Source organism: Salvia hispanica, chromosome 3 (assembly GCF_023119035.1).
Source record: "Salvia hispanica cultivar TCC Black 2014 chromosome 3, UniMelb_Shisp_WGS_1.0, whole genome shotgun sequence".
Classification (NCBI taxonomy): Eukaryota; Viridiplantae; Streptophyta; class Magnoliopsida; order Lamiales; family Lamiaceae; genus Salvia; species Salvia hispanica.
Window position 1 is genome coordinate 34,978,933 of NC_062967.1, and position 241,366 is coordinate 35,220,298.

Consider the following 241,366-nt stretch of genomic DNA (forward strand, 5'->3'; position numbering starts at 1 on the left):
TACTACATAGAGAATGTGTACTTTTTTCTACCATAGCAATGGAGACAAAAGGCCTTTGGATGCACCTTATTTTACACCTACAATACATCACAGCAGCCCCAAACTCCACAATGTACACTCACAGTCACACTCGATCCCCGTCTCCCTTCTCCGTCTCCTGCAGCATATCAAAGTTTCCGTCCTGCTTGAATTTTACCTTTCAGTAGCACTGATTAAAGCAGAAGAAAAACCCTCTTGGCTTGTTTTGCACTAGTGTTTTTGGGGTGTCGCAGTTGTCGTCTCTCTTGGCCATCAACGAGCTTGTGCCCGGAGACTCTGGGTGGAAGACGGCGTTCTCAGAGGCGAAGATCCGCAGTGGGATGGTGCGCTCGGGAGGTGAGATCGTGGACAGATAATGCAGGAGCATGTGTGTTATCTGAGTGAAGTTGGGCCGGTCGTTCGGGTCCTCCTTCCAACATGAAGTCACGGTTAAGGCCAAGTCATGTGGGAGATCTTCCGCGCTCGGCCTTGTGTTCTGATAAGGAGAAGCATGTGTTCAGTCGTGTGGTATGCAACGCGTTAACATATGAATCAATCATAGTTATTTTCGTTATCAAGAACAATCATATCGTTCATGAAAAAAACTCATCCTAAAAAGACTAGTCTGTTAGGAGAGAGAACTCGTTCGATCACAAGTTGCCATTCACAACCAAAGTGGGACATTAGAGTTACCTTGAAAGCAGCTGCATAGGCGGCTTGCAAGTTCGACATGCCTTCGAATGGTAGTTTGTTAAGTATAAGCTCCCACAGCACGATGGCAAAACTATATGCGTCAACCTTGTTGTTATAGTGTTTCTTTTCCCCCTGTCTAAGCGTCACTGTACTATAAAGCTAAAACACAAACAACACAGAAAGTAACGAGAGATACTCTCAGCAAATGCGTTTAAGATATGGAAAATCGGAAGAAGGAAAGACATCGGGTAGACTACCTCTGGCGCCATCCAGCGATATGTTCCAGTCTCAGCAGTCATCATCTCCGTCAATGACTCTTCTCGCGCCAACCCAAAATCTGCAAGTTTGATGGTTTTGTGGTCCTCTGTCAAGAGCAAGTTCTCTGCGGGAACGAATCAATACGTTGGCCCACTAAATAAAACGAGTTCTTTGAATGTGCAAGGTTTTGATTAAAAACAGCTAAATGGCCTCTCGTCATTAGCAAGAATCTACACATTCGATAGAACAGTCCAGACTTTAGACGAATTAGCAACACGAGACTTGAGTGAAATCGATTGGACATCAGAAACAAACAAAAGGGTAACCCAAAGTAACCAAACATGTGTTCCAAGATTAAAGTTATGCGATTTGAAAAGCACGACAGCAACAGAGCAGACATCAGTTTTTTTGTTGGAATATACAAGGCAAAGGATCTGAGTTCGGATTTCAGCATCATAAGTCTTGTACTTCATGGAAAGGTACTGAATTATTGTCATTACCGGGCTTCAAGTCGCGGTGTATGATTCCGTGAGAATGCAAGCATTCCATTGCACGAGCTATGTCGAGGGCGAATCCAATGGCAACCCGCGTATCCAGACACCGAGGCCGTAGGTTCAGCAAATACTTCCTCAATGTCCCGCCAAGCATAAGCTCGGTTACTACAACCATAACCGGCTCCTTACAAGCTCCAATGAACTGCAAGAAAAAGCGACACCAATGAGCCATGGATAATGAAAAACTCCACCTTTATCACTACATAGACACACACACACACATATGAAAGACCAACAATTTAGAATGTGTAGAACGTAAGAACATTATTTTCATAGCTTTCTCCACCACTTAACTCACAAAACAACAATACATAAAATCTCATGCCGAAAAGCAAATGCTTTACATTTAGTGGGACGGAGGGAGTATGAAAGATCAACAATTTAGAATGTGTAGAACGTAAAAGCATTCTTTTTGATGGACACAATATTACGTATATACAACCAAATACTTCCTAGTTTTCTCTGATTGAACTATGTACCGGGAATTGTTCCAGCATCAGATTGGCAATGCACGCGGACATCTAAAGCAGTGTATTAAACTACAGAATTCAACCATTCACGGAAAACAAATAGCGAAACAAGTTATCCAACCGTAGTGCTCCATTCACAACGAACTAGATCTATATAATTAGACAACGTCACGGATTCCTAACAACATACACAAGCCAAAGACAAGACAACAAAAGAGGTGCAAAAACACGACCTTAACCAAGTTCTTGTGCATCACTTTGGACAGCATTGCAACTTCTCTATCGAATCTCCCCTCCCTCTTCGCAATCTCCTCCGGCGTCTCTCCTCTATGCACGATTTTGATAGCAACAATCTTGTTCTTGTATCTAAAAGAGAGTGAGCAATCACAATTCACAACTACGAATCTTGATTTTCAAGAGAGAGATAATGAAATCAAACAAAAACAAAGAGGGCACGAAATCTAAGAGTCAACTCACTTTCCCTCGTAGACTTTGGCGTGGGCGCCTTCTCCAATCTTCGGGCCAACCAATAGAAGCTTCGGATCCACCAACCATTTTGGGTCCAAACTAAACTCTGTCGTTCCTTCAAAATACCCATTCCCAGATCCCATCTCTCTCTCTCTTCAGATGAGCAAACTCATTGAGTCATTTATTCAAACATCTCCAAGATCGAAACTTTATCACTCCCTCAAGCAGCATACGCGAATCCCACATCAGGAATGGGAACAGAAGCTCAATAGGCGAGAGAAAACAGAGGAAAAGATGTTGGAAAACAATTGCAAGTACAAATAATTGAAGGTGAAGTGGGGAGACTTGATCTAAGGTTCAGTTTATTTTGTTGTGATCTTATCCCTTTTCATTGCACAACTCAACTGAAACAGGTAAAATATCTGTTTTCACTTCTTAAGATTAGTGTTGATGGTGATTAACAAAATTAATTATTATGATTAGTGTTAATTAACATAATTGGATATATGTAATTATCCAAATTATGTCCACGGAATCTACGAGTAATATTATATTCACAAACATGTCCACTAGTAAGACAGATCAAACTAGTTGATTAAATAACGTGTCACATAATTTAACAACTTAAGACCCACAACACATGACCACTTCATTCACACTGATTATTCCCTTTTCTTATTTTTTATTATTTCCTACAATTTTTCCAATTAATTTTTCCTATTTTAATTTTTCTTCATTTAATTTTTTCCTTATATAAGTACTATAATTTGTAATAATGTACTCCCTCCGTTCCTTGTTAATAGAGGCGTTTCTTTTCGGCACGGATTTTAATAATAGTGTTTTAAGTGGATGGTGAATAAAGTAAGAGAGATAAAGATAGATTAAAGTAAGAGAAATGATTACTTTTTTTACTAAAAATAGAAATAACTCAATTAACTTAAAATTTTTTGAAATAGTAAAATGACTCTATTAACATGGAACGGAGGAAGTACTATTTATACTTATATAATCAGAAGTCCACAACCCACTAATATTATGGATCACTACTAGTATTATTTATTTCATATTTATTAGGAGTGTTTCACTTCTATCATTCTTAATATAATTGCCCAATTTATTTAATTTTTATTAATATATTTTGTCAATAATAAAAAATATAAACTTCAAAAGAAATTTAAAGACTATAAATTGAAATTAAAAAATTACATAATTGTATACTTGTCCAATGAGTACTTTGCCATATATTTTGAGTTTGTTGCTTGTAAATTCTCTTTCAACTCATAGTTGTTAAATCACTCATCTCTAGTGAATGAGATTTCATATTACACTTTATTTTTATTTTCTTGAAGTATTTGTCTAGTGCTTTTCTTGATGACTTTTTATAGTTCATTTTTTTTGTTTTATACTGATACTGGCTTGTTTTTTACTTGACCACATTTTGTAACATACCAAAAACTTATACTTATATCCTATGCATAAGAAGCAAAAAAATATACATATATGAATCATTGGATCACAAAATAGATGGTCTAGATTCTATTTCATGAATATCTGCACAAACCACATAAAGTTAATAGAAAACATGCCTTTCTAATTGAATTACAACACTTGAGAAATGTCACGAGATAGTAGTATGCTACAAGATACAACTCAATCTTCTATACGAATGAGATTTCAATAATTAGAACCGCATCAACGCGTGACAAAAATTTTCACCTGGCCGGGCTTCATAAAGCTACTCAACGGCGCTTGTACAAACAAGGCTTTAGCTCGGGCCAGTTGATATCCCTAGGTTTTTGTTTTTCCTGCAGAGGTAAAAAAACAAAAGAATGTGATTCCACTATCTGTAATCAAACTATTTAGGGACAGAGACAAAAACAAACCTTTTTTTGAAAGTGAAACAGTATAAACATTTTGTTCGAGAGGTCCTGCGCATAAGAAGATAACTTTGAGCAATGGCTGTGAGAGTCTTATTATAATGCGAAAGTGGAAAGTGCGACAACCTTGGATTTGGAGGCAAATCCTAGTTCGCATATGGCTTTGATGAAATCATTCGGGTCTGCTCCTCCAGTGGTTGGATCGAGTCTGCTTTTCACCTCAGCTATTAAAAGCCACCCTCTGCACATGGAGGATAAAAGTTGTATAATGAAATGGACGTATAAGGCGCGGAAAAAGGAAGATGAAATCGAATGCGTACTGAGGCTTTAGAACCCGATTTGCTTCCTGAATGTAACTAGGGAAGTTTGTCCCCATGAGTGAGAGGCAAAACACAGCAATATCAACAGAGGATGAGGCGAGAGGTGTCTGAAAATCAAAGTAGAGGTTTTTCAGCAATAGCAAAGTAGATATCATCCAAATAAACCACATTTCAAAATATGGTGATTCTACAGAATATTTAAGCTTCTGACATTTTGGCTGATGCACAAAATTGGATGATGATTATTTTTAGTTCTTTTCCTTCTGCTTACATACACGTGGCAGAAAGAAAACAAGGAAATGTTTGGAACATACGTTGGACATATCACATGCTGTTACGGAAGGATCATTTGAGACGAGATCAAAGGAGTGAACTTTATTCTTCACACTTTTAGCAAGCCTTGCATCCCCTGAATGAGATCAAAACATAGGTTTTTAAAATCAGTGATAAAAATATAATATTCTGTATAGAATTTGAAGATTCTTACCGCAACCAAAATCAGCAACAACTAGAGAAGGGCTACGATCCTTTATCCATTTTATAATGACATCATTTGGTTGTTCGGGCCAAAGTGACATTTGTGCTTGGTATCCAGAATGGTACTGGTAAAACAAGTAAATAGACATGATGAGCTTCCATAAAATTAGTTGAATCTACTCAATGGAAGGTGTAGAATATAGGGTACACATAAAAGATCGCACAGAAAATAAAACCAAATGAGTCAAATCTGAGACATCACATTGAAATCCTCACATAGATGAAAGTGGTTGGTAAGGGAGTGCTGGACGGCCATACAATCTCTCGCTCTCTCTCCACACACACACACACATAAAAGAAGATTACTCATACAGCTGTGGGGGTAATTTCTATGCTCTCAAATCCCAAGCCAGTTAAGAGTTGTACGTGTGCACTAGAAAATGTTCAACAACATAACTTACAGATCCTGAGCTGCAAAATTAAACTGCATCTCCTATTATGACCAATCGTATTCACTTAAACCGAGCTAGCAAGTAGCAAAGTGGATAGCTTTCTATAAATCATATGAATCCAGACCTTATTTCACAATATACAGTCACCATTAGACAACACTATAAAAACCACCTCAAGTTAATAGTCAGTAGAGCTCATTAACACAGCTTAATCTTACTTCACTCCAAGCAATCTAGGTTTTCTAGTTGCAGCTTGTCACGTGTAAATTAAATTAGCAAAAAGCTAGAAAAACTTAATCACAACTCACCACATTGAACAATGAAGGATCCTCTTTAAAATACTCCAGTGCCTCGTCTCCACTGTGAACCCCCAAAAAAACAAATCAGGAACAAATTCAACTTTTTTTTTTGTTAAAAAAACAGGAATCAGATCAAACCTGCAAGTGTAAAGCTTCTCATTGATCATGCGGAAATATCCTCCTGATAATCTCGTCTTCATCTGTTCAATTACAACATAATTAATAACAATCGAACAACAGCCATGTATTTCGAGAAAATTACTATTCTCGCACCTTATCGAGGAAGGACGACTTCGATTTCGAGCTGCTCTTAGTCGGATTAGCGACACCGGAAGGTGTGGCGGTGGATGAAGATGCATTATTTTTTGCAGCGCGCTTCCTCTTTTTGCTCCGCCGCTGCTCCTCCGTCATTTTTTTCCCACGAATTGTTGTGGTGTGGTTTTGGCGGCGTGAAGCAGTTCAGTAGAAGAAGAGAAGGAATCTTTGGGCCCAATTTGTACTGGGCTTACAATTTTTATTATTGGCAATAATTGGGTCCATTGTTAAAATTATTAATTCAAAGATGATTAATATTCTCACCATTTCAACTTAATTAATACTTTTCTTTTTGTTACAACATTTTATAAAGTGATGTTTAGTAAATTAAGTGATGAGAATGAAATACATTCTCTATGTCCAAAATAAATTAATTCGTATTTCTTTTCAAGGCGTTCCAGTATAAATAATTCATTTATTTTTTCATTACAAAATTATTTTATCCTCAATTCTACTTTTGTTATCTCTCTAGTTAACTCACCACTGACATTTTTCATTCCTATGCCAAATTAAAGACATTTCATCTGAGTTGGGACGCATAGAGTTAATTAAGATGAAGGAAAAAAATAGAATAAATAATAATTTATTAGAGATTAAATCATTAAAATAAATAATTTTTTATAAAAGAAAAAATTATGAATTGATTAACTCGGGATGAATAGAGTAATTTTATTTTCAAATATTCCCTCCACTCAAACTTAGTTGAGTTGTATTTTTGGAAAGTTTATCTCCTGCAAAATAAAATATCTGTTCATTCTTATTTTATTTTTATTTATATTTACTATAACTTTTTAATCTTTATCTAAAAAAAAAACCACTCAACTAAATTTGAAATGAGAGAGTATTATATTTTTTCATAATGCAAAACAATAACAGTTATAATATTTTTATGAAAAATAGTTTTATTTATGAGTGACACGGATTATAGAGTAGGTGATGCTGCAGAAATGGAAGATGTTTAATCCAAACAAAACTCCTCTTACCGCTAAACTGATCAGTCTCCGTTCAAGATTCTTCTCTAATCAAATTGCCCACAACCTGTTCGACGAAATTCCTCACAGGACTCTGCATGCCAATAACCGCATCCTCAAAAGCTACTGCAGAGACAAAAGGTACAAAGAAGCGCTTTCTCTGTTTTCCCGCCTCTCCTCATCGGAAAAACCCGATCTTTACTCGATTCCCACAGCTCTCAAGGCGTGCGCCGCGCTGAAAGCGCTCGACTTTGGGAAGGCGATTCACAGCTTCTCCAAGAAGGATGGTCAAATCGGCAGCAACTTGTTTGTGGGGTCGGCTGTGATAGACATGTACGCGAAATGTGGAGCGATGGATGAGTCGTTGCGTGTGTTCGAGGAGTATCCGGAGCCGGATATGGTCTTGTGGACCACGGTCGTCACAGGATTTGAGCAGAACGGGCGGAGTTTGGAGGCTTTGGAGTTTTTTTCTCGAATGGCGATGGTGGAAGGTGTTGTGATTGATCCGGTTGCTCTTGTTAGTGTTGTGTCTGCTTGTGTCCAGTTGTTGGAGTTGAAGGTGGGGAGGAGTGTCCATGGTTATGTGATTAGGATGGGATTGGGAAACGACTTACCTTTGTCGAACGCGTTGCTGAATTTGTATGGGAAGACGGGGTTGGTAAATTATGCAGTGAGGTTGTTTGAGGGAATGGAGGAGAAGGATGTGATTTCGTGGGGTTCAATGATTGCTTGCTATGCTCATCACGGTGGTGCGAAAGAAGCGCTTGCTCTTTTCAAAGATATGATTTTTAAAGGAATCGAGGCGAATGCAGTTGCTTTGATCAGTGTTTTGCAATCGTGTGAAGCTGCGCGTAGTTTAGACGAGGGGAAAAGGATACACGAACTTGCTGCAAGAAACGGATTGGATGCGGATGTTTTAGTCTCCACAGCTCTGATTTCTATGTACATGAGCTGCTCTGCCCCGGATGAAGCAACTGAGGTGTTCAAAGGAATGCCTGAGAAAGACGTGGTCTGTTTCTCTGCAATGCTGCGCGGATGTGTTGAAAATGAGAGGGCGTGGGAGTCTATTGGAGTTTTACGCGCTATGTTGGCAAGTGATTTTCGGCCGGATGTTTATGATTTGGTTAAAATCCTGACTGCTTGCTCAGAGCTAGGCGTTCTTCAGCAGACGAGGTGCTTCCATGGTTTTGTGATGAAGTGTGGCTTGGGCGATGATTCATTTGTCTCTGCTTCGCTCGTGGAATGCTATGCGAAATGCGGTAGTTTGGATTGTGCAACCTCGATTTTCGGGTGTGTAAAGGATAGAGATGTTGTTTTGTGGAGCTCTATGTTGACAGCATTTGGGATACATGGGAAAGGAAGGGAGGCGTTGGCTTTGTTCGATGAGATGGTGAAGGATTCAGGCGTTAGACCGAATGAGGTGTCGTTCGTCTCCATTCTGTCGGCTTGTAGTCATGCTGGTTTGGTTCGAGAAGGCATTGAGATGTTCGACTTGATGGTGAATGGCTACAAGCTAGCACCAAACTCGAAGCATTATGGGATAGTGGTCGACCTCCTTGGCCGCGTGGGGGAGGTGGAGAAAGCCATGGGGTTCGTCAATGGGATGGCGGATGGTGGTGATCCGAGCGTGTGGGGTGCGTTGCTTGGCTCATGTAGAGTTCATCGGGACAACGAGATAGCAGAGATTGCGGGGAGGAAACTGGTTGAGTTGGATGGTTGTGATGCTGGTTATTATGTTTTGTTGTCGAATGTGTATGCGGTTGATGAGAAGTGGGGAGAAGTTACTTGGGTTCGAGGATTGGTCGAGGAGAAGAAGATGAAGAAGGTGTCAGGTAGAAGCGTGGTTCTAGTAGGAGATGAAGTTTGTAGTTTTGTAGCTAATGACATATATTGTCAAGAATCCAACCATATCTGTGATTTGGTGAGGGTATTACATGGCATGATGAAAGAGGAGTTTGATTGTTTCAGAGTGTAGTCCGTAATAATCGACCCCCCTTAAGGACCATCGTCCTCATTGATCGCCGGTGGCTCTCAAATGTCCTCGTTGGTCATGACTGACTCATTTCCCATGAGGCCACCACTCAAAGTCATCGGACCTCTCAATGGAAGCATCAATGTTACTGGCTAAATATGAGAACTCATCCCAAGCAAGCGACCAGCATGACAAAAGAGACTCGGCACGGGTAGAGAGTTGATTTTTTAGGGAAGGGGCGACGTCGAGGTTGTTGCAATCGAGTGTTGATGGTACGTTGCTTGCTAGAAAGAAGGTTAGAGTTGCTCTTGTTGCTTAGAGACCACAAAAACAACAGGAACAGATCCACTGTAGTTGAATCGTATTCTTTTTTGAATTAAAAGTGTGTAGTTTTGTAGTAAAAGATGGATACTGTCAAGAATTCAACCATATCTTTGATTTGGTGAGCCGGTGGTGATACATCACCGGGTGCGTCCGGCGATACGGGCAGCGCCTCAGCCGTGAAAGCCTCTACGCCGCCGCCGGGTTCTACGCCTGGTGATACACATATGGGCATTCATGGACCAGTAATGGGAGGTGAACGTGATGCACATTTATAGGGAACCTAATATTGCGGCTGATTTTCTTGCTAACTGGTCGACAGAGATGCCTCCTGAATTGCACATTTTTGTTTCTTCTCCTAGAGGTCTCCTTAACATTCTTCTACTAGACAAGCTGGAAAACTCCGAGGCCCGGCTATGCCCCTGTTAGGATATTAGAGACTTCATCTCTCTTTCCTATGTAACCAAAATAAAAAGAGCCATTTTACTATTTTAGTTTGTCCACGATTTATACAACCATTTACTTTATTCCACGCATACTCTACATTCCACCAACATTTTACACTAACAATCCAATATAAAACTAATACTTTAAATAGGTTTCATATTCCACTCACTTTCTCTTTTACTTTTCTTCACAAAGTCAAACAATCTCTTAAATAAGAAATACAAACGTGGAAAAACAAACGTTTATAGAAACGTGCAAGAAGAAGAAATACAAACGTGGAGAAACGTTTATATCTTTTGTGTAAGATCCAACGGACTTTATATAATCTTGCCTATTTAAATCATGTAATTCAATGTAAATACGTTATGCATCGAATTATTTACTACAATGCAAATATACACATGACATAAGATATGAGTAACATAACATATTCATATTAAATCAAGACATAGTTAATAACTCAACCATAACAACAACAAAAAATGCAGCCTACTATAAATTAATCAAGAAAAATGTAACATGGACATATCACTCTTCTTCAAAACATGGCCATGAAAATTCTAGTTGTTTTTGTTATTCTATCAATTGTTTTTGTTCAAAGTGGTGCCATATTTAAGCGCTCAAGATACGAGGTTTTTATATTCGATCAATTGCCAAAAAATTCTCCAATCCTAACAACTCATTGTTATTCTGGAGACGATGATTTGGGATATCATAATCTTCGTCTAAATCAGTACCATCATTGGAGTTTCCTTGTAAATATATTCAAAACGACGCGTTTCACTTGCAGTTTTAAAGTGGGGCGCAAAGTTTAAAAGCTTCGATGTGTTCAATGTCAAAACGGCATATAAGTGCGAAACTGGATTGGCTAACGTGTGCGGTTGGGTTGTTAAAGACGATGGATTTTATTTTAGTCCTAATGAAGATTTTAAGTTAGGCATTACCAAAGAGTTTGGTTGGTGACTCGTGATGGGTTCTTGTTATGTAACCGTTATTTGTCATGAAATGCTTGCATTTATATCATTAATAAATAATATTACAACATGTATGTGACAAAAAATGACTATCAATGTCGTTTTATATCCCAATTTTTTAGTGAAAAATATCAGAATGCCACCCAACAACACACAAATAACAAGCCAATAAATCAACAATTTATACGCAAAAACAGAGTAAATATACCAGTAGATAAATTGTGCATTTGCTAAATTCTTTTAACTATACCAGTAGTTTTAACTCCTTTTTTAGTAGTAGTAGTATTTTACTTGTGATTTTAGTCTAGTTTTAGTATTACTTTGTCTTATCTACTTTGTTATAATGGGAACTTGTATATTGTCTTGCTGGATCAATCCATTTCAATAGTTTGAATTTTTGTCAGAATTAATTCATTCATTTTTTGGTAATTACATTACAATTTACATTTATAGAAACAAAGGTGTGTGATCAAATACTAACTAATTTACAGTAATAACTAATAACTTTCAATATTGTGTGTTAAAATTATCAACACAAAGATATAATTATAACAATACAACATGTAAATTTAAAATGTCAATATAAAGACATAAGTTTATCAACACAAGAAGATTGATAAATTTATGTCTTTGTGTTGATGTTTTTAACATACAAAATTGATATTAGTTATTAGTTATTATCATTAACTTAGTTAGTATTTGATCACACATAGGGAAACAAATATTTATATGTTTTCCGTAAGATCCAACGGACCTATATATTAATCTTGATATTATTGACATTTCACGTCACGTGTGATATGAATAACGTAACATATTCAGATTAAATCAAGATATAGTAAATAATTCAATACATAACACTATTTAGATTAAATCAAGATACAGCCCAAATTAAATCATTAACTAGTACTCCATCTGTCCATAAAAAATAGATAAATTTTGTCATTTTAGTTCGTGTATGAAAAATAGACTAAGTTTAAAAAGAAAAATTTTCAAAATGACGACGAGGACGGATCCTCGTTGTCTTTGACGGGAAACATTCCAAGAATGTGGCATTGAAAGAGGTGACGAGGCATATTGATATAACCACAGAGTAAGTAATTTAGATTTCACTTTTTTTTCAGTTTTCTTAGTTGCCATTGAGCATGAATTTATTTTTGTTTTTTGAATTACTCCGAGAATCACTTTAGGTTGTGATTTATAGTTACTTTACATTATTTAAAACATATTATCTATAATTTATCTATAAATATATAAAAGGGGAGTTTTGGAAATAATTACATAAATGCCATTGATAGTATTAAATTTAAATATTGTTTTATGTAACTTAAATGAAATATTATTACTATAACTCTTATTTTTTCCATGATTAACTACCCACTAATGACATTCATTGACACTTACCCACTAACTTTCATAATAATAATGCTTTAATAATTCTATTTCTCCTTAATTCATTTGCATATACAATAAAGAATTCCTCCAGATTTTGTCGACAAATTTGGTGAGGATATTCCGACAAGATGGAGGATAATGCGAGGGAAAAGAGAGATAAGTTGGGAAGTTGATGCGAAGAAAGTGAATGATTGTTGGTTTTTGGAAATGGGTTGGCCCAATTCTGTACAAGAAAATTCCCTACAAGATGGTCCTCCAATCACCATGCGTCATCTCCTCGTTTCTTTCACCTCCATCATAAGTTCCTTACCATCCTTGCTAGCTTTAGGCACCTCTGTATATTTTTCGACAGCTGCCCCTTCAAGCTCCTACTTGAATCGCATTTCTCAAATTGTAGCTAGGCCCTCCAATCTCCCCCAACTCAACACCAAAGCAACACAAGCTAGAACATTGATAGCTTTTTGCTTTCTTCTAGTAATACAAATGACACACGTCACATTACGTTCTTACATTTAAACCCCTTAATTATTTGCATTACCGTAAGCATTAAAACTATTAATCGTGTACTACATTTAAATTTCTAGTAAAATATGTACAATAGAGAATTCCTCCAGATTTTGTCGACAAATTTGGTGAGAATATTCCGACAAGATGCAGGATAATGCAAGGGGAAAGAGAAATGAGTTGGGAAGTTGATGTGAAGAAATTGAATGATTGTTGGTTTTTGGAAATGGGTTGGCCTAATTTTGTACAAGAAAATTCCCTACAAGATGGTCATTTTTGTGATGTTCTTCCCCCTTTTTATCTCTTCAATTATTCCATTTCAATCGTTTTTCTATGTGCTCTCATTATATTCCTTCTGTTTTATTAATTTTTTAGCGTTTGTACTTATACACACATTTGTGTTCTAACTTTGCAATGGCGGGATGATTTCGAAGATGGAATTTTTAATTCTTATTTTTACAACTTTAATAATTGCGTGTGTGAACTGTGAGTTGCATGTGCTTTTATGCTCTGTTTACCTTATTTTTTCTTTTAATACTGCTATTCTTAATGGTTGATCATGGTTGATCATCAATCGTGTTGTTTATGTTGTTCTCCTTGCAGGTCTTTATGGTGGAAGTGATGTATATTTTGAAGTGTCGAGCTTAATTATGTGATTGTTTTTTTCCTTTTCTTCATGTACTATTATAAAGTGTCAAATGTATAAATTTTTCATGTAGTACTCTATATGAATATTAGGTTGGTGGCAACTCTTATTCATTTGTTTTTCTTGGACATGGTATGGGTGGTAAATGCGGGGTATGTTATTAGGGTATGCAACCAGTTTTTTATGTTTTTCGGCTAAATGCATGCATATTGATATCGGTTGTATATTCTATGCTATTTTGCTGTATTTTTGTTATTGATTTTGATCGATTTGGCTATCTTCTAATATATATTTATAGGGATGTATTCAGGTCAGAATGCTAAGTATAAGTAAAACTCAAAACACTTGCAGTCCATTGGATCTTATGATCTAACGGTTAGATTAATGCCACGTGTCATCTAATGATGTAGAATTTTAGACTAATAATGTAGCTCGGATAATAATGTAGCATTTTAGTTTAATAATGTACAGTTTTAGTCTTACAATGTACATTTCTAGTCTAATAATGTACCTCGGCTAATAATGTAGATTTTTAGTATGATAATGTAACTAATCACAACCATCCAATCTAATGATCCAAGGGTTGTGATTAGTGTTGTGTTTTACACTAAGATGCTGTAAGGACCCTAACACACCCCTATATTTATATATTGTTTTTATTGACATGTGTTTGTGATTGATCTTTTGTAATATGGATCTAAAAGTGATTTAAATGATACGTGATTTGTGTGCAATTTTTGGTTTATAAACTTATTTGGTTATATAAGTTTTATTAATACAATAAATTGCTATTGTATAAATTGGTGATTTTAGAACTAGAAACAATAATATTGTTACTCATTCGGTATATGTATTTTTTTTCTTTGTTTGATTTTATATTTTTCAATAATTATTTTTTATTTTATATATTTATGATTTCAGATTTCATGAAATTTTTATAAATTTATAAAATCATTTTACTACATAAAATAAGTTTAAATAAAAGAAAATGGTCGTAAGTTCAAATGATAAAAATCTAAACACCCTTCACTGATTAATTGTTAACTTTATTGGAGTATTAAGTTTACAATTTGATAAAATTTAAAAAAAATGATGTGAGATTGAAGATTTTATAGAAATAAAAAGGGAAAAAATACCACCTCCATCCACTAATAGTTTGGATTTAGAGAAATATAAAGAAAAAGTGGTTGATTTCATCCTAGCCTCAAAATTGATCAATAAATAAACTACCAAGTGAAGGACAGAGACAAAAACAGCCAGAACAACAAACCTAACAGCTACAGTTTCAAATTAAAAAAACAAGAGTAATCCAAGATGAAAGATTATCATATAAAAACGTAGTAAAACTGATAGGAATGAGTTGCTTCTTGCCCATAAAAATAATCAGATCTTGAAAAACCAGCTAATACAAGATGAGAGACATTCCCATTCCACCAAAGAGCATACAAACATTCTAGGAGATAGTTTAGCCCTACAACTTGTATACCTACCTCCCATAGGGATGGTACCTTCCACTCACACCACCACCACCACCACCACCACTAGCGCCGCCATATCCTCCTCTGTGTCCATAAACAGCACCTCCACGCCCGCTTCCATAGCTATCGCCATAGCCAGCATCATAGCCACCGCCATACCCAGCGCCACCATATCCTGCATACCGATCCGCTGGCCCCCCACCATACTCACTGCCTACATCATACCCTCGGCCAAAACCACCCCCAAAATGGCTCGAGTATCCTAGGGGAGGTTCCATTCTTAAACCTGCTCCATAACCAGGAACGCCATATCTACCGTAGGCATGGAATTCAGGTCCCCCACCATATCCGCCATACTCACTGGCTCTACTTCCATAGACTCCTCCACTGGATCTATAAGAACTACCACCGAAACCACCACCCCCATAACCACCATCATATCCACTATAGGTTTCCCGGTGGCCTCCACCGAATGGGGTCCTAGAATTACTCGGGCGCCTGGATGGCGGAGGTGCCAGGTTTGTCTTCTTGGGTTCCGCCTTCTTGATTTCCACCTACATATAATGGAAAGAGTTATAAGAACAATGTTGATTAAAGATAATAAAAGACCAAGCTCAAAAACATCCCACTCTTCTATAGAGAAAGACAGCTAGTATATTCTATACATGAATTATTATGAAGATGATACTCGTGGTGTTACTATTTAATTATTCGTTATTTGTTTCAGCTAGGAGACAGTTAATTGTAGATTTATTATTTATAGTTCCTCAACAAGTGTAAAGTGCGACTTCTTGCCTTGGGATTTCCTTTCAATATGATTAATTTTTCTAGGTTTCTTTCTGTTCTCATTAGGGAAAGAAACTGGCACCATAGACAGCCTATTCGTGACTAAAAGGGAGGATATGTCCATCTATTATGAGCTGAAGATGATGTCTAGATATAATAGATAAAAAATTTACTTTCTTTCTGGACGAAAATAGATCCAGAAACAACCAAAATGCACTAACTAAACCTCTGTGTTTTAAATCTAAGCTAAAGTCAGTACCAATCGTTCACATATAAAGTAGCAATAAAAAATATTATTGCCATTTTCCAGTAAGCATAATACGACACTAAGAATATTCATATATCTCGATGATATAGCTCAGGCACTTACTTGAGTCCCAGAAAAATCAAGTCTGTTCCCCTTTGCTAAGAGATCATCCACACTCTGATCAGATTCAAATGTGATAAATCCAAATCCACGAGATCGACCAGTAGAATGATCTCTCATAATCTGTTGCTCTTTCACCTCTCCATAATTTGAAAAAAAATCCCTGAATTCATCTGCCACATGAAAAAGTCACAGCTTACTAACAATTTCCCCCACAAGCTCTAATTACACCAAGAAGAACAAACTCTATAAATGACATTTCAAATTACCATCATCTACAGTAGTCGGTATGCCACCTACAAAAATCTTCTTAGTCTTGAAATCTTTAGAATTTGCTCCTCTTGGTATAGTTCTCTTTATCTCCACCTATACAAAGTTAACATGTAATGAGCTCCAAGTAATCATAAAACTATTCACACTACCATTTCTCATCAAATCAGTATACCTACTTGCTTTCCATTTATAATGTGAGTTTCCTCAATGACCCTATCGACTACAGAAGAATCAGCGTAGGTCACAAACCCAAACCCCCGGGGTTGCCCTGTGCTCCTATCCTTCATTATGACCGAATCCGTAATCTCCCCATATTTACCAAAGTACTTGATAAATTGATCTGGAACATAAATCCATATAACAAGAGCAAGAATATTAACATGAAGGCGAAATCAATAAACACAACAAATTCCCCTTCCAAATAAATGAATTCAATGATTATAACTAACCAGCTTCCTTCTATGATTCAAGAAGGCAAAGTAAGAGCAAGAACATAAAAATAACTCTCTCTTCCCACTTTTAAGGAATAAAAACGAAAAGGAAATCAACAAACAAAGTAAAAAATTCCTCTTCCAAAACACGAAAAATCTCTCACTTCACACAGTGATTTCAATTTCAAACTAACTCAATTCCATGATTCAAACAAAGAAAGCATTGAGAAGCAGTGTAAACGCAATTACCAGAAGTAGTTTCTCGAGCAAGACCTCCGATGAAAATTTTACTGCATCACAAAAACACAAAATTAGAACCTCATTCAACAAATTGAGCAAAGCAACAACAGTAGAACAGCTAATGTAAACTTAATCTACCCAGGGCTAGCTCCGTCGCCGGTGTGTGGATGAGAATTCTCGGAATTGACGTTTTCAGGCGTCCTCGGAACGTCGTCGTCCTGATTATCCGGCCTAGGGTCGGATTCTGTAAAATTTCGATTGTCTTCCATATGAATTGGGTGCGTATGGATTGTGTGGCGGTGGACGGCGGCGCTATCGGTTGGAATGCGGCTGTGGTTGCCGATTGGTCTACGAAGCTCTCGTGATTTTGTCGGCGGTTGTGAATTTATCAGTATCTGTAAACCCTATCACGGTCAATCCTGACCGTCGGATTTTGGCTTGTTGATTTGGTCGGTTCTGATTGGTTGGTATTTGATTTTGAATTCTAATTTGGAAATTATAGGAGTATGAGTTACTTGGTATTTTGTGGGGTAGAATTTGATGGTATTATAAACATATTTAGGAATTACATAAATGTAAATTTTCAAAATAATTAATATTCGTTACATAAAAGTTATTGTTATAAACTATTGTTTGTATGATTTCTAATAATTTGTTTGCACTTCACACTCAATACTTAAAAACGAAGCTTGAATATTAATGTTGTGGCGTTGATGGAATTTTGTTCGATAATTAATCTTGAAATGGGTGAATGTGGTTGTATCAAAACAGTGTTTTTTTGGATTAATCTTGATTTGTAAGTTTATTAATTCTCTCTTTTATAAAATAAATTTGAAGACAACCTCAGAGTAATGCTTGGAATCCCTTGACAAGTGTTATGTTCAAAATTGCAGCTTCTTTTTGGGACTCCTATTTTCGTTTTCACCATTTTTATTTTGAGACAAAACCACTTATAAAATTGGTATGTTAGCCATTGTGAAGTGTTTCAAGTTTCAAAAGTCGAACCACGTTTATGACTTGTGGCCTAACCAAGGGCATTATATGTGATGGAAGCATTATGAATGTCGTTACGTTGAATGAATATGGGTGTAATCGGAGAAAAGTTAATTTATTGTTAACTTCCGCTCGATGTTGCAGTTCCAATTCCAAATAAATTTGAACTATAAACACCCCGCAATTAAATTTACGATTTCAGTGTTGAATCATTAATCGACAAATCCATCTCATATTCAAAATTCCCGAATTTTTAATTATTTTTTAACATTTTATCAACAAATCCGTTAGACGGGGAGTGAACTATTGTGTCGGTTCTGATTCAACCCTCAACTTTAACTCAAGGGTTGAATCCATGCTCGTGTACGAAATCAACCCTTGAGAAGTTGTTTCAGTTTCAATATCAGTTTCAATATCGAAACCACCTAACCTAATCAATTCCCGGTCCGACCGGGAGTTCCGATTCAGCTGAATCTATACCTAAAAAGGAAACTTGTTAATTTGAAATCAAATCGCTGCACATTGTCAAAGCCCAAAGGGCAGCGAAAGAGGAAAGCTTGACTCGAGCTGCGATGGCGGAAGTTTCAGCTGTCGTCAAACCGAAGCCGCGACCAATAATCCGCATCGGCCTCTTTCTCATCTCTCACAGTATTTTCGTCAGGTATCTTCTCCGCAGATTTCGATAATCATCTTAGGATTAATTCGAAACTTAAAACTGATCTGCAATCGAAATTTTCAGTATCGTATGCTGCATAGCTGGAGTTCTAGCGCTTCTGCTTTTACCTGTTCTCGCGAAGAACACTTACATCTCGGAGAATGCGTTGATGCCTGGTAGGTTTTACTTCGATTGTAGTTTTATAATGTGGTCATTTGTGGAATAAATTGATGAGCTGTTACTTGTGAAAATTTTGGCTTATTTGCGTGGATTTGTTTGTGATCTGTACTAAAATCACTTGTTTGTACGATTGTGTATATGTTTTCTACTGGATTTGTGTTACCTCTATGGCTCTGTTGTGTTTGAGTGTTGATCCTTAGCTATCTGAGAGAATACATTCAATTTGTTGAAATCAAGGTTTTTGAGTTGGTTTTTGTTGGTAGGTGTGGTTTATGTTTGCTTGAGTTTTATGTTTGAACTTGTGCAAATTTTGGCTAGTTTGCAATTGGAAACTATCGATAGTTTACATCAAATAAGACACGGTCTATTGCATTCATTTTTATAACTGATGATATTGTTCCTCCCTTCTTTTGCATTGTCGATCCGTAGGTTCTGCAAGCGCTATGCTCTCTACTGATGATGCTTCAGATGGGCATGTGTTTTTAAACAAGATAATGATAAGTTCAATGTCTATCAACAGCGGCATGTAGGTATTTTCTTTCAAGGCTGTCTCTGTGCAGATGCTTCAGTGTTATATACTTATTTGTCTAATATGCTTTTACTGTATAATTTCTCGGTTTGAATATATTACACAAGTGCATGCTTATTATGCATTCAGTTTCCATGCTAGTTGAATTCCCAAGTCCCAACACCACCTCACATGCCTTCCCCCCTCTTATGACATCGAATATACTCACCATGTCATCACTTCCTCAAGTATTGCTCCTCTATGGCACCTATACCTTCACCCTCTCCAAATAGCATTACTTGTTTTTTAGATAGTTAGGAATAGAGCGATTGGTTCATTATGGTGGTTAGGAACTTAGGTGGTCTATATATGATGGCAAAAACTTTAATAGGGAAAAAATTGGGTTGTACACAATTGAATTCTGAATGTAGTTCGTGTCTGCAATAACTCATCAAGGCTTCAGAAATCATAACTAGATTCTCCTTTGATTGGCATTTGAAGACTGATGTATTCCTCAACATGTAAAACTATATTCAGATACACTAATGGAGAGGCCGATTTTTGTGTAGTTTGCATCACAAGGTTCTGTATCTCTAACACAGAAAATATTGCATAATCTAAATGAACGATATATGGTCTTTTCTGGAGCACATATGCTACTTAAAAAAGTATATTGTTGTTGCCTTCAACAATTTGTTGGGCTAACTCCTCCAGCATTTGTAAGATTGGGCTCTTGAAATTTGTCCACTTCTTTATTTATGCCTTGTAAATTTGCATGCAGTGAAATTCCAGAGATGATAGCAAAGCACATAATTGAATCAGGTGGCGAAGTTAATTATCACAAGTTCCAGCCACTATCTGATAGTTTTCACCCCCTGCAGTTCTTTGTGGGCCCTGATACTGGTATAGTCCAAGATAACTACAGTTCTACATCTTATGGGGTTAATACGGTTGGAATAGTAAGAGCTCCACGTGGCGATGGGAAGGAAGCTATTATTATTGTAACACCTTATAATTCTGTCAAGCCCACTACGAGCGAAGCATTATCTCTTGGTGTTGCATACTCAGTTTTCACTCTTCTTTCTCGAGTTAGTTGGCTTGCTAAAGATATTATATGGCTTGCTGCTGATTCAAGACACGGGGAACATGCTGCAGTTACTGCATGGCTGAGAGATTATTATACTCTATCAAGTGGCGACTTGGAGCATGAAGTGACTTCTGTAAAGAGAGATGGGGTTTCTAATGGATTTCGACGTGCTGGCACAATGGCAGCTGCACTTGTCATCAAGGTTGCTGATAGCAGCACGGGATTTGAGAAGGATGGCCTCAAGATATATGCTGAAGCTTCTAACGGGCAGATGCCAAATCTGGACCTCATCAATATTGTCAATTATTTGGCTGTGCATGGACAAGGATTGCAAGTGAGGGTTGAGAAAATTTGGTCTCTGCTTGATTCGTGGTGGCTGTTCAGCCTTGGTGAACTACAGGAGTTGATCGGCAAGGTTGCCAAAAGCTTAAATCCTGGATGGAAATTTGGCATCCCTGCTTCCGATTATGTTGAAGGCTGCGCAACTCTTGCCAGTTCCCTTTACAATCAGGTAGTTGCTTTAGTTTTATGGATACTGGATACCATTACAATTTACATCAAGTACGATTTGTTAACCACTCTTTCTATATTCTCATTGGAAACCGTTCTTACAAATGGACTTTGAGGATCAATTTCTATGTTTTTTAACTCTCACAACTTCCTTTTATATCAGGCTTTAGGTGTTCCAACCGGACCACATGGAGCCTTCCGTGATTATCAAGTTGACGCTATTACTTTGGAATTCTCACCAAGGTTCTCGTCAAGTCAGAGGGTTCTGTTCCTTTTGCATGTTGGCAGGTCAGCGCGTGCTTCCTCCTTCATCCCCAAATATTGTAAAACCAAGCAACGCTAGTGATTCATCAGCCTGGCGCTAATGCTCTTTTCCAGTTTCTTGTGCTATTTGCTCTATTTATTTCTCATAAACATTTATTCATTTATTTGTAAATTTTGTTCCTCCACTGAGATGAGTTCACCTTCTTTACAGGTTGGTTGAGGGAGTCATAAGGTCTGTGAATAATCTTCTCGAGAAGTTTCATCAGTCCTTTTTTCTGTATCTCATGACATCTCCAAGTAGGTTCGTTTCAGTCGGGATATACATGATTGCCTTTGCATTGCTCATCGCGCCCCTTCCATTGGTTGCTGCTGCTCTCTTTTCCGATGCCAGTAAGTCAAAGTCTCCTGGTGAATCAATCCCAACATCTCCAGCATGGAACTGGCTTTACGCCGCGAAAACTGTCCTCATTGTCCATTTATGGGGTGCAATCGTAACAATAATTCCTTATTTTCTCCGCCAATTTCCCGATTCCTCGCCATTAATCAGCCTTTTAACATGGATCGTGTCTTCAGCAGTTTTGCTCTTCTTCACACGTGCAGCATCCGATTCTTTACCCTTTTCTCGTGCAAGCCAACTGCAAACCAGGGAATGGACCCTCCTCAAGGCTGTGACCGTTGCTGCTGCTTTTATAGGACTCTGTCTCATGTCTATCATAAATTACGCAACAGCAGAAATCGGAGCCCTGTTGCTGGTTCCCATGTGTTTGATGGCTGTGCCCTTGAGGATTGATCTGACAGCCAAAACCGCAAAGACAGTTACCCGTGGAGCCTGTAACGTGTTATTAGTATTCGTTGGATTCCCTCCAACTGCATTTCTTTTGTCGAAAGGTGCATTATCCAGTTTTGACGGAGTTAGACTAGACGACTTCTGGATCTGGATCGAGTCCCTCAGGGAATGGAACAGTGCTACTTACATCTACATTTGCATGGTTCATCTCCCCTGCTGGGTTCTCTGTATTCACATTTTACTACATCGTCGTTGAGCTGTGTACGATCCTCCCTCGTTGTAGATATCAACACGGTAGACGTTAATTTTGCTTCTTGTCTTACTTGGATACTTTGTTTAGTAGCTTTGGTAGTTGTAGCATCAAAGGGAGTTGCTCATTTTTCTAACATTCAGACAAGGGAACAGAGCACAAGCAAGTCTACGTTGCTTGTTTTTTCAACTTGTCTTTAGATATCAAATGAGCCTTTAAATGGGAAATACAACAAAAAAAAAACGTAGATAAATTGATCATAAAATATTTCTTGTTTAAATCCATGAAATTATGCAGAAGATAATATTTGTAAGTTGGATTCGTATACCAACTCAAATATACTACCACCGTCCAAAAAAATAGACTACTTTCATTTTGGGTCGTTCATTAAAATTAGACCGCTTTCTAAATATGGAAAGTTTTCAACATTTAAATCAATTAATAGTATTGGACTCCATCATCCACTAACATTACTCATTTCTTACTCTTCGTTCCATAGTAGTGGAGTCATTTTGTCATTTTAGTACGTTCCATAGTAGTGCAGTCATTTTCATTTTTAGTAAAAGTCGACACATTTCCTCATCATTTACTCTATATTTTCAAATTCTTACTTTATTCTTCATTTACTTAATTCACATAACACAATTTTTCTTAAATCGTGTACCGAAAAGAAATGTCTTCACTTTCACAGAACGAAGGGAGTAATTTTTATCATCTCTCTTATTTTTTAACAATTTCATATCAAAGCTCATGCCATACACTATGTCTAAATTCAGTGCATGAAGTTAGTTTTTTCTATTCATTACTAATATTATTTTACTTAAAATTTACATATCACAAATTTACATAACACAACAAAACGATATGGAATTGTGCTTTGATAGTATCGATCTTCCTACACCCCTTAGAGATTGTGATTGGATGGAGTGCAGGTGCACAGCAACGTAACCATCGGTTTAATCACACGGCCAGTGATGAAACAGAGATAGAGAATAATCACCGCCTTTTGCGGGCTATAATCCCCTCCTTTTTGGCGCCAACTCCAAAATCTCACATCCCTTCCCGCCAATATTCTACGGGCAGCCCGGGCAGGTTTTCAGTTTCTTCAACTCGGGTATGTGCCTGACCCGAGTGGGCTCATCAAATTCTGCAATTAGGGGATATTTGGCTTCAAATTTTGAGCTCATTCTCTCATGTTTCGATGCTTGATTTATCTAGTTTCAATGTGAATTTGGTGAGCTAACTAAACTCACATTGGACTTTGGGAGGCCAAATTTATAAAATGGATAGCTTAGCCTTGATTAGATTAAAATTTAATCGTAAACAATACTCCATCTGTCCATGAAGAAACGAGTTTATATTAATTTTTGGTGGGCTAACAAATTAAAATGAATATGTAGGCACATTTGGTAGACTAATACACTTCTTCACTTATTTGCAGTGTTTTCATTTAAATGACTATTGCTTGATACAATTTCCTTTTGTATTAATCATGTCTATCATATTCAGTATATTGATCAATTTGAATTTTGTAATTCTATTGGCCCAATTAAATTGATTCGCATTACTCTTTGGAACGTCTCTGAGTAGATGAGTCATTTCCACTTTTCACATGAGTCTATTATTTTTTAATCTTTCTTACTTCATTTTATCCTACTTTTTTCTTTTTTCATTTATCTATTTATTTAATTTTCTACTTTATTGTTTTTTCAGTCAACGCATTAAACACCACTTTCTTAATTCCCGTACCAAATAAATGCCCCGCTTAACACAGGATAGAGGGGGTACAATTTAGTAGCACTACCATTGTAAGATAAGAATAGTGTAAACTACAAAAAAAATATTAATGAATGAAACAAAAGCCTCTTCCTTATCTTACTCATATCTCCATGAACTTGGTAGATCATAGTAGCAACATTTCAAAATCAATGCCTGTGCCATGAAAGCTAAGATATACTTGATACATTTATCAATAACACCGTCATCGTTCTTCCCAAAATATCACCAAACAGCACCTAAGGGAATTCAAAATTGGGGAATTTAAAAAATTAAATGATGTTGAGTAATAAAAATATTATGATGGCTGCTAATTATGGAATCTCTATTACATTGGATCTATCTAACCTTAAATATCTCAAGATTCATATTCATTAATACTAACCCAATTATGGCATTTGATATATACTGTGTGAAATTGATTATTAAATTGTCATGTAAAATTTATCATAATTCGTAATCGATAATTTTTTTATTTTACTGTAGTTAAAAGAGATTTTTTTAAAAAAAATTATGAATTCAAAAGGGACAGTTTCTGCAACTGAGAATAAATAATATCGTTGGTTTCTTTTCCAATAATAAAAGCTCAGCTATGTTCTAGGTTTCTTTTCCACGTATTAACTCTCAATAGGTGCAGTTCATGTTATAATAATTAACACAAACATATATAGTTGTGTTGTGAGCTATATATTGATGAGTTTTGTGAAACTTTAGCTTGTTTTATTCGTTCCATACTCAGGTTCGTCAGTTTATTGTCCACTAAATAGTCAAAGTATATGAAAAAAATAATCACTGCTAACAATTAAATTGAATAATTTACACAAAACCAATTTAATCGAACTCTACGAGTATGGTACGTCTCGTTGAATTTTGTACTACTATTTTCGCCATTATCTCATAACAATTTTTTTTGGTGAAATAATAACTGATATAGCAACCGCGAAAATCATAGTACTATATAAATGTCTTTGCATTGATTTATAAAGAAAATCACTCATATTTGTTTAAAAAACACCAAAAATACAAACGTTCGTCCATCAATATATCCCATTTGATTTTTAATTACTTTTAGTAATGAACTTCACATTTCACTACTTTATCACACTCACATTTTATTTATTGCTATTAAAATATTAATATGCAATAATAGAACATATTTTCCATTATTTTTTTCCATTCAATTTTTATCACATTTTTAAAAACTCGTATCAATTCAAAAATTGAGTTTATTATTCATGAATGGAGTTAGTATTACACCTACAGGATTAGATATTTATAAGACAATTAAAATTAACCACATTTTATTGTTTTGTCAACAATTTATTCTCAAAATGTGATAGAGGACAAAATGTGGGAGAGGTGGTTCTCATCCTATCCGCCGTATATATTGATCTGTGTCAGCACCTAAATAATAAATCTTGTAATGTACAATACTTACCAAAAGTTCTAATCATGAGAATAATGTGGGCCTATTAAAATTGACTGTAGATAACAGTGCATTGATGTCACCAATTTAATTAAATAAGTACTACCCCACATAGGATTCTCAATTTTAAGAGATTCTCAATTATGCAGCTGCCCTTGTACTATTTTAATTTTATTTTTTTATTTTCTACATTTAATCATTTTACAACTTACGAGGATGAGATGAGCTACCCTACATTTATTTCGAAATTTTCAAGATTTAAATTTTAAATACTGTTGCAAAAACTCTTAGCCTCCAAGAAATATTAGGAGGGAATTTCCCATTGGTTTAAATAATTCAAACAAAATTTTAGGGGGCATTAATTTTCATTGCTATAATAATTAATTTAATTGCGGTCTCCTTTAATTTCTGTGCAGTTGATGTGTTCTCTGATTATTGCATGGTGAGTGTGAGTATTTTTCTATAAAATCACAATGTATCTTGATTTTATTAAAATTTAATAATAAATAGCAGTGTTAAAATTCCTAATTATTCTATGATACAATTTTTTTAAGCGAATGAATAGGCCACATAGTACTCTCACGGTCCAATAAGCACAATATGTGATTGCTCTCTTTTGTAGTGAGATCCAAAAGTATTCTAATTAAAATGTGTGTTCTAGTAATTTTTAACTTATTTAATTTATATTTTTATTTGTCTGATAAATTGTTATTATATATAAGAAAATATTTTTTGAATTTGTTAATCTGTTTCTCAATTCAGTTAATTAATTGGCAATGTAAAATTAGCGCTAGTAAAATATAATAGAAATATAATAGGTCGTGCATTGCATAGGGTTATCACTAAATATTGTTATATCATTAGTTGTCTAAAAACATACTCCACTAGTACTATATTATGTTCTCCATCCGTCCGCCATTAAATGTTTCATACAGTGGCGGACAAAGTAAGAGGGAATGAGGGGCTTAAGCCCTCCCCAACTAGATTTTTTCCGTATTTTTTCTACTTTCAGATTTGTTGAATGTTATTTAAAACAATTCTTAGCCCTTCCTAAATAAACATGATTGAACACTAAATCGCTGGAAGCTGAATGATATGAGGGGGCTGATCTAATTTGTGAATCAGAAAGTTGCAGAGAAGAAAAATGAATGCAAAAATGGCTGCCGTAGAGCTTTTGGGAAGATCTCTTTACAAATATTAAGTATAATAATATTATATTATTGTAGTCACTTTAAAATTTACTAGTAAAGTTATAGGCTTATAGCTGTCATATCTCCACTTGACTTTAAGTTAAATCGCATAAATTGAGCAAAAATTTAAATTTACACCTAGTATGGTTAAATTGCATAAATAAAATTCCATAATCCATCCAAATTTAACTACTTGATCAGTCTTAGCGGCTTTATTCAAGCAAAAATTAAATATACTATTTATTAAAAATGTGTGTATTGATTTTTTGTTTGTTCAAAAGCCACCAATACATAAAATTTAATTGTCATTGTTTTAGCAAAATAAATAGTACTACTCCCAATATAATATAACATGGGCATTTTGTTCTTTTGGGAGGATGAACTAGTTTTTATGTAGTACTCCTAGTATATTTTTCATATTATGTGTTAAACTTGCTGTAGGAAACTTTTTTGTGATATACTCCCCCCTTCCCCATTAGAAATTCTATTTTTTATCGGTATTAAGAAACTGTTTGACTTTATAATTGAAAGTGTTATAAAAAGTTAGTGAAATATAGGTCATACTTTTATATATTAATTTTGTAATAAAATGTAAGTAGAGTGAGTTAGTGGAATATGTAGTCCACTTAATAAAAATAGTAAAAGTGAAATGAGATTTCTAATAGAGACCAGACGAAAATATATATACAATGAAGCCCCTACCACTAATATTTTCAGCGTCCGCCACTGGTCTCATATTTGACCGGCACGAGTTTTAAGAAATTGTTTGACTTTATGAAGTAAAGTGAGTTGAAAAGTTGGTGCAATGTGGGACTTACATTTATATATTGGTTTTATAGTAAAATGTGATGTATGATCCACTTACCAAATATGGTAAAAGTGAAATAGGACATTTATTGGTGGATGTACGGAAAATAAAAAATGGGACATTTAATGGCGGACGTAAGGAGTGCATTTTTATCATTTAAAACATAAGTTATGATATTGTTTCTTATGTGGAGTAGTAATCACTACTCGGAAAGTAAATTGGTTCGTGCATCGGTCGTGCATCGCACGTGGTAGATACTATAGTTTTAAATTTGATAGTTAAACCCGGATTTATGCAATTGTAATTATAGTCTTAATATACATTTGTGGTTCATTTTATTAACCGAATTGAAATTTTGACAAGATGTGGTTACGTGTATTGTCGAATTTAAATCTCAACAAGATGTGCTGGCATGCATTGCCGAATTTAAATCTCGGGAAGTTGCAGTAACTCGTATTGCCGAATTTAAATCTCAGCAAGTTGCAGTAACCAGAATCACCGAGTTTAAATCTTGGCAAGTTACAGTAACTCGTCGTATTGCCGAATTTAAATCACAGCAAGTTGCAGTAACTCATCGTATTGCCGAAATTGAATCTCGGCAAGCTGCAGTAACTCGTTGTATTGCTGAATTTGAATATCGGCAAGTTGCAGTAACTCGTCGTGTTGCTGAATTTGAATCTTGACAAGTTGCAGTAACTCGTCGTATTGCCGAATTTAAATCTCGGCAAGTTGCAGTTCCTCGTATTGTCAAATTTAAATCTTGGCAAGTTGCAGTGACTTGTATAGCCGAATTTAACTCTCAGCCAGTTGTATCATATTGATGAAGAATAAAAAGCCAATTTAAATGGAAATTATCAACATACAAATATATCCAAACAAGGAAAAGTTTGGCAAATGCATGATTACTGATGCACGCATTGTTAGTTGTGCAATTTGTGACTTTAATATAATAAAGTATATCTAATGCTAACTCGTGCGATGCACTGCCTATTTTACATTTGTGGTTCATTTTATTGACCGAATTGAAATTTTGACAAGATATGGTTACGTGTATTGTTGAATTTAAATCTCAACAAGATGTGCTGTCGTGCATTGCCGAATTTAAATCTCGGCAAGTTGCAGTAATTCGTATTGCCGAATTTAAATCTCAGCAAGTTGCAGTAACCTGAATCACCGATTTTAAATCTTGGCAAGTTACAGTAACTCGTCGTATTGCCGAATTCAAATCATGGCAAGTTGTAGTAACTCGTCGTATTGCCGAATTTGAATCTCGGCAAGCTGCAGTAACTCGTCGTATTGCTGAATTTGAATCTCAGCAAGCTGCAGTAACTCGTCGTATTGCTGAATTTCAATCTCGGCAAGTTGCAGTAACTCGTCGTATTGCCGAATTTAAATCTCGGCAAGTTGCAGTAACTCGTAGTATTGCCGAATTTAAATCTCGGCAAGTTGTAGTACCTCGTACTGTCGAATTTAAATCTTGGCAAGTTGCAGTGACTCGTATTGCCGAATTTAAATCTCAGCCAGTCGTATCATATTGATGAATAATAAAAAGCCAATTTAAATGGAAATAAGTTTGGCAAGGAAAAGTTTGGCAAATGCATGATTACTGATGCACGCATTGTTAGTTGTACAATTTGTGACTTTAATATAATAAAGTATATCTAATGCTAACTCGTGCGATGCACTGCCTATTTTACATTTGTGGTTCATTTTATTGACCGAATTGAAATTTTGACAAGATGTGGTTACGTGTATTGTTGAATTTAAATCTCAACAAGATGTGCTGTCGTGCATTGCCGAATTTAAATCTCGGCAAGTTGCAGTAATTCGTATTGTCGAATTTAAATCTCAGCAAGTTGCAGTAACCTGAATCACCGAGTTTAAATCTTGGCAAGTTACAGTAACTCGTCGTATTGCCGAATTCAAATCATGGCAAGTTGTAGTAACTCGTCGTATTGCCGAATTTGAATCTCGGCAAGCTGCAGTAACTCGTCGTATTGCTGAATTTGAATAATTTGAATCTCGGCAAGCTGCAGAAACTCGTCGTATTGCTGAATTTGAATCTCGGCAAGTTGGTCGTATTGCCGAATTTAAAGAAACAATTGATACTATCTACTATTCATCAAGTAATAATCAAATGTACATTTTCATTATTGTTTCTGTAGCATTGTGTACTTCATCTTTATGTGTGAGTAAATGCTATCTGTGTGTAATTCCTGTGACTGATATACAATGCAATGGTTTATATAATTAAATATGTATGCGTGTTTACTGTCTGAATGTTTGAAAATGATTGTGAAATTGCATTTTAAAATCTATTTAGATTGAATGCTTTAAATTTAAGTGCTTAAGATTTAGTGCTACAATATGAAAGTTTTACTACTACAGTTTATTAAAACAACGTAGTTTTGGATACTCCTAGGAAAAAGTCATTTTGTATATAAATATGACAAATTACATATAATTTTTTTTACTATATTTCATATTTTAATTTCAAAAACAAATTTTAATTTTCTCTTTAAAATTTAACAAAGTAAAACCCTCAGTCACATCAAATTTTTGCACACGCTTGTGGTTGCTAAAAAACTCAATATTTCTCAAAATCAACACCAAACCAAAAGCTGCATAACAAATTCTGCAGTTAAACAAACATTCATTTCAAGAAACAATAAAATAAAAAAATAAAAACATAAAGAATTTCATCACAAAAACTTTCATTTCAATTCAAGATTGAAGCAAAAAGATAAAAAGATTCATACTATACTTAATTATTTATACATCCCCCTAAACTAACTAAAAACTACAGCTAAAATCTAAACTAATAATTAAAAAAAAAGATACAAATTAAGCCAACAAATCAACCTTTTAAAAAAACGCCATCAGTTTGCGGCGCTTCCGGCGCGGCGGCGCATGAAAACCGACTCCAAATCCGGCGGAGTGAAAAACTCCCTCGCCACCTGGCACGCCGAGGCCGGGCGCCGCTTCCTCGGCGGCGCCGGGCAGGCGGACTTCTCCGGTATCCTCGACTCACGCGCCGTCGGCGTGGTGGACTCCTCCTCCGCCTCGGCGGCGCCTCCGTCTCTGGGGTTCGTGGAAACCGGCTTCAGAGGCGCGCGGATCGCGATTCCGGCGATGACCCATTTCTTGGCATCGGATTCCTTGGTGAGTTCCAGCTTTTTGGAGAAACCCATGTCGTGGAATTGGAGAAATCGGAGATCGAGTTTTGGGGGAGAAAAGGTGGGATTGTTGGGGGAAAGGGTTTTTCTGAGTTGAGAGAAATTGGAAAGGGAAAACTTTGAATGAAGAGGAGGGTAGAGAAGTGATGGCGGCAAAATGTGAGGGGAATGTTGGGTTTTTATATGAGGGAAAAAGGAGGGAAAATTATTTATTTTTGACCTAAATAACTGACGTTTTTCTTTGGGAATGCCAATTTATGATCCATATCTTATAGAAGTATATTTATATTGAAAAGAAATAAATTTTGGTCGGTCTCATAATGTTAAAAATCAATCGAAAAATATTACTCCTCTCCTCCGTGAAATGTTGTCCAGTTTTATCATTTCGATCCGTCCGTGAAATGTTGTCGGCTTTACCTTTTTTTTTTTCATTTTTGATAAATGGACCCACTTTTCATTAACTCATTACACTCACATTCTATTATTAAATCAATATATAAATGTGAGGCCTGCATTCCACTAACCTTTTTCACTTACTTTTTATTTCACATTTCTTAAAATTTGCACTGAGTCAAACATGGACAACATTTTGCGGACGGAGGGAGTAACATTATTCGAAATTGTTGTACTGAGTTGTGATTTTGATTAGAGTTGTGATTTTAATTAGAGTTGTGAGTATATTAAACTTCATCCATCTATAAAAAATAGACTATTTTTTCATTTTGAGCCGTCGCCCAAAATTTTGAACTACTAATAACATTGACTCTGCAATCTACTAGCACTCTTTCCATTATTTTTTCAACTCTCCCTCCTACTTTTCTCACCCTTCTCTTATTTTATTTATTGCATATTACAATCCATGCCATATAAAACTTTATCAATTTTTGAGGGAGGGAAGGGGTATATGACAGCCGAAGTATAGGTTGCGTGGAAGAGGATTCACTAGAAAATGGAACAATAATTTTATGAGCTTACAACGAACGTTGACCTATGCTAATTAAGTTGACGATGATGCGCATCTTATTTAGCAAAACGTTTTATCCTTTAATTAATAGAAATTCACGAGTTTATGAGTCATTACAATTGCAAAGTAAATGGGAAAGAAAAGGAAGAAAAAGACCCATGCTTAGTGATGCACACGGTTAAATCAGGATCATCGGTTCGACTTATAATCGGACTGACCATTTTAATTTGGAACCATAAGGCCCTCACCAGAATCAGCTAATCATTTTTATCACTAGTCCAACTACGCTCTGAATCGGTCATTAACCTTCAATTTTAGTCTCCAATTTTTTTAAAAAAATAATTGTAAAGCTGAAATAAATTATTGAAAAATAGGTAAAAACATTAAGTTCTGAATCGAAACCCCCACTTTCGGATCGAAACGCGAACCACGAAATTTCTTCTCGGATCCGACTCCCATTTGAATTTTCTCACAACCGAACCACCGGCTTCGAACCCGGATTGACATTACTTCCCATGCTACTTGGGATTCTTAGTGGGAATTGGAAGGGGATTTTCAAACTGCCCGTAAAGAATATTCGGGCAGCTGAATATTTCGATTTGGAATTTGGGATTTTAGCGCCAATTATTGGTGAGCTGGATATCAACGGCCCTGATTCCCCCTCGTGACTTTTGATTCCAACTTTAACGGGCCGGGCCGTTAGAATCTTTAGTCAATTTGGGCTTCACGCTATTGTTGCAACTGGGCTAAGTTTTTTAGGCCCATTTAGTCACAAGCTTACAAGGAAAGCCTGTTTTCTGGGATGTAGAGATGATAAAAGGATTTAGCAAAAAAAGGGAAATTGCAATTCATAATTAATTCAGAATAATTGAATAAACTTTGATATTTCTTGTTTTCCCATCTTGGTCTACCAATGAATTGTGTATTCTTGAGAGCAAAGATATGCAAGTTTGAGTTTCACAAATATAGATGTGATGATACCATTAACCATAACAATGTTGTCAATTTACATTCTCATTTAGAAAACATTCAAATTTAGAAGAAAAAAAACATGCTCTATGTCCCGTATTATAGGGTCCAACAGCCGAATAATTGGTCACCTCGCTTAAGCATTAGCCGATATCATGTTTCAGGAAAAGAAAACCCCCTAAAACCCAAGAACTCTAGAAAGTTTGGAAATGTTATTCATCATTTCATTGCCAGATTTTATACGACGGTACATAAATCGATTAAAATAAGTTGGGCATTTTTAAAGTGAAAGAGGGCATCTTATAATGAAATCTCATTCTTTCACTAGATAGGCTTTTGTATAGCATATTCAAATTTTCAATAAACTTTTCTTTCATGTTACTCTTTATTACAAATTGATGTGCTCCATTTTATGCTATTGGCATACATGGATAGATAAACTAAAGTATAAGGAGTACTTTAATTCAAAAGGCAAATATTTGTATTTCTTACTTTTCAAGTAAAAGTATAATGCGTGTATTGGTTTTCGAGGAAGCTTGAGTAATGTGACCACCATTATTACACAATTATGAAGTTCCACCTTTTTATCCTAATATAGATATGTTCAAAAATCTAGAATCTAGAAAATCCCAATTCTTTTTAATTATGAAATTGTTTCACCCATAATACCCTAATGTGATAATCATACTATTGCCGATTATTTTTAATAATACATCACATCACTTTGGTGTTGTATTGAAAATTAATATTGGAGCATCATAATCTAATCTCTAGATACTCCATGCCCAAATAAATTAGTTTTTTTTTGGATACATCCATAATCCATTCAATGTTACTTAAAAATCATCATACAAACATATAATAATAAGCTTCATAATCATTATCCCAACTTGATTGGGCCTGATCATTATTCACTTGCATTGGGCCATATTCTTGTACATATCTAATCCTAATATATAAATCAAATAATTAAATGTATTAAATTTTAAATGATTGATTAGGTGTCAGTTAGGACTTAGGATATAGGATCTCTAATTATCTACTACCTATCTATAACCTAAATAGTAGTAGCTTTTAAAAATACTCGTTATAATCATAAGAATATAGAGTAATATATTTAACACAATATTTATGTACAAAAACATTAACTTTAATTAAGACATTAGTACACTTCAACATGTGAAGGGAATAAAATATTAGGCCTAGTTATATGTACGTAAAAGTTAAAATTATAGGGGGCGGCCACCGTTTTCTTCTCTAATTTCCATGTATATTCTAGGTAAGTTTGTTGATCGACAAATTCCACTATGAATAAAAAAAACTCTATTAAATTTGATATTAGAAATCGTACATCTCGGCCTTCAATCCTTTGGGGTAGTGTTTACTTCCATTCTCTGGGCGTTGTTCACTGTCAGCCACAACCAGCACACTACCTATAGCGAGCGATGCTAACGACGACCTTTTCTTGCACATTATTGTAAAAAGTAGGGCTGAATAAATTATACTTTATCCATTTTCTAAAAATATAAAAAAAATTTGGTCTAATTCTTAAAAATAGAAATTCTCTATTTTAAGAAATAGACTCCACAATCCACTAATATTAATGTCACTATCTTTTTTACTCCTCTTTCTTACTTTATTTATTCACCATGTCTTTTATTTTACAATTTTATATTAAAATCTATTGTATTTCTAAAGTTTCTATTTTTAGGAAACGGGAGGGAGTAGTATATAGTTACGAAACTCACTACAAAGGAATGATTAATGATTCACTTATGTAGCATACACATAACTTTATAAATGCAAGTAAGAATCATTGCATATAATCTGATAAGATTTGGAAAGGCGTTTCAAAGTCTCAAGTACATGCATCTAAATCTCCCTACTCATATTTCAACAAGTAACAAACAACTTCTCAAGCTAAAAGTGGTATTTAATCATGCGTATGCTTTTCTTACTAGCACAATATATTTTATCATAGCCGATTAAATAATAATAATAATAATAATAATAATAATAATAATAATAATAATAATAATAATAATAATAATAATAATAATAATAATAATAATAATTTATTCATTTAAATCACTTTAATTTAGGAACACATATTTAGCAAAAGTATAAAGTTCAGAAAATTGTAGCCATATCCACATATCAATAAAACAAGTGGTCATAATAAAATTCTACACGATAATTTAATTAATTAATTAATTAATGCTACGTATGTAAATACTAGTACTAGATTTTTATGAATATCACATAATCATATTGATTAGATGATCCCTCATCAAAAGCAGACTTTTATCATACAGTTCTGAAATAAGTATGAATACTATTTACATACAGTTGAATTTGTTCATAAAAATCTAAAATTTACTGACAAATACTCATTAGATGCAAGTTGTCGACATGTCGGCGAAGAACAAGAGAAAAAGAGCAGTAAAGTGAAAAGGATCAACACATTATATACTTTTACTCTGTGTGTTGATTTGTGTCCATATATAGACAGAATGAGTTAAGTATAGTAAATTATTATGACTCCATTTCTAGTCAATAATTGAAAGTCATTCTTATTAATTACTACTACGAATAAAAATACTTAATTCGTTGTAATTCATTAAGCTCCAAGGAACAAAAAAATTGACATCTTAATATTCGACACTAGGTAAATTTAACTTTTTTTTGAGTTTGGTATATTATACAGTGGATTTGATTTAATATGTCGGATGTCATTTTTAATATTGCAGGGTATGCATAAAAATTATTAAATTCATTGTGAACTTGAGTAACACAAAAATCGTTAGTCTTATTCTACAAACTCATTTTATAATAGTATATGAATTATTCTAAAATAATGAATTGGCTATGAGAATATTATGAATTAAAATAAATTAGACTTTTCTCCTCAAAACCATGAATTATTCAGGAAATGATAGAATCTATTGTAAATTTTCACGATCTAATAGCTAAAAATAGTTTTTAATTTATTTTATAATAATTGTATTTATTGCAGTTTCTGCATGCTTGTAGTACTAATAAATATAGATATATAGAATAAGGAACCAGTGAAATTAATAGAAATTCACGATAAATGAGAATCATGAATAAGTACATAAATTTCATGAATTCGATACGAACGAATGAGCAACCGTGTTCGTATAGCATGTATAGCATCACACGGGCGAATTATACATTCATCTCTTATTCATAAAACTAATGTAATTATATATGATTCTCATTTCTCATTCACTAAAAATTAAATTCTCACTACCCCTATATACATGACTGGAAAAAAAACATTATTCTGAGTTGCAATCAATAATAGAGTTTGCAACAGTAAAAAAGCAAAATTTGAAAGGATCTTTGATCAGTTGGACAGTTCACTTCAATTATGAACACTGACTGAAACCAATACTGACTTACAGAGGAATATAAGCATATGTCCATTCACAACATACCATAAATTTTAATGTATGGGCTTTCATATTTCTTACATATACTTGTTGTCCTTTACTTGCCCCAGTTTTCCAAATAAAATAATTATTTTTTTCTCATGTATCAACTTTTAGTGAAGACTATTGGATCTTACATATATGGTAAGAAAGACTTTATTTTGGATCATTATTATAAAGTTGAGTAAGAAAGACTTAAAGAAGTCAATTTACACAAGCTTAGTACATATACATATATAATCATTATTTTTTATTAAATGGAATCAATATGACTTAATTAACTAAAATGAGAAGTTATAATTACTAGTACAATTTAAATTACCCAACATGTATGTATGATTGAGTGACAGGAATTCATCCAAAACGTAAATGGATCGATTATTGGTTTTGGGTATAGAGCAATCTTAATTCTCGGGCCAATTATATAACCTTTTGAGATTCCTAAAAATTAGCAAGACGCTTTGCTTGTACACATGTGGAAAATCTAGCCAAAAAAAATTACAAATTGAGAAATTAAAGGCCACTTTGTCAATCAAATGTGGTTGAAACAATGACACTCATTTTCAAGTGTGGTTAACTAGATATAATATTACTACCTAAAAATAGGGAAGATTGTGAAATTTTCAAGTGTGGTTAATTATTGAATAATAGTATATATATTTCAATTAATTTATTGCATGAGAAAGAAAAGTTGTACTATTAAACTTTGACTAGAATTATTATTTTTTTATGAAAAAAATAGAGAGAGAGAAATGACAAGAAAAAAAAAGTGGTGCTGTGGCTACAAGAATGCAAATTATTAATTCCAACTACTTTCAATTTTTTAAAATAAATCCGAAATGATTATTATCCTTTTCTTGGTCAAATTATCTCATTTTACACAATTTTTTAGGAGTATTTCCTATCATATTATTATCTATAAATTATATCTAAACCGTATTCTTAGCCAAATGCTAATTATGGCAGAAGCTTTTGCTTTACATTAGCACCACCATTCACTCCAAAATGCTTCTCTCTCATCATCTGCTTCTAGGGTTTTCCCATTTCCCAACTGATTTTTGTGCCTAATTTCATGGCTGATTTGCTCAATCAATCTTGAAAAATCATGGGTCAGTGCCAAAATCAGCTACAAAAAGGAAGAAAGTGAACAAGAAGAAGATCAGATTCAGCAGCTGCAGTGTTGTTTTCTTCTGATATAAGAGAGTTAGAAACCCTTGTTTTTTCATTCCACAAATCTTAATTTCCACGAAAAGATCTTCCACTGTTTGATGTTGTAAGAAAGGTAAGCTTTTTCAAGATTCAATTTTTATTTTGTTGCTCCAAAATATGTTTTGTAGGAAGAAAAAAATCAAGTCTTTTTTCTTTGTTGGATTTATCTAATTATTTAATTATGTGAAGTTTTGATCTTGTTTTGTGATTTGCTGAGATTTAGGGGTTGTTATGGAAAAACTTGCTTCTGCCATGATTTCAATTTTTCAATCCAAAATCTTAAGTTAGTTGAAAATTGTTGTTATGCTTTCCTTTTTGAATTAGTCAATTCCCAAGATTCATGCTTGTCAAAGACCAAACTGAATAAAACTGTAATCACCCTATCTCTTTCTCCTTCTCTCTCTCACACACTCATTTTAGTATATTTCTTATGGTTTTTCAATCTCAATTTGGGAATTATTAATTATGTTGATCGATCATTAATTATGGTGTTTCATTCATCTTCAAAAAATCTTGTCTACCAATCTAATAAGTCATATCAATCGTAAATTCAAACTATAATGCTACGTATAATATAGTCTGAATCACAATCAATACGACTCTGAGTATCAATTGTAATTCAGATTATAATACCACATACATTATAGTTTGAATCAAAATCGACGCGACTCTTATTAGAAGATTGTATTGTTGTACAACCCCTACTTGCCAATCTTATAAATCCATCTTCAAAAATCTTCTATTCGGATTGTGTCAATTGTAAATTCCAGACTATAATACTGTACATAATATTATAGTCTGAATCACAATTGACACGACTACACATAATACCACATGTACTAGTCTGAATCACAATCGACACGACTCTGATCAGGGAAACCTCGAAACTCGAGAAAAACCTAATTTACATTTCCATTGACCACAGGAATACTTAATCAACCAAAAAAGGGAATGGCCTCTTCAAGCAGCAGCAGCAGCTACTCAAACCCTCCCTGCGCCGCCTGCAAATTCCTCCGCCGGAAATGCCTCTCCGGCTGCATCTTTGCCCCGTACTTCCCGCCCGAGGAGCCGACCAAATTCGCCAACGTGCACAAGATCTTCGGCGCCAGCAACGTGAGCAAGCTGCTCAACGAGATCCTCCCCCAGCAGCGGGAGGACGCGGTGAACTCCCTCGCGTACGAGGCCGAGGCCCGGCTCAAGGACCCCGTCTACGGCTGCGTTGGCGCCATCTCCGTTCTGCAGCGGCAGGTGCTGCAGCTGCAGAAGGAGCTCGACGCCACCAACGCGGATTTGATGCGTTACACGAATAACGAGATGGGAGCGTATAACCCGAGGCGGGTGGGTTATGGATCCGGAGTCGGGTCGTATAACCCGAATCCGGGTTATTATTCTTATGGTGAAAACCCTGGACATGGCAACAATTGATTGGATCTTGATTTTGATACATGTGTGTGTTTGTGTGTGTGAATATATATATGTATAATTGCATTGGTGCTTGAGTTATATATGTTTTTGGATTGGTGATCTAGGTCTTGTATTTGAGGTCACTATGTATGATTTTGTTGCCTTATATATTGATTTGTGGGAATAAGATTATATTTGGAATAAAAGATTGGTCACTATTTGAGGTGAGCATTAGGTAAACCTAGCTAGCTTGGGAATGTTCCTGTGCAATAGCTTGCAAATTAACGATACACACGTAAACGTTGAACAAACGAGATGTGATAGCTAGATTCGACCCCTGAGGCTTAGTGAGATCTAGATAAGGAATATTGATCTATAAATACGTTGATAGCATCTCATTCCGAACGATTCTATTTAACGTTATCACTTGGAAGACAATCAATTGTTGTGAATTTGGATTCATCGAACATAGTATGCTTCTACTTTCGCATCTTTCGTATTTAACATGCACTATTAATTATTTGTGAATTGTCAATTTAAGCCGATTAAGTTTATGGATATTTGTGTGCTAGCATGATATCAAAAGTTATGTCCATAATCAAAATTGAACATAAATTGTGGATTAAAAGATCAATATATTCATATTTGATTTGGAGTCAGGTACAGGGTCGATGTAAATAGAAGTTAAATTTGGTACATGATCATCTTTCCAATTTATTTTCAAGAAATATACTTTACTGTGGTGATGAGTGGTCAAGGTAATGTGTGAGCATACTATAAATATGATTGTCATTTTCTATGACAGTAAAAGAATCCGAAAAAGATTTTTCTTTCATGTGAACCAACAGAGCTTGCATAAATTGCTAATTATACTAATATATTTATACTATGCATATACATTTAAATCAGTGATCATAGTACCTTCTTCATAAGTAGTAGTACTACGAAAATTGATCCATTGATATTGTTTAAATACAAAGCTGCATAATTTTAAACCAAATAATGCAAAATGTTTAATACTACGAAAATCCATATTCAATATTTTGAGGTCTTGAATTCACAGAAGCTCAATTATATCATAATGCACATTTACTTTTTGTAATTACATTTTTATACGTACAATGCAATAACAAAGAGACTGGAGAAGACTCATAATATACTTAACTAAGGGAAATTGAGATTTGTGTTGCCACGTGTCATGATATCCTCAGTCGAAAATGGATATATAATGGTCAAGATTTAGTCTGAATTATGCGATAAAACAACCTTATATATTTGAATATGTAAAGAAAAACAAGAAATAAAATGAATTTGAATATAGTAAAGCAAAAAAAGCCTTTGATTATTGTTTGATAAAAAATGAGTGATTTACATTTAAAGATAAACCCACCATATATGTAGACGATATGAAAAGGGCCTACATAAAAAGTGCAATATATATTCTTGAAAATATGTTGATGATAAAAACAATTTTGGGGTGGGGTGGGTGGGGTAAGTAAGGGACTAAGAGGTGGTAGGCTCGTGGAGGGGGAACTATGGTTTAATTTGAGGTAGGGTTGTTGAAGATGATTGAAGAGTGATTCTCTATAGGAGAAGATGATGTGCACAAACTTCTACATCAAAATATGCTATGTGTCTCTTTTACTTTCTCTCTTTTTTCAATGAAAATAATCCACGCATGGTATAAAATATAAACAAATATATTCCAGATTCATGAAATAATAGATCACATTGTAGGAAAAAATATAACGTTTGGAAAAATTTTGGTTTGTCTCACAACTTTGAAATCAGCCAGAAAAATTACGGTATTTTGATTTGATCTTAGTTATCCTTTTATCAAATTTTTGGTGAATTTGTATATGATATGGAAGCTGGAAAATCATAAGTGGATGTCTCTGCCGATGAGTTAATCAATGTTGTCTATTCATAAAGAAAATGATATCGTTTGCATGAGATATATAATCAATATATTAAACGTAGACGACCCAAGATTTTCAGTTGGCATAATTAAGAATAAATCAAAACTTCATGATTTTTCTAGGTTATTTTCAAAGTTGTGGAACATGCATATCATAATTTGACAAAGTTCATGATTTTTTTGTAACTTGCTCTAAAAAATAATTGAGAATGGGTTTTATTTTTGGAAGAAAAACTGGTCGCTAATATAACGAAGTTCAGTCAAATTTTGATTTTTCCACAAATCTAATTGGTCTTAGAAATCATGAACTTTACCGTTGTTATCGATTTCTGCAATGACTCTCCATAAATGGTGTCAAATGAACAATGCTTTACTAATGTTTCTACCAATTTGGTTAATGGATTATTTTTAATTTAGTTTGATTTGTATTTTGTTGACTATTTTTTCAGCCGCAAATAGAAGTAACCCTCGCTATTGTTTTTACTTTATCAATCACGTAATTAAGGCAAAGTGGCAAGCATGCCGACAACACAATATTGAGGAAAGCCCTAATTTCTTAATGAAAACAACGCAAAAGATCTCATATTTTCATTTGACCTTTATCATGAATGCAATTAAACAAGAAAAAGTAAATTGAGCATTTACGTGGTATGGATTGCTCAACAATAATTTGTCAAGAAATTGACATATTAAATTGAAGTTAATTTTGTCAGAAAGAGAAGACCAAGGCTTAGAAGTCAATACTAAATCATGGATTATGTAACATTGTCATAAAATGAAACACCACCACCAGACCCTTTCTAACCAACTAAACAAGATTCACAAGTCGAATTCAATGAGTATCACACAAAAATTCAATTAATCAACCGTCGACTGTCGACCTTGTGACAGTTCCGCCTCCGCCTCCCTTTCTCTATCTGATGTGCGATTTCCACTGACTCGACATTATTTCATGATTAAGACAAGTCCAAATTCAAAAGAAGCTAGAAAAACGCTTCCTTGTTCATTAACGACGACCTTCTTCAGTCATCGTGTTTATGGATCTGCGTATCTACAGTAGTTCGATTATTCCTAAGAAAGAGTCCAACAATAAAAATAGAATAAGTCCCATCACTCAAGTCTGAAGATGGGCCATAGTGACCGTCCAGATAGTAGAAGGTGGCCCAATAGAAAGCTCTACTTCAGCCCAAGTCCAATGTTTCAATAGTGATTGATTGATTTGATATGCCCTTTTTCTTAACACTGTCACAACCGCCAATTTTCACTGTGCTTCTTCATGGCCTTGTCTCCAAGGTTTTACTTCCTGCGGTAACTATTTTACGACACGTTTCTATTGAACCAGATTTAAGAAAAGATGTCTAAAGATTTGAGGAAAAAAAATGAAAATAAAGCAAAATAAAGAATAAAGTAAGAGAGTATTTGTGTTATTTAGCAAAAATACTCAAATGTTTCAATTTTGATTTTAACATTTGGTAATTATTTGCAATTATTCTAAGATTGAGATTTTCTTGGATGAAATATGAATTTTATCCTCTTGACTCATTTTTTTTCTTTGTTGGAAGAATTGGGTGTCGAGGATTGCATTCGAGAAAATATTCATGATGAATCGAGATGAAGTGAGTTGATTTTCAATTCATTATTTGTGACTTCTATTTTTACATATGAAACTGTAATATAGTATTTGCTAGTATTTTTTAGTACATGTAAGCTTGATATAGACATATTTAATCAAAGAAAATTGAGTTGTGTTTGAATTTTGGGATCCCCAAAAATATTAACATTGTGTACCATTTAGCAAATCAAAATTTTATTTTAGTGAATTCTACCTTACATCACTTAAATGAGATCATTTTTCAAGTTTCTTCAAGATAAAAATAAAAACACAGAAAATTAAAACAAGCGGCAGCAAATTTCCATTTAATAAACAACCGACATCAAGCAGTAAATAAAAAGCTAGGATTCTAATTAAAATTAGCTTCCATTCTTCTATTTGATCAGCCATGTTTCCATGGTTTTCCATATAGATGAATAAAATTGTTAATCAATCAGGGTAAAGGAGCTGGGGCAGGGGCGCCCGGCTCAGCATCATCGTCAGGAATCCAAAAGGTTAGAACGGAAGCAGCAGCAGCCGCAAACATGACTCTGCGAGGAGCCCATCTCAGGCACCCTGCAACACCAATGTGGCTATCCAAAGACGCGATCTGTGCACAAACCAAAAGCAATTTGTTAAGCTAGCAGCTCGGTAGGCTCTACACAACGTCATGAAACATGTTATTGTGGGGACTAGCGCCCAGCACTAGAACGTGTGACTATTCTTAAATCAAGTATTTGGACGGAACAAATGGTGTGTGTGTGTGTGTGTGTGTGTGTCCCGATGTTTCCATCTTCGCTATTGCAGTCAGTTTAGTACCTTATTTGGCTCGTCACTGATGTTCCACGCATGTATATTTCCATCCCCAGAACCTGGAACAAATCAAAATTAATTCAGTGAAAATGAAACACACAAATCAATGAAAACTGGACTCGGGTGTCAATTACTATAAATTTTAGATATTAGAGGTGCAGCAAATTATCAACTATAAACTTTATGTGAATGCTCTCGTTAATATGTTAAGCTTGTAGCCCGACAAGGCAAAACTAAAATCTCCGAAGAAAGGCACATGTACACAGCAAATTGGGAAACAAAAGCAAATAACATAATCAGAAACCACCAGACACATGATAAAGAAGGCGGAATTGGTTATAAAGGAAGTTTGCAGTTCAAAGATAGCTATACCAGAAAGCACATATTGGCCATCAGGCGTGAAGGTTGCTTCTATGGTGGCATTTGCAGAAGCGTCCATGTTAAATCCACACTTCTGCATCACGTGAAAGTTAAGCTTCTAAGACTTTCGCTCAAACTTTAAAGTTAAAAGAACAGCACAGCCGCAATACAATTTCATGAAAAACTGACCTTCTCTCCATGATATGCATCGAGGAGGTATACATTGTTGTTTGTAGTTGTCAGAAGCATTGATTTACCGTCATTGCTGAACTTAATATCGCACACCTCAGCTGTGTCCCCGCCAACTAGGAAGGTATCAAAAGGACCCTGAGCAGAAGAAAAGATAATGGTGTTGAAAAATACAAAATTATATTTGGAAGGAAAAAAAATTACTGGAGTAAAGAATTGCTCAAGATTGCAAACCTTGTCATACGATCTAGAATCAAATAGTTTTATTGCACCTCCTTCCATTGCGACAGCAAAGACCAAACCTTGTTGATCATAAGCAACCGTAGGCCTACCTCGCAGATGTAATATACCCTGAAAGCTACATCAGTGAGCACACATCAGATTTGAAAAGTTCTTTCGGAGCAAAACAACTTCCTAAACTGGACAGCTGCAACAACCATAACATGTTTCTTTTACAAGGTTTACTGAGAGATATCCTTTGGTTTTAAAGAATTTACAATTTCAACTGAGCCATACTATCATAAAATGATCTCCTTTAAGTTCACTTTTACATATTGGTTGTTGTTCGAAGTCATTAGTTAATAAATAAAGCAAAATCAAATCACAGAATTGGAAAATGACATTCCAGTTAAATGAAGCATAACTGCTGCAATCTGCATACATTAAATATGGGCACAAATTAGAGTTAGATTAGAAAGCAATTAACCTACCTGACAGGCATTAACACGTAGATCCCACATGCGTACACTGTGATCTAGTGAACCAGACATGAAACAGTCGTTGACTGGAGACATGCACAGAGATACAACCCTATATCAAAGAAGAAAAACACTTTAAACAATCAGAAAAGAAAATTATTAGTATTTTCATAAGCTCGTCATGAAACTTGACAAATGAAGCAACCCCAACGAATATCTAATCCGATTCAAGTACTAATAATGAAGCAGATATGCACATCTTATCAACATTAACTTCATTTACGGCAAAAAATAAAACATTATTTCTCAATCTTAGTTGATCCCAATGTGTAAAAAACAAGCTTTTGAGTCGATAGGCCACTTCGCTTCAACCTACTCATTCTATCTATCTGCCCACACGAAAGGATGAAGTAAAATATGAGTAGGTGGTTTCTAAACTCAGTTATGCTCACTTATGATAACAAACAGAATCAACAGCTCTTAATTTCTATTCACATTATGTTTTCAACTTCTTCATGGTACCACCCTGCTGTTTCATCAGTCTAATCATTCAAGTAAAGCAGGAATATGGAAAATACAAATATGGCACAAAGTCTTTAGGATTAAGCAGTTTGGCGTGTGGTTTACATATACCCTTACAACCAAGCAAAAAGTGATTTTTGGGGATGGATTATGGAATGCCACTAAATTTACCCAGTATGGTCGAAAATTATCCTTATGAAGTTAAATAATAGATGGAGACAAATTTGACGGCTTTAGTTTAGTTTCTATGTACATTTACCTGTCTGTGTGCCCTTTAAAGTACCGAAGGCACCTATTATCATATAGCGATAGATACCTCAACGACTCTGGAACGAAAGCACAAAAAGTATATCATTTGCTTTTTAATAAAAAAAGTTAGACAAATGCATCAAATGCAACTCACCTCCATTAGAATCCAAATTGTATTTCGAAGAGCATATAACGGAATTTGGGTGGTGAGTGAAACACACCCTGTCAGCTCCATGATTCTTATGATATGTTGTCTTCACCAATCTGAACTCATCATAACCCATCAAAATTTATTAAAAATTAACAAAATACGATGACTGTCTATCAGCTAAATACGACAATGTCTTACTGAGCATTCGTAATGTCATAAAATCGAACCGAATCATCATCACTTGCTGTAACCAACACATCAGCCGTCCGATGGAAATCAAGCGAATTGATTTTACCACCCTATGGAAAAAAAACAGAGAACAATTTCATAATCCAGTTAACAGCTCATCTCAACTAATCGCATCACAGCAGGAACACATAAAGTGTAAAAAGAGGTCCCATTATCTACTACAAAACAGTATCAATATACCTATCAAATCGCATAGAATGATAATCAATGTTCAGTTGTAAAACATAGATATCGCAGCATAATTGCTAATTTGATTCTAGTAGCCGTAATTCACACAAATTTATCAACAGAGAAGTATGAATTCAGCGATAAATTAAACAGATTGAGGAGAGAAGAACTGACAAAATCTGAGAAGACGGCGCCAACTGACATGCTGCGGATGATGTCGTCATTGAGCTCGGAAAGTGTCGTCATCACAATCTGGCGATCGGTAGCAAGTAAGAAATCAGAATTCAGAAAATTGCAGCCGGAAATTTGTAGCTGATTTCAGTTTTGAGGTTCAGTGATTGGATTAGGGTTTATGAGAGAGGATTTAGGGGTGGAATATTTATGGAATCGGGAAATCATATGTAATGGATCCAAAAGAATGGTAATTTTGTTATTTTAGTAAAAATGAAGCCTTTTAGTATTTATTTTAGTAATTAGTTTAAGTTAAAATTATATTTTAACTCACATGTTTTACACAATTTTTTTTTATATTTATAACTTTTCGTTTAAATTATAAGTATATTTATTTATTAGGTACTACACTTTAATCAATATAAATATTTCTTTTCCACTAAATCTAAAACTTTTAAAATTTCAATTTATTTTATAATAATTGTACTACTATTATTCTAGCGAATGCTAAACTGAAATTATACATGATTAATTGAAAATTGATTTTAACACAAGGGCAAAAGTTGGTCTATCTCCAACTCCTCTTTCCATTATATATATATGCACACACATCTTTTCTTAATTTTCTCTTGATTTGTAGATAGATATGTATACCATTAAGTTCAATTTCTTGTTGATAGCGTATATGAGGTTGAGATATAGGTGGATGAAAAAAAAGTGACATATATTTTTTGTATTCATTAATTTGATGAACAATCAAGAGAAAGTGGCATTCTTCATCATATTTTTGATCATCTAAATAGAATTTCACCAAAAATTGCATCGCTACGTACATCATATAATATCACAAAGGAGTCTCTAAAGTGTCATAGATGTAGATCCGTACCTCGACAACGTCTCCTCTAAAAACGAGAGTACACTCACACCGAGAATGAGATGATTTCTCTTAACAAGTTTCCGGCGTCGCAATTGCGATCGGCGGAGGGATAAAAGATAGTCACAGGAGCTTTGCCCGATCGGCGGAGGGATAAAAGATAGTCACAGAAAGATAGTCACAGGAGCTTTGCCCATCGATCAAACCAAGAACAAAGATGAACAGAAAAGTGGAAAATAAGATAATTGTATTTCTTCAATGATTCAAAAGAGAACAATGACTCCTATTTATAATACTAATTCCCTAATACCCTAACTTAGTGATCAAGAAAATAATCATATGTATATATGGAAAGAAAATAGAGATATGGAGATATAATCATATATCTCGTTCATTTTTCTAGTTATATCTAGTTTTCTTCAAAGAAGTAAGCAACGTGCCACCAACGTTATCGTAACAAAATTAAATAGCAGGCAATAGTAGTAGTGAAAAGTATTGAACACTGTAAATCAAGCAATTTGTAGAAAACTCAATCAAAGTTGCATTAAGGTTCCTTGATCACTCTGATTTTCCGGACATTGTAAACACAATCAGTTAACTTGATGAATAAAAAAGGCCGAAAAGAATGAAGACGAACAAGATAATATGATTGGTAAACTTTGTGTCTGAAGAGCCAAGCATTATGCCAAAGTGAAAATAAAAGGCCATCAAATAGAAAGCGTTAATAAGCGATGGGATAAGTATAAAGGCATACATACCATAATACAAGCGGCAGAGAGTCCAAAAGCCCAATGCTCCTCCAACTGAACAAATTCCAGCAGTGTGCCTCATCAGGCGCGAACATGGCTTTGCATCCGATCGCATCAATTCTCCATCAGAGAATCCAAGCATACGCTTTAGAGCCATTGTCTATTCCCCTTCAGTTTGATACAAAATATTCAAAAGGCAATAATGTCCAATGGTTGTATGTTCATATTTCTATGAAACTGTCATGCGTTTGAATGGACTCAAGCAGATCAAATATTCACTCATATTATATACTCCCCCCGCTCCATAGTAGCAGAGTCATATCAAGTTTTTGGCTTGTTATTATTGGTGGGAGTATATGAATCCATAGCTAACTTATAAAGAAAACAAAATTGTAACAACTAAATACAATTTTGGTAGCATTCGCTTTATATCTTGTTTAATTTGACTCCTTATCATAGAGTGTTTTCTCAAGAAGCTCAATCTCCATGTTCTCCAGTCCATTCATAAGTTTAAGGTTCTGTGATACCAAAGTTGAGCACTAGAACTCATTTAGAGAAAGCATGATTTTTATCAATTTTAAACACAAATTTGCAATTCAACTCAAAATCAATTACAGAAGAAATACCTAAAAAAATCCCTGATTAGAAAATCCATGACATATTTCCTTAATTAGGTAAAAAATCAAACCTGGAACTCCGGAATTCTAAAGATGTTTGTTTGCAAAAAATTCTGATCTGGGAAGGAAATTGGAATTGGGAGGGCAGATTGAGGGAATGAAAAAACTAATATTTGGAATCGAGGGACATGAATTTTTGGGGGAGACCTGATTCCTTTCTACTGGTATAAACTGTAGAAATGAATTTGTGAGGGGAAGCTGAAATACAAGTTGTGGCTTGTGAGTGAGCTAGCGCATCTTTGTTTACTGCAATTACTTTTTATATTTAATCCAATTATACTCATCAAATTAATTTGAATAAGTGTCAGCAAATTGTGACATTTATATAAACGCGGTATTAGTGTTACTAAAGTAAGATGTAGTGATAGGGTATTTTTTAGTAGTGATATTTACTTTGTTTTTTTTTAACTAAAAACAAGAGTGTAAGGCCAATGGGACAACTTAGTAATGACGAAATTAAGAGCATTACTGACAAAATTATAAGGTATTTGGATAAAAAAAAATTACTAATATATTAGTGACAAAACCACTAGTTACTAAAAAGAAGCTTATCAACAAAATTAACTACACACTTTATTCTATATTCCATGATTTACAAAAGCTCATAGAACAACTGTAACAATATAAAAACTATCAAACAAAATGATCCTATTGTAACAAACAACAACATTGAATGCCAAATTCAATAGTAATTTGGTGCCACCAAATAAATCATGTAGTAGATGGGAGCAAGTTTTGGTATTGATCTAGATGATCGTTTTGTTCATCATAAGATTGTATTTGTGTGGAGGGCCCACAGAGCATTCCTCCAGAGTTAGGGAAGTAAAGTAGAGTTATTGGAAGAGCACAAATAATCATCATCAAGCCCATAATTGATATCCCACTTTGTGTAGACATGTTATTTGTGCCTGAAAATAGCAAATATTGTGTAAATACTGCACCAATTGTTCCACCACTGCCTGTCATGCCTGAAATTACTCCAAGATATCTGAAAAAAATAATAATGTCAAATGCTTCAATTTATTGTCAAATTAAGAGTTTTAAATGCTGATTTCATAACATTGCTTGCTTTTGGTTAAAATGTTAAATGCTTCAATTTATTGTCAAATTAATAGTTTTAAATGTTGATTTCGTAACATTGCTTGCTTGCTTTTTTAAATGTAGGTTAGTAAGAAATATCTTTATTTGTATTAAAGTAAAAAAAAAGAGTGTTATCATAATCTAACTACTTATTATTCGTTGTGGGTACGGGTTAATGAGTTTATCATCGATACAACAATCTTTGAGATTTGCTTTATTAAAGTATTTTAATTGGAGTATGAAAATTTTGTGATTTAAATGACTATTATCGAACCTGGTGGAAACAAAGGGCACGACTCCAAAGGTAAGCCCTGAAGCCGCTTGCACAAAAAACGAGAAGCAACACATCACCATAATCGAACCCCACAAGGTGTCGACGTGTCCTAGCCAGAAGCAAAGCAGCCCCGCCACCGTCATCACGACCCACAAGCTCCACAACCGCCCCCTCATCCCGAACCTCCGCCCCATCGCATCCGACGCGATCCCTCCCGCAGGCCGCGACACCACATTGGCCAGCCCAAAACTCGCCGCTATCGCCCCTGCCGCCGCCATATCCACTCCAAACCTCTTGTAGAAATATTCCGCAATAATATTATCCGTAGTTAATTCTACCCCGAAGCAGAATGCATACGTCAGCCCTAAAATCCACCCTCGGTAATTCCCGAGCCCACCCAGTAAAACTGTCGCTAAGGAATTTACCGACGGATCATGTTTTCGGATCCGTCGGTATTTTCCGCTGGGAAGGTCCTGGCCGAAGGCCAGTACCAGGATCGCCGTCCCGGCCTGGAAAACGGTCGGGACAGCGAACGCCGCGCGCCAGGCGGCGGACGAGGGGAGACGCACGGTGAGGGCCGAGTAGATCAGGGGCATGAGGAGCTGGGTGAGGCCGGAGCCGACGTTGGCCCAGCCGGCGGCGACGGCGTTGGCGACGCCGACGACGTCGCCGGCGAACATGGAGGCCATCCAGAACTGGCAGGCGACGAAGTTGGCGAGGGAGAGGCCGATGAGGAAGCGGGCGGCGACGAAGGCGGCCGGGGAGGAGACGAAGGCGAGGGAGAGGACGGCCGGGGCGGTGGCGAGGGAGACGGCGGCGGAGGCGGCGCGGGGGCCGAAGAGGTCGCAGGCGGGGCCCATGGCGAGGCGGGAGAGGATGGCTCCGGCGAAGGCGCCGGCGCCGGCGGCGCCGACATCGGCGTCGGAGAGGCGGAGGTCGCGGCGGATGGCGGGGAGGAGGGGAGGGACGGAGAAGGTGGAGAAGAAGCAGGAGAAGAGGGAGAGCCAGGCGAGGTGGAAGGAAAGCATGTGGGGAGAGGGAGAGAGGGAGAATGGCCGGAATTCGGTGGCGCGGTGGAGGGAGTCCACGGCGGCGGCGTCGGTGGTTTTGGAGGGAGATTCTTCCATGGCTATAAATAAATGATTATTTGTATTTTTTCCTTTTGTTGTTTTTGTGAAGATAGTAATATGATTTTGAATATATTAATCCATTGGAAACATTCTCTTTTATAAACAAAACTATGATAGAGACTATTTTTTGGAGTAGTATTATATGTTCAAGATTTTAGAAGATAGTAAAATTTTCTAATTTTAATTGATGATATAGTTTTGCACAATTTTATTTCTTAAAAGATTATATTTCTTAAAAAATTACTAACAATTATTTATCAAAATAAGAAATAAGGATTATTTAGCTTGTTGGGAAATTAAACCTCTTATAATTCGATTAATTTATGTGGTAAATAAATTGTAGGATTAAGATCTAAAAAATATTACCAATCATTTTCGATAGAACCACAAATGAAATTGGATTTGCCTATTTGAATTTTTGGAAGTTGATATCGTATATTGGACTAGTACACATTTTGAGAATTTAGTGTACATTTTTTTGTAAGTTTTAAGGGAATTTGATTATTTATATTGTTTATATGGTAATAATTTATTTTTTAAAACAAAAAAATGTCCATGCCAAGAAAATGATACGTTTTGGGTTCTCAATGTCCATCACTAACAATTTCGATTTCGTGAAAACTCTAAATAAATCATAATCAGTATAAATATGATCCACAATTAAATAAACCCAAAACTCAAAAGTAACATAGTTGTCTAACTTATATAAGCATTCAAAACTCAAAATAATAGTGCACATGTAATCGACATCAAAGTTTATCTATAGCTCTATTTTATTTTATTTTTAAAGAAAACACTATTTTTTTGTACAAAATCATCTTAAATATTGTCAAACTTCATAATTTGTCCGGTTGATTTATGAAATAGTGGGACAGACCAAAATTTTGATCTAATATTAGTAATTTTTTCCCCAGCAATACAATCGTTACTTTCTATGAGCATTGAGTAAACTATGTTCCAATACAATAACTTGCAAACCACATGAGATAAATTGAATTTAATTATGAAACCAGTATAAGGGTATTGAAAACAATTTAAATCAAAAGATGCAAATTTTATTGCGATAGTAGGAATAAACGTCATCTTCGGACTATCCCAAACTATTTGTACTATTTTTATTTTAAATGTAAATTATAATATTTAATTAAGATATTAGATTTAATTAAGTATTTTCTTATTACACTTAAAATTCTAATTTAATTATATTAATTACTCATGTTTAAATTTACGTTGTCAAAATGAAAAGTGCGAGTAGCATGAGATGAATGGAATACATACTCACTTCACTTCATCCCACTTTATTCGAAGCATTTTTGTTTATGGGACGTAGCTTGCGTTTTTAAAATATAAAACATTACTTCCTTTATTTTATACTAACACTTTGTAAAACCTTATAAGAGATATACTATCAAATGAGTGAGAAGAACAAAAGGAGTGTAAGAGTGGCATAAATCGATAGGTGTAATAGTATTAATCGATTGATTCGATTTTGTTTTTATTTGGGGTAGTTAGCTACTCTATAATCTCAAGGCTTTACCCAAACTATTCATGTTCAAATTGAATTGTTTGATTCAATCTAATTAAGTCAATATATATGATGTCTATATACCGTTGCTTCCCACTTTCAATCAAAATCAAATTAAATTCCAAAACAATTGACACCGACTCCTAGTACACCAGAATATTCCCAGAGTTTTTATTCTGTTAAAACTAGTACTAAATATTTCAAGAAACTGCATTAGTTATCTTGACGAGTTTTAATTGCTTTTCGTTTTTAAACCTTGAATCATCCAGTATAATTATAAATTTATAATATATATAGCGAAAATAAATTATTCTAATCTTATCCATTCATTTATTTTATTTATTTAAGGCTTAAAATAGTACTCCATATTGTAAGGTGTATAACATGTTCCTATATATGGATAGAGTACATTTTCTTCTTAGCTATTCATTTTTATGGTGTATTGCCTCGAAATATTTCTTACTTTTTCACATTTTAAACTTTAACCCATACCTATATGTGTGAAGAGAAAAGAGGTCATATAACATCTAAGTCTTGAATATAGAGAAGTAGTTTATAAAATAAAAATAGCAACAAAATGAGTAATAAAGCAAAATGATAATAATATATCAATACGTTATCCGCCAATCCTAATTCATCAAAAGAGTATTGGTTTCACCACAGCTTGATTATGACCACTTTTCTATTATAAATATCTGTATTATTCTCTAAATTGTATTCGAAAATATTCCCTACGTCGCATTAAATATGCAACATTTGCTTTTCGACATATGATTTTATATAATGTTGTTTTATGAGTTAATGATAAAGAGTAAAGTAAGAAAGAAGAAAAAGTATAGAAAGTATTGTTTTCATTTTTAGAAATGTTTCATTTTTAATGGAATAGACTAAAAAGGAAAACATTTCATTTATAATAGGACAATAAATAAGACAGATGGAGTATATGGCTAAATCATAACGAGTTGGGTAGCCCGATTGGATAACCCGGCCCAACAAACTGTAGCCCAAAACGAGTTAGGATTGAATTTGCATAATTGCAACGAGAAAATCAAATAAACTAACAAGAGAGAGTTTTTGAATGCAAAAAATGTTCAAAACTCTGTTTTCGACTAATGCAAGAAAAAACTTGAAAGCATTCACTCGAAGAACCGTTTCTCTGCTAGAAATCTGCACAAACGAGAGGCTAATCAACCACGGCCACGCCCTCCACTGCCAATTAATTAAAATGGGACTCTCCTCCCACAAATACATCGCCGTTAAATTGCTGATCATGTATTTAGACTCGAGGAAATCGAATGAGATTAATCAGATGCTGAAGGAGTTTGACGGCTTCAATTTAGTTGTCCACAACTGTTTAATCACCGCAAATCTTCAATGGGGCGATGCGGCTAATGCGTGCCAATTGTTCGACGAAATGCCTGAGAGAAATGAGGTTTCTTGGACCTCACTTATTTCTGGTTTACTGAAGCAGGGGAAAGTGGAGGAGGCGATGGATTATTTTGAGAGGAACCCGTATTCGGATGTGTTTTCGTGGACTGCGGTGATTACTGGGCTTGTTTATAATAGGCTGAGTTTTCGAGGAATGGTGATGTTTAAGGTAATGCTTGGAGTTAGTGTTTTGCCTAATGATGTTACTTTTACTTCTGTGGTGAAGGGTTGTGTCGAATTGGGGGATTTTGGATTGGGGATGAGTGTTTTGGGGTTGATTGTGAAGCTTGGTTTTGAGGGAAATGTGTGTGTGTTGAATTCTCTGGTTACCTTTTTTCTGAGGTTGGGTCACATTGAATTTGCGAGGAAGACATTTGATATGATGGAAGTGAAGGATGTTGTGTCGTGGACGACGATGCTAGACGTGTACGTTGAGATGGGGGATATGGGAGAGGCTCGACGTGTGTTTGATGAGATGCCAGAGAGGAATGAGGTTACGTGGAGTGCTATGATAGCGAGATTGAGCCAGAGTGGGGACTGGGAGGAGGCGGCAAGGTTGTTCGAGGAGATGGTTCGTTGTGGCTTCAAACCAAATATCTCTTGCTATTCTAGTGTGATCAGTGCATTGGCAAGCTTAAAGGCTTTGCAAGGTGGAAGGAGCATTCATGGACTTGTGTTGAAGAGTGGTGTGGATATGAATGTTTTTGTCGGTTGCTCGCTTATCGACTTGTACTGTAAATGTGGGAGTAGTGACGATGGGCGTTTGGTGTTTGATTCACTTCCACACAAGAACGTTGTGTGTTGGAACTCGATGGTGTCTGGCTATAGTTCGAATGGCATTATTTCGGAAGCTGTGGAGGTGTTTAACCGCATGCCTCAGAGGAATAATGTGTCTTGGAACTCGTTGATTGTTGGCCATTTAGGTGTGGAGGATTTTGATAAGGCGTTTGAAGTGTTCCATCAAATGATCTTGTGTGGAGAGCAGCCGAGTAAATCCTCTTTCTCAAGTATATTGAGAGCTTGCGCGAGCTTGGCCTCGTTGGAGAGAGGAAAGTATGCACACACGAAAGTTCTTAAACTTGGCTTTCAATGTGATATCTTTATTGACACCGCGCTCCTAGACATGTACGCGAAGTCTGGAGAAATCACGAGCTCTCTGAGGATCTTTGATCGGATGAAAAACAAGAACGACGTCGCCTGGACAGCTATGATCCAAGGGCTTGCTGAGAACGGATTTGCAGGGGAATCGCTTCAACGCTTCGAAGAAATGGGAAACACCTCATCCATTGCACCAAATGAGCTCATATTTCTGTCAGTGTTGTTTGCTTGCTCTCATTGTGGTTTTGTTGAAAAAGGGCTTGCTTACTTCTACTCGATGGAGAAGGTCTACGGCATCAGGCCGAATCAGAGGCACTACACGTGCGTGGTGGACATGCTGTCACGAGCAGGGCGTCTCCGTGAGGCGGAGGAGTTCATAGCGAGCATGCCATGTGAACCTGAGGCGAACACGTGGTCTGCTCTGCTCAGCGGCTGCAGAACCTACGGGGACGAGGAGTTGGGGTCAAGGGTGTCTGTGAAGCTCGCAGAGCTTGCGGAGGCGAAACCTGGCGCATACGTCCTCCTGTCAAATAGCTATGCTTCGGGAGGGCGATGGGTCGATGCGATGAAGACGAGAGACGTGATGAGCCAGAAGGGGATCAAGAAGAGTGGGGGCTGCAGTTGGATGGAGCTGAGAAACAGAGTGCATCTGTTTTATTCACAGGATGAAAGTCATGATCAATGGAGAGAAATGCAATGGATTTTACAGTTGTTGAATACTGAAAGAGAATCATATTTTTGAATATCCCTTTTGTGATATACATATATTAAGAGGAGAAATTGCACTCAGTTTTGAGTGAGATTATTGTGAATTTTAACATCTTTTTGTAGTAAAGAAAATGGAATTTTGGAGTTGAGAGGTATATATTCTAGTACATTTTTAAGAGTTGTTATTCTTCGATAAGGCATACCAATTTTTTGAAATGTCATTTTTAGGGTACGCAAAACGGTGCACTTTATATGGCCGGACCCGAGGCATGGCCGAGGGAATGGCGGTGGTTGGGCCACCTGCGTGGACGACCGGTCCAAGCGACACGATGAAGCCCAATCCGGTAATTTTGACTTGACTAATGTGGATATTTGAGGTCTAATTTGAAAAACTGATACTTCATCCGTTCCACCGTAAGTAATTGATTTCTTTTGGAGACGAAATTTGTGAAAAATAATATTTATTGAGTTAAAAATGAGGATTATAAATTGAGAGATGATAGGAACGTTAAAAGAGAAAATAAGTAATAAAGATAGTACTCCCTCCGTCCCACTTTAGGAGTACCGGTTTACCATTTCTGGGTGTCCCACTTTAGGAGTTTTGAAACATTCCATAAATGGTATTATGCCCCACATTCCACTAACCTTTTTCCACTCACATTTTATTATAAAACTAATATAAAAAAGTAGGACTCACATTCCACTATTTTTTTTCACCAACTTTCCTTTACATTTCTTAAAACACATGCCGAACTCAACCGGGACTCCTAAAGTGGGACGGAGGGAGTATAAAGCAAGAACGGGAAAATATGTTTTTTTTTGCAAAAAAGAAAATCAATCACTTGCGGCGGTGGGACGGAGGGAGTATGACACATGAATATAAATATTATAAATATATTGATATTTTAAAATGTTAGGTTTATCACAATAGTCAACATTGACTTTGAAGTTCTCTGTATAAACTCTTTAACTTAGTTTTCTCAGATCCATTTTTTGGCATTATCATTATCATTATCATTATATCATTATCATTATCATTGTCATTATCATTATCATTCTGTGTGTGCATTCGTAGAGAGAGTTGTTAATCATGGCTGCTTATGGAGCTCTGGTTTCTCTTATGCATATCATAGATACCCTCGAGAAACATCCTTCTCCTCCCATTTCTATCAACGAAAAACAAGTTCAATCCCTCACTCAAAACATTACCTTTTTGCAGGAGTTTCTTGATAGCTATATTTCCCCTTTTGCTGATAGCCATGAAGCTGATCCATTGGAGCGTCGCATTGCTGATGCAGTTTACGCGGCTGAGGATGTTATCGAATCCCATATTGTGGATCAAATTCACAGTGGATCCACAATCATTGCAGATCATGACTTCTATCACAATCTACAGAAAGTGATAGAAGAAATGGATCTGATCAACAAAGAGGTGAAGAGCATTGCAGTTGAAGCTCAGACCAAGCAGAAGCCCGTTGCTGCCTTGTCGGCGTCTTCTCCCACTGTGAAAGAGAACGTGATCGTGGGCTCTAACGAAGTGTTTCTTGACGTTTTGGATAAGCTCACCAGTGATCAACTAAACCGCCAAATCATCCCCATCACGGGGATGGGAGGCATTGGTAAGACCACTCTTGCCATGAATCTATTTGAGAATGCACTTGTTAAGGAGCGTTTTGATATTCGTGCTTGGACTACAATCTCTCAAACTTATAATGTTAGAGAAACACTTAGAGAAGTTCTTTTTCGAACAAGTGGACGAGATTCAAGTAGTGATCTGAGCAATAATGAGTTGGGACAAAAATTATATCAGTTTTTGTTCAGTAGGAGATATCTCGTAATAATGGATGATATGTGGAGCATAGAGGCATGGGAGAAGATAAAAAATTTCTTTCCTGATAACCAAAATGGGAGTCGAATAATCGTAACAACTAGGCTGTCTGACTTGAGTTCTCAGTTGAACGAGTCTTGTATAGTTGCCATGAAATTTCTAGATGAGGCTTGTAGTTGGGATTTATTTCGTAAGACCGTGTTTGGGAAAGAAAGTTGTCCTACTGAGTTGGAGAAGATTGGAAAGAATATTGTAGCAAATTGTAAAGGACTTCCTTTATCAATTGCTACAATAGGAGGTCTTTTGGCAAAATCTGAGCGCACAAAAGAAAGTTGGGAGCGTATAGAGCAAAATTTAAATTCAATTGTTATAAAGAGTAACGATGGATTTTGCTTGAAAATACTGAGGATGAGCTATATCTATCTGCCGAACTATTTAAAGCCGTGCTTTTTGTATATGGGTGTTTTTAAGGAAGATTACCGTATCCGTGTGTCAATGCTTGAGAAGTTATGGGTTTCTGAAGGATTTTTGAAACCGAGGAGTGGAAAATGTTTGGAAACACTTGCGCAAGAGTATTTTAAGGAATTGGTTGATAGAAATCTCGTTTTAGTTGATGGATTGGGGTCTATTGGAAACGTTAAGCATTGTAAAATTCATGATTTGTTGAGAGATCTGTGTTTAAAAGAAGCTGAAAAGGAAAGATTTTACCATGTCATAGGAGATGATCCTCCGGCCAGTATTAGCGAACGTCGAGTCGTTCTTAAAACTGCAGGGTTGTTAGGATCTTTGTCATATACTCATTCCATAATATGTGAGTATGCCGAAACAGCAAGTGAGGATGAGAAAGTTCTGTGGTCTCGCGATCTTAGATTGTTGAGGACATTCATGGCATGTTATTCTGAGAGTTATTTCCTAGAAAATGTGTTTGAATTGGTGAACTCACGGTACCTTAATATCACAGTTCATGATGAGTCCAGATTCTCTAGTTCAATTGATCTCCTTTGGAATCTACAGACATTGATTATTTATCCATCTTTTCGGAACGATCTACATGTACCAAATGAAATTTGGAAACTGCATCAACTTCGGCATCTTGAATTTGCGGTGGACGAATTGATTCTCCCAAATCCTCCTTGTGACGATAGTGACATTGTCATTATGGAGAATCTGCAAACACTCAAAGGAGTTGCGAATTTGTTATTGAATGAGGAGGTGGCTAAAAGAATTCCCAATGTGAAGAAATTGCATTTAAAATACACTTCGGATCAAATGGAGGGAGAAAACTGTCTAAGCTATCTTCAATGCTTCAGTAAATTGGAAAACTTATCCTGCTGCACCTTTCGTCAAAGTGTTGACTTTTTGTTGAGGATTAATTTTCCCAACTCTATCAAGAAGTTGGTTGTTCAAGTCCATTATGGCCCAAAGTTGGAAGACATATTGCCTAAAATCGGTTCGTTACCTCTTCTTGAGAAGCTCGTATTAAGACATGGTGTCTTCAGAACCAGCAAGTGGGAAACAATTGAAGGCCAGTTCCAGAACCTCAAGTTTCTATGGTTGTCGTTTTGTGAAGGTCTAGTAAATTGGATTGTGTCATACAGCTCCCACTTTCCACTTCTCGAGAAGCTTATTCTCAGTTATATATCCGAACTCGAGGAAATCCCATCTGAAGTTGGAGAAATAGCAACGCTGAAATCGATTTCATTGTATGATTGCAGTGAAGCAGTTGTGGAGTCAGCGAAAAAGATAGTAGAAGAACGTGAGGATCTATATGGAGAGCAATTAGACCTTCGTGTCTATATGGAGAGCAATTATACCTTCGACTTCGTGTAACATTGGAGTGCAAAAGAGGTAATAAACATGCATTGTGTTTTTATGTAATTTGTTTGCAATCTTTTTGCATTTGATATAAACATTGGACTGCAAAAGAGGATTTACATATGAGCTCATATTTCTGTCAGTGTTGTTTGCTTGCTGTGGAGGTTGCAGTTGGATGGAGCTGAAAAACAGAGTGCATCTGTTTTATTCACGGGATGAAAGTCATGAGAAATGGAGAGAAATGCAATGGATTTTTGCAGCTGTTGAATACTGAAAGAGAATCATATCTTTGAACATGTAATATACAAGAATTTATTTGTGAATCAAGAAGTTGCACACAATTTTGAGTGAGATTAGTGTGAATTTGAACATCTTTTTGTTGTGAAAAATGGGATTTTGGATCAAGATTGGCTGCTCATAGTTTTGTATCTGCAATTCCTAATACTTGAGAGGTATATAAGATTTTATAAGAGTTGTTATTCTTGGATAAGTCATACCAATGGGTTTTGAAATGTCGTTTTTAGGGTACGCAAAATGGTGCACTTTCTTGGCCTGGACCCGAGGCGCGGCTGAGGGAATGGCGGTGTTGAGTGAGGCGGGCCATAGAGGGTGCATGCCAATGGCCATGGGCCACATGGCAGGCAGACTATTGTTGATTTTGATTTTTCTACTTTTTCCCCTTTTGTCTATATGAATAGTACAAGTCTGGCCTAATTTGTGGTTCGATTGTTGTGAGTGTTTGTCGTCAAGCCTGTAAAGCCGATCAAGTTTTACTTTATATTCGATCGGGTATACTAGAGTGGGATTAAGTAGCTTGGAATTAGGTCTTGGAGTGTAGATTCTTGTAATCTTGTTTGTACATTGAATAAAAGTTCTTCCCTTCTACCATGGACATAGGTTTAATGCCAAACCAAGTAAGCCTCTTGCTCTTGAGTCATCTTGATTCTTAAATCCCGTGCCCAAAAGAATTCCATCACTTGAGGCAGGATGGAGGGAGTAATTTTAATTTTGACATGCATTTATAGATATCAGATATGATGAATCAGAGCATAAATAAACTGCAAGAACAGGTTTAACACAGTGCATTCCAACCGGGCTTCGATATTCTTTTAAGGATAACACAATCCAAAGTGCACATGGATACGAAACATACTATCAGTGACAAAATAGCATCATTAGATCATGTGGAGCAACAAAAGAGACTTTCTAAGACAATGTTAAGTTGTGCACCAAAACATGTACAGCAACAATTTTCCCACCCTAGAAAAGTTTACGGGTGCATATCAGGGGTTCGACCATGACACGCGTTCCATATTACAAAACACAAGAGTACCTAGATGAAGTTCCTTAACTCGGATAATTTGCGTCGAACGTCGCGGAAGCTATTGCCCGACGATCACTCCGGCATCAAATTGTGGAATAAAAGGTAGTCGCCGAAGCTTTGCCACTCGATCAAACCAGGAACGGCATCAAATTGTGGAATAAAAGGTAGTCGCCGAAGCTTTGCCACTCGATCAAACCAGGAATGATACGATAAAAGTATAAAGATAAAATAAAAGGATAATTGATATTTCTTGAATGCTCAAACGGAATAACAATGTCCACTATTTATAATAGTGGATACCCTAACTTAAAGAACAAGACACTAATTATATAGGAAAGATATGCTACTTAATAATAGAATAAATACTAAGATATGATGTAGATATGCTCGTATAACTCCCCGAGGTTAAAATCTACCTTGTCCTCAAGCTGGGAACCATGATACAACGAAGAGCGACGCAAACAGAAGCTTTGGCGAGCTCTGTCTTCCTGGATCAAACGCACACCGAATGTTTAAGCGTCTGCCTTCATTATCTCCATCAAAATTCACCAAGGCGGCTCGTGATAATTAAACACCAACACATGGATCTTGTCAACGCGACCACAAATGCTCGAATAACGCGTGTCCATCCGGGGAGGGATCAACCGTGCATCTGTGTCGAGCAATGCTGAACGATAATTCATACTTGCAACATTACTAATATGCAAATCCACATAGAAACCATGTCTGTCCTCTTTTAACAAAGAAGGGTTCATTTCATCATCTTCCTCAACTTCAGAATATCCAACCTTTCATTCACATATCCTTGAAGCAAAACCTTGAAATCCCTTTCGATAACAGGCAAGAAAGCATGAGAGCCGCACAATGGATATATTTCCTTAAAAGATGTGGCTTGTCGGTTGTCGAGGCTTGCATCTCTATCCTCCTCAACTCCATGATTATCACAAAGCAGAGCAATGGAAGAAGAACGAGATACACCAAACGCATCATGATCAAGTGCATCCATTTCCGTCTCTAAGTTAGAGTCCAGTGAAAGCACACTTTCCAGATTGTCACAATACCACGATTTGAGACGCAATCTAAATCTTTGGGATCATGACATGAATATTCAACCTGAGCATCTAAAATCAAAGAATCTGAAATTGTACCTTCTTCACTTTCAAATTTAGTAACAACCACGGAATGCACCGGAGCAAATATGGATGGAGTAGATTCTGGTCTCCACCAAGGGGTGTAAGCCGCAGGTATCTCCGTTTGAGTTTGATGGTAACAATCCTGCCACTTTTGTTGATCACATGCGTGGTGTTCTTGCTACACGCGATAGTCCCAGGTAGGGAATCCGTGACTCGGCGCCACGTAGGCTGGAGTTGGGCCCAGGTGCGGCTGCGGAACGTGGTAGGACTTATTGTGGGTTGGACAGCCATAAAGGGCTCACTGCGCAGGTGGATCCCAACAACAAGGCGGGCTCGGCGGCAGCTGATTTGTCTCCCGGTGGTGATATGGCAACGGATATTGGTCGTACGGCATGAGCCCTGATTGTTGGCGGTAGCTGGGAGGGTCCCAGCTTGTTTGACGTCGCGTGTGGGGCTGATGCTGTTGCCACCGCCAATCCTGCATCTCCGGTTGCTGCCATTGCAAAGCATCGAGTTGAGGAGCAGGCAGTTGGTATGGTTGTTGCGGCTGCAAATATTGTTGGGGCTGCTGTACCTCGCGCTGGGGTGCGTGGTAGGCGGCGTGAAAATTGTGTGGCTGGGCATATGAGCCTGGGCTGGTCAAGGTCGGCTGACCAAAGGGTGTCGTAACGTTTCCAGCCACCGAATTCAGTTGTGGTAATCCCGGTGGTCCAGACGTCATAGTATTGTCAGGCGGGTCTGGGTCTGGTTGCGGTGGCCCGCGTAACTCTCCCACGCGAAGATTGGTCAGTGCCAGCCGGGCCTCCAGGTTAGTAAGTGCAGCACGGATGCGGTCAAGCTGAGCGGCGGTCAGATCTATTGTGTTAGCCTCCTCCAGAGGCGGCAACGGAGGGTCTTGCGGCAAGTCCCCCATGGGAGGCATACCCCAAGGCTGTTGTTGCTGCTCTTCGGTGGTGTAACGAGCGGCCATAAGTTCGAAGATGAAAGCACCAATTGTTAAGGATGAAGTTCCTTAACCCGGATAATTTGCGTCGAACGTCTCGACGCGGGAGCTATTGCCCGACGATTACTTCGGCGTCTAATTTAGGGATAAAAGGTAGTCACTGTAGCTTTGCCGATCGATCAAACCAGGAATGATACGATAAAAGCGTAAAGATAAAATAAAAGGATAATTAATATTTGTTGAATGCTCAAAAGGAATAACAATGTCTACTATTTTTGATCTTCCCTCAATGGTTCAGTTGATGCATTTTTGCCATCCTCGTGGTCAGTGTTATGTTCGTGGTCAAGTCCATTTCCCGATTGCATCAGATTTAATTGATTGAGCCGCTGCCATCATAGTTTCGTGAAAACTGTGCTGGTTAGTGGTGGCTCCATTAAATTTCTCTGCACTAGCCCAGTCTGAATTCCGGTTGGGGCTTCTGCTGCGGCTTCTATCTCTATTCTTGGAAGCATCCATCATGCTCTCGTTAAAGCTCTTCTAATGAAAGCTTCCATTAGCGTTTGAGTCGTAACCGAATGATCCAGAACCATACCTGCGAGAATACGAAGACGATACTGAATTGAGTGCCACATATATGCTTCACATAATCTATAATCCATCAAAAACAAAGTAAAGAGAATATACTTGTCCCGTCTATCAGGAGATGATGGTGCTCCCCAACCTCCCCTTCCTCCGCTGCCGCCTCTTCCACTGTAGAGAGAGTCATTACGTCCACCATAGGAGGAATCATTACGTCCACTGGCGCCTTCCTCTTCCCATCCCACCACCACGTGATGCCATTTCACCAAGTTTAGCAGGAACATTTTGATTCGCTCCTTCCAGAATTTTGACAAGATCGGAAGAATGTCTTGCCCGACCAGTTCTTCCAATTCTGTGCACATAATCCTCAACTCCCGTCGGAAAGTCATAGTTTACTACCACTGATACGCGCTCACATGGCGGACCCATGACGAGGCGGCTTCAGGATGGGATCGCTACATTCATTCAAAAGTCCATGCGGGAGGAGCCTAGGATGACGGAGGAGCTGAAGCTGAAAAACAAGGGCCGACCAAGGAGTCCAGAGAGAACGCCCGGGTCGGGCGTTTTGCTTGTGAAAATCGCCCGACCGAGCGAATTGGTGATTCCCTCCCGTTGAAGAAGCGTTTCGTTTGTAAAATCGCCCGGGGACAAAGCAAACGCCTGGACCGGGCATTTTGGTCTGTGAAAATCGCCCGGCCGGGCGTTTTTAAGAAAACAAAACTACAATAAGAAATTAAACTTTACCTGGGTTATTGACTTGTTGGCAACAAGCTCATCAGAATTTCCAATGTTAACCTGAACAGGGTTCGCCAGTAGATCAGCAGCAATTTTTCGCACCTCCTTTGGCCATGTTGCTGTGTACATCAAGGTTTGCCTACGTGGAGGCACCTCCTTCACAATTTTCCTTATTTGGGGTTCGAAGCCCATATCTAGCATTCTGTCTGCCTCATCCAACACCAAATATGAAATTTGATGGAGATACACTCGTTTCATCTCCAAAAGATCATTCAACCGACCAGGCGTAGCCACCACAATATCAACACCTCTGTCTAAGTCTTTAATCTGAGGCCCTTTTGGTGCACCCCCATATACACACTGTTATTAAATAAAAGAAATGGCAGCTGATTCAGCATGAAGCAGATAAATGAAGAAAAAATCACAACACTCACACATACAATCAATGAAGAAAACCCAAAAGGAAAACAGAATATAATGCCAACAGAAAGTCCTCTGTCAATGTGAAAAGGATATGACTTCGAAAGAGATATGCAGAAATAGAATACAAGAAATAATGTACTACTACTTTAACATAGCCAGGATAAGTGATTTCCCAAACTTGACTGCTTCATCTTGTATCTGCGTTGCCAACTCTCTTGTTGGCAATAGCACCAAGATAGTCGGACCCGTTTTAGTAAACTATGTTCCAATACAATAACACGCAAACCACATGAGATATATTGAATTTAATTATCAAACCAACGTGATGATATTGATGCAAATTTTATTAAATTAAATTAAATTAAAAGATGCAAATTTTATTGCGATAGTAGGATTGAATGAAAAATAATACTCATTCTGTCCCACTTTATTCGAAGCATTTTTGTTTATGAGATATAACTTGAAGTATTTTCTAGAATAAAAACATTATTTTTCCAAAACAATTGAAACCGACTACTAGTACATATTCATATTAAATTTTGATTGTAGGGAGGCTCACACAATTGAAGTCTTTTGTACAAAATAAATCCCAGCTACTAGCCTCGTCTAGAAATTTCATGCCAATTATACAAGACTCGTTCAACTCAAGTCACACAGCCTAGTTGTTACAATTATTCGACTCCCATTTTGGTTATCAGGAAAGAAATTTTTTATCTTCTCCCATGCCTCTATGCTCCACATATCATCCATTATTACGAGATATCTCCTACCAAACAAAAACTAGTATAATTTTTGTCCCAACTCATTCTCACTCAGATCACTACTAGAATCTCCACTTGCTCGAAAAAGAACTTCTCTAAGTGTTTCTCTAACATTATAAGTTTGAGAGATTGCATGATACGTAGTGGAGATTGTACAAGCACAAAAATAGTGAAGTAGTTTTGGCTCAAATGATTGATGACTTGGTCGGCTATGCAAGCTAACCAATGGAGAGATATGGGGGAGACAAATTAGTAGATTATTAGGTTGTTATTTCTGCTTCTTTATTCCTACTTTGTTGCATTAGTTTTCTTATAAATAAGGAGGACCCCAGACATTGAAAAGCATCTTGGAAGTAAGATCAGTTTAGGACGGCTGTAGCCGTAGGCCTCTGCCTTTGTGAGGATTATTTTCTTTGTATTTCATCAGTAGTTTCTGTTCTCTAAATCTTAGAATTTTATGTTCTTGTTCGTTAGCCTTTATTCCTATCAATTTGGTGCAGTGAACGATGGTCTATTATCATCAGACAGAAGCCACACTTCTTGTGGTTGGATTGGAGAAGGCTATAGCAAAGATGGAGACTTTCATGTTGGAGTTTCGACCGCCTTGTGCTGCACCATTGATGACTTTTCCAACGTTTGACGAATCTGGGGCTCTCACTTGACTCTCATGGGCATACCAATATTTCTTCCTCAACAAAACACCTTTGGATAGACGTGTCGATGTCTCCATGATCGCCATAAACGGACCGGCCAAAACTTGGAAGCAATTGCTCGTTCGTCGCTGCCCCTCTTTATCGTGGGACAGATTTGTTAGAGAGCTCTTGAATCGTTTTGGTGATACCACGGTTCCAGGGAGCACACCACCGATGACGCTACCGACGTTTGATGGATCCGACGTGATTGCGTGGCTTGCGCGGGCTGAACAACTTCTTGGTGTCAAAAATCCCACCGGGAAACGATTGAGCGTTGCCATGGTGGCTTTGACAGCCCAGCCATGCCATGGATCCAACTCCTAATGCGACGGATTCCCACTCTATCTTGGGATCGTTTTATGCAGGAAATGATGAATCGTTTTGGTGATATCGTTCCACAAGAAAGCTGCGTCCCTTGCCAAAACCCTGCCAAAAATCCCACCCACACCCACCAATAGTACCGCAGCAACAGCCGCCACTGTTATTAGCTCGTTTCCTTCAACAGCCATGGCGTCAAAGAACCCAACAACCGGAACCGGCCGGTACCAAATCGAAACCAGATGTGTACCATTGAAAAATGTCAACAGGTCAAAAAAAAACATCAACAGGAAAATGTCAACAGAATTTCAACAGTAGTCAATGATTGATGTTGTGTTGATATTGTGTTGATACTGTGTTGACATTAAAATCTTGAAATTTTACACTGTGTTGATATTGTATTGAAACTGTGTTGAGGAGTTTTGAGTTTGTACGATATATAAGTTTGCATTTTATCACTACCCTAAGTGTCCTAAATATTTCAAGAAATTGCATTAGTTTTCTAGACAAGTTATAATTGTTTTTCTTTTTAAATCTTGAATTATCTAGTAGAATTATAAATTTATAATATATAGAAAGAAAATAATCCTTCCGTCCCACTTAAGATGACATGTTTTCCGTTTTAGTTTATCCCAATTAACTCAACCACTTTTTCTCACTACTATTTAAATATTTATATTTTTTCTCTCTCTATTTTAATACATACACCCATCTTTTCTCTCTCTAATTTAATACATTAACCAATATCTTCTAAAACTCTGTGCCGACTAAGAAATGTGTCATCTTAGCCAAGACAGTGGGAGTATATTTTAATCTTATCAATTCATCTTTTGTAGTACTATTTATTTAAGGCTTAAAATAGGGAGTAGTAACATATTCCTACATATGGATAGAGTACATTTTATTCTTAGCTATTCATTTTTCTGGTGTATTTGTTCTTCAAAATATTTCTTACTCTTTCAAGGTTTAACCTATACCTGTATATGTAAAGAGAAAAGAGGTCATATTAGTATTAAATATTAAATAATAGTGATAGAGAAGTAGTTTAGAAAATAAAAATAGAAGAAAAATGATAACATCTACTCCCTCCGTCCCATTTTAGGAATCCCGATTTATCATTTTTGGGTGTCTCACTTTAGGAATTCCAGTTGGAATATTCCATAAATGGTAATAGGCCTCACATTCCACTAACATTTTTTCACTCACATTTTATTATAAAACTAATATATAAAAGTAGGACCCACATTCCACTATCTTTTTTCACCAACTTTCCTTTATATTTCTTAAAACCCGTGACGAACTCAACAGGGACTCCTAAAGTGGGACGGAGGGAGTATTACTCATACCCGATTACCGACATCAAACCCGACTACCCTATTGGATGGCCCGACCCGGACCGGTCCAACAAACCGTAGCCCAAAATGAATTTGGATTGAATTTGCATCAGAAAAACAAAAAAATGTTTATAACTCTGTTTTCGACAAATGCAAGAATAAACTTGAAAGCGTTCACTCGAAGAAGCGTTTCTGTTGGAAATATCAAGAAGATATGCAGGGAGTAGGGAATTGATTTATAATTGATTGTAATTATTCTTTTCCTAATTTTTAGCTAGGGTAAATCTTACCATATGTAATTAACCCTAAGCCTATTTAGGCGTGTAGTCCCCTTCACAATTGAAATAAGATGAATGAATATATGATACCAATATTCAACATGGCGTCACAGCAGGATAATCAGAGGCTCAGAAAATAATTCATCATAGCCAAATATACCTTGTCCCGACCACAAGGCGGCGGACAACCCCGAACCTGCAGAATGTCAGGAGAAGATGTTAAACCCAGCGACACCAGAATCAAAGTAAGTAAGAATGTTATGGTAGCATTCAAACTAAATGGAAGGAACTATCCACTATGGGCTCAGCTTATGCGAGTCGCCATCGGGAGCAGAAGCGCGTTGAGGCACATCATGGGAGTGTCGGCGCCCCCAGAACTAACAGATAAGGGATATCTAGAATGGGAGGAGACCGATCTACTGATATTCTCTTGGATCATAGACAATATGGAGATCGAAATTGTCGGAGACTTCGCACATCACCAAAGTGTGAAGGCAATATGGGAAAGCTTGGTCATGACGTACCAAAGTACGTCGGACCCGTATCTGATCTATGACTTGGAGGACAAAGTCAGTAGGATTGTCCAAGGGGACTCAGATCTGGAAACCTACTGGAGGACCTTGCACAGTGTGTTGGTCGAGATCGACCGCTGCCAAGGCAGACCCATTACCTGATGCGACAAAGGAGTATGCCAGTATTGAGACATCACCAATCAACGGAGATTATACAAGTTTTTGGCTGGATTAAACCCTCAATATGAGGGAATCGGAAGAGACATTCTCAAGGAAAGCCCGACGCCTCCGGTCGACGTCGCGTACGGCTGGGTGAAACGAGAGGCCACACGGCTGAAAATCATGTCGTCGGTGAACTCCGACCAAACCGGCGCAACGAACGGAGATCCATCATCGGGCGGAGTGGGCTTTGGATTTGGAGCCCGAAACACACCTCAGTCAGCACCGCCACATCCCGGACAGTAGACACCACACTTCGCGGCCGCCAACAACCGCCGCGGTGGAAATAAGCCCAACAAGACCAAGCTCCGGTGTTCTCACTGCGGGATGAACAAGCACACCCGAGAAACCTGCTTCAAATTGGTGGGTTTTCCGGATTGATGGGAGGAGAGTCAGAAAGGGAAGGCGAAATTAGCCATCGGAATTGAGGAGAGTGGAACAGCCGCCAGTGCCCGAGGGAGGAGCGCTGACGGAGAAACCCCTCACGGCGGTGGCGGTGGCAGACGGGGAAGGCTACATTTACCAGCAGAAACGGTGGAGGGAGCGGCGGCGCCGCTTCGGGTGAAGGAGGTAATGGGCTAGGGTTTACACAACCCAACACAATTTATACTTTATTACCTAGTCCCTCTAAATTTTGAAAATTGCAGTATATACCCCATATCTTACAATTTGGACCTTATACTCTTCCTAATTTGAAAAATGACCCCATATCATGTGATAATATGTTTGTTAGTCCCAATAGTTTTGAAATTATGCACAAATTACCTATTGCTTGTATTGTACAACACAGACCTAGTGATTAGGAGAAAGGGTGGATTATTGATTGTGGGCAACAGATACGATGACACATGATAAAAGTGATTTTGTAAATTTTAGTGATACTATGAAAAGTCAGATACATACTGCAGATGGGGAATTAACATCAGTAGAGGGAAGTGGGACAGTTGAGGTCTCGCCTACATTAAAATTGTCGAATTGTCTCTATGTTCCCAAACAGTCACATAAGTTGATGGCAATTAACCACGTGACGAAGGAATTAAATTGTACACTATTAATGCATCCTAATTTCTGTGTATTACATGATATCAGGACGAGGAGGATAATTGGGCGTGGCACTGAGCGTCAAGGCCTCTACTATGTTGATGAGATGGCTCACCAAGGCAGTGCCGCAATGCTAGCTCACGGATCTGCGACTCGAGAAGCTTGGTTGTTGCATAGACGTTATGGTCACCCATCTCATGGTTATTTTAAGTTACTTTTTCCTCATTTTTATCATCTAAAGGATATTGATTGCAAATCTTGTGATTTGGCGAAAAGCCACATACAATCTTTTAGGTCTACTGAAACTCGTGTTAAGAATATTTTTTCTTTGGTACATGCTGATGTTTGGGGGCCTGCACCCGTTATTGGTGATCATGGTTTTAAATATTTCTTACTTTTTGTGGATGATTGTTCAAGGATGACATGGGTATATTTTTTGAAAAATAAGTCCGAAGTTTATGAAAAATTTGTCTTGTTTTACAAATTAATCCAAACTCAGTTTCAGACACAAATCAAGGTGCTTAGGATTGACAATGGGAGGGAGTTGTCAATCGAGAAATGTCAAATTTTTTCAAAGATAAATTGTTAGTTCATCAAACCTCGTGTCCTTATTCCCCCGAACAAAATGGAGTTGCTGAAAGAAAAAATAGGATCATTTTAGAAATCACTCGTGCCCTATTTTTTACTCAAAAATCCCAAAATTTTTATGGCCCGGGGCTATTGCTACATCGGTTTATTTGGTAAATCGTCTCCCTACAAAAATATTGAGTATGAAAACTCCGCTCCAACTTTTATCTTTTCTAGCCAAAGTACCCGAACCTCTTACACTACCACTTAAAGTCTTTGGGTGTTCTGTGTATGTTCATGTTCCTAAACCCGAAAGAACAAAATTTTCGCTTGCGCAATAAAATGTATTTTTTTGGGGTATGGAATCAACCAAAAGGGTTATCGGTGCTTTGATCCTTCATCTAGGAAGATAATAACTACTATGAATTGTAATTTTTTGGAGTGCGAATATTATTATACCAGCCTTAGTGGTCAGGGGGATAGTAGAACTGTCGATAGGTCGAGTGGACCCCTAAGTTGGTTTATGCCACTACCAAGCAACTCTGCCGTGGAACCAACAGAGACTAGTACTGCCGAGCCTGTGTTGTCGGCAGCAGAGCCTCCTCAATCGTCTTCGCCTGATAGTCCTCCTCTAGTGATATCTGAGGTAATTCCTGAAACCATCATCAATAGTACAATTGTTCGTAATGACTCTGCCACAGAACCGGAGGAGAATGTTGTGATAGACGGGGATACTGGGCAATTTATACTCCCAAATTAGAGCACAAGGGGTATTCCACCAAAGAGATACAGTTAAGAGCGTGTCCCGAAGAGGAGTAGATATTCAGTGGCAAATTGGCTAAAGCTAATTTGACAGAGATGGCGAGGGCATTCTCGGCTTCCCTATATGATGAAGAAGAGCTCCCTAGAACTGCCGAGGAAACAATGGGAATTCCACATTGGAGGGAGGCAATGATGGTAGAGATGAAGGCACTAATGAAAAACAAGACGTGGGAAGTATGTCTTAGACCCAAGGGATCGAGATTAGTGGGATGTCGTTGGGTGTTCACAATCAAGAGAAGACCAGATGGATCGATTGAACGCTATAAAGCAAGGTTGGTAGCAAAAGGTTACACGCAAACTTATGGAGTTGATTATGCAGAGACCTTCCACCAGTGGCGAAGATGAGCACTATCCGCGTGCTATTCTCTATCGCTGCAATGAAGAATTGGCCACTACATCAGTTTGATGTGACTAACGCCTTCCTACATGGCGAGCTTACCAAACCAATCTATATGTAGGCCCCACCCGGGTTTGATGGAGAGGTTTGTAAACTCAAAAAGATGCTCTATGGTTTGAAGCAATCACCAAGGGCATATGGTTTGGATGATTTACTGAGGTAATGAAGAAATACGGATACAAGCAGAGTAATTCAGATCACACCCTATTTCTCAAGAAGAGATGAGGAAAGATCACATGTCTGATCATGTATGTCGATGATATGATCCTTAATGGGGATGATGAAGAGGAAATAAGTCAGCTGAGGAAGAACCTTTTTACCGAGTTTGAGATGAAAGACTTAGGTCTCCTAAAGTATTTTCTGGGAATTGAAGTAATGCGGTCCAAGAAGGGGATATTTATAAGTCAGAGGAAGAATGTTTTGGATCTCTTGGCGGAAATTGGAATGCTGACTAAGACCCCAATGGTGCAGAATCACGACCTTCGACTGACAGAAGGAGCTGAACTGACACTCCAGACTAGATACCAACGGCTCGTGGGTAAGCTTATCTACCTTTCTCATACTAGGCCAGGCATTGCCTGGGAGTAGTTAGTCAATTCATGCATAAGCCTCAAGTCGATCACTGCGAAGCGGCATTGAGAATTGTGCGGTATCTAAAGGGGACTCCGGGCATGGAGTTTTGTTCGAGAATCATGGGAACTTGGAGGTGCTTGGGTTCACTGATGCAGATTGGGATGGAAACCCAAATGATCGGAAGTCGACTGCAGAATATTTCACCTTTGTGGGGGGAAATCTTGTAACTTGGCGGAGTAAGAAACAAAAGGTGGTAGCTTTGTCGAGTGCCGAAGCGGAGTTTCGTGGAATTAAGAGTAGGTTGACCGAAATCCTCTGGCTGAAGAAGTTGATGACAGAACTTGGATTGATGTCTAAGGAGCCTTGCAGACTCTTTTGTGACAACAAGGCGACGATCAGTATATCTGAAAATCCAGTGCAACACGACTGAACAAAATATGTTGAAGTAGACCGCCACTTCATCAAGGAGAACATAGAAGCAAAAGTGATAGACCTTCCCTTTGTTCGGTTAGAAGATCATATTCTCACTAAAGCAGTGGATTCCAGAAGTTTCCATGGAATATTGAGAAAGTTAAAAATGGGTGATCCCATTGTTTAATTTGAAGGGGAGTGTTGGAAATAAATCAAGAAGATATGCAGAAATTAGGGAATTGATTTGTAATTGATTGTAATTATTCTTTTTCCTAATTTGTAGCTAGGGTATATGTAATTAACCCTAAGCCTATTTAGGCGTGTAGTCCTGTTAAATTCTCCCAATTCTGTCCCACATCGACTTGGTGATGATCCAATCTAATCTATATAAGTGTGGATAACCCTCCCCCTTAAAAGGCCTTTTAAGGGGTGAGTGACTCATTTCTAATATGGTATCAGAGCGGGCCCAAGTCGATGATGGATTTCTCTTTATTTCTTATCTACCTCACGAGTGGAAGACCGATGTCCTTTCCGGCCCACATCGATGATGGTTCTCTCTTATCTCTTGCATTGCCTACCCACGTGATGGAAGACCGATGTCCTTTCCGGCCCACACGTGAGGGGGCGTGTTAAATTCTCTCAATTCTGTCCTCACATCGACTTGGTGATGATCCAATCCAATCTATATAAGTGTGGATAACCCTCCCCTTAAGAGGCCTTTTAAGGGGTGAGTGGCTCATTTCTAATAAGTCCCCTTCACAATTGAAATAAGATGAATGAATATATGATACCAATATTGAACAGTTTCTCTGCTAGAAATCTGCACAGACGAGAGGCTAATCAACCATGGAAACGCCCTCCGCTGCCAATTAATCAAAATTAGGCTCTCCTCCCACTGCAAATTGGACTAATCATGTATTTAGACTCGAGGAAATCGAACGAGATCAATCAGATGCTGAAGGAGTTTCACAGCTTCAATTTAGTCGTCCACAACTTTTTAATCGCCGCCAATCTCCAATGCGTGCCAGCTGTTCGACGAAAATCCTGAGAGAAATGAGGTTTCTTGGACTTAACAGATTTGTGGATTTTGAAGCAGGGGAAGGTGGAGGAAACGATGGATTACTTTAAAAGGAATCGTTTTAGGATGTGTTTCCGTGGACTTCAGTGATTAGCGAGCTTGTTTGTAATCGGCTGAGTTTTCGCGGAATGGTGATGTTTAAGGAAATGATTATAGTTAATGTTTTGCCTAATGATGTTTCTTTTACTTCTGTGGTGAAGGGTTGTGTCAAATTGGGGGATTTTGGATTGGGGATGAGTGTTTTGGGGTTAATTGTGACGCTTGGTTTTGAGGGAAATGTGTGTGTTGAATTCTCTGGTTACCTTTTTTCTGAGGTTGGGACACATTGAATTTGCGAGGAAGACGTTTGATATGGTGGCAGGGAAGGATGTTGTTTCGTGGACGACGATGCTGGGCATGTACGTTGAGATGAGCGAAATGGGAGAGGCACGACGTGTGTTTCATGAGATGCCGGAGAGGAATGAGGTTACATGGAGTGCAACGATAGCAAGATTGAGCCAGAGTGGGGACTGGGAGGAGGCGGCAAGGCTGTTCGAGGAGATGGTTCGTTGTGGCTTCAAACCGAATATCTCTTGCTATTCAGTGTGATCAGTGCATTGGCAAGCTTAAAGGCTTTGCAAGGTGGAAGGAGCATTCACGGACTTACGTTGAAGAGTGGTGTGGATATGAATGTTTTTATTGGTTGCTCGCTTATCGACTTGTATTGTAAATGTGGGAGTAGTGAAGATGGGCTTTGGTGTTTGATGCACTTCCACACAAGAATGTTGAGTGTTGGAACTCGATGGTGTCTGGTTACAGTTCGAATGGCATGATTTCAGAAGCTATGGAGGTGTTTAACTGCATGCCTCAGAGGAATAACGTGTCTTGGAACTCGTTGATAGCTGGCCATTTAGGTGTGGAGGATTTTGATGAGGCGTTTGAAGTGTTCCAGCGGATGATCTTGTGAGGAGAGCAACCGAGTAAGTCCTCTTTCTCGAGCATATTAAGAGCTTACTCGAGCTTGGCCTCGTTGGAGAGAGGCAAGTATGCCACATGAAGGCTCTCAAACTTGGCTTTCAGTGTGACACCGCGCTCTTAGATATGTACCGCGAAATCTGGAAGCATGGCCGAGGGACTGGCGGTGGATGGGCCACCTGCGTGGACTGCCGGTCCAAGTGACATGACGAAGCCCAATCTGGTAATTTGAAAAACTGATACTTCATTCGTCCCACCCTAAGTAATTGATTTCTTTTGGAGACGAAATTTAAGAAAAATGATATTTATTGAGTTAAGTGGGGATAATAAAGTGAGAGATGAAAAAGTAGGAAAGTTAAAACAGAAAATTAATGACAAAGATGGTATAAAGTAAGAGAGAGAAAAATATGTTGTTATTTGCGGAAAAAAAAAATCATTCACTTGCGGCGGTGGGAAGGAGGGAGTATGACACATTAATATATTGACATGTAAAAGTGTTAGGTGAATCAGACTCATTTAGGGCTCCACATTAGGTGAATCACAATATTACAATATTATAAATATATTGATATTTTAAAATGTTAGGTGAATCACAATAGCCAACATTGACTTTGAAGTTCTGTGTATAAACTCTTTAACTTACATTTCTGGCATTATCATTGTCATTCTGTGTGTGCATTCAAAGAGAGTTTTAATCATGGCGGCTTACGCAGCTCTAGTTTCTCTTATGCAGATCCTAGATACCCTCGAGAAACATCCTTCTCCTCCAATTTCTACCGACGAAAAACAAGTTCAATCTCTCACTCAAAACATTACCTTCTTGCAGGAGTTTCTTGATGGCTATATTTCCCCTTTTGCTGATAGCCACGAAGCTGATCCATTGGAGCGTCGCATTGCTGATGCAGTTTACGCGGCTGAGGATGTTATCGAATTCCATATTGTTAATCAAATTCACAGTGGATCCACAATCGTTGCAGATCATGACTTCTATCACAATCTACATAAAGTGATAGAAGAAATGGATCTGATCAACAAAGAGGTGAAGGGCATTGCAGTTGAACCTCAGACCAAGCAGAAGCCCGTTGCTGCCTTAACGCCATCTTCTTCCACTGTGAAAGAAAACATGAACGTGGGCTCTGACGAAGTGTTTCTTGAAGTTCTGGATAAGCTCACCGGAGATCAACTAAATCGCCAGATCATCCCCATCACGGGGATGGGTGGCATTGGTAAGACCACTCTTGCCATGAATCTATTTGAGAATGCACTTGTTAAGGAGCATTTTGATATTCGTGCTTGGACTACAATCTCTCAAACTTATAATGTTAGAGAAACACTTAGAGAAGTTCTTTTTCGAGCAAGTGAAGGTTCAAGTAGTGATATGAGTGAGAATGAGCTGGGACAAAAATTATACCAGTTTTTGTTCGGTAGGAGGTATCTCGTAATAATAGATGATATGTGGAGCATAGAGGTGTGGGTGAAGATAAAAAATTTCTTTCCTGATAACCAAAATGGGAGTCGAATAATCGTAACAACTAGGCTGTCTGACTTGAGTTCTCGGTTGAACGAGTCTTATATAATTGGCATGAAATTTCTAGATGAGGCTAGTAGTTGGGATTTATTTTGTAAGACAGTGTTCGGGAAAGAAAGTTGTCCAATTGAGTTGGAGAATATTGGAAAGAATATTGTAGCAAATTGTAAAGGACTTCCTTTATCAATTGCTACAATAGGAGGTCTTTTGGCAAAATCTGAGCACACAAAAGAATGTTGGAAGCGTATAGAGAAAAATTTAAGTTCAATTGTTATTAACAATAACGATGGATTTTGCTTGAAAATATTGAGGATGAGCTATATCTATTTGCCGAACTATTTAAAGCCATGCTTTTTGTATATGGGTGTTTTTAAGGAAGATTACCGTATCCGTGTATCAATGCTTGAGAAGTTATGGGTTTCTGAAGGATTTTTAAAACCAAGGAGAGGAAAATGTTTGGAAACACTTGCACGAGAGTATTTTAAGGAATTGGTTGATCGAAATCTCGTTTTAGTTGATGAATTGGGGTCTATTGGAAATATTAAGTTTTGTAAAATTCATGATTTGTTGAGAGATTTGTGCTTAAAAGAAGCTAAAAAGGAAAGATTTTACCATGCCATAAGCGAAGATCCTCCAGCCAGTATTAGCGAACGTCGAGTCGTTCTTAAAACTGCAGGGTTGTTAGGATCTTTGTCACATAGTCGTTCCAATAATATGTGAGTATGACGAAACAACAAGTGAGGATGAGAAAGTTCTTCTGTCTCACGATCTTAGATTGTTGAGGACATTCATGGCACGTGATTCTGATTGTTATTTCCTAGAAAAAGTGTTTGAATTGGTGAACTCACGGTACCTTGCTATCCGTGTTCATGAGGAGTCCAAATTCTCTAGTTCAATTGATCTACTTTGGAATCTACTGACATTGATTATTGATTCATCTTTTGGGAACGATCTACATGTACCAAATGAAATTTGGAAACTGCATCAACTTCGGCATCTTGAATTTGCGGTGAACGATTGTATTCTGCGAATCCTCCTAGTGATGATTGTGACATTGTCATTATGGAGAATCTGCAAACACTCAAAGGAGGTAGGGATTTGTTTTTGAATGAGAAGGTGGTTAAAAGAATTCCGAATGTGAAGAAATTGCATTTAGCATACACTTCGGAACAAATGGTGGGACAAAACTGTCTAAGCTATCTTCAATGCTTCAGTAAATTGGAAAGCTTAAACTTCTACACATTTCGTCAAAGTGGTGGCTTTTTGCTGAGAATTAATTTCCCCAACTCTATCAAGAAGTTGGATGTTAATAACCTGAAGTTGGAAGACATATTGCCTAAAATCGGTTCGTTACCTCTTCTTGAGAAGCTCGTATTAAGATATGGTGTTTTCAGAACCAGCAAGTGGGAAACAATTGAAGGCCAGTTCCAGAAGCTCAAGTTTCTACAGTTGCTTAATTGTAAAGGTCTAGAAAATTGGATTGTGTCAGACAGCTCCCACTTTCCACTTCTCGAGAAGCTTAGTCTCAATTATTTATCCGAACTCGAGGAAATTCCATCTGAAGTTGGGGAAATAGCAACGCTGAAATTGATTTCGTTGAGATGTTGCAGTGAAGCAGCTGTGGTGTCAGCGAAAAAGATAGTAGAAGAACGTGAGGATCTATATGGAGAGCAATTAGACCTTCTCGTTTTTTATTAGAGTTGTAATTTTTAAGAGAAAGCATTGTGTTTCTATGTAATTTGTTTTTAATCTTTTTTGCATTTGATGAACATTGGACTGCAAAAGAGGAGGGACGGAGAAGAAGCAGGAGAAGAGGGAGAATGGCGCGGTGGAGTGAATCAACGGCTGCGCCGGTGGTGGCAATTTATAGGTTTAAGATCTAAAAAATATTGCCAAACATTTTCCATGGAACCACAAATAAAACTGAATTTGCCTATTTGAATATAGGAAGTTGATTACGTAAATTGGGCTAGTACACATTTTTAGAATTTAATGTACATATTTTGTAAGTTTTAACAAAAAATGTATTAGTAATAATAAGTACCTTTTTTATAACAAAAATGTCCATTTGATAAACATTGGCCTGCAAACGAGGTAGTAGAGGAAAAAGAGAATTTATATATGAGCTCATATTTCTGTCACTGTTGTTTGCTTGCTCTCATTGTGGTCTAGTCGAAAAAGGGCTTGCTTACTTCGACTCAATGGAGAAGGTCTATGGAATCAGGCCGAAATCCGAGGCACTACACGTGCGTGGTGGACATGCTGTCCCGAGCAGGGCGTCTGCGTGAGGCGGAGGAGTTCATAGCGAGCATGTCGTGCCAACCTGAGGCAAACGCGTGGTCTGAGAGGCTCTCGGAGGTTGCGGAGGCGAAGCCTGGGGAGTATGTCCTGCTGTCGAATAGCTATGCCTCGGGAGGACGATGGGTCGATGCGATGAAGACGAGAGACGTGATGAGCCGGAAGGGGATCAAGAAGAGTGGGGGCTGCAGTTGGATGGAGCTGATAAAGAGTGCATCTGTTTTATTCACAGGATGAAACTCATGATCAATGGAGAGAAATGCAATGGATTTTGTAGCTGCTGAATACTGAAAGAGAATCATATCTTTGAACATGTAATATACAAGTTTTATTTGTGAATCAAGAAGTTGCACAATTTTGAGTGAGATTAGTGTGAATTTGAACATCTTTTTGTTGTAAAAAATGAGATTTTAGATCAAGGTTGGCTGCTAATAGTTTTGTATCTGAAATTCCTAATACTTGAGAGGTATATAAGATTTTATAAGAGTTGTTATTCTTGGATAAATCATACCAATGGGTTTTGAAATGTCGTTAGGGCACGCAAAATGGTGTACTTTCTTGGCACGGCTGAGGGAATGGCGGTGGTGAGTGAGGGTGCATGCCGACAGCCATGGGCCACATGGCAGGCAGACTTTTGTTGATTTTGCCTTTTGTCTATATGAATAGTACAAGTCTGGCCTAATTTGTGGTTCGATTGTTGTGAGTGTTTGTCGTCAAGCCTGTAAAGCCGATCAAGTTTTACTTTATATTCGATCGGGTATACTAGAGTGGGATTAAGTAGCTTGGAATTAGGTCTTGGAGTGTAGATTCTTGTAATCTTGTTTGTACATTGAATAAAAGTTCTTCCCTTCTACCATGGACATAGGTTTAATGCCAAACCAAGTAAGCCTCTTGCTCTTGAGTCATCTTGATTCTTAAATCCCGTGCCCAAAAGAATTCCATCACTTGAGGCAGGATGGAGGGAGTAATTTTAATTTTGACATGCATTTATAGATATCAGATATGATGAATCAGAGCATAAATAAACTGCAAGAACAGGTTTAACACAGTGCATTCCAACCGGGCTTCGATATTCTTTTAAGGATAACACAATCCAAAGTGCACATGGATACGAAACATACTATCAGTGACAAAATAGCATCATTAGATCATGTGGAGCAACAAAAGAGACTTTCTAAGACAATGTTAAGTTGTGCACCAAAACATGTACAGCAAAAATTTGCCCACCCTAGAAAAGTTTACGGGGCATATCAGGGGTTCGACCATGAAACGCGTTCCATATTAACAAAACGCAAGAGTACCTAGGCATGTCGGGTCAGGCCCAAACAGGTTGATCTTCCCTCGATGGTTCGGTTGGTGCATCGTTGCCATCCTCTTTGTGGTCAGTGTTATGTCCGTGGTCAAGTCCATTTCCTGATTGCATGGCTGCAGCATCAGATTTAATTGATTGAGCCGCTGCCATCATAGTTTCATGAAAACTGCGCTGGCTGGTGGCGCCCCCACCAAATTTCTCTGCGCTGGAGTTCTGATTAGCCCAGTCCGAATTCCGGTTGGGGCTTCTGCTTCGGCTTCTATCTTTGTTATAGGAAGCAGCCATCATGCTCTCGTGAAAGCTCTTCTGATGAAAGCTTCCAGTAGCGTTTGAGTCATGACCAAATGATCCAGAACCATACCTGCGAGAATACGAAGACGATGTTGAATTGAGTGCCACATATATGCTTCAGATAATCAATAATCCATCAAAAAAAAAAGTAAAGAACATATACTTGTCCTGTCTATCAGGAGATGATGGTGCTCCCCAACTTCCCCTTCCTCCGCTGCTGCCCCTTCCACCGTAGGGAGAATCATTACGTCCACCATAGGAAGAATCATTACGTCCACTGAATCCGACATCGCGTCCGGAAGAGCCAGAGCCCCACTGGCGCCTTCCTCTTCCCATCCCACCACCACGTGATGCCATTTCACGAAGTTCAGCAGGGACATTTTGATTCGCTCCTTCCAGAATTTTGACAAGATCGGAAGCATGTCTTGCATCCTGATCACCGAAAAAAGTGTAAGCCTCTCCAGTGGCACCTGCCCGACCGGTTCTTCCAATTCTGTGTACATAATCCTCAACTCCCGTTGGGAAGTCGTAGTTTACTACAACCCTGTAATAAAAGTGAGAATTACATTACATCAGATGAATCACAAATAAAATACACACAAAATGGTGCCTGATCATCAGACTAATACGAGTGCAACGGACGGTTTTTCTTCCAGAACTAACAAAATCGAATGCAGATAAGTAAACAAAACACTATGATGTACAGAAGGTAAACATTTCCAGTGGGGCTCTTATATCAGGATTGATGCATGTGTTGAAGTATATCCTAACGACTGATTTAGGCCTAATTATCAATTTAACAGCTACCAACCTAATATCCTTAACGTCCAATCCACGAGCAGCAACGTCAGTGGCTACAAGCACTGGGGCCTTTCCAGTGCGAAATTCATTCAGCACATGATCCCTTTCACCCTGACATTTGTCACCGTGAATAGCAGCAGCTCCAAATTGCCTATATAGGTTTTCAGCAAGAATATCGCACATTTTCTTAGTAGAGCAAAAGATAATTATCTTTGATCCTGGTTGTTGAGACCTTAATATCTGTTCCAAACGACGACGCTTATCCATTTGTGATATAACTTCAATATGCTGTTACATTAAGACAAAAATCAAGTTAATTCAGAATTGATTAAACCTCATATGCAGCCAAACAGGAGTGAACTATACTGTGTATTTAAGAAAACAAAACTACAATAAGAAATTAAACTTTACCTGGGTTATTGACTTGTTGGCAACAAGCTCATCAGAATTTCCAATGTTAACCTGAACAGGGTTCGCCAGTAGATCAGCAGCAATTTTTCGCACCTCCTTTGGCCATGTTGCTGTGTACATCAAGGTTTGCCTACGTGGAGGCACCTCCTTCACAATTTTCCTTATTTGGGGTTCAAAGCCCATATCTAGCATTCTGTCTGCCTCATCCAACACCAAATATGAAATTTGATGGAGATAAACTCGTTTCATCTCCAAAAGATCATTCAGTCGACCAGGCGTAGCCACCACAATATCAACACCTCTGTCTAAGTCTTTAATCTGAGGCCCTTTTGGTGCACCCCCATATAGACACTGATATTAAATAAAGAAATGGCAGCTGATTCAGCATGAAGCAGATAAATGAGGAAAAATCACAACATCCACATATACAATCAATGAAGAAAAACCAAAAGGAAAACAGAATATAATGCCAACAGAAAGTCCTCTGTCAATGTCAAAAGGATATGACTTCTAAAGAGATATGCAAAAGTAGAATACAAGAAATAATGTACTACTTTAACATAGCCAGGATAAGTCATACCGTGCAAGATATTCTAGATGATTTCCCAAACTTCACTGCTTCATCTTGTATCTGCGTTGCCAACTCTCTTGTTGGCGATAGCACCAAAATAGTTGGACCCATTTTAGGATTATTGCGCTTTTCTTTCAGATGAATAAATCCAGGAATTAAGTAACCCAAAGTCTTCCCAGATCCTGTCTTGGCAATGGCTACTATATCACGACCTTGAATAGCAATTGGCCATGATTGCGCCTGAATTGGAGTTGGAGCAGAAAAACCTGCTTGTTGTGCCTGGGATTTGTGGTGGGAGAGAGAGAGAGCGAGAGGCAGAGATAAGGGGGCAGAGTAGAAACAAAAACAAAATGAGAAAAAATCTCCAGGATCTCTACGAGCAGAGGTAATGCACTATTGTTCCAGATATTGCACTACTGTTCCAAAGAGAAGTGGCTAGTCAAGACTTATCCAACTTTCCAAGGAAAGAAGAAGAAGCACCCTCTAGTGAAATCAGGCAATATTTGCTGAATCAAGAGTGAGTGTGATTCTTCTCTTCTGACCAAAGGCCAGGTTATAACTTGTAAATCACCAAGAATGTAATTCCTCAGAGCGACTTACGAAGCCCTTCACGTGAATTGAAGGACCTATAAGAGCACTCGAATAAAAGTCCCAAGAGGAGTGTGACAGTGTACGACATTTGGCTCCTCCTGGAGCAAATATCGCACCTGCAACAGAAAGTTTAAATGGAAAAAAGTGTAATCATTAGTTCTCTAACTCCTCAATGGATCTCTAGTTGCACATGATCATATCAAAAAACTATTTGATACACAGTTCTGATTCATTAGAAACTCTTGAGATAAGAGTGGTGCCCATACCTCTCTTAAAATCTCTGAGGGAAAACCAGTGGATTGAAATGAGATGAATGGTCGGGGCACATTTCCTCCCTGTACAATTGAATACAATAAATAAATTCAGGTATATTGAAAAATAAGTTAACATATAACAAATCAGAACTAGATAAACAAAAGATAATTGCATAGGGAAATAACCACAAAGAGAAATGAGGAATACCAGATCAATCCTTAAAATAGACTGAGTACAAAGTAACTAGAAACCAAAGATGAACAAAGCCACTTCTTTAAAAATTGAGTATTCAAATATTACATAAACAAAATAAAAGAATGCTTACAGTTACAGTAATTTCATGACGACGACAATATTCCTCTACAGACAACCCAGTTTCTGCACCTTTAGATTCAATAGGTTTATGCACCTCACTTTTTGCCACATTCTGATCGCTCGGCGTATGATCTGGTTTGTTTCTGGCAGACTAACACATAGTAGCAAATAAATGGAACTATACACTGTGAGGCCATTACATAATACACATGAATCAAGCATTATCGGTTAAATCATATGCTTAAAAATGTGAAGAAACGGTACTAAATTACTAGTACTAAACACTGCAGGTGATAGAATATGCATCTCTATATATATATATATATATATCAGAGAAAAACTTGAAGCACCTCATCAGCTCCTGGATCAGAAGCAGGCTTCACTGAGCCAGCATTGTCGTTTCTGCCTTCATCACGGCACTGTGAGTCCTTTTGAGCAGATGAACCCAAAGCATCACTATCAACTGCCGAGCTCACAACAGGGGAGGCAACAGGTTTCTCATACTGGGTAACATTGGTCACGGGGTTCCAGAAGTATAGATTTCCAGTATTACCATCAACCAGTCCTTTCCATGGCTTTGGAAGTGAAGGGTCTTCTGGTGCATACCGTACACCAGCCATATCAAAGCTTCACTCGACGTACCCTGCAACTAATCCAATAACACGTAAACCCTACGATGACAGCAGTATTGACTTTAAACCAGTAGTTTCAAGCCACATGACAATAAAACCCACAAAGGAACGCAAGTAGCTAACCGAGTAAAGGGCGAAATATATACACATAATCATACAAAATACAGCATTACTAGTTACAAACTCTTCACTTTGTAGAGACAAACTCATAAACAACTAAACAACACACATACACTTGGGAGATTTTGCAAAATAGTATCCCCATAAAGAAAATTCACTACAAATCGACAATAATTAACCCTTCTCTTACCCAAACCTGCATGCATTAACATCAACGCCTTACAAATTCAAAATTTCCAACTCCTGAAGCTGCCACACTTACATAAAGCAGATAAGAAATGAATTCCATTCCAATGACCTCATAAACAGAGAGGAATAGCGTGAAAAAAAACCCGCATTCAATGTTCAAAGCTTAAACCCTAAAAAATCAGAAATGTGAACAAATGCAATCGCCAAATAAAACACGCAAAGCACAAATCAAGCATTACACTCAGATTAAGGTGAGCAAAAAAACGAGAAGTCTATACGAGAGATTCAGGGCAAAGGGCGGCAATGGCAGCTTACTCCGTCGTTTCAGAAAATGAGAACAGGACAAAGCGCAAAATGAAAATGCTCTCGCTGCAGGTGGATTTCCAAGGATTGCAGCAGCTTCTCTCTCTCTCTAAAACGCGACCAACATTTCTGAGCTTCTGCAGCTATGGTTAGAGAGAGAGAGTGAGAATGCTTCAGAGAAAGTGGAGACTGAAGAGTGAAGAAAGAGAAATGATGGGCAAATGTTTTACTGTCACTTATTTTCTGAGTCAAATATTTTAGAAACGGGTTACTTTGGAATATTCCATTATGGCATTATGTACCTTAAAATATAGTAGTATTATTTTAATATATTCATCGACATTCATTTTTCAAAATTTTATATATGTATAGTAGATTAGTGTATTTATCATTTTTTAAAAAAATTCATTGCTAATTCTACATTTATTAAAACGTGTGTGGCATATGAACTAGTTGTTAATTTGTGAACTCGCAACTATATTTTCATGAAAATTATTATAATAGTCATTTAACTTATTTAGCTACTTATTATATAGGATTAGATATTTGCGTTTACTATTATTGAATTGCTGATTTATTAAATTTTGGAAGTTGTAGGGATTGTTGACTTACTATTATGCATTTATGGCCTGTAAAAAATGTTATTGGGCCATTTAATAATCGTATTTCATTATATTGAGATATTATTATTGGATGGGAGTGTTATATTGCTAACTCAACACTTAATTGCTAACTACAATTAAATAATAGTCATTAGATATTTAAATTAATGACCTAGATCATCAACCCCGAAATGTTAATACGATCAACAAAAAACGTCAATAAGGCCATAGGATTATTTCCAAAAAATATCAATAGGGGTATTAATGTCAATTAACCACAAAATTAGTTATAATTAACTTTTAAAAGAAATCTCAAAACTTTAAATTCATATAACACATATCAAACTAAAGATAATTTTATAAGGAGTCCAACGATATCCTACGTGCATATGTTCCGACGTCAAAATTTGAAAAAAAAAATCAAAAAATTTTAATTTTTCCATATAGCAGAAAATGTCAAAATACCATATAAAATGTGTCAATATAAACATGTAGAATGTCAATACAAGCAATGAGTTAACATTCTTAAAAGCATTGTGTTGACATTTTCGAATTACTATATTGACATTTTTATCCAAAACCCTAATTTGGAGGGTTTTTTTTTAATCTTTTTCGATTTAATTAATAAAAACGAAAATTACACGTGGCAAATTGTAGACCACACGTTTTCCAAAATTCTATGGCCTTAAATTAGCTGTAATTAGCAATTAAATGATGAGTTAGCAATTGATCACTCCCATTATTGGAGAGAAGTAGAACATTACATTTTTTATCATCCAATCACATCTTGATCAAATATTGTGCTTTAACAAGTATTTTTAGGTATTTTATCCCAAGCTCAAATGATATTTTCCTATGATATTTTCCTATGATAGTTGTTTCCTTCCAAATTGTAGAATCCTTCCAAGTCAGGTACATATAAATCAATCAAATGGGGTATCCTTATATGCAAAAATCATCACAAACTAAAGCAATTTGCTGTCACTATCACTCAGTTCAGCAATACAAGGTGTAACACAATTATATGTATATTTACAACTATTAGAGATTTCCATATAAATTCTCCAGCTGTAGTCAGATATTAGGGAAGAGAAAAGGGCTAAATAAATTGAAATATGAATTAATTTGTTCACCACATTAATCAGAAAGGGCCAAATAAATTGTAGTCCTAGCAAGGTGCAAATTCTTCAGGTTCCAATAAATTTTACATCAAAGTCAGACCTCTTCCTGCCTATACAGTTTGACTAAATCTAATATACGGAAATAATCATAAAAAAGAGAAGACTCCTTCCCCTCAAGGCCATCTCTGCTAACTCTGTTGCTTCCTGCCAGATTGTTGCAGGGGCTGCCTCCGACCACCAGATCAAAATTTCCGATGGTACCGATGATCTGCTCGACCCTAGCAGCGTCAAACGATGTCACGTCGTCAAAATCGATCAGGCTACCCGTCTGGTTGGTTTGCTCCCACCAACTCCTCACTATGTCCCTGTTCGCCTTGGATTTCTCGATGGAGACGACGTTCTTCAGTTTGATCCCAAGCCGATGGAGCGCAACCTCTGCTCCACCTATCCCGGAGAAGAGGGACAACACATTGACGCCATGAGGGAACATGTCTTTGAGCACCGACAAATGATAGGCCACAGTGTCGACCTATGTTCGAACCCAAAAGAATTTATCAAAACATGAAGAATAAGAAATCAAAGAGCAAACCAAATAAATTAGAAAGCATCGATTTCGAGATTGCTGACCTGGAAAGAGTTTCCCAGGGACTTGTATCGGTCAGTTCGGCTGATCCCACCGCCTCTCGTGTGGTTCTTTGGGAACCCCAAGAGCATCTCCACCTCATCTGGCTCCAGAGGGGCAACTTTGTTCCGCCCCACCCACACCAAGTTCCACTTCCGACACTGCTCCATGACATAGCGTTGGATGGCTTCCGGTGGGTCACCCTCTCCACTCCTCTCCAGCGCAGTGCGGATCCTCTCAGTCAGCTTCGCACTCGCTATAGCAGTCTGGATGCAGTTCATCTTGTCTCTTGGATCCCACGAAGGCCACCACCTTCTTGATAAAGGAAAAGCCTGCTGGATGGTAAGTGGTGGAAGAGGTACGAGGGGAAACCGGTTCTCGATGGGCAGATTGTGGATGTAGCCCCTCTTTCTTGCGCAGGCCGAGAAAAACTTCGAGTCGACGAACTCTGGCTCAATGTCATAGAGGAAGCGCGAGATGGTATCCCAGACACCCTTCGGTGTAAGGGCGACATTCTCATAGTAGAAGTATGGGGGGCCTCTTGCTTCTAGTGGCAAGGAACGATGAACCCGCTCCGGCGGCTGCATGGAGGGAACGCCAAATCCAATCATTGGATTTGGCAGGCGAATCGACTCCTCAATCACATTCTTCTTCATCTCAAAATGTTTCCTCTTCTTGCTTTTGCTGCCTCCACTAAGAATGTGCTTTGGCTGTGGAAATAGCAAAAAAATATTCAGCACAAGTCTCAAAGATCTGATTGATAGGTTTAAACATTAACCAAATGAAGAAGTTTACCTTGAGATCGTCTTCAGGCAAGTAGCAATCCTCCTCTCTAGCCATTTGAGCAGCACCTATGATCTCAATCAAATCATCAACCGGGGCTTCTGGCCCTAAACAGTAGCAGCAAATAAATAGGGGTTAAAACCATATAAAATTTACCATCCTATATAAACCACATAAGCAATTTCTGACTTCATAAGACTCTCAAAACTGACCCTTGTAAGACATGGTACGTGCATAAATCAGCAATAATTACCACCCAAACTTAAGGAACAATATTCAGGAAAATAAAGTAAATTTCAGAAAAGGTTTAGTAGAAAAAGGAAATGAACACAGAATCATATTAATATCACAGAATGCACCCCAAAAATAAAGAAACAGGTAGCACATTTGTGTACATACATCTTTCCAAAGCAAGTTCTGCATCTTCCAGAGCATATCCCATGTCTGCTAAGTCCAGCAATTTTCTCTCTCTCTCTGACAATGATCCAGATGCTGCCAACGACAACAACATCTTGTGCTTCTCTGATTTATAACCATCATTTCCCTTCAAACGGTCCTACATGGCGAGGAGAAACAAGGCACAAAATCATGAGAAATGTTGATAAGTAAATATTAATGATTATAGCTGAATGCAAGTATACAAAATAGACCACACTTTATGGCCTTTTGATTTCAGACATAAAATTATGATAATATGCAAAAGAAAGAAACCAAAAATGACAAGTTCTAGCCAAAGAAGTTATGCAACAGACCTAAATAACAAATGCACTTAAGAGTTGCTTGAAATATTATCTCATGCAAAAGGATATAGTGTGGAGTTTAAAAGGACTAATAAAGCTTCACGTACTTCAAGTTCATCTTCGGACCAGCTTTCCATATCTGAAAGATCATTGAGAAAGTTCTCATTGTTACCAGAAGAGCATGGGTCAGAATTTGTGCTCAGCTGCTGTGGTGGGGACTCTTCAAGAGTCTGCAAAACCAATTATACATAAACCAATGAATGGCAGTTGATTATAAATCCACGACACATGTTAGTAATATATGCACATCACTCACCGAGAATGTTAAGATCAAATTGAGTATTGAGTCAGGATCTCCTTCTCCTGCGTGACAGGCAATTAAAATTTCAGATAGTGACAATTATCTCAAAAACCTTAGTCACTTTATAAAATAGTCTATTGTCAATACCATTTTCATCAATGGCTTTTAAGACCAATTTCTCTGCAAACCCCATTCCAACAAAATGACCAATCATCTTGGAACGGGCGGCATTTGATGAGCTTGCCTTCATACAAAACAAGAAGTGAATACAACAGAGGTCAAGCTGTAAATAATAGTTTCAGTAAGAGTTGGCGTTTAATACAGGAATGCAGCTTTACCTCCTCGTTGCCAACAATAGTTTCAGTACAAGTTGGGTTGGCCGATGCAACTGCTTCCACATTAGTTTCTGACTCGTCATCAGATGTCCAATCAATATCAGAAAAATTACCTTCAGATACATTTGCATCCTGAACATAAAAATTAGGGACCTAAATCTCAGAGTTATGCGTAAAAAATGTAAGAAAAGGGAGAAAAAGGTACCATTCTCCCCAAATTTTTTCAACAAAGACTCTCAACCTGTTCAATATATCAATTAACCGAAATAAGAACATCAAAATTTGAAAAAAAGCATTGATTCTTATATATTTAAATAGGTATTCAAAAGACAAAAGCTTCCCACAATATAAAGTGTAAATAGCCAAATGACAATTCCTACAAAGCCAATATTTGATTATATATACAAAAATTTCAAAAAAATAAAAATGAATAAAAAGCAAGCAGGATGAATGTGTGCACAAACATGAACATTAGAAACCAAACCTCCCTTGAACCCCTGAAAATCCTTCAACTCAACAAAGCCTTAGGTTATAACCCCCTTAAGGAATAATACCACTGATCAGAAATCACCCAATTCAACAATCTCACCTTTTGCATGATCGTAAATCCATTACATGGTCATTCACAATGCGCCAAAAAAAAATTGCAAAAGAAAACAAGGAGAAAGGCTGAAAACTTACAAGGAATTCAGTTGTGAGCTCACTGAACCACTTCACTCCTGAACTCCCAACGCCAACTCTGGACTCCTCTACTTCAAACAAAAATCCAAACGACAGCAATCCCTCTGTGCAGGAAATTCCAAAACACAGTCAACAAACAAGATTGACACAAACACACAATCAGGTCAGCTCAAAACAAATACAATAGTCGAAAATCATGATATCATTCAATTGAAGTGAGCCCATCAATTTCAACAAAGCATTGAATCTTATGCATTCAAATAAGCACCCAGAAGACAAAAACTGCCCGCAGTATCGATTATAAACAGACAATTTACAATTCCTACCTAGTATTTGATTATACACAAAAGTTTTGAAAAATAAAAATGAATAAAAGCAATCAGGAGAGAACATATACACAAAGATGAACATTATACCAAAGCTTACTCGATCACCTAAAAATCCTTCATACTCAAACAGATCCCTAAATTGTAACCCCTTAATGAATAACACCACTGACGCCACAGACCGAAAATCACCCAATTCAACGATCTCACATTTTGCATAGTCAATTTCATCACAAAAATCAATCAGAATGCGCCAGAAACAAACACCACAAAAGAAAAACGGTGTGAGGCCAAAAACTTACAAGGAATTCAGTCGTGAGCTCACTGAACCACTTCACTCCTGAACTCCCAGCGCCGACTCTGAACTCCTCTCCTTCAAACAAATATCCAAACGACAGAAATCCTTCTGTGCAGGTAATTCAAAAACACAGTCAACAAACAAGATTGACACAAACACACAATCAGGTCAGCTCAAAACAAATACAATAGTCGAAAATCACGATATCATTCAATTGAAGTAAGCCCATCAATTTCAACAAATCATTGAATCTTATGCATCCAAATAAGCACTCAGACGACAAAAGCTCCACACAGTATCAATTATAAACAGACAATTGACAATTCCTACCTAGTATATTTGATTATACACAAAAGTTTTCAAAAATAACAATGAATAAGAGCAATCAGGAGAGAATATATACACAAAGATTAACATTATGCCAAAGCTTACTCGAACCCCTAAAATTCCTTCATACTCAATAGATCCCTAAATTGCAACCCCTAAATGAATAACACCACTGACGCCAGTGAACGAAAATCACCCAATTCAACGATCTCACATTTTGCATGTTCAATTCCATCACAAAAATCAATCGGAATTCGCCAGAAACAAACACCACAGAAGAAAAACGGTGTGAGGCCGAAAACTTACGAGGAATTCAGCCGTGAGCTCACCGTACAGCTTCAATCCCGCACGCCCTACGCCAGCTCTTAACTCCTCTTCTTCAAACAGAAATCCAAATGACAGAAATCACTCTGTGCGAGTAATTCAAAACGGAATCAGGTCAGCTCAAAACGAATACAACAGCCGAAAATTACAATGCGATTAAACAATTAAAAGGAAAACGAAATGAATCGCAAATCGCCCTAATCGAACAGAAGCACCACCTGTAAAACCAAGAGTGAGAGAATTGAGCGCAGAGATTTGGGGAAGAATAAAATCACAAATAAACATGAAAATATGATAAAGAGAGAGAATAAGTGTGATTTTAGTATTCAAATAATTTGAAACTCACGCGCCAAATCAAAGCAAATAAATAATCAATAAATATTAGTAACATGAACAATTTAGGAATGAGATCTTATTTTTAAATTCTATATAGTACAAGTAATTTGTTTTGATTACTTAGCTGGATAGTGATTAATTTTATTATCCTTTTTAGTTAAAATAACAATTAGTAGTACATTTTTTTGGCATCTCATTCAGAATGATACTAATTTTCTAAAAAATCAATATTTCATTCCATAAATTTTACTTTATTTTCTAATTTATTTTTAATAATTCAACTCACATAACAATACTACATAATATCACGTCTTAAAATAGTATTAGTGTAACTTTAAATGCACTCTCTTTATTGTTTGACCACTTCAAAATGAAGGAAATGAAAGTGGAAAGAGAGTGCAAGTATAATGAATTCTATACTTTCAGAAGTGGGCAAGTGTTTTTCTTGAGATTGACGTAGTATAAAAGTGATTGATATTTTGTCGAAGTTGGAAAGAAATTTCCAACTATATAAATTTTTATATTCTTTTTTTTTTTAATTACAACTAATACGTCATATTTTTTCTTGAAATTGGTGAAAAGTAGAGGTAATGAATGACATTTTGTCATTTGCAATTAACTTCAACAAGATGTTTTTAATTGGTTGGAGGAGAAGCATGTTACTATTCAATTATACTCCCTTCGTCCCATAAAAGTTCAGACAAAACTTTTAGGTACGGAGGTTAAAAATTTATATTAAATAAATAAGAAAGATGAAAAAAAGTAGGAAAGATAAGAGAGTATAGTAAATGATAAAAAAAAAAAAGAATGATTAGATATTTTGTCTTTTCTTAAAAAAGAAAATGACTCAACTTTGTTGAGACGGACTAAAAAGGAATACGACTCAACTTTTATGGGACGAAGAGAGTAGTATTTTACATACGCTAGCTTTCAAAAATACAAATTTTGATTAAAATAATTATCGCACAACCAATGCTTAGCAATATGTTAAACATAGCATATTGGTGGTACGCAACACGCGAAAGAGTTGAGCAATAGTTACTTAAGTATACAAAAAAAATGTGCATTTGAAATTGTAAAATTATGTGTTCTTCATATATTGAAGTTTTACTCCCTAACTACATATGATTATAAAACTCACAGGAGTATTTTTAAATGTTGCATGTTCTTACAACCTTCTCTTTTAACAATTCAAATATAGTTAGAACAACAAACTCCATCAATGGCCTTGTCTCCCTCTCATCACTTCATTGATATTCTTCTCACTTCAATTAGGGCAAGGTTAGATGTCACTCATAAATGAACACACAATTTCTCAGTCAATAGGATAAATTGAAAATAAAAAAGAACTGCATGAGATGGTAAGAAATAAAAGAAATGGAACTAGAACAAAATATGGCCTAGAGTAGAGGATAATGAGACAAGGTGAGATGTTACATAACTAGCAAGGAGTGTCAGCTTACACAACAGAAATTGGGTCTTTTTCAACATATCAATAAACCTTAAGAAGCTACGGCGGGGAACTGCTTCCTAGCATGCTCGGGTACCAGTTTCGACAGCAACTCTAACGATGCTCCCTTTAGCTCTGAAAATGCAAGAATCGGCGTCAGGAAAACAGAATTCAGCATGGATTAAGCGAGATCGCAATAGATGAGAGAGAAAGACCTGCAGGCTTAAAGTTAAAAAGTGGAGGCAGTGGACGGCCATTAGGAAGCCGGGTATTAGGATCGCGGAGTTCATCAAAGAACGGGTGGATGCAAGCTTCCAACTTGAAAAAAATAAAAGTGCAAAGATATATCAGTTTATGTCACACAAGTTCTTGTCATGTGGCTAAGACAAGTGCGGTCCTCTTAAAAGCACATAGTAACAACAAAAACAAAAAAGCCGGACATGATGCATCAAAAGAATGGAACTCACAGCAGAGTATCGTAAGTTTGGGGAGTACTGAAGCAGCCTAGATACAAGATCCACAGCTTCAGGGGGAGTCCTTTTGTGAAAAATCTACAAAGAAAAGTATAATCAGCGATTCAGCATATAAAGAGCTAAAGCATTGGAGGCATGGTGATCAACAGATACGGTGTCCAACCTTGTGCCATGGATGAGCCTTAATTTGAGGAAACTTGAACTCCGTATAATTTGGGTTCATGCATTTTATTTCCTCGCGAGTTGGTGTTCCAAGAACCTAGATGTAACCATACAAGAACCAAGTCAGTCCGAATTTAGTTATTAGGAAATCAGATGAAAGCAAAACAGAGTGCCCCAGGTGTTCGTCTAAAGTAATTAGGCATGCTTACCTTGATAATTTCTACAAGCTGGTCAACTCCACTCTCACCAGGAAAGAGCGGCTACCAAACAATAAAAAGTGTGCAGAGAGAAGATTATAAGATAAATATATGTTATATGGGACTATGCTTTAGAATAGAAATGGTTTAGCTTATTAAGAACCTGGCCAAGAAGAAGTTCAGCAAGGACACACCCAACAGACCAGATGTCAATGGCGCTGGTGTATTCAGTTGCCCCGAATATCAGTTCAGGTGCACGATAGTACCGGGAACAAATATATGATATATTTGGCTCGCCTTTCACCTGATACATGTGATGGAATACTTTAAGCTTTTTTCAGTGGATAAGAATACTCCCATGTTAAGGAAACATGAAAGACATCAATATTCATCAAAAATAGGAAATTTTTTGGTTCAATGCTGACAACATTTTAATAAGAAAAGCGCAAACAAAACTGGTAGTTCAATGTGGTAAATAATTGAAACATCAGTCACAATATCAGAGTTACAAGTGAAGCAAAATACCAAAACTTTTGCACTTCCAAAATCACAGAGTTTGAGCTGATGTGTATGGGGATTGACCTGTAACAGTAGATTGAAGTAGTCAAATGACAGTATCTCAATTTGTTTAATTACTTACGGAAATAAGTGCGTACCAAAAGGTTTTGAGGTTTAATGTCTCTGTGGCAAACTCCTATGCCATGAATATATGCCAAAGCTCTAAAAATCTGAGACGATAGAACTCATAAGACAGTTTGAGACTGCAGCTAATGTTTATATCAAGGCATGAGCAGTAAAAAGTTGGCTAACCTGATACGTATAAAGCTTGACGTATATCATAGGCATCCGCTGGTTAGCTTTGCTATAGTGTCTACCCACACGATAGACTGTCTCCGGCACATATTCGAGAACTAAATTCAGGTAGAGTTCATCTTTGTCAGTGGTTGAGAAGAAACAGTGCTTAAGAGATACAACATTTGGGTGATCCAGAAGGCGCATTGTTTGCAATTCACGGTTTTTGTATCTCTTATCCTGCAAAACTTTCTTGATTGCAACTGTTTCACCTGCTTCAAGACATTTGGCCTGCAATTTAACAAGCACAGCTCTTAACATCTTCTCTTTATAATCAAACCAGCACCAATGATGTATAATTGGAACACGTTATTCTAGTAGAATCTACAACCCTTTTAGTTCAACAAAGGATCAAACTAAATCCACTCAACATCACTAACTGAACTTTCCTAAACCATCATAAACTATGTAACAAAAAACCCATAAAAGAAAAAATTCTTACCTGGAACACAATTCCAAAAGAACCCTGCCCTACAATGCGCTCAGCCATATAACTTATAGTCTGACAAGAGATGTAACAGAGAGATCAGACAACATTAATCACTTTAATAAAACAAACTTTACAAGAAAATAAGGAAAACACCAAACAAAAGGCCAATATTCAGCCACAGTCTTCATTCATAGCACAATTACAGAAGATCATTAGTCCTTAAAGTGATTTAGCTGATATTTACATTACATTTGACAAGAGAAAAAGCCGACATAGTAAGAGCAAGAGTGTTTCACAACCCATTTAGTTATGTATAAACAGAAACACAAGCATCATGGACATAATGCGTACATCAGGATTCCATAAGATAAACCATCTGACCGTAGTATAGCATATAAGGCTCATAATTTGAATAAGCTCCATATCACATGACAATATACAGACAAATGAATCATACACTTGCATGGTTTCATTGGTTTGTCAAAAACACATAAAGGTGCAATCTGAGACAATGTAGGAAGGTAACATAAGATCCTCCACGTGCAAAAAACTTCTTCTACTTCTCTGTCCCTTTTCATTTTATATCACTCCAAATCAGAATACTCGAGACAAGATTCCTAGGCCCACCTAAATCTTAAGCTCATCATAGTTCTTTGAAAAAAAACTTCCAAGCAGATAGCTACAGTTGCAATAAAACCACAAACAACCAATCCTAGAAAGATTAAGTTACCTCACTTATCTCAAATCACCGGCATATACTATTACAAAGTAACCCAGACTTCCTAAACTGAAACACCAACTTCAAACCAAAAAACTCCAACATAATACCTGCTTAGGCTGACCATTTTTACCCCCAATCGTCGTCACAATTATGTGCCCCGTCTCAGTTCCATTTCCATCTACTACAGCAGCTTCCATTTCCTGCAACCAAAACCAAAATCACAACCAATATAAACATCAACACCAATGCATCCAACATGAGAAAACAAACCTTTTCAACCTTCTCATCTTCGATCTTCATCTCGTTGATTTCCTCCGGGAGCTTATCCACAAGCATCGCATCACATTGCGGCTTATCAGCCGCTACACCACCCGAAGCCATACCTCTAAACGCAAAGCATCGATAACCTCACAAATCCAGCTCCAGCTTCAAACCCTAACAATAACCACATCACATCCCCCAAAAATCACACACGGCAACACCATAATTAGCACCTTTCCTAGAAAAATTGACTCCCAAAGCAGGCGAATAGCAGCATTTCACGAAGCAAGTAAAAGGAAAACATACCTACAGCTGCCGATCATCCAAATCACCAAGCTGTGGATCAACACAGAGCTCGCAATCAATCAATCAACCAATCAAACTAGTGCGCACAAGAGATTTAAACAATACAACCGGAAAAGGATGAGCTTACATAGAGGTTAGAGCTGTCGCTTTCCGCAAAAGCTTTGACTGGCTGAGAAACACACACACAGTCTCTCTCTCTCTCTCTCTCTCTCTCTCTAGAATCTCTCGGGTTGACTGATGTGTAAAAATCATGTGAAGTAACATTTGCTGTGACGGAACCCAAAGGATTTCATAAATCAAAATTCATAAAGAGTTTAGGAGTCCGGAAAGCTTAGATAGATGCCACGTGTCTGGTTATGGTTGGGCCCTGCTTGGTTGAACTAAATTGATTTCGATCATTTAATTCATTTCCATATCATTGTAGTCTTCCTTTTGTCCCACTAAATAAAAGGATAATCATAACAATGAGTAAATTTATGATTTAATATGAGGATCATATTATTATCTTAATTGTGTTATATGAAATATTAAAATTACTTTTATTAGATAATTTTATAGTAAGCATCCTGAAATAGTAAAATAAAAATAGTCTGGTCTCTTCATATCGAAGTCGACTATAATTTATTAAAACTAAGTTCATGTCTCATATCACGAGTTTTGGAACAAGACGAAGAGCACTCTTCTTGTGCAATACAAATCCCGGTCGAGCAACGAAATCAACATCTTCTTCCTTGCTTTCGGGAGGCAATTCCCAATCAAATTTGTACACAACATTCGCGAGTGCAAGTTCGATTTTGATCATTCCCATTCCAATCCCTGGGCACACTCTTCGACCGAATCCAAACGGGATCACCTCCGGATTCTGACCCCTCACGTCGATGGTCTTCATCCCCAAGAATCTTTCGGGCAAGAACTCTTCCGCGTCTTCCCACTTGGTCGGGTCTCTTGCAATAGCCCATGCATTGATATACATCATGGTCCCACCTTCAATCTCATAACCATTTATGCTGCACTTATTGGTCGTCTCTCTTGGCAGTAAAAGTGGACCGGGTGGATAAAGTCGCAGAGTCTCTTTCACAACTGCCCTCAGATATGGAAGTTTCTCTATGTCTTGCTTGTCAATGAGATCTTTGTTTTCAGCCACTTTCCGTATATCCGCCCTGCAGTTTCTTCATCAATGAAGGCTTACTCATCAACGTTGTCATCACCCACACTAAAGCAGTTGAAGTCCCGTTGTTGCCTCCAATTATAAAACTCTGTGATTTCGATCAACAATGATATTTTCTGATTTTCACTCCAACGAAATTGAATTTATTACTTAAAATCGTCTTTTTTTTGCCACATTTTCAGCTAACACGCCAGCTTCGATTTAGAAAAAAGTTACTTTTAGACAAGAAAAAATCAGAAGAGCCAAAAGTATCAAAAAGTTTTTACCACAATTATCGCTTTGATGTGTTCAATTGTGAGATCAAACGACGTCGTTCCATCTCTCATCATCCTCAGCAAAACAACAATCAAATCTCCATCCATTGATCTCGCCCTCTTCGGATTCATGTGCTCTTCAATCAGTTCTTCGCAGAAACAATCCATGTCTCGAAAAACCTTCTCCAGCTTCGCCGCCGCGCCGGAAAAATCGTCGATCCACCGCAGCCAAGGGAAGTAATCCCCCACGTAGAATCCCGCAAGCACAGCCTCCGCATCATGAGCAAGTTCGAATAAGGGTTTTTCCTCCTTGTCACATCTCTTCCCAAACGCAGCCCTACACACAACGTTGCTAACAAACGACATCATCGGCTTGCTCAAATCGACGGCGGCGGCGGAGATCTCCGACGCTTCCTCGATGAGGATCGGGTGCAGCGACTGAAGAGATGGACGGTTGAGATCTTCCTCAGCTCCTTCGAGGGTTCGTCGTGAGGCGTGAAGGCGAAGCCGAGGCCGTTGCAGGAGAGCTTCGTGAAGGCGGCGAGGGAGGGGCGGTTGGAGCAGGCGAGGTCGTGGGACCTCGCGATCTCCTTGACTGCGCTGGCCGAGGGGGCGGAGCCCGAGGTTGAGGGACATGACGGGGCCGTAGCGGAGGGAGAGGTGGGTGTAGAGGGAATGGCGGTCGAGGCGGTGGAGGTTGCCGATGAGCGGGAGGCGCAGTGGGCCAGGGGGACGCAGTTTAGGGTTTTGGGTTTCGGAGTATAGAGTAATGAGGAGTATGGGAAGAGGTTGTGCTAAACAAAAATAATGGGTTTAAGCTTTTATATTGAGTGTATAAAAATAGTAGATTAGTTGAAAGTTGATTAATTACATGGAAGGTTATGGTTTGTGATATTAATGGCAACCATATATATCTACTATAACTAGTTTATTGCTTGTGTAGTTAATATTAGTATGTAATGGGTTATAATTAGTGTTTACTACAGATATATACATATATACCCAAATTTTAGATTGATATATAAGGTCTATCTCCGATCATTTATACAAAACTCAAATCCATTTTTAAATATATGTCATATTAAAAGTAGTTTTACTCCAACTATTTACACCAAATTCAAATTTTATACCATTTTTGAGTTTTTGTCTCACAAAATTTTTGCAATAACACCATATTTGGTGTTTGTATCAAAAAACAGTCCAAAAATGAATTTGAGTTTAGTGTATGATTGGAGAAAATTTATACATCAAAACACATTTTTTGTGTATGGTTGGAGATGGTCTAAGCCTAATAAATTATTTTTACATGATAAAGGTTAAAATACAAATTTAAAAATTGGATATTGTGACCAATTCCATAAGTATTTGGCTATGAATATTTTGGATTTTCATATTCTAATTTTTCAGATATTTCGGATCAACTCAAATTAATGTATTCTCTGAAATTTTGGATTTTCGGAATCACAGGTAAGAATTCCGCATGCTCACCTCTAGATAGCCTTATCATGTATAACTAGGAACCACTCACAATCTACTCTATATTTCATTATTTTTGTTTTCAATTTATAATGATTTTGATAAAAGAAAATATAGTTTATTATTTTAATATTAGGTCGTTATTTCGTCATTAATACTAGATCCCTCATGGTTTGCAATACTAGATCTGTCACATGCATATGTAGGCTACTATGCATAGCCAGTAACTTAATTCTGTAGGCTGTAGCATTGCATTAATATTATGGCATTCATTATTAATACAAATAGATATCTTGGTCCAACTCATGATAGGATAGGATAGTCTATTGAGTTAGGTTTTTGGATATTAGTAGTATGATACTGTTATAAAGTAGTAGTCTATTGAGTTAGGTTGTTGGATATTAGTAGTATGATATTGTTATAATGCAGATGAATATACTATTACTTAATACTTTATCCGTCCTATTACAGTTGAGACGTTTTTTTTAACACAGAGATTAAGGACGGACGGTTAAGTAAAAAGAGATTAAAATACAAGAGAGAATGAAATAAATAGATAATAAGAGAATAAAATAGATAATTTAAATAAGTTGATTTTTGAAAAAAAACAAAATAACTCAACTATAACTAGATAATCAAAAAAGAAATACTATGATCCAACTATGAGGATATGAATGTAGTATTACTTATAATTTATAAACTATATTAAGACAATAAAATAACAGTGGCATATAATCATAAGAGTAACCAAATAATATAGTGACCTAAAATTATTCATCACCCCATCAAGACCAAGATTTCCTCGATGAAATGAACAAAGAGTAAGATCATGATTTCCCAAACCCAACACCTTTCTTCCTAATTTCTCTTGCTTCAATCTTCTCAGGGCTCGCCAATCCGGTCTTTTCCTCGTATTCCTTTTCCAGTTCCTGTCGTGCCATGCCACAGACATTATTGAAAATGTCTCAATATCGGTTTAATTGCAAAAAAAAAATTCAACAACTTTGACCCAAATTTGAGTTTAGACAAAGCATTCAAGCAATGACACTGCTTTTTCACGTTATACAAAGTTTTTGGATTTGACTATGTTGCTATAAATCAAGAAGTGGAGTTTTATGATATAGTTATCACTTATCAGATTATATGATACTTATTTGCAAAGCATAACTTGCCTGTAACTGTGCACGAACAGTGTCAAGAACTTCATCGCTCATCCTCTCGAAGAAAAGGACTCCCTGCAATTGAATGACATCAGTTCCAATGCTGGTCTAGGCTTGATTTCTACATGAAAACAGTAAGAGTATGACAAGTCCGATTGTATGAACCTGCAAATGGTCATATTCGTGCTGAAACACCCGGGCAAGAAGTCCGGTTAAGTTGATCTGAAACCTCGCACCCTTAATATCCTGTGCATCAACCTTCAACGAGTCTGGTCTCTGTAAAGCAGCGAGTGTGGGATTATTAAGTAACTTCAAGAAAACCATGAAACATCATTGGAGGTATTGGATGACAGAAAAAACACTTTGATGAACATAAACAATAAAAGGGTACTTGAAAGGTTACCATGACATCGGCATAGATTTTAGGGAATGATAGACAACCCTCTTCAAAAGGTACTATCTTTTTCGAAAATCTTTTGATCTGTGGATTTACGAGAACAATCTCTTCTCCTTCACCGCGCTCACCAGCTGGATTAAACACCATGAGCTGGACATTAATCCCGACTTGAGGCGCTGAGAGCCCAATACCATCAGTTCTGTGGAAAAGCAAGCCAACAACTATTGTTCACATTCCTGTAATTACCAACAATCTCCAATAAGACAAAACTAGCAAATGAATCTTTAATTGGATAAACAATTATACCAAATTTTACCTTTTTCTATCATGATTTCATCACATTAATGTCAGTCAGGATTTGCAAACATCACTGTAACACCTCAACTTATGGATTTTCAAATAGAGAAACTAAAATTACATGATTTTCAAACCTTATATTAATAAGACTTCATCAAGTCGAACATTAGATTCAAAATCAAAATACTTAAAAGAAAACAACAAAGCTCAACACAATCAGCAAGGATCAGAAACCACAAATCCTATCAAAAATCAATGTGTTCAAGCTCATGTCGCACTTCCCCCCAAATTTCAGAATCTAACAGCTAAATTTTTCTCATGTTATAGTTTCTCCAGCTCAAGTAATTATTCCACAATTTCTAAATTTCGATTATCATTTCATAATTGTTCTGTTCTAAGCAATCAGGCAATTCGATTGAAGCCAAAACAAAAAACTCACATGTACATTACGTCGAACATCTCGTCGGCAAGCCTCTTCAAGCTCTCGTCAAACGAGTCAATTCGCTTGTTCTTCGCCCTCAAAATCGGGTCTGGATACTTAATCACCTCAAGAGGTCCCTTAAACTGCAAATCAGCGGCTGTTCCAAAATAAGGAAAATGGTATCAATTCAATCAAGCAATTCCACGCATAATTACTAAATCAGAAGCAATGAAATGCATAATACACATTGACAGAAATTTCCTAGGGATTTCAATTTCATGTTCCTGTCACTCACGGGAAGCTACTAATTCATCTTTAGCTACGGCGGCAGAAGAGATCCGCCGCGCCTGCGCGAGTATCGGTCGGAACGGAAGCTTGCGGCGGAGGGAAAACGAAGCGAAGGAAGCAGCACGTCGGAATAGGGGATTGCGGCGGCGGAGGAAGGGGAGGAGCGTGTGATTGACGGCGGTGGAGTGGAGGAGCTGCGTCGGAGCTGCCATTACAGCAAAATGAATTTTCTTTGATTTTTACTTTATCTTGTTTTTAGAAACACAAAGAAAATCGATTTTAAATGGGGAATAAAATTAAAAATACACAATATTTGGAGAGAAAAATAACTGCTTGTCCTTTTTTTTTATCTTTTCAGTACGTGAAGATCCCACCAGAGTGTCTTCTAATTCTAATTGGTCATGAACTAGATACGAATCACTCTCGACGAGTTCATAAGAAATGTGTTTCCTTTTCTGTACGTGAAGATCCCACCAGAGTGTCTTCTATTAGGAACTAGATACGAATCACTCTTGACGAGTCTATAAGAAGTGTGTTTTGTAGATTTTTCGGTAAGTTTATTATAGACAATAATTGACCATGTTTTATTATTTTTAAAAGTTAAAGCTTTTGCTGTACATACCAACTTTTAATTTGTACTATTGATTTATTTTAATTTTATAATTAAATTATTAAATTGTTTTAATTTTACAATTAATCATGATTTCGTCGTGACATAACTTAATGGCTTATTAATATGGGTGTTATCAGACGTCGGCTAAAATGATGTTTAAGCAGCGGACGTCGTATTATATTAAATAATTATATTTCTTAAATAAATTTTTATATTAAGAAAGAAGAAATGAAATGTGAAATGAAAATTGTGAAACGAGGCAGAAGGATGTAATGAAATATTTAATTTAGAATGACAAGATGTGATTGAATAATATAATGTGATATTGTTTTCGTGGATGTCCGATAATACCACGTAAGTAAGTTATTATAAGTCGTTTTGATGTTGAAATCTTAATTAGTTACAAAACAGAATAAATCATAGTTTCACAAAAAGTCTAGAAATTTTAAAAAGAAATACTCCATCTAAAAATTTCGAGCATGCACAATAAGATGAAACACGTATAATAGATTAGTAGTACTAATAAAAATAGACTGATTTTTGTGGTTAAAGACGAAAAACTAAACTTATTAATCAAGCCCAAAAAAAGGACTCAACTCAATCAACTCTCTCATATTGTACGTCTATGTTTCTATTTTATTGTTGTGTCGAATTTTATTTCAATTTGTTAGATTGATTATGTGATTTTCTTGAAATTTATGACGATTACCCAAAAAAAAAAAAAATCATTTTTGGTATATCTCAAATATGAAATCTAAACTATATAGCTTCCATCGAAAACAAATTATATGTATGTCCCTGTAAATCAAGATTAATCATATACTATGATACTTATATTTTTTAGATTAAGTTCTCTGTATATTCAATCGAACAACCTTCATAAAACATATACTTAGTATAATTTTACATAGCTATACAACAACGTGCGGAAGGACAACAACTCAAGCAAATATTTGTACTTTGAGATCTATAAACTCCCATAGAAAATTAGGTAGTTTGATTAAATTTGTGGTTGATATTAAAGTGCAATGTCACATGCATGACCACTTAATCCAATTTTTGTCCACAAAATGGGCTTGCGGTCAACAATTAATCGAAATTGAAGATTACTTAATAAAGCCCATGATCTAAGTCTAACTTTTGTCCCCATGTAGAAATTTGAGTAATCCAACTTAGTATGAAAAGTGGTCACACACTTGAAACTCTACTAAATATGGTAGCCTCATTGTCATCCTTAAACATTGTAGTTCCACTTGGCTACATTCCATGTTACACACTATAATTGGATATTATTAACTTGGGACTTTCATGTCTACAAAATTTAGATGACGCATCATACGTAACTTAGTTGGTTAAATGTTTCTCTTTATATAAGTTAGGGGTTTGAGTTATCACGAAAGTAGAATTCTAAGTGTTTTTGGAGTGTTTGCTTATTAAAGATTAAATTATCCTGGGGTCGTTGTAGATTTATTTGTCAAGAATTATCCGAGCTTAATATTGTTACAGTGTGAGGCCGAGAACTAATTGTCAAGGCTAATTATAACCTAACATTGTCTGGGAAAATCCATCTATGACTAAGTTGTGAGATAATTTTAGTTGGAACGAGGTGGCTATGACTAAGTAAGTATCACATGACTGTTCATCTATGATTAAGTTGTAAGATTCAATCTCATGAACCAAACACAATACATATCTAATCCCAAGATACAATCTTGCAAACTGAACAATGTAACGGCTATTTTCACATTATTTATAACATTTTTGAACTCTTTTTTTATTTATTGATACATAATAATATTATGAAAGATAAAACGATTACAAGCTGAGAGCTAACATGGAATCTACTCTATAGTTAATTTACTAAGATTTAGTGTAGTAATCAATTGAAATAAACAGAAAAAAGAGAGCTCGGCTCCAATAAAGATGTATCATCATCGTTTGTTTTGATGATATTTTATGAAGTCGAGTCAAAATATGGATTTGTAATTCGGGAAGTAATTATTTGGCTTTAAATGTTTTAACAAGTTTTTGATGATATTTTATTAAATCGGTTTATAGTTTATTTAATTCTTAAACCCTAAAGCATGGACAAATCCCTATCATATGCAAACGACTTTGTCCCTTTTCTCTATTTAGTTAGGATTTTGTGTGGATAACAATTGTTTAGACCTAATTTCTATATGCTATTAATGTCACATATAATCACTTATCAAAATATCTTTTGAAATCAACAGCTAATACTACTATCTCAACCACATATTAATGATATATTTCCTATACCATTTCTTTGGATTTTGTTTGTTAGATTTTATTAGCTTGATAATATGAGATGAAGTTTCATGTTAAAATAATTTCTTGTAGAATAGTAAGTACTAGGTATCATAATAGTTTTTGGATATTTTGTATTTCATCTTAAAATTATATTCAATGTTTAGTGGGATAAATTTTAATAATTTTTGTTGATTGTTTGTAAGTGTGTATGAATATGGTATTACTTTAAATTATTTGTGAGTGGAGAAAGTTTTAATGGTGGACTTATAATAGTATATGTGTAAATATTTAAGGTTAAGTGGGATTTTTGTGAGAATAGTTGGTAAACTAGGTATATATTGTTGGAAGAAAGAAATGAAAAACTAAGTATTTTTCATACACAATTAGAGTGTATAGTCTTTATTTTAGAATTAAAGGCTCAACCGGGAAATTGATGATCAAAGTATAAATAAAATTTCACCCTATGCTAAGAGCAACATACACCCTCCCAAAAAAAAAACCTCTTCCACACTAAGAGCATCCACAGTGGATGCCCGATCGCGCGCCCGATCGGCCGAGATCGGGCTCGGGCGCGGTCGGGCATCCATTGTAGCAGTCGGTCGCGCCCGATCCCGAGCCCGACCGATCGGGCGTGAGCCTCGGGCGCCCATTGCAGAGCCGCGCCCGAGCCCGAGCACGAGCCCGAGCCTTTTTTTTTTTTTTTTTTTAAATTATTTAACCCTAATTTAAACCACTATAAATACTCCATTTTCTTCACTTTTCACACACCAAACCTTTCACTTTCTCTTCTATATTCTCTCAATATCCACACTTCCAACAATGGATCCGAGTCAATACCCGAGCCCGAATAATGTCGACGACGATATGCCGATGTTTGGAGGAGGAGGCGGCGGCGGCGCCCGGTGGCCCGGCCACGAAGACTACCGGGTTGAGACGCCTGGATCTGTGGGATCCACTTTCGTCTCCGACTCTGAGTTCGATCCGTTCTTCGGCACCGAGGAGTATCGGGTTGAGGATATGGAGCCTAGTTGTGGGCAACCTCCTGCCCCTGTGCGGCCGCCGCCGAAGAAAGGGAAGAAGAAGATGGCGCGGAAAGAAAAGGCGCCATCGGTCCCAGTCCCACTCCCAGACGATGAGCCGAACGAGGAGTACGCAACAGGGCGTACTGACTACGAGTTGGATGAGTACCTGAAGGTGGCTCAGTGTTGGGTCGATGTATCGGAGGATTCGATAGCCTCCAACAACCAGACTTCGGCCAGGATGTGGGATCGCATTGAGGAACGCTACAACGAGGTGAAACCGAAGTGGGCGTTCAAGCGGACCAAGGTTCAGCTGCGCAAGTGTTGGGATCGGATCAAGCTCCACGTCAACAACTTCTGCTATATCTACAACAGGAACAGGGACGGAAGAGCTAGCGGTGAGAGCATGGAGGATGTCCTCAACAAGTCGTTGTCCGAGTACCAACAGCAGTTCGGGCAGTTCAAGTTGTACAATGTTTGGCTGATCTTGAAGGACAAGGGGAAGTTCAACGGAGGGATACCGGTTGGATCCTCGGCTCCGAAGCGGACGAAGAACACCGCCGCTGGCGATTACACGAGCAGCGGCCCATCTCCTGTGGATCTGAACGCTGAGCCGGAAGGGAGTTCCGGCACGCCTACGTCTACTTTTAGACGTCCCATTGGTACCAAGGCTGCCAAAGCCCAGGCCAAAGGGAAGGCGAAGGCGGGCGCGTCTGGATCAGCGGCCCCCCCGCAGGCTGCGCCTGCTCCATCTGTTCAGCTCATGGACAGGGCGATCGAGGAGTTCGGAGGTTATCGCGAGGTGGTTGAGTATAGGTTTATACTTGACGCCCAAAACAGCCTTCGTGAAGAAACCGATCCGGAAGCCCGACAGAGGACTAAGAATATGATCAAGAATTTGGCGCAGAGGTTGAATTTAGATGGCTAGTTTGGTTTTTTCTTTTTTTTAGTATTTTAGTTTTAATGTAGTTTTTTTTTTTAATCTAAGTATGATGTAGTTCCACTTTTCTATTAAGTAATGTAGTTTTTTTTTTTTTTTTGCATTTGTGGTGTTTGAAATAATATATTTTGATAATTTATAGTAATTAAAAACAAATTAAAAAAAATAATGATTTAAAATTGAAATGAAAAGTGGATAAGAGATAGGGCATGCACTAGGGCTTCACCATTGCAGAAAGATAGGGCTTGCTGACGTGGCAACCACTAGGACTCTCACTAGGGCTTCCACTAGGGCTTCCACTAGGGCATCCATTATGGATGCCCTAAACCACCACAAAAGCCCTTTAAACAAAGATTCTTCCTATGCAAAAAGCAGGCAAAAGGTGCACTAAAAGTAGGCAAAAGAAGAAAAGATCAGATCACCTTAGCAACAGTAGACAAGATTTCTGACTTCTTCCTTTCCATATTCGAGCTTGAAGCAAATCCTCGCGAACTTAATTTGAGAAAAAGGAAAATCAGGATTTAATCATTTAATCCACTACCCAAGCCCCCACACATGTAGAATAAGAGTATACACTATAGTTGGCCGGGCCAAGCCACAAACTGTGGTCAGGCCACAAAATCGTGGCCTGGCCACCAACGCCCAAGTTTTCCCATGTTTTCCACTATAGTGGACATGCCCAAGCCATACAATCATTTATTTTTTCCATTTTATTTATATTTTAATTTTACTCCAATAAAAATTGTTAGACTATAATAATTAAATAAAATGCATAATTTAATGAAAACTAAATCGAAAACCAAATCTTCGTTGTATTATACAATGGGGTAAAACTATACAACGAAAATTGTTTTAAAACACTCAAACAAAAACTAAAAAAAACACCGCCATCGCCGACTACTCGGTGTCATCATCAGAATCCGCCGCCGCTTCTTCTTCACCCGTTGCATTGTCACCGCCAACGCCATCACCGTCACCACCACCGCCACCGCTCTGAGGTCCCGTCGCCGCCGCCGCCGTGTCCTCCCCCCCCCGCCACGTCCGCCCATCCAAGTCACTATAGGGAGCCGCGGCTGGGCCACGGGAGAGCCATGAGCCGCGGCTATCCTATACTGGATGCTCTAATCTACATGTATGCAAGTTTTCGTTTGCACTTGCCACTTTGTACAAATTTACAACACATACAATCCTAAGTTTCACATGACATCATCTTGAGAAATAATGAAAAGACATAAACACTTTGAAAAGACACTTACTACATATACAATCCTAAACGTATCTTCCTAAAATTAATTTTATTCATGATGCCACACTATAAGTAGTGTTTTTATGTGTATTAATTAATTGTATGTGGAGTAATTAGTTAGGTATGTAAAATCATAACTTCATGCATGTACTTGTTATATAGAAATTTCATGGCCACCACAATTAATTATTATTATTTTCCCAATTAAGGCGTGGGCCGGGGTGCATGTTGATATGTAGTTTGTGTATGCATCACTGATTCAAATTAATTTTATAATTAACCAAAGTTAGGCTAAAAGTTATTCATTGATACATCTACTAATAGCTACTTTAACTAGCAATTAATCCTCTTAGCCAATCTCTATAAATTGAGCTCCAGCTTTATTAATAATTTCTACAAATACCTCTTGCCCTCTATATGAATTTGAGTCTCTTTCATGACTAAGATGGAGAAAAGACCATGCAATGAACCTGAAGTGAGGAAAGGCCCATGGACTATGGAAGAGGATCTCATTCTCATTAACTACATTGCTAACCATGGTGAAGGTGTTTGGAATTCACTAGCTCGATCCGCCGGTACGTCGATCATTTCTTCATCGTCTTCTTCTTTTTTTCTACTTTTATCGCTGCAACGAGGAAAATCTTTCGTTAAGAATAAAGTCGGGAAATTATATTTAGGGAGAAAAACTTACATTGATAGATTTTGAGATTTTGAAAAGGGGCATTTAGATAGTTTGCACCATTTGCTGGCTATAATTTTGGTGATTTTGGTTCAGAACATTAAGTTTGATATGTTTGTGTCCTTAACTTGTCGATTTGGTCGCTTGTCCGCTTGATTTTGATAGTGACACCAAATGTTGACAGTCAACTATTTTTTACACAATTTCTATTAATCATGGTTTTAGGGTTGAAGCGCACCGGAAAAAGTTGTCGTCTCCGGTGGCTGAACTACCTCCGGCCGGATGTGAGAAGGGGCAATATCACGGCGGAGGAGCACCTTTTGATCATAGAGATGCACGCTAAATGGGGTAACAGGTAAAATTTTAATCATACTTATTGCAAAAACCAAATTATCAAAAATAATTAAGTGATCGATGCAAATGTAGAAAACAAATTAGGGGGAATAATTAATGGAAAGTCACAAAGGCTAGCTAGCTAGTAATGTTGAAATGGACAGATACCATACCATACAACTTTCTATTTGAATAAAGATAAACATAGGAGTAGCATTTCTATCATTTATGTATATTCTTAATAAATTGCCCCTTTTTTTTAAAGGTAAACGCTTTGATTTGAAATATTTATAGTGAATTATTTCAAATTTACTTTGAAGAAAATTATGCAAATATCTAATGCACAAGTTAATTTTTTCCAATATTAGCATACTTTAATACGAAAAAGTTTATATTTTCTTAAATTATTGAAGAAGAATAAATATGTAATATATTGATTTATTTTACTAATCAATAGTCATGAAAATCTCTTAAAAATTCCGTCAGAATTGGGATATTATTTAGCAGTATTTCACAAAAGTTATTCTAATTTATTAATTCTAATGTTTTTAGTGTTTTATGTTTGATTCAATCTTATCAATTAATCTCTACCAATATATACCAAATGCATTCTAAATTAAAATATTAATTCGAAATTTTAAGCGTCGTCATGCATGTGAAACTATTTTTGCAATTGCAACAATGATTAATTTTCTAATAAAAAGCAAATCAAATGTGTTCGACGGAATACAGCCGAAACAATGCAATTTTCTAATTATCACTTATCATTAAAATTTTGAAAATAGAAAATAAAAGGAAAATCATGCTTATAATTTATGCTTTTTACGTGACAGGTGGTCGAAAATTGCAAAACATTTGTCCGGAAGAACGGACAATGAGATAAAAAATTATTGGCGAACTCGAATTCAGAAGCACATAAAACAGTCCGAGAGTTTCACTACTTTACCCGTAAGCAATATCGAAGAACCAGTCTTCAGTAACCAAGTTCACTCCAGTTGTGTCCCTGCGGATCATGCACTTAGCCAATCATATGCACCCAACATTGCTACTTCTTCCTTTCAAGGAAATATGCAAAGTTTTCAAGGCCCTAATTTTCCAACTCAATCAAATGATAACAATATTTGGGGCATGGAGGACTTTTGGTCCATGCAATTACTTCATTGAGACTAATTATATGTTTATATATTTTATAAAAACAATATATCAAATTATTATCTTTTCCATTCTATAATTGTATTTTAAAAATTGTTGTGGATTTAGATGGGATAGGGGTCCATTGATCCATCGTTGGCCCATACCGGCAGGAAAACTTCATTATCTCTTTCTGGCTTTTAGAGTTGTCGCCAATCCCAAAGTGCAACAGCTTCGCCGTAGCCCTTTAATCTTGGAATCACTTCTGTTATTTGTCTGTCATCTATTTTCAGCGACGCCCGTCGCTGGACGCTGGCTACGACCTTATTCACTACGTACACTCCTACAAGTTTGATTTTCTAGATATATCATTGTCTCGACTGGATAAAGAATTTAGTCTGTGTATTAAGTATATTAAAGTATACATGAATATTGATTTACGTCTTGAACCGAGTATATTATATCTGAAAAGGTATACACATAATACCAAATAAAAAATCCTGAATATAATGCTTTTGGATGTTGTGTAATCTCTTTTATAGGAGGCTGAGTTTTGTCACACACTATTTATCAATATATAAATTCAACATAAGATGGAAAAGTATATGCATGTATAATTGTTTAAAGCACCGAACTCAAAACTTTTTGTTAATGAACGTATAGTTTTTTTATTTTCCATGATTAAATATTCATTTTGGAAGCAAATACCGAACTAAAGTTGGGATTTATTGACACGTATAGCGTGGCAAGGCTATTATTAGGAAATTTGGATAATTGCTTTATGCAAATATTTAATATCGACATTTGCCCAACTCTAATTGAGAAACATTCATGTGGTTTGGCCGTATACAAATTCACTCTCTTTTTTCATATTGAAAATTAATTAATCCCGACAATTATTTTTACCTACATATATGCTTTTCTATTGAATTATGCATCGGAAAATATCCTAATTTGACATTGCTTTAAGACATAGATACATATTATATACATTATATAATTACTTGTTTATAGAAATCAAACTCTCATTTATAACGAGTGAAGTGTAAAATAATTCATTTGTTAAAAATGTTTTCATTTTTTTAACAATCACATATATATATGCATTGGCTATTTGAACTCTACTTATTTATTATAGGATAAATATTTTACCAACTGAGACAGTTGCATTTCTTTCGGCGTTATTAGGAGTACTAAACTTGGATTACTCCTAAAAGCAAAATAGAATATACCATTTGGAAATGAGGTGTAAATCTTTGAAATATCAGTTTTGGGCTCGTATTGGGCCACTATGTCTATGACATATGTAATTAAAAAATTTATTCATTAATCCCACTCTTTCATATGCCGGGCTAGATAATCAATGAGAGATCTAAATCTAATGATCTAGTTTTGCATCAAATTAAATACATAATAATTGTCACTATAAGTCTATAATAATGATAGTACTAATGTGAAATTGGTCAAAACAAAGAGACATGACTCACGATATTAGTTAAATAAGAGAAATGGTACCGAAATTACAAAAGTAAATAAGAACAAAATAGAATAGTTGCATATAAATTACAATTTCTTAATGTAAATAAACATTTTTTTAATTAGTATATGTATACTATAACTTAAAGTCGATTATTTTGATGGAGTGGATGGAAGAATTATTATTAGGTATTTGTAATTGATATCTAAATGGATAAGAGTATGGGTGGAAGAACCACATTCATAATTTAGTGCCACGTGTAAGCATCTATGCTAAACAAAAAGATTATTTTCTAGAACACAGACAATATCAACCCATCATTATTTTCTATCCGATTATATATCAATTTTTTTCAATAAAAAACTTTATTGAGCGACGTTATTACTTATTTTAGAGACAATTTAATAATAAGAAAAAAAAACTTTTGTGTTGTCATCGGAAAATGAATTTATGTTGTTATTTTTCACTAAATTTCAATTCTAACAATCTCTTTATTTTGTTCGTAATAACACTAAATGCTTACCGGATTTTACTCCATATTAGAGTAAAGTAAACATTAATGTGCATTTGACCATTTTCCTATATAAATAAGTTTAGAAGAGTCAAAAATTAAATAAGTAAATAATGACGGTCAATGAAACAAGTGTACACTCCACACATTCAATTTTTTAAAATTTTATTGTTATGAACGAAATAAATATAAGCCATTAATTGGGTACAATTGATTTATTAGTGTAACAAAATATAATTATACCTAACTATAAGTTGCTTCTAAATTGCAAGTTTGCAACTCGAACAATTTTGTTTGAGTAAAGTTTTCTCTAGTTGGAGTTGGAGTGAAGTTATTCTTATTAACTAATTATGATTTGAAATTATAATTTATAAGTGACGGTTTTGATTTAAGCATGTATTCTTAACTGTGTGTGTGGATGAAATAAGTATTATCTTAAAAACTAAAATGATAAATTGCTGAAAAAATCATAAAATTTTGTTAAATTTTCGTTTGTCCGATAATTTTTAAAGTCAGTTGAAACACCATGAAATTTGGATTTGTACTCAATTATCACACGACCAATTTTTGTTTGGTGATATATAGTAATATGGAAGTCGAAAAATCATGCGTGGATGAGTTAAAAGACGTTATCTATTTATAAAGAAAACGACCCAATTCGATTAAAAATCTACAATTATATACGCGATCGAACTTGATAGTTTTTCACACAATTCAAATATAAATAAAATTGTCCAAAGGTGGGCAATATAGTAATTTAGATGGAAATTAGTAGATTGAAAATGTATGAACCCCGTTTTTTTGTTAGAACCCTAATTTTGTAAATCACTCATATTTGTCTCGAATAGAAAATGAAATAAAATTCAGAGAAGAAATAAAAAAAATGAAAGAGAAAAATCAATTTGGCAGTTATCTCGGGTAATGGCTCAGCAAGTGTGAAGAGGTGGCGCAGCTCTCAAGAAACGATCATTTTTCTAGTCTTCTCACTATACATATAGATTGAAATTGTATCTATACCCGGAGAGAGAGAGAAAGAGAAGGTGGCGTGCAGCAGAAAATGGGGAGAGCGTTCGTGTACGTGATAATCGGAGGAGGCGTCGCAGCTGGCTACGCCGCCCATGAATTCGTCCAGGCAGGCGTCTCCTCCGGTGAACTCTGCATCATCTCCGAAGAGCCTGTAACTCTCTCTCTCTCTCTCTCTCTCTCTCTCTCTCTCTTCTCGCGCTATTGCGCGTATATAGATAAAATTATGTATGCGTGTGTGTGTGTTGTTAATGATATTAATTGCTGGATGAATTTGTTTGTTGCAATTAGTTTTCAATCTGTCGATTCAGTGAAGTTCGAACCTAATTATGGCAGTTGTGTTAGCTTATGTGCAATCCGAATATTTTGAGATGACGTCTGTTGCTATTAGTTTTCAATCGGGCGATTTAGTGAAGTTCGAATCTAATTATGGCGGTCGTGTTAGCTGATGTGCAATCCGAGTGCTTTTAGATGATGTTTGTTGCAATTAGTTTTCAATCTGTGGATTTAGTGAAGTTCTCATCTAATTATGGCAGTCGTGTTAGCTGATGTGCAATCCGAGTGCTTTCAGATGATGTTTGTTGCAATTAGTTTTCAATCTGTGGATTTAGTAAAGTTCGAACCTAATTATGGCAGTCGTGTTAGCTGATGTGCAATCCGAATGTTTTAAGATGATGTTTGTTGCAATTAGTTTTCAATCTGTCGATTTAGTGAAGTTCGCTGAATGTTTTGTGATGGAAGGATGGTGTAATATGAGCTTGTTATGTGATGTTCGTGTATTTATTACTTATCTAGACTTGATTGAGAGCTGAAAATCAGAGGATTTTTTTTTTTTTTTTTTTTTTTTTTTTTTTTTGGGGGGGGGGGGGGGTTGTGTTTAAAGCCAGATGGAGGAACTCGAATTTGACAGTCTCCGTTATTTTGTGCATCGGTGCAGTAATTATGAATCCCTCATGTGTATTTTGTATATGATGTGGTAGGTATTTAAAATAAGTTGCATTTTCCCAAAAAGGTCTAAAGTAATTAGGTTACTCCTGGTTAAGATTTGGTGGAAATCTCTAATTTGGTTGCTAGAGCACTGGATAAAATCTAAATTCAGTGATTCCAATAATTATAATTTCAAGTATCCAGTGTATGGTATCCTATTTTCATAGACGTCTGTCCATTTTAAGTAGCAAGGGGTGAGTTCATGGCTTTCCCATCTTTTATTTGGTTGCAGTTTCACCCAGAGGATGAAAGGATATCCTGTATAAGCTGTTTGCAAGAGCATATTAGATCCTCTTCCCAAAGAAACTTGGATATGACTTTTGTATAGGCCATGAACTAGATCCATATATCATCTATAGTTCTATACCTGTCTGATCAACTGGCAATCTTACATACGTTCTTGGTAGCATGTCTTTGTCTCAATAGAGGGTTATGGAGTCATGACTCTCTCCATGGATCAATTTGTTGAATTTGTCTTGTTTCCCCAACAACTTGAGAAACAGGGAAATTTTTTGATAGAATGATGCTTCATGGAACCAGTAAGATAGTGATATGCATGCTTATCTGCATTTTTATTTATTTGGTAGCTTGTTGAATCTTAAGTAGCCTACACTTAGAGGAGGATAGATGTTTTAATCGTTTCTCATGTTTCTTGGTTTGATAATAGAAGTGTTTCACTTAAAATATCTTTTATTCTAACGAGTCAAGGTGAAGATCAGGTTATGGTTGTATGCTTGGGCTAATGCAATCATAGTTTAATGCTATTTTCTTAATGTTGGTATGCTTGATTAGATTCTTTATTTTCTTTTCTTTTTTCCAATATGCTATTCATACTAGTGCACTTTGTAGGTTGCACCCTATGAAAGGCCTGCATTGAGCAAAGGTTACTTACTCCCTGAAGGTATTTATTTTACTTCCTATACAGCAGGATCACAAATTTCCTTCATAACATACTGCAGCATACACTTCTTTACATTCATATATTGACCTTGTGCCCTGGGTTGATAGCCAGATAAGTTCATTTGAAACAAAAACATGGGAAAAACTGAATGTCTGATTAGCAATTTGGATATACAAACTTTTGGGTACATCTATTAGAGTTATGCTTCATCTGACCCCTGTTTATATTTATAGGATGCTTCTCATTCAATTTAAGGTACCTTTCCATGTGCAAATTCAGATCCAAGTCCTTAATCTGCATAAGTCATTTATGCAATTATTGTTGTTTAGTTAAAAATTCTATGTCTAAATTATGCTCACTGATATTTTCTCTGGTTATATTTGTGTTGTGTACATACGTGAATGTCTCTTGTGTTAGATGCTTCGGAAGTTACTGTTATTCTTTACTACTCCCTCCATCCCCGATTAAGAGTCACACTTTTCCATTTCGGTCCGTCCTCAATTAAGAGTCACACTTCATTTTTACCATAAATAGTAAGTAGGTCCCACATTCCACTAACTCAATTCACTCACATTTTATTATAAAACCAATATAAAAATGGGTCCCACATTCCACTAACTTTTTCAACCAACTTTTCTTTACATTTCTTAAAACTCGTGTCCGGTCAAAGTGTGACTCCTAATCGGGGACGGAGGGAGTATGTTAATCTGGTTGAGAATAAAGGTTTGCCATTTTAAATGACTTAACTCTATACTTTCTACTGCTTGCAGCTCCTGCACGCCTACCTTCATTTCACTGTTGTGTAGGTACCAATGGGGAAAGATTGGCTCCAAAATGGTACAATGAAAATGGTAATTTTAATACCATTTCTTAAGTTTCAATATGTCACACTTGTGTAATCAACATAATCGTATCTAGGTTTCCATAGTTTAATGCTACTTGGAAGAAATGGTTCTCTCCCTCTGCTCAGGGCAAGCCTTTTTCATTTTATCTTCCTTGTTGTGTAGCTTGAATGTAGTATTTATAGAATGAATCTAGGAAATCACATCGTTGAGTGTATGATTTCATTTAAGAATCTACTCGATGATAAAAGAAAACATTAGACCAAGTTTGGATACCATCACCCCGAAATCCAAATGCAGTAAACAGCGATGCTTCTAGTTTTTGTTAAGATTTTTTTATTACTTTAGCAATATCTTTTACATCAGATTTTGTGTAATTACTTCTTCTGATGCAATCTTCAGGTATTGAGCTAATTCTGGGAACTAGAGTTAAGTCTGCTGATGTAAGACGGAAGACACTGCTTACTGCAACAGGAGAAACAATTAGCTACAAGTATCTCATTGTTGCAACAGGTGCTCGGGTACTGAAGCTATTCTGTTTTTATATCCTGGTAGTTTTGTGCTCTAATAATACGTTAGTTCTGTCGTTTTGCACTGAAATAGAATGGAAATGGAATTATGGAAGACATTTTCACAATACTTTTCTTGTCAAGCCTCTTATTTTTTGGCATAATGCTGGCTATTGTGCTTGGCCAAGTATTGGGGTGTACTTAGTTTAATTGCCCTTTCGAAGCACATTCTGGAATGATTTAAGCTCCACATAAATAGCACATGGATCACAAATTTTGAATTTCTTTCAAGAAATTAGTGTGTTATATCTTCGCCATTTGCATCCTATTTCATCCTATTTGGAGTAGGAGTGAACTTGAAGCATGTCCCAGCATACTGTTGATCTGCCAACTTCAGAACTTACGCCTGGGCTTATGGTTTAATTGACTAATGAAAAATCGAAACATATGCATGTGCAGTAGAACTTATTATGGACCAAAGTCAACTTGCCCCCCCCCCCCCCCCCCGCCCCCTATATCTTGGGTGAAAATGCATCCTGTCATAAATTATTCAGCTTATAACTGGTATTGTTTCTTGTTATTTTGTAGGCCTTGAAGCTCGAAGAGTTTGGGGTAAATACTTTAGATGCACCTAATGTGTGTTATTTACGAGATGTGGCTGATGCGGACAGACTTGTAGATGTGATGCAATCTCGCAGTGGTGGACAGGCTGTTGTTATTGGTGGGGGCTATATTGGAATGGAATGTGCTGCATCTTTGGTGATAAACAACTTAAATGTGACTATGGTCTTTCCAGAGGCACAGTGTAGTAAGTAGTTTTCTTATATTTATTCCATTCTTCATTTCATTTTATGCATCAAAGTTATCGTTCATACTGCTGGATATGATATGATATGGTTCTGATTACTCTATCTATCTACTTTCATACACACACACACACACTCTACTGTTTCAAGTGAGAACTCATCTTTGTTATACTAATTGGGGAACTATGTTCGTTAATCTTCCCAAGCAATGTTCTCATATACTGGCTTCTGCAGTGGCCCGTTTATTCACCCCCAAGATTGCGGCTTTCTATGAAGAATTTTATCAGTCCAAAGGGGTGAAGTTTGTCAAAGGAACTGTCTTGACATCATTCGATTTTAACTCTGATGGGAAGGTATTAATAGTTCTTCTCTTTGCTTGTAAAAAAATTCTCTCTCAAAGTGAATTTTGCTAAGTATGCTATATATTACTATGTAAAGTCAAACGAAATGTTAAGTTGCGTAATGTGTTGTAACATTATAGTTTCACTTATTTGGTATATGTCGATATGAATTTAGTTGCTAAACAAGTCTCGGATAGGCTATGCGCCAGTTAGCCATTTCAATAACAGAAAACAATCTGAGACAAAACGTGTCAAATACGATGATATTTTCTTCATAAGTCTCCAACTGCATATTCTTATACTTGCACTGACCAGCTCTTTTATTAGGTCTGCGCTGTTAATCTTCGAGATGGAAGCAAGCTTCCTGCAGATATGGTTGTGGTCGGGATAGGGATTCGACCAAACACAAGTCTGTTTGAAGGCCAATTAACAATGGAAAAAGGGGGAATCAAGGTGAATGGCAAAATGCAATCGAGCAACAGCTCAGTCTATGCAATTGGGGATGTAGCTGCTTTTCCAGTCAAAATAGTCGGTGAAACGCGCAGGCTCGAGCACGTTGACTCTTCACGGAGGGCAGCAAGGCACGTTGTTTCAGCCATCATCGTACCTGAAAAGACGGGCGAATTTGACTATCTACCCTTCTTCTACTCGAGGGTCTTCACTCTGTCCTGGCAGTTTTATGGCGACAATGCAGGCGAAGTTGTCCATTTCGGAGACTTCAGTGGAAACACTTTTGGAGCGTACTGGATGAACAAAGGCCATTTGGTCGGATCTTTCCTCGAGGGTGGAACGAAGGAACAGTACGAGGCGTTAGCCCAGGCCACGAGGCTGAAACCAAAAATCGAAGACTTGGCTGAGCTCGAGAGCCAAGGGTTGGAATATGCCTTTAACGTAATCCAGAAACCTCCGTCTCCGCGCCCAGCAGAAGTGGGTGGTGGCTCCACTCTCGTCCTCGACAAACCACTGCACGTCTGGCATGCTACCACGGGAGTTATCGTTGCTGCGTCCGTGGCGGCCTTTGCATACTGGTACGGAAGAAAGCGCAAGAGGTGGTGAAAATATGGCCTTGTACTTCTTTGAAGATTCATTATTGTATAATGCACTTCACCTGTTGTAGCATTTTGTATGTCAAGAGAAAAAGCTGAATACTCTCTGTGCAATTTACTCTCATTTGGAAAAGGGCGAAAGTGTTAAATCCTTAATATTATTTGCAAAAATTAGTTTCAGAATTATTTTACTTCTCATTTTGGATAATAAATAAGATAAGTCCCACATCTCGATTGTAGCTAAACAAGCTGTTTGAGTGAGTTGAGAAAGAAGATAACGTAGATGGTGTAAAAGAAGAAATGGTTTCATCAAGATCAAGATCAAGATCAAGATCAAGCGGTTACTAACTAATTGGGGTTTACATTACTCCCGAGATACCATAAAATTCTCTACGCAATTTCTCTTCCAATTCACTTTCGCTCTCTGTAAACTTCTCTTTCTTCTCCGCATTTCACAAAACATAACTTCCTTCTTTTCTCACCTACTCTCTCTGAACATGAATCATAACTACCTCTTGGCGGTTGTGGCGATCGCAGCTGCGGCTGTCATTCTTGTTTCCAGACGAAGCGTCAACGGAGACCGCGCCGCCGAGCCCAACGACGGAGACGGCGAAGTGGATCCCCCTCCTGCCGTCGCAGTCCCCACGCATGCCGAAAATATCGCAAAAGCCACAGAGAAAGTTGCAGAAGCACGGGCTGCCTTGGAAGCAGCTAAGGTTGCCAATGACCCCGCCATAACCTGCGCATCTGAAACAACCACCTTCACCGCCGGCGCTGTTGCAATAATGCTCCTCACCGCTAATCTTGATGTTATCCAAAGAAAGGTACCCATCGCCGCTCATTGCGCCCTGGCGGAGAAAAGGGTCCGCGACGCGGCCTTTGGAGTGCACGTCGGCGTCACCGCAGCCCGCGACAAAATTGACGAGGCCCGAGCTGCGGCCAATGCTGCTTCGAATGCTCTCGATGGAATCTTCAACGTCGACGCTTCCCCTGATCCCCATCTTGCGGCATACCTTGGTATTGCATTTGACCCCACCGTCATAGACCCCTCGCCCGCCGAAGTCGAAGAAGGCTCGCTCATTGCACAATCCGTGGAGGACATTGAAAAAGATGCCGAAGATCTCACCCGCGATGTCAACGACCTCAATAATATGGTGGCGATCAACGTCAACATGGCCACCCTAGCAGCTGATACAGCTCTCACTATAGCTGCCACCAGTATAGCAGCCACCGCGGCCGTGAGAATCACACACGCCCCCATCCGAGCCCACGACGGCGTCGTCGAAGCCCGCAACGCGGTTGTCCAAAACCTCGGCACTAGTGAGGTCTTCCGGGCTGTCATGGCCTATGCCGCAGCGGTGGCCACCGCTGAAGCGGCCGATGAAGAAATAGGATAAAATTGACTACATGTACTTACTTTGACGAATAGGAGATATTGACTATGTACTTGCAATTTCCAAATATTCTCCTTTCTAAATCCATATTTCTTTTAAAAAATATCATTTTATAATGTGAATATTCTGATTTTGGTTTATCCGAATTAACAAGATTTGAGATTATCAAAAACAAATTGATGGAATATATAAAACTTTAATTTATGTAACAAGATTATTTTGTTTCACTTTATTATAAAAATGGTTTGGTCAATTTTTGGGGCAAAATCACTTTATAATAAAAATGGTTCATGTCTGAATTCTTCTTAATGGAATCCTCATTTTCACATTTTGATTAATTTCAGCAACAGTATTACTGAGTTGTGTTCTTATAAATTTGCTGCTTAAATCCCATAACTTGGTTTAGATTTCTAACAACACAAAAATGAGCATATAATTAACAAACTAGTTCACTTTCAAATGTAAGTATAACTACATGATCAAAGAGAAGGGGAAGTGAGTAGGAGGGAGGCTGAGCCACAAATAAACAGCCGTAACTTGCACCTTCACATAAGGAATGACTTTAAGGGTAGAAGAGCTTTGCTGCAGCATTCCATGCAGTCACCACCAATGCAAAGATCATAACTCTCAGATAAATCTCCAACCTCATTCTCGCTTTCTAAAGGACAAAAACAAAAAACATTATGAGTTCCTCAACTGCGGCAAAAATAGTATCAGCAAACATAATCTTCCTTGCTCATTTAATGAAGCTGTCCATGCATTAGCATACATCCATCATCACAAAATTTTGATATTTATACTTCCATAGTTCCAGATAACCAATTCAAAAGCAGTAGCACAAAGTGCTCACCAGATCGTGTGAGGATGCTTTTAATTCAGACAACACAGTGGCTGAGTCTCCACGGATAGGGCAGTTGAAAACCTGAAGTACCCATCATATAAACAATTATATAGCATCTAATTGATAGGTCTCCAAAGAAAATTGATCAATTTAATATTAGAGCTTTCAGAATGGAAGGTGGGGGCACTGGGGAAATCAGGTAATGTGTTCTTTAGATTACTTATTGCAAATCCAGCAAAAGTTAGACCACTTTCTACTGTGTCACGCTCTAAGCTCCGCGCTTCACTAACCTTCAGATCAGTAACAAACGTGGCATTAACAAAAAACAGACAACTTTGACGGGTTTATATTTTGAAATGGTACAAGTTTGGATATACAAAGTACAAGAATGGGAAATATGGCTAGGGTGCAAAGAAAGTTTTCTTACTGTCATATCTGGAAGGGACTTGTAAGCCAAAGCCAAAACACGAGACCCGTGTGTGTTTCTTGTAAGTCTCAACATACAATGCAGGCACATTAATAAGCCTTTCCTGAATGGTTTCTGGAGCACCCTGCAATATTATCGAAATGGGGTCATTAACCATTTTATAATCCAACATTTATATATGAATAAATGAGAATAAATAAGTAACAAATGCATTCAGCTATATTCATAGAAGGAAAACAAAAGAATGTACAAGTACTGCATCTTGTATTCCTGTTACATAGGCATTTTTTGTCTGCAGTAGGTGAAACTTGAAAGATGGCTTTTTTATGAAAACCTTTCAAGGATGTGCATATGGATGCATAATACACGCACAAACATATACTTTGGTCTATGTACCTTAATGAAAGCAAAAAATTCCTCCTGAACACGAACAACTACCGCCATTCTTTTTAAGTGAGAAGCAAAGTGATGCCTTTGAACAATCTGGACAAAATTGCCACCTCCCCTGCATTTGTTCACGTCAATGAGAATAAATCAACATAAGATTTACCTCAGGGTAATACAGCAAATTCAAGAAATCAAGAAATGGCTAAGACTTTTTAGAGTATATATGGTTATGAAGATAGAATAGATAAAAATATACATTGAGAAATTTAAGCCAATTTGTATGACAGCAGAAAGGGTTTTCTTTTAAAACGGAATCAGGTAAATTTTAGCATCAGATACAAAAATAAATTAACTGCATCGACATAATTGCAATAACTGAAATAGAGATTAATAGCATACTTTTTTGGAATGGCCTTTTCATCATTTGTAGGTCCAATCAATTCCTTTCAGTGCAGCTTTCTCAAGAGTATCACCAACCTATGTCAAGGTATAAAGGGAAAATGTTACTACATAAAACAAGAGTTTATAAAACAGAATATACAGATTTAAGAGGCTTGAAATTTTAAGTTTTGGACTAAAGAGAATCTGATGTCATGTCAATAAAAACTTTCAAATATGTATGGCAGATAATGGAACTATGTGATTCCACCTGAGTGACTTTTCTATCTCCCAACAAATGAAAATCCAAATAAAAGAGCAACCTATTGACATTTTACATTTTCTTGCAATGCATGTGAGCAATATACCTTATCAAATGTTTCAGATTTCTCAAATAGGGAACCCTGATTGTGATGAAGCATGATTTTCCAGGAAGGCAATTTACTAAATGCATAAACTGTATGAACCACATAAACCAATGTACCATAATAATACAATCACACATCATACACTTTACAAAATCTTCAGTTTATAAACTTCCTACCCTTGCTCTTTCCCTGTCTTCCTGATTCATAACCAATACCAACTTACACAATCACTTTTTAAACAGTGAGCTTAACTGAATGCATACAAATGACAATATATCATACCAGCTTATTGTCCACAAAGACCAAAGCATGACAGGATGCAAGTATTTCCAAAGTTCGATCAGGCACTTTAGATATTTCTGTTTCTAAGTCTTCACTATCTGTCAGACCACCAACTCCAGAAAACTCCTGAGGAACAAATGAAGATATAGACACAATATACTATAGGATCAAGAAGAGATACGTATAATACAGCTTGAGCATCATACCATGTCATCTGAAGTTAGTGTCCCAGTCTTGTCAAAACAACATATATCAACCTGAAAGGTAAATTTAGCTCAAAATCAGCAGATGTGCTTCAGAGTAATCATCAGCCAAAAGAGCTTGAAGTTTGGAACTAAACAAACCCACTGATGTATATTCGTACAATTCTTCATCAGAAACAAAAACTTGTGCTACTCACCTTTCCAGCAAACAGAATTCTAAATGGTTCCGTGCAGTAAATTCTACGTCTGGCTAGTGCTATCAAAGAAGTATTAACAGCTATTGACAGCTCCATTGGAAGTTCGGGGGGAATCACAGAAGTAATAATCAACGAACAACTCAGAAGAAGCTTGTATTTACTCCTTGTTGGATCCTCAAGACCCTGTGGAACAATTATTGCATAATATACACCATGTTCTTTCCAAATAAAGTATCCAAAAAGGATCGAATGAGATCTTCATGAACATCTATCAGAACCAGCTTACCTTTTTAAGGACATAACCAGCAGCTATAAGAGCAAATACTACCAAGAACAGAATAAAAAGCCCACTTTCCCAGCTATTTGCAGTAACCTATGGGATCACATTCAATATTAAAATTGTCAAGAAAATTATGAACAGAAGAATCCATATAACATTAATAAACCACCTAGAAACAGAAACAACTTTACCCTCTCAGTTGAAAACAGTATAGTTCGCATTAGCTTTCCTTGGCTAGTTTCAAATCCAGTTCGCAGCACAACAGCCACACAGCCCCCATCAGGGGCTTTCAAGTGAAATGTCTGTATGGAAAATAAATGAATGCTTAAGTATGAACAGAACATGCGAGAATTCTGCCAATGGAATGAAGAGAGAAGTGAGAAACCTTATCTGGTGTATGCTGTAATATTTTTGTACCACCAAAAAGAACATGTGCCTTATCCCGTTTGATTGATAGTCTCTCATCATTTCCTCTGTTGCCTACTGAAACCTACAAAAATCTTAACGAATTAAAATGAAAACCTTCAGGTGGAAGTGTACCAAAAATTTCTGGGGATAAAATATATATCCATTCTTCTCTTCCCGAATCTCAAAAATATAGCTATTAGTAATTACTGCATGTACTGTCTGTGAACATCATCTTATAGTAACTAAAATCAGTTATATGGAAAAAACAGAACAACAAAAATTGCATGATTATGGGAAATGAGAATAGCATAATAAGGAAATCAAAAGACATGTGTATCATTTTAGTATTGGAAAATGGAAATAACCTTCCATTGTGGTGTAGACTCCCCAGTCAGAATGGCTTCATTCACAATAGCACTTCCAGCCAAAATAAGCATGTCCGCAGGCACAGATTTGTCTTCCCCATCCAGACCAGTAGAGCGCCCAATGGATACAACATCCCCAGGCAGAAGCTCTGTCCCAGAGAGTTTAACCCACCTAAATTTCAAAGTAAAAGGTAAAGGATAATAGGATATATGCAAGTAATTAGAATTACAGAGCATAGTATTCTTAAAGAAATAGAGAAAGGAATTGATCGGGACGTACTTGCCACACCGATAAACCATCAAAATTTGGCTATCCACTTTTACACGTCTAAGCTCCGATAAAGTCTTCAAACGGCTTTTAGCCATTGTTGATTCAAACATAAACAGCATGAACAGAGTGAACAGACTGTAGTACCAATACTCATCTAAACACCACAGGCCAACACAGAAAACCTAAATACATTACAACAATAGCTCAGACAAGACCTCCGGATGGGCCAAAAAAATTGAAAATGATAGTATAATTATGCACATAAAAAAATTACTATAATAAAACAATTAATCAAGCTGAAACTAAAAGGTAGTTGGATTTACTATATACCTGAAATACGAAAAATGGTTCCATGACCTGCTCTTTCATCAATTTTTGGAAAGTGGGTTGAGGATACTCAAATCTGCATAGTCAAAACTTATTAATTAGCAAAAAAGCTTTGGGTGCACCACTAATACTCCTTTCAGAAAAAAAAACGGTTGAAAAGTACATGAACATTTGACATATATAATGAGTACAGATGAAATAGATAATAGTATATGTTCTATTTACATAATAGCACCACATCACTTAGTGTTGTGAGAGAGAAGGTAAAATAGTTAGTTAGTTAAAAGAACTTACACATTCCTTCCCCATTTCTCGGTACCAGTAACAATTTTAGCTTCTGTATCATAACCAGTATTCTTGAGATAATACCCAATTGCTTCCTTGGATGGATACGGAAGTTTAGAGAATGTATGTTTCTCATTAGAGTAAATAAAATGTTGCTTCCTGAAGTCAAAGTAGATCTCTTCTGCACTTGGTGATGTAGAAGAAGCTGCCAACTTAGGAACATTTAACAAAATGGTACGAATTAGGCACATATAGTTTTATTTTGTAACAAAGTTAGACAACAGTTCTTTTTTTTTTCTTCTCAAGAATGACAGAGAGAATGGGTTGCTGAAGTCCCAACCTTCCGAAAGTGAAGCGGCACAACTTCTTTAGAGCCTGAAAATTTAGCTGGAGTAATCTTGCAAGCATCTGCATGGTGTATATCATTAACCTATCATGCAACACAGTACATGTTAGAACTTCAACTAAGGAAATACAGTCAAAGAAAAATAACTCAAGTTCAACTAAGGAAGCTCAGTACATGTTAGAACTTCAACTAAGGAAGTACAGCCAAAGGAATTCTAGTAGCTATTGCAGTCATTTCTACAAAAGCTAAATGTCCAACTAAAGAAATCTCAACTCAACTATCAACACCGATCACAGTACTATGGGCGACAAACATATAAAAAAGATGTCAACTTCAGATGATTTCAATATGATCATCACAAGTTTGTAACATAGTCCACTTCCTATAGAATCAATCAAACTTAAGCAAAAAATATAAGCAAGACAGAGTGGGTAAAAAAAGCATATTCAGTCAGAAAAAAAAAAAAAGACGAACCTTGGAAAATTTTACAAAGCATTTGAAATCCACGGACCAAACGGTGAACAGAAACACGAGAATGTGAAATGCAGAAATGCCGCCCAAAACAATGCAAGCATCCGCGAAATCCAAGCTGGGGACTACAGCTGACACCCACACTCCGTATAGAATCGCGAAAGGCCACATATCCAAACGCCATGCCCAATGCCTCTTTCTCAACAAGTCAACCGTATCAACCACTTTCCCGCCCACATTGAACCTCGACATCTCACTTCTTTCTGACGATCCAACCACAAATTCTCTGCGATTTCCAATTTGAGTCAAAAATTGAAAAGGAGCAGTAGCGTAACAGCTGATAATCACCGTAACCGAGTGAAGAATTCGTGTTGGGTGACTAACCTTTGATTCTTCGCCGCCGGAGATCGGACTAGAGGAGTCAAGGCTCCGTCGTGGCGCCGCCGATCAGGCTTGAAAACGACGACGGAGAGCTCAGTAGCTGAACTCAGATATCGAAGAACAGATTTGGCGATGGAGAGGAATGGAATCTGAAATCTGGATGTGCGTGCCCTAGCCCCCAAATTCAAGAAAAAATTGGAATTTTGATTTTTCTTTTTACGTAAATTTGATTGGGTCGGGTTAATGGGTAGTCTTGATCAACATAGGAGTACTAATCAAATACCACAATTTTTAATGATTTTATCAATTTAAATTTTTAAACTTTATTGAATTTATCTCAACTTTTGCAAAAATATTACTCCTTGTTATTCCCTAACCCTTGGCAAGGGACTTTGTCACTTACTTCTTCCATTTTATAAAAATATTTACATTTTTCATTTCTAATCATCCAACATAAATATGAGCCGATGGTAGCAAGCGGCGAGATCCCGACATTTAGCGGTGGCAAATCGTGCGTGTTGTGTGGTTATCGTATCGACACGATAACAACAAACACGAACACGACCCGTTAAGAAAACCTCAAACACAAACATGACCCCCTACCCTCAGATACGAACACGACACGAACACATTAACGACATGAACCACTTCGGGTCAACACAACACGATAACAACACATATATGATACGACACAATAACGACACTATAATAATACGAAAAATGAAAAATCTATTTTCACGCTAATACTAAGTGCTCCATTAGACTAAACCTAATTTAAAATTTTAAAAAAATAATAATATTATAATATATAATATTATTTCTTAACGTGTAACACAAACGCGACACGAAACTTTCGTGTTGTTATCGTGTCGAAACGATGAGGACACGAACCCAATAAGCTTTGACACATGCCTATTTTCGTGCGGGTTCGTGTCGTATTATCATATCGTGTCAAAAATTGTCAGTCCTACTGGTAGCATTGGACAAAATGTCTGGACACACCACGAACTTGCATTTGTTTACAAATGGGAATTTGGTCGTTGAATATACCTATGAAACAATTTTTTTACAGTAATTGTTAAAAATTGTATCAAGATAGGGTTTGGTACCTATTAATGATTTCAAAAGAATTAGGAAGACAATATGGAAGCTAAGCTTTCCCGCATTGTTAAGCATGCACTTGAATTTGGTTTGAGAATGAGAAATAGAGAAAACAAAACAGACGGGTCGTACGACAATTGGCAGCGTGGAGTTGTGGTACTTTGAGGTCACAGATTTTAAATCCTGCCACATGTTGGGAGACTCAACCTTAATCCACAAACCCAATCGAGCACAGGATTAGTCGAATTTCGCTGAAGGCGGATTTAATTCACTTGTAGTCAAACAAAAGAGAAATAGAGAAAAAAGAGTTTGTAGCGTGAATGTACCTTTGCGAAAGGTACATGCATTAATTGAATTTTGTGGGAGAGGAGGCCGAAAGGATAGGATGAGGCGGAGCTAAATTTCAATTGATTTTTACAATTCAGGTGTGAGGTGGGTAGTTTGGTCAATTGATAAATATTGAGAGTGAAATAATATGAAAAAGAAGAGGAAAGATAAAGGAAAAAAACAAAAATCACTTATTTCGAAAAATTCGCATGGCTCGATCTCATCTTCTGAAAGGTTAACGAATTTAATCTAAAATATGGAAAGGTCAGCGAATCGATACTCATATTCTGAAATCTCTACCTTTTAAAAGTAGACCAATTCTATTTAAAGAAACTTACTTCTCATTCTCCACTAACAATACTCTAATCACTTCATATTTTTATCTCTCTTTTATTTTACCAATTGTGCACTATAACTCGTACCGTTTAAAATATGTCTATTTTTAGGGACTGAGGGAGTAATGCTCATTGGTCATTGAACAACAAATCACCATTCGACAAAAACTTTGAGTAGAGTGGTACATATGATGGTGATTTGAAGGTATTTCCAATTATCTTATAACTTGCATCTCAATAGTTGTCCATCTTTAAAATTTTAGCAATATTTATAGGATATGATGTATCGTTATAAACATAGTCGATCCTCTAAAATACATAAATGATATCCCATATATAATAAATACGAACTTATGCTCGGGACAAATCTAAGAGATGCACAATAAGTTACAATCTATCCTTAATAAGCTATGATTTGCTCTATAGCCTCGTTATAATATCATAGGAGATTATGTATTTTCATTATTATATCATCTTGATCATAGTACATATGAAGATATGTCCGCTCAAATCAAGAACGAAAAGCTTTTTCTACACATGGCACAAAAGCTCAATCATTTTAGACATATATAATGTGATGTATTTGGATTGAATACTGAAGAAATAGTGAAAAAAATCTCTAAAAGTAAAAAATCGTTCCTAATGAAATATTTAATAATTGAACAAATTATTATAAAATCTCCAGAAATACAAAAATGTTCCTAATGAATACGTAATGATTGAACATTGTGAAGCCCCAATGTTTCGAGCGAAAAAGATCTTCGGGTATAAAGAATGATGCTAGGAAAAGTAGAAAAGACATATTGTGAAAGAAAATCACACAGTGCATAAGCTTCAGTGTTTTTAGAGTAGATAAATAACATATGTTCACTAAAGAACAACAAGTCGCCATTTGCCAAAACTGTGAGCGGAGTGATAAGTGTGAGCGGAGTGATAACTTGAGTGGCATGTAATGGTAATTTGAAGTCATATTCCATTATCCAAGAACTTGGATCTCCATAGTTGTCCATCTTCCAAACTTTTGTACGTCCAATATGCATTGCCTCGCATATACATAGTCGATCCTTTAAAATGCATAGTTGATATTGACATAATACATACGAAAACCACACTTTAGGAATAACCATGGAAATGGGTAGAATCGTAAGAGGAAAACTGGTAAAGAGCTCTGTTTCAAGATCAAAGCAGCAAATCAAAAAATTATTCTCAAGGTCACATGCAAGCCAGTGAATATTTCCGTTAAAAAATATAGCATAATCAAGTGACGGTCTATATGTAATATTTAGCGTTCGAGGCAACTTAATTGCCGCTGGTGCTGGGATCCTTCTCCATGAACATTCTCCTTCTAGAGTGCACACATGACAAAACCTAGATTCATCGACACATAAAATCTTATATTGTCCACTTAATTTGCTCACCCCAAATCCAAATAGACACCTACGTGCAGGTAGAGGAGGAAGCTCAATATATTCACGAGTCATTGGATTGACTACGAAGAGAATATCATTATTATCATCCAATCCATCCCATAACAAAAGAAAACCATCAACTGAACTAAGTACAAACCGATGGTGTACAAACCGATGGTGAGGAGTTGAAGAAGAGGGCAAGTCGAATTGAAAAAGTGGTCGGCCGTCCTCATCAGCCACTGCATACCCCTTCTTGTCTCGACGAACGAAAGCCATGAATTGTTTCGTAAGCAGACCATCCCCTTCTATTAGATCATGCAATGACTTACAAACGCCCGACACCTCATAATGCATCTGTTCGGGAGTCTCGAAAGGATCTCTCTCCATATTTCTTGCGGTATCCATATTTCTTGCGAATCACGTGCCTCCTTACTACGGAGGCTTATAAAAAGTAAGATTAAATTAGGGATAGAAACTAAGATAGGTACGATGAAATCACGTGTCTCCATATCACGGCGGCTTATGAAAAGTAAGAACAAATTAGGGATAGAAACTAAGATGATAATAATCTTTTGGTACATATTTATACTATAGGATTTGGGAGATATTCCTATGACTATATCAAATCCAAAAGTTCGTATTCAGTTAGGGATGTACCTTATCGGTTTCCTACTTTGATGCAATTTCAAAATATGAATATTGTTAGATCAAGTGTTATATTATGTCGACAATATAGGAGGTCAAATTTGAACAAGTCATTTATAAATAATTTAAATTTTTTGTACTAAGGTGATTTCATAAATTTAGAGACCCAAAGAAAAGTTATATTAAAAAATTTACGCATATACATTATGTCAAATTTAGAAAATAAAATAAAATCGTACTACTATTTTTTTTATCAAAATTAATGCGAATAAAAAAAAAAGGCATACTAACAAGACATCACGCCAAAGTATATATTGTGATACATTTGGATTGAATCTTAAACAAATAGTACAATAATCAATAAACTAGTAAAAAGTAGTATTAGTTTCTAAATAAACAAACTTACAAAAATCTACAAAGGTGCAAAAATATTCCTAATAAAAACACAATGAGTTAACATTCTGAATTCCCAATGTTTTGAGTGAAAAAAAGCTTGGGTGTATGGTGCTAGGAAAGTAATAATAGGGATATTGTTGAAGAAAACCACGCACTGACGCACATCATATGCCTCAGTGTTTCTAAAGTAGATCTAGTTGTAACGGTCTAAATGTAACGGTCTAAATGTAACTGGGTCCCACGGTGGCATTGTTGTAGGCAATCTAGTTGTCAGTCAGTGGTGCTGGGATCCTTCTCCACGAAGATTCTCCTCCAAGGGTGTACACATGAGAAAACCTAGATTTATCGACACATAAAATTTTATACTGTCCACTTAATTTGCTCACTTCGAATCCATATAGACACCCACATGTAGGTAGAGGAGGAAGCTCAGCATATTCACAAGTCATTGGGTTAACTACGGAAAGAATATCACGATTTTCATCCAGTCCATCCCACAGCAAAAGCATACCATCAACTGAACTAATTACCAAACGATGGTGAGAAGTTGAATACGGGGGCAAGTAGAATTGGAAGAGTGGCTGGCTGTCCTCATCAGCGACCGCATACCCCATCATGTAATTCATTAACGAACGCCATGAATTGTTTTGCAAGGAGACAATCATCTTCAATTAGATCGCGCCATGACTTACAAACGCACCTACACCTCATAAGGCAGCTGATCGGGAGTCTTGTAAGGATATCTTTCCATATATCTTGCGGTATCCATAGTTCTTGCAAATCATTTTTCTTGCATGTTTTGTAAGAATCTCCCTCCATATTGTTTTGACGGCGGCTTATGAAAAGTAAAAATTAATTAGGGATAGCAACATGATAATAACTCTTTTCGTATATATTATGGATTTGGGAGATATTCCTATATCAAATCCTAATCAACATCGAAATAAATTAAAACTTACTATATAATTAAGGGAGACAAAATTCACATCAAATCCTAACAATATAAGGAGAAGAATGCCGCGAAGAAGAAAATTTGGGTCGGGTCGGGTCAGGTCGGGTTAATGGGTAGTGTTTATCAGCATATTCTTTTTGCATAAACTACTCTTAAACAGGTAGAGATATTATTCAAGACTACCACAATTTAAATGATTTTCTAAATTTATTAAATTTATATCAAGTTTTGTAAAAAGTACTAATATCCACGTGTATAGAAAAATTTCATCACATATAAATAGAGACAAATTCTAATTATAAAATAAGATTATTAATCCATATATATAGTATAATATTTCCATTAAAAATAATGTCTCATTTTGCTAATTTGGCTACAACCTTAATTTTTTGGTTTCCATTTTTAATAACCGAGGCACACACTCTTCTAAATCATCTAACTCACTTTCAATTATAAAATCAATATGTAAAAATAAAATCAATATGTAAAAATGAGAATCACATTCCACAGGCTACTTCTATCTACTTTTATCTGTTTTTCATAAAAAATCAAACAATTTTTAAAACTCGTTCCAAGTCAAAATGAAATAAAATGGTGGACGAAGGGAATATAATTTTGAAGAAATAGTTGGTTATAAAAGTAAATATAGGTGAACAATTTATCCATCAGAATTATAAAATTGAACCGAATAAAATCAAAATATTGAAGGACATACAAATTTTGGATTTTTGGATGAGATCAGTTCGGATTTTCGGATCAGATCAGTATCGATTTAGGCAAAAATCGATCCGAAACTCGAAAGTTCATCCCTAGAAATACAAAGCTAACTAGGCGCCAATTCAACTAGCTCTTGAATCTTGATCACAAATGGACAAATTAGCAAAGCCAGATCACATTTCTGGATTACATCCTAAATCTTATTTATAATGTCTCATTTCCAACATGATTCTCTTCCAAACTTCAAGAAATCATGTCCTCTCAACATGGCCCTTAGCCTTGGACGATCCCATCTCCATATCGTTGTGAGTCGAGAACCGGGAGTTCTCGTTCCTCTCGCCCTGCCCCCATATGGCATAAGCGTCCTCCCCGTGCGCTGCCTGGTCCCCGATCTCCATATCCTCCTCCGTCATCCTCAGAGGCACGATGAGCTTCACCACAATGCATATCAAGCTCGTTGTCACAATGTTGACACCAACCACAAAGGCTACGCCCACGAGCTGAAGCCCTATCTGCCTGAATCCGTGGCGGTACGCCCCCATCTGAATGCCGTAGAACAGGCCAACGTATCGGTTGTACTTCCCATAGAACAGATAGCAGAGCCTCGGGTTGGCAAAGAGGCCGGTGAGGACCCCTCCGAGGCTCCCGGCCACTGCATGCGTGTGGAATACGGCCATGGTGTCATCGACCTTCTGGAGGAGCTCGGACTTCTTGTGCACAACCATCATCGTGAACCAAGGGATCGAGCCGGAGCATAGCCCCATTATGATGGCAGCCCAACCCTGTACAACTCCTACATAAAAATCACACACTTTTACCATTATTTCGACTTCACTTTTGAAACTTTGTGCATTAAACGACGTCGTTCACTCAAAAACACCAACCACACAATGCAGATTGAACACAACCATATTTCAAGCTCAAATAAGATATAAATCACACAGTTATACACATTTTGCAATTTAAGTTCACTTTTGAACCTTTGTGTATAAATATCCAATCTTTTTAACTATTCCAAAGTGAACTAATTGACCAGAAAGACAACACAATCGCTAGTTGTCGTTCACTGTGTAATTATTACCATATCCCAAAGTATTTCGCTTTTCAGTTAAACTCACAAGCAACAATATTGTTCCAGTCCAATCCGATGCTCATGTCATCTTCCTGATCGATTTTAGTCCAACCAGTATCAATATCGTTTTCCAACCATCAAAACAAATTGAGGAAGCCACACTAGCAAGATATGAGTTTAAGTTCTTGAATTATTCCGCAATCACTCCTTTCAGAAAAACAGTGTAAACTGAGGAAAAACCTGCTGCAGGGGTGATGCAGACAAGGCCGGTGATCATGCCCTGAACCGCCCCAATCACTGAAGGCTTCCCGAAAAAGATGATATCAAGCAAAAGCCAAGTCAACAAGCTCGTAGCCGTGCACACATGAGTGTTGATAATAGCCAGAGACGCGTCAATGCTGGCAGCGTAAGGGTCACCTCCATTGAATCCCGTCCACCCCATCCACAGCAATCCGGCCCCGGCCAGCATCAGCAGAATATTGTTAGGCGGAAACCTCTCCCTATCCTTCGTCAAGCGAGGGCCGACCTACAACAAACAAAAAACACCACCAAAATCACCATGAAACACACTACTAAAAAAATCTCTATTTACTAGCAGACACTAGCAAAAATGGTTAGCAGCGGATTATAAACAGATTGAGTTCGTTAACAATTGTTGGCATAAAAAATGGATCGAAAAACTAATACACAATGCAGCAAAATCAGAAGCAGAGATTCAAACCCAAAACGCAGCAGTGAAGCCAGCAACACCCGAGGACAAGTGGATGACGTAGCCACCGGAGTAGTCAATCATCCCGGCCGAGGAGAGCCAGCCATTAAGAGACCAAATGGTGTATGCACCAATGGTGTAGGAGAAGGTGAGCCACAACGGGACGAACAGCATCCACGCGTAGAAGTTCATCCTCCCGAGCACCGCGCCAGCGATCAAGATCAAGGTAATGGCCGCGAAGACGAACTGGAAATACACCATTGTAGCATTGGGCAAGTACCCCATGAAGGCCCTCTCAAACAGATATTGCTGAGTGAAGGCCACATTGATCTTCCCCCAAATCGGGACGAGCTGGTCGCCGAAGGAGAGGCGGTAGCCCCAGCAGACCCAGCACACGAGCACGCAGGCGAAGGCGTAGAGCGCCATGAAGGCCGAGTTCACGGCCCACTTCTTCTTCACAGCGCCCCCGTAGAGGATGATCAGGCCCGGGACGCTCTGCAGGCCAACGAGGGTGGCCGCGGTGAGCTGCCACGCGTTGTCCCCTTTGCTCAGCCACTCTGGGTTGGCGTCGTCGGGGAGGAGATTCGACGGGAGGATCGCGGTCCAGTTCGTCATCGGTGCGGGGAATTTCGCATCAAGGGGTGGAAAAGAAAAACTAGTAAACAACTCTGTTTCAAGATCAAAACAACCAACTAAAAAAGTATTCTCTAAATCACAAGCAATCCAATGAAGATTTCCGTTGAAAAATATAGCATAATTTAGTAACGGTCTATATGTAACTGGGTGGTCCCACGATGGCATTGTTGTAGGCAATCTAGTTGTCAGGGGTGCTGGGATCCTTCTCCACGAAGATTCTCCTCCAAGGGTGTACACGTGAGAAAACCTAGATTTATCGACCGATAAAATTTTATATTGTCCACTTAATTTACTCACTCCAAATCCATATAGACACCCATGTATAGGTAGAGGAGGAAGCTCAGCATATTCACACGTCATTGGGTTAACTACAAAAGAATATCACGATTTTCATCCAATCCTTCCCACAACAAAAGCAAACCATCAACTGAACTAATTACCAAACGATGGTGGGAAGTTGAATAAGGGTGCAAGTGTAGAATCGGAAGAGTGGCTGGCTGTCCTCATCAGCGACTGCATACCCCGTCATGTCTTCATTAACGTAAGCCATGAATTGTTTTGGAGTCCCAAACCGACCCCGTTCTACTATTGTATCGCGCCATGACTTACAAACGCACTTACACCTCATAAGGCATCTGATCGGGAGTCTTGTGAGGATATCGACCCCGTTCTACTATTTTTTTACAAACGCACTTACACCTCATAAGTATGAGAGAGAAGAAAAGTGAGAAAAGTACGAGTGAGAAACTTTATTTTAAGATATTTGACTATTTTTTATGGGCATCCCAAGAGGGCAAAATGAGTATATTTCGTGGATGGGGGAGTACTAAGTTTTACATACCAAAGTAATAACAATGAAATGAGACATTTAATTGGTGATAATTTTCAAAGGGACTATTCGGTTTGTTAGCAAAATCATGAGATGAAATCTAGAATTGAATTGTGAGATTATTTTAGTTGTGGAGAAAGTGGTTATGACTGATTATCACATGATTATTTAAGTTTGTCTGACGAAAGTGTAGCTTGAACATGTCTAATCAAAGCTGATCAGTTGCACCTCACCCATCTGCTCCATCATTTTAAAACACATATGTGTTACATTATCGTCGGCATATGTGATACGAAAAGGTCTATTAATCTAGATATATTTCCTTAAGAAAAAGAATACTAATGTCTGTTGCTAATCGTAATGCGGGTTCATAAATGCAACGTCACTTTCTTTAAATGTTAATCATTTACAACAAACTTGTACTCTTACTTCATCCATTCAAACACAAATTAAGAATGATGTTTACTTCAATTAATTATCAACAACTATTCAAATAAAAAAAACAAGCATATCATAATTTGGATGCAAGCAATAGACATAATCAAAAGTGTTTGATGTCTTTGTCATAAAGGCCATTAAAAACCAGCATGATTTTACACTATAAAAGCAAAAACAAAAAAAGGTATGTAAATTAATATAAACACAATTTCTAAAAGAGTAAAGGCCAAAATTAGTCCCGAATATATGGTCATTTTACGTTTTTGGTCCTAAACATTATTTTTTGGATTTTTTGGTCCTGAACATATGAAAATTTGATCATTTTGATCCTTCGTTAACACATCCGTTAAAAACTAACGGCCAACGGGATTAATCCCAATTTTGATCAAATTAAAATTTTAATTCTATTTTTTTACTCCCTAATTAATTTTTTAATTAAAATAATTTAAAATTAATTCCCTCGTTAATTTCTCCCCCTTCTGCTCCACTCTCATTTAAAATTAATTCCCTCATTGATTCCTCACGAGGAGAACAAATCGCCGTCCAACATTTCAGACTCCATAGTGTGGAACTGAAGACGACGCGGGGCATCGAAGGTTGTCGCGCGGCCTCCACTGCGACTCCAAGACGCACGCACAGCAGCCCCACCGGGAGAAACCGATCGACAGCGGCTATGAAGGCGGCGGCGAGGTGCGACGGTGATGATAGGCTTGGCGAAAATCAACGTCGGGAGTACATGCAGCCGCGAGGACCGGCTATTTCACCGATGAGCAATCGGCTTCGCTGGCCGATCAGTGTGCGGAATCGAAGGCGGCAGCAACAAAACAGTCACGCAGGAGACGAGGAAACGAATGAGAGGTGATGGTGGCGCTGCCTTGTTGAGAGAACGCCGGTGGCACTCGGCGAAGGACGGAAGGAGGAAGAGCAACGGCGCAGCGGGGAAATAAGGAATGATTTTTCCCGGGAATGGTTGAGGCGCTGCTGCTGCTCCTTCACTAAATTACGAATTTCAGATTTGGAAATGAAGATGTGAAATGGAGAGAGAGAGAGACCGATGGGCAATTGGCCGGAGGAGAACAGAGGATTGAGGCGCTGCTTTTATATTGGATATTAATTTTAAATGAATATTTACTAATTTTAATTAGGGAATTAATTAGGGAGTAAAAAATTAGAATTAAAAATTTAATTTGGTCAAAATCGGAATTAATCTCGTTGATCGTTAGTTTTTAACGGAAATGTTGACGGATGACCAAAATGATCAAATTTCCATATATTCAGGACCAAAAAATCCAAAAGATCATGTTTAGGACCAAACACGTAAAATGATCATATGTTCAGAACTAATTTTGGCCTTTACTCTTTCTAAAATAATTCAACATAATCTGAACTGCTATGAATGTAAAAAAACACATCTTAAGCATTAAACTTTCGAATATCTTATATACGGATTCAAAGATCATAATTCACTTGTGAGCATTGATAGTAGAAAATGAGGTGTCATCTCAAAAAGTTATAGGTATACGTATGAAATTTTAAGTATTAAAATATCGAACTAGTGAACACAATATCTTAAATTTGAGCTTGTAATTTTAAGACGAGTATTAAATTGTGAGCACAGGGCGTCGATAATGAGGTGGCAGCGTAAAAGGTATATACTAGCAACTAGCATTAATGTCATTTAAATAATTTATAGTTTAAAGAGTGAACTACAAAAATGGTCCCTGGACTATAGGTTTATCTCGCCCATAGTCCCTGGACTTTAAAAATATCGCAAGTAGTCCCTGGACTGAGGGTTTATCTCGAAATGAGTCATTTTGACTTTTTTTTGGTACGAAAATGCCCTTTTGAGGGGTTTTGGGGGGTTTGGACAATTTAGTCTTTTTACACTTTTAATATTTTAAATATGATATTATTTCAGTTATGTACTAAATCTGATATATTTCAAAATTATCATTCTTCTTCCCTTTTGTCATCCTTGACTTTGTTTCTTTATTTCAATATTAGATTTAATTTTACAAAATTTTAATTTTTAAATATCAACAAATTTTTTTAATTACAAAAATTATTAAATAAAAGAATTAATAGTCATAATCAATATTGAAAGTGTATAATATTTAATCAATATGACGACGACTTAGTTTTAATCAATATTTAATAGCTTTAATCATAAATATATCATATAACACGATTTATTCGGAAATAAATATGCATCTAATGTAAGACTAATATATATTTTGTTTATTAATTTGAAAACAATCAAAATTTACTAGTAATTTTCAAAATAATACTCCTATATAAAATTTTTAGTAGGATCAAATTTTTAGTCAACTTCATAATATTCAATCACAAGCAATTATAACAACCGAACGAAGGCTAAATAGAATAGCTCTTATTTTTCCATCATGATTAATATTATTTGTGTGTACTTCTTCAATTCAACTGAATATTATATTAAATAACAAATATTAATAGTTTTAATCAATATTTATAGTGTCCATGAATTAATAGTTTACTTAAAATTTTTATTGATATTTAAAAATCAAAATTTAAAATTTAATTTTATAAAATTAAATATAATATTGAAATAAAAAAAACAAAGTGAAGGATGACAAAATGGAAGAAGAATGATAATTTTGAAATAATATCAAATTTAGTACATAACTGAAATAATATCAGATTTAAAATGTTAAAAGTGTAAAAAGACCAAATTGCCCAAAAGGGCATTTTCGTACTCAAAAAAAGCCAAAAGTACCAATTTCGAGATAAACCCTTAGTCCAGGGACTACTGGCGATATTTTTAAAGTCCAGAGACTATGGGCGAGATAAATCCATAGTTTAGGGACCATTTTTTAAGTTCACTCTAGTCTAAAATAATTTACTACTGTATCGTTTAGAAAGACTACACATCACATTCGAGTATAAACTTACAAACACAATCTAATGTTTCTAATCCAAAGTTGGTATGATCAAAATTAACTTATAAAAATCGATTGCAGAAGCGATGTTCGATAAAAAATCATATACGACATTCGAACATTATTTTGTTTGTTGTTTGTAAAATCAGAACAAACTTATAGACATATTATTACATTGAAAATGACATGTCATCTAAAAATTTAAATCCAAAAACAAAAGTTAAAAAGTTTTTTTTTTTTTTTAAGAAGAAGTTGAAAAGTTATTTAAAACCATAAACTACAATCAAATTATTTGAGAAGTTAAAAACCGAACACGCTATCAATTTTGCGTACGAAACCACCGCCGTCTATTAAAATGGTTTAGTTCCACCGCAGCTGGTGCAATACACCTTCCTTGCCATCATTGGTTCATCATCTCCATCATCCAATCCCATCTGGTGCACCGCGCCACACTCTAACATTCCCGCATATTTTCATTTTCCCCAAAATCCCTTTTTCAAAATTAAAAAAAAAGACACTCCATTTCAGCTCAGTACTTGTCCGAAAAAAGCAACATCTCCAAAAACCCTAATTCTTTAACTCATTACAACACTTTTCTAGATTCTCTCTCTCTGCGAAGCTAATTTTCGGAGACGATGCTTCCCCGAGCATTTGGCGGCGTAAGTTTATAGCTCGATTTCACCATTCCCCTTCTTTTTTACGGAATATTTTTCCTTTTTCTGCTTCAATTCTTTGAATCTAGCTAGAATAATGTATTTTTTATAATCGATTTCGTTTGTCTTGGTCGGTTGTGCTGTACGTTTTGGTTAGTTTAGGGTTTTGAGCAAGAAATTTTTGGTGGCGCCTCTTCATTTTTGTTGATCTTGCTAGTTAATGTTTAGTAACAGCTGCAATTTTTTTCTGTTTTTACTTACTTTTCTGTTGATTTTATTTTAATGCAGTTGTTAAAAAAGACAAATTTGGGGATTTTTTTTATATTGCTTTTGGTGGTGTTTCTGCATTTCAGTTTGTTTGGTGATCTTGCTAGTTTAGATGTTTAGTTACAGCTGCAATTTAATCTGTTTTTATTGCTTTTGTGTTGGTTTATTTTGTTGCAGTTGTAAAGAGGAGAAATTTGGGGATTTTTTGCTTTTCTGGTTTGTGTATAAAAATGGCGTCTTTGGAAGATGTTGTTGCTGAGGCAAAGATCCACTCTGATGATCCCGGCTCCGAATTGGGGGTTTTGGATTCTGAACCGAAGGAGGATCGGACTAGGGTTTCAAATTTGGGGAAATGTGATGCTGTTGTAAGTGAACAGGTTGTGGAAAGTGAAGTTATTGTAGAGTCTAGTGCTCATGCGAATGGTTCTGAGGGAGAACTTGTGAAAAGTTGCAAGGGAAATGATGGAAATGTTGAGAATTCTTTGGAGGAAGATCGGACTGGGGTTTCGAATTTGAGGAAATGTGATGCTGTTGTGAGTGAACAGGTTGTGAAAAGTGAAGTTATTGTAGAGTCTAGTGTTAATGTGAATGGCTCCAAGGGTGAACTTGTGAAAAGTTGCGAGGAAAATGGTGGAAATGTCGAGAATTCTTTGGAGGAAGATCGGACTAGGGTTTTGAATTTGAGGAAATGTGATGCTGTTGTGGGTGAACAGGTTGAGGAAACTGAAGTAATTATAGAGTCTAGTGTTAATGTGAATGGCTTGGAGAGCGAACTTGTGAAAACTTGCAGCGAAAATGAAGGAAATGTCGAGAATTATTTGGAGGAAACGGGGGATTGTAAGTCTACGGGTGATGACCAATTGGATGTTATGGATGTGGATGGATGTGACGAAGGAACTGGTGATAAGATGAATGATTCGGAGATGAATGATAAGGAGCACAGGTTTCGTGTGGGGGATTTTGTTTGGGCTAAAATCAAGTCTCATCCGTGGTGGCCGGGGCAGGTGTATGATCCAGAAGATGCTTCGGAGTTTGCCATGGCTCGTAAACAGGAGGGTCGTCTTCTGGTGGCCTTTTTTGGGGATGGTTCGTGTTCTTGGTGCTCGTTGTCTCAGCTGGTACCCTTTGTGGATAAATTTTCGCAGATGTCGAAAGATAGTAGCTCGAAAAGCTTTCTTTATGCTGTGCAGACGGCTACGGATGAGGTTGGTAGGCTGATGGAGTTAGAGATGATGTGTAAATGCGTCCCCGAGGAAAAGAAAGAGAGTCTTGCTAAGCCGGAGGTTGTAAATGCCGGATTGAGAGCAGGGGTCCTCGTGCCAGAGGTGGATGTTTGTCGGCTTTCTTTGCCCGAGTATGAACCTGCGGATGTGTTGGATAGAGTCACGCAGCTAGCGAAGGTGGTTTCTGTGGGGAACGCTCTTGACCTTGCTGTTTTAAGGAGTTGGTTGTCTGCGTTTTCTTATTTTAGTGGTGGTCGTACATTGGCTGTGTATCACGAGCCCTTTGATATTGAAGGTTTGGAAGAGAAGAATCGAGATGATTTAGGTGTTGCGGTTGAAGCCCCTTTGCTCGGCCCACAGGATGACGACTGGCTATCTTCGCCCACAGCTCGGTCTGTGAACTCACAGGTGCCATCGGAGAGTAAGGTTTTGCATAGACGGAAGCAGAGAAGTGTGGCTGAGCTCATGGGAGAGAACAAAAATGTGAAGCCGGGTAAGGAGGGCATGGATGTCGAGAAGTCCACAACCACCCGGAAGAGGAAGAAGGATAATGAGCAGCCTTCTTCAACGGGGAAGAGAGGTAAGAAGAGAAAGGCAGAGGTTTCGTCGCCCCCTATGATAATGGATGCTAAAGATGATGGTGCAAACGGAGGGAATCTGTCGCGAAAGCCAAAGGAAATCAATATTTCTGTTGCTGAAGAAGCTTACGAAGAAGCCAGAGATGACTCGGACACAGTGTCAAACCCGAGGGAGAGGAAGAAGAGCAAGTACTTATCTCCTCCGTACACGAATCTTGCTTGGAGACTGGGTAGCTCGAGCTTTAAGTCACTCTCGAGTTTTAAGTCCGTAACACAGGTTGAGAACAATGAAGCTACCAAGACAGCTGAGGCGGGAGGAGAGCACGCAGAGGCTGCTACGTCTCAGTCTATCTCAACGGATAACGAGCCAACAGGAAGTGCTGGTGACACACGTTCACGGACAGTCAAGGGTGTTAAGATGCTGAGCTTCTCCGTGTCTGATGTTGGTATTCCGGTTAATGAACTACTGTTAGAGATACAGCGTGCAGCTCTCGATCCGCTTTACCTAAGCAAGAAGGGCTCCCTTGATACGGTTTGGGCGTTCGTCTCTGCACTCAGAAGCTCAACGTACTTGCACGGATCGGACTATAAGATATATCTCAAACAACTGTCTCAGCTAACGAACATAAGCAACGGACGGGCTGAGGAGAAAACGGCCAACAGATCACCCGAAGAGAACACTCCCATAGCATCAAAGACACCAAAGAAAACCAAGAAATTTGCCAGTGTTGTGAAAAGCAGTGTAGGATCCGAAAAGGGCGAAACTTTTCCGTGCCTCACTCTGTCTTTCACGCCCGGATTTCCTCTGCCTTCGAAGAAACTGGTGGTGGGGCTGTTTGGCAAGTTCGGAAGCCTCATCATGAAGGAAACAAAGGTCGAGAAAGACAGCCACTCTATCAGGGTTGCGTACACGAAGGACTCTGATGCAGAAGCAGCCTACGAATCATCAACAAGCACGTGTCCATTTGGTTCAGAGAACGTTAGCTACTCGTTGCAGCGATGTCCTAAGACGCGGCCTCCTGAGAAACGAGAAGCTGGGGGCTTGGTTTCGGATCTCAGCGCCATCAAGCAGAAGCTCGAGATAACGACAACTATTGTGGAGAACTACCGTTCAAGATTCTCGTCGGAGGAGTCGGGTTTGAAGGACGAGATGAAACTGCTGATGGAGAAGATGGAGACGGTCGGAGAGATGGTGAGAGTTATTGCTGAGAAAAGCACATCGTAAACTAGTGGTTTGTTGTTAGTCTGCAATTGCAATTGTTGTAGATGTTTTTGGTGGAATTTGATGGAAGAAGAAGAAAAGTACCATTTTCTTATTTATTTAATTTTCTCTTGCAGTTAGCTTTTTTTTTTTTTACTTATACTAATAATAGGATAAATGTGGGCTTAAATGACTTGGTTACTGCACCTGCATTATCCTTAAAAACTAGCCTAGGTTTCACTTTCTACAAATGTGGGCTTGAATCTGATTTTAGCTAATGCTCGTTCAAACGCTCACACGAACGATCATGTGAATGCTTGCACGTCATTACTGTGTCGGGAGAATGGATTGCAGACGACGAGGATAACAAACAACAAGAAGCAGGGTGTGATGATCTCAAGAAATTTATAGACAACACTTCCTTTCTCACTGATAGATATACAAGAATATTGTTCACAAATCACAAATCTTGCTAGTATTCGTCTCACTACACTCGAACGGGCTTAAATGTGATTTACAGTGATGTACGAGAACCAGTAAACTGGTCAAGACTCAACGCAGTATAAGAACAAAGAAAAGGAGAACACGGACAAGCAACGTCAATCGACTTACATTGAAATATTGAATTGAACAGAAGATATGTCCACACTGATTGTTGATCACTCAGTCATCAACGGGATCCTGAGGAGTCTCAGATGCATCCCGCTTGATTGCAATCACAGGGCAATCAGCATGCTTCACACAAAATTCACTCACAGTTCCCACAAAAACCCTACAAAACGAGTCACTAGTGTTAGGACGAGCTGAATCTTCGGGGGGATTAAAATCATGCTGAGCCAATGCAGGCAAAAAGATGAAAGTTGAAAAGCAAACGTACTTCTGGAAAGGCCCGAGACCCCTGCTTCCCAGGACAAGAAAATCTGGCTGGACACGATTCGCTTCATGGCAGATGACTTCTTTGGGATCACCTATCTTGATCCATGCTTCACAAGCAACCTACACCAATGTTCAAATAACTACTTTAGGTACAATGCCTCTTTCTTCTCTGTATGATCTTACGACACTGATTAATTTGGAAGGGGGAAGTTCTACGATAGCTAGGGTGGAGTATCATACCCCGATTTCATGACAGTGATTGACAAAGTACTCCAAAAGATGAAGACCTCTGATCTTGTCTCTGCGCTTCATCGTCTTGAAATCATCTGGGGAGGCATATATGCTATCCATATCATCAAAACCTACACAAGTTGAATAATTCAGCATTTTTCCCAATCAGCTCGGAAAATGTACCAAGACAAACACACATCAACTTTGGGCTTTGGAAGTAAAGAAGTTGAAAAGGGGGCAAACTTCGAAGATGAATGTGAATTGAGTATTGATCCGATCAATGATAAGCCCTGGCTCTAGTAAACATCAAAGCCAGACAAGAAAAGCAAGTTGAAGAATATCATATGCAGTCTAACAAAGATTGGTAGGGATTTATTCACCAAATTCTATCTACAAAGTATTCGATCAGCATTGAAGTCAAGTACCTATTAATTCGGAATCTGTTTCTTATAAAGATAAAGATAAAGATTAAATAGCAACAGATAAGCACAAAAAAAGTACTCCATACTAAAAACCAATATCATGTATACCTGCAATATCCAAATATTTCTCAAAGCTATTCGATTGCTCTAATTCGCTCAACCATCCACAAAGTAATCACCAAACATATCGACCAAATAAGAAAAGTTGGAATAAGAAATCATCGTCCTGTTCTAGCATATTCTTCTAATTAGCAACAAAATTAAACAAAATCCAGACCTACACAAGCCCTAGATAAACCAAACACATCGAATTCAACTAAAATTTCAATGAAATTACACAATCACGAAGGATAATCACAAAATCAAAACACCTACAACTGCAAAAACTTCAAAATAGCGAAAGTCGGAAGAGTCAATAATAAATACCGTCTTCGTCGGGGACTTGAACATGGAGAAATAGCAGCTTGAATCCAGAAGTGTTGGTGCGGACGATTTTGCTGAGAGTCCAATCAAAAGCTTTTCTACTGCTTATGGAGGCGTGGGGATAGCCTTTGATCGTTGATTCATTCACCGCTACCATTATCCGCGTCGGTGCAGCACTGTCTTCTGCCGCCATTTTTCCGAGTAAAAGCTCAATCTCTCTCTCGCGCGCTTGCTTGCTGCAGAGCTATTCTGGAATACTCCACACTCCACAGTTAAAACTAACGTCGGTCTGTTTCAATTCATTTTAGTGATAATGGAGTATCATTTTTCACAACTTTTATTAATTTTTTGCAATTACCCTATAATAGTCAAACTGAGAAAATTATATAATAAAATCAAATATCATATGACTATAAAATCACTTTGTTGATATATTGATGTATTTTAATTAACACTCAAAAATTCGTTTTGTTGTTATATTACGTCATATTAGTTCAATTTTAATGTTATGGAAGTAATTGAGAAAAAATAAAAAATTAAGTTCCAATTTCAAAAGTGATATATTTAACAAAAAAAACCATTGGAAAATTAATTTAATGAGCGAACTGCACCAGAGGGCCCTAACTTTTCGACTTGTTTTACCAGAGACCCCTAACAAAAAAAAAATCCCACCACATGTATCTAACAAAATATATAATCACAAACCTTGTTTTTTCGGACCATAACAGCCTTAGGGCTTGAAAGGGCAAACTGGACATTTTATGACGCCACCCCTGCATCTCTCACCTGCTGCATGTACTGTAGACGACGCGAATCCGGATGTGACAGAAACATCAAATCCTTTGTCCTCTCTGTTCCTCAGAATGCAGACGGGCGCCACCCTAAACCTCCATTAATATTTGAAAATAAATTAGAACACTTGGTTTTTATTTTTCTTTCCTATTTCCCTCCAATTCTCACTTCAACATTTTCTTCTCGCACACTCACCACATTTTTCGACTGTGAATTTTGACTCGCCATTGTCATCAATCATCAATGCCTCCAAAACGGAAGCGAGGTTCCGCTGGAGCGTCCTCCTCCGGGTCGTCACGACGCAAAAAGAAGCCTCCAATGCCACCACCAACGCCACCGTCTTCGTCACCATCACCTCCGTCATCACCTAGGATAGTCGACGTAGACCCAGAAACATGGACCATCCGCGATCCTCGGTTGGATTTCTTTGTCCCAGAGGATGAATATAGTAAGTTCAGATTTGAAATTTTACAAATCGTTCACTTAAACTAAACTTTACAAGGCACCGGGGTTGACTGTGATTTAGGGATCCGAAAATTGTTTGTTTGTGAAATTGTTTTAGGGTTTTAATTTGGGATTTTTCTAGTTCTATTTGTGATATTTCTTTGTTTAACTTTGGAATTTTTCTAACTGTATACAAAATCATAACAGAAGAAGTATGTTGGGGGGAATTTAAAATACTTTGATTTTTGCAATATTAACCAATTCGAGCTTTTAGATCTGTCCAGTATGGTGTTGTGGTTGAGGTATGATAGGAAAACCGTTTGTGAGTTCTATTACGTTCATCCAAGATACAGTGACGACTATAAGGGAGTTGACATAGGGGGTCCATTGCTGCCCATTATTGACGATCCTCATATGGCCTCATTTCTCGAAGTCACGGCTACTAGCACAAAGCTAGTACACATTTATGTCGTGGAGATGACGGCGGCGGCCGCCTTACTCAAGAAGCGAAAGGAAGAAGCGGAGGAGTTTCTAGCATTTGTCAAAGCTTGTAAAAAAACTACGGTGATCATTGAAGAGATTGACGAACCAAAACCAATTGTGCCGAAGCGTAAACCCAAAAGGAGGAAACATCAGCACGACAAACAGAGGAAACCATCGGCACCATTATTGATGCTTGAGTGGTACCCTAGGGATGTTGAGCTTGAAGAGTTTTTGACCAAAAGTTTAGAAGACAAACGTCGGGAATGGAAGAGGGAAGATGAGGCAGCACGTAAGAATTTGATGGATGCATTTGCATCATGTAGTGCAGAAGGAGCACAAGCCGAAGCTGTTGTGGTGGAGGTTGAAGAGAATGATGCAGTAGATGGATTTGTTAGACAAGGAGACATCCATGCATGCGTGCAAGAGGTTGAGGTATTGTTTGTGATTGTGAGTTAAAATATTGTGTCTTCTTGAGATTTATGTTTTATATTGCGTCTATTGCAGGATGTCCCAAGCCCAAGACCGTCAGCAGTTGATTCCATGTCAAGTCCTCCTACTGAAAGTGTTTCAGAGGTTGGGCAATCGTTGAATCCTTCAATTCACCCATCTGTAACAATACAAAACCTGTGGTAGAAGAAGATGTTGCAAAAGTTATAGATGTTGGGCCACAAAACGTTTCAGAGGTTAGTACACAACTTTTTGAACTATGTTTGTGATTTTTATGTTTGGTATTCATATGTGATTTATCTTTTTGTCAGATGGAGCAATCAAATCACACCCACCAAGCATTACAGCATGAGGTTGAACCAATTGAACACACTGAAAACGTGTCAGAGGTTAGCGCACACATGTGCATTGCAGTTGTGATTTATGTTGTATGTATGGTGTTAATTTGTGATTTTATGTTTAAATCAGATGGGACAATCAATTCATAGCCAAGATGTACAACATATTGAAGCCATTGACAAACCAGAATGCATGGCAATTGACAACACTGTGTACAAGCCGATCCTGGATTTTTTAGACGAAGCTCAATGTCAACCGTAGTCGGAAGTTCCCATTATCGACGAGATTTCGGATGAATTGCTAATGTACGGATTTGAATGTGATGTGGAACATGCTGGACCAGAAGTACAAGCTGGACCGGAAGTGATTACTGAACCGGAAGTACAAGCTGGACCCGAAGTGCAGGTTGGATCGAAAGTACATGATGGGTCGGAAGTAGAACCTCCAGAGGAGGAGGTATACATTCCATCATTTGATTACGTTCCGGACGGCTGCCATTCCATAACGAGGGACCGCCGACTGATAATGAAGATGAGGAGGTTGACCATTTTATCTCGTTGGCACACATGTGCCGAGATGAGCAGCTGTTTACTTCATACTACGAATCCATTTTCCAGCAACAACATGTGAATCAGGAGCCAGAGACTGTAGACCAGACGGGTGAACGCGAAGACCAACCGGGGTCGGGGGGTCAGGGGAGAAAAGGCGGAGGAAGTATTCGCCATATGTGAAAAAGAGGAACATGACAGATAACCCACTTTTCGAGGAAGAACTTGTGGACGAGCTACAAGATATGGATGACCTTGAAGATTTGGAGGGTTTGAAGAAGAGAGGCATAAAGTATACCCCGTTCAAGCTTCTTCCTAATGAGCTTCTGTTGTGGAAGCCTGGTCATGTTTTTAAGCATAGAGATTTCTTCTATGACGTGTTGAGGCAGTACGCAATAATGTCCAGAAGGCGGGTGCACATGAAAAGAAATGATGGCGACAAACTTCGTGTGATTTGTAGAGGGCAAGGCTGTGAGTGGTATGTTTACTTGAGGAAGCTCGAATCACACAACGGCCATGATTATGTGATGATGAATATGCAACGCGGTCACGCGCACACATGCTCCCAAGTGTTGGATCAGAAGTGACTGACGGCAAAGTGGCTAGGGGAGCGTTACATGGAGAAGATCAAAGTCAACCCTCACATTCCACTGGCAGCTATACGACAATGTGTCGATGAAGATTTTGGGCTGAAGATAGGTTTAAGATGGTTTTCTCAATTTCATATATAATTATACTTCTGCAAGTTAAAATTTTTATATTTAATACTCCTATCAATTTTTTTTAATTAAATTGATGTATGAATATAGCAATAATTAAGTATAAAAATAAAAGAGTGAACTTCAAAAATGGTCCCTGGACTATGGGTTTATCTCGAAAATGGTCCCTGGACTTTAAAAATATCACCAGTAGTCCCTGGACTAAGGGTTAATATCAAAAACGATATTTTGAGACGAAAATGCCCTTTTGAGGGGTTTTGGGTGTTTGGGCAATTTGGTCTTTTTACACTTTTAACATTTTAAATCTGATATTATTTTAGTTATGTACTAAATCTAATATTATTTCAAAATTATCATTCTTCTTCCCTTTTGTCATCCTTCACTTTGTTTCTTTGTTTCAATATTAGATTTAATTTTACAAAATTAAATTTTAAATTTCAGTTTTTAAATATCAATAAATTTTTTTAATTATAAAAATTATTAAATAACAAAAATTATTAGTCATAATCAATATTTGATAGTGTCTAATATTTAATCAATAAGATATAACGTCTTAGTTTTAATCAATATTTAATAGCTTTAATCATAAATAGACAATATAACATGATTTATTCTGAAATAAATATGCGTCTAATGTAAGACTAATATAATTTTCGTTTATTAATTTGAAAACAATCAATCAAAATGACTAGAAAATTTCAACAAAAATACTCATGTACAAAATTTTTAGTCGACTTCATAATATTCAATCACAAGCAATTATAACAACCGAACGAAGGCTAAATAGAATAGCTCTTATTTTTCCATCACGATTAATATTATTTTTCTGTACTTCTTCAATTCAGCTTAATATTATATTAAATAACAAAAATTAATAGTTTCAATCAATATTTATAGTGTCCATGAATTAATAGTTTTAATTAAAAAAATTTATTGCTATTTAAAAATTGAAATTTAAAATTTAATTTTGTAAAATTAAATCTAATATTGAAATAAAGAAACAAAGTGAAGGATGACAAAAGGGATGAAGAATGATAATTTTGAAATAATATCAGATTTAAAATGTTAAAAGTGTAAAAAGACCAAATTGCCCAAACCCTTCAAAACCCCTCAAAAGGGCATTTTCGTCTCAAAATACTGTTTTTGATACTATCCCTTAGTCCAGGGACTACTGGTGATATTTTTAAAGTCCAGGGACCATTTTCGAGATAAACCCATAGTCCAGGGACCATTTTTTAAGTTCACTCAAAATAAAATTATAATATAGTAAAATGAATCACAGCTAATAACTATAATCTCAATCTAGAGTAATATAAGTAAAATATTAAAACCTGCAATTAGTATAATATTTAAAATTATATAAAAACAACAAAAGCACATATATTGATTAAAATATTTTTGGATATAAAAAGAATAATCTTATTTAAATAATACATAGTAAAATTATGTCTAACACCATCAGTATGAAATTATTAATATACAATTTATAATGTTCAAAATATGGAAGCCATTGTCATAGAAAAATATAATAAATATAATCTATCTTCATATTTTTTTATCAATTTCAAAGATCTAATTTATTAAATTAAATAATAAATTCATCGCATAAATCCATAAGATTTTATTATATCATATATGTCTCATAAAAAAATAATTATATAAACTCTTCACTTATATAATTAGGTCAACTAATTAAAAAAATATAGTGCTAACAAACTATTTATTAAGTATAATAACTCATTCATATTAAAATATTACCCTCCGACTTCGCTTTGTACTCTAATACCCTTCTACCTTATCATTTTTCCAACATCTTTTATCCGCCTCCATCTAGCTCGGGTGCCCTTCTTCATCACCAATTATCATCTCCTGCACTTTTCTCGTCCTGCACCGGCGCAATCTATTCCATAAGCCAGTTTTTCACCATCTACATGTAATAATTTAAAACAAAAATCAACTACATACCCTATATTACAACTTTTTACCATTTCATTGATTTAGGTGCTCTTTTTGCATAAAAAAAATATTTGGAAGTGATGAAGTTTGAGATGAATATGCAATGCATTAACTACAAAATATTATAGATGACCAGTTTCTATGATACTATATTCTATTTGTAAAACATTATTATAGCCAAGACAAAAAAAAAATTAAAACAAACTAACATTAAGAAAAACATGTACGCGAAAACAATGTGATATTTTATACTCTACGTCTTCTTTGCTTTCGTTTGCCATTTCGTTGACTTTGAATGCTCTCTTTGCATGAGGCTGTGAAAGCGACGAAGTTCGAGATGAATATGCAATGCATTAACTTCAAAATATTATAGATAGTTAGTTTCTACTCCATGATTTATTATATCGAAAAAAAATAATTTACAATGATAATATAAATTTTATGCTTAAAAGTTGAAACATTTACAATTATGTAAAAATGTTCATAACGATGAAATATAATTAAATATTATTTGTCATCAATCAATCATAATATTAAATGTACATAAATATCATTATGAATAATATAACAGCCTTTCATTTTCTATAATAATTATGACATATTTTATAATTATTAAAATTAATACTCATAAGTTACATATATTTCAATATAAGGCCAAAACTTGCCTTTTATATATGTTTCTATATTAATTATGACATATTTTATAAATATTAAAATTTATACTCATAACTTACAAATATTTCAATATAAAGCCAAAACTCACCTTCTATATATACCAGTGTAACACCCATGCTATGCACGGATTATTAATTTATTATTATATTCATACAAATTTAAAAAATTAAACAAACACATTTTTCTAATATTCCTTTTATTGTATGTAATAATTTAAAAATAAAATTAAAAAAATAAAATATAATAGTAAATTATACATAATGATTAATTTAAAAGTAAAGAAAATTTTTAGTTACAAAAATCAATTCTAACAAAAAAATTTCTTTCAACTAATTTATGAACAAATAAATATAAAAAAATTTGTATTGTGTCCTTAAACAACAAAACGTGCTATGCATTACAACTTGTTTGTATAAATGATATAATATTAAATTATTATGCATCAAAAGTAGAAAATTTAAAATTTATTTAATAAAATATTTATTTGTATATTATCATAATATTTCTCTATATATTACAAAATAAACAAAAGCAAATATTATACAACATATATAATTTATACCATAAATTATGAACCTACTATAACATACAATGATTAAATCAAAACAATTATACTATACAACACAAATAAACCAAATAATCAACCTTCCATTCTCGACCCAAATAAACCTTAAAGAAGAATCGGATTCATCATAACTGCCAGAAAAATTCGCCGACGACGCTACCAACACCACTCATCTTCTCATCCGACTTCTACGTATCATCATTATACATAATCAATTTCAAAAGAATTCTCTACGATTGACATAGAATATGCATGCTCTCAATTTGAGAGTACCTTAGTTTCGAAACACAAGAACTGTATGATTCCATTAGCTAGCCTAATACATGTACTTATAGCCATGACATACTATATTTTATGATTAATGGCAATTAAATTTTATTTGACCATGAAATCTCTAAATTAAATAATAATTATAAAGTAGTAATAATTTTTTTTAATGGCTTAACCGTTTCACATTTAATATTAATTTGGGCATGAGTCTCCAAATTTGGATGACACGCATTAGGCTATGCTGTCACAAACTATAACGGCCTCAATATTTGTAATGCATAATTTTTTAATGGTTTTTAGTTATGTTTAATGGTTTTTTAATTAATGCATAATTGGAAGTTACAAATCAAAATCATAATTTAATTATATAGACTTAACACTTATAAATATTTCGAAAACTTATCCAAAATTCTTTAATATTCAATATAAGGCCAAAACCCGTCTTTTATATATGTATAGATAGATATAAATTCATGGTTTTAACCAACTATATTGCCTTCAACTTCAACCCTTTAATTCTCTATTCATTGATCGCGGAGCTTTGAATTTTTGTATAATCTGTAATATTAATAGTATTTATATCACTTTTTTAGATATTAGAATCAATTTTAGGGTAATAATTTTATCGCATAATCTATAAATTTAATAATATTAATATCACTATATAAAACACTAAACTAAACTATACCTTATATTTCGAAGAACGTGATAATTTCGAGTACGTATATAATGACAGAGAATCAGAGATCAACTAGAACTTTTCCATGTTATCACGATATTTTGGGTTAATAATGATAATATGATGAATTTAATCAAATATAAAAATGCATAATATAACTCTTACATGTTCCCATTGTTTCAAAAATCTATCTAAATACCTCTACTCTATTTCATTCTCTTTTTTTCAGATGTTATAAATTATGATTAAAGGTTCCAATTTCCCCTTCCATTTATTTTTATTTTTTATTTTATGGACATGAAAAATCAATAAATCCAATCTGCAAGAGTAGAAGCTGTGGTTTACTTAGCTTTCGCTTTCATTATCCTATGCTTTCTCATGCATGCATTGTTTCTAAAGTTCTAAATCAACCAGCTAAAGAGACTACATACCTGTGGCCTATCGAAGCAATGTCGACCGTCAACGGCTTCCTCACTCCACCCACGGCCCGTCTATCGAGACGGGCCGCGGCATTCCAGCCCATTGCCTCAGCGAAGCTCAGCTCCTCATCCCCTTCTCCACCGCCCAGTCTCATCCGGGACAAGCCGGTTTTCGCTGCTCCAGCTCCCATCATCCACCATGCTCCGGTATAGTTTCCCATTTCAAGAATCAATTCAAATGTGACAAGAATAAGATGAAGAACTCTTATTTTATTTTCGTGTTCTATTTTTCTGAAGCATTTTGATATATTGATGCAGAGAGAGGACTTGGGAGAATACTCATACGAAGACGCCATAGCTGAACTCGAAAGACTACTAAGGTTTAACTTTATTTAAATGGATATTGGTACCTAAAATCACAGATTTTGGTTCATATTTGATTGCAACTTAACCCTTGTAGTCAATCTACCACAAACTTGGTTTTCTTTAAATTATAACCGAACTCGTGGGAAATTCACTAAAAGTCCTAAGTTCATGATTTTTACAACCAAATTTTGGTAGTGGAAATACTACATTAGGCCAAAGGTTGTGATATATAGACCTATAGTTTTATCAAAATTTATTCTTCATTAAATCTCACCCAAACATTCCTATTTAAAAGCTATTCATTTCATTTTTTTCTATCTCATAACGTTAAGTGTGTGTAATCAAATACTTTATGTGACATTGTTCATGTAGTGTTAAGGGAGAGCTAGCACCTGCTGCGGCAGCAAAAATCGATCAAATCACGGCCGAGCTGCAGGCAGAAAACGGCAGCGCCACTCTTTCGCCCTCCGTTGAAAGATTGAAGACCGGCTTCCTCACCTTCAAACATAAGAAGTACAAGTAAGTTACCAAATGAAAGCATGCAAAGAACAGTCTTAAGATTATGAATTCTAACTACTTTTTCGTCTCAACGTTTCAGCTTGAGACCAGGATTGTACAGCGAACTCGCCAGAGGCCAGACTCCCCAGGTACATATTCTCGAGTCTTAACTCGACCCATAAGGTGTAAATGATTCATATCGATCAGTTATCCGCTGCAGTATATGATCTTTGCATGCTCGGATTCACGTGTGTGCCCATCCCATGTGCTGAACATCCAACCGGGGGAGGCGTTTGTGGTTCGTAATGTTGCTAACATGGTCCCTCCATATGACAAGGTCTTACAAATAAATACCAGTTTCATTAAATCATATGCTTCTGCTTTGACAGTTATGTAACTCTGTTTCTGCTGCTTCAGACCCAATATTCCGGAGCAGGCTCTGCTATAGAGTATGCTGTCCTGCACCTCAAGGTGAAACTACGTAAATACTTTTCGGAATTACTTTTCCATTTTCAAGATTAGTATGAGGCTTTCAGTTGGTAGTAAACAAGGCAACCAATCTCACAGGTACAAGAGATAGTAGTGATGGGGCACAGCGCCTGCGGTGGGATCAAGGGGCTCATGTCCTTCCCATACGACGGAAAATACTCAACGTTAGTAGCCTGCTTTCTTAGTTATAATTAAACTCTTAGGCAGAGTAACAGAATCAGAACCAAACAGAAAGAAAATAATCCATATACTTCTTGTAAAATTTGGTGACTAATAGAATCATTTGCTTGAGTTGTTCAGCGATTTCATCGAAGACTGGGTGAAAATCGGCTTACCTGCAAAGGCCAAGGTGACAGCTGAGAATGGAGACACAGCTTTTGGTGATCAGTGCGTGCTGTGTGAGAAGGTAAAAAAACTTTTAACTTTCACCAACTATGGCAAAGATAAATCTTGCAGAACTGTGGAGAATTAATCGATTATACACTGCTTTCTTTCCAACTGTTACAGGAGGCAGTGAATGTGTCGCTTGAAAACCTGTTATCGTATCCATTTGTTCGACAAGGAGTGGTGAACGGAACTCTCGCCCTCAAGGGTACTCATTATGATTTCATCAAAGGAGGTTTAGAGATCTGGGCACTCGATTTCAGCCTTTCCCCACCTGTATCTCTATAACCTGTTAATATCGCCCTTGCTTTCCCTCAATTTGACTGGTAGTTTCTACCGCCAAATGCAAGCCCAGTGATTCCTCGTTTTGTTGTACAGTGCTTCCTGCAAAGCACATGTAATCATGTAAAATTGTACATCAGTAATAAGAAATTCAATTCCTCTACGAGTCCCTAAATCTTCTGGTAACAGGGCTGCTGCTTCTAGTACTGCAGAACCTATACCGAGAAAATTATGTATATGTTGAAGTCAAACATGCAAATAAGATTGAGGATTAACTAGTTTAGTGTCAAGTAACTTGACATGAATATAATCTAGTACGACTGTAAGAAATTGAAACTATAATGCATCCTTCACAAGGATTTTAGCTTTAGAGTACAGGGATAGCGCTTGGAACAGTAGCTTCGATCCGTGATTATGTACAAAAGTTGAGGGCTAAATCCGATTAATTATTTACAATGCGTGTTACATCAGGATGAGTCAGGCTTTGGTTCAAGGATTACTGGGATCTTTTCCAATTTATCACCACGAAGAACTTCTACTTCCACCTGCAAAGTGAAACATTTGAAAATGAAGTTAATTCTCATAGTTATGACAAAATTCAATAAATGAGATTCTGGTTTCTACATATCCAGTATTAGGTAATAAAGACCACAAGTTCTCCCTGGACATGCTAAACTTTTAGACAATGCATTAGTAGCAATAACTATTAACACTTACCGTATCCCCGACTTTGCATTGGTCAAGGATTCTGTACAAATCACTACCATTTGCAACTTTCTTTCCATTAACGGATGTAATTATGTCACCTAAAATAAGTCGCCCATAGGCATCGCGTTTTGTTGATTGAAGACCCTGCAGCACCAACAATATCATAACATGATTTTAGAGTCACCAGATTTTATAAATCCTATAAAGCATAATGAAATTTCAAACCAAAATGTATGATTTAGAAATTGGACATACTGCTTTGCCTGCTGGCCCATTTGGAGGAGCGTCCAGGACAAGAACCCCGCTAACTCCGAGTTGCTCCACCGACTGGTCAGGAGCAAACTTAATCCCTAAAATTGGTCCAGTGACTTTCCCAAACTTGACCAATTGATCAACAATACTGCTTACCTGAACATAGAAGGAAAAGTTACAGTTAAAGTTTATATAGTAAACCATTAATATGACATCTTGTTACAACCCAATACTTGGATAACGAGCCCAAGAAGGACAAAGGCCTAACTAGTCACTCACTGTGTCAATTGGAATAGAAAAGCCCACTCCAGATGAAGCACCAGAAGGAGAATATATAGCTGTGTTTATCCCAATAAGATTGCCTGCACTGTCAATCAACGGTCCTCCACTGTTTCCAGGATTAATCGCAGCATCTGTCTGGATGACATCCTGGATTGGACGGCCAGTTGCAGCTGAGCTGATTTCTCTCCGGAGCCCACTAAAAAATCAGAATAAATTTGTTACAGACTCTGATCCAATACGGATACAAGATTAGCCAGTTTACTGAAGGGCGGCATTATCTAAAGGTTGGATAACAACTGATACACATTAATATACATAAGCTTCAGTCGTGCTCCAGGTGTTGACAATCATGATAGAGCAAAGTAAACAACGTAATCTGGGATACTTTGGAAGTTAAAATCTATATTGAGGTGCTGTAAACACTATTAGTATACATTTTCCAGTGTGATAACTATATGTGTAATGTTTTACAAGTACTGTTAGTACCTGATAACACCAGTTGTAAGTGTATGGTCAAGTCCAAACTGCCAAGGAGACAAAAGTGAAACACATACATATTGTCAGCGAAAGGTAAATGATAGGTACAGTACGAAAGAAGCTTTCCACTTCAGTGCCAATAAATACCATGGTGTTCCTAATTGAGTCACTCCAAAAAAATAACTATCAACAATGACAAAACATAACAAACTGAAAGGACCACTGTGTAGTTATAAAGACATTTAAGGGGGGAACTTAATGGAAGGATAGAACGTCTATGGAAAAAAGGACTTGATTGGAACTGTGGGATCTGTAAACTTTGTCCAACAGTATCAATCAGATGAAAGCATGTCATTCGGTTTATAACAATGAGAACTATGGACTGCTCCAGAATGGGAGATCGAGAATGGACTTAGTCAAAAGCCACATTTGAAACTTTCCACTTGTCTATGTTTGAATAAGTATATTTGATAAGAAACCAGAAACGGCATAATAGAATGTTCAGTGAGAATTGCACTTACAGGATTTCCAATTGCATGTACTTTTTGACCAACAAGTAAATCGGCAGATACACCAATTGGTATTGGTCTCAACTTGCCTTTTGGTGCGTCAATACTCAAAACCGCAACATCTTTATCCTGGTCAAACCCAACAACTTTTGCATCGTATGTACTCTGGTCTGAAAGAGTGACCCTGAACACAACCATCACTTCATCAAAACACTTAAATAGTAGTACATCAAAATGGAAATATTTTATAAAATGGCAGACAAAGATTACACTGATTCAACCGTGAACTTGGCCAACGCACTAACCATCAATATGATGGAGTACTACTATTCAACTTAACAACTTTCTCATGTCATCACTCATCACAAACTCTTACCACAGATTGCAGAAAGTAAGTTAATAAGTCCTACTTAGAGATCGCATCTTCGAGTATGAACTGTACTAGAAACTAAGGTATAAGAAACCAACCAGGTAACGCAAAACAAGCCTAGAAGGAAACACAAGAGAGGTTAATAGTACTTGAGATCAGATGCACCACGAATCACATGATAATTTGTGACAATGCGGCCCTGCGTGTCCCATACCAAACCAGATCCTGATCCTTGCGGCACCTCCAACACATCCAACGTAAAAGCATCCTGCCTAAAACAAAACGCACACTATGAGTTCATAATATCAGCAACTCATTCCAAACTCAAAATCTGTTGCAAACTTAACCTATAACATACATAAATGCTCAACACCCTGACAATTGCAAAGTCTGCTATATTAAGCAGCGTATTTATTCTAAATCATATCGATCATTTGAGCTGCACGAGAAACATTTAGTTTGTAACTTCCATACGATCAATTTGCTTCGACTTACTAATATATTAACTAGTTAGTTGATTAAGAACAAGCGGGTGAAGTAGCAAAGATACTCCAACGATAAGGCCTATTAAAGCATAGATAATAACCAAACAGTATTAAGTTAGTTAAAACTGACTATGCAATTAACACATCAAAATCTAGATATACACAATGTGAAAATCTGAGTACCTCGCAGCTAGATTAGTAATGTAAACAACAGAAGGAGTATTCTCCTGAAATAGACGAACTGTAGCCAGCTCATCGGACTGCAACTTCCGCGGCGTAGTAACAACGAAAGCCGACGCGGAATCAATATCGGCGAAGAACAGAGCCGCCGAGAGAGCGACCGATGTGCAGAGCACGAACAGCGAGTCAACGAGCTTCTTCACTCCATTCCCGGAATCGAGCTCCGATTCGGAATCGCCCAGAGCAAACTCGGCGCCGAGAGCGGAAACGACGATCGGAGCGATCAAAGTAGCTCGGTTGAGCTGCGGAAGAGATCTCGCGAGCGGCGATTTGCGTATTGAATTGGGGCGCGGTAGTTTAGGAGAGGTAGCGAAGAACGTGGAAGCGAGTGCAGCTGAAGACATTGAGGAGAGAGAGAGGGAGTTGGATTTCGGTAATTGGTCAAATTCTTGCTCTCCGTCCACACTCTCCCTCCAGAATTTTATGTGGGTGAGTTTTTTCGTGGGTGATTTAACGGTTGCCATATTTTTGTAAACTGTTGGGTTTTTTATTTTCGGCCCATCTTCATGAAGTTGGGCCGGAGGTGATCAATAGGTTGTAAATTGAAAATGTTTTAAATAATTAAAGGCTATCGGCACCTAATATCATAGAATTTTTTAAAGTTGGATTTTTTCCATAAACTTAGAAATTGGCAAATAATATTGTGAATTTTATCCCGAGTTTGTTATTTCCCACGGGAAAAAAAAAATTCGGCAAATAATATCATGGTACGAATTTTTTTTGGTAATTTCTCGACAACAACTTTGAGAGCTTCAAGTTTTTCAGTCTTTGAGGATAGATTTTCTTGAAGCACGCCTCCAAAATTGTTCTTCAATCTATTAATATAAAAAAAAATCAGATGAAATAACAAACTCAGGTAAAGTTCGTGATATTATTTGTCAATTTCAAAGTTCGTGGGAAAAACACAACTTTTTTAAAGTTCCACAATATTAGGTGTCAATATCCTAATAATTAAATATTCACCAAAAATAATCCTCTATTCGTCCCAAGGAATATGACTCATTCTTGAACAACACGTGATTTTATGTAGTTTTATTTTAAGAATTAAATATAAAGAATAAAACAAGAGAGATGGAATAAAATATAGATGAAGAGATTTCTATTTTTAGCAATCAGTCATCTTAGTTGGGACAAACTAAAAAAAAAAAGTGGATCATCTATTAGGTGTCAATATCCTAATAATTAAATATTCACCAAAAATAATCCTCTATTCGTCCCAAGGAATATGACTCATTCTTGAACAGCACATGATTTTATGTAGTTTTATTTTAAGTATTAAATATAAAGAATAAAACAAGAGAGATGGAATAAAGTATAGATGAAGAGATTTCTATTTTTAGCAATAAGTCATCTTAGTTGAGACAAACTAAAAAAAAGATAGTGGATCATCTTCGATTGGACGAGGCAATACTATTTTATATTGTACTCCATAGTACTATATTAATCTCTCTACTTTTTTTATAGTGAAATTATCTATATAATAAAGTGGATTTTTTTAACAGTGTTTTAACCACTTTTTCTATCTATTTTCTTATTTTATTAATTTTACATTAAAATTCGTGTACATTGTCCATACTATTTTTTTACATATAAATTAGTACTATCACTTGTTAATGATAATGTTGCACGTCGGAGTTCATAGATGATATTTATTATTGCAGATGTGGTCACAAATATGAGATGTTTGTGTAATTCTTCTGCCAAAAAGCGTGAAAATTTGAAAATAGCCAATAACTCATAAAGGCTATAGCATGTTAATATGTTATGGAGATGATCGAATTGAGACTACTATCATTGTAGCAGCATATATTCTAGTCATGCAAGAAATGCCACTTGTGAACTCAGACGTATCATGAAAATTTAGGGAGGAGATCCTCTGCTGTTCCTCAATTCACAGCAAATGGTGCTGTGTCAAAAACGCAAAAAATTGTGAATGAAACGAAATTCTTTTTCTATTCTTATTAATATGACCTTTTTCTTATATGATTATGAATTTTCAATTAAATACTAAAATATTCTATAAAAAATGTTAAGTAAATATAAATACCAAAAAGAAATCAACACACATGCATAATATTTGGTTTGTTAATTAGAATTTGTAAGCATGCGAATTTATGGATGTATATTATTTTATTTAGTATTTAAATGAAAAATCATCGCCATATACAAAAGTTAGGAGTATATAAAAAGAATAGAAAAAGAATCAGATTGCAGTCGTTTCATTCACAATTTTTTGCGTTTTTGACACAGCACCATTTGCTGTGAATTGAGGAACAGCAGAGGATCTCCTCCCGAAAATTTATCGCAATTCAAAAATGGAGTTAAATATATATGATATATCTTTGTGATTGTGTTTTACATTAGGACATACTACTCCATTCTCAGTAGAAAACATTAAGATACGAATTTCCAATTATTAAAATTTCACATGATTGTCAATTTTTAATAAGTCAAAGCTACTATGCCTAACTAAAGTGGTAAATTAATGATACTGTGGTTAGCTAAAGTGCCAAATTAATGACATCGTGACCCTCAACTACGCCGTTAAAGCCATAAATATACATAAAAAATTACTTTATGCATTGTAAACCGACTTTAGTAATCAGCTCCAACGCTTTTAGAACTACTAGCCAGCTTATTTCAGATATCACGCTTTTAGCACTACAAACCACCTCTCACGAACCAACGGCGGAGATCTGCTGAGAATTATGGCAGATCAACGGTGGAAAAACTTGATCAACTTTTTCCATTCATAAAGCCAATTCGACGGTCTCGTCACTAGAACTAATTCGCTCGAAAATATCCCACTTCTCTGTTCTTGTTGCCAAGGTAATTCGAATTCTTCGATTTTATATGTTTATTTTTCGTATATTTGTGTGAATTCTGAAATGAATTTTCGTTTTCATCAGTATTTGATCTGATAATTAGGGTTTTTATCTGTTTTTGTTTGGTTTTAGTATCGCTACTAGTGTAGAGTGTTGGTCATATCGATTCGATACTATTTGTTGTTATTCCGTTCGATTTCGATTCATCGATTTGATCAGTGATGGCTGAGTAGACTTTCAACGTGCTTTCATTTTCCTTTCTATTTTTTGTTTCTGTTTGTTGCTGATTAATCATTTGCTGGATTTTTGGTTCCGATTATGATAAATTCTGCCACATGTGTGTGAGTTTCTTGGAATTTTAGCCTCTAAATGTGTTGGCTGTGGTGATTCTGATGATGTTATTATTTTGATGAGAGCTTATGAAATTCCTCATTTTCTGGCTAATGTGGATTTTAATCATTTTTTTATTGTAGGTTTTGATTTAAATGGCTGAAAAGAAAGCATCCATGAGGAAGCCAGTTTTTGCCAAGGTTGATGAGCTGCGCCCTGGCACGAATGGGCACAATCTCGTCGTGAAAGTTTTGAGTTCGAAGATGGTATTGCAGAAGGGTAGGGCGGATGGGCCTCAAGTTCATCAGATGCGGATTGCTGAGTGTCTGGTTGGGGATGAAACAGGGGTGATTTTGTTCACGGCTAGGAATGAACAAGGTATTGTGCTTTGTTCTTGAGTGGTGGGAATGGTATGCGTTTGTCATTTTATAAGTGAACTCTATAAACTTGTCATCATGTTTATGCTGATCTTAAAATGGTGGATTTATTTGTGTTGCAAATTCAATATCTCGCCTCGTGATCTCGATGGGTTACATATCAATTTGGTAGATGGTGCCAATAAAAGGATAAATAAAGTAATCACAATTCACAACTCATAAGGTACATATTACGCCTATGTGTGTTCATATTTTTCTAGATGTTCACAAAGTTTGAATGTGACGCAATGATATTTGGTATTTTGCTATTAGGACATAAGATAGGAAAATTATTTAACGATTAATCTCTGACTGGTCTGGCTAAATATGGTCTTGTACTTTTCTTTTCTAACCCTATACGTGAAAGGTCTCATAATTATTGGCCTTACCTCCTTCGTTATGAATTCATGATCTTGGTGTGATCTCCAATGTGCAGTGGAAACCATGAGAAGCCCGAAACAACTGTAATTCTGAGAGATGCAAAAATTGACATGTTCAGTATCTTGTTTTGTGATCTTGATAGGGTGCTAGTAGAACATATTTATGAGGTTTGGCTGTTGTTTTGCATATCAATTTGGTCGATGGTGCCAATAAAAGGATAAAGTAATCACAAGGTACAGTGGTACATGACTGTGCGTGTGTATGTGTTCATATCTTGCTCGGTGTTCACAGAGTCTGAATGTGACAATGTTATTTGTATTTTACTATCAGGAATCAAAATAGGAAGTGGATACCATGAATAATCACTGATTGGTCTGGGCTAATAGTTTGTTGGTTCTGTCCTTTTCTAAACATTAAGTGCAGTTTTGTCCCCACTACGTGAAATGCCTCATAGTTATTGACCTTATCCCATTCATTACAAATCCATGATCTTGATTTGAGATCCAATGTGCAGTGGAAACCATGAAGCCCGAAGCAACTGTAATTCTGAGAAATGCCAAAATCGACATGTTCAAAGGCTCAATGAGACTAGCTGTGGACAAATGGGGGCGTGTGGAAGCAGCAGCCGATCCTGCCACCTTCACTGTCAAAGAAGACAATAACCTTTCGCTGGTTGAATATGAACTAGTAAACATCGAGGAGTGAGGCTGCCAGTATCCTCCTCTGCTTAGATTGATGCTCATAAAGAAATGCTGGGGAATGAAGTGTGTTTAGGAGACTGCTTGTCGTTTTTGTGATGAAGTTCTGGTTTAGAAAGAAGCTCTTCTTGAAGCCGTCTGTACGAAAGAAGATCATAAGTATTACTCGATGGTAAGTGCATTGCAGCTGGACGTAAAAAGCAGGTATCATCGCACGGTCCAGACTTGCTTTAGTTTGTCTATCCTAACGGCATGAATTCTCTGTAGTCAAGAAATCATGTCTTCTTTGTATGGATCAAATGAATAATTTGGCACTGCTTCATAAAACGAACTACTACTACCATATGATATGATGCTTATTCTATATATATTATTATGAATATATTTCAAATTGTTGGCCAAGCTAAACAAGTATTGTCAATGCAGAAACCTCTGTTGATTCTTTGATCATGCTAATGAAATTCTCTTCTTCGAATAAATTCAAAGGATTGAGGGCTTCACCGAGACGTTCCTTTTTTTTTTGTACCGGATTTAAGAAAATGGTGATTAGTGAATAAAGTATGAGAGATGATAGAATCTAAAATCAAATAGCTTGTCTTTGAATAACGATTTTGTTTAATTCAAACAAAATTGATGCAGAAAAGTGTCAACAGGATGTTCGATTTTGTAGTTGCTAATGTGCGAGTAACAGAGTCTTCCTTTCCTAGGTAAGTTGTGGCAGATTTCGGGGATGTCGGGGTATATTCTAACCTTATGATTATTGTTGGAACTTAGAGCACTCCCAATGGGTTCCCTTAAAACTCCCTTATTTCTCCCTTATTTCTGCCACATCAGCGCCACATCAGCACCATAATTTATCCCCAGTTTTTAGCCAACTTTTAGCCAACTGCTCCAATGGTTTCTCCCTTATTTCTCCCTAACTCAACATTTCATTTTTACATCATCATTTTTAATATTATTTAATTTTCTCTACAAATGTGTTTAATAAATAGATTTATAATGAACCCATCGACAACAACGAGCTCATCCACTGCTCATTTGCTTCATCAGTGTTGGGAAGTTGCGAACTCGACTCTTTGCCCTTACCCTTACTTTTTCGAGAATTTTTCCTACTAGAGCTCATAATTTTGAAGATTGAAGATTGAGAAAGAGATTGAAAAATTGAGAGAATTGTGTGTGATGAATGGAGGAGGAAGAGGAAGTATTTATAGTGGTGGATTTAACAAATTTAGCCGTTTAAAAAAAAAAAAAAAAAAAAAAAAAAACGCCGAATTATCGCCGAATCGCGCCCACAGTGGGCGGCGATGATTCGGCGATTTTTCGGCGATGAATCGCCGGATGGCGTTAAATCGGGAGAAAAATCGCCGATTTTTCGCCGAATTCCTTTCATTGGTCGGCGAAAACTCGGCGATTTTCGGCGAAAAATCGCCGAGTTTTCGCCAACGCCATTGGGAGTGCTCTTAGCTCCCTAAGTTAATGCCCTATTTATTTCCCATGTAACAAGCCATGTGGTGCTATTCTGGCATTTAGCTATGTTTCATTGATTTGGACACTGTTGCATTAGTCATTGCTCCATCTCTAGGACATGGGATCCGACATTGAAATGTGTTTCGCACATGCAACTCCAAAAATAGTGGACTCAATTGGGATCAGGATCGATAATCTATCGTCAGCCTATAAGGATCGGAAAACTCTATTAAATTCAGTCTTTTGAGTTGTCGCTGATACATCGAGAGTTTGTTCACTTATGTTCTTTGTTTGCCATCCGTTGTTAGTGACAATCACAGCATCGCCTCTGCCTTCGACCCTAGCGCACCTTCTTTGTTATACCCAACCCACGAGTTCTGTTTCCATGATAAGTCGTTGCTCCAAATCGAAACTTTGCTTCTTCTCTTTTTGTCTCAAGCATATGGACATAAATGTAAATCATTAAGAGGACTAACTTGTCTCTTTTCATTCACTTTATTATTTATTGTTACTTAAAAGGGTGGGACAACTGATCTAAAAATTTAAGTTCGACTAGTTCTATATATTTCCCGTCTATAACTAACGGTTTCATTTTCAATTTTTGATCATTCACAAAAATTAGACACATTCTTTTTTTTTTAACTACTCTCGATAATGAGGTGAACTCCATTTTCATGAATAACATTTCAATTAATTCTCTCTTTCCATCTCATACTTGCCGATTTTAAATTAGGAGTCATATGGGTGGAGTGAGTATATACGAATATTGATGGATGGTTTTCATTTATTTTCTTCGACTTTTCAAACCTACCAATAAATGTACTTCTTTTTGTGGGTCGAATGATTAACCTTATTGTTAAACGGGTTTAATTATGTAATGTGATATAATGGATGGGCTTCATTTATTTTCTTTAAGTTTTCAAACCTACCAATAAATGAACTTACTTCTTTTTGTTGGTCGAATGATTAACCTTTTTGTTAAACGGATTTAATTAGGTAATATATGTGATATAACAATGATTGGTTCATGAATTAAACAGCACAAAGGTCTGGTTCAAAACTGATATAACATCAATTCAAATTTGCAGCGTTGCAGCGTCACCTCAATACTATTTAAACTTTTAAGTGTGAAAACTTCATCTTTATAGCAGCACAATTAATTTAAATATCCAATTTTTCGCCTAATTAAACTTCTAGTTATTATGTATATCTAAGTCAAACTTTTGAGGGATAATATTCGTAATCAAGTCTCAAGATTAATTCCTAATATATGGTATACGTTAATAATAACTATAATTGTAGTAAGACGATAATTACGCCAACTTAACGATATGGTAAAATAAATACAAACTTCAACATGATCTTTAGTGCTTAAGGATCATTTATAATTTGAAAACATACCACTTTTTTTGGTCAAGGAAAACATATCATTTTTGTAGTAATATAGTACTGTATAAAATTAGATGAACAAATCGCTGTCTACTAGCACCACTATTTGTCTTATTCATTGTTTGTTGTAACACAAATTGATAGTATTATTTTCATTTCTCTCTAAAAATAATCAGTAATAATTCTTTATTCAGCTCCTAACACAAATCATTCGACTCCAAGATAGCAAACAAACATTAAATAATGATTTTTACCGAATTATAAATTTTTACCTTGATTAAATTTTAGTTGCAGAGATTTATTATTCATTTTCCTTCGATTTGTATATTTTGTACTGATTTTTAAAAAATTTAAAATTAATTAAAATTAATTCAACAGACCAATAGGATTATTTTCCATACGTGACGGTGCTGCCCTTATTTTAATACTGTGCATAGTGCATACTGTTGACTGCTTCACCTGCTCGATAAAATAATGCGGCCACAGTCCACAGAGATGGCAGATTTGACTATTGGGAGAAACTCAGGGGTAGATCCGTTATTTAAATACTCCAACCGCCGGTCACATGATTATATTTGTGGAAATTATAAATAACTAGTATATTCATAAACAAAATAATAGTACTACCAAGTAGTAATAATTAATACTAATATTAATAATATATTTGCATATAGATGAGTCGATTTCTTTTGCAATAGAATTAGTAGCAAATTAATTACAATTTCATAAGTTTCTAACTAATTTTTAAAAAAGATAAGAGATGGATTAGAATTTTACAAAATTTTGTGATATTTTTTCTAATATTTAACTTCTGCTAGTTTCGGGAAGCAAATTTACCTTTTAGTTTTGGGATCCAGTATTTGGGATTAAATTCACGTGCCTTTTAGTTTTTTGATTAAGCTCGCATGTCTTTCAGGATATGAAATCGAGGTATGCGAAGTTTGTCATTTTTCTCCTTTTCTTATTCTTTTCTAACAAAATACTACCTCCGTCCTCCAAATAATTACACACTTTGACTCGGCACGGATTTAAAAAATATACTCTCTCCGTCCCACAAAAAATATCACACTTGTGGAACGACACGAGATTTTAGAAGGTTTTGTTTTGTGTGTTAAATGGAGAGAGAAAATATAATTTTTATATTCATGTGAAAGAGAACTTTTTTCATAAAAAGAAATGTGACATTTTTTGTGGGACAAATTAAAAACGAAAGTGTGACATCTTTTGTGAGAGAGAGTAATAGAAAGTGAGTTAAAAAAGTTGATGAGATGTGAGTCCTACTTTTTAAAGTATTGGTTTTATAATAAAATGTGAGTAGCAATGAGTTAGTGAAATATATGGTCTACTATCAAAAATAGTAAAAGGTGAAGTGTATCAAACTTTTAGGGACGGACCGAAATGGTAAATTATGTCAAACTTTCAAGGACGGAGGTAGTACTAGTACTACTATCCAACAGAATATTTCACGAGATATGTGAACTTTTCATTTTAGGGACTTTTATATTTTTATCTTATTTTTATATTAAAAAATCTCACAAAATACAAAAATTTACAAGAGAAAAAAACAAAACAAAAAATTCCTATTATAGAGAAAAAATTTAGTAAAATTTAATTAAAAAAAATACTGCCACCAATTTAATCCTATAAAAAACTTATACTACTAATTTAATCCCAATGAATTTTTCATTAAACCCGCCCCTTTCCTCTTGCTTACGATATTCCACTCGTTTTACAGTTTCACACTTGCACTCTCACAGAGAGATACACACACTCACACACACACACACATATATATATATATAGAGGGAGAGATTCCTGCTGCTGTCATTGAAGATTTAACGACTGCGGAGGTCTACAATAAATACTTTCACCATTTTCACGCCGTTGCCGCGGCCACACTTCGATTCCTTTCCTTATTCTCGTGGTAATTACTCTCATCTACCAACGCATTTTAGGTATTCACTGCAAATTCACCTCGCAGCATTTCGAATCGGCTCCGGAATAGATCGAAATTCGAAGTTATTGAGGTTGATGGTAGTGAATGCGTGAGATCTTAACGCAATTATACTTAATTCACCTGTGTATCTGTTTGTTCGTACCTGCATTTTGCTGCTGCCTAATGTTTTAAATCTTCTGTGCTGGATCGCTGTGCTAATTAGAATTTGTTAGTTTGGTAGTGGCAGCATTTTCGCTGTTTGATTAGTTTCTTTGCCTTTGGCTTGGTGTGATTTTGGGGCTCGATTTTGAGCGATCTGCTTGTTTTCTTTTGTCTCTGGTGACATACTGCGTAGTTTTCATTCGTTTTGAGGGGCTTAGAGGAAGCTGGATGTGAATTAGGGTTTTGAGAGAGGTTTTTAATTGAGTAGCCTTCGTCCTTATACTTGAGAGTCCTGCAGCTGCAGCATGAGCTCTTTTGATCTAGTAAATTCGCTGTCTGTAGCTAGATTGTGATGAATTGTTACTAATTTGAAGATGGTATGTAACTTAAGAGTTGATATGTTCACTGAATCTTCTGGAAATTTTGGGATAGGCATCATCATGTAGTAAAATTGGTGGTGAAAATTTCCTGTTTCCGAAACTTGTGTAATTGTGTTTGCATCATAGTGATTAGATTGCCTGATTATGAATTGGTGTTTATTCAATTAGCTCTACCATTTGAACTTTGATAAAACAACATCCTCTTTCAATAGTTGTAAATTAGGCTTTGTTGTGCTTAGCTGGTAAATAATATGGGGCGGATGGGATAGATATATTATCAAGAAACTGAAGAACACAATATTTGAACTCCATTGAATTTGTAGCCTGAGTTTTAGTTGTTGCATTTGTCTCTTTGGTACTTCTATGTAGCTCGAATGTCTTGATTACTAGTGAGCTCGTGAACAATCTGACTATCGGAAATATGTCTAGAAATTAAAGTGATTCACCTGATGAACTCTGAAGAAGCAGATTTTTGCTTTACATGTCGGTCAATAGTTCCATAGTCCATACTGCTTACCACATGACCTGAATAGTTATTACATTTCCACCTGTTGCACCTTCTGTCATTACTAGTTTGGATTAAATTTCCTGGTAATAATTCAAAGTTCTGACATAGATATCTAATTATCTATTGATTTTTATTAGCACTGTCATAAATAAAATGCAAAATTATCCATTAAAACTTTGGCTTGCCTACATATTGACTTATGACCAATCATATTTCTTATGTATACTTTTCTGAAACTCCACTGAATTCTTATTTGTTATTGCTTCAGGCTTCCATAATGTCTGAGATAGCTGTCAGAGATAATAATGTACCTGAGTCTCAGAGGATAAATGGAGGCTTCAGTAATGGAAAAGTAGTAAAAGCTCAGGTTGAAGGTGTGAGCGAAAACACTGAAGAAATTCAAAGGAAAGGGTTAGCTGCAGTGGTTGGCCCTTCCGCTAAGATGGACGAAACAGAAAACTCTGAAGTAGTGATAACCAGTATAGAAGTAGAGTACATTGAGTCTGAGGATTTGAAGGATGTAGAAGATGTGGATGATTGTCTGAAGGTAATGGCATTCTCTAATCTTTACAGGCTTTGCCAATTCTGTGTTAAAGCGGAAATGTTTTTGATGTCATCCTTGAATATGTTAATATTTATCTTGCACTCTGGTTCCAGGCACTATTATCAGGACTTGGCTCCAAAGACTGGGTTACAGTGTGTGATGCACTGAACAATGTTCGTCGATTTTCTATATTTCACAAGGAAGCTATTGTTAGTATGTTGTAAGTATCATTTTCTTTATGTTTTGGCAGAAGAATGTTATCTCGTTGTCTTAACTCTATTTTCTGAGCTGTGTATTATATGACAAATTGGTTCTTAACTCCAGGGAAGAAGTCATCTCCTTAGTCGTGAAATCCCTAAAGAATCCAAGAAGTGCTGTCTGCAAAACTGCAATTATGACTGCCGCAGACCTTTTCAAAGCATATAAGGACAGCATCATCGATTCATTGGATCCATTGGTAATATATTCTACTATTAAATTTTTGAATTTTATGTATGCTATTATTCTCCAGCGTGCTTCTTGCGAACTGTTCTTTTCTGAATATTATTTCGTTATACATTTCAATTTGTCTTGTTAGCTGGTTCAACTTCTCCTCAAATCTTCACAAGACAAGAAATTCGTTTGTGAGGCAGCTGAAAGTGCATTAGTAGCCTTGACAAGCTGGGTTTCTCCTGTTCTGTTGCTACCCAAGTTGCAGCCTTATGTTACAAATAGGAATCCTCGAATTCGAGCTAAGGCTTCTATCTGTATTTCCCGAAGTGTCCCACGGCTGGTAAGAACACTTAAACACGGTGTGCTCTTTACCATAATTTTGTACAAGTCCTTCTTTGGCATCTCAATTGTTTTCGTGTGGGATTATTTGCAGGGAATGGATGGAATTCAAGAATACGGGATAGACAAACTGATCGTAATAGGAGCGTCTCAGCTCAGCGACCGGCTTCCCGAGTCCAGGGACGCAGCTCGCGCTCTGCTGTTAGAGCTTCAGTCTGCATACGAAAAATCTCAAGCTCCGGAACCAACTGCTATACCCGAGCAACCTCAAGTCCCAGAACCTACAGATGTACCCGAACAGCCTGCTATAGTATCTTGGGAGGACTTCTGCCAATCAAAGCTGTCGCCTTTAAGTGCTCAAGCCGTCCTTCGCGTTACCAACTCTGCTCGGGAGGTAGGTTCATAGCATAAACGTACACGAGCTTTTAGCCGGTAATATTTTCCCCGGTCTGTCGTCGTCATCGTGGTGAGACTTAAAAAGTTTTATACTTGTATATACCATGAAAGTTTGGAGTGCTTGCAGAGAGGGATGAGGTGAAGCACGTATTTGTGCTATATGATTTTACGCTTGTGGCGAAATTTAAGACTAGCAATATTTCATATAATTGCGTGTTGTTATTTTTCTAATGATTTTTGCTTTGATTGTAAATTGTTATGTGGAGCTATGGCATATTTTTCTTACTGTTATATTTCAAATTCTAGTATACAAGTAAAGGTTATATTTTTAGATGAAAGTTCAGATGTTGGTTGGTTGTCAATGTCACGTTAAATTTGATGATAAGAAGAATATTGATTATTCCATTGGCAATATTAAGTAATAAAGGAAATGATGGGAAAAAGTAATACCTATGAAAAAACTAGAGGGTAACATTCTTAGAAAGATGCATTATTTTCATTATTTTATTACTTCACTTATTAAATAAAAATTCTAAAAAACACGTAAATACAAAAATTAAGAATCAAATTACTTTCAATTAACTTGTTACGAATGGAGTACGTTCGATTTCAAGTGATTCGTATTTCTTTTGGACAATTTCAATTAAAGTAATTCAATTTTTTAGCAAAATCCGACACTTTCTAATACTATTTCTATTATCTGTTCGTTTAACTACTAAATAACGCTTCTAAAATCTCGTGTCTAAAACGATAGCCTCACTTGAGTCGAGACTTAAGGGTATATATACATTTTTTTAATGATGTGAAAGTAGAGAAGGATTAGGGATATATACATTTTTAAATGATGTAAAAGTAGAGAAGGATAAAAAAAATTAATTTAATTTATGGTAACAAATCATTTAAAAGTTATAAACCTTCGCCAGCAATGCAGCGTTCCCCCTTATATAAGAACTACACAGAGAGGACGACACAACGCGAGAAAGCGACAGCTAGATCGCATTAGGGTTTTGCATCTTCACTCCACACCTCTCTCTCCCCCCGCAAATCATGGCGTCGCAATTGCACGCAGCCACGCCGCAATCCAACCGGAAACTCGACGTTTCACCCGACGAATCCGAGGAATCCGCATTCATCCGGCGCCGCTGCTGCTGGCCGTGGAAATTCCGCAGCTCCAGCGCGCCGAAGCCGAATGATTGGGAGCGAATCTCGACGTCTGATCGGAGCGATCGGAGGTGGTGGAGCGGCGGAGTGGAGGCGTTTATGAAGGTGAGGGAATGGTCGGAGCTGGTGGCGGGGCCGAAGTGGAAGACGTTCATCCGGCGGTTCAATCGAGCGCCGGCGCGGGCGAAATTCAACTACGATCCGTGCAGCTACGCTCTGAATTTCGACCAAGGAGAGGGGCAGAACGGCGAATTCGACGACGGCGGTGTTTTCCGGGACTTTCCGTCGCGGTATGCGGCGGTTCCGGCGCAGGGTAGCTTGTTGAAGGACGGTCGCTAATGTGCGCCGCTGGGAGTGTGATCGGCGCTGACGTGGCATCCTGGGTTTACCGGTTTAATTACTCGGAATCTTGTAGATATCACATACGTTGAAAGATTTTATCAATTTTATATCGGTTTTCAAAATTTATTGGTTTATTTTACTAATATTTCAAATTTTCAATCAGTCAAACTGAAAAGTTTAATCAAATTTTTTTATATGATTATTAAAAGATAATTAAAGTAAATACTATGTAGTGGTACAAAATAATGGATCATCCTATTGCAAGAGTCAACCATCAAAGTACATTTTTATAATTAAACTTGATACAACTTTGAAAGACGAAAATAAATTGTAAAGATTGAGGTAAAATTAAAAACAATAGTTGTTACTATGGATTAGATAAGTAACCAAATAGATATTTAAGTAGGTCGAATTTCTTTAAAATAATTATTCTTTCCGTCCACGATCATTAATCAATTAAACATAAAATTCGCATTGTTCACTACCAGAATTATTGTGTGATGATAGGGAGTATTTATTTTGGCAGTAATACACTTGCTTCTATGAATGAATGTATCTTCTTTTATGTATATAGCATGCATCTTACTAGTACTATTTAGAATAATTCCTTTTTAGTGCATATTATCGTTGCGCATGCTTCTTTAATTAATTAATATTCCAAAATTGCATATTTCACATTTTCACTATATCACGTTTCTCCCAATTTCCCATTAATTTAACAATTTTCCAAAACTCTATCGAAATGAGAGATTTCGGAAAAAGGGGCTCAATTCGCAGACCTTTCGAAATTTAGGATTAAATTCGCTTACCTTTCGGAATATGGGATCGTGGCATGCGAATTTTTCGGAATAAGGGATTTTCGATTTTTTACGTGTTTTGTTTCCTTTTTTCTTATTATTGCTCTAACAATATTTACAATGGACCAAATTATCCCTAATATTTCACCACAATTTTAATTTTTTACTCCAATTTTATTTTCACCAATGTCTACGGATCACAGTTAATCACCACTGCCTCCTCCCTTAGCTGCCGTCTACCTGTTTCTCTCCCACTTCCGATCCATCTAAAAGAATCAATTACAAAAACTCAAATTCCCCCACCCTCTTTGCAGTTGGATTAGCAGTTGGATGGTTTATGCAATTGTGAAGGAATTTGGCCTTGGTGGGCAGAGGAATCGGACTGGGAGATAGAGGGATTAAGAAATGGAGCATTCAGTGTTCGAGGCGGCGAAGGGGAAAAGCTGAAGGTCGTTGGAATTGCCGGCGTCGGGATTGATAATGTGGATCTGCAGGCGGCGACAGAGTTCGGGTGTTTGGTGGTGAATGCGCCGACGGCGAACACGATCGTGGCGGCGGAGCATGGGATCGCTCTGCTTGCTGGCATTGGCGAAGTTGGCGTCGTGAGTTCTCATCACTTGCTTCGCGAAGTCGACGGAGGAGACGATGAGGAAGTGGAGCTCGCCGAGCTGGAGATGCATCAGGGGGCCTTGTGTGGCGGCGAGGTCACGGAGAGGCGGTGGGGGGCGGCGGAGCATGAGATGGAGCGATGAGTTGAAGTGGGAATTAAGAAAATAAAATTGGAATAAAAAAATACTCCATTACACAATTTAGGGATACTTTAGTCCATTCATAAATATTGTGAGAGCAATAATAAGAAAAAGAAAACAAAACACATAAAAAAGTCGAAAATCCTTTATTTCGAAAAATTCGCATGTCATAATCCTATATTCCGAAAGGATCAGCGAATTTAATCCTAAATTTCGAAAGGCCTGCGAATTGAGCCCCTTTTTCCGAAATCTCTCATTGAAAATTGAATTAATTGATTTGATCCTTGCTGAATCAAGGTTTTTCAAGGTAAAAAATGCACCCAATTATTATGATAGTCAGGTTCCTATAATTAATACTACTAAATTGCTATAAACATTGTGTCATTAGAACTTTGGGCTTATCGTTGTTAACGGGCTAAGTGGGCTTTCCGATGAGCTAACCAAATTTAATAGCCACTTCTAATTTTTTTTTAGAAAAATAGCCATTTAAATCACTAAGTTTGGTCAAAATCTGGTCTATCCCACAAAGCTTAAAATCCGCTAATTAAATCACGAAGTTTTAATTTTTCTAGTTTATCCCATGTGTCGAATTTTATGTGGAATCTTTGCATCTCTACATTAAAATTCATCTTGAAATATCAACTTTAAAATTAAACTCCTTGTGATCACACTTTGGATTATACACACATTTTTTTCGTGATTTAAATCTCAATCTATCTTAAAATCTCAATCCAACTTTAAGATTAAGCTCTTCGTGCATCTTTTTTGTGATTTAAATCTCAATTCATCGTGAAATCTCAATCCACATCAACGAATATATCTCCTAAAATCTGACTCATGTGATAAACTAGAAAAACTAAAACTTTATGATTTAATTAGCAGATTTCAAACTTTATGGGATATACAAGATTTTGACCAAACTTGGTGATTTAAATAACTATTTACCTCATTTTTTTCTCTTTTGTTAAAGATTATCCGTAATGATTTGCTCGTTGTCATGAATCATGATTACTCCAATATTCGACTCATTTATCGGAGGATAAGCGCATTACATTCATCCAACTTAGTGATTGTTATTTTTACAATAACCTCTCATTAAATCAATACTTGCTTAGTTCAATTTAATCGATATTTTATATTTTTAATTGTTATTTTAAGTTTGGTAATACGATGTTGTTTAATCACCAAATGATCTTGCCACAGTTTTTTCCGTCTAACAATTCGACTTTATTTTTTCCCAAACAAAAACCATTCAAATAAAATATAAATCTTCGATGGAATAAACCAAGATGGCCGCACTTCGAATCGAGTACACGTACTCGATTTTTGGTAAGTTTCACTTGCAACTACATCAATGATGGAAGGTGGTCTTAGGCCGATGTGGGCTACACTTGTAACTACATCGATGATGACAAATGTCTGTATATCTTCGGTGGAATAGACCAAGATGGCCGAACTTCGAATCGAGTTCATGTACTCAATATTGGTAAGTTTCTCTTGCACCGATGTTCATTTACATCAATTACATTTACAAAGATCAGTTTACTTTGTCTTTATTCTTAAAATGTGTTTTTATCTCATCACAATATGCACAAGTGTTATGGTTTCGATTGTTGTAATGTGTTTTCAGTTGAAATGGTTTGGATTGGTCCTGATATGAAGGACTTGCCACCTTCCAAAACACAACCATAACTGTAACTCTCTTTTGATAATGGTGTGATTGGAGATGATTTGTTTATATTTCGGGGGTGATTGTGATGGAAAAACTAATAATGATCTCTATATGTTGGAAACTTGTAAGTTTTTCAGTTTTAATCATCTCTTTGTCTTTATTCCATGATTTTTTTTTATTGAATATGCAATTCAACCCTTTTGCATATTCTTTGCTCATGTCACACACAAACACTTGGATTACACACATTGTTAAAGGTGTTGTTCCAGCTCCAAGAGAACGCCATAGTACAGTATTTGTGGGGTAAAAACTCTATGTATTTGGTGGATTTGACAAAGATCATAAGGAACTTGATGACATGTATGTTTTGGATACTGGTATGAACATGTTTTACAAAGTTGACATCCATGGTAAATTTGAATTATTATAATGGACTCATCATAAAATTGGGCTTCTAATGTATTATGTGTTTTTCTGTATTTTATTTGCAGATGCTACCTTGTGGGAGTGGAATCCGTTGTCAGCTACGGGTATTCCTCCTAGTACATTACACACTTGTGCCTGAAAAGCTTGGGGGAACAAGATAATTGTTGTTGGCAGTGGCGGATCTAGGGGGGGCAGGAGGGGGCGACCGCCCCTCCCCGCCGACCCGCCAACATGGACCGCGACATAAATTTTTCAACATCGCCCCCTCCGAAAGCTTCCGACGTCGCCCATTCCCCCTCCGAATTCTGATAAGTTTCCGTCACCTGAGCTGAGGCATGAGAAAGAAGAATGAGGAAGAAGAGTTAGATCGGCTGACACCATTTGGGTCAAGTTGTTGAAGCCCAAATAATATGAATTTCAAGCCCAAATTATAGAATAATTAACCCAACCAATCACAATTATAAATAAGAGTCACAAGATTCACACCAAATAATTGATAAAAATGAAATTGAAGCTGATCCCGGTAAACGAAGTTCAATTGCAAGTTATGATTTGAATATTCGTGATCGAATTCGTAGAGAGTATGTAGCTAAAGGTCCTTGTCAGCTAAAAGGATTCAATTTTCAAAAAACATGTCAAGGAAAAGATAATAGATGTTTTAGAGATGTTTGGTACAAGGATCGTGATTGGCTTGAATATAGTGTCTCGAATGATGCCGCATATTGTTTTTATTATTTTCTTTACGAGTGTGATTCTGTGGCACCGGGGGATGAAGCATTTACTGCTGGTGGCTTTTCTAATTGGAAAAAAAAAACACTTGAAAAGTTCAAGACTGATCGACGGAATAGGATGGGAGATGAATGGTTGAATGATAGTTTGGTGATATACAGTGAAAGGTCCATCTTCGCCACTGTTTCTAATGAAAGAATCTTGACACGTTTTCAAGATATGGATACCCGTAGAAGTCAGTTGTCACGATTAGCGGATGCAAATGCTACTTGAATTGTAACATGTAGTAACTTTTATTATTATAGAAAAAATATATTGAAGTTAATGATATTTAATATTTTATTAATTTTTTTTTCGCTTCGCCCCTTCCGTTTTAAGTCTCTGGATCCGCCACTGGTTGTTGGTGATGTTGACACTTCAAACATGGGCCATTCCGATGTAGGCATGCTTGATACCAGTAACATTTTAACCTTATATTCATTCCTATTAAAATATCTTTAGTATGTATATTTAAATTGACATGCTTAACATTTCTAAATACTCGTCTGGTTTGAGGTCCACACTGTTAACCTCCAGCGGGGAAAAATATGTTTGGATTTGGTGGTTTCTCAGACAATCCAGTATTAAACACCGTGCTGCATTTTCTCAAATTTAGTAAGTAGTTTGTTGTATGTTTTAGTCATGATAGTTGTTTGATGATTGTTTGATGATGGGTATGCACGTCTCTGATGTTGCTTGTGAAAAGGGATTTGCTACATTTAATCACGTGCATTGTTTGCATCCAGTTAATACATCTTTTCTTTATATTTATTAGCCGTTGTGTTAATAACTTACCTTTTTATTATAGATTATATTTACTAACATATTGTCTTCATCGTCTTCACCACGTATACATATGTTGTGTTAATAACTTATTAACAAAGGTGACAGATGCGTTCATTATAAGTCGTACGAAACACACACACATTGTAGTTCAGTCTCTCCATTTCTCTCTCTCTCAATTCCTCCCCCGGCTCTCTTCTCCTTCAGATTAGGTTTTGCTCTCTTCTCCTTCAGATTAGGTTTTGATTTCAAGATATTTTTCTCTCTCTTTCAGTTTAATTTCTTGTGCATTTTCGTTTCATCTGTTTAGTGCTTATTATTGGAGTGAGCTGAATACTCTTTAATTAACATCTTGGACTTGGCCTGTAGCTCATTCTGTTTTGGTCTATATTCTCCTTCATATTAGGTTTGATTTCAACGTATTTTTCTCTCTCTTTCAGTTTAATTTCTTGTGTATTTTTGTTTCCTCTTTAGTGCTTATTATTGGAGTGAGCTGAACACTGTTCAATTAACATCTCGGATTAGGCCTGTAGCTCATTCTGTGCTGTTTATTTGAGTTTTTTTGTTTGTTTTGTTTATGTTAGTTTATTATCTTCTATAGTTGTTGTATTGAGGTCTTTGTGTTGGCATTTGTTTGAACATTTTTCTGTATCGGCTTTCTGCAAGTTCATCTCATTTATTTTTGAACAATTTTTAGTTGGTTGTGCTCATAATGTTGTATTTTAAGAGTTGTCCGAAGCTCATTCTGTTGCTGTTTATTTGAGCTTTTTTTGGTTGTTTTGTTTCTGTTATCTCAGTATCTTCTATGATTATTGTATTGAGGTCTCTTTGTTGCCATTTGTTTGAACATTTTTTTGTATCGGCTTTCTGCAAGTTCGTTTTATTTATTTTTGAACAATTTTCAGTTGGTTGTGCTCATAATGTTACAGTTTAAGAGTTTTCTTCTCTGATAACTTGTTGATATGTTGAATCGAGCTCATTTTGTTTTCATTTGATTGAGTTATCTTCTGTATTTGTTGTTGGTATGTTTATTTGAGCTCATTTTATCTTAGCATTTTTCTGCATTTAGTTTCAGTTTTATTTGTTTCAGATCATGGTGTTACCTTGGGATACAGTCGAGGTTGATGGTGGTCGCAGGACGATGTGGGGCCACAGTTGCAGTTACGTCGATGATGAAAAATGTTATATCATCGGTGGAGTGGACCAAGCCGGCCGCACTTCGAATCAAATTTCTCTACTTTATATTGGTAAATTTCTTTTGTGCTCCTATTCATTTTCATCATTTACATTTATAAAGAGTGTTTTTAGTGTTTTCAGTTGAAATGGAAAAATTGTTTTTACTTTTTTCAAATGAAATGGTTTGGATGGATGTCGATACGAAGGGTTTACCACCTGCACCAAGACATAGCCATAACTGTAACATTCTTAATGACGATTTGTATAGGGATGATTTGTATATATTCGGTGGTGTGGGTGATGGAAATACTTATAATGATCTGTATGTGTTAGAAACTAGTAAGTTTTTTAGTTTTGATGATCGTCTATTTGCAATTCAGTTTAAATGGAAATGATAATCTCATTTCACCTCTTCTCCATATTCATTGCTCATGTCAGGCAGCAACAAATGGATTCCATGCACTGACGTAGTAGGTGTTGCTCCACCTCCAAGAGGACACCACAATGCTGTATTTGTGGGTTCAAAACTCTACGTCTTTGGTAGATTTGACAAAGATAGTAATGAGATTCATGACTTCTAAGTTTTGGATACCGGTATGAACATGTTTTTCAAAGTTGACACCCCATCCACTTGCATTCTTTACTGTAATGTTGCAGATGCTAGCTCGTGGGAGTGGATTGAGTTGTCAGCCAGGGTATTCCTCCAATTACACTTCACACGCGTGCTTGCAAAGCCTCGAAGAACAAGATAATTGTTGTTTGTGATGTTGGCACTTCTAATATGGGCAATTCGGATATACGCATGCTTGATTCATGTAACATTTTAACCTTATATTCATTCCTATTAAGTATATTTGAATTGACATGCTTAATATTTCTAGATACTCTTGTTTGGTCCGAGGTCTTCACTGTGAACCAGCAAGTGGACCTTCTAGTGGGAAAAACTATGTTCGGATATGGTGGTTTCTTAGACAAGCCAAAAATGGACACAGTGTGGCAGTTTCTCGAATTTTGTGAATAGTTTGTGGATGTCAATGTAGCCCGCAACCCGTGGGCTGGCCCGAATAGCCCGCTAAATTTATAGGGTTAGGGTCGGAAATTTCTAGCCCGATAAAAATAAAACCCGATAAGCCCGCACCCGATTAACCCGCAACCCGTTAGGGCCAGACCCGAAAACCCGATGGGCTGGCCCGATAACCCGGTAAAATTTATATTTTTCAATTTTTTACTCCTAATTCGACACTTCGTTGACTAATTTTATGACATAGATAACTAAAAAAAGATAACTTTCAATTTTATGGTAAATATATAAATTATATATTAAATTTTAATTAATATAATAATTGTTAAATAAATTAATCTCACTAAAAGAATATTTAAATTTTTAACATGCATTAAAATTTCACGAAATATCACAAATATTAGTATTTTATGATTGAGTTTAAGCATATATATCAAATTTATCATAATTAAATATTTTATATTTTATAAATATAACTAATTTTCATCATGATTTATTGGATTGTTCGAGCCTTAACCTTATCGGTAGCAACCCGATTAACCCGTCGGGCTAGCCCGAAACCCGAGCTTTTAGGGTTAGGGCCGAACTTTTACAACCCGAAAGAAATCACAACCCGACAAGCCCGCACCCGATTGACCCGCAACCCGAGTAGGGTTGGCCCGAAATCCGATGGGCCGGCCCGATTGACATCCCTACTTGCACCCATGTAATACACCTTTTTTCTTTGTGTTTATTAGCTGGTGTGTTATTTCATCATCAACAGATAATAAAAACATTATTTTCATCACGTACTCATGTGTAGTGGATGAAAAGTTGATATTTTCAAAGAGCAATGATGCAGCCCTTTTCAACAGTGGCCGTAGAAATGAGTTGACATGGTTTTCTATGATGGACGGACATTTTTACATCACTTTTGCGGTTGATAATGTTACTTATAGTGTTTGCTTTAAGTTGGCGCGGGCTGGATATGCATATTTGGTAGGTTTTGTCGGGAAAAGACATACATCCTATTATTTCATCAAGCGGGTTGATAATAGTGTCTACTTTTGGCTGATCTAAGATGAATATTTTTTCTGTAGGATCCAATATCTGAACCGGTGAAAAGTAAGTATGTGCATTTGTTATCTTGTTGTTGTATTTTGACTGAACTCATTTTAAACTCATTCCTCTACCTAGAATTTAAAAATCTAAATACTCTCCTCTTACTTTCTTCTTTGACTGTAATGTTTGTGTAACTGTTTTATTATGACATGTTTAAAAATGTTTACTGTACTCAGATGGTGTAATGTGGTTTATTTTTCTAATACCCCGTATGTTTCTATGCATTAGCGTTAGTAATGTGATTTTAAATTTAGTACTTGCTCTGTGTCGTTTTTTCATCGTTGCTGTTTGATAATAAAATGTCTTATTTATTTAAAAACTAGTTGTAATGTTGTAGATAATTTTATGGTGTTAGAACATGATTTATATGTATATATATATAGAAATCAATCATCTGGCTTTGAAATAAAAAAAGAAATAGATATCAGCTATGCATTTTAGAGGATCGACTATATGTATGTGATACACGTTATCTTTATTATACTACAATTTGGAAGATGGATAACTATGGAGATCCAAGTTCTTGGATAATGGAATATTCCTTCAAATCACCACCAAATGTTGCTCCAGCCAAAGGAGGTCACTCCACTCAGAGTTTTGCCAAATCGTGAGTTGTTGTTCTTTGGCGAAGATCAGTTATCTATCTACCCCAGAAACACTGAAGCATATGCACTACAAGGTTTTCTTTTACAATACGTCTATTATAATTTTCCTAGCATCACTTTTGTTACCCCAAGTTTTTTTTTTCACTCAAAACATTTGGGTTTTACGATGTTCAGTCGTTGTGTGTTCTGTCATTACGTGATCCTTAGGAACATTTTTGTAGTTTTAAGATTTTGTAATTTTGTTGAACCATTTAAGTTTCCATTAGGAACAATTTTTTTACTTTTATAGATTTTCTGTAGTAGTACACTATTTCTTTGGGTATTCAATCTACATGCATCACATTGTATGATGTATTTTTCTCCAGGTGAATGCATGTTGATTCATGTATTACAAAGATAAAGTGGCAATTTCCTTTTTGTGGATTACAAAATTTGAATCTTAAACCTTGCTTCTTTGTTTTAATTGATTGAAATGTTTTGTTGGCGTAATTTCACTTTCATTAGAAAATTAATAATAAAATTTCAGTCCTAATCCGCCGAGCTACTTGAGCCAAAAAGTTTTCCTCATAAAAAACAAAACAATACTTAAAACAGTAGTAAAAATGATTCCAAGGTTGCTAAGTACTGTAGTACTCTCCCTGTCCCTGAAAATTTGTTACCTATTTCCTTTTTCGTCCGTCCTTAAAAATTTGTCACCTTTCACTTTTACCATTTTTGGTAATAGACCTCACATTCCACTAACTCATTCTCACTCACATTTTATTTTAAAACTAGTATATAAAAGTAGGACTCACATGCCACCAACTTTTTCAACTCACTTTCTATTACATTCCTTAAAACCTGTGCCGGGTCAAATGCTGACGAATTTTGAGGAACGGAGGGGGTATCACAAAACAGGGCCGCTACTTCTTCTAAAATAAGATTATAAAATAATTAAAAGATCATCAAAATTTCGCCTCTATACATTGGCGGATCCAAGAACTAAAAATTATGGAGTTGGACAAAATAATAAATATAATACATTAATATACCTCGTATTTATAATTATATTAATAAAAATTCATTATAAGGAGTGTAATAATTGACTTTTACGAGTTCATATTTTGAAGCGGTCAAAATTAGTCGATATCCCCTCTGTCCGTCATTAAGAGCATCTCCAATGGCTTTAGGCTAGCCACTCTCTCTCCCTGCCACGTCATCAGCACTAAAAATTCCACCTGCCACATCATCATTTTAATCAAATAGGCTAGCCACAGGCTAGCCGCAATAAAAATAATTCAACAACAACTACATTTACGAAATTAAACACAAAATACGGAATTAAATTTACGACATATATACGGGAAAAATTCGTTAATTTTATTTAAATAAAAAAAGGTGCGTTAACTAAAAATAAAAAAAATTACATAATAAAAAAAAATTCGGGCTTCCACACACGAGCCACCGCCCCACTCTACTCCTCACTAATTTATTAAAAAAATACATTAAAAAATGCAATAAAAATGTAATAATTTTATATAAATTAAAAAAGGTCCATCCTAAAAAAAATTACATAATTAAAAAAAATTCATAAAAAATACATTAAAAATGCAATAAAAAATGCATAAAAAAATTACATTAAAAAAATGCAATAAAAAAATGCATTAAAAAAATGCAACCGGCTAGCCGAAATTGAGCCTACAATGGCGGCTAGCGGGATCGGCCAGCGGTCGGCTTGCGCCCGCAAATCGGCTAGAGCTCGCCGATCGGCTAGCCGAAATGCCGTTGGCTGGTTCCAATGGTTCGGCTAGCGACGCGAATCGGCTATCCGCTATTGGAGATACTCTAATAGTCTCATTTTAATTCAGCACGTGTTTTAAGAAAGTATTCTGACTTTATGAAGATAAATAGGAAAATGAGGAATAAGATAGATTTAAATAGATGATGTAGAAACTAGACTTCTGTAACATTATGCTCCCTTCGTCCCGCTTAAGATGACACATTTTCCTTTTTAATCTGTCCCAACTAAGATGACACATTTCCTTTTTTGGTAACTTTATTTCTCCAATTAATACACTCAACTACTTTTTCTCACTCCTATTAAAATATCCATCTTTCTTTATATCTCTACTTTAATACTTACACCCACCTTTTCTCTCTCCAATTAAACACTTGAATCAATAACTCCTAAAATCTCATGTCGGCTAAGCAATGTGTCATCTTAGCTGGGACGGGGGGAGTAATAAGTATTTTTTAATTTTAATTTTTATTTTATTTCTTGGTTGAAATACTAACATTATTTTTGAACATCACGTTTTATATACAAACAAGATAATTACAATATATATATATATATATATATATATATATATATATATATATATATATATATCATATCAAAATATTTAAATTTCAAAGTTACAAATCGAACAAAATCTAACCATACTTCATTATTTAACACTCCTATTTCTATTAAATTTTGAAATGAAAAAGAAGTTGAATTAATAATGGTTAGGGTATTCTTCCCAAAAGAAATTCACTTTCTTCGTAAAGGTCTTTATTCTCCCAGTCTCAATCAAAATCAAAACTTCAACATCTTCACAGACTGTTAATCACATGCTCTCTCCATCTCTCTCTCCTCAACATCAACTCTCCACACCCTATTTTCTCCATAATTTCACTCTCCTATTTTATCTCTGCTCACTCGTGTGAATCACCTCTCATTCTGCCTGCCTCAGCTGTCTTTATTCTCAATTGGGTATGTGCCATTTTCCCTTATTTCAGTGAAAGATTGCTTTTTTAGGCTGTAATTCTTCTCCAATTATTGAAATTCGAGTTGATTTTGGTAATCACATGTCTTGATGTTTGTGGGCTTTCTTTAATTTTTTAGTATCTTGTAATTGTAGATCTTAATTATTGGTTAATTTATGTAGTTTTGATTCAATTTCTTCTGTTTATTTGTTAGTCTATCTAGTTTTGAATCAATTTTACTGTTTATTGGTTAATTTATGTAGTTTTTAATCAGTTGGTTATCTATTGTTGTTGGAGATTTATTGATTCTTTGTCTATGTTTGTTTAGTTTGATCCTATGCTTCATTTCTCAGTGTTGTTTTGTTCAGTGCTTGATTTATTTAGTGTTAAATCACTTCATTTATTGGTTCTGTTTTTGAAACTTCATTGATTCTGTCTCATTTTATGCTTATTTTAAGACAATGTCGCAAAGCTATGCGGTCGAGCTCTACTTCGATCCCGCGCTGGAGAATCAGGTCCTGAAGGCGTGGAACGTGCTGGCTCGGCGCCAAATCAGCACGCAGCTGATTGAGATCGAGTCGAGGCCGCACCTCACCTTGTTCTGGAGTGACTTTGTTGATGTTGCCAAGTTAGAGAATGTGCTGAGATTGATCGGTTCGAAGCAGGAGCCTCTGCCTCTGTCGTTCTCTTCGATTGGGAGCCTCCCAAGCGACAACAACGTCCTGTTTCTTGGCCCCACCCCGTCTGCTTCGCTCCTCCAGTTCCACTCGCAGCTTTGTGACGCCATGAAGAAAGAGGGAGTGGAAATCGGGGAGGCGTATCGTCCGGACAAGTGGATTCCTCACTGCCTGGTGGCTCAGGAGGTGCCAAAGGCCCGTATGGCCGAGGCGTTCACTCTCTTGAGGGATTTGAAGCTGCCGGTTAGTGGATATGCGATGGAGATCTCGTTGGTCGAGTACCAGCCAGTTCGGGAGCTCTTCTCGTTGACTCTGGGTACACATTATCTTAGTGAGGCTTAATGTGGTGAATTTTTCTGTGCTTCTAGAAACTTGTCGTAGATTGATTGTGACAATGGTACATATAGCGTCTGATTAGGATTGATTGCAGTTGGCGGCCATATGAATCTCATGAATTTTATGTCAGCTCGTACGTGTAGGACTCGTTTATAAATCTTAGTTAAACTCGTTTGAGAGAATGCATTTGCCATGTTTATCGATTTTTTTGCCTTGGATATATGATCTGAACTGCAATTGCTTCTTAATGATGCATATATACATGTTTCTTGAAATGTTGTTCTTCGCGATGGAATAGTTGCAGGCGAACATACCTCAAGAGGTTCGATCAGGTAATCTATATGAATTAAAGCATGCATCTATGATTCGAGTCGTTGCAATTTGCAAAGTTGAGATCTTACATGATGCTAGATAGATTCATGGTTGAGATTATGAAAGCATTATCCACCGGCTCGCTAGCTTTGCGTTCGTTTTTGTTGTGTCTGAACTCGTGGTGAATAGAAAAGAGTTCAGTCTGAATCCATGATTGTGCACATTGTGTTTGATCTTTATCTTCTTCAGTAAACTATATTGTTTTCGTACAATTGTGCTTCGTGTTTCTTGAATTTCTGGATTAGAAACATTCCGATTTCTTGGTGGTGTTTACATGTTGTTAACGAGAAATGATCATAGGTTTATGCATATGCATTCTTGATCAGAATCGGGCGAGATTCTTCTTGAGAGGATATACATGGTCGTTTCTACGTTTTCTTGATCCGTTGATGATAAACGATCGCTGTTCTTCGTGATCCGTTGATCATAGGTTATGTATATGCATTCATGAGATGTGTTCTTTCTTGATTTGCTCTTGTTCTAGAGATAAACACCATTGTTGCACACATCATTTAATTTGATACTATTATGATATATAACCATGGCGCTTTAGTTGTGTTGTTAAAATTTCTAATTGATTTAAGCTTATATTTTCAATTGATCAATCGATAATATTTGGTACGACGAATGTTCGGATAGAATCGTCAATCGACAAGCATGATTCAAATGTGTTGTTAATTTTAAACGGCACCGTCCAAAAAGGACTAAATCAGGCCCGTTTTCAAATGTATTGAACGGAAAAGTTCAAAACGTAATGTTGAGGACCAAAATCGTAAAATCGTTATATGTTTAGGATTACATTTGGTCTTTTACTCTCAAAATAATTGAACATAGTATAACAAATGCACACTTCAATTTTATCCAAAACTTGAGATGCCAAAGAAAATGTTTGGAATACTTTTTTGCAGTTACTTCTAAATAGCAATTTTCTTTTATGTCTAGAGACGACTGGATGAATATGAATCCATCATCCAAGTAATGTGATTTTAACCCTTTCTTATCAAATCCAAATCCAAATGTAAATTAGATGTAAGAAGGCAAAGTTTGCTTAATTTTTGTGAACCAATTTTATTCAAAACAAAATTAATCAAAACAATTTTCTCTTACCTAATGTATGTTCTAATATATCCAATCTCAATATTCAGTCAAATTTTTCCAGAATATAACCTGACAAATAAATAAAATTAATCTGAAATTAAATTATAAAATTAATCTAAAATTAAATTATTAACCAATCATATGGAAAATAGATAACTATAAATAACAGAAGCTTTGCTTTTGCCGCTGAATCGCCATGGCCACGAATCTCCACTCTTCTCCCCCAAACAAACGTCTCAAAACCCTATCCCCAAATTTCGAAATCCCAATCGATAAAGGCAAATCAAAATCCCTAGTCGATGACGAGCCTCCGCCGCCGATCGCCGGAGATGAATCCGCCGATTGCTGCGGGATTTGCTTGTCGGAAGGTGGAGCCAGCAGGGGGCAGATCGAGTGCTGCGACCATTACTACTGCTTCGTCTGCATCATGGAGTGGGCCAAGGTCGAGTCCAAATGCCCTCTCTGCAAGCGCCGCTTCTCTACCATCCGCCGCCCTCCCAAGCCGCCGGTTTTCGCCTCCGAGCGCGTCGTCCGCGTCCCTGTCCGTGATCAGGTTATTTTGCTGTCGATTTTTCTTAATTTTCGGTGGCTCCACTTGAATGAGCTGATCGTGTAAGCAAACACACTGCAAAACACTAAAATGTGAATTTGTTAGTGCGTTTATTTGGGGGGAAATTTGATCAGTGTATAAGCTAGGTATGATTAGAAAGAGGTGTTTGGGGAATTAGCTTATCGTATAAACACACACTACAAAACACTGAAATAGTGAAATGTGAATTTATTAGTGCGTTTATTTGGGGAAAAATTGATCAGTGTATAAGCCAGGTATGATTAGAAAGAGGTGTTTGGGGAATTAGCTTATCGTATAAACACACACTACAAAACACTGAAATAGTGAAATGTGAATTTATTAGTGCGTTTATTTGGGGAAAAATTGATCAGTGTATAAGCCAGGTATGATTAGAAAGAGGTGTTTGGGGAATTAGCTGATCGTATAAACACACACTACACAACACTGAGATAGTGAAATGTGAATTTATTAGTGCGTCTATCTGGGGGAAAGAAAGTGATTAGCATAGAAGCTAGGTATGGTCAGAGAAAGGTGTTTGTTAATTTGCTTCTGAATGAGCTCGTTGAACGCCACACGATGGAATGAGAATTTTAGCAAATTTCCCCCTTTTTTACATCTGATTGTGAGTGACTGCCACCTACTGTAAACCTTCTCTGTATGCAATGGTGATCTGAGAGTTTAAGTTATTTTTGTCATTTTTTGCTGTAGCTAAGTCTTATTCTACACTTATATGTCTTTTGATTCTTTCATGATTAGTTTGGGTAAAAGAGTTGGAACATCCCAAGAAGTCCAATTGAAGTGTGACACATGTTCTTAGAGATCAGTACAATAGCATATATTTAGTATCCACAAAGAACGTACTTTTATGAGTTTATGTGCAAGATAAAATGGAAGGCATTGAGTTTGAACATCCAAATTTGACTAAATTGGTCAGAGTCAAGAATCTACCTAGCAACTCCAGTTTGTTCTTTTTTTCTCTTGTCCCTTTTCCAATTGAGGTGTAGTAGCCCATGTTTTTGGACTAACCAGCCATAAAAACGACTCAACTATAATTTAACTAGCCCTTTTAGATGCCAGAATATTGCTTACTTTTGGGTCCATTTCTGGATTTTGCTTCTTGTGAAATAATAGTAGGTAATCGCCAAGTTTCATTAAACCAATTCATTAGTTGCTATAACTAGTTATTTGGCTTTGTATCGTTGTCTTTGACCTCAACTTTAAGCATTTTGTTGCCTTGTTGGTCTAAAAGAACAAGGCCTAAGCACTTTAAGCATTGTTCCAGAACTATAACATTTTCGTGTCTTTAGAGGAATAAAGAATCTTCTTTATGGGAAGTGTGTGATATAGTTGAATTTAGAGTTGCTTGACGGGCCTCAAATCACAAAGTTTGTAAGGCCCTTCTTTTTGTTGGTTATTGCTAGACTTGTGGAGTAGTTGTATTTGCTGTTAGGTTGATCTAACCTTTGGAATTTCTTATTCCCTTGTATTTTTTACCTTTTGTTTTTCTAATAAAATTCATTTCTTATTGAAAAGATCCTGCCCTATAAACTTCAATGCCATGTTTTGCAAAGCACTTCTGTGCTAATTCCGGTTAATATGCTTTCAGATTGAAACCTGTCTTTTGTAAGTTGTTTAGTAAAAGTGTATCCTCAATTTCCTATATTGTTGATCTTGGTGTCACAAAGAATATTTTATCATTTTTCTTACATCTTGGTTCATTTCCTAACTGCTCTTTAGTGTGAGCATTGAATTGGGATTCTTGTTGTATACTACTAGTATATAACATTCTTTTAAAAAAGAACTGTGCAACCACATGATATTTCCTTTACCAATAAAAAAAGTAGGAGCCTCTGCTATTCATGTTCCTAATATTTCATGTTCAATCCATCTGTGATCATGCAGGCTTGTCATTATTCTGGAAATTTGGCAAATGGCCCTCGAAATATGTATTCTGAAGCTAAGTGTGCCACATGTCAGGGCGTATCAGATGAAAGCCTCTTACTCTTGTGTGATCTTTGCGACGCTGCTGCTCATACGTACTGTGTTGGCCTAGGTTACACAGTTCCGGAAGGTGATTGGTTTTGTCAGGATTGCGCACTTCTGAGGGAGGAACAATTGAAGAGTGAATCAAATATCGATCCTGATGTTCAAACAAATGTGTCATCGGCTGACAGAAAATCTACAGAGGAACACATTTCTATTATGGATATCGTGCGAGAATCTCCTGGCCATGCAGCTCGGAGTTCTGTAAGGGTCTCATCATATCAGTCTGACTTGCCACTTAGTACTTCTAATGATGGAGTTGTTATGAGAAACGGCATTGAGCGATCAAGTTCAACAAGCCAAGGAGTTATTGGGAGGCAGGCACCAACGTCGAATGCTAGAACTCTACATCATTGTCGTAATCTTCATGACCGCATACGTGCATTACGTCAAAACTGGAATGGACTTCGGAGTGGCGTTTTTCATTTCTCTTCCAACCGAGGCAAGGGAAACATTTCCCAGAATTTTGTGGCTTCTAGAAGTGGAGATGGCGTAAATCAGCAATCAATGGCTCAGTGCAGTTCTCCTGATGTAAAGAATGACCGAAGAGACCATGAGATACAGAAAGCCTGGGAGATGTTTGATAAAGCAAAGTCCAAAAGACGAGACCGTGAACGGTCCAATATTGTGCCTCGAGCCTCAAAATTCCAGACAAGAAAACCCAACCCCCCTAAAAGTGCTAATTTTGTGAGCAATAGGCCAGTATCACTAGATAGCCAACCTAATTTAGCAAAGGATTGCTATGCACAACCATCTTCATCTTCTGGAAAAGGAATGCGGAAATTGTATGTGGTGAAGGAAGTCACCTATAGCCGTGACGATTCAGTAATTGGTCATTCTGGTGCACACCAAGAATTGAGATCTTCTAAGGAGACTCCCTCACACGTGCACAAGGCTAATACAAGAAGCATGAAATCACCAGCTACAGAAACATTAGAAGGACTGCGTTGCGTCGGATCAGATGCATCAGGACGAGTTATTCCAAATTTCGATCAGGTTAATGGGGTTAATCATGTGTCTTCCTCCCATAGCAAGGTCAAACATGCGAAGGAGAAAAGGGATTCGGAGAAAATTTGTGTTGACAGCCAGCAATATAATGCTGCCAAGAGTGAGATTCAATCCCTAGTAAAGCTCAACTTAAAACTTCAGACTAAAGAGGAGAAACTAGGTATGTCAGCAAATATGTTCTGCATTTCCATTTACCAGATGCTTCATATTTATAATAGTCTTTTCACATCAACCAGCTTTTGCTTGTTATCTTGTAAAATTGAGGTTTAACCTAATCATGGTTTCTTGATATTGTCAAAAGACTGATGAAATAAGGAAAAATACATCCATTAAGTAAATTTATTCCCCCTCCAAACTGCAGCATCCCTGGGTTTTAGCTTATATTATGCAGAATGCTCTCCATAGAATGATTAAATGTAAACGCTGGATTATTTTTAATCGAGCCTACCCACACGAAGTACACACCCCATTGGTGTCTTCGCATGTGCTATAAGTTGCTCTCTTGATCAGAACTTGTGTTGAAAGCTTTCTTTTAGTTGCTTAAGACTAATGTGGTTAAAGAAATTATGGAATTTTAAATATACTGACTATCCCGGTGTCTGGTACTCGCTCTTGACTCACTAGCATGCATAATAACTAAATTCGGTTCCCTTTCGTAAGATTGATTTATGTTGTGTGAGTTGGATGTATATAAAAGGAGCTGTACTCTCGACAGATGTGGACGCATTCAAAGAAATCGCCAGACTTTCCACTCATTCCATACTAGCTGCATGTGGTTTGGAGCATCCACGGCCTGGTTTGCCTTCAATTCCAGGTATCGTATGCTCCCATCTCAGCAGCGTCGAACAGCATCAGAAATCTAGTTTAATGCCTTGTTCTTGCCGAGAATGTTTCTATGCATTTGTGAAGGATGTTGTCAATCGCGTTGTGTTGCAGAAGAAGGAAACAACTCACAAAAATCCATGATATTTTCAGGTTTGTAATACTAGTGTAATTTATCAGATATCATTCTTGTAAGTTGTAAAGTAGGTGTAGCTGGTAATAATGTACTTGTACTCTCTCAGTTCATGAAAAATAATAGTATTGGTTTAATTGGTTTAAGTTATTTAACATGAGAGGCATGGAATTATAAGAAAAGATAGAAGGGTCAATGCTGATGTTGATGAATTATTCTAAAAAATGAATAAAGTGAGAAAAAGAAGGAAAAAGGCCCACTTATTGGATTTCCAATATTGAACACCACGTGACTCCCTCACGAGATTGAGAGCGACCCACCGCCCGTAGCCTTTCGATCACGTGCTCTTATCCCCCAACCCTTTATTTATTCACCAATAATTATTTTGGTCATAAGACTCATAATAATTTTGTCTCTAAAAACTGTGATATTTCAGAATTCTATTAAAAATCAATTTTCAATTTTTTGGCTTTATCCCCTATCAAAGACTTTCTTTTAAAAAGACAATTTAATTAAGTACTACTCCTTCCGTCTGCGAAATGTTGTTCGGTTTTGCTATTTCGGTCCGTTCAAAAAATGTTGTCCACTTTATTTTTATTTTTATTTTTTCATTTTGGCAAAACACATTCTTAGCTCCTTATACTTTATTCAAAATGTTCATTAGGTCCTCGTATAATTTTTTCGTTTTAATAGGTCCTTATAACTTTCTCATAAATTTCATCACATCCTCGTACAATTTTTTCGTTTTAATAGGTGCTTATACTTTGATTATAAATTTTATTAGGTCCTTATACAATTTTTTATTTTAAGATATTTTTTACTTTTATATTAGATAATAGTTTATATTTAATTAATTAATTTTAATGAATCTTTTAATTTTATTATTGAACTTATCTTATGATTATAAATATTCAGGGAAACGTTTCTTTCAATATAAATATAAATAATCAATTGAAAATTCGGATAGTTATTCAAAAAAAAAAAAACTTCGGTTTTAATCTTCAATCATCACGGTTAATCTTTTTATTATTCTCTACAACTTACTGAGATTATTGGATAACAAGATGATATTATCTTCGTAGACTATGCTAAGTTAAATAATGGAATATTAAAAAGTTCATTAAGTATAATTAAATTTAGATTATTATCCAAGATAAATGAAAAAAAGTCCTTAAAATAAAATATTGTACAAGGACCTAATGAAAGTTATGATAAAAGTATAAGGACCTACTAAAACGAAAAATCGTACGAGGACCTGATAAAAATATTGTGAAAAGTATAAGAGCCTATTAAAACGAAAAAATTGTACAAGGGCCTAATTAACATTTTGACTAAAGTATAAGGACCTAAGAATGTGTTTTGCCTTTCATTTTTGGTAAATGGACCTGAAACACTAACTGATTACACTCACATTCTATTATTAAACTAATACTCCTCTGTAGTGGACTTTTCATTACAATTTTTAAAAACCGCACTGAGTCAAACATGAACAATATTTTGCGAACGGAGGGAGTATATCTTTCCTTTTCCTTCTCTGCCTCAGTACAAGTGACACAAATTTGTGGGCACATGGAATCAACTAAGTGTTTAATAAACAGAGAAAACGTCAAGAAAAATATGTAAATAATCAGAAAAATAATCAAATGTGTGAAGATTACAAAACGACCCATTAAATTAAACACCTTAAAAAAAACGACTCAATTACAACAAGATGGATAAAGTACTATAATGAAATCAACCAAACTTGTATAAATGAAATCATATCTAAATAAATAATGAATTCAAACATAAGCCGCAACATTTTCAAAATAAGTTGTGTTACTGTAAGTAGAAATTGGGCTCATCCGGGTCGGGTATAGCCCAATACCTTTTCATCACCCCATTTCCCTAAAGGTCTATTTCCAAAGCTAGAACTCAAAGATAAGATAATTAGATAAGCGCATGGCATTTCACTTGAAGCACCACCACACGCACACACCCCCCTTCAAACACCTCCGCCCAGCCGCCCCTCCGCCGCGTAAACGCATCCGCGTCCACGCAGCGCTAGGCGGCCTAGCTCAGGAGCTCATCCAATCCGGCGTGGTCACTCCCATCCCGCCAAAAGATGCAGCCGCGGCACTGGAGTCCCGCGGCTACACATTGCTGGACATCCGTCCGGAGTGGGAGAGGAGCAAGGCACGTGTCTCGGGATCGATGCACGTGCCGTTGTTCGTGGAGGACAAGGACAATAGCCCCGTCACGTTGTTGAAGAAGTGGGTGCATTTCGGTTACATTGGGCTGTGGACGGGGCAGTTGTTTACGATGATCAATCCTAGATTTGTTCAAGAAGTGGAGGAGGTTGTTCCGGATAAGGATTCGAAGCTGCTCGTGGCGTGCGGGGAGGGACTAAGGTACGCGTGAGATTCCGGGTCCTGACCTAGTGTTTTAATACGAAATTGGTAAAGTATGTACGACGGAGAAAAAAAATAGCTAAGGTGATGTTAGGGGATAATGATTCTGTGTTGCTTGAGGAATGTGGGGAGGGACTAATGTGCGCGTGAAATTCGAATCCCGAATCAACTGTTTTAATGTACTTTGGGGATAAAACGGGATTTGATGCAAAATTGGTAAAATATGAATGAGAGAAAAAAAATAGTTTAAGTAGTGTTAGTGGATACTATTTTAAGTTGCTCGTGACATGTGGGGAGGGACTAAGGCGTGCGTGAAATTTGAATCCAGAATCTACTATTTTCACGCACTCCATCAGTCCCTTGGAAATGTTGATTTTGGGGACGACATGAATTTATGCAAAATTGGTAAAGATACTATAAAAGTAATTGAAGTGATGTTAGTAAACGACGGTGACCACATCATTAGTGGTTTAATTTGTGGTGAAAGGTTTTCGAAAATAAAAATTGGACTAGTTATAGGGACGGACAAAATGGCAAAAAAAAACTATTTTTTGGGATGATTAAAAGTAGTACTCCTAGTATGTAGAATGGATTTCTCTTATTTTGGATTTTCAAGTTTTCCATTCTGAGAACACGTGATAAGTAAAGCTCTGTAATTAAATATTCAAATTTGTTCATTTTCTCATGATTTTCACCGAGAAAGAGAAAATGTGGTTAAAATATTAGCTATTTCCATATTTGGTATGTGAGAAAACTTACTTTGATTATTGATAACATGTCATACACATATAGATCCTTGATGGCTGTTGCAAAGCTGCATAATGGAGGATACAAGAACTTGGGGTGGCTGGCCGGGGGATTCACCCGGGCGACCGAAGGCGATTTTCCGGCCGTCGAAGGTAGTGAGAAGTTGGAGTATGCCACAATTGGTGGTGCATCTTACTACTTCCTTAAGTTGCTTCTTTTGTTACAAGCTGTGGGGAAGAAAACTTGAGCCCATGGTATCATTTTGGAGTTTCATATTTGAAACATTGAATTGGGAAAAAAATTTGCCTAATTCCTGGATTTAAATTTCCATTTTATTTCATTCTTGGGCATTGGATCTAATGAAATCAAATAAGATCACAAGTTCATATTTCGAACCTTCACATTTACTAAATGGTTGAAAAGTGTTGGTTCATATAAAGACATTTCGTCCATATAAATAATACTCTATTCATCTATTAATAAATGTCAGACACAATTTTTTAAGAAATTATTTGATATTATAAAAGAAAATGAGTGGAATGATAATAGAGTGTAAATTTTGCTTCCATAGTATTAATTTTATAATAAATAAATTAATTAAATATGAAATTTATTTATTAAACAAATGAAATACATAATTGAGCATCATAAAACGAGCTGGATAAATAATCTCTCAATCTTTTTCCATGGCTAATAATTTGGTCACGCGTCATATTTACAACTTTATTAAAATAATAAATTTTTGGGGGATCCATGTGATATGAACAATTAATTTTGTGATTATAGGTAATGTTATGTACTTATTTTTTTATTCGATTTAAACTGAGACAGAGGGTGGTGGGACCCACCGCACGCGAAGTCTGGCAGGGCATGGACGCACGTGATTCTATCCTCTCGCCTCACGTGTCTCTTATAAATCCACAAATATTTATTCTTTATAATTATGCCTATTTAATGAAGGTATAGTTTCTTTCATTATATAAATTAAATGAATTATTTATTTTCTTTTTCTTCACAAAGAGCAATTTTTTCCCTTCCAGTTTAACTCTCTGAATGCCATTTTCGCCGAAAGAGAAATATTTGGATTAACTTGAGATGTATTTCATTCAAGTCATTCAACGTATTATCATATTTTACTCTAAAATCGTATTAGGATTCACTTTTTGAAATGTCTTGTCAGCATTCCATTTAAATCACCAATAATTCCGTTATATCCCCGATTTCATTTAATTTTTGTTATTTTTAAATAAATATGAATGATAAATAAACTGAAAATTATTATATTGCAGATTCATAAAATTAAACTTGCACTTCTATAAGATAGGATAGTACACGAATTATTATTGAGAATTTTCTAATGATCGATACTGGAGTAGTAAAGAAAACAATCCTCCAACATAGTGTCCCACAACCTTCACGTAACCTTAATTGTATAACTAACCTTCGTCACATCCAATTAATTAGAACTCACACCACAACCCAAGCTTCTCTTACATTATATTCTCCTCAACCGAAATCATGACATTCTACCTAATTCATTTGAAAAAAAATACTAATACCTACCATATCATAAGTTATTCACAGAAAACTTTTCTACTAATGTCTAGCTTTCTTAAAGTCGTGCGTTCTCATGTCCTTGTATTTTTATTTTTAGTAGTGGTGCCCTTAGGCTTATCTAGAATGTGAAGGAGGTTTTTTTGGCTTCATTTATGTTTGGTGTTTTCTGTTATTGACGGATCTTTGTCGACTGCTTTGGTAAACACTCGCTCACAGCCAAAGTACTTAGAGCATTTTATGCAACGTAAATTAAATCACAAACACATCACAACACAATAATTCTACTCACTAAAACACGTGCCAAGTGAAAAATCTTTTTTCATTTGTATAACATTAATTGAGTTCAGCATAAAAAAATTTATTTGGGTTCAACACGAGTTTTAAGAAATATACTACATAAAGGAAAATGGACAGAAAAGATAGTGAAATGTGCGACCCATTTTATATACTTAGATATTACTAATAGAAAGTGAGGTCTAACTGTCATTTATAGTAAAAGTGAATCGAAACTTATAATGACAGTCGGACGTAAATAATAAACTGAGACTACTAATGACGGACAAAGAGACGGACAAAGAGAGTATTTACTAATCATTATCTAACCTTAATAGTTTCATTATCAGTTACTAATAATCGTTGAAGGATGTCTAAAACACACATCCGAAAATTGAAATGACTCTAATACCCTTAAAGGAACTTTAGACTAAAATAATGAATATGCGATGTAAACGGGATGAAGGGACCCACCACATCAAGACATTAGTTGGCCACGTGATCGGGGAGTCTTAGGCAGATATCACGTGACTTTCCCGTTTTTCACGGATATTACGCCACCTGTCCTTATACGTAAAGACTAGTTATAAACTGTGTGAAAATTTTAATGTTATTATCTTAAACAAGAAATAATTATATTTAACTGATCCCTAAGCTGATACGATACCTCTGTAATGGAAGAGAATGTCCATGTTTTAGGGGCCACTAACACTCTTTTCTATTTCTTATTTTAATATAAATAAATTTGGATTTCGATTATTTTATTTATGGTTAACTTCACCTCTTGGTGTCACCATTTATTTAATCTGCAAATAAGAAGGGTACCTGATTTCATCATTTTTAATAGATCAATTTTATATTACTATCACTTTAATTTTGGCTACTTTCAATATAATGGTCTTTTACAATTAAATTAGAAAAGTATTATTTAAATCACAATTTTATTTGGCATCTTGTCAAGTCTATTACTTTCAAATATTGCAAATTAAATCATAATTTTACTGTGTAATTATTGTGATGCCCTAATTGAGATTCGAGAGTTGGAATTATAGTAGTTAATCAAAGTTACGTTAAGACCCAAATAACAAACGCCCTAAAATTCAAATGCTAGAGATGCAAATGAACAAAATCCTCAAAATTGATTAAACCAATGGAAATGGAATCGATTCAAGTCAACCTAGACGATATCGTGTTAAAGAGTCCGTGTTTTTTTGAAGTCATAAAATCCAGTTTTCACGCTATCACCAATTTCACCGGAAAACTAAGTCCCATGAGATCATACAAATTGCTGTAAAGTTGTGAATTATTCGTACGATTTAAATATTAGATTGAGCTGAAGATAGCCAAATACTTGTGATTTAAATGAAGTGTTTAGTATTTATAATTGGTGATGCTCTTATTTATTTTTGTGGCAAGATTGTGATTAGCTAGTGACATGGTTGTATTATGAAATGTACACCAATTAAGGTGGGAAAGAGAATATATGCTTATTCAATTTTCGCATAGGAATGTACGAAAATGACATTACAAAATTATTTCATCACATATAATTCGTCACGTTGCATAAACGTAGATGATATTTTGCAAAATATAATTGAAATGGATGTGACTTTATATCACAACTCACACAACACGAGTCTTGCATAAAAATATCAGTGAAATCAAGATTGTAAATAATGAAAAATATGTGTTTTAATTGCTTCGATTGATTTGAACCATTGATTTTTTTTTTAAATTGTAAAAATTTACATGCATAGAAAAATATAATTAATAACATTTACAAGTTGAAACTAAAAATTGAGAATAAGATCAAATTTTGGTATTTAATTAAAAAAATAATCCTATTTTTACCCCATACCTCGTGTATGAGACATGGTTGGAAAAGTTTTATTGAATTATTTATTTTTTCTATGGTCTGTGGATGAAGGAAGAAAAAAAAGCAACCCATAAATTAATTATATAAATTAAAATATTGAATATAGTTAAATAATAATATGTGGATAAAAGTGTATGAGCCATGTTCTAGCAAACTTTGATTCTAAGAAAGTGTATTTTATTTATTTATGCCAGGCTGTTTAGGGTTCTAAGTTTTTAACCCTATTCCATTTATACCATTAATTAAATTCTAAAGTATTTGTTTAATGTGAAAGCTTAGCTTTATTGTCGGAATTAAACAACCATTTCTCCACCATACTTTTTTTCATACAATTGCCTAATTATTGCCGCACAAGATTCCATACAAAGATTATAGTACTATTATAAACATATTACTATTTTTAAATTTTTTATTACTAATAAGTAAAATATTGCATATTTCATGTATATTGATTTCTTCATCTCTCGAAAATTAGGATATAGTACTACGTAGTAAAATGACTATTAATTAGCCAATATAATATTCTTTGTTGAATTGTTGATGGCTAGACAATTTTACTACTACTATTAATTAGCCAATACATAACTTTTATAGCGACCGTTGCAAAACTTTGAGCGTGAGCCTGAGCTGAACGACCATCCATGAGATCTTGGTTGTAGTAACAAAAATTTGAATGATTTCTTATGCTTTCACTATGGTACAATGAATCACTTCACAACCACTATAGTTAGTTTCTATGTTATTTTTACACCGTGTACTTTTATATCGACAATTTAGCATGTTACTGAACAACTTAGGTCGCGTACTTTACAAAAACAAATAAATCACACACTATATAAAAGATTCTGCAACGTTATGTCACCGATGCTACTTTAGAGCATCCTCAACGCCGGATGTCCCGGCGGACTTCGGAGAGCCTTCGTGGAAGGGCGTGCGGGAAGTCCAGCATTGGGGCGACGGAGGGCGGATACGGATGTCCCGTGCGGACACGGGAAGGGTGCGGCCTTCGCAGGAAGGGCGTGCGGACGTCCGCCGCGACGTCCGCCATTGCGGCGACGCGCGGACTTCCCATTTTTTTATTTTTTTAAATCTATATATACAGGTCGTATTTTTTCCGTACTCGTGGTGAAATTTTAATTCCGTAAATTTTTAATTTGGTGAATTTGTGAAATTCTTTTATTGCGGGAAGGCTATGGGATGTCCGCCACTGTGGAGTGGGAAGTCCTTATGACGTGGCAGTGCTGGAAAGGTTATGGGAGGTCCTTATGACGTGGCATGGGATGTTTTTGGGAAATCCGTCGGGAAGACTATGGGATGTCCGTCCCCCGGGGATGCTCTTACACAATGTTGCATATGGTATTATGACCTATCCTTATTATTGTTTGACTTTTGTTCAAAATTTATTTGGATTCATTTATCACCAATTTACCACACATACATTAATGGGAAGCCTAGTCAAATTTTGGGATGTGTCTTTATATCTATAGATGCAAAAGGTAGATAAAAAAGATAGAGAAGAGAGGGGAGCACGTGGGTGATGGAGGCCCCGCCTATTCCGGTGTAGAGAAAAAGGAAGGAGGCAACACGTGACTATTCTTCTTTCCTACCAAAATATTCCTTCTATATTTTGCTCCCTCGCACACATAGTTGCATTTTTTGTTTTGATTAATTATTTATTTTTAAATTGAAAAATGAAATTCTAACTTATTAATCTAATTGAATTAGAGTGACCAATTTGCTAAATTAAATAGGAATGAATCAACTGAATATTGTTGGACTAGGTGAATTAGGTATAATAATTAATATTCTATCTGTCCGCGATTAGGAGTCCTGTTTTTCTATTTTAGTCCGTCTGTAAGTAGGAGTCCCGGTTCACTTTTATCATAAGTGGTAATAGGGTCTCACCTTCCACTAATTCATTTCGTTCACATTTCATTTAAAACTAATATATACAAGTGTGACTCGTCCACTAACTTTTTTTCACTCACTTTTCTTAACATTTTTTAAAACCCGTGCTGTCAGTAAATGAGACTTCTAATGGCGGACGGAGAGAATATTGAGAAAATGTTCAATAAAAGTCATGATAATTTAATTCCATGTATCCCCCAATTACTGATTCAAATATTGTAGTAAAATGGTAGATAACTTTTTGAAATATAACATCAACGAAAAGAGAGAGAGATCTGAAATTGGATTTATTTTAAGTTGGAAGACAAATGAATGGTACATAAGATTAGATAAGACAAGTACTTGAATTTCGAAAACTAGATTCTGAATTAAAATCATAGGATTAAGTAATAATTATGAGTTGTTAATTCTTAAACTATTGTCAGATCTTTGGATTTAATATGAAAGGCACTGACAAGAAGTGGAATTGAAACTAAATTAAAAGGAAATAGGATAAATTTGTTAGTAAAATTTTTCCTCCATTAATATGGCTCAAACTCCAACATGATTTATTTAATCAGGAAACAAAGGTAAATCGGGATCAACAAAATCCCTTACAAAACTCCATTTCCCAATAGAAATTGTTAATTAAATAATCCGCCAAACGCCGTTCACACCGCCGCAACGCCGTTAAGTAAACGCCGTTTATTCCCAAAATACAAAAACGAAGACGAAGCACTAAAAAGCCCCACCACCATTTTCTGCTCACACACACATATATATAAATATTTATATGTGTGTTTGTGTGTGAAATGTGTATAATAAAACAAGGAGACTTCTCCATCTACAGATGAGAAAGTTTTAGAGAGAGAAACGCAAATCCATATCCATCTCTCTCTCTCTAAAAACTCCCTGTGCCTGCTTTTGTTAGGGAATTGTGTTTGATCCGAGCTGGACCTACCACCGATCCCGCTTAAAACCACTGTTTTCGAGAATCCGGAGCTGAATTGTGCGTGAATGAATCTCGATTCAAGCTCACCGCCTCCTTTTTTGCTGATTTTTCATTGTTTTGAGCTGAATTGCGTGTGATTCAGTTGAAATTGTGTCCAGCTGCAGATTCGGTGGAGGTCATGCTGATGATGTTCATCTGAATTGGAGCTGAGAAGATTTGTGGAGAGAGAAGCGGCGAATGCGCCTCCGATCTTCGGCGGATCTGATTCGGAGCTCGAATTTTGTGCGACGGAAAAGTATACATGGAATTGCCGATTGGAACTGAAGGTAAAATTGCGAATTCGTGGCTGAAATTGTGGGCGGAATTGGATTGGTTAGTGTGATTGTTTATATTTTGGGGATTTATGTGATGATTCAGTTTTGTCGCCAACAGGAAGAAAGGCGACTCATGATTTTCTCTCACTGTATTCGTCATCAGCTGCACATAGCCAACAAGATCCGTCTCCCTCGCAAGGTACATACATTATTTTTCGTCGATTTTCAATCTCAATTTCCATGGAGAATTTTCGTATTTTTTTTCTTTTTTGCATGCTGCAGTTATTTATGATTCAAGCCATCAAAAACTCTGTAGATTTTTTATGACATATCAATTCAGGAAAAAAGCTTCAAAATTAAATAAATAAATCTCGTTCCGTATTATACAAATCGGTCCGATCTTATTCATTCTCTATCAATTCAAATTTATCTTCCAAATTTGACTATCAAACAGTATATTTTCTTTATATTTGAGTAAATTACAAACTTAATTATATTACTACTACTTTTTTTAGGCTGATGATGATGGGCAAAACCTAGGTTGAGTGGTTTAAAATTGAAATTAATTGGAGGAAGAAAAAGATATGAAATGGAAAAGTAAAGAGAAAAAGGAATCGGAAAAAAATAGGTGAAAAATTGGTGGGGTAGTGGTAAAAAGAGGGGATTAATATTGTTGGTGGGGAAAAGAAAATAGAAAATTATATTGCGAGGGCAACCACGAGTGGCGCAGTAAATGCACCCGTGACCCCATCGGCGCATTTTAGATCCGGGCATTTGTCTTTAGGAGTGGGCCATCCCTTGGATTGGCTGACATTGCTAAATCCAAAAAGGCTCAGGTTAGAACTTGCTTAGTGATGAGCTCATCTTCCTCCCATTTTCGTCAATTCATAATTTCACAATTTTTTTTTTTCTCATTAAATTTATTTCTAGGATATGTGTATGTGTGTTGAATTGGGTTGATTATTAAGCACGAACTGGTTTATTTATATTTTTATTAAAAAAAAGTTATGTTGGCATGAATTTTGATCTGTATAGTTTAAACTGTACCTCATTAATGGACCCAGATAAGGATTCAGTTTTGATTTTACTGCAGTTATAACTAAGATGACTTAAATATCACAGAGAGAAAGTGTAATAACTCAATTTTAATGAAAGCTCTTAGTATTCATGTGTAGACAGAAAGTACCAAGATATAATCTAGTTATAAATTAAAGATGTGAACATTATACTTTTTTCAGTTTTTTCTTTCCATGGAAAGGGCATTTATTTTAATGCCATCTCCTCTTTCACGTCAGAAATGTATAACAAGTAAAGATGATAAAAATGTGTAATAATGAATTTAGAAATAAGGGTGTGTGTGAAAAGGAAAGAATTCATGACTAGGCATGGCAGATGTGTAAATATCTTGTAATCTACAAGGCTTCATGGATGCATTTCTATTGAAGCTTGATTATTCCAAAACATCAGCACTTGAATCATACTGGTTAATACTTTTCAATTATTTATACGGAAACTGTAGGTGGCTACCTTAAAACGCACGACTTCTTGCAACCGTTGGAATGGGTGGGGAAGCATGGGACAACGACGAAAGAAGATATTAAAGCTGGGGTGGCTGCTGTCGATAGGCCTCCAGCGCCGCCACCTCCGGCCTCGGGGGAGCATCTTCTTCCCGGTGGCATTGGGACGTACAGCATCTCTTATTTCAATCGAACGGTGTTAAAACCTGAAGGGGGCTTGTTTACTCAGCCGAGTAATACGACCAGGAATGACGAAAACTCAAACTGCAGTTCTCACTCAGGAGGTAGTTTCACTCTATGGGATGAATCTGCAGTTAAAAAGGGAAAGACAGGGAAGGAGAATAGTGTTACCGAAAGACATATTCTGCGAGGTATGTTTAGTTCCATTTGGTTGGTTACGTTCTTAAAATGCAGATTCAGTGACTACTTTTCAACTTGTACTTACTCATTAGTTTAGCTCATAGCAATCGTTGTGTTCCTTCTTTGGGATGAGAACTTGTTGCTTCATAGTTAAGGTTATCCAAGCTTGGTGCAAGATGGACATGTCCATATAGATATTGGGCTTCCAATTTATGTCATGATTTATGTAAGGAAAGATTTTTGTTCATATTCTCTACATTTTGTTACACCATGATTGTAGGTGTACCTGGCACTCACCAATTTTAGATTAGATAGGACTCTATTTGATCACTGTGAACACACTAGTTTAAATTTTTACTGATGCTGGTATTGTACATGATTAACAGAAGCAGGCGTTAATGTGGTTGGAGGGAAATGGGCGCCATTCCTCGAAAAGCCATCACAGTCCTCTTCTAACCATAAGCACGCCGCCGCAAACTTCAGCTCTTTCTCACCTTCGCAGTCAGTGACTTTTTATTCCAGTCTGTCTTTTTTTTTCTTTCTAGTCTCTGGCTATCACTGTTTCGAGCAATTTTTTTCCGATCAAATGACTACAGTAATTTATAGTACTAACTCAAATTATTTGGACCTTATTGTGTCTTCTCAGGCCATCATCATCTCAGCAGAACCAGAGTTTCATGGATATGATAATGACATCAGCTAAGAATGACCAAGAAGACGATGATGATGAAGAAGAAGAAGAGTTCACCATCAAGAAAGAGCCATCACCCAACTCGAAAGGTTTGTTTTTCTCATTTAATTTAAATGTGTGCATTATAATAATATTCATATTTTACAGGTAATATGTCTGTGAAAGTTGAAGCAAAGACTATAGATCAGAAGCCTAATACGCCACGCTCTAAACACTCAGCTACAGAGCAGCGAAGGAGGAGCAAGATTAATGACAGGCATGTTTCTCAATTCTCAGCCCTCACCATTCAAGTTCACGAAATCTATTCACGTCGTCTAGAGTATTATAACAACTTATTATCTTAATGTCCTAAAATTAGACTTATTTTTAACAAAATTTATCACATCTCTGCTTAACGGATTTCCAGTTCCATTCCATATCTGTTCTTATTTCTGAAACTAGGATGTGTGTTTGCAAGTTTGTTACTAAATGGAATTTGAATTCTCAAACATATTTCTTGAGAAGTACGCACTATTATATGCTATTAGGCAGAAAAAAATATTATGAATTTGTTGGAATAAAATGTTTAATCCTTTTGGAAAGTAGAAATATTCATCAGAAGTTTGTCACAAAAACAATCCTGCATCTCTAAAAACCTACATTCTAAGATAGTTTTTGGTGCTCCGCAGATTTCAGAGACTGAGAGAGATCATTCCTAATAGTGACCAGAAGAGAGATAAGGCATCGTTCCTCTTAGAGGTACGCACAGATGAAAAAAAATCTTGTCTATACCAAGATGGGATTCATCAACTTTCAAACTGAAGTTGTGTACTACGTTTACAGGTTATCGAGTACATTCAGTTTCTACAAGAGAAAGTAACCAGATATGACAGTTCCTATAACATCTGGAATCATGAGCCATCCAAAATGATGCAATGGGTAAGTTTATATATTAATAATTCTGTGTTTTAACAGCAATTGCCATTCCTAAGTTTACAGTGTTTGCTTTTCATAATTACTTGATTGCTGACTTTCTAAACTTTTTAGCGGAGGAACGAAGGTTATGTAGAACGTGCGCGAGGAACAAGCACTGATTCAGCTCCAGCGTCAGTTTTTGGCAAGAAATTCGACGACAGCAAAGCTGCCGTCTCCCCCAGCCTGCCAACTAGCGGTCAAAACCTAGTAGACTCAGACTTGAGCACTGCCACTACATTGAGAGAAAGAGTGGTTCAACCTCCCGAACCAACATCAAAGCCCGCGACACTTCATTCGCCAATGAACCCAAACATCTTCACTCTTGGTAGTAGGACAACAAGCGTTCCAGCCTCCCCAATCTCACCAAAACAGGCATCCGGTGTGGAGAAAACTATGACATGGCCCCCACAGGACATGACCATTGAAAGTGGCACGATCAACATCTCTAGCGTTTATTCCCAAGGGTGAGTGAGCACTCTCGATCTGCACGTCTTGTGGAAACGATTTTTTTAAAACTTCCTGCTCTAACTTAGCACGTTCGACATACCAGGCTGTTGAATACTCTCACGCAAGCGTTACAGAGATCCGGAGTGGACCTATCGCAGGCCAGCATCTCAGTACAAATCGACCTGGGGAAGAAAGCAAACAGCATCACACATTCTTCAACCTTCGTCTCCAAGGTAGTAGACGGCTTTCTTTTCTTCTCCTTACCTGTTGATAAAAACTCGAATAGCTTGATAAAACCAAGATCATGGCAGGATGATGAAGCCGATGCCACCTTGCCTCGTTCTTCAACCGGGAAGGAGCCAGGGCGTGCTGCGAAGAAACTAAGGACTAGCTGAAGCCTGGTGCAATGGTATAGTATTATTCTTTAGTAGTTGTATTTGTTCATTTTTTCGGGTTCCGTTTTCGACAGAGCGGTAATGCCTGATTCAGGAACCATTGTACATGGGTTTTTTTGTTATTTTCTCCATGTTTTTCCACCAGTATCTGGGATATACTAATACACATATCTCAGCACACAAAAATGTTGTCTTTTTTATGTACTACTATTTGTATGCTACTCTATTTATCATATGAAAGAGGCTTCCATTATGATATTAGGAAGCCCTACTTTTGGATTTCAAGTCTTGGTTGGTTATTACTCTCTCTGTACGTGATTACACGTCTTACTTTTACGTGGCTCGGGTTTTAGCTCAACAGGGGTTTATAGATTTTAGCCTTAAACATTTGATAAAATTTGTTGATTCTTCGACATGTGGTAGTTGGACCCATGGAAACACGAATCTTTTGGTAAAGTCGAAAATTCGTTTGGAATTTTTTTGCGGGACATTTTTAAGCGAAACGATTGGTACTTCTTCGGCATTTGTCCTATGATTGTGATATTTTCGTTAAAATGTTAAAACGATGTGACAAAATGTAATATTAACACTATTATTCCTATATATTTATGAAATTACTACATTATTTTGATGCATATTTGAGTATGGAATATAGCTCGTGGATAATTTTTTTTTATAATAAACACAACTAGGCATTATTATTGGAAAATGGTGGAGCCTTTTTACTTTGAAGTGAAGGTAAAAAAACATTAATTTATTCTCCTTTATTCGAATTGTCGCAATTTTTAAATTAGTTTAGTAACGATTTTCAATTCTGATCCAACTTTGGTGTACTCCCAAAGCAACCATTCTACTTAAACCTAATTTAATCATCATATCATATCTTTTTGCATAAATTTATATGGAAATTTATTATGATTTGTATACTCGAGGCTAATTTCTTGGATCATACAAATTATATTATTTTCCACACTGAATTTCAAGCAAAAACATTTTCTTCTTGGGATCGATCAAGTTAAATTCTCGAACAAACACACTATCCTATTTAATTAATTTGCACAAATTTATTTGATCGTAGAGTGGTCCACTATTTTGATTATTGAAGTAATAAGTACTCCCTCCGTCCGCGAATAGCAGTCCCGTTTTTCCATTTTGGTCCGTCCACGAATAGGAGTCCCGGTTCATAATTACTATAAATGGTAAAGAGGCTCACATTCCACCAACTCATTCCACTCACATATCATTTAAAACTAATATATACAAGTGGGACCCCTATTCCACTAACTTTCTTCCACTCACTTTTCTTAACATTTCTTAAAACCCGCACCAATAAGAAATGGGACTCCTATTGTTGGACGGAGGGAGTATTTCTTAAGAATATTTGAAGGTATAGAAATGTTATTGGTGATACGAATTTATCACAAATGGCAAGGATTTAGTCGAGATAATTAAAACAAAAATTTTGATTTTATTGCTCGTTTAAATCTTCGCCACTTGGCGTCACGCATCCACCTTGTTTGAATGAATTTATTTAGATAAAATTCATTTTACTAATTCTTGATTATAGGTTTAAATTCTGTTTTTTAAACAATTTAATTTTTTATTGCAAGTTGTAAAAGCCAAATCATGATAAGGATATAGGTCATAGAGCCCAATTATCAAATAATAATAACTGAAGACTTTGATCAGCATTAATTACCGGATAAACAAGGCCAATAATTTTATAATCTATCATCCTCAATTATTTAGCAACAATATACAATTATATGAGCATGATATTGCACTTCTCCCCTTAACCATTTGTCCTTTCTTTTTCTATTTTATTCTAAAAAATCGTCGTCCTCACCAATCGAATATAAAATATTTTGCTTAATTATATTTAGATGGTGCATAATCAATGTATGTACATTGCACAATGTATTGATGTTTTAAATTATACCTACGCATTTTATTGGAATAGCTTCACTATTCAGTGTATACACATTGTGTCTATATTTTTGAATTCTCTTGAGAGTTATAGGCTCAATAATTATGTAGCATGATCATAATATCCTAATACTAGTATAGTATTTACATGTCTACATAAATATAATGCACTTTAGAATTTTTAAAAGATCTTGAATACTATGATGACATTTGACATTTTTTGTTGCTAAAATATTCAAATTTAATAATTGGAAAATGTCAAGCTGACTTTTTTGTATTGTTTTACATTAAATGTGATCTCATACTCGCTAGATGAAATTCCATGATGAATCTTAGCAACATTCTCTAAATGATGTTGACACCATTTGAACTAAAATTATAAGTCAAACTAGACAATATCAAAATAAATAGATGTGTTTCAGGAAGGAAAAAAAAAAAAGATCCCAGATCACAAAAATTAAATGTATAAAATATGTAACATCCACACATAGCAAAATTTTACATTACAAAATAACAAGTCAAGAAAGATCTTGAAAAGAATAAGAGAATTATGAGAAAAATGAAATGGGAAAGAGGGGTGAGAGTTTGGCAGTAAAATCAAATCTATATTTGCTTCTCTTTGTGTACAAATGCAGAGGAGTCGATATAAACCCCATTGAAATGAGAGGGTAGATTTTCTCTATACAAGAATTGCAATTATTGAGTTGGATATAAAGAACAACTTCATCAAGCAGCACTTCCCTAACCCCCTCTTGTGGCCTTTCTGTAAGTGCCCTTCCCAGTCAAAACCCGCCTTCTCGAGGTTGATCTTCTCTGCTCTCGATCCATCACACAGCAGCTCATTCGTGTCAAGGTTTCAAATACTAGTCAGTTCTAGTGGTTCGTCTTCACTCTGCGTTTCCAAACACTCGTAGGGGTTGGCGTAGAAGTAATCTTCTTCTTTAGGTCGGTCGGGAATCACCAATCTCTTGGTCGGGTTTCCCATGCGTTCAACGTGAGCGTCTTTGACAGCAGTTGAAAACTGATCCCAGTTCAGTGACCCGGAGTTATACTTGTCTATCAATTCGACTAGCAGCTTTCTGTCGAGTAGAATGGTCTTCTTGTATCCAAGATGTCTAATACCCAAACGAAAAAATCACAACAGTCTCATCAAAGAGTTCAACAGATATTCAACTATAGGCATCGTATAAAAAACAATGATCACGGGTGATACCTGCGATGTCCTTCAACGACTTTAGCCATATTTCCATCGTACGTGGGAACAAAGATATCACTCTCCAGGGAAACAAGATAATCAAGAGCCGCCATCTGAGACGAGTGATTCTGGAAATACCTAAGGTCGGAAGAGTCCAACAATGTTTCCTTCCTCACCTATTATATATAGACAAAGGAGATGATGAATACATCAAACCATTCAAGTCAAAAACTAATGCTTATAACAGAGCTGGTGTATTCCTCACCAGATTTGGATACGATGCTCTGAGACTAGAAAGTCTTCTTTCTCCTCGATAGATTTCCCCAGCAGCTATGTAAATCTGGATATTACGATCTATGTCCAGTGCCCGTAACGTGAGGACAGTTTCTTCGGGTGTCAAAGGACATAGACCTTCTCTCCTTTTCATATCAGAATCTATAACCTTCTCTTTCCACCACGGGTAGGCGTATCTTTAAAATAATATGCAAGTTAGTTACGACACAACCAGTATTCCAATACTATAATGAAGTATGTACCAAATCATTACCTCATTTGTGTTAGTTCCTCCACCTCGTCCGCACCACAACCCTGTGTACAACCAGAGAAGGCTAGCATGTCCATCTCGTATCTCAGGTGGAGCACGATGAATGGACCATTTTGCCTAAGAATTTTAATGACTTTTCTGCCCAGTTCCTCTATCTGAGGTGTAAACCTCAAAGCACCAAAATTAACTCTGCAACGGAGCCTCTGAATGTCCATAGGCTGATCGTTATTGGCAAGCCGAGCATCTGTTCTGTTCAAATGGACAACTTTATATTTCTGGATCAGTGGAAGAATCTGCAAGCAAGAAGAAGGAAAGATGAATAAACTTGTACTCTGGAAGAGCAGAAAACAAAGAGCAACACGGACCTGATTGTGATAGTACGAAATATCTGACCAACTAACAGGGGGCATGGTATAGATGATTCCCAGCTCGACCCTCCTCTTGACCCTCGGAGGCAGCTCCTTGAGTATCCGAACTTCATCTCTCAAGGATGTAATGAAATGGTCCACATCAAATATGTCTTCGAACTCACTGCAAGCACTCAAAACATCTCTATTTAGGCCGGCGAAGAATGTTTTCAAGACTCAGTGAACGAAATAAGCAGCTATAGAATAACTGAATGGATATTCATGTGCATCAGCAAGCAAACGGACCTAGGATCGTTCCAGAACGAAGTCTTGTCAAGTTCAGGAACCACCAATGTAACATTTAGATATCTCGCAATGGCAACCATGTCGCATATCTGCAAGCAAAAAAGTCGATGTTAGACAGATTCGAGGTAGAAGGAACCTAAATGCCTAAATGAGGTCAGTAGAGTTCAATCTCCGATCATGTCAAGGTTCGTTACCCACCGCAGCCCGCATTTGATTAAGCCCTCCGTTGCACGAAACCATCAAGTACCCGTTGTTCTTGTAAACCCCTATCAGAAACACATGTTTTTCGAATCATAGATCAGCACAAGATACTCGTTCATGTGGCAAGCATTCTGATTTCTGATTCAATTCATGAGCATGAAGGCGACAATCAAAGCACACAAACAACAATCAATTCACCGATGAAAGGAGAAAACAGTTCATCATCTCTGGAAATAAATTACTGAAACTAAATCCATTGAAATTAACGACCTCCACCATAACTACAAAATCAATAAATGAGGCACAGCAATCAATGCACCATGGCAGAAAACACAATCAAGCTCCAAATTCATCAACAAACGCATCCACACAGAAATAGAAAACACAAAAAACAATTAAATCCACCATTAAAATCCCTAGATTCAGAGTCCCCTTTTCCATCAAATCGAGATAAAACACAACCGACACTCACTCTTTGGAGGCAAAACCCTCGCTAGATGCGACTGAGCATCCAAGGCGGCCGCCGCCGCCGATTCCTGCGAGAAGCAAGACGGCCAGCCCTTCAGAACACGAAGCCCCCGAGTCTCGCTCAATGCCGTCAGCTGAACTAAGCAAGTCCACAGAAAAATCGACGTAGTAGCTCGGATTATCCAAAGCTTCATCCTCGATCGCGACACGACGCCGCTGTTTCTCAGCTTCTCCAGCTTGTCGCCAGCAAACGCCGCCGTTTTGAGCCCCATTATCCCCCACTTCCGCCTCCGCTTGCTCTCTTCACAGTCCTTCAATCTACACATTCCTTCCAATCGCCTCTCTCTCTCGATAAACTGCAATTCGCCTGACCACTTCGTCTATGCACAGTTTGCACCAAAATTGGGGAAGTCTGATTAAATTGCTGGCAGATTCAACTCGATAATTGCTCCAGACGACGGAAAATCGGGGGGAAATGGTTAAATTAGAGGTGCATTACTGAAGTACGGTGATCTTCACCAGTAGATCGACGAAAATTGGAGGAGGATTTAGAAAAATCGAAGGTTTTGAAGAGGATTGAAGTGAGAATCGGCGGCGGGAATGTGGCGGAGAAGCAGCAATGGAAGTTGAAAGGAGCTGGCGGAGGAAGCTGCATCTGAAGGCAAGCTCCGAGCAGCGATATATATAAGTGCGTGTATATGTGTGTGTGTGTGTGAGAGAGAGAGAGAGAGAGAGATAGGGAGAGGGTGTTGGTGAATTAGTGTGTGGTGCAAATCAGAGGAAAATGGAAATGTTGTGTGAATAGGAATGAAATGTCGACCTTTCCCGATTTAACCTTCCACGAGCCTCTAATCTAATGCGCTCGCCTCCACACTATGTTAGTGTGTTTATGTGTCATTTGCTACTTTCGTGTGCAATTAATATAAGTCTTGGTTTGTCATTTTAATCCGTTTGTTATTAGGATTACGGTTCATTTTTTCATTAAATGATAAGTAGATTTTACATTTCAATCAAAATTTATTATAAAAAATATTCGCATTACACTATTTTCTTTCACCAAATTTTACTTTATATACTAAATTCATCTTACAATAGAAGTAACATTTATGTGAATGCGGATTGACTATTTTCTTTCACCAAATTTTACTTTATATACTAAATTCATCTTACAATAGCAGTAACATTTATGTGAATGCGGATTTTAAGAAGTAACTATGGATCTCATTTATATAATTAGTTTTATAATAAAATGGAAGTGAAATAAGTTAGTAGAATGTGATGCCTACTTAACATTTATGGTAAAGTGAAATGTGACTTTTATTGTGGGACGAACTGAAATGAAAAAATGTGATTTTATTGACAGAGGTAGTATTTCTTAATCGGACCAAAATGATAAAATGTGCCGAAGTCAATCGGGACTATTAATCGGGGACGGAGAATATTAGTATTATAATGAAATCTGAGCCGAATGAATTAGTGAAAAATAAAGTATTATAATTAACTTTGATAGTAGTATAAATGAAATGAGACTCTTATTTGCAAAACGAGACTTATATTACAATATTGAGTTATTGAGGGAGTATTTTTTAATTATGTGATCTCACAAAAGTCTATTAAAAAAGTTTTTTATACTTATTTTCACATTATATTAAATTAAAAATAGGTGTAGATAAATTTGTTAGGATGTTTTAAGGAAATAAGTGAATTTAGATGGAATGATTATAACTTTGTTTACTTAATATTGGTGAAAAAGAGATGACAGTGAGCTGGATAAGGGCATTCGCAATGGTGCGGACGATGCATCGTCCGTCGCATCGTCCGCCACTGCAGCATCGCGGACGATGGGTTAACCATCGTCCGCGGACGATGCGCGGAGGATACCCATCGTTCGTCACATCGCCCGTCACTGTGGACGACGCGGACGATGGGCACGCGTTTCGAATTTTTTTTTGAATTTTTTCAATTTTTTTTTCTTATTTAAACTCTACTATTCACTACCATTTCACACACTCCAATTTCACATCTCTTCAATTATTCTCTCTCATCGACTCAAAAATGAATCCCAACGACTACGATTTGAGTACATCAAATGGCTGCAGACGGGCCTTGACTCGAGCCTTGTTCGATGCCGTTAATGAAGCCAAGGCGGAATGCTTGGCACAAATGCGGCGGGAGTAGGCGGCGGCGGAGGCGCGGGTCCCTCGCCCGATACGACGGCGGACGTTTGTCCCCCGCGAGCACGACGTACCGCATGAACGTCTGTTCGCAGATTATTTTGCCGAGAATCCAAGGTGGGGCCCGAATATTTTTCACCGTCGTTTTAGAATGAGCCGAGATCTTTTTCTCCGCATTGTGCACACGTTGGAGGCCCGTGATGAGTACTTCTAGTCAGTGGCGGAGCCAGACTGTTAATGATGGGGGGCCCAAACAGCTACTCCCCGCCTCCGCAAAAAATAGGCTCATTTGTAGACGACACAAGTTTTAATGACAAATTGATAAAATGAGAGAGAAAATGTATAAAAATATAGGCAAAGTAAGACAGATGAGGAAAAAAGAGGTAAAGTATGGGATGAAAATGAATGGAGCTATTTTTTATGAACATCCCAAAATGACAAAATGAGATTTTTTTATGAACGGAGAGAGTTTTAAATTTATTAAGTATGTTCAGTGTTTTGAAGCAACTCGAACATAAGCTATATAAAAAGTCGCTTGAGAAATAGATAATTGAAAAAAATATGTTTGAAGAGCGTAGCATTTGATATTAATTTTACTTGGATTAGATTATATATTTGCATATGTATAGAATTATTTTCTATTCTTAAGTTGTTAATATCATTCTTTATGAATACATATTTAAATTATTTATAGAAATTCTCTAGAGAGAAAATCAATAAAAATACTATTGGAGAAAATCAATATTAAAGAATATGATGAAGATCAACAAGAAAATTAAAAATTAAAAATAAAGTTGAAAAATGAATTTAACATTAAATGCACCATGCAGGAATCGATCTTTGAATCTATTGAATGAATGACTCACATTCACACCATCTAGGCTAGCAAATGATAATATAAATGATGCATATATATATATTATATATACTAAACGTTAAAACGGCTGGGGGGCCCAAGGGCCCCCCTGGCCCCACCGTGGCTCCGCCACTGCTTCTAGTATCGGGAAGACGGGATCGGCAGACCCGGACTTACGCCGTTGCAGAAGTGCACGGTTGCGATCCGCCAGTTGGCCTACGGCACAACAGCGGATATGTTCGACGAGTACCTTCACGTCGGGGATACAACTGGCCGCAAATGTCTGAAGAATTTTTGTAAGTTAGTTGTGGAGGCTTTTGGCGACACATATTTGCGACGCCCGATCGCTGACGATTGCCAGAGCTGATGCGGATGCACGAAACGGTGCACGACTTCCCTGGGATGCTAGGAAGCATCGATTGTATGCACCGGGCAGTGGAAGAACTGCCCGACGGCCTGGAGAGGCTAATTTACTAGTGGCTACAAGGGCAGCCACCCAACGATGATCCTAGTAGCCGTCGCTGACCACCGCCTCTGGATCTGGCATGCCTACTTTGGTGTAGCCGGGTCGAACAACGACATCAACGTCCTCAACTCGTCCACCCTATTCGCCGATCAGTGCAGGGGTCGCGGTCCGGCCATTCAGTTCACTTCCAACGGCCGCACACATCATATGGGGTACTACTTGGCCGATGGCATATACCCTAGGTGGCCTGTTTTTTTGAAGACGATCAGCTGCCCAATTAGTGAGAGGAGAGTCTTGTTTGCGGCAAAGCAGGAGTCCGCGCGGAAGGATGTGGAGCGGGCTTTTGGGGTGCTCCAATCGCGGTGGGCAATCGTGAAAGGTCCGGCGCGTTTCTGGTACAAGGAAGTCATCGCCGACGTCATGTATGCGTGCATCATCATGCATAACATGATAGTCGAACAAGAACGTGGTCATGTCACCAATTGGGTGGATGATGAAGCCGGATCTAGCTCCAGCACGGCTACCTCGCCGGTCACTCGAGGATTACCGACTGGCTTCGGTGCGGTTCTAGAGCGACAGGCCTCAATGCGCAACCAACAAGACCATACTCAGCTCATGACCGACATGATTGAAGAAGTTTGGACCCGCAACCGCCGCCATTGAGAAATTGTAGTTTTTTTTTCGTATTGTAATGTTTGAATTTTAATGAAATGAAGTTTTAGTTTTCCAAATTTTGAAGTATTTAAATATTCAAATAATAGAAAAATGCTTAGGGCGTCGCTTAGGGCGTCGCTTAGGGCGGGCTATAGTCCGCCCCACTGCAGGTGGAATAAGAGGAGGATAAAATGCTGACGTGGCGGTGCATAAGGCGTCCCATTGTGAATGTCCTAAAGAACGAGAGATGAGAAAAAGAACTAAAGAATAAAATTGTTTCTGCGTTATGACGTTGTCGACCGATGACCATTCGATGAAAACATAATGTCTAGTGTTACGTAGATATATCTCCTAGTCTTTATAAATTATTTGTTACGCTATAAATAAATAATTCTGAATATGTGGTCAATGCAACTCCTAACAAATTCATACGGTAATTAAGGTGGGTTTCAGTTTTCTTTTCTAAATTTTATTATGGGTGAATCAAAATGAGTAAAGTCTCGTTGACTAGCAATATTATAGGTACACACCGACATTATTAAACAATAACCGATCTATAATAAAAATAGGCAAAAACAGTTGATATAACAAAGAAAAAGTTTTATCCTTTGCACCTCTAAAATTGTGGTGAAACATGAAGTGCATTTATGATCATACTTTAATATGGTGAGATCTAAAGATGATACACATTGCCCACGTTTGAGATAAATTGGTCAAATATGACTGGGCACACTAACATGGTACAATTATAATTTTAAAAATAAAATGGTACTCCCTCCATCCCCTATTAATTATTCACTTTTATCATTTGTATTTGTACTTTATTAATTGTCCACTTCAATTTGTTACTACTATAAATAGTAACAAGGCTCAGATTCCACTAACTCATTTTATTTGTATTCTATTATAAAATTAACATTTATATATAAAATTAGGATTCATATTTACCATTTTCAACCCACTTTTCTTTCATATTTCTTAAAATCTACGCCCCGAGTAAAAGTGGATGATTATTAATAGTTGAACGGATATAAAAGTAAGAACAAGATGGATAGAAACATTGAAGCAAAAAGTGTAGTAGTAGTATTTATTTTCATTATATTTTCTCATAGGGTAAGAGTAGTAGAATAGCAATATCCATCGATAGTTGTTGTTGGTGCATGAGTTCAACCACAGCGGATAATCGCTCTGGCCAATTACAACTGAATCTATGGGCAAATCAGCCAATAAATGAGAGCCAGCTAAGGTCGACCCCACGATGATAAAGTATTTGGCACACGTGTCAATGATCGAGCGGGAACGGATCACCACGTGGCGGTATCAGATCACACGACAATATACCAATATTTGCCTGTCAAATCAAAGATACCGAAGCCGACAATTTCTCCTGTCATTTCGCGCTATAATAAGATATATAATCTCTTCCTTCATTTTATTTCGGAATGTGGAGTACTCCCGGTAAAAAATAAAAAGAAATAAATAATAAAAATAAAAATTAAATTGTGAATGATACAAGTTTTAATATGAGGTATATATTATTATTAGTAGTGTTCAATTGTGTTAGGTAGCAAATATGGGGGTTCTTTTTCCAACTTGGTCTATTTTTCGTGGACAACCAAAAATGACAAATGTGGTCTATTCTCGTAGACGGAGGGAGTATTATTTTACTCCATCCATCCCATAAAAATATGTGCAATTTTAATTTTAGTCAATCACATAAAAATACGTGAATTCTATTTTTAGAAAGTTATTCCAATTTATTACTCATATACATCAACTTATTTACAATTTATACCACCATTAAACACTAGTACTAATAATGTGAGTTTCACTATCCACTAACACTATTTTAAGTTTTTAACTACCTTCATCTCTCTTACTTAATCAATTTTGCATTAATTCCCGTTTCATATTAATTGTTTATATTTTTATGGGTCAAATGGAGTATTTAATCCTTATTTAAATCTTCACAAGTGAATTTTTTTTAAGTAGATTAATGTATTAGTACTAGTATTTGGTAATGTGTTTATTGGAGTATATATTATTTTCAAATACTAGTCAATAATCTTTCTTCCATTTATAATTAGGAATTTCATATATTTCATGTACGAATTTTAATAAATACAAAGAAAATAATAATGAATATGAGTCACACTTCTATAATTAATTTTAAATAAAATAAGTTAAATGAGCTAATGAAAATAAGATTTATTTACTATTTATATTAAAATTGTAATTGAAATTCTCATTGATATTCCTGTTGCCGTACAGAGAGATATTATCAAAGAAAGGAATCAAAATTCAAACATAGAAATAGCTTCGGTCTCTTTCTTCTTCTTGATGATGATGTTATATTGTTATTTTTCATTGGCATGTATTTCGTATATTCTTAATTTTTAATCGTACAGAGACGATAAATGGAGAGACGATGAGATGAGAAATTGTGGGAGTGTCGGTTGGACCATAATAAATCAGTACGGATTTTATTTTTTAGAAACTTAAACTGGAATAAATTATTCTATTTTTTGAATAAAAATGATAGAAATTAGGAACTACCTCCATAAATACACAAGGGCCCAGCATGAATAATGATAATTAGCCCAAATCTGAAAAGAACAAAAATCATATTTATGTGCATGTCTCATTCTTTATTAGTATCGTGTCTATTTTGGATTTGGACATTTAGTTTAACTCTTCACGAGGAAATATAATAGAGATGGACGTATTTTCGCGGGGGAGTGTTAGGGGGTCACCACCTCTTAAAATAACACAATATCATCATTTTTAGCCAATTATTTGTACGCGTGGACAAATAATAAGCTGCCACGAGGCCAAATTTTTTTTTTGAAAACGACGGCTAGCAATATTTTGTACACTATACAACAATTTTTCTTGGCCAACAATATCCAACACGCTATTAGCGTTTATAATATTGTTGTATAAGTGGTGTCACAATGTCACTTTAAGAGGGATTGTCATTTTAACACAAATCTATTTTCGCATTTATATAGTGAATTTATTTTATTTTATTTTATTTTTTATTGAATTCAAGAATTAGGATACTGAGCCTCGTATTTTGATGTTTTACGTTTATAAATTAGAAAGAAAAAAAATCCTGAAGCTAGAATGCTCGAAGTGAAAATTATTCTACTTACGTCTAGTCGAGAAATTTGTGTATTTAGTAGTATAAATGATATTATTGCAATAAAGTAGTATTGTGACACCCCAACTTATCTATGTATCCCAGTCGTGCAGGATTATATTGAAGTAGACATTTGTAATAATAAAATACTAGTATAGTTTTGGTCTATTAAAAAAAACCTATGATTAGTCATTTTTCACTATCGTTGCATTTACAAACATGCGTTATATTCAGTGTTTTCCTTTTTCCCTTTGTCCTGATATAAAATGTCTAATTTTTATTATCTATGCATCAGCCGGCGATGGAAGACGAGTCGCCCTACCATCACCGGGGATCATGATTTTTAGAAAAATAATATTCCCTCCGGCACACCATAAGTGACCTGTATTTCTTCCCGTCCCAGCTAACGTGAATTATTTATTGTTTTCGCAATGTATAACACAATTACTCTCTACTAACGATAACAGAGAGAATTAGAGTTTAACAAATAAAGGTATGTCAACATTAAGTCATTTCAAAGCAACCTTTCACCTCAGTGTTTTGTTCATATCACCTTCTGCATACATGTTCATCATTTTCCTTCAACCTGTAGATTTCAACTGGTATGGCGACCTACATTTCAAAGAATAGTTACGCAAACACACGACTAGGCAACGCGAAGAACTTGTGCGAATCAAATAGAATTAACAACAGAAGATCAGATCAGTTTCAACCTGAAACAGATTGTTGCTTATACATGAGAAGATGTAATCACAAAGAGTCGTACTGCATATATCGGATCGTATATGGTTTTACGACTGAACTACGACGGTGGCATGGACAACAACACCTAGCTGGATATGAAGTAGCATTCTAGGATAGAATTCAATGTAACATAAATTGAGAAACTATTCATTTATGAATATCACATGCATCAGCTAATATGTAGAAACATTTTTAGTACTGGAATGTTGCACATTCCAAACGCACTCTATTTACTAAAACTACATAAGTAGTGAATTTTACCAAGAGAGCCTAGAATCTGAACAAGAATGAGACTATGATTATAGCAATTTATACTGCAGTCCCACATGTTTATTGCAGGCCATCATAAATGCGTTAGATGTTAATTTCATAACTAAGTTTTTTTTTAAAATGTGATGGAAATTAGATTATTATTACTAGTAAATTCGGTGATGATAAATGTACTACGAACCAGTCAAAAAACACGGACAATTCGACCAATGAATTTCGAGTAATAGGACAATGATGGACATGAATTACAGATTACATCGACTATCAAATCCAAAGTTCCCCTCCCAACAATCCTTAATAATCCCAATATTATTAAGTAGAGATGTTGAGATCGAAAATAGAAGTAAGAACTTTCTCAATGATGTCAAGAGAAACAAGAGAAAATGGGATTTACTAGTTTGAATAAATTTTGCAGCAGTTGAATTCTGTGTAGCATCGTGATTTCTGCCCTTACCTTAGAATTTCTTCGATACTCATCTCAAAGAACCGATATTATTGTATGTACTCGTTTTCAGTGAGATTCTTTATCATCCTCCTAAAAGCATACAATAAAAAGTAACTGAGTTGGTATCAATTTAAGCTCAAAAGATGAGAGGCAAGCAAAATTATATGCAATTATGCATTATCTAATGACCAACTTTGTTGTTGAATTTGATTGTTAATGCCAAAAATAATGTCACAAACAGCGACCATTATAATGCCTCACACTTAGGCAAAGCTAGGCAAGGATAATGCTTGTAGAAATTCAAAAATTACTATAACAAGTAAATGTGCTAGCTTGATTGATGGTCTAAGGATAGGATGAGAACAGCCTACAGCTATTTTTCACTTATTTGACAGTATATTCATCTCGGAGGCTTTAGTCAGTTAATTTATGACCCCTTTTGTATTCTGTGATGATAGAGCAAATTATATTCAACTCCATTTGAAAATCAACTTTCTTTTTAGTATGCAAAGTAAAAATGATAGAGGTGTTTCTCATGAAAAATATCTCCTGGCAACACAATAATAATAGAGGTAATAGGAAAGCAACTGCAATGAGAAACAACTACTGCACTTACCTAGTTATATTTTTTCAAAGCCATCATCATCTGAGTCATCATTCCCATCATCTGAGAAATTAAAAACACAATGAACATGCTGTGGGAACAACTAAAACAAATTGTCATCACTAATTAAGTTCTAACTTAGGAAAAACAGGATAGTGAAGACATGAATAATACAATAAAAAGCAGAACTATAATGTGGTCACGTTGAAGTTTTTACCAAAGAAAAGAGCAGTGACCTTCAGTTATGTGCATATAGCCAAATTGGCTTGCTATTTGCATATCATCATGATAAATTTAACAATATGGTAGCTGGAGATCAAGATTTGAGAAGCTTAAGAAAGGAAAAAAATTATACTACCATCTTATGAACAAAATTGATTAAAAAAATCAAATACTATAAATAGTAGTAGTACCAAAAAGTGGAGAAATGTAATATTAAATCTGCTTGAACAAGGGTTGCATTATAACAAAGAGTTAAAGCTTACTCGGCTAAGCATATCGTACCTGGATCATCATCATCACTGTCATCAAGGTCTCCAAGAAGAAATACATCCAGATCCTTGTCAATGGATGCTGACTTCTGAGCACTGCCTTTTGGTTTCGAAATCTCATCTGCTTCTTCAGATCTTACACTTGATGAAGTCCCCTCGACCTCAGCATCTGTAACATTTTCAGCTGGCTTGAGCTTTACAACTTCCACATAGTGTTTCTCATATCTAACAAAAACAGACATGTATATTAAGAGCATATACACATACATTCAAGCCAAAGAAACAGAAGAGTGATGGATACGAGTTCATAATGATCTCAACACAACCTCATAATATCTGGAACCTTAACATAATCACACCAAAGTAATAAAATCATATGTACATTGTTTGTCAAATATGTTCCAAAACATATGATTTATAGATTTCGGTGTTAGATTTATATAAATCCACATAGATTTATAAATTATTCTTTTGATAAAATTACAAATATAAGATCTACAAGACCTATTTGAGATACACAGAAAGTTATGCTAATCTAAAGCAGCAAGAGAAAGCTTTAGAAAAGCACAGCTTAGCAGTAGAAAAAGATACATTAGTAGGGGCCACATATAAATAGGTAAATTAAATCAAATCAATGATCAAATGAGGTCAAGAGTTAAAGTGATACAGAAAAAATAAATTACTTGCTAGCGGTTTTGCATCTTTGCATTTGGTTTCAAAATTGCCAACTGATTACAAACACAGTCATTAATGCAAAATTTTCTTTTACTTACGCTGCCACATGACTGTTTACAAGAATGAAATAGATTTTCCAAAACTTCCATTCCTTCATCACACGTGGACATAGTTGATACCTTAGCTTTGAGATTTCCTGAAAGCATATGCAAATAGTTATGCATATGTGATTTGAGCATGATTTTAATTTTCATGTTCATTTGTAGTATTAAACAACGGCAAACTAATAAGGTTGGCCAGGCCTACATGATGTGAAGTAATATATCTGTCCAGTCTGAACAAAGTAAAGATTGACCGATTATATTAAAATTACGCTGTAGAGACAAACAATATAGAACAAAGAGTCATTTAGATCCCCTAATAGTTCCACCACCAACCTACCTTGTTATCATGCAGATAGTCAAAGATATATATCATTAGTAACATCTTCATATTGTGCACTTATGAAGATATTGCTTTAAGGATATGTGATTAGTCCCCCTGAACATGGACTCAAAGTCTTGGTTTTAAATGTAAGAGGATTTCAAACGAGAGTTGAAATAAAGATCTTATCATATATCCTAAGAGGCGCTTTCTACTTCCAGGCAGATAAAACATGTAGTTATAAGATTGATTCTTCCTATCCACTCTCTCCAAAGCAAGTGTAGATTATATACATGAAGGCTCTAACCTTCACTGTCAAAAGAACAAGATTGGCATGCCTTTCTTGCCACTCTGTGAGATCTTGCCGAACATTTGAGACGGTATGAATATTAGATACTTTTGACTCATCTGCCATAAGAATGATACCAGATGTAAATATTTGCATTATGTGCTGAGATGCGTGGGTACTGAAGAATTATTGTTGGCATCTTAAAGGGATTAAGAGTTCTAAAACTACAAAGCATGCATAATATTCCAGAAACATTTATTCTAACTGAAACAAATCTAGTCCCACCAACTCAATGAGTCATTAAAGTGCCCCATTCTTCTTTTTAACTAAAAGGGTTTAGAAAGTTCTTAGGATAGCTTCACTCAAAGAATGGAGGGGAATAACTAAATGTGAAGTAAGGAATAGTATCTTCATTTAGGCCAATCATATATTGAGTACATAAATAGAAATCTAAAAGAATACAGAGTCACAAGGGCCTAACTATTGCTTTTCTAAGGATCTGATGCCCATCTACGGGACCACCAGCAAACTTCTTCACACTGGAGGATCATATTCTTATGTTTTCGAAAGGGTAAAAGTTAAAAATAGAGTTTTCATTTTATTATAGAAACCTTTTTGTTGGACTTCTGTTAAGTTCCTCTGTTTTCTCCTGTATCCGGCTGAAAATAAATTTTAGTAGTAGTTGTCTGCTATAGGATCAGATTATACGTTTCCAGTCAGCATTGGACTAATTATGTGGTGACTAATCTTATGATGAGTTGATGACAAGTTGATAGTATATATCCGTGCTGTGCCCACCATCCTCCCTTCTCTCCCCATTTCTCATCGTTTCGTTATATTCACGCATATTCTTATCTTGTATATCAATTGCATTTCGTAACAGCTATTGTTTCAGCATTGTCCAGAACGCATCTCAACAAAGGATAAAAAATGCAGTATAATTCGATTCACACTGCATCAAATCTCGAAAACAGTAAACCAAAATTCGATCACGCAACATAGAATGCGGAAAACTCAAATCAACAATCAGTAAGTAAATCAGACAACAACACACCTTCAAGCGGAAAATCACGGAAAGTATTCGTCGTAATGCCTCTCACAAACTCCCTCAGCTCATCCGTAACACCGAACATATCCAGATCGGCGGGGCTGTAGGCCGCCTTCTGAGCTGAATCGACGAGATTGTTGAGAACCACGGCGGGAGGAGGAATGTGAGCCTTGATCTCGTCGGTGCGCTTCATCGCGTCCGCGGCGAACTCCTGCGACAGCTTCGACGCCTCCGCCGCCAGCTCCTTGGAGCGCCTCGACGCCTCCGAGACGACGCCTGAGAAGTTGGTGGAGCCGAGCCCCTGCGTCAGCTGCTGCGATTTCCTCGCCGCCTCCTCCGCGAATGCGCGAGCTCTCAGCCAGAAATCCATGGCGAATCTGATGCGAATGCGATCGAATTGGGGGATTTTGCGATGGGATTAAAGGAGAGTTTTGGCTATGGAGATTGCATTGCGATATTTTGATGCTTCGATTGATGAGTAGCGTAATTTGTGGAACTCTATATTTATACGCTTCTTTTGTTCCCGGGAAATTAAAGTTTGATTTGCTCTATTTATTTATTATTAATATCGTATTAAATTAATTTCTCTATTTCAAAATTCATTTGTTTTTTACTAATAAATTTATTTATTTGTCTATTTCATTAAATTTAAATTATGTCACGTCCCTTTAAATGAGTTTGAAACTTTATACAGCACTTACATTTGTAAGATACTACAAGAAAATAGCAAATTAAGCGTCTATTTCATTACATTTAAATTATGTCACGTCCCTTTAAATGAGTTGAAAATTTATAAGTAGTATATTAGTACGTTTGTAAGAAAAATAGCAAATTAAGCGTGAAAATATGTGTACTCTCAAATAAATAATTTATACTATCAATTTTCAGGTGTCTCAACAAAACATTAAACATGCATGTAGAAAATACTAATAATAATTTGTAGAAGTGATAAGGCTCCTTTCATGCATCGGTTTAGGATTAAAATTCTGTGCATTTGGGGCGCTAATGTGCGTTATTGAGTTCAGGTGCGTAGTAAATCTGTCGGACCCAGGAGTTGTTGTTACCTGACCTGACAGATGCAAAAGAGATGAAATTGAAGCAAAAATCAGAAGTCGTCGTTCGGACCTGGGAGAATCAAAAGTTGGCGACAGGAGTAGAATGGAGCGAGAGCAAATTATTTTAAAGATTCTTACTCAAGGGCAGGAGCGTAAAATCACCAGAGGGGATACCCTAGGGATCAGAGCCTCACATATATAAAGAGCTCAACCTTGAAGAAGAAGCGAATCCGTGAACAGCCACTTCTACGCTCTCCTAGCTCTAGTTCTAGTTCTCTACTTCAAATTTTTATCTTCGACTGCTGCGCACTTGGACATGGAGGATTCTGGCCACCGTGGTTCTCATCGTCATTGTTGTTATTTTGCTGTGTAACACCGCCTTGTGGAGGCGAAGAAACAATTTCATTTGCTTTCGTTTAGTACCTTGTTGATTTTTAAGTTTCGCAAATCTAGTTTCTTCCTTTGATCTGCTGGATTCAGACTTATTTATAGTTATTATGGAAGTTTATGTTTGCTTTTGGTCGAATATCTCTGAGTTTATGTTCATCTCTTGTTTTTAGCTTTCGTTCTTGTTTGTTGTTGGATGTTTGGAGCTGAGATCTGTGTTTGTTGTTGGAGGTTGGGAATTTGCATATGAAGATGTTTGGATTTGTTGAATCTTGGTGTTTCGGAGTTGGAGTTTCGCATATTTAGTGCTTAATGTTTACGTTATGCATGATTATGGCTATTTACTTTCTGTTTCTGCATCCTTTAGGTCCAGTAGCGTAGATCTGTTAGTTTAGGCTTTAATTTCTCGTTTTAAGTCTAGATCTAAAGTTTGCTCTGTTTTCATGGTGTTTAAAACTCTGTTTTATCTGCTATTCTCGTTTGATTCCCGAAGAAGATGAAGTTGTTGGTAGTTAGAACCAGATCTGCTTTATGTCAGTACTTTTCTGCATGTACTTTACTTTTTCTGCATATCTGCTAGACCTGTCAGTACGATCTACTTTGTCTCTTTTACTTTTCTGCATGCTTTTCCAGACCCTGGTAGTTTAAGGAAATTTGTCTTGCTTTTCGCTTTATGCTTGTTTGCCCAAATTAGGAAAGTCTGTCTAGTTAAGTTTACCCCAGCTGTCTTAGAACTTAAAAATATCTCACTTTCTCTGAGTCATGTATGTTCCGTACGCTTTCGTTTCTTAGACCCAATAGGTAGAGTAAAGTTATTCTGATCCTTTAGACCGAGTAGGTAGAGTAAAGTTCTCCTGATCTATTAGACCCAATAGGTAGAGTAAAGTTTCGCTTATCTCTCAGACCCAGTAGTTTTAAGTTCTCGACCCACAAAAATTGCGTGGCAGCAGCCAACCCCTTTCCTTTCCAAAACATCCTCAAATGCAGTTTCGTAACACCTGCTTCCTCGTGGGATCGATCCTTTACTTCCCTATGATAGTTGTAGTATAGTGGGTTGAGGTTTTTGAAGGGACAGAGTGCACCCAACGACCCCTTTCTGATAGTTCCACGATCTTCTAGCCCCTGAAGTCTAGTCGAATCCTCTGGACCTGTTAGATCGAGTGACACATATCACAGTACAAACCTGCACTGCACTTCTAGGACCCTGTCAAAATGGCGCCGTTGCCGGGGAACATGGTGTTATTAGTGTGCTTGCGAATGTTTTGGTGTAAATAATTTATTTAACATGTTTTCTTTTGTTTCTTTTTTCAGTTTATGAACAGGAGCTACCGGTTCGGACACTGGAACAACTCACCTGGTTGGAGAAGCGCCCAGACTAGTTGGCGGGTCAAGGAAACTATATTCCCAGTTACCACCAGATCGGGGCTTACAACAGGGGATCCAGTTCACCTGAGTTCGGAGAGCGACGAGGAGTCAACTTCGTCAGTTAAGAAGGAACCAAAGTCAACCTTAGAAACAGAGGAGGAAAGCGTTGAGAGCATGGCCAACGCAGGCGATGACGACCCAGAGATCGGCTGGCTCACTGCCCATTTAGATGGCGAGCCTGCCCAGGCCATCGTCTCTACCCAGCGCCAGAGGGCGATCGACATCAAAACTAATGTGCTGGGCATTCTCCCCACTTTCTCGGGTCGGAGGAATGAGTGCCCCTATGAGTTCCTCAATGAATTCAGTAAGCTTTGCAGCATTCAGAAGAGGCCCAACGATGCAACAGAGGAGGAACGCGCGATCCCGTTCGCGCTAAAGGGGGAGGCTAACACGTGGTACCAAAGTCAACCTCAGAGACAGAGGAGGAAAGTGTTGAGAGCATGGCCAACGCAGGCGACGACGACCCAGAGATCGGCTGGCTCACTGCCCATTTAGATGGCGAGCCTGCCCAGGCCATCGTCTCTACCCAGCGCCAGAGGGCGATCGACATCAAAACTAATGTGCTGGGCATTCTCCCCACTTTCTCGGGTCGGAGGAATGAGTGCCCCTATGAGTTCCTCAATGAATTCAGTAAGCTTTGCAGCATTCAGAAGAGACCCAACGATGCAACAGAGGAGGATTATCGATTACGCGCGATCCCGTTCGCGCTAAAGGGGGAGGCTAACACGTGGTTGTTAAGGCTGCCACCCGACTCAATCAATACGTGGAAAGACTTCAAGTTGGAGTTCTTGGATTACTTCTTCCCTTCTAACAAAACGAATGCTCTCAAGAAGGAGATCCAAGAATGTAAGCAAGGATGATGGAAGCCGAAACCTACTATCTATTCTATGAAGGGGCGAAACCTGAGTCCAAAGATCTGATGAACACCGCTAGTGGAGGAAATTTCACCAAGAGGAAGGTGAGCGAGGCCCGAGAGATACTGGGAAGATTAATTGATGCAAAAAAGGCATACGATTCACCTCGTACCATTCTAAGGAGAGGGAATGCGGATGCAGTCACAGTGCAAAATGAAGAAAGGATGGATGCCCGAGTGGATGCAAGGATGGATGTCAGAATGGAGCAGCTCGAGAAAACTATCCTAACTGCCCTAGGGAAGAACGATTCACCGGGTCCAACAGAGAAAGAAAAACAAGCACTGGGTCCAGAGGATGGTTACAATTATTGCGGATCTCAAGGAGGGATGGATTATCCAGCCCATATAAATGCAGTAGGAAATTGGAACCAAAATAATCAAGGCAACAATTGGAACCAGTGGAGAATCAAAGACGCTCCATGCGGAAGGAGTCAAGAGGGGCAAGGCAACTGGAATCAAGGAGCACAAGGTAATTGGAGCCAAGGAGGTCAAGGAAATCAATCCAGCTGGAACAATAGGAACCAAAATAACCAGGGAAGCTCATATGTACCCCCACACCAGAGGAACAACAACTATCAGGGGCCAGGGAATCAGTACAACAATAACCAAGGAGGTCAAGGAAACTTTCGCCCGCATCAAGGGGGTGGACCAAATCATGGTCAAGGGCCAAGTGGCAGTCAACAGAACACTCGGACCCAGAGGAATCTGGATGATATGGTCCATGACCTAGTGAATTCTCAACAACACATGCAAAACAACTTGGTGGCAAACAATGACGTGGTTCACAAACTCCAGGATGCTCAGCAGGAACACAAGGCCGCGATGGATCTGATGTCGAAGCAATTATCTCAGATCGCAACGTCCCTGAGCGACATGCGAGGGAATGAGGGAAGGATTCCAGCCTCAGTAAAGCCACCAGAAAGGGCAAACATCAGCCAGGTTACCCTGAGATCTGGGAAAGCATATGAAGGACCCAAGCTGAAGGAAAATGATGAAATGTCAGTGCCAAGGAGCGAAGAGGTTATCCACCCGGTCCAGCAAAAAGAAGAAGTTAGAGCAGAGGATGATCTTCAAGCCGGTGACTTGGGAGGATCGTTACCTCGGATGGCAGACCCATTTTTCTTAGACCCAGAGCCTGAGGTAGAAATTGAAAAAAAAGAAGAAGGAGAGGCGGAAGAACCCTCTAAGGAAGATCCTACCAACACGATAAAGAGGGTGAAACCTTTTCCCTACAGAGGAGATGCCAAGAAGAAAAAGGACAACCCCGTGGATTTCATGGAGATCTTTGGAAAGCTGGAGATCAACCTCCCGTTCCTGGAGGCTTTGAAGCTTCCCCCGTTCAGCAAATTCATTAAGGAATTCGTTGCAGGCAAGGCAAAATCTGACGGGAAGATCGTGATCGGGGAGAATGTATCTGCAGTAATTCAGAAAAGGATAATGCCTTCAAAGCAAACTGACCCAGGTATGTTTACCTTACCTATCACTATAGGAGGTGTCAGAATCGAGCATGCAATGTGTGATTTAGGTGCATCTATTAATGTGTTACCGCTTTCCATATACAAAAAACTGGTAGGAGCGAGAATGACTGATACGAAAGTGGTAATCCAACTAGCTGATAGATCATGCATTAGCCCTGAAGGAGTATTAGAAAATGTGATAGTAAAAGTTCATAATTTTTTATACCCTGCTGATTTTCATGTGATAAAGATGAGTGACAACGAAACAGCTGAGTCTAGTGGCGTTCTTTTAGGGAGACCATTTATGAGGACCGCTAAGACTATAATCGATGTTTTTGATGGCACCATCTGTTTGGATTACAATGGGGAGAAATTCACTTTCAGCATTGATGAAGCTATGAGGAAACCACTAGACGTGGAAAACCTCCATTTTGTTGATGTCATTAACCCCCTGGTCCAGGAGTTTCTTGAGACCGAACTATTGCAGGAACAGGTGGACACCTCGGAAATGACTGAATCCATGAGGAAAGAAGTTGCAGGATGGTGTGAAGCAATTATGGGACAAGGGCTATCTGACGGAGAAATCACAAAGGCAATAATGGATTTCTGTGGTGAGGCAAGATCCCCTGGGTCAAAGGAATCAGTTCAACTGGCCAGTATGGAAAAGTTGCCAGAGTTGGACGAGCTGGTCAAGAAAGGTATGGAGAAAAATCCATTACCCCCTGAAGTACCCCCTCCAAAGAAGGAATTGAAGAATCTTCCTCCGGGTCTGAAGTATGCTTACCTAGGAGAAGGCGAATCTCTGCCTGTCATAATCAACAGCCTTCTGACCCAGGAGCAGGAAGTTAAACTATTAGAAGTGCTGGGGAGGAACCAGAAAGCAATAGGATGGACTCTGTCTGACCTAGTGGGGATCAGCCCCGACCTATGTATGCATCACATCCGTTTGGAAGAAGGAGCCAAAGCATACCGAGATCCACAAAGAAAACTCAACCCCAATATGAGGGAGGAAGTCTTAAAGGAAATATTGAAGCTGCTAGCCCTGGGGATCATTTACTCTATTCCCGATAGTGAATGGGTGAGTCCTGTCCACATGGTGCCGAAGAAATCAGGAATACAAGTAGTCAAGAATGACCGCAACGAGCTTGTGCCCACAAGGTTAGTCACGGGATGGAGAATGTGCATAGACTACAGGAAACTCAATGCAGCCACACGCAAGGATCATTTCCCACTACCCTTCATCGACCAAATGCTGGAGAGGTTGGCGGGAAAACAATACTTCTGCTTTCTAGATGGTTACAGTGGGTATTTTCAAATCTATGTCAACCCAGAGGATCAGGAGAAGACCACATTTACCTGCCCCTTTGGAACGTATGCCTACCGGAGAATGCCTTTTGGTCTATGCAACGCACCTGGGACATTTCAGAGATGCATGATGAGCATTTTCTCAGATTTGCTGGAAGATTGCATAGAAATTTTTATGGATGATTTCACCGTCTATGGAGATTCTTTCGAGGCTTGCCTGGGGCACCTAGATGTTGTTTTGGAGAGATGCAGGAAGAAGAACCTGGTGCTAAACTACGAGAAGTGCCACTTCATGGTCAAGGAGGGGATAGTGCTGGGACATGTTGTATCAGAGAGGGGCATCGAGGTAGATCAAGCAAAGGTGGAAGTAATCTCTAAGCTTCCATACCCAACGAATCAGAAGGAAATTCGTGGATTCTTGGGACATGCAGGGTTCTACCGAAGGTTCATAAAAGACTTCGCAAAAATTGCCCAGCCCCTAACACGACTTTTGCAGAATGATGTGGAGTTTAAATTTGATGATAAATGTGAAGAAGCCTTCCAGCTACTCAAGGATCGTTTGGTCACAGCCCCGATAATCCGCTCGCCCAACTGGGATTACCCCTTCGAGGTAATGTGCGATGCGAGTGATTTTGCCATAGGAGCAGTTTTAGGCCAGAGAATCGAAGGAAAAAGTTATGTCATATTTTACGCCTCGAAGACTCTCAACCAGGCCCAGAAGAACTATGACACCACCGAGAAGGAGATGCTGGCTGTGGTGTACTCATTTGAAAAATTCCGACCATATCTACTGGGGTCAAGGGCCATAGTGTTCACTGACCATGCAGCCATTAAGTATCTTCTAGCCAAGAAGGAATCAAAGCCAAGGCTAATCCGATGGGTGCTGCTATTGCAAGAGTTCGACTGGGAAGTCAGAGATAAGAGAGGGACCGAGAATAGAGTGGCTGACCATTTAAGCAGAATTACCCAGGGAGAAGATGAGGAAGCCGTCCCTGATGCTTTTCCAGAGGAGCACTTGTACTACTTAGGGGAATCCACTAGACCAATCAGATGGGTAGCAGTATTAGCATTAACTGGGCCCGAGGAGTCAGAGAAACGGAAAGGCAAGCTGAATGACGAGCCTTGGTTCGCTGACCTGGCGAATTATTTGGTCACTGGAGAACTACCTACCGCACAAGAAGTCACTAGGGCCCAGAGGATGAAGATTAAAAGCGATTCCAAGTACTACTTTTGGGATGACCCATACCTCTGGAAAATGGGTCCAGATCAAGTAATAAGAAGGTGTATTCCAGAGTGGGAACAAAGAGACGTGCTAAACCATTGCCATGCACTAGCGTGTGGTGGACATTTCGGCCCAAGAAAAACGGCGAGAAAAGTTCTGGATAGCGGTTTCTACTGGCCTTCGCTGAATAGAGATGCTTATGAGTTCTGCCAGAACTGCAGTAGGTGCCAACTGACCGGAGGGATTTCTATGAGAGATGAGATGCCACAGACTCCAATAATAGTTTGCGAGATCTTTGATGTTTGGGGCATGGACTTCATGGGCCCATTCCCATCTTCGTATGGAAATACGTACATATTGGTTGCTGTAGATTATGTGTCCAAGTGGATCGAGGCCAAAGCTACAAGTTCAAGCGACGCGAAGGAAGTCTCAAGATTCCTAAAGGCCAATATATTCAACCGGTATGGCGTGCCCCGAGCGATCATCTCAGACCAAGGGACTCACTTCTGTAATAGGACGATTGAAGCGCTGATGAGAAAGTATGGAGTCCACCATCGGTTATCTACTCCGTATCATCCCCAGTCCAATGGGCAGGCTGAAATCTCGAATCGAGAAATAAAGGGCATCCTAGAGAAGACAGTGAATACCTCGAGAAAGGACTGGAGCAAACGTCTAGACGATGCTCTCTGGGCCTACAGAACCGCTTACAAGACACCAATAGGAATGTCACCCTACAGATTGGTATTTGGAAAAATGTGCCACCTGCCCGTGGAGATAGAGCACAAAGCATATTGGGCAGTCAAGGAAATGAACATGAAGGCTCATGCCTGTGAGGAAGAGAGGAAGATGCAACTGCAGGAACTGGAGGAATTGAGGATGGAGTCATATGACTCAGCCATGTGGTATAAGGAGAGGACCAAACTCTGGCACGATAAAAACCTCCGGGTCAAGGAGCTGCAGGTTGGGCAGAAAGTACTCCTTTTTCAATCAAAGCTCAAGCTCATGCCTGGGAAGCTGAAGTCAAAATGGATAGGGCCTTACACAATCGTTGGCATTCGACCGCATGGAGCAGTGGAAATTCAGGGAGTCAATGCTAACTCTGTTCCGTTCCTTGTTAATGGTCATAGAGTGAAAGTGTTTAGGGATAGTTCGGAGTTGTGTGAAGTGGAAGAAATTCCACTCCACACACCTTCCACTATTGCCTAGTAAGCCATGTTTAAATATTCTTCGGGAATTACTGGGTCAGGTAGATAGGGTAAAATTTTCGATCAGCTGACTGGACCAGTTAATTCCCAAGAATATTTAAACATTTAGGTGTAAATAACATGAATAAGTTTTTTTATGAAAATACAAAAAAATTATATATATACTTCTAAAACCCAAAAAGATTTTTGAAAATTCTGATCGTCTGTGGAAATGCACAAGTGTGAAAGGCTCATCTCTTTGACCCAGACGTTCAGCAAATTTCGTTATTTTTACTAAGTGTTTCGGATTACCAGGTCAGAGGGAAGTGAGAAAAATCAGGGGGAAGTTTGAATTTTGAATTTCAAAAAGCTGGCGAGGCGTACGGTTGCTCGCGTCAGAGACGCGACCGTTCGCCTGCAGCCAATCATAATATTCCTTTTTTCTATTTTATTTCCTTTTCTTTTTCTTTTCCTTTTAATTATTTTATTTTCCTTTTATTTTCTTTTTCCTAAAATAACTTCCCTAAAAAACTAAATAACTTCCCTCACCTAAAATTATTTTCTCATAACTCCTAATTCCCAAACTTTTCTTTCTCTCTGCAGATCCGAGAACCATCAACCACCGCCGTAACCATCACCGTTAACCACCGCCGTACACGAAGATGCAGAAAAATCATCGGTGTCACGCACAACCCGCGGGAAGAACCCGCCAAAGGGAAAAACCCAAAAAGAAAACAACAGAGGCGGCGAGTTCGACTCCCGCGGCCGAGAAAGCACCCACGCCGCCACCAGAAGAAAACCCCACTCCGCCGGAAGTTCCACCGCAGCCCATGCCGACTGAAGTGCAACCACAGCAAAACATCGGACAAGACAACCCCGCCGAGGCGAAATCCGAAGAAGTAGAACCGGATCCCGAGGAAATCATACAAGAATTCATGAGGAAGTACGGGAAGGGGCCGAAGGCGAGCAAATTCTTTGCCCAAATGTCGGAGGCATGCCGGAAACAAGAAGAGGTAATTCCTGCCCTAACCCCACTTACAATTCCACCAAGACCCCACACATTAATCGAAACACCCACCGCACAAGCCTTACCCACGCACACCGAAAACCCCCAAATTTTACCGGAAACCCTAACCCAAGAGACGAACCCCCCACATACAAGTCCTCAAAAAGAAACTGAGCCCCATGCCGAACCCTCTGTAAATAAAGAAGAAACTGGAGAGGAGGAGGGTGATAGGATGGGTATGGAGGAATTAGAGAGAGAGGAGGGAGGGGGTAGTCTAGGTGAGCAAGAAGAAACACCGGATGTAGAGGCCGCTGGGTCAGGGGATGAAGGGAAAAAGAGGAGGGTGAAGATGGTGGGGAGAGTGATAGAACAGAGGAAGTGGGTCAAGAAGAAACAGGGGAGGTGGAAGCGAGTGAAGAACAGGGTATAGAGGAGACTGAGGATGATGGGAAGGGTAGTGAAGGTAGCGTAGGTGAAGAAGGTGAGACGGGTGTTGACAAGGAGGCTGAGAAAGAAGGTGAGAGTGTTGATGAGGAAGTTGATGTTGAGGAGACCGAGAAGGAAGTTGAAAATGAGGAGGAAGGAAGAGACGGCGATGAGCAAGATGCCGAGAATGTTTGTGAAGAAATCGAGACTGACATCGTCGTGGTGGACGATACGACTACTGATGAACAAGTGACTCCGACGGATGAGAGGATGACGAGGAGGCAATCCCGTCTGAACAGAAAGCAAGTGGATGAGGCAGAGGCAGGCAGATCCAAGCGCCTGAGGCTGGAAGACATAGAGGAGACTGAGGAAGGTATTCCCCCGGTCCAGGAGACTGTGGCAGCTGAGAAGGAGATCTCTCCAGAGGCTATGGAGACGAGATACGAGGCTGAGAGGAAAAGGAAGGGGAAGCATACTGCTAAGCCCCAGCAGAAGAAATCTCGCCCCGCGAACACCACTGTGGTGATTAGCGAGCCGGAGGCGATCCGTGTGTCGTTTGCCCATCCAACAGACAAAGAGGAGGCTGAGATACCAGCCGTGGAAGAGAGCCCGTTTGAGACGATGGAGGTCCTTGTGACCAAGAGGTTGTTGGAAGCCATGGTCCAGTTTGAGGACCCAAAGCTGCAGAAGGCATGTGATGGCCGAGCCACGAATGGAAAATCGGCGAAGTCCGGAAAGAAGTTGTGCCTCTCGGACCTCAACCACAGCAATCAACCACAGCAATGCGGAGGTGCCGGTGGCTCTGGCAAAGGAGTTCTTCACATCCTTCAAGTTCAAACAATCTACGGATCTCGATGCAGACACAATCTCTTTCAGGATGTTCAACGAGGAGATGGAGATGAGTATAAGGGAGTGGTCGTTGAGACTGGGACTACTGACACCCGAGGAGGAGGAAGAAGGAGCGTGGAATGAGAGAGAGATCGGCGCGCCCAAGAATACAGCTGGCTTCGATGCTGAGGAGGCCTGGAGGATGGTTGCCCACAAGAAGGTGGCCAAGTTCAAGACAAGCACATCGAAGGGGATACACATCACTGACCCTGTACTCCGATTGGCACAAGTATATATCGGGTACAATCTCTTGGGTCAAGTGGGTGCAACCCTCACTACTCCAGAGTTGTATTTCATGTGGTGCATGCTGAACAATGTGAAGGTCCACCTCGGGTACTGGACTGCCTATGCGTGCCAGAGAGTCAGAACTCACTCCGACCGCCATCTCTACACGTGCAACTTGCTGGGAGCATACCTCCAGAGAAATGTGTCAATGAAGATAGCCAACTCAGTCACCAACCTGCCAATGTGTAGCGACCCAGGATACTTCGATCTCCCGTTCTTCTTCAACAAGGGATTGACGATAATGAAGGACGGCGTGTTGAGATTTTACGAAGTAGGGAAAGCTGACGGAGTGAAGATAAAGACAGAGAAGGTGGATGAAGAAGGTGATGAGAAAACGACAAGTGAAGGGTGGCAAACAAGGATGGAAGAAACAATGTTGAAACTGGGAGCAAATACGGTGCAGCAACAGGAGATCTTGCTGAAGCTGCACCAAGAGGCGGTGGCTCAGAGGGAGATGATGGCCGCGCAAGCTGACAAGATGGCCCAGGCCGTGGAGACAATGATGAAGATGGTCACTGTGGTTGACCAAAAGATCCTCCGGGCCCAGCAGCAGCGCATGCCTCCCAAGTTGCCCACAGAATCTAGGCAGCTGACCCCAGGAGTCACCCCAGAGAAGCCAGCCCCCAGCACCCAAGGAATGCCACCAGAGAAGAAGAGAAAGGACAGCGAGACCACCACCAGCGTACCAGTGAAGAAGGATACCCCCAGGCCAGGGGAACAGAAGGCCAAGAAGGATGATGAACCCAAGCCCAGCCAGAAGAAAGCAAAGACGATGCCCAAGAAGTCTGGTCCCACGGGGGACCAGAGCCAGAATTGACCCCCCCCCCAACCAAGTAATTTTAAATTTTAGTTTTTTTTATGTCTTTTTATGTTTTAGTTCGTTTTTTTTACAAAGCATGCCGTTTTTTTTATGTGTCTGTGAATACTTGTGTTATCTTTATGTATATATGTGTTAGCTATCTTCTCCCACTTAGCCCGATGCTCGGTCTAAGTGTGAGAAGTTTGTTTTTTTTATATAGCATGCTTTGGTGTCTGTTAATTTGTGTACCTTCTCCCACTTAGCCCGATGCTCGGTCTAAGTGTGAGAAGTTTGTTTTTTTTTATATAATATGTGTTTTGTGAGTCTGTTAGGTGTCGCACTAACTTAGCCCTGTTTTCCACTTCACAAAAAAATGCTTGGGGACAAGCATGGTGAAGTGGGAGGGGGGAGGGAGTTAGTGCAAGTTAGTGTCAATTATATGTGTCTGTTTACTAGGTCTAGGAGTTAGTAGTAGTCAGTTAGTAGGAAATTATGTGTTTATGCATAACTGGTGAATAGAAAGCAAAGCCCCTTAGTGAGAGTGATTGAAGAGAGAATGCATGTCAACTTTGATGCCCTTTTCCTTAATAAATCAAAATCGGTTTGGATGAAGTAAGGACGAAAGAATATGCCTCGACTAATCTAGCTGTGAAGCCCTTCATAAAAGTGAGTTATAAGCCTTAAACACTTCATACTAACACAAAATGAGAGGGCTGCCACTTGATGCTTAGGGAAAGAACTTAGAAGGAGAAAATTTTTGGTGATAGAAGTAACCTCTCGGGCCTAGGGGAAGGGTACTGGAGGTATAAGCTGGACGAAGTCCAGGGTCTAAAAAGGGAGGAATAAACTGGAACAAGGTCCAGATAAAAAAAAATAAATAAATAAAAAAGAGAGAATTTGGAGTTATAAGTTGGACGAAGTCCAGGGAGGTATAAGCTGGACGAAGTCCAGGAGGGAAGGAGAAAATTATAATAAGAACTAAGGCAGGAGAACTATCTGACCCGAGGCATCAGTGGTATGGCATATAAAGAGCGAACGATCCTAACATCCCTGGTGAGGAATGAGTGATCGAGCGAATCCAACAATTAGCGAGAGCAAATTATTTTAAAGAGTCTTACTCGAGGGCAGGAACGTAAAATCACCAGAGGGGATACCCTAGGGATCAGAGCCTCACATATATAAAGAGCTCAACCTTGAAAAAGAAAGGGAGATCGAAAAATAGCCACTTCTACGCTCTCCTAGCTCTAGTTCTAGTTCTCTACTTCAAATTTTTATCTTCGACTGCTGCGCACTTGGACATGGAGGATTCTGGCCACCGTGGTTCTCATCGTCATCGTTGTTATTTTGCTGTGTAACACCGCCTTGTGGAGGCGAAGAAACAATTTTATTTGCTTTCGTTTAGTACCTTGTTGGTTTTAAGTTTCGCAACTCTAGTTTCTTGCTTTGATCTACTGGATTCAAACCTATTTCTAGTTATTATGGAAGTTTATGTTTGCTTTTGGTTGAATGTCTCTGAGTTTATGTTCATCTCTTGCTTTTAGCTTTCGTTCTTGTTTGTTGTTGGATGTTTGGAGCTGAGGTCTGTGTTTGTTGTTGGAGGTTGGGAGTTTGCATATGAAGATGTTTGGATTTGTTGAATCTTGGTGTTTCGGAGTTGGAGTTTCTCATATTTGGTGCTTGATGTTTACGTTATGCATGATTATGGCTATTTACTTTCTGTTTCTGCATCCTTTAGGTCCAGTAGCGTAGATCTGTTAGTTTAGGCTTTAATTTCTCGTTTTAAGTTTAGATTTAAAGTTTGTTCTGTTTTCATGGTGTTTAAAACTCTGTTTTCTCTGCTATTCTCGTTTGATTCCCGAAGAAGATGAAGTTGTTGGTAGTTAGAACCAGATCTGCTTTATGTCAGTACTTTTCTGCATGTACTTTACTTTTTCTGCATATCTGCTAGACCTGTCAGTACGATCTACTTTGTCTCTTTTACTTTTCTGCATGCTTTTCCAGACCCTGGTAGTTTGAGGAAACTTGTCTTGCTTTTCGCTTTATGCTTGTCTGTCCAAATTAGGAAAGTCTGTCTAGTTAAGTTTACTCCAGTTGTCTTAGAACTTTAAAATATCTCATTTTCTCTGAGTCATGTATGTTCCGTACGCTTTCGTTTCTTAGGTCCAATAGGTAGAGTAAAGTTCTTCTGATCCTTTAGACCGAGTAGGTAGAGTAAAGTTCTCCTGATCTATTAGATCCAATAGGTAGAGTAAAGTTTTGCTTATCTCTCAGACCCAGTAGTTTTAAGTTCTCGACCCACAAAAAATTGCGTGGCAGCAGCCAACCCCTTTTCTTTCCAAAACAACCTCAAATGCAGTTCCGTAACACCTGCTTCCTCGTGGGATCGATCCTTTACTTCCCTGTGCTAAGTTATAGTATAGTGGGTTGAGGTTTTTGAAGGGACAGAGTGCACCCAACGACCCCTTTCTGGCAAGTTTCATGATCTTCTAGCCCCTGAAGTCTAGTCGAATCCTCTGGACCTGTTAGATCGTGTGACACATATCACAGATACGCCCGGATTTTGCACTGTTTTAAGGCCATTATTTGGTCCGTTTTTGTTATCAAAATCACTCTACATGTCCATTATTTGCATATTCTATACATTTTGGTATTTTGACGTGTTTTGTGAGAAATGTGCATATTTGAGCCGAAAAGGGGAGTAAAAACGCATAGTCTGGAAATCTGGAGTCAGACGGCGACCAGCGACCGCCGCAAAGTTGTACGGCGACCGCCGGCGCCCGGCGGTCAGAGCTATGTGGCGGCCCGCCTCGGAAATTTACGCTAGGAGAAGAGTCTCGCCCGGCGACCGCCGGAGGACATGTGGCGGTCCGCCACCGAAGGGTCAGAATCTCTGGACTCCAACGCGGCGACCGCCGGCCAAGGTGCGGCGGCCCGCCGGAGAAAGGCGGCGAATCCGACCAGCCCTAGATTTGCTCCAAGATTTACCAAATTTTGAAGATCTTTTCCTTCTATGATGAGGAATAATCTTCCCCTATAAATAGGACCTCAAGCTTCATCAAAATAGAGTTTTTTTCACACAACAAGAACACATTCATAGAGATCAAAAGCTAGAGTACTTCAATTGTGCAAGGAGTTGAAGAAGGATTTCAAGAACATCAAGAACGACAAGGATTCAACCTACGGGTTTTATTTGCTTTAGTTTTATGTTCAAATTGCTTTCCCTTCAATCTATGTTTTTAGTTTATTCAGTCATGTGTAACTAAACTCATAGGATTCTAGGGATGTGTTAGTAGCAACTTTGGTTATACAATTCCGTTTTCTATTTAATATCCGTTTTGTTTTTACTTTGTTTTTTCCCTAAGTTAATCATGATGCTTCATAATTGAGTGACACAATTATGTATGATTCAATACAACTTGCTTCATAACTGTGACAGAGTTCTAGCGAGTTAGATCCACTTAGTAGACACTACAGTTAGCTTCCTTTAAAACGGCACTGTTAATTGAGAGTGAGGACTTTTCAAGGGTCTTAGGAGCTTTTTGGAGTTACGTGTTAGGATTGACAACCCTAATGTTAGTAATCAACGTTTGTATCGCATGAGCATAAGCTAGGTGACTCGTCCTTTCAAAGTATTAACTGTGCTAGGGTATTGTAGTTTGGAATTTGTATAACCATAAAAGCGAAAGCACATCCCTGGAATTCCCCTTATCTCTATACTTTTCTCTCCGTGATTTGCTTGCATTTAGTTGTTTACTGTTTTTAATATTTACTGTTTTCAAAAAGTTACAAAAAATTCTTGTTTCTCCAGATAGTAATTGAGTTCTAGTAGAAGATAGACACTTTGTGTACATCTTCCCCGTGTTCGATACCCGGTACTAACCTTTTGCTATACTATACCTAGTTTGAATACTTGTCAGGTATTAATATGATGTAGGTGAATTTTATTTCATCTAGATAACATCGGATTAATTAAAGAAGTGAAAAATTCATTTGGCATTAACATGCTACTTAAATCCTAAATTATTAAAGTGTTAAATGAAAATTCATAGAGCATTAATTTTGCTATTAAAATCCTTAATTATTTATTAAGTTGAATTTTGTCTTTAATTTTGATGAAGGTGAATTTTATTTCATCTAGAAAACATCATTTTGAATTAAAGATGTAATAAGATTCTTCTTGTCATGTGATTTTATGAAAGCTATGAGAAATTTAGTTCTCAAATTTAATTGGTGTGTTTTAAATGGATTTAGTCTTAATTGGATAAATGCGGATTTATATATCCAAGTGGGCATTTTAAATTGAGACTTAGCTAATCTTTTATGATATACACCTAGACATTAATTTTAGGATAAGGATGGATTAATTCTATCTAAGTAAATCCTAATAGTATTAAAAGGTAATTCTAATAATCAAGATACGTTATTTTAACTAATAATGTATGATTGTTTAAGATTGGACTTAATGTCTAGATAATCTTGTTTATGTGAAGATAGAATTTTAATTCTATCTATTTATTTTAGATGCTTAATTAAATGATCAAGTTTCGTCATTATGTTTATGTGAACCTTTTGTAAATGTGTTTACATGTTTTATTGATGAAAGATGGATATTTAATTTGAGTTATGATTTTATTTGTTAAAATCTAGTTTAACTCGTGCATCGCCTATGTACTTATTGCCTTGCATGCATAGCTAGTACATGTTTAATTATTCTTTGAATGTGGATACCTGCCTTATCTGCTTAAGTGATAATTAAACTATTAAAACCACCAACAAGAAAATATGAAGCGATAATTACAACACGTTTGTATATGGCCTCCATAAAATTGGTCTTAGTGCGAAGTAGTGACCGGCCTGTCTTTACGGGAGGAACATTACCAGTTCGTAAGTTTTGACTTCTCTAGATAAAGGTTATTAAAATCATAAAATTAGTTTTTCAGTAATATCGCGACTGGTCTTTACCGGAGCAATATTGCTGCGAAATTATAAGGATTGTATTTTAATAATGCTTAGAGGGAGCTATAGGAGGAGGTGCTTGTCCGGTTCGACCTTTCTTTAGAGGAGTTCACGCACAAGTAAAGAATCCTTAGTGCTTAATTTTATGGTTATACGCTTTAGCATTGTTAGTCAGCCATGCCATTCTTATGGTCTCTGGACTATCTGTCGACATTGTGGCCAGTAAAAATAATGAATTTCTTGCATGAATATGACACGGCTTCCTAGTAGAAGAACGTTTGTGCTTGATTTTTGTGGATGTAAAATTGATGAATTGTTTTGTGGTTATTTGCAATTCCTTGAAATTTTACATGTTTATATTGTTGGTATTTATTCTCAGCTTGAACGAAAGATGATTGACACTTGGGATATTTATTATGCCATACTTAGTTCGAGGAAGCATGACTCTGAATTGTTTAAGGAATGGAAAAGTAAACTTGATGTTGATCGTTTGATCAATGACTTGAAATTGATTCTCAGCAAGGATCGTCCGCCCACATACCATCTACAAGGAGAGGACAAGGAGTTTCGTGATCAGTGGCATACCGCGGAATGTCATCTCAAGGGCTTCGTTTTGGCCAGTGTTGGCAATGCCCTTGAGAGGTTTGACAAACCCAAAAGGCCGTTGGTCAACAAGCCCACGTGGTTTGAAGAAAAGTCCTCTAAGATAAGAGCTGGTATCGCTGTGAAGCATTTAAGGCATGATGTGTTTGAAGAGGGCCAAGACGTGGGGGTATATGCCCTAGTCATGCTTGGCTACTTCAATAAACTTCACTTGTCGGGGGGGAAAGTTGACCCAGAAACCCAACAGATAATGATCCTTGATGGGCTTCCAGATAGCTTTAATGAAGTCAGAAATGAAATTTTGTTTAGCGACAAAAAGTTTTCGTTTTTGGAGCTTTATAATAAGCTTGTGATTGCTCAAACAAAGATGAAAAGAAGGGGTGGACTTTCGAGATGACCATGTTCAAGTCAGAAGAGTTTATTTTTGCTTTTATGTTTACATTGTTGAATTTTGAGAGTTTTTGATATTGTTTGGTTTTGATATCATATGGATTATTGATATGGAATTTTATTCCTAGTTTATCAATTATGTTTTTGGATTATCGATGTCATTTTATAATGCTTGCATTATTAGATAAATGAAATTTTGATTATCCAATTATTTATGACATCAAATGTAACATGGTTAATATCAAAATGTTTACTTGTGATTAAATTTGTTGATTCAATTATTATGAAGTTTTCTTCTAGAAATATTGATTATTAAGTTTCTTTAATCCTTAAGTCTTTTGAACCATTATTTTGTTGATGAGTCAATAGAACATTAATGTTCGACATGGATTCAATACAAAATAAAATGATCTTATGATCGCGTTTGTTCAAATAAAGGTGTGAGAAAAATAATCACAATAATTGATTACAAGACAAGTAAATTAAATTCAACTAGAAACAAGATAAGTATTTATTATAAATACTAGAAATTCTTGTATAGTAAATATAGTGTGCACATTAAATTTATTTTAATGTTCCAAGCCAAGAGTTGACTATTTGATTAGTTATTATTTTATTTATTTTGTTGTGAAAGTGATAATTAAAATAGTGGGAGCTTTTCTTAATGAATAATTAAATTCTAAGTGTTTAATAAGAGCGTCATGGCTTGTTTTATTAAACTAGGATGAATTTAACTCCAGACACTGTTTAAATTGTTTTAATAGCCTTAAAGAATATTGAGACTAGTATTTTTCTACTTTTAAAAGTGGGAGCTAAATTTTGTCTCATAGAATATTCATAAATGGAATTAAGGTAATGTTTGATAGAGTTAAAAGGGTTCACACCCTAGAATGAAAGAAGTGATGAATTGCACACTTTCTAAGACTCTAATAACATTAAAAGACATTTCCAAGTTAGCTATTAAAAATTAGAATTACTTTTGGGTTTCCAAAGAAAGTATTTCTAAAGATCACAACAAATGGTTAAATAAATGAACTCTTGGAATTTATGACTATAAAACAAAGAATGCAATCATTCGGTTTTATTTTGTCATAAGGACTAATTTCCAATTAGTCATTGTGATGAGGTAATTATGTTCATACATAAATTTACATCACAAGTTATATAGCAAGGATAATACCAAGTTAGGTTGGTATTATATAATTAAAGTTTTGGGAATCATATTCGACATGATTAAAACTTTATATGTTGCTATAGGTATTCTACTTTAATTAGTAGAAATTCAGAAGGATCAAAATAATGGATTTTGATAGAGGAATATGTATAAGTGCACTTGAGAAAGGCACATAAAATTATTCCACTGGATCAAAGGGCCTAGAAATATTTTGATCAAATAATCGTGCTCCTTAGCAAGAATTAAGGTTATAAATTACAAGTATATTTTCGTTTTATGTACTCTAGAAAACTATGTTGGTAGATTCTTTTAAAGAATTATAGTTTTGAGTACATAGTGGCCAAAGCCTGCTTTGAGTATAAGTGGGAGAAAATGTGTGTGAATGTGTAGCACAAGGCCAATAAAGCGGTTGGTATACTCGAAAGCATTCTTTGAGTATAAGTGGGAGATTGTTGGAGTTTGTATACTAAAAGATGCTTCGAGCGTACATGCCTTTGTACAGTCAGCTTGTGCATGTATACGAGAAACGCCATGTCCACTTGTTTACCTAATTATGAGAATAAATAATATAATATAATGGTTTATTATTGAAATATGATAAACAAGTCTAAGGCTTTTTACTAAGAAGGTCAAGTAGGGAAATTCGAT

The 241,366-nt window shown here is 37.1% G+C and overlaps 35 protein-coding genes, 2 long non-coding RNA genes and 1 pseudogene across 51 annotated transcripts; 19 read left to right on the forward strand and 19 right to left on the reverse strand.

The window, feature by feature from the left end:
* Nucleotides 1-37: 37 nt before the first annotated feature.
* LOC125214455 (serine/threonine-protein kinase STY13-like) lies at nt 38-2,866 on the reverse strand. 2 transcript variants are annotated; one of them, XM_048115489.1, is made up of 6 exons: nt 2,471-2,866; nt 2,227-2,359; nt 1,470-1,665; nt 969-1,048; nt 712-870; nt 38-514 (listed from the first exon to the last, which is right to left on the reverse strand). In XM_048115489.1, the coding sequence occupies exons 1-6, from the start codon at nt 2,602-2,604 to the stop codon at nt 200-202; spliced, it is 1,017 nt and encodes a 338-aa protein (XP_047971446.1). In that variant the 5' UTR covers nt 2,605-2,866; the 3' UTR covers nt 38-199. The 2 variants fall into 2 exon arrangements, with proteins under 2 accessions (XP_047971446.1, XP_047971445.1); XM_048115488.1 differs by having other exon boundaries at nt 969-1,093; nt 2,471-2,865.
* A 1,103-nt stretch (nt 2,867-3,969) lies between these two features.
* Nucleotides 3,970-6,337, reverse strand: LOC125212130 (ribosomal RNA-processing protein 8). Its single transcript, XM_048112207.1, has 9 exons — nt 6,160-6,337; nt 6,025-6,086; nt 5,896-5,947; nt 5,146-5,260; nt 4,973-5,067; nt 4,659-4,765; nt 4,465-4,579; nt 4,345-4,389; nt 3,970-4,266 (listed from the first exon to the last, which is right to left on the reverse strand). The coding sequence occupies exons 1-9, from the start codon at nt 6,295-6,297 to the stop codon at nt 4,201-4,203; spliced, it is 795 nt and encodes a 264-aa protein (XP_047968164.1). The 5' UTR covers nt 6,298-6,337; the 3' UTR covers nt 3,970-4,200.
* Nucleotides 6,338-7,092: 755 nt separating this feature from the next.
* On the forward strand, nt 7,093-9,954 carry LOC125212587 (putative pentatricopeptide repeat-containing protein At3g01580). Its single transcript, XM_048112796.1, has 2 exons — nt 7,093-9,439; nt 9,535-9,954. Exon 1 carries the CDS (start codon nt 7,138-7,140, stop codon nt 9,145-9,147), a length of 2,010 nt encoding a protein of 669 aa, XP_047968753.1. The 5' UTR covers nt 7,093-7,137; the 3' UTR covers nt 9,148-9,439; nt 9,535-9,954.
* Nucleotides 9,955-14,736: 4,782 nt separating this feature from the next.
* On the reverse strand, nt 14,737-17,377 carry LOC125212801 (heterogeneous nuclear ribonucleoprotein 1). Its single transcript, XM_048113060.1, has 6 exons — nt 17,145-17,377; nt 17,016-17,056; nt 16,512-16,675; nt 16,332-16,428; nt 16,066-16,235; nt 14,737-15,463 (listed from the first exon to the last, which is right to left on the reverse strand). The coding sequence occupies exons 1-6, from the start codon at nt 17,273-17,275 to the stop codon at nt 14,918-14,920; spliced, it is 1,149 nt and encodes a 382-aa protein (XP_047969017.1). The 5' UTR covers nt 17,276-17,377; the 3' UTR covers nt 14,737-14,917.
* A 1,124-nt stretch (nt 17,378-18,501) lies between these two features.
* LOC125212800 (glycosylphosphatidylinositol anchor attachment 1 protein-like) lies at nt 18,502-22,429 on the forward strand. 2 transcript variants are annotated; one of them, XM_048113058.1, is made up of 6 exons: nt 18,502-18,660; nt 18,739-18,830; nt 19,264-19,360; nt 20,124-20,940; nt 21,103-21,227; nt 21,415-22,429. In XM_048113058.1, the coding sequence occupies exons 1-6, from the start codon at nt 18,572-18,574 to the stop codon at nt 22,244-22,246; spliced, it is 2,052 nt and encodes a 683-aa protein (XP_047969015.1). In that variant the 5' UTR covers nt 18,502-18,571; the 3' UTR covers nt 22,247-22,429. The 2 variants fall into 2 exon arrangements, with proteins under 2 accessions (XP_047969015.1, XP_047969016.1); XM_048113059.1 differs by lacking the exon at nt 18,502-18,660 and having other exon boundaries at nt 18,812-18,830; nt 19,264-19,364.
* A 7,741-nt stretch (nt 22,430-30,170) lies between these two features.
* Nucleotides 30,171-30,783, reverse strand: LOC125216849 (cyclin-dependent protein kinase inhibitor SMR6). The gene has a single exon (XM_048118622.1). It carries the CDS (start codon nt 30,629-30,631, stop codon nt 30,320-30,322), a length of 312 nt encoding a protein of 103 aa, XP_047974579.1. The 5' UTR covers nt 30,632-30,783; the 3' UTR covers nt 30,171-30,319.
* Nucleotides 30,784-36,951: 6,168 nt separating this feature from the next.
* Nucleotides 36,952-38,801, forward strand: LOC125215655 (LOB domain-containing protein 25-like). Its single transcript, XM_048117138.1, has 2 exons — nt 36,952-37,286; nt 38,139-38,801. Exon 2 carries the CDS (start codon nt 38,165-38,167, stop codon nt 38,636-38,638), a length of 474 nt encoding a protein of 157 aa, XP_047973095.1. The 5' UTR covers nt 36,952-37,286; nt 38,139-38,164; the 3' UTR covers nt 38,639-38,801.
* A 3,624-nt stretch (nt 38,802-42,425) lies between these two features.
* On the reverse strand, nt 42,426-48,151 carry LOC125211543 (protein ANTHESIS POMOTING FACTOR 1). The gene is made up of 13 exons (XM_048111386.1): nt 48,008-48,151; nt 47,329-47,487; nt 46,583-46,757; nt 45,700-45,777; nt 45,307-45,407; nt 45,112-45,221; nt 44,968-45,034; nt 44,199-44,298; nt 43,723-43,839; nt 43,489-43,626; nt 43,312-43,393; nt 42,946-42,998; nt 42,426-42,736 (listed from the first exon to the last, which is right to left on the reverse strand). The coding sequence occupies exons 4-13, from the start codon at nt 45,769-45,771 to the stop codon at nt 42,581-42,583; spliced, it is 996 nt and encodes a 331-aa protein (XP_047967343.1). The 5' UTR covers nt 45,772-45,777; nt 46,583-46,757; nt 47,329-47,487; nt 48,008-48,151; the 3' UTR covers nt 42,426-42,580.
* A 393-nt stretch (nt 48,152-48,544) lies between these two features.
* On the reverse strand, nt 48,545-50,543 carry LOC125212893 (high affinity nitrate transporter 2.7). The gene is made up of 2 exons (XM_048113183.1): nt 49,351-50,543; nt 48,545-48,984 (listed from the first exon to the last, which is right to left on the reverse strand). Exons 1-2 carry the CDS (start codon nt 50,475-50,477, stop codon nt 48,708-48,710), a joined length of 1,404 nt encoding a protein of 467 aa, XP_047969140.1. The 5' UTR covers nt 50,478-50,543; the 3' UTR covers nt 48,545-48,707.
* A 2,540-nt stretch (nt 50,544-53,083) lies between these two features.
* Nucleotides 53,084-55,388, forward strand: LOC125212499 (pentatricopeptide repeat-containing protein At2g13600-like). 2 transcript variants are annotated; one of them, XM_048112692.1, is made up of 2 exons: nt 53,111-53,602; nt 53,804-55,388. In XM_048112692.1, the coding sequence occupies exons 1-2, from the start codon at nt 53,231-53,233 to the stop codon at nt 55,271-55,273; spliced, it is 1,842 nt and encodes a 613-aa protein (XP_047968649.1). In that variant the 5' UTR covers nt 53,111-53,230; the 3' UTR covers nt 55,274-55,388. The 2 variants fall into 2 exon arrangements, with proteins under 2 accessions (XP_047968648.1, XP_047968649.1); XM_048112691.1 differs by having other exon boundaries at nt 53,084-55,388.
* Nucleotides 55,389-55,508: 120 nt separating this feature from the next.
* On the forward strand, nt 55,509-58,897 carry LOC125209963 (putative late blight resistance protein homolog R1A-10). Its single transcript, XM_048109540.1, has 2 exons — nt 55,509-55,583; nt 56,459-58,897. The coding sequence occupies exons 1-2, from the start codon at nt 55,509-55,511 to the stop codon at nt 58,895-58,897; spliced, it is 2,514 nt and encodes an 837-aa protein (XP_047965497.1).
* A 1,585-nt stretch (nt 58,898-60,482) lies between these two features.
* Nucleotides 60,483-64,094, reverse strand: LOC125215099. The gene is made up of 3 exons (XR_007175212.1): nt 63,606-64,094; nt 62,967-63,521; nt 60,483-62,874 (listed from the first exon to the last, which is right to left on the reverse strand). It is a non-coding gene; the product is annotated as an uncharacterized LOC125215099 (long non-coding RNA).
* A 14,835-nt stretch (nt 64,095-78,929) lies between these two features.
* On the reverse strand, nt 78,930-83,803 carry LOC125214648 (ATP-dependent RNA helicase-like protein DB10). 3 transcript variants are annotated; one of them, XM_048115764.1, is made up of 9 exons: nt 83,606-83,803; nt 82,700-82,992; nt 82,360-82,500; nt 82,046-82,114; nt 81,198-81,467; nt 80,618-80,968; nt 80,217-80,494; nt 79,569-79,949; nt 78,930-79,475 (listed from the first exon to the last, which is right to left on the reverse strand). In XM_048115764.1, the coding sequence occupies exons 2-9, from the start codon at nt 82,967-82,969 to the stop codon at nt 79,118-79,120; spliced, it is 2,118 nt and encodes a 705-aa protein (XP_047971721.1). In that variant the 5' UTR covers nt 82,970-82,992; nt 83,606-83,803; the 3' UTR covers nt 78,930-79,117. The 3 variants fall into 3 exon arrangements, with proteins under 3 accessions (XP_047971721.1, XP_047971720.1, XP_047971722.1); XM_048115763.1 differs by having other exon boundaries at nt 82,700-82,998; XM_048115765.1 differs by having other exon boundaries at nt 83,569-83,803.
* Nucleotides 83,804-85,276: 1,473 nt separating this feature from the next.
* Nucleotides 85,277-90,373, reverse strand: LOC125215973 (DNA (cytosine-5)-methyltransferase DRM2). 3 transcript variants are annotated; one of them, XM_048117562.1, is made up of 13 exons: nt 90,272-90,373; nt 90,036-90,139; nt 89,407-89,507; nt 88,779-88,882; nt 88,303-88,338; nt 88,101-88,229; nt 87,910-88,006; nt 87,778-87,824; nt 87,569-87,691; nt 87,121-87,277; nt 86,734-86,828; nt 85,944-86,648; nt 85,277-85,845 (listed from the first exon to the last, which is right to left on the reverse strand). In XM_048117562.1, exons 5-13 carry the CDS (start codon nt 88,303-88,305, stop codon nt 85,411-85,413), a joined length of 1,791 nt encoding a protein of 596 aa, XP_047973519.1. In that variant the 5' UTR covers nt 88,306-88,338; nt 88,779-88,882; nt 89,407-89,507; nt 90,036-90,139; nt 90,272-90,373; the 3' UTR covers nt 85,277-85,410. The 3 variants fall into 3 exon arrangements, with proteins under 3 accessions (XP_047973519.1, XP_047973518.1, XP_047973520.1); XM_048117561.1 differs by having other exon boundaries at nt 89,407-89,510; XM_048117563.1 differs by lacking the exon at nt 88,779-88,882 and having other exon boundaries at nt 89,407-89,510.
* Nucleotides 90,374-91,748: 1,375 nt separating this feature from the next.
* LOC125213470 (shaggy-related protein kinase epsilon) lies at nt 91,749-95,509 on the reverse strand. 2 transcript variants are annotated; one of them, XM_048114033.1, is made up of 14 exons: nt 95,369-95,509; nt 95,242-95,271; nt 94,954-95,109; nt 94,782-94,874; nt 93,966-94,025; nt 93,482-93,754; nt 93,328-93,399; nt 93,197-93,253; nt 92,835-92,975; nt 92,684-92,734; nt 92,476-92,571; nt 92,307-92,390; nt 92,055-92,157; nt 91,749-91,974 (listed from the first exon to the last, which is right to left on the reverse strand). In XM_048114033.1, exons 3-14 carry the CDS (start codon nt 95,053-95,055, stop codon nt 91,892-91,894), a joined length of 1,215 nt encoding a protein of 404 aa, XP_047969990.1. In that variant the 5' UTR covers nt 95,056-95,109; nt 95,242-95,271; nt 95,369-95,509; the 3' UTR covers nt 91,749-91,891. The 2 variants fall into 2 exon arrangements, with proteins under 2 accessions (XP_047969990.1, XP_047969989.1); XM_048114032.1 differs by having other exon boundaries at nt 94,945-95,109.
* A 347-nt stretch (nt 95,510-95,856) lies between these two features.
* Nucleotides 95,857-98,170, reverse strand: LOC125209965 (annotated as a pseudogene).
* A 651-nt stretch (nt 98,171-98,821) lies between these two features.
* Nucleotides 98,822-100,956, reverse strand: LOC125215197 (peptide deformylase 1B, chloroplastic/mitochondrial). Its single transcript, XM_048116544.1, has 6 exons — nt 100,710-100,956; nt 100,433-100,571; nt 99,703-99,895; nt 99,465-99,575; nt 99,312-99,374; nt 98,822-99,068 (listed from the first exon to the last, which is right to left on the reverse strand). Exons 1-6 carry the CDS (start codon nt 100,912-100,914, stop codon nt 98,967-98,969), a joined length of 813 nt encoding a protein of 270 aa, XP_047972501.1. The 5' UTR covers nt 100,915-100,956; the 3' UTR covers nt 98,822-98,966.
* A 6,244-nt stretch (nt 100,957-107,200) lies between these two features.
* LOC125216832 (MYB-like transcription factor EOBII) lies at nt 107,201-109,428 on the forward strand. Its single transcript, XM_048118608.1, has 3 exons — nt 107,201-107,366; nt 107,696-107,825; nt 108,637-109,428. Exons 1-3 carry the CDS (start codon nt 107,228-107,230, stop codon nt 108,965-108,967), a joined length of 600 nt encoding a protein of 199 aa, XP_047974565.1. The 5' UTR covers nt 107,201-107,227; the 3' UTR covers nt 108,968-109,428.
* A 2,388-nt stretch (nt 109,429-111,816) lies between these two features.
* On the forward strand, nt 111,817-117,533 carry LOC125212907 (monodehydroascorbate reductase 4, peroxisomal). 3 transcript variants are annotated; one of them, XM_048113200.1, is made up of 8 exons: nt 111,817-112,099; nt 113,782-113,833; nt 114,604-114,684; nt 115,078-115,188; nt 115,773-115,796; nt 115,864-115,992; nt 116,225-116,343; nt 116,659-117,533. In XM_048113200.1, the coding sequence occupies exons 1-8, from the start codon at nt 111,980-111,982 to the stop codon at nt 117,385-117,387; spliced, it is 1,365 nt and encodes a 454-aa protein (XP_047969157.1). In that variant the 5' UTR covers nt 111,817-111,979; the 3' UTR covers nt 117,388-117,533. The 3 variants fall into 3 exon arrangements, with proteins under 3 accessions (XP_047969157.1, XP_047969155.1, XP_047969156.1); XM_048113198.1 differs by having other exon boundaries at nt 115,078-115,226; nt 115,773-115,992; XM_048113199.1 differs by having other exon boundaries at nt 111,818-112,099; nt 115,078-115,196; nt 115,773-115,992.
* Nucleotides 117,534-117,603: 70 nt separating this feature from the next.
* On the forward strand, nt 117,604-118,867 carry LOC125212908. Its single transcript, XM_048113201.1, has 2 exons — nt 117,604-117,717; nt 117,915-118,867. The coding sequence occupies exons 1-2, from the start codon at nt 117,678-117,680 to the stop codon at nt 118,772-118,774; spliced, it is 900 nt and encodes a 299-aa protein (XP_047969158.1). The 5' UTR covers nt 117,604-117,677; the 3' UTR covers nt 118,775-118,867.
* Nucleotides 118,868-119,186: 319 nt separating this feature from the next.
* Nucleotides 119,187-125,202, reverse strand: LOC125215444 (probable manganese-transporting ATPase PDR2). Its single transcript, XM_048116864.1, is given in 21 exon segments — nt 119,187-119,429; nt 119,622-119,693; nt 119,833-119,902; nt 120,040-120,088; nt 120,090-120,163; nt 120,436-120,544; nt 120,826-120,849; nt 120,851-120,903; nt 121,455-121,580; nt 121,661-121,711; nt 121,855-122,037; nt 122,141-122,227; nt 122,326-122,436; nt 122,520-122,624; nt 122,908-123,079; nt 123,188-123,360; nt 123,509-123,581; nt 123,800-124,002; nt 124,131-124,220; nt 124,611-124,893; nt 124,992-125,202. Coding segments are annotated over 19 exon segments (2,049 nt in total). The 5' UTR covers nt 124,860-124,893; nt 124,992-125,202; the 3' UTR covers nt 119,187-119,429; nt 119,622-119,646.
* Nucleotides 125,203-130,832: 5,630 nt separating this feature from the next.
* On the reverse strand, nt 130,833-133,358 carry LOC125212593 (ammonium transporter 2 member 5-like). The gene is made up of 3 exons (XM_048112802.1): nt 132,664-133,358; nt 132,183-132,468; nt 130,833-131,663 (listed from the first exon to the last, which is right to left on the reverse strand). Exons 1-3 carry the CDS (start codon nt 133,264-133,266, stop codon nt 131,122-131,124), a joined length of 1,431 nt encoding a protein of 476 aa, XP_047968759.1. The 5' UTR covers nt 133,267-133,358; the 3' UTR covers nt 130,833-131,121.
* Nucleotides 133,359-137,974: 4,616 nt separating this feature from the next.
* Nucleotides 137,975-141,515, forward strand: LOC125212450 (PWWP domain-containing protein 6-like). The gene is made up of 2 exons (XM_048112622.1): nt 137,975-138,128; nt 138,567-141,515. The coding sequence occupies exon 2, from the start codon at nt 138,620-138,622 to the stop codon at nt 141,413-141,415; it is 2,796 nt and encodes a 931-aa protein (XP_047968579.1). The 5' UTR covers nt 137,975-138,128; nt 138,567-138,619; the 3' UTR covers nt 141,416-141,515.
* Nucleotides 141,516-141,779: 264 nt separating this feature from the next.
* On the reverse strand, nt 141,780-143,630 carry LOC125212451 (universal stress protein A-like protein). The gene is made up of 4 exons (XM_048112623.1): nt 143,347-143,630; nt 142,508-142,629; nt 142,269-142,387; nt 141,780-142,163 (listed from the first exon to the last, which is right to left on the reverse strand). The coding sequence occupies exons 1-4, from the start codon at nt 143,534-143,536 to the stop codon at nt 142,055-142,057; spliced, it is 540 nt and encodes a 179-aa protein (XP_047968580.1). The 5' UTR covers nt 143,537-143,630; the 3' UTR covers nt 141,780-142,054.
* A 5,156-nt stretch (nt 143,631-148,786) lies between these two features.
* LOC125213959 lies at nt 148,787-151,827 on the reverse strand. The gene is made up of 2 exons (XR_007175042.1): nt 151,692-151,827; nt 148,787-149,042 (listed from the first exon to the last, which is right to left on the reverse strand). It is a non-coding gene; the product is annotated as an uncharacterized LOC125213959 (long non-coding RNA).
* Nucleotides 151,671-153,861, forward strand: LOC125213958 (carbonic anhydrase 2-like). Its single transcript, XM_048114781.1, has 9 exons — nt 151,671-151,886; nt 151,998-152,059; nt 152,418-152,564; nt 152,644-152,692; nt 152,764-152,880; nt 152,961-153,014; nt 153,111-153,196; nt 153,333-153,438; nt 153,540-153,861. Exons 1-9 carry the CDS (start codon nt 151,710-151,712, stop codon nt 153,702-153,704), a joined length of 963 nt encoding a protein of 320 aa, XP_047970738.1. The 5' UTR covers nt 151,671-151,709; the 3' UTR covers nt 153,705-153,861.
* A 167-nt stretch (nt 153,862-154,028) lies between these two features.
* LOC125213957 (protease Do-like 1, chloroplastic) lies at nt 154,029-157,440 on the reverse strand. The gene is made up of 8 exons (XM_048114780.1): nt 156,965-157,440; nt 156,446-156,568; nt 155,939-156,110; nt 155,427-155,464; nt 154,938-155,136; nt 154,662-154,814; nt 154,416-154,550; nt 154,029-154,243 (listed from the first exon to the last, which is right to left on the reverse strand). Exons 1-8 carry the CDS (start codon nt 157,363-157,365, stop codon nt 154,166-154,168), a joined length of 1,299 nt encoding a protein of 432 aa, XP_047970737.1. The 5' UTR covers nt 157,366-157,440; the 3' UTR covers nt 154,029-154,165.
* A 2,272-nt stretch (nt 157,441-159,712) lies between these two features.
* LOC125216694 (uncharacterized protein At4g28440-like) lies at nt 159,713-162,062 on the forward strand. The gene is made up of 3 exons (XM_048118453.1): nt 159,713-159,850; nt 160,320-160,554; nt 161,488-162,062. Exons 2-3 carry the CDS (start codon nt 160,332-160,334, stop codon nt 161,676-161,678), a joined length of 414 nt encoding a protein of 137 aa, XP_047974410.1. The 5' UTR covers nt 159,713-159,850; nt 160,320-160,331; the 3' UTR covers nt 161,679-162,062.
* A 4,177-nt stretch (nt 162,063-166,239) lies between these two features.
* On the forward strand, nt 166,240-169,515 carry LOC125212179. 3 transcript variants are annotated; one of them, XM_048112274.1, is made up of 6 exons: nt 166,240-166,554; nt 167,782-168,060; nt 168,171-168,277; nt 168,382-168,514; nt 168,635-168,829; nt 168,923-169,515. In XM_048112274.1, exons 2-6 carry the CDS (start codon nt 167,791-167,793, stop codon nt 169,232-169,234), a joined length of 1,017 nt encoding a protein of 338 aa, XP_047968231.1. In that variant the 5' UTR covers nt 166,240-166,554; nt 167,782-167,790; the 3' UTR covers nt 169,235-169,515. The 3 variants fall into 3 exon arrangements, with proteins under 3 accessions (XP_047968231.1, XP_047968230.1, XP_047968228.1); XM_048112273.1 differs by having other exon boundaries at nt 166,241-166,451; XM_048112271.1 differs by having other exon boundaries at nt 166,544-166,561.
* A 672-nt stretch (nt 169,516-170,187) lies between these two features.
* Nucleotides 170,188-170,834, forward strand: LOC125209006. The gene has a single exon (XM_048108575.1). The coding sequence runs from the start codon at nt 170,272-170,274 to the stop codon at nt 170,722-170,724; it is 453 nt and encodes a 150-aa protein (XP_047964532.1). The 5' UTR covers nt 170,188-170,271; the 3' UTR covers nt 170,725-170,834.
* An 11,513-nt stretch (nt 170,835-182,347) lies between these two features.
* On the forward strand, nt 182,348-183,771 carry LOC125211205. The gene is made up of 2 exons (XM_048110920.1): nt 182,348-182,562; nt 183,014-183,771. Exon 2 carries the CDS (start codon nt 183,017-183,019, stop codon nt 183,572-183,574), a length of 558 nt encoding a protein of 185 aa, XP_047966877.1. The 5' UTR covers nt 182,348-182,562; nt 183,014-183,016; the 3' UTR covers nt 183,575-183,771.
* Nucleotides 183,772-185,234: 1,463 nt separating this feature from the next.
* LOC125209966 lies at nt 185,235-189,761 on the forward strand. Its single transcript, XM_048109543.1, has 3 exons — nt 185,235-185,591; nt 187,512-188,820; nt 189,376-189,761. Exons 1-3 carry the CDS (start codon nt 185,235-185,237, stop codon nt 189,624-189,626), a joined length of 1,917 nt encoding a protein of 638 aa, XP_047965500.1. The 3' UTR covers nt 189,627-189,761.
* A 1,763-nt stretch (nt 189,762-191,524) lies between these two features.
* Nucleotides 191,525-193,092, forward strand: LOC125212611 (rhodanese-like domain-containing protein 10). Its single transcript, XM_048112823.1, has 2 exons — nt 191,525-192,005; nt 192,798-193,092. Exons 1-2 carry the CDS (start codon nt 191,557-191,559, stop codon nt 192,997-192,999), a joined length of 651 nt encoding a protein of 216 aa, XP_047968780.1. The 5' UTR covers nt 191,525-191,556; the 3' UTR covers nt 193,000-193,092.
* Nucleotides 193,093-199,137: 6,045 nt separating this feature from the next.
* Nucleotides 199,138-204,260, forward strand: LOC125209007 (transcription factor BIM1-like). Of its 2 annotated transcripts, none has more exons than XM_048108576.1 (12): nt 199,138-199,354; nt 199,456-199,623; nt 199,730-199,810; nt 201,131-201,499; nt 201,875-201,989; nt 202,135-202,268; nt 202,327-202,435; nt 202,848-202,917; nt 203,002-203,097; nt 203,206-203,597; nt 203,684-203,813; nt 203,892-204,260. In XM_048108576.1, exons 2-12 carry the CDS (start codon nt 199,599-199,601, stop codon nt 203,973-203,975), a joined length of 1,605 nt encoding a protein of 534 aa, XP_047964533.1. In that variant the 5' UTR covers nt 199,138-199,354; nt 199,456-199,598; the 3' UTR covers nt 203,976-204,260. The 2 variants fall into 2 exon arrangements, with proteins under 2 accessions (XP_047964533.1, XP_047964534.1); XM_048108577.1 differs by having other exon boundaries at nt 199,462-199,623.
* A 2,087-nt stretch (nt 204,261-206,347) lies between these two features.
* Nucleotides 206,348-209,735, reverse strand: LOC125216299 (rhamnogalacturonan I rhamnosyltransferase 1-like). Its single transcript, XM_048117977.1, has 8 exons — nt 208,967-209,735; nt 208,492-208,559; nt 208,294-208,382; nt 208,006-208,171; nt 207,644-207,933; nt 207,362-207,566; nt 207,115-207,272; nt 206,348-207,016 (listed from the first exon to the last, which is right to left on the reverse strand). The coding sequence occupies exons 1-8, from the start codon at nt 209,286-209,288 to the stop codon at nt 206,758-206,760; spliced, it is 1,557 nt and encodes a 518-aa protein (XP_047973934.1). The 5' UTR covers nt 209,289-209,735; the 3' UTR covers nt 206,348-206,757.
* Nucleotides 209,736-212,665: 2,930 nt separating this feature from the next.
* On the forward strand, nt 212,666-213,121 carry LOC125209967. Its single transcript, XM_048109544.1, has one exon. It carries the CDS (start codon nt 212,666-212,668, stop codon nt 213,119-213,121), a length of 456 nt encoding a protein of 151 aa, XP_047965501.1.
* A 3,530-nt stretch (nt 213,122-216,651) lies between these two features.
* Nucleotides 216,652-221,729, reverse strand: LOC125213029. 2 transcript variants are annotated; one of them, XR_007174830.1, is made up of 7 exons: nt 221,250-221,729; nt 220,214-220,314; nt 219,582-219,679; nt 218,822-219,033; nt 218,330-218,380; nt 217,723-217,803; nt 216,652-216,866 (listed from the first exon to the last, which is right to left on the reverse strand). XR_007174830.1 is itself a non-coding variant. In XM_048113379.1 (6 exons), the coding sequence occupies exons 1-5, from the start codon at nt 221,611-221,613 to the stop codon at nt 218,334-218,336; spliced, it is 822 nt and encodes a 273-aa protein (XP_047969336.1). In that variant the 5' UTR covers nt 221,614-221,729; the 3' UTR covers nt 217,470-217,803; nt 218,330-218,333. The 2 variants fall into 2 exon arrangements, 1 of the variants encoding a protein (XP_047969336.1); XM_048113379.1 differs by lacking the exon at nt 216,652-216,866 and having other exon boundaries at nt 217,470-217,803.
* Nucleotides 221,730-238,942: 17,213 nt separating this feature from the next.
* LOC125209968 lies at nt 238,943-239,551 on the forward strand. Its single transcript, XM_048109545.1, has one exon. It carries the CDS (start codon nt 238,943-238,945, stop codon nt 239,549-239,551), a length of 609 nt encoding a protein of 202 aa, XP_047965502.1.
* Nucleotides 239,552-241,366: the final 1,815 nt, after the last annotated feature.

What these genes read in the sequence shown, in the direction of transcription:
- LOC125214455 (XM_048115488.1), bottom strand. Translation starts at nt 2,604, where the DNA reads ATGGGATCTGGGAATGGGTATTTTGAAGGAACGACAGAGTTTAGTTTG. An exon ending in GCCAAAGTCTACGAGGGAAA is followed by an intron (nt 2,360 to 2,470) that starts GTGAGTTGACTC and finishes ACTCTCTTTTAG; the next exon opens with ATACAAGAACAAGATTGTTG. An exon ending in CCTATGCAGCTGCTTTCAAG is followed by an intron (nt 515 to 711) that starts GTAACTCTAATG and finishes TCTCCTTATCAG; the next exon opens with AACACAAGGCCGAGCGCGGA.
- LOC125212130 (XM_048112207.1), bottom strand. Translation starts at nt 6,297, where the DNA reads ATGACGGAGGAGCAGCGGCGGAGCAAAAAGAGGAAGCGCGCTGCAAAA. An exon ending in AGTCGTCCTTCCTCGATAAG is followed by an intron (nt 6,087 to 6,159) that starts GTGCGAGAATAG and finishes GTAATTGAACAG; the next exon opens with ATGAAGACGAGATTATCAGG. An exon ending in GAGAAGCTTTACACTTGCAG is followed by an intron (nt 5,948 to 6,024) that starts GTTTGATCTGAT and finishes GGGGGTTCACAG; the next exon opens with TGGAGACGAGGCACTGGAGT.
- LOC125212587 (XM_048112796.1), top strand. Translation starts at nt 7,138, where the DNA reads ATGCTGCAGAAATGGAAGATGTTTAATCCAAACAAAACTCCTCTTACC.
- LOC125212801 (XM_048113060.1), bottom strand. Translation starts at nt 17,275, where the DNA reads ATGGAAGACAATCGAAATTTTACAGAATCCGACCCTAGGCCGGATAAT. An exon ending in ACATTATAAATGGAAAGCAA is followed by an intron (nt 16,429 to 16,511) that starts GTAGGTATACTG and finishes AACTTTGTATAG; the next exon opens with GTGGAGATAAAGAGAACTAT. An exon ending in ACCGACTACTGTAGATGATG is followed by an intron (nt 16,236 to 16,331) that starts GTAATTTGAAAT and finishes TTCATGTGGCAG; the next exon opens with ATGAATTCAGGGATTTTTTT.
- LOC125212800 (XM_048113058.1), top strand. Translation starts at nt 18,572, where the DNA reads ATGGCGGAAGTTTCAGCTGTCGTCAAACCGAAGCCGCGACCAATAATC. An exon ending in CCAGTTCCCTTTACAATCAG is followed by an intron (nt 20,941 to 21,102) that starts GTAGTTGCTTTA and finishes CTTTTATATCAG; the next exon opens with GCTTTAGGTGTTCCAACCGG. An exon ending in TTCCTTTTGCATGTTGGCAG is followed by an intron (nt 21,228 to 21,414) that starts GTCAGCGCGTGC and finishes CCTTCTTTACAG; the next exon opens with GTTGGTTGAGGGAGTCATAA.
- LOC125216849 (XM_048118622.1), bottom strand. Translation starts at nt 30,631, where the DNA reads ATGGGTTTCTCCAAAAAGCTGGAACTCACCAAGGAATCCGATGCCAAG.
- LOC125215655 (XM_048117138.1), top strand. Translation starts at nt 38,165, where the DNA reads ATGGCCTCTTCAAGCAGCAGCAGCAGCTACTCAAACCCTCCCTGCGCC.
- LOC125211543 (XM_048111386.1), bottom strand. Translation starts at nt 45,771, where the DNA reads ATGACGACACTTTCCGAGCTCAATGACGACATCATCCGCAGCATGTCA. An exon ending in GCGCCGTCTTCTCAGATTTT is followed by an intron (nt 45,408 to 45,699) that starts GTCAGTTCTTCT and finishes TTTTTTCCATAG; the next exon opens with GGTGGTAAAATCAATTCGCT. An exon ending in TGGCCAATATGTGCTTTCTG is followed by an intron (nt 42,999 to 43,311) that starts GTATAGCTATCT and finishes GATTTGTTCCAG; the next exon opens with GTTCTGGGGATGGAAATATA.
- LOC125212893 (XM_048113183.1), bottom strand. Translation starts at nt 50,477, where the DNA reads ATGGAAGAATCTCCCTCCAAAACCACCGACGCCGCCGCCGTGGACTCC. An exon ending in GTGCCCTTTGTTTCCACCAG is followed by an intron (nt 48,985 to 49,350) that starts GTTCGATAATAG and finishes TATTTTTTTCAG; the next exon opens with ATATCTTGGAGTAATTTCAG.
- LOC125212499 (XM_048112691.1), top strand. Translation starts at nt 53,084, where the DNA reads ATGCAAAAAATGTTCAAAACTCTGTTTTCGACTAATGCAAGAAAAAAC.
- LOC125209963 (XM_048109540.1), top strand. Translation starts at nt 55,509, where the DNA reads ATGGCCGAGGGAATGGCGGTGGTTGGGCCACCTGCGTGGACGACCGGT. An exon ending in ACACGATGAAGCCCAATCCG is followed by an intron (nt 55,584 to 56,458) that starts GTAATTTTGACT and finishes ACCTTTTTGCAG; the next exon opens with GAGTTTCTTGATAGCTATAT.
- LOC125214648 (XM_048115764.1), bottom strand. Translation starts at nt 82,969, where the DNA reads ATGGCTGGTGTACGGTATGCACCAGAAGACCCTTCACTTCCAAAGCCA. An exon ending in GTCATGAAATTACTGTAACT is followed by an intron (nt 82,115 to 82,359) that starts GTAAGCATTCTT and finishes TCAATTGTACAG; the next exon opens with GGAGGAAATGTGCCCCGACC. An exon ending in CCAACAAGTCAATAACCCAG is followed by an intron (nt 80,495 to 80,617) that starts GTAAAGTTTAAT and finishes TTAATGTAACAG; the next exon opens with CATATTGAAGTTATATCACA.
- LOC125215973 (XM_048117562.1), bottom strand. An exon ending in CTATTGTTGGCAACGAGGAG is followed by an intron (nt 88,007 to 88,100) that starts GTAAAGCTGCAT and finishes TTTTGTATGAAG; the next exon opens with GCAAGCTCATCAAATGCCGC. An exon ending in AGAACTTGCTTTGGAAAGAT is followed by an intron (nt 86,829 to 87,120) that starts GTATGTACACAA and finishes GCTACTGTTTAG; the next exon opens with GGCCAGAAGCCCCGGTTGAT.
- LOC125213470 (XM_048114032.1), bottom strand. Translation starts at nt 95,055, where the DNA reads ATGGCTTCGGGTGGTGTAGCGGCTGATAAGCCGCAATGTGATGCGATG. An exon ending in TTGGAAGTGCAAAAGTTTTG is followed by an intron (nt 92,976 to 93,196) that starts GTATTTTGCTTC and finishes CACATGTATCAG; the next exon opens with GTGAAAGGCGAGCCAAATAT. An exon ending in AGCTTGTAGAAATTATCAAG is followed by an intron (nt 92,572 to 92,683) that starts GTAAGCATGCCT and finishes GGTTACATCTAG; the next exon opens with GTTCTTGGAACACCAACTCG.
- LOC125215197 (XM_048116544.1), bottom strand. Translation starts at nt 100,914, where the DNA reads ATGGCAGCTCCGACGCAGCTCCTCCACTCCACCGCCGTCAATCACACG. An exon ending in AGATGAATTAGTAGCTTCCC is followed by an intron (nt 100,572 to 100,709) that starts GTGAGTGACAGG and finishes ATTTTGGAACAG; the next exon opens with CCGCTGATTTGCAGTTTAAG. An exon ending in ATGTTCGACGTAATGTACAT is followed by an intron (nt 99,896 to 100,432) that starts GTGAGTTTTTTG and finishes GCTTTTCCACAG; the next exon opens with AACTGATGGTATTGGGCTCT.
- LOC125216832 (XM_048118608.1), top strand. Translation starts at nt 107,228, where the DNA reads ATGACTAAGATGGAGAAAAGACCATGCAATGAACCTGAAGTGAGGAAA. An exon ending in TTCACTAGCTCGATCCGCCG is followed by an intron (nt 107,367 to 107,695) that starts GTACGTCGATCA and finishes TCATGGTTTTAG; the next exon opens with GGTTGAAGCGCACCGGAAAA. An exon ending in CACGCTAAATGGGGTAACAG is followed by an intron (nt 107,826 to 108,636) that starts GTAAAATTTTAA and finishes TTTACGTGACAG; the next exon opens with GTGGTCGAAAATTGCAAAAC.
- LOC125212907 (XM_048113198.1), top strand. Translation starts at nt 111,980, where the DNA reads ATGGGGAGAGCGTTCGTGTACGTGATAATCGGAGGAGGCGTCGCAGCT. An exon ending in AAAATGGTACAATGAAAATG is followed by an intron (nt 114,685 to 115,077) that starts GTAATTTTAATA and finishes TGCAATCTTCAG; the next exon opens with GTATTGAGCTAATTCTGGGA. An exon ending in ATTTTAACTCTGATGGGAAG is followed by an intron (nt 116,344 to 116,658) that starts GTATTAATAGTT and finishes CTCTTTTATTAG; the next exon opens with GTCTGCGCTGTTAATCTTCG.
- LOC125212908 (XM_048113201.1), top strand. Translation starts at nt 117,678, where the DNA reads ATGGTTTCATCAAGATCAAGATCAAGATCAAGATCAAGCG. An exon ending in ATCAAGATCAAGATCAAGCG is followed by an intron (nt 117,718 to 117,914) that starts GTTACTAACTAA and finishes TGGCGATCGCAG; the next exon opens with CTGCGGCTGTCATTCTTGTT.
- LOC125212593 (XM_048112802.1), bottom strand. Translation starts at nt 133,266, where the DNA reads ATGACGAACTGGACCGCGATCCTCCCGTCGAATCTCCTCCCCGACGAC. An exon ending in GCTTCACTGCTGCGTTTTGG is followed by an intron (nt 132,469 to 132,663) that starts GTTTGAATCTCT and finishes TGTTTGTTGTAG; the next exon opens with GTCGGCCCTCGCTTGACGAA. An exon ending in CTGCATCACCCCTGCAGCAG is followed by an intron (nt 131,664 to 132,182) that starts GTTTTTCCTCAG and finishes ATTTTTATGTAG; the next exon opens with GAGTTGTACAGGGTTGGGCT.
- LOC125212450 (XM_048112622.1), top strand. Translation starts at nt 138,620, where the DNA reads ATGGCGTCTTTGGAAGATGTTGTTGCTGAGGCAAAGATCCACTCTGAT.
- LOC125212451 (XM_048112623.1), bottom strand. Translation starts at nt 143,536, where the DNA reads ATGGCGGCAGAAGACAGTGCTGCACCGACGCGGATAATGGTAGCGGTG. An exon ending in TCAAGTCCCCGACGAAGACG is followed by an intron (nt 142,630 to 143,346) that starts GTATTTATTATT and finishes CAACTTGTGTAG; the next exon opens with GTTTTGATGATATGGATAGC. An exon ending in GGTCTCGGGCCTTTCCAGAA is followed by an intron (nt 142,164 to 142,268) that starts GTACGTTTGCTT and finishes CTCGTTTTGTAG; the next exon opens with GGTTTTTGTGGGAACTGTGA.
- LOC125213958 (XM_048114781.1), top strand. Translation starts at nt 151,710, where the DNA reads ATGTCGACCGTCAACGGCTTCCTCACTCCACCCACGGCCCGTCTATCG. An exon ending in TTCAAACATAAGAAGTACAA is followed by an intron (nt 152,565 to 152,643) that starts GTAAGTTACCAA and finishes TCAACGTTTCAG; the next exon opens with CTTGAGACCAGGATTGTACA. An exon ending in TGGTCCCTCCATATGACAAG is followed by an intron (nt 152,881 to 152,960) that starts GTCTTACAAATA and finishes CTGCTGCTTCAG; the next exon opens with ACCCAATATTCCGGAGCAGG.
- LOC125213957 (XM_048114780.1), bottom strand. Translation starts at nt 157,365, where the DNA reads ATGTCTTCAGCTGCACTCGCTTCCACGTTCTTCGCTACCTCTCCTAAA. An exon ending in TTTCTATTCCAATTGACACA is followed by an intron (nt 154,815 to 154,937) that starts GTGAGTGACTAG and finishes TTCTATGTTCAG; the next exon opens with GTAAGCAGTATTGTTGATCA. An exon ending in ATGGGCCAGCAGGCAAAGCA is followed by an intron (nt 154,551 to 154,661) that starts GTATGTCCAATT and finishes TTGGTGCTGCAG; the next exon opens with GGTCTTCAATCAACAAAACG.
- LOC125216694 (XM_048118453.1), top strand. Translation starts at nt 160,332, where the DNA reads ATGGCTGAAAAGAAAGCATCCATGAGGAAGCCAGTTTTTGCCAAGGTT. An exon ending in CACGGCTAGGAATGAACAAG is followed by an intron (nt 160,555 to 161,487) that starts GTATTGTGCTTT and finishes TCCAATGTGCAG; the next exon opens with TGGAAACCATGAAGCCCGAA.
- LOC125212179 (XM_048112271.1), top strand. An exon ending in ATGTGGATGATTGTCTGAAG is followed by an intron (nt 168,061 to 168,170) that starts GTAATGGCATTC and finishes CTCTGGTTCCAG; the next exon opens with GCACTATTATCAGGACTTGG. An exon ending in CCCGAAGTGTCCCACGGCTG is followed by an intron (nt 168,830 to 168,922) that starts GTAAGAACACTT and finishes GATTATTTGCAG; the next exon opens with GGAATGGATGGAATTCAAGA.
- LOC125209006 (XM_048108575.1), top strand. Translation starts at nt 170,272, where the DNA reads ATGGCGTCGCAATTGCACGCAGCCACGCCGCAATCCAACCGGAAACTC.
- LOC125211205 (XM_048110920.1), top strand. Translation starts at nt 183,017, where the DNA reads ATGTCGCAAAGCTATGCGGTCGAGCTCTACTTCGATCCCGCGCTGGAG.
- LOC125209966 (XM_048109543.1), top strand. Translation starts at nt 185,235, where the DNA reads ATGGCCACGAATCTCCACTCTTCTCCCCCAAACAAACGTCTCAAAACC. An exon ending in GCGTCCCTGTCCGTGATCAG is followed by an intron (nt 185,592 to 187,511) that starts GTTATTTTGCTG and finishes GTGATCATGCAG; the next exon opens with GCTTGTCATTATTCTGGAAA. An exon ending in GACTAAAGAGGAGAAACTAG is followed by an intron (nt 188,821 to 189,375) that starts GTATGTCAGCAA and finishes TACTCTCGACAG; the next exon opens with ATGTGGACGCATTCAAAGAA.
- LOC125212611 (XM_048112823.1), top strand. Translation starts at nt 191,557, where the DNA reads ATGGCATTTCACTTGAAGCACCACCACACGCACACACCCCCCTTCAAA. An exon ending in GCGTGCGGGGAGGGACTAAG is followed by an intron (nt 192,006 to 192,797) that starts GTACGCGTGAGA and finishes ATACACATATAG; the next exon opens with ATCCTTGATGGCTGTTGCAA.
- LOC125209007 (XM_048108576.1), top strand. Translation starts at nt 199,599, where the DNA reads ATGGAATTGCCGATTGGAACTGAAG. An exon ending in GCCATCACCCAACTCGAAAG is followed by an intron (nt 202,269 to 202,326) that starts GTTTGTTTTTCT and finishes CATATTTTACAG; the next exon opens with GTAATATGTCTGTGAAAGTT. An exon ending in AGGAGCAAGATTAATGACAG is followed by an intron (nt 202,436 to 202,847) that starts GCATGTTTCTCA and finishes GGTGCTCCGCAG; the next exon opens with ATTTCAGAGACTGAGAGAGA.
- LOC125216299 (XM_048117977.1), bottom strand. Translation starts at nt 209,288, where the DNA reads ATGTGTAGATTGAAGGACTGTGAAGAGAGCAAGCGGAGGCGGAAGTGG. An exon ending in GAGGGTTTTGCCTCCAAAGA is followed by an intron (nt 208,560 to 208,966) that starts GTGAGTGTCGGT and finishes TGTTTCTGATAG; the next exon opens with GGGTTTACAAGAACAACGGG. An exon ending in GTCGTTGAAGGACATCGCAG is followed by an intron (nt 207,017 to 207,114) that starts GTATCACCCGTG and finishes TTTGGGTATTAG; the next exon opens with ACATCTTGGATACAAGAAGA.
- LOC125209967 (XM_048109544.1), top strand. Translation starts at nt 212,666, where the DNA reads ATGGGGTACTACTTGGCCGATGGCATATACCCTAGGTGGCCTGTTTTT.
- LOC125213029 (XM_048113379.1), bottom strand. Translation starts at nt 221,613, where the DNA reads ATGGATTTCTGGCTGAGAGCTCGCGCATTCGCGGAGGAGGCGGCGAGG. An exon ending in GTAAACAGTCATGTGGCAGC is followed by an intron (nt 219,034 to 219,581) that starts GTAAGTAAAAGA and finishes TGTTTTTGTTAG; the next exon opens with ATATGAGAAACACTATGTGG. An exon ending in CAGTGATGATGATGATCCAG is followed by an intron (nt 218,381 to 218,821) that starts GTACGATATGCT and finishes TTAATTTCTCAG; the next exon opens with ATGATGGGAATGATGACTCA.
- LOC125209968 (XM_048109545.1), top strand. Translation starts at nt 238,943, where the DNA reads ATGATTGACACTTGGGATATTTATTATGCCATACTTAGTTCGAGGAAG.